This window comes from Ammospiza nelsoni, chromosome 9, assembly GCF_027579445.1.
Source record: "Ammospiza nelsoni isolate bAmmNel1 chromosome 9, bAmmNel1.pri, whole genome shotgun sequence".
NCBI lineage: Eukaryota > Metazoa > Chordata > Aves > Passeriformes > Passerellidae > Ammospiza > Ammospiza nelsoni.
Window position 1 is genome coordinate 11,848,235 of NC_080641.1, and position 246,366 is coordinate 12,094,600.

General features: G+C 43.9%; 3 protein-coding genes across 4 annotated transcripts; 2 read left to right on the plus strand and 1 right to left on the minus strand.

The window, feature by feature from the left end:
• Positions 1-68,481: 68,481 nt before the first annotated feature.
• Positions 68,482-135,469, minus strand: PLA2G4A (phospholipase A2 group IVA). Of its 2 annotated transcripts, XM_059478702.1 has the most exons (19): positions 135,426-135,469; positions 120,654-120,756; positions 120,357-120,495; positions 113,987-114,068; positions 101,894-102,042; positions 99,365-99,478; positions 96,902-96,939; positions 94,978-95,116; positions 90,045-90,181; positions 86,603-86,825; positions 85,279-85,393; positions 82,720-82,857; positions 82,282-82,374; positions 80,841-80,912; positions 78,960-79,211; positions 73,911-74,095; positions 70,836-71,031; positions 70,472-70,629; positions 68,482-69,682 (listed from the first exon to the last, which is right to left on the minus strand). In XM_059478702.1, exons 3-19 carry the CDS (start codon positions 120,387-120,389, stop codon positions 69,548-69,550), a joined length of 2,259 nt encoding a protein of 752 aa, XP_059334685.1. In that variant the 5' UTR covers positions 120,390-120,495; positions 120,654-120,756; positions 135,426-135,469; the 3' UTR covers positions 68,482-69,547. The 2 variants fall into 2 exon arrangements, with proteins under 2 accessions (XP_059334685.1, XP_059334686.1); XM_059478703.1 differs by lacking the exon at positions 135,426-135,469 and having other exon boundaries at positions 120,654-120,809.
• Positions 135,470-159,338: 23,869 nt separating this feature from the next.
• Positions 159,339-166,942, plus strand: PTGS2 (prostaglandin-endoperoxide synthase 2). The gene is made up of 10 exons (XM_059478122.1): positions 159,339-159,424; positions 159,880-159,996; positions 160,105-160,248; positions 160,675-160,818; positions 161,198-161,379; positions 162,164-162,247; positions 162,417-162,663; positions 163,563-163,849; positions 164,010-164,157; positions 164,301-166,942. Exons 1-10 carry the CDS (start codon positions 159,370-159,372, stop codon positions 164,705-164,707), a joined length of 1,815 nt encoding a protein of 604 aa, XP_059334105.1. The 5' UTR covers positions 159,339-159,369; the 3' UTR covers positions 164,708-166,942.
• Positions 166,943-238,976: 72,034 nt separating this feature from the next.
• On the plus strand, positions 238,977-243,846 carry PDC (phosducin). Its single transcript, XM_059478527.1, has 3 exons — positions 238,977-239,052; positions 240,665-240,825; positions 242,677-243,846. Exons 1-3 carry the CDS (start codon positions 238,992-238,994, stop codon positions 243,199-243,201), a joined length of 747 nt encoding a protein of 248 aa, XP_059334510.1. The 5' UTR covers positions 238,977-238,991; the 3' UTR covers positions 243,202-243,846.
• The last annotated feature ends 2,520 nt before the right edge of the window (positions 243,847-246,366 follow it).

The following is a 246,366-nucleotide window of genomic DNA, read 5'->3' on the forward strand; positions in this document are numbered from 1 at the left end:
AGAGCCCGGGGGTGGCACTCCCAGGAGAGCAGCTCCGTCAGGAGACAGCAGCTCCTGGGATTCTGCAGCGCCAAGGCGAGGCAGACATGTCTTTAAGCGAGGAGAAACCGACGGGTGTCCAGCCCAAGCAGAAGTGGCTGCGCTCTCTGAGGAGGCGCAAGGTGAGCGATGGCAGCACGCAGCTGCCTCGGGGCCGGGCCGGGCCTGCCGGCACGGAGGGAACCGCTGTGCCAGGGCAGCGCTGCGGGTCCCCCGCGCCGCCTCGGCCTGAGCCTTCTCCTCCTGTGTGCAGGTGCAGAGCTCTGAGCCACGGGCAGCAGCTCCGCAGGCCCAGCAGCACCGGGACTCCCGTGCCGGCCCTGGCCCGCAGGCGGCAGCAGCAGAGGGCCAGGCAGCGGCCCCGCACAGCCCCAGGGCCCGCGGCCGGGCTCTGCTGCGCTCGCTGCGCCGCGGCTGCCGGGCCATCCTCACCAGGGTGGCGGCTGCGATCCGGCAGCCGGGGACACAGCGGCGCCTGCACCGGGCCACGGGCTCAGCCACGGCAGCAGCAGCCCCCGCAGCGGGGGCACAGAGCCGGGCAGCTGCCCCGCACAGCCCCTGCTACGCCCCCGGGCCCTCGCCCGGCCAGCTGGAAGAGCTGGGGCAGTGGGCAGGGCCAGCAGGGATGGCACTCCTTGAAGAGCTGCGGCGTGAGGAGCAGCACTGGTCCGATGATCCCCAAGATGGGAGTGGTGGGGAAGAGAGCCTCTCGGAGTCCGGTTCTTTTGACCCAAATGAACTGGACTCTGACAGCAGCCCAGGACAACTAAAACGGTTCCTCCAAGACACAGATCCATCAGTGTCCGATGAAGAAGATAGCGAGGCCCAAGAGTGGTGGCACAAGAAGGACAAGGATGGCAGCATCCAAAGTACCGGTGTCAATCCCCTTTTCCAGACCCCACACAGCCCCTGCTGCCCCTGCAGCCCATTGCCCAGCCAGCAGGATCATCTCAGGCAGTGGGCAGGGCTGGCAGCGAAGGCATTCCTCAAAAAGCTGGGGAGCGAGGAGTGGCAGTGGTCTGATGATTCCCAAGCTTGTAGTGACGGGGGAGAGAGGCTATCACTGTCCAGTTCTTTTGACACAAATGGATTGGACTCTGACAGTGGCCCAGAAAAACTCCAAAAGCTGTTCCTCCAAGACACAGATCCATCAGTGTCTGATGATGAAGACAGCAAGGCCCAAGAGTCATGGCTGAAGAAGAACAAGGATGGCAGCATCCATAGCACCTGGGTCAACCCCCTTTTCCAGGCACCACACAGGCTCTGCTGCCCCTGCAGTCCATTGCCCAGCCAGCAGGAAGATCTTGGGCAGTGGGCAGGGCCAGCAGCAATGGAATTACTTAAAGAGCTGGGGAGTGAGGAGTGGCACTGCTCTGATGATTTCCAAGCTGGGAGCGATGGGGCAGAGAGGCTATCACTGTCCAGTTCTTTTGATGCCAATGGACTGGAGTCTTACAGTGACCCAGGACAACTCCTAAAGCTATTTCTCCAAGACACAGATCCATCAGTGTCTGATGAGGAAGACAGCGAGGCCCAAGAGTTGTGGCAGCAGAAGAGCGAGAATGCCACCATCCAAACCATCTGGATCAACCCTCTCTGCCCAGCACTCATGGTGGCCCCCGGCTCACTGGAGGCAGAGGAGGCAGACTCTGACCGGCCCAGCTCATCTCCTGCCCCAGCAGCTCCCACGGACACCCAGCCAGCAGCTGCTGCCCTGGCCAGAGCCCCAGAGGTTGAGGAGCAGCACGTGAGTGGCCCTGCCCAGGCACAAGGGGTGGCACAGACAGCAGCTCCTGCTGCCTCTGGTGCGCAGGCGGCAGCAGCAGAGAGCCGGGCACCGGCCCCGCACAGCCCCTGCTGCCCCCACAGCCCACGGCCCAGCCAGAGGCTGGAAGAGCTCAGGCTGTGGGCAGGGCCAGCAGTCTTGGCACTCCTGGCAGAGCTGTGGGGAGAGGAGGGGTCCTGCAGTGAGGAGCTCAGCCCTGGCCCATCCACAGAGTGGCCAGAAGACACAGAGCCAGGCAGGATGGCTGAGGAGGAGAGCATCTCAGGGTCCCTCCAATCTGAGCCACTGCCTGAAGACACAGAACCAGGCAGGATGGCTGTGGAGGAGAGCACCTCAGAGTCCCTCCAATCTGAGCCACTGCCTGAAGACACAGAGCCAGGCAGGATGGCTTGGGAAGAGAGCCCCTCAGGGTCCCTGCTCAGTGAGCCACTGCCTGAAGACACAGAACCAGGCAGGATGGCTGTGGAGGAGAGCATCTCAGGGTCCCTCCAATCTGAGCCACTGCCTGAAGACACAGAACCAGGCAGGATGGCTTGGGAAGAGAGCCCCTCAGGGTCCCTGCTCAGTGAGCCACTGCCAGAAGACACAGAACCAGGCAGGATGAGCAGGGAGGAGATTGGCTCAGTGACCCTGCCACACAAGGCTTGGGCAGACAACCAAGTCCGAAGATGCAGCGCTGAGGACAAGGGTGCCTTGTGGTTGCTGCCATGTGAGTCATGGGCCTGCACAGCCCCAGAGGATGGTCAAGATCAGCTGGAGGCAGCCCTGATGTGCCCATCTCATGTGCACCCACCACTCCTTCACATGGGCACAGGCGTCAGCAGCCAGCAGCCGGAAGAAGGAAGCCTGTCCCAAATGGAAGATATGGAGACCTATGGCAGACAAATGCAGGCTGTCCTGGGGGCCACTTGGCGGGAGCAGCAGTTGCTCAGGAGGCACAGACGGTCCCTTGAGCGTCTGCAGGGCCTGCGCTCAGCTGCAGCTGTCCCCGTGCGGCGCCCGTCCCGCTTCAGGAGGGCACTCAGGGCTCTGCACAGGGCATTCAGGAGCCTCAGACACCTCATTCCAGGGCTCCACTCATAGAGGCCATCCCACCATGGCTCCACCCTGACAATGATAAAACACCCACGGAGGCAAAGCAAGACCCAAAGCTGCTCAGGATTCTGCCCCCAGGAACGCTGACCATGGCCTGGATGTTCTTCAAGAAGGACCTGGACAAGACAACTGAGGACACCCTCAGTCATTCTGAGCAGGAGACACCAAGCTCAGTGGCAGTGTCGATCTGCTGGAGGGCCAGGAGGCTCATGGCTGAGGGGTCCTTGTGGCTGCTGCCCCAGGAATTTGTGGACCAGAGCTAGTAGAACTAATAGACTTAAATTCTTTAGGTTAAAGTTAGGTTGAATTCAGTAGGTGAAAGTTAGGTACAATTCTGTAGGTTAAAGTTAGGTTGCTGGGTTAGAAAAGGTTAGATAAACTGCTTTATTGAAATATAATGATGGAATTGACAAATCAGAGGTGCTTGCTGTTTTCATTGCACTGAGCTGAGTCGTGGAATCCCAGAGTCTCAGAGTGGTTTGGAGTTACAGCCCGTCCAGTGCCACCCACTGCCTTGGGCAGGGACACCTTCCACTCTCCCAGGTTGCTCCAAGCCCCATCCACTGCCAGGGATCCAGGGGCAGCCACAGCTTTTCTGGGCACCCTGTGCCAGGGCCTCACCACCCTCACTGCCAAGAATTCCTTCCCAGTAACTATTTGAAATCTCTCCTGTTTTTAGGTTAAACTTCTCCCTATCTTCCCTCTTAATGTCTACCCTTGTCAAAGGTCACTCTCCCTCTTTTTTCATAAGCTTCCCTGAGGTACTGGAAGGCCACAATGAGGTCTGCCTGGAACTTTATCTTCTCCTAGCTGAACAACTCGAATTCCATTAAGAATCTTTTATTCCAGAAGAATATAAGCCAAATGTCTGAGTTCTGCACTGGAAAAGTTTTGTTGATCCTCAATGCTTTATTTAAGGAATTAAATGACATTTTAGGAAGAACTAAAAGATAAATACAATCCATTTCCCACTAGTGCAATAAAAGCACTTTATTACCTAGAATTTTAGGCAGCCAAGCTCACTGTCTTGTGGAAATCATAGGACTAAAACCTTTGAAAAATATTTTTTCACACCTTTATGTGAATTTAGGATAAATACTGGAAAGAAGGTAATGTGAGAAGTCATAATATTAACATGGACTATGGAGAAAGAAATCCCTTTCCCATTTATGCCCTCACATTGCCCAGAGCTGTGTCTTCCTTTATCTCACTGCCCAAATGAAGATGCCATCAGTCCTGAGCTATGCCTGCAAATCTATTTTAGGGAGAAAATTTCATTAGCACTTTTTTGGGTGCAAATGGGAAAGTTCACCTGAGGCTTATATAAAGGCTAGATCCAAGCAAGCCCTTTTCTTACCAAGCTCATTGCCAATCAGAATACATTTTTTTAAATCTAGATTATAGAATAGGTTAACTGAAATTAAAATCTGAAAATGCAAATCTTATTATCCTCTAACAAACCACATTTTACTTGTTTTAACATTAATGGTTCAAATTCAAAATTGATGCAAGCTTTTGTCACCTTCTGCTATTTTTGTAGCTAGGTAAGTAAATGACCTCTGAGTCTATCCCACAGAAGTTTGCAAATGGATATTTTAACAGGTTAACACCAATTTTAACCTTGAGTTTGTAAAGAAAAAGGCAGTTCATTTTATCAGCAAAAGAATGGAACCATCCTTCACCTCTGCGCTTAGTGGTGCTTGTACCCAAGTGTGTGACAAGAACTGTTCCAGACTTTGTGCTGTAAATTGCCCACTTTGGGGATGAGTTGCAAATACCTCTGATGGTTTTAGCTGGGACATTAAGCTCATTAGTTCCTACAGCAGTTATGGGTGACATCCTCTCTGTGGATGTCACTCTGTGGAGTTAGCAAGCAGTTAGGAAAGAGGATTTTTATAATCCTTTAATTCACCCCTTTTAAGGAGATTCTGCTTTTAAATGATTGACTTGAGAGCTATTTGGTTCCAAAATTTGGTGAGCTGAATTATGGAGTAACTTCATCCTCTTTCAGTTCTGGTCCACTCTGGTTTATAGAACCTTTCCTCCCTGTTTTAACCCCACAGAATTACACCTTCAGTTTCTAAATCTGGAAATAACTCTAGGCAGTGTAAAATTCCCCTGGGCCTGGCTGTCTCTCCAGAGATGGACTGGATGTTTGGGAGCACATCACCACTATAAAATGTGATAAGCCCACATCTTCATGGACTGGTGTGAACCAGGACAGAAGTTAGGGTTCAGTGTAAGGCAGCACCTTGATCCACCCTCGTTGGGCTTGCACCTCTGAGAAGAGAATATTTGGGGAGCTTTGGGCTCTGTGTTGCATAGAGATTATGGATCACTCCCTTCTTCCACCACAGTTCACTGCTTGCAAGCTCCAGACCTTCATCCTTAATGTCCTGACTGACAGGGGCAATAATACAATGCTGGAGAGGTTTCCAAATCCTCTGCTGGCCAGAAATTTTGTTTGTTTGCTCATCTTTAATTAATATTTAATTGGGTGTGCAGACAAGGGGTTGTATCATCAATTGTGGTGAACTGGCTTAGCTCTGTCAAAGCTAATGGTGCTGTATTGATTTATGCAGCAGAAGAGGCTGACTTGGAGGTAAAGGAAAGGGCAGACACTTCTTCCTGGGAAGGAAATTAGAAAAGAAGGAGTCATGCTGAGATCTGTCGTATGGTAATCATGGTGTGCTGCCTGCAAGGGAAAGGTGACTCCTGCAAAAACGGCTGGGAGCTTTTTTCCTTTCTTTTCTCCTTTTTTTTTTTTTTTTTTTTTTTAATAATCTTACCATCATCGTGGAAAGTTTATTGCAATTAACTTTATGGGAAGGGATGATAGTGGTGGTAAGCAATTAAAGAATACAGTCTGTATTTATGCAGAGGTGAGCAGAAGTAATAGAACTTAACTTGCTTTTTAAGCTGGGCCATAGCCTTGTCCCTGGATATAAGACTGAGATAAACTGCTGGCATAAGAACCTGCATTTTGTTAAAAATCAGAACATATTTTCTTTTATTTATTACTGTTAGTCATAAAACTTCTATTGGAAATAGCACACAAATGAGCTCCTTATCCATAAAATCATTGAAACATAACATTACATTTACTACCTGTGGTATATAATTAGGCTCCCATTCACTTGTATAACCTTTTCTTCCAGACATTGGTGATTTGGAGACAAGCTCTCTTTCTATTAAAAAGTGAAGGCTTAAAATGTCTCTCATTCCCTCTGTGCCCCACTCCTCAGAGGGTGTTATTTCAGACAAAGTAGGCAAATCTGCAAAAACAACCCCTAATTCTGTTTATGAACCGCATCACAATTATTGAACTTCTCCTCAGTTATTTTCTCTTTGTGTGGTGAAGTTATTTATGTAGTCTTTCACTATCACTCCCTAGTAGTGATTTTAATTATAAATAAAATAATTATTCCATTAACCCATCTGCAGTTAATGTACAACATTAAAGATGATCAAGATCAGGCACATAAAAGTTGTTCTTCACCACTTCCATTTGCAAAGTGAAGTCCAGTTTCAAAGTGAGGTTGCAGACTTGCTTTCAAGTTCAGTTACTGAATATAAATCTTACTAATTTATTTAAATCCAATCTTTAATTTTTTATTACAAAGTTTGAATTTCTCTAAGATTAGTTTGGTGTTGAGATTTAATCTTTGTCTAAGACTTGATACATTGTCCTATGATGTGTTTTCTTTCTCAAATAATTGCTGCCATCACCTTGAAACCCAGTGAGCTCCATGAGGATACCACATGAAGATGTTGTAACTGTCCTGAAGCAGCCTAGGGAAAAATTGATCATTGCACCAATCCAATGATTTTTTTTTCCTCTGAATAAAGTGGTCATGCAGTTCTTACCTGGTGCAACTACAATTTCAGAAACCTGAAGATTTAAGGAGAATTTGGATGCAGCCCATCCTCAGAGGGAAGAAGGTGGAATTCTTGACTTTTAATAGAAGAAAGATAACTGAGATTTAATGTCTTCAGGGTGGGTGGATTCATTGCATGAGCAAAACTTTAGGCACTTGGAAATAACAGAGCCATTTGAAGGTGTTATTAGCATTTATTAACCTGCAAAACCAGCTCTAAAGACTGTTTTAGGAGCATGAGACACAAGCTGCTGGAGGCTCAATGCACAAGTCTGATGAGGAGCAGCTGAGGGAGCTGGCAAGGGGCTCAGCCTGGAGCAAAGGAGGCTCAGGGGGGACCTTGTGGCTCTGCACAGCTCCTGACAGGAGGGGACAGCCGAGGGAGTCAGGCTGTGCTCCCAGGAACAGGAACAGGAGGAGAGGGAACGGCCTCAGGCTGGGCCAGGGGAGATGTAGATTGAATATTGAGGAAAATTTCTTCATGGAAGGAGCTATCCATCCCTGGCACAGCTGCCCAGGGCAGTGGTGGAATCCCCATCCTGGGATTTAAAAACCATATGGATGTGGCACATGGGGACATGGGTTAGTGGTGGCTTTGGCAGTGCTGGTTGGACTTGGTGTTCTTAGAGGCCTTTTCCAATTTAAACAATTCTATGAAAATTTTAAAAATAAACCCAAACTAAGGTGCCCTTCAATTTATCAACAAGGTCACTTTCTTCTTGTTTATAATGAACAATTTGGTCTCTTCTAAGTCATGTTTTATTGCTGAAAGTTGTTACCTTCTGTGATGGAAGGATCAAACTCTGCCCTAATTCAGAAAAAAATACGGTTTTAGTCTTTCAGTTTCATCTGGGTCGTGTACATCTTAAAACTGTGCCTAGGATGAATTTTGGTGCTCCTGTGCAATGGGATTTAATGCCCTGCAAACAACTCCCTCCTTCTTGCACCTTTTCTGGCACTTCCTTCAGAAAACCATTTGACTTTGGAATGGGTCCAGTCATTGGTCAATTATTCCTCTTTTAGGTTTGAGAATTTCAGCTGGAATGGAGGGAAGATTGTAGGCTGAAACAATTATAACACAATCATTAATTGGACCAAATTAATCACTGTGCTCAACACAACAACCAGGAACTCTCACCTGCTGTAGTGCTGAATAGGAAAGTCTTAATAATCACCATCCCTCTTACACCTGCAGGAATTCGAGAGTATTTGTAAGATTTTCATGCCAAAAGGGATTTCAGATTAAATTACAATCCCAGTGTGCTTGTTACAGCATTTATGCATTTTATTCTCTGTAAATACCTTTTAAACTGCTTTATGAGCCTTGCTCACAGCAGGTGCCTGGTTCAGAAAGCCTGCACAAATGAGGATTTGGAATTGGATTTCCAAACATGACAGAGGAGAATATTCCACAAGTGATTTCATGAATAACAATGCAAATTTAGAAAATCTTACTAGGGTCCTGCCTTCAAATCTCTCTGTATCTTTATTAGTAAATTCCACTAAAAATATGGCCTTTAGCTTTTGGTCTTCTGAAGCAACTGTTTACTGCAAACAAAATTTATTTTTAGGGGGTCTTCCTGGACTCAAACTACTTATTAGTTTGAAATTTTTTATCTGAGATGTATTTTCCAAACAGTGTATTCGTATCTGTCATTAGCTGTGAAGGACAGCTCCTTAAAGCAATCAGGAATAAATTACAACCCTAAATAGGAAATTCATTTTTCTCCAAGCAGAAATGCAGAGGAGACTGTCTGAATAGGCTGTAACTAACATGCAAACATTCAATATATTGCTGACCTGCAAAAGGATTTTTATTTTCAATTTTCCCCAGTCACATTCCCCTTTTTTTTTTTTTTTTTTGAGTTTGAGTTTATTTTTTAGGGATTTTTTTTAGGTTGTTTTTTTGGGGTTTTTTTTTGGTGGGGGGAGGGTGTTGAGTTTATTTGGAAGAATTGTGGTACTTACTGATACTGCTGGATCATATGCACATGATTAACATGGATTTTCTCCATGCTTGAAGCCAAATGTGCAAATACTGCTCACCATCCCCTACACTGCCCATCTCCACATCCATCTGAACCCTTGTGGGAACAGATACTCAGAAAGAACCCAAATCTGTGATTTTCATTTTCATTCTTTTTTTGGTTATGCAACAAAGCCTGAGCTGGCCATCTAACCTCCCTTACTATAAAATCATGAAGAAAAAAGTTCAAAAGATTTTAGTAACAATTAACCTGAGTTTATAGTCAGAACATTTCAATCCAAGCATTGCAGAAAGCTCAAATGGTTCACTTGTGATATTGAGCTGTTCTTGTCTTGTAGGTAAATAATTCAATATACACAGGGATGCAGAGGCTCTGAGAACTGCTCACATGACTCTAAAACACACTGAAGAGTTCAGCAAGCTTGGTGATGCTTCCTTAATTACTGAAACTGGAAATATTTTGGAGCAAACCCATTTCTGTGTGATTTATGGTAGCAGTTTTGTGGGTTTGCTGCTCTTTGCCTTTCAGTGAGGTGGACTCTGTTCAGAGGAATCACTGGTGCTTCATTCAGACTAAATATGAACCAGGGAGATTTGTGGGGAATTTTGATTACAGTAAATGGACCAAATCTTCTGGTGCTACCAGGTAATATGGGAAAGGCAATAAAGGATGGACACGGACAAAATATAAAGGTGGTGCCATGATATTTTAATTCCAATGTGAGATCTCTGTGGAGTCCTTAGGAACTGCAAGGCTTTTCCAATGCACTGATCCTCTCTAAAATGAAAAAAAAAAGAAAATCAGGTTTGAATAGGCTGTGATTTTTATATGTTTGTTTTAGGTGGCAAAACAGAAATGTCCCAGAGTTGTGTGGTACTTTGTGTCTGCACTGCAGCAGTGTTTGTCACTCACTGCTGCCTTGTTTACAGCTCCTTCCTGTAGTAAATCTCCACTATTGTTTTGTCTTTATTGGCTGTGCCAGAAGGCTACAGAGCTAAAGTACATCACAGCTCTCCTCTAATACTTATGAACCCTTTCCCATTGCTCATCCATCATTTTAACTGGCAGTTATCTTGGTGTAAAATATCTGGAAGTCTCCAGTCACCTAGAATGCTCAGGATCTGGAAACAGTAGGGATTTTGGAAGCAACTGTTCATTAATAGAAATAACATAAAATTAGCATGGAAAAAAAGAAAAAAATATTAACTGTCTTGCTTAATTTATTTCAGAAAACTTTTCCAGCCCAGAATCAAGTTAGCTTTCCAAATTCTCAATTTTGGCTGCCTGATTTTATGAAGCCTGCATCCTTTCTGCCAGTCTTTAGTAACAGGGGGAGATCCTGAAAGGACATATATTTAAACATTCCTTCTTTTCAACTTATGCCCCAGTGAGGTGGTTCTATAGGGCTGCAGGTTTCTCCTTTTTTCTGTCTGTTTATTTAGGGCAAAACCACATTTCCAAGCACCATGCTTACAGGGTAAGGCACAGCCTGACCTTTCTCTCTGAGTTATCAGCTGGTTTAAGCAGGACATCTATGCAATGGTTGGAATCAGATGAGTTTTGAGTTCCCTTCCACCTCAGGCTGTTCTGTGACTCCGTGATAAATGGTTTTCTTCTGGGTGAAGAGGAACAGGACAGTCCTGGATGTGTCCATTCAAGTGTCCACATCACCCACCAGGCCATTGTGAGAGACTGCTTTGGAAAAGTAGAACAAGCACTGCCACCCCCAGAAGCCAAGCCAAGCACATGGAAAAGTGCTTTATCCTCAGAAGATTTCAGCTGTTGCACAGGATTCAGAACAAATGAAGGGCCAGTGAAGGTGTCCCTGCCCATGGTGGGGAATCAGAATGAGATGGTTTTTAAGGTTTTCCAACCCAGACCATTCTATGAGTCTATATTTGCATACCCTAAGCTTCCAGAAAAGAAAACTGAATTCCTCATTGAGTATTCACAGGGAACTCTGCACTGAAGGATTATCAAAAACACCAAAGGATTTGTCTGACTTGGTGTGCTTGGGCCCAGGTGAATGCCCAGTGAGTCACCAAAGCCCTTCCACCAGCCCTTTCTTCAGCTGGACATGGGGAAGAAAATGTAATTAAAGGCTTGTGGGTTGGGATGGGGACAGGGAGAGATCACTCAGCAATTGCTGTCCTGCGCAAGACAGATCTGACTCAGTGAATTTATATCAAATCTGAGTAGGTAAAATCTTATCACCCCTTCCTCCCACCCCTCCTTTATCCCTGGGCTCAACTTCCCAATTCTCTCCCTTGTTTCCCCCCAATGGCATTTGTTTTCCCAAGTATCCCTGTATTCTTACAGGAATTCTTCACTATTTTTATAGCCAGACTGTGCTAGCTGTCAATACTGTTTGAAGAATTGGCTGATTGTTCCTAATTAACAAGCTCTGTTCCATTTGGGAACTCATTGATGATGCCTTTGGTTGTCTTTAGTTGTTCCTGGTAGATGGGACTCATGGAAATCAAATATCCCAGGGTATTGCCCATCATTACTGGACAATAGGATGGAAAATGGGAACCCCAGGTATGCCAGTGCTTTATACTTCTCAAGCTTTAGATAATGCACTGCAGCAATTTATTTGATTTTAATGACAGAGAGGAGGAAACATGTCATTTTTCAGTCATTTCACACATGCCATTAGCAACATAATTTGAAAAGATAATGATTTACAAACCACCTGCTGTCTGGCAGATGCTTAAATATTGGCACGTGCTTGGAATGTGGTATGGAAAATATCTGAGGGGTTTAATTGCCCACTAATGCAACAGCTTCTGTTCTGTGCAGGTTAATGAGGGAGAGTTGCTTGTGAAGTACATCTGCCAGGGATCCTGTTTATTAGACAACCAGCAAGGATGATCTTCACAGCTTTAGTCACTTGTTTGCAACTGTTTCTATATTAGTAGCTTTCAAATGGCAAGAAATGGGGTAGAACATCAAGCTTTTAATAAAATGAGACCTTCAGAAAGCATTTTGAGAAGGAAGCTCATGTCATGACTTAGTATGTCAAAAACAGTGATTGATAGGTTATCTAAAATGTACTGAGGATGTCTAATCTGCTCAAAAGTGAGTAGATAAAGTCATGTCCATCAGGAGCCACTTTTTATGGAAGGCCCATGGCATCCCCAGTCCTGTGCTAAGCTCAAGGTTCCTCCTGGGTGACACTTCCAGCAGCTCAGGCTCCCATCTTGCAGTCACTGTTGTTTATTTATGGGTGCACACATTCCTTTAGTGCATTTAAGGTTTAATGATCAAACCTTGATCAAAAGAAGACACTTGGATAGGAAAGAAAGCCTTTCATGTGAGTACCCACAGAGAAATTTGCATCTTGGTCCAAATTCAGTCCTGAAACTGCATTTTCTTGCTCCTATTCCCTTTTAGTGAAAAGAAAGAAAATCCCCATCCGAAACCCCAGAAAATCTCACACATCAGTAAGATTGATTCCACATGTGGACCCAAGTCAGGTGCAGATTGGGACCCCATGAGGTTAGTTTTTTATGGATATTGGTGGTGACTGTAAAATGGTGTAACAGTCTGCAGACAACAGGGTAACAGAGCCACCACCAATGTATTTGTGAGGTTTGTGCTGGAAATATCAGAGTGGGAATTGTTTTGGCCACTCCAAGGAATGTGATCTCAGGCACTAATCCGAGCCGGATGGAAAAAGCTGGATGTTAGTTAAATGAGAGAATTATAACCCACTAGACCTGTGTGGTCAGAGAGGAGGAAGGAGCAGAGCTGGTGCTTTAACCAATCTGGGGATCTTTGCACGGACAAATCTGGCCAGGCTAGAGATGCCCAAGCTGACTGGAGTCACAGCTTTGGCACAGAATTATCTTTTCCTGTCTCTCAATGCCCCGTACCAGATTAATCAGATAACTATTTTTTTATTCCAATTTGCAGTGATACACTAGAAGGAATGACCACCCTTCTGGGTTTTTCAAGGTTGCTGAAAGTTCAGCGTCATTTGAAAAACTGGATTTTAAACATTCTTGTATTTATCCAGCTTACATAAGGATTAGAAGCACTGCTAAATCCATCTAGGTATAAATTTCAAACAACAGCTTGGAGATGCATCTATAAAAATGGAAGCACTAACAGTGTCCAAATATTCACCTTGATGCACAAGTGTTTTACTGAATTGTGGAGCTGCTTCAGCTACTGCGTGATTCCTTCTCCTGTGGCTCTCAACTCTCTTAGCCATAATTTTGAGTGATTAATGATTGAAATGTTATTTAAATCACTGAGCCATCCTCTGTCATAATTCAAAACTAACTTGCTAATGGGGAGGAAACTGAAAAATCTGTTTATTGTTTCTTTCTTCTTCTTTTGAGAAGTGCTAAAATCTTGGCTATTTCTGTTCTCTGCTACAAGGACAACATAAAGGGATGTCTCAGAAGGAGTGATAATGTAAACATTTGCCCCTGACAGATAAAGCAGTGAGGAATAAACTGGCTTTGACAGCATTAACAAATTTCCAGTGCTGGGTTTAAAGGCATTAGCTGTGGAAAGGTTTGATAATGTTGTGGCTTTCAAATGATGGTCTCAGCAAAGTGCTTAACAGATTTGTCTACTGTTTCCCATCTGTAAATGACTACATAATTTACACTTTTAATGGGTGTTAGATTACCTGTCTGCCATTAGACTCTCAGGCTGCAGTGAATGAAAAACAGAAAACACCACTTTCCCAGGACACAAATGATTAGTTACCATCACTGGCACCCATGTATCAACCTCTGTGTCACAGCACTGTGGCTTTGGAAAATCCCAATAAAATGGATGGTTATGCCCAGCCATTAATTATATTTAAAATTTCTGTCTATTATCCATAGAGAGATGGCTGGGGAAAGGTTGTTTTATAGCTGTGGCGGGTTAAAATGATGTTTAATCAAAACAGTGATGTTGAACATTGATAACCTGGGGAGATAATCTCTGCCATAATAAAGGTGACCTTTAAAAAAACGTTACTTCATTGAGGCTTCTTTTTTCCCCCTCTTGTCTGGCAATAAAGGAAGGAACAGAAGATTTTGGAGCATTTACTATGCCATTAGCAGCATTTAAAATCCTAAAATAAATGTTGGAGTAGGTTGAGCACATACAGATAAAACACTTGAAAATATTTCAAGGTGTTGTAGACAGGTAGGAATAAACAGGACTTGGTGACCTAACTTGTTATTATCTTATTCATAAAATCACCTGAAAAAATTCTAAAAAATTAATGGCTGCACAGTTAATAAACTCTATAAAAGATAAGCTATAGCCTTTGAATAGGTTTCCATGTCTGAAAGGGTATTATAGAGTTTGGATAGAGACTTTTTTATATAGCTTCAAAGTAACATGGAAATTAAAAGGAATACCATTCTTAGTGTGCAAATTTATTAGCAGGCTTTCTTTCTTTATTGGCATGCAATGAGGTCTCCTCCATCTGTGTGTCACACTGATCAATCCTCTAAATTATGTGCATTGATGCATTTCTGGTGCATCCTCCCTCAGCTCCAAACCTTCAAGGCACTTGGGGAAATTGAATCCAGCCTTGCTCTAAGCTGTTCCTAAACCTTTCCACTTTGTGGGCTAAAATTGTGCCAGATTTCCTCTCTCAGTCTGGCCAGTTTCTCTGACTTTACCCCACCCCCAAATCTGTATTTCAGTCCCAAATTCGGGTGCTTTGGTTCTCCCTGGGGACACCCGCACCAGGAGAGAGGGGTGAGCTGTTTTAAAGGACAGTTTTGGTAGCTAAAACTGGCCTTGGTTTTTGATGGAAAATATTTGCTTTTGCACTGATGGCACCAGCATTTCTGTCACAGAACTTGCTGGTTCATTTGCTTAAACAAGCCTGGTAAAGATGGGATATTTCCTTAAGTACACCCTGCCAGCTGATTTTTTTTGTCTTTTGTCCATTTTCCCAATATATAATATGATAATTTCCCAGATTCCAAGCCATTGGCTGGGCCTTTATTATCTAAAGGCTTTTTAGCACAAATGAGATTTTCAGATTCTAATCTAATTTTGAATGATGATTTAGCCCCACATCAAACAGGCCTGTACTTTGTGTCTAATTTACACGAGTATTTGAGGGTCTGATATAGTGTTTATTACATCTATTGCCAGTGTGATATGAACAGACCCTGCTGTAAATAAGAATTAAACCCTGTAACTCAGCCTACTAAAATAATCTTATTTAATGAAGTTTCATTTCTGTCAGGCATCCTATTTCCCATTGTGTATAATTAAACTCAAAAATAACTGCCCAGCAACTAAAATGTGTTAAGAACAAAGACAAGCTGCAGTCTTGAATTTATTAACAATCCACTATTTATTTGTAATGGTAATCTGCTATTTATATGTGAACAATAAAATTAATTTTAATTGTTCATCAAGGTATATTTTGTTATAGTTACTCCAGCTACAGCTTTTAGGACCTTATGACATAAATCCAAATATTCCTAAGTAGTTACATCCAAGATATGAGCTGTAAAATGAATAAGAATGTGGGAAAATAATTAATACTCAGAAACGGATAGGTAGTGTCAGTGAAAATGTTGTCTTGTTTTCATTACAAGGTTGGTACACATTGCTAGTACTCCATTTTCCCTTAAATTATATTTTTTCTGTAATAATTCTAGATAATCTTTCAATCCAAGTTTTTATGGCTGTCATTATTTCACAGAGGGAGGAAAGAAATACAACAGGGTTGTGAAGATTTAACACTGCATAAAAGTGCCTGTCTGCCACGCTGCCACCAGGAGGGATGGACCCCCAAACCTCCTTTTATTCCCCTAGAGCCATCCCAAGGCTGGGAGAGGCACCAACTGCTCCCAAAGAGTGAGGGAGAGCCTGTTTTGAGCTGAAATTCTCACTTTTAGGCTGTGAACCAAAACATCTTCAACTTAGGGCACAGCCTGAGCTTGGCATTAGAGAAAAGGGTTCATTTCAGGCAATACTTCTGGTATCAATTCCAGAATTTCCAGATGAATCAGAGGCATTTCATCTGGGTTTGTAAACTTTTTGTAAACTTTTTTCTTTGCAACAAGTATTAGATTTTAGCTAGTGCAATTCAGATTTCCTGGCAGTCTCTTACTCCTCCTCAGCCACTTTAAGGCTCACATAGCTGGGACAGTCAGTCAGTACTTACCCTGCTTTACCTCCAAATGAGTGGATCTTGGTGCACAAGGACTGACATCCATCTCCTTCAGGGTATTTATTGATCTAACTGGAGCAAACTTTTGAGCATCACTGGCTTTGCTCTCTGGTTCGCCAAAGAAGCAGCAGCCCAGAAGTGCTGAGGTGCCTTAACTCAGAAATTACATTGCTCAGGGAGAACAAATCTTCCCTTTTCTGCTGTTACAGACTATTCTTCTGAAAAACAGGCCAAGTTGCTGCTTGTTCATATAAATTTTTGTCTAAAAACTAAACCAGTCCTGCTCCAGTCATTGCACAGATGTCTGCTCTGGTGCCTTTCTGTTGCTGTTACCCTCTCACTCCTCCTCTGGCTTGCTCCAGGTATGTATGTCAAGTTTGACAGAGCCACATCCCTGTGAAATTCTGTGATATGACCAATTGATTTAGTTTGCTAAAGTAATTCCTCATGTAAACATTCCTTTCTTGCTGTCCTTTATTCCTGCTGCTGCATGAACACGGTGTTGGAATCTATTGTGGAAGGATTGTGGATTTTGCCACTCACTTTATGCTCTGCTGCACACACAGAGCTGGTGACAAGAACTGATGATTCTTTACATGTCTCTTCATGAAACACAGGGAAAATGTGGGAAATTGCTGAGTTTCAAGAGCTGTAGGCTGCCAGGAGAGATTTCACCAGACAGAGCTGCTCTTTGACCAAACAATGGTTTGACCTCCCTGTAGTTGTGTGTGCTTGTCACTCCCACTCTGCAGCTTCTCTCCTTTACAGAATTGTCTCCCTTTCCACACCAGTGTGTGGATCACTCACCTTCCCTACTACTGGTGTTCCCTATGGATGCTGCTCAGCCCTGGCACTCCCTCTGCTGCTAGGGTTTTTCCTCCTTCCTGCAGAACTGCCATTCCTCCCAGTTCCCTCTGCCTGAGAAAGCCAGCAGTCATTCCTGGGCATGCCCCAGTTGTGGATAATTTGCCATGGAAATGAAATCTCTGCAGCATTTTTACTGAGGTACCAACTCTCCCTGCACCAGGTGCTGGCAAAGCATCCCTGAACATCTGACTCTCTCTAAAATCCAACAGCTGCTTTTCCATTAAACATTACACTTGGCCTTAATCAGGGAGAAAAAGCAAACTCCAAAACAGCCTGTATTTTGGTTTCTTTGGGGTGCATTTTCTAAAGGTTAAGAGGGAATTCAAAAATCTATGGAAGGCAAAAAATAACCAAGCCCAACTGAAGAAAAAGGCCAGCAGAAATTTCAGGGACATTTAAGAGCTTTCATACATCAGGCTCCTTTGCAAATGTTCTTAAACACCTTGTCCTTTCCATGCAGGGCTGGAGAGCAGGCTCACTGCCTGCTGGAATGCTGTGAAGACTTGGGGATGAATGAGCTGGGCTGATGTCAGGCACAGCAGATGGCCCCTGCTGGAGGCCCAGGGAACACGGATTTGAGCTGCCTGGGAAGGAAATGTGAAGATGAAATCTCTTGGCTTAGAGTATTCAGGGTCTTGTGCCACGTCTGAGCATCCCAGGAGTGCAGGGAAGCAGCTAAAGCAGCATCAAATGCTCAAGGGATCCTGTTCCATACCTGCATGAACAAACCTGCTGCTCATCACCTTTGCAAATAAGGGTAAAAATCCTGAGCAGAAAGCAGCACCAATCTCCTGGACCTGGGACTTGGGACAAGGGCTGGGGTGACAGGACTCAGGGAATGGCTTCCCACTGCCAGAGGGCAGGGTCAAATGGGATATTGGGAAGGAATTGTTCCCTGTGAGGGTGGGCAGGCCCTGGCACAGGGTGCCCAGAGAAGCTGTGGCTGCCCCTGGATCCCTGGCAGTGTCCAAGGCCAGGTTGGATGGGGCTTGGAGCAGCGTGGGACAGTGGAAGGTGTCCCTGCCCATGGCAGGGTGTGGAATGGAATGGGTTTCAAGGTCCTTTCCACCTAAACAATTCTGTGGTTCTATGACTGCTTAAAAACATAAGAGTTGGTATTGTAGTTGCTGGGAATGTCCTGATGAAGGCAGGAATGATGCACCTGACTCCATGTTCTCAGAAGGCTCATTTATTACTTTATTATACAATATTATATTAAAGAATACTATACTATACTATACTAAAGAATACAGAAAGGATATTAATGCTAAAAAGATAACAATGAAAAACTCGTGACTCTTTCCAGAGTCCCAACACAGCTTGGCACTGATTGGCCAAAGAGTCATAACAACTCACAGCAGATTCCAATGAAACAATCATCTGTGGATAAACAATCTCCAAACACATTCCACATGTGAGCACAACACAGGCGCAGCAAATGAGATAAGAATTGTTTTCCTTTTCTCTGAGGCCTCTCAGCTTCCCAGGAGAAAAATCCTGGGCGAAGGCATTTTTTCAGAGAATGTGAATGCCGCAAGTTGGCACCTGAAAGTGGCAGGATTTTTTTCTTGTAACCCCCTTGTCTGCAAAAATCAGATATTTGGTATGCATTTACCAGCTCCAAAGTGCTGATGAAACTTCTGTGTGATTTAAAAAGAAATAAGAATGTAATTTTGCATTCTGAATTGTGCTGCTGGTGACAGCAGTCAAATGGCAGAATTTCAAGGGCAGGAGCAGGGATAATCATCTTGGTCAAATTACAGTTTTAATTTAAGAAAAACTTCTTTCCTTACCAAGAATATTACCATGCATATTTTCATTTTATTAGTTTATGTACACAACCACTAAGTTATTTGCATGTTATAGGATTTTATTTTGTACTTAGCGAATGAATGACATCCAAGCAATTTTAGATTTAATTTGATCAATATTTAATGAATTATAATTATCATTACAACTCTGAGTTTTGCACTGCTGTATATTGCTGCATAATGTTTAATCAAGGGGAGAGAGAGACTAAAATATAACTGGAAAACAGCTACAAAGTCTATGTTAAAGAAATGTAGTGGGATTATTAACTAAATTACAGCAGTCTAATTTAATAATTTTCCTGGTTACAGCTTTAAGATTGAATTTCAAGAGCATTTCCCTAATTTATATTTTTAGATGCCTTCAATATATATTTTAAAAATACATCCACAAAAACCAAAATTACTCTGTGGCATCAGAGTTTGAAATCTCTGCATGATTGGAAAAAATTCCCAGGTGCTGTACCTGGGAAAATGGAAATACCAGATAAAAAAAGATACCAGCTTATATGGACAGAATAGTCAAAAGAATTGGTATTTTTTATTTAATTGGATTTTTTACTTAATTTTCCACAATTTTAGCTTTGAAATATTTCTGGGAGTTGTGGCTGCAATAAAGAGTAAATACTTCCCAATTATTTTTTTAAATTACAGTCTAGGCAAGCCCATCTGAAGCAGTTGAGCCTGGTCAAGCTGTAGATTTTCACTTGGATCCAATTCCAAACTCCAGACCCAAGGCAGGTCCCAAAGTGAGGTTGAGTTTCATGCATTACAAAGTTAAAGAGAATGTGCAAAAAAACCCCACATGTCATAATGAGCCACATGAAAACCACATTATTCCATGGCCTTTGATCAAAATCTGGTGAGGCTCAGAGGTGAGATCTCTATAGAGACAACTGACAGAAAGAGAAATCTATAGAGTTCTATTTAGGATTTCCCTATGAAACTAAATCAAAGGAAATAAAGAACAATAAATATGCCTGACACATCTATGTACTGTATGTGAAAATTATCCTTCTCCTGGGGTGGTTGGTTTTGGTTCAATAATTCAGGTTTATTCTTTAGCAGCATGTTCTCAGAAGAAAATCTGTAGTTTAATTTGTGTCTATGCCTGTGCAATTTGCAGAGATATGTTGTTGTTACACAGAGAGTTTAATTTTTAGGATTTTATATCCTATATTTTCCCCTTATTATTCTCACTCTCTACTCTCAGGCCCACAAGCTAAAAAACCACAAACAACACAATTAGGGAAAGAACAGAAATACTCTTTAACATCTGTTCTTGCCCAAACAGGAGAATTTATCCAAGACAAAAGTAAAATAAATTATGTTTCTATTTTCACTTGAGAAAGGGTTTCTGCATTTGTTTGAAACTCTCCATATTTGCAAAGAAATCCCTTGCTCTGCATCTCTTTGGAAGTGATTTTTCTCTCTCTTTGAAACACCTCCCCTTACACATTCTTTTATTTATTATTAACTCTTACGTTAAAGGCTTTTGTGAAATAATGTTTTTCAACTTCATATAATTAATAATTTAATTTAAAATACTGGTTGTTACTGAGCTGCAACATAACTTGTACATTGATTTTCCTTTCAAAACCACTTCAAAATTAAATCCCTGGAATTAAAGACACAAATGTTATTATCAAAGTTCTCAAGCAGAATAACAAGGAGATGCCAATAACCATCTTGTCTACAGAGTGGAAAGAACTTTGTTTTGTAGGAATTTCATATCTACATAAAACCGCTTTGGATTAAATGTTGACTGCTTCACAAGTAAAATTTGCTCAGTGGGATTGTTGAAAACAAGACTGTTCATGCAAACTCATATGCATGCACACAGAGCAAAGCACACAAAAAATCAGCTATGGCACTGCTGTGGGAGTGCCCAGTTTAGTGAAAAATTGTCCAGACTGGAAAAAATATATAGGGGCTTACACATATTAAAACCCCAGAAGGATGCTGAAATTCTCCAAGATTTTTGCCCTCCCTGTCTAAAACAGATTATTTTCAGTAAATGGATCATATCAGAACCGGTGCCTTAGAAATTAAAGGGCTTGTGGTGCTTTATGAGCTGGCTCCCTCACTCCACAATTGTTCTTCATTATCCCTCAGCTCCAGCTGTACTGTGCTTCCCATAAAACCAACTGCATGTCCCCTCTGTGAGAACTGCCCTGGAAATGGCACTTGAGGCTCTCTGAAACGTCTCCCATAAACGATCTGGAGTCACTGCCAAAGAGCCTGAGAAGGTTGTTGTCCCCTCAGCTCCTCACATGTCACCTTAATGGCAAATACAGCACAAGAATGAAGAGAGGGGAGTTTTTGCTGCCAGCACTGATCCAAGCACAGCAAGTTTGCCACTGCTTCTCCAGGGGGGATGTGGAATGCAGCACTGAGGAAGGAATGAGCAGTGGCCAGAAAAGGGCAGTGTATATGTGGGGAAATAATGCCAGGGCTAAAAATAAGTGTGAATAAGGGTTCTCTGTGATTCTGGAATTCTGAGGTTAGAAACATTCTGCTTGTGCCCAGAGCAATGATATACAAGGTGTCAAGCACAACTGAGCACTGGGGTGCATGTGGGGCCTTGGCTGATGCTCACTCTGTGACTGTGACACACTACTGAAAATTTTGAGGGGATCAAACTCCCTCCTCACCAAAAAAAAACCAAACCCAAACCATCTTTTATCAATTTAAGAAGTACAAAAATTTGTATCTAATTCCAGCTTTCCATAGAAAACTCTTTCAAAGCCCAGAACAAAACAGGTGGATGGCTGAAGATTGGAAGTCATAGAACAGTTTGGGTTGGAAGAGACCTTAAAGCCCATCCAGTGCCACCCCCTGCCATGGGCAGGGACACCTTCCACTGTCCCAGGGTGCTCCAAGCCCCATCCACCCTGGCCTTGGACACTGCCAGGGATCCAGGGGCAGCCACAGCTTCTCTGGGCACCCTGTGCCAGGGCCTGGCTCCCATCACAGGGAACAATTCCTTCCTAATATCTAACCTAAATTTCCCCTCTTTTAATTTGAACCCATTGCTCCTTGTCCTGTCACTAGAGTTCCTGATGACATTTTGTGGTCAACTAGAAGCTCAGTTCAGATTTCCTACACCTGCAAAAAAGTCTTTTTGAGCTACCAAAAATTCCCTGTTCAGGAACCCCAAGAACCATTTTATATTCTTTACCCAACTGATGATAAAGCAGCAGGGAGTAGGTGGTTATTTGGTGGTTATTTGGGTGTTCACTGGAATCATGGAATCGTTGAGGTGGGTAAAGACCTTTAAGGTCACCAAATCCAAATCTTGATTCTAGAACCACCCCATGTTCACCATTAAACCAATTTCCCAAGTGCCAAGGACATTGAATCTGGCCCCATTCCCTGATCAATTCAATCCCCAATTCAGTTCAATTTTGGAGGCTATATAAGGAATCAAATCAAGTCATGATCATCCCATGCAGGTTTCCTCTTTGCCCCACCACCTTTCCATTTGGGGTATTCCCACACCTAAAGACCACAAAAGAAATTAATGTCTCAGTAGCTCTACTGTATAAAAGAGCAAAAATTTGACTTTGCATCATTCTTTTGTTTAAAAATAAATCCAGCCCAGGAAGCAGTGCAAAGGACACACTGTCTCACTTCCTCTAGAATTCACATGGAATATTAACCAATGAAGAATTTTGATAATTTATGTTCTTGACAAAGGTTGTAACAAGAGCAAGAAATGGGGGAAACTAATTCTTCATATGGGAAACAGTAAAATTATAATTCACTGTAATCGCTGCCTTAGATTTTAATTTTCTGGTTCCCTTTGGCTCCACAGTAGGGGAAACTGAAGGACCTCACAGAAGAATTAAAAAGGAATTTATATCAGTGAAAAAAATTGACTCATAAATAGTTATAGATTATATTGCAAGTTATCATCAGAGCGGTTAAAACCAAAGCAGAGAGCTTAATTTAGCTTGTCAGGGGTTTTTAATAATGATCCTTTCAATTAAAAATCCAGTAAATACATAATGGAAAACTTATATTGTTTTCAGTAAACAAAACTGTGGAGAGAGCTGATGGAAAAACAACATGCCAGGCAAAATCTCTTCTTCCATCCCATCTGCCTTCTCTCCAATTTTACTCAGATTTGAGCTAAAAAGCCCAAATAAAAAGCATCAGCACCCCACCATTATCCCAGAGAGTCAGGGAAATGTAGTTCTCTGCCTGCAGACAACAGAGACATGGGAATGTGTCCCTGCCAATGTCCAGCAGCCCCAGCACACAGAGCTCACATACTCTGCCTTTTGTTCCCAAAAGTGTGGGGTTTAGTGCTGGGATGTGGCGTTCACATTCTCTGAAAAAATCCCTTCGCCCAGGATTTTTCTCCTGGGAAGATAAGAAGCCTCAGAGAAAAGGAAAACAATTCTTATCTCATTTGCTTCTCCTGTATTGTGCTCACACGTGGAATGTGTTTGGAGGTTGTTTACCCACAGGTGATTATTTCATTGGATTTTGCTGTGAGATGTTTTGGCCAATTACAGCCAAGCTGTGTCAGGACTCTGGAAAGAGTCACAAGCTTTCATTATTATCTTTTTAGCAGTGAGTAAGTATCCTTTCTGTATTCTTTAGTATAGTATAGTATTCTTTAATATAATTTAGTATTATAAAGTAATAAATGAGCCTTCTGAGAACATGGAGTCAGGTGCATCGTTCCTGCCTTCATCAGGGCATTCCCAGCAAATACAACACTGGGAAGCTCTTGGAAGGAGACCCCTCCTGTCAGGGCAGCATTTCTGTGCTCAGAATGCACAGCTCTCACTTTCTCTGCAATCCACAGGTGTGCAGGAAGGGAAGGGAGTGAAAAGAAATCAGTGAGACAACACCCAGAGGGAGACAACAGCTTGGAAATGCTGTATCAGAAATCCTCACTTTGTCACTCTCTTCCCCACTGCAAAAAAAACCCCACAGCTATTTCCCAAAAGCTGTGAGGGTTGTTCAAACCCCTCTTCCCAACACAGCCTGCAGTTTCCCAGTGGAATGAAGCACCACTCCCCTCAAGGAGCACTCCTGTCACTTGTTCCCTCTTGAAGAGCACCTTGGCAGCATCCCAAGGAAATTCAAAGTAGACACATCTCACTGTGGGGCATTTTCACAAGTGCTCTGCCATGAAACGCTGCTCTGCCCACATCTTAGGGAGCTTGGTTTCATCAGAAAGCAAAAGCAAAAAATAAAAAAAATAATAAGGAAGTAATAACTGAGAAAGGACACATTTCTATTTTATTGTTATAAGGAACCTTCCTCTCCTACCTGTCCTTTTCATGACAGTCCATCAGAGTTTGTCCCTGGCTGGGCACAGACACCTCCTGCACCCATGGTGGAAACAAACCCAGTCAGGAGCACTGGAGAAAATATAGAAAACTCATTTCTTGCAAAAAGAGAATGAGGATTTTTGGTGGGAAGGCAGATTTCTGGATTAAAATGTGTTTTCCTCTCTTATGTTTGAGCTACCTGGGAAAATAGAAAAAAGAGAATCATCTAGTTCTGTCTTTACTAAATTTTCTTTTGGTTTTGCTTGAGATTCCTGATGGTGCCTCTGCTTTTCCCATGTCTTGCTAATAAACCAGCAGAGTTTGCAATTTGTATTTTTTGTGTGTGATGGATAACCCTACACTTTGTGAGGTTTCACATGGCCTCACACAGCTGAACCCATATTTCTGTCCCTTATTATACAGCACCTTAAATGCATAAAAAGCAAGATTTGCCCAGATTTTTCCCAGGCATAGCCATGCTAACTCAGAGGGGTTTGGACACAGTAGTTCCCAGCAGCTTTCTGTGTCCCTCTCCAAGAAAACACAGAGTTCATCTCCCTCTTCCTTCCAAAATCTGCAGCAAATTCCAATTTTTAGCCTGACAGCCCAGCTGAAAAATGTGTTTTCTGCAACACTCCTGTGCTTAAATGATACCAAAAATCAATTGTAATTAAAATAGAAAAAAAAAATAAAGGCACCAATACAAAGCTAAAAAAGCAAACCTACACATTTTTCCAGAATACTGAGGTGTGTTTCCCTCAGTCTAAGCACTGTCCCCAAATGGTCAGGTCTTCCCTCAAGAAGCTGTCTACCCCCAGTGCAGTCAGTGGGTGTTACCTGAGGAGCTGTAGGCAATATTATTTAGTATTTTATTTCTTATTCCGGACAGGATGGCTTGCCTTCAGCAGTGGACTGCTACACCCTTCATCCTCAAGGCTAAATATCAACACCAAAAAATGAAATTGATACACAGGACTTATAAGAATGAGCCTGATTAGGCCATTATTTCTACAACATTCAGATAGATTGGAATTATTTTCTGTAATACTTAAAAAACCAGATCTTTTTCATGTTTTAATTTGCACCGATATAATTATTTTTTTTTTTTTTTAAAGAAAGAAAACCCACCTTATAAGTATTTTCCTATTTCAAACAAATCCTTTTATCTAAGGGTGAGCCCAGGTTGTTACTTGAGATTGTTAGCATAAAATCTTATTAGCCTATTGATTCTCCTTCTAACACCTCAGGTAGTACTTCATTACCATGCAAATAGAGACAGGCTTTTTACATGGACCTTAATGCAGCCCTGATTATTCTCCTTTCACAACACCGCCAACAAAGCCCCGTAATGAAAATCATCGATAATTGTTCAACAGGTGAAAGAGATTAGAATCAAAGAGACACTTTCTTATCAGCAAGAGCTTCCTTTTCCCCTCCAAAACGTGAATTTGGCTGATTACCCTTCTCAGGGATGTGCAAGGCTCCCAGTTTTATCTTTTCCTCCCACAGCAGGCACAGTGCACTGCAGGGTGAGATGTTCTGGAATTCAGAGGGAAATCCAGACCCAAAGGAAGCAGTGGTGCCTCCAGTGCTGCCTTCTTCCCCCACTCCCAGCCTTGCCCTTCCAGTTCCTGTGATGGCTCTGGAGCACCACCTCAGCTTTTAATTTAAACGATTTTGATGGGAAAGGTCCCTGCTTTAATGGGGCACACAGCTTGTGAGAAAGAACAACAGAATCAGGAAGACGTGGAATGGTGGATCTGAAGCACCACCTCAGGTTTTGATTTAAACACTTCTGATGTGGAAGGTCCCTGCTTTAACATGACACACGGCTTGTGAGAAAGAAAACAGAATCAGAGTGTCATGGAATGCTTTTGGTTGGAAAAGACCTTGAAGAACACCCAGTGCTACCCCCTGCCATGGGCAGGGACACCTTCCACTAGCCCAGGTTGCTCCAAGCCCTGTCCAGCCTGGCCTTGGACATTTGTAGGGATGGGGAAGCCACAGCTGCTCTGGTCTGGATGATCCTTGAGCTCCCAGCCCAAAGCATTCTGTGGTTCTGGAAAGGCATACTGGCAATAGAGTGGCTACAAATCTACCTTAATCTTAACCCTAGGTGCCCTCCAGTATGTCAGCAGAGCATCTCTGGGCCTGCCCTTGGGACAGAGTTGCAAGTGCAGAAACTCCAGCAGGGAATGTTTGTTGGCAAGCAGCCTCTGCTGGGATAGAATCACAGAACCCCAGAGCATGCAGAGTGGGAAGGGACTCACAGGGATCATGCAGTCCAGCCCCTGTCCCTGCACAGACACCCCAACAATCCCACCCTGTGCATCTCTGGCAGCATTGTCCAAACCCTCCTGGAGCTCTGGCAGCCTTGGGGCTATGCCCATTCCCTGGGGAGCCTGGGCAGTGCCAGCACCCTCTGGGGAAGAGCCTTTCCTGATCTCCAGCCTCACCCTGCCCTGGCACAGCTCCAGCCATTCCCTGGGTGCTGTCCCTGTCACAGGGAGCAGAGATTGGAGCTTTCCCTGTCTTTCCCCTCCCTTCTCCAGGAGGGTTTGGATAACGCTCCCAGGGATGCACAGGGTGGGATTGTTGGGGTGTCCTGAGCCAGGAGTTGAACTCAGTGGTGCTTGAGGGTCCCTTCCAGGTCTGGAGATCCTGTGATTCCATGAGCAGAGGTGTGCACATAAGAAAACAGGGATGAAATAAAAATATTGGAGGCAGCCTCCAGCACTTTTTCCTTAACAAGCACAAATGCAGGCACAGAGCAGCAGCAGCACTAGAAATGTGGCTGTGAGAGGCAGTAAAAGACACACCTGTTGGAGCAGAGTGCTAAGTGGGAAAAAAAGAAAAGTGACATAAAAAACACCTAAGATTTTAAGTGAAGGAAACACTTCCAACTTGTTTCTCCCAAAGTTAATGCAATGGGGTCTGCCATGTAGGCAGGCAGCACTTGGCTGTTAAATTTTCCTGCAAAAAAGAACCTGTAAGAAAGAAAACATCAAGTAACCAGCCAAATAAAGGAAAGGAAATTTGACTTTTATGTGCCTATAGTTTATAATGAATTGGGCCCCATATCTGTAGCAATTGTGAACTGAAAGCCAGAGCTTTGCTATAATTCAGTTTGATTACTACTGTTGACTTCCTTTTCAATAGATTTCCTAAGAACCAATAGAAAAAAAACAAGAATCTAATATCAAAAAGTCCAGCAAGGAGGGGAGGAGGAGGAGGGAACACATGAAATAACAAAAATTTAGATGTTTTGAGCAGAACCTCCAATTAGAAGGAAAGGGTTTACTCCACGAGCAAATTTTACTCCATTGCCAAGAAATAACAAGCAAAGGAGCAAAAAAAATAAATATGTCAGAAATTCTGTTATCTTGTCAAAAGCAAAGCAAATTATTTGTGTAAATATAAATGTGATAGTTATGATATTATCCAGCTCAAGCAAAGCCAGCAAATGAACCCCAAAAACCAATGCCTAAAAGAGCCTGCTTCAGTTATCAGCATTCCAGTCACAACTGCCACAATTTCCATTTGTGTTGTCAGAACACAGAAGTGGCTTAAAAGAAAAGGCAAAAACCCTAGAAATGCATGTATAATATTTACTAATCACTACTAATTCAGAAAGATTTAGGAATTTGTATGCCTTCAGCTGCCAAATATCATCTGAAATGTTTTAATACTCTCCAAAACCCTTATTGCCCTTTCGCTTGCAAATTTTAAACAGGATTACATTTTCTTGCTTGGTTTCTTTGCACAGAAATTGTGCTCTATGCCAGGAATCAGCATTATGTGATCAACACAGACAAGAAACAATCAATACAAATAAACAGTTTTAAATGGGCTGGAGTGCCAGGACACAGGGAATGGCTTCCCACTGCCAGAGGGCAGGGATATATGGGATATTGGGAAGGAATTGTTCCCTGTGAGGGTGGGCAGGCCCCAGCACAGGGTGCCCAGAGAAGCTGTGGCTGCCCCTGGATCCCTGGCAGTGTCCAAGGCCAGGCTGGATGGGGCTTGGAACAACCTGGGACAGTGGGAGGTGTCCCTGCCCATGGCAGGGGATGGGACTGGATGGGCTGTAAAGTCCATCCTAAACCATCCTGTGGTTCTATGATTCAGTGGATGGTGTTGATAGCACCCAAACCAGAAAGAAATGCCATATTCCTGCCACTAATAGGGAACCAATCCAATACAACGATACTTACCATCATCCAAAACATATCAGTCAGAAAAATTAATGTCTTTAATGGAAATGATAACCGGGTTTTGATCATGAACAGGTCCTGGCACAGGATCGTCCAAATCTGCTATGCTGCTAATTCAGAGAGCTGCTGCTAATTGGTCCCAGACAACATTCTCCATGTTATCTTCTTTGATGTAGAAAACAGGAAAGAATCGTTCCTTTTTCCAGAAAACAGGAAAAAATAAGTAAGTTGATGGAAAACACAAACCCAGGGCTTATCCCAAAAATTTGTGGGTCTTTGGGTTTGTTTATTTTTATTGTTTTCCATTTTCTAAGCACTGCAACCCATATATCAAAGTTTGTGTTTGATTAGCCAACCCCAAAGCAATATTTTGTGAATACCACTAGCAAAGGGAAGAGAGGAAAAGAGAGCCTGCCAGTTCTGAAAGGGCTTTTACAGGACAGGGTCAGTGTTAATGAACAGAAATGTTACCTGATACACACTGGACACCAAGGAAATACATGAAAATGTGCAGCTGAGTGAGTTGTTTCTATCAGAATTCACTTTGAAAGCTATTAGATTAAATTGGACCATGGCAAATTGTGAGACAATTTGCATTCCTGCTTAAAAATCTGTAGTCTGAGTAAAATAGCCCTCAAAGCTTCATCTCTGTTAAACTGAAATATAAGACTCAGTATTAAAGAGCAAAATTTACCTGTTGACAGCAGTGATGGACTGTCTTTGCTCAAAAGACATTCTTAATTAAAAACAAATGGGGTTAATGTGAGCTAAAGCTACCAGCTCAAGTGCAATCAGCAGTCAAGTCAATCTGAGAGTGGGGTGACCTTCAAAGGAGAATGTTTTCACTCACTTGAACACATTGCTGACTTTGGGGAAAGAAATAGAAAGTTTAAAAAGAAAAAAGATAATAAGTTGTTAATAGGCTGTGAGGAAAGGATCTAAAGAAAAAAAATCTTGCATCTTGCTCTTCCATGGCAAGTGAGACAAGGACCTATATTTTAATGAATATTTTCTGTGCATTTTCATTTATCTCCTCCATATTGCTCTCCCTAAGTGCCTACAGTTAAATCAAAAGAGACATTCACTAGGGAAAAATAACCCAGTCGAGCCTAACAACAACAAAAGTGCTGTTATCCACAGGAATACCACAGCTTCTAAGGAAGAGAGAAAATCAGGGAGCCATTAATTAGAAAATTAGTTCCAACCAAGCTGGCAAGGCTTATTTTCATGTGGAAAATGGGAACGTTGCTGTTTACATCTCTCAGAGGCCTTTAAAGATGCCAACTGTGAAGAAAGTTAGAAATGCTCAAAAATAAAGGAATTTTTTCTACACTTCAAGGCACAATGGCAGAAGAATCAACTAATTACATCCCATCTTCTCCACCAGCACATCAACAACAGGATGTGTTGAGGAGTGGGGTGTGAGAGAGCAGCCAGCCAGGGCCACCCCAACCCACTCTTTATCCATAAAGATTCTTGAAAGCTTAAAAGTTTTTTATGAAATTTCAGAGAAATAAGTCTTTAGAGGATGCCATTCTGCCAAGAGAGCCCCAGTCCTGCCCACTGGGGAATTTCCACTAGGACAGAAACACAGGCCATGAGGAAGTTCCCAGGGAATGAATGAGATGATAATTTTATAGCACAGTTACCTGCACAAAACTTATTTCATCTTCACAACTCGCTTGATTGCTTTTCCCATTATTATTGTAAAGTCATTCCAGAACCTCATTTCCTCTATCTCTGAGAAAACTTCTGAAGTCCAGCTGGAATTTATGAGCAGACTATTTGAAACCACTCATTCTTATGCTAACATTTCCCTAGAAGTTTCTCCATTGATTACTTTTCTCTCTAAAGGGCCTCTCCAGACAAAGGCTATCGCCTGTCAACTTTAATTTCACGAGGTATCTTCATATAAAATAGGTCTCTATTTCTTTAGTCAATCTAATAATTTTACAAAAATATGGGACATTTTGCAAGATAAATGTTGTAGAGCCAGGATTTATCATGAGTAGTAGGAACTGGAGTAAGGGAGTGCCTGGAGGCAGGAGGCCTTGCTGTGCTCCATCCCTCCTGCTCCCTGCTCACAAGTGACACCTCCCAAAGGTGCTTTAATGAGCCTGAACCAGGCCATAAAACTGCACAAACACATCACCCACACACAAAATAAACCAGGAGCTGTCCTCTGTAATAAGCAATTTCCAAGGATTGAAGCACTCAATCCTTTCCTTTCTTTCCAAAACAAGGGTATATTCTCCAATTTTTCTCACTCAAAATACAATTTAAGACATTCTACCAAGGAATAGAAAAGGTTACGCAGACTAATTGTGTCACAATTCATTTTCTCAGGAAAGTTCCCAAAATCGCAGACTGAGGATGAAAATATCTAGCTCAGGTTGGTTCTGCACAGTTCCCAAAGCCAGGAGGAGAACCAACAGAAGGAATGTTCTGTCTGCACACTGCAGGAAGATAATAAGGAGTCCTCAATTTGTTTCAGGAAAATAATATGCAAAAAGAAGTGTCTCCCATTATACAAAGGATTCTGGGAACACCTGCAGGCTCCAGAATAGCAGCTGGTTTCGGGCAAGTCACAGATTTGTTTATGTCTTCTTTCTGTGTCTTTTGTATGTGTGGTTTCTATGGTCCACATTTAGAAAAAAAAAGAAACCATTTTTTCAGGTGTTTGCAAGATCCTGCCTGTGCTGACCCTAAAGATGGGATGAGTGAATGGGAATAGTAATAAGGACAATTCCATCCAATTTGATCTGCTCTGCAAAAACCACAAACAGCTCAGTTAAAGCTAAACCAGCAAAACCCCCCACATTTAGTGAGTGATCTGGGGCTGCTATAAAAGAGGGGAAGACAAAAGATTGTAGTGTTTTATGAAAGGTGCCATGAGAATTGTGACAAACCAGAAGAAAATCTTTTTATTCCCCATCACCAACACGAGGCCATGCTCTCCTCCAGACCAAGGTTATTTGTCTATCCATGTCCTAATGCTGATGCTGATAGGCATCACACACTTCCATTCCTTTTCATTCAGAATTAGATAAAAGTTAGGAAATGAGGCAGCACACCGTGTCCCTGCAGAGAGACACTCACGTATTCAATGTCATCCAAAGTCTCCCTGATGTGAGGAGCCCAGACTAATTTACTGCCTCTCCTAGTCACAACAAAATATAATCAACATCATTTACTGTGACCTGTGCTGTGCTGCTTTCTCTTCTGTTTTTCAGATATGTTTAATAAGTTTCAGAGAAGCACAAATGCAGAAGTCAGAGACCAAGTGACAGGAATAATTTACTGAAACCTGGAGATTCACATCCCACTTGATTTTAACACAAATGACAGCTTTCACTGCCTTAAAAAAAGAGACTGAGGAGCTGAGCACTCTGCATTAGCCAGGTTTAAAACTCTCTCCAGGCACTTTAATTTCCTCTGAAATAGCAATGTGAGAAGAAAACTCGGGTCAGGAGCTCCACAATCTGTGCCAGGACAGGAGGATTTAACACCACCCAGGATGGTTTCATGAATGAGCCCCCAAAAAACCCTGTCTGGAGCCAGAGGTGAAAGAAGGAATTAAATATAATTTAATAATTAGAAGCACTGTCCTGGCAGGGCGGCTGCTCTGGGACAACTCAGGGAGCCAAGAAAGCCCAAGAAAGGCCTTTAAAGCCAAGGTGTCCATCTCCACTCCAAACCCTTCATCCCTCAGGTGTTGGGGGGGCATCTACTTCAAGCAGCCCTCCTCTCTCAAACCTCTGAGAGGTTTGGAGAGTGTTTCTGTGCCTAGCACAGGAGCTCATTCCATTCCTCGTTAAACTCAGGTCTGGCAAGGCTGGAGGGGATGTCCCACCCTCACACAGGGAGGTGGAGGGAGATCAGCCTTTGAATCCCCGGCAGGGATGTTGCCCAGGGCATCAGCACTTCCCTGGAACACCCCGGAGCAGAGGAAACATTCTGTGATTTATTGCCATCAGTGCTTTTGCCCCGAGCACTGATAAAAAAGTTGGCTTGGACAAAGAGGCCATAAATGAAACATAAAAGAAATAAAAATTTTGCGGGGTCATTATCGTTGCTGCTCTCATTTCACAAGAAAGCCAGAAGGGGGATTTTGCAAGAAACTCTGGTTTTCTTAAAGACCTCCTAATAGCAGATTGAAACTACAGCCAGCCATCCCCACTGTGGGACTGAAAAGAAAGCAAAGGCTACAAGAAAATTAGAGACGTTTTGGGTTTATCCCGGGACAGGAGGGAAATCCTGATTTCCTGTAGCTGCTCTCTCTGTGATCCCAGGGCAGGAGAGCCTCACCCACCCTGCTCAGCATCCCTTCTCATTCACCCCTTCCACCCATTAGCAGATCCTCAGGGAGTGTCCATTTCTGGCTAACGCCAGGCTGGCTGCCACTGGCAACACTCAGATGCAAAGAAAAATCCTGAGCACTGATGTACAAGATATTATTGGAACAAAAAAAAAGCATTAGAACACATGCCTTATCTATCCCATGTCATCACTTTCTCCTTTAGCAACTATAAATCCAGTAACTTGTCCTGATCCTGGAAGAATACAGATCTGGAACCTCAAATCTGCCAATCTCTGTGTATTTTGCTGGCTTAATTTATCAATACTATCAATTAATATAATTTATTCAATAATAGCAGTAAATTTAAAAAAATCAAATCAAATGCTCCTTCTCTCCTCCTACTCAGGAACAGAGTGAATAAAATCCAGTAAGGGGGTAAAGTGGACAACTAAACACTCAAATCTTTCTCTCAAGCCTTGCCTAACACAAACCTCTTCCAAAATAGAGAAAAATACCATGGAATATGAAATAAGAGAGTGACCCAGAGTTCAAAGCAGACTCGTGCATTGGTAACAGGGTTTTGTGGGGTAGCCACAGCGAAATAATGCACATGGGGCTATAAAAAACCATGAAATCCCACACAGATCAGGATAAAATTTGGCACTCTTTCAAGAGTGGGCTGCCAAGGGGCTCTGGATTCACCCACTGAGGATTTCCCACCTGGAAAGCCCACCCAGATATGTGCCTGCTCAAATGCATATTTTATTTCCAACTTTAAATTCTCTGAGAATATTTTGATCTGATGTTTGCAACCATGCAGATATTAATTTAATGCCTGTAAATTTAAATTCAACTTGGCAGCCTGTGCACAGAGCAAGCATTACCTGTCCCACATATGAAGCAAAGAGTTGACAAGCTGCTTCCTTTCTGTGAGACAAAATGGTTTATCAGGGTGCTCCCCAAATCAATGCTGGGGAGCTGCAGCCAATTTAGAGGCCTCTGACACTTATGAATTATGAATTTACCACTCAGATTTAACTAGAGACCAGCTATAATTAATATTAGCTTGCCTGGAATGCAGGAATAAGCAAACCAAAGTGCCTGTGGGGTACATAATTTTTGGAACACACCACAGTGACACAGCCAGGCACTGTGGAAGTGTGGAATGAATGTGACTCCCAAAAGGGTAGAGATGGATGCGTGCAGCTGCTCATAGGAGGCACCCAACAAAACTATTGATTAAAATGTTATTATACTCAGGAACCTTGAGTTCTGTTTTGAAGCTGAGTTCTCCAGAGTTCTCCCTGTCCCCCCATCCAGCCCTTCCTCCTCTGCAACACAGGGAATAAAGAAACCCCAATTTCCATTTTTCTCAACCATTTGATTTAAACCATCCTTTACAACCTGCTTGGGTCACCCTTTGTATCCCAAAACATGCACATAATCCCACATGAAGAGGGTAAAAGACATTTTTCCAAGGAATGTGATGGAGCCACAGACACTGTGCTCCTGTGCATCCACAGTGCTCCCCAAACTGGATATTGAAAAGCCTCAGACTGCAAGAGCAGCCAAGGTTAATTTTGGGTAGAGTTTGATAATTAGAGTTATCAGACAGTAGGAGCCTTCCCTGGGCATGATTGAAACCCCCTCAAAGGAAAGACAATGTGATATTGTGAATATATTATTTCTTTGCAAAGATAAAAGCTGGAGTCATGCTGTGTGCATCACAAAACCTCACTCTCTTTTGGTTTCTGATGTTTTTCTGCACTTTCTGTAGATCCTGCTCTTCTGTTTCTTTCAGATGTACCTGCTTTAGACAAAATATCTGAAAATCTGTAGTAGTGTGACACCAGCTTACTACAGCAAACTAGATCTAAAAACACTCACAGCCCACAAGTCCTTCCATTAAATGGATGGCTATTTGCATAAAACAATATATAAATTTTACAACCTGCAGAAAATAGCTGAGATATTTGAAGGTTATCATGTCATGCTCCAAAACTCTGAAATTTAATCAGCTTTGAGAGTAAATTTGTTTTGGCTGAAATGTCCCAGTGTCCAATTCTCCCTGCACTGCCTGGTGGGAAACATCCTTCCTGTGCAAGCCAGGGAAAACTTAAATTAACTCCTGTGTAGAAAGTTGTGCCTATAATCACCTTTTTTCCAGGAGCTGGAAGTTTGGGGAGCAGATTGTGGTCAGCAATGAACCTGCTTGACAAGGTCAGGTGGTTTGTGAAGAGAAAATTGGTGCCTGTGCAGTAATTAGGTTGCACTGAAGAGAAGCTGCCAAAGTCCCAGCAGCCTCCATGGGGTAAAGCAGAGTAATTAAAGCAGTTTTAATGCCTATTTCCACCAGCAAAGGCTGGCTCTAACACTGGCTGTCAAAAAAAAAAAAAAAAAAAGCACACAGAGGTGATGAAATTGCATCATTTCATAAAAAGCTTCTACTAAATAGTGGGGTGCTGGTGCTGAAATACCCAATTATCCCCTGGAATATTAACCTCTGTGCCCACAGGTGTCCAAGCAGGGAGTAGGAGAGGGGAATTTGCTGCAGTCACACATTCCCTGAGCCTTCACCAACACCTAAAGCCCTGCCAGCAGAGCAGCCCATGATTTAATCTGCTCTGCAAAACCCTCCAAAAGGGTCAGCCAAAGCTTTGTGCAGCAAAAAAAAAAAAAAAAAAAAAAAAAACACTGACAGAAAGCCTTTGGAGCAAGGGAAAAGCAGGAGGAGCTTTAAGAGCTTGAGCATAAGTTGGATAATCCAAAACTTGAGTTTTCCAGGCTGCTGAGGTGAGAGTGCCCAACCTCAGCTCAGCTCTCCAATACCCAGACTACAACAGTCTTGGGTTTAAGCACCATTTCTCCTCTCATATTTCCTAGGAAAGAATTTGCCATTAAGGCCAAAATTGCATCCACAGGAACCAAAGATAACCTCAACTGGTGAAGAGATAAGACTTGATAATTTCTTAACCATTACCAATACTTCCCATAAGTTGTTGAGATTTGAGGGGAGTGTGTTGTTTTGCCTTTTTTGTTTTGTTTTTAATTAAGCAAAGCAGACAATTTGTACTAACTCTGTAATTTCCCCCTCACCCACAGAAGAGCTTTTGAACAACAACTTCTTCCAGTTCTTTCCATTTTACCTGTGAGCTCAAAGCTGACTTTCCTCTGCTGCTGACAAAGTGAACCTGAGCAGTGGGAAGCCAGTAAATCTCAAGCAGCAGTGATGCTTTATGTACCTTAAGTACTGCAAGATTAAAAATGTGGTTTTATCACAGTGTGATACCGACGTTAATAACTCGTCTGGAGCAGGAATTCAAAGCTTTCACTATTCTATAATTGAAAGTAGCCCAGTTGCACACGGATTCAGGTGGCAACAGAGGAGCTCAGATCATCTTAGTCAGTGTTTCACTCCAACAGGTGTCTGAGAAGGGCAGTGGAGCATCACTCAGGCAGGCATTACCAACACTGGGGTTTGCATTAGCAAATGAAGCTACATGCAAGTCACAATCCCACGCCAGCCGACTACAAAGCAGGTCAGGCACGCAGAAAAATTCACTTGTGGCACTCACTGAAAGGAGAGAACATTTAAATTTCAGATTTTCAGCCCATCAGCAATAGCCTTACCTGCTGCTACGTTTTCAGTTGTCCCAGCAACAAGCAATCCCTTTCCTTTCAGCCTTTTTATTATGGCTTCTCCTTTTCAGCGGGCTTTTGTGAGACAATTTATTCATAAATCTTAATTACTGATTCATTTTGTTTTTCTGGGCTCAACACAACACCTGCAGGCTGTGACAGAAAGCAGCTGTCCCTCCCAGCATGGCCATGGCCACCACAGCTCTCACTGCAGAGCTGCCACTCTCACATCAAAGGAGGCACAGCAGCAGCAGCAGGACAGACTGCAGGGATTCCAGGGCAGGACAGAGGGACATCCAGGTGGTCACAGCCTGGGAAGGGGCTGAAGCGTCTCCAAAATGCCAGGGACAAGATGGGAGTGGCTGGCTGCAGGCAGGATGGCCACAGGGCACCAGGAGAGCAGGGAAGGTGGGCACAGGGAGGGAGGCTGGACTCCACTGCAGGCAGTGCTTGGGATGGCACAGCTCTGAGAAGGGTGGGCTGAGGCAAAGGCACAAGAGAGGGCAGTCAGGGGCACTCTGGTGGAGCAAGGAAAGAAAGGAAACCTTCCTCAAATAGTTTGGAGAAGTCTTTACCCTGCCTGGGGGCTCCTGAACATCCTCTTTGCAAAGAGTTCTCCTCACAGGGTGGGCAAGACAAGGCTCCTGGAGCTCTGGCAGCCTTGACCACTGCCCTGAGCTTTTGTGTCCAATAAAATTATCAGAATGTCATTTTAATAGCTTTTGGTTACAATTTCACTCCCTTCTCATACAGGGCACACATTGCACCTGACTTAAAAAGACTATAAAGATGTCAAGGATGCAGAAATGCTCTGTGTGTATCCACAGCTTTGGACCCAAATCAGCTCTGCAGTCACAGTCCTCTCTGAAATCCAGCAAAAGTCTCTGGGCACACACTGTCACCATTTGTATTTCCTAAATCAGCTTAAACACAGCCTAAAAGAGAAGGTTCAGTACTGCCTGTAATTCTGTGTGAATGGCTCTCAGTGCACACACATTGCCCATTGCCCACCTGGATTTGCTGCCATTCCATCTCATTTGTGCAGGCCCAGCTCCTGTTCCAGGTCAGGCTGCAGAGGAGCAGGAGCTGCAGCACACAGGGAAAGAAAAACCATGTTCACAGGGGTCTTAGGATGAGATAAGAGACGATCTGACTCCATGTTTCAGAAGGCTTGATTTATTATTTTATGATATATATATTCTATTAAAACTATACTAAAAGAATAGAAGAAAGGATTTCATCAGAAGGCTAGCTGAGAATAGAAAGAGAAGGAATGATAACAAAGGCTTGTGTCTGGGACAGAGAGTCCGAGCCAGCTGACTGTGATTGGCCATTAATTAGCAACAACTAACATGGGCTAATCCCAGATGCACCTGTTGCATTCCACAGCAGCAAATAACCATTGTTTACATTTTGTTCCTGAGGCCTCTCAGCTTCTTAGGAGGAAAAATCCTAAGGAAAGGATTTTTCATAAAAGATGTCTGTGACAAATCCCTGCATTTCTGATTGAAGAAATCTAAAGGTAGCAACCAGAAACTTGCCACTCATCTACAGGAATTTAAATAATAAAAAACTCAACTTATGCAGACATTTATATGTGTTTCAAAAGTAATAATACTTAAATGAAGGGAGTGAATGTCCTTAGGTAGAATTGAGGGCGTTTTAGTCAGCCATAATTTCATTTGAAAAGCCTAATAACACCCCTGGATTTAAATTCCATATATCATTCTGCTTTTGTTTTGCATTGTTGAAAATGCCATCACAAGAAAACAATGTACACCATTTCTAGTAGTGCATATTTATGGTTTATGGCTTCTTTATCCCAAGAAATTGCCACATACATAAAGAAAATCAATCTTTTCAATTTCCAAACTGTTTTAGAATTTATGTTCATTTTCTATTATAAGCATTTGACCTGGTCTGTGAGAAGTCAGATAGGGAAGTTTTACCCTTTGCAGTCAGGAAAAAGATGTTCATGAGTATTTTTAGTCTCTGCCATGTACAAGCCTTAAAACCTGAGATATCCCTTCACATTTTATTTTCCTGATGCTCAATATCTTTTCTGTTGCCTGTTTGTGATAACAATTCCTTTGGGCCATAATGAGGAAAAGTCAAAGTTTGTTCCACACAAATTCTTCCTTCCATTAATAACACTGACAGGGGTAGAGATGCTGAGACAGTTTCTGTGCACTCAATTAAAAGAAAAATCTAATATGAAGCTGTAGAAGCAGTTTTGGTTATATTTATCATCAGATACTGCAATTAAAGACTGACAAGTCTGCAAAGCAAACAAAACAGAAATAACAATTGAGGCCACACCTCCAGAGGGAAAGTCAGGGTGTGAAATTATCACCTCCTGAACCTGGTCAGCTTGGTTTAACACAGATCTGGAGGAAAACACAGGTCTATGATGTAGATATCTATGAATTTAGCTCAAATTTAGCAATTAGCCCTCTTGCTAAATACACAGAACTACTGCTCTGAGGCCAGAAATCTCAAAAAGTTGTGAGTCACTACCACAAATCAGTCTATGTGACCACTTTTCATCCTTAAAGGCTCAGATGATTCAAAACTGTTTGTCTGCCCTTCCTCCCTGTCAAAAATGCAGCTATTAATTAAAACCCAGAGTGGAAGCAATAACCAAGCAAAACCCAGAGTGATGCTGCCAAATTTTTGGGAAATGGCTCATCATTTTTTATTCCATGGCTGCTGACCAGCTCTGGGGGTTACATTCCTGCTGAGAGGAAGGCACCAGGAAATCTTGAAAGTGTTGGGTTTTCCCTCTTTCCAAATAAAAAAAAAAAAGTAGAGCAACCATGTCTGAGAAGATGCTGACACTGCTTAGCAACCAAAGGGATGGGAAAAAAACAAGGTTGGGAAGTCACCTGCTAGAGTTTAAATTACCTTAAAAATCAAAGGTGAAACCCAACAATGCAAGGCACAACTTCTGAATGATCAGCTGGGGAATGCCCACACAGGCAGGCAGGATTCCCCACAAAATGCCCCCAAAATAAAAGGATGTGGAGGAGTTGTTTTCCATAAAATATTTCCCTGTTTTTGCTATCAGCTCTGCATCAGTTCCTGGCCATCATAAATAAGAACAAGGCAGAAAAATCTAGAAGCTCAGTGCAGGCTATGAGAGGGGAGGAGTTATAGGATTATATTCTGTTTATTTTGCCCCCGGAGTATATTTTGCTTAAATTTTAGTGTGCTCTGGTGAAATTTAAAAATCAGAAAGTGAAATGTGCAGGTGGAATGGTTGAAGAACCTTCTGTGTGACAGGAGAGAGAACACATTGTGCCAGCATTTCCTCCTCTATGATTTGACAGCAGAATTCTTGGAGGACACAGGAAAAATTCCAACCCACAGAGAATCTGAGAGGCTGCAACTCTCTGCCAACAAGTGACAGTGCTCCTCTCCAGTATTATGAGGGAATTTTGGATTTTGGAAATGTGGCGCTTAGCAGGATTTCCAAAATTCTGTTGCATCTCAGGGATGAAATCTGAGTCAACTCTAAACTAATATAAATCAAAGTAAAAATGAAAATCTGGCCAGGCAGAAAGTACAGTTTGTCTCTTATCCTGCTTACACATTTCTGGTACTTTCTGTGCAGTTTCAATCACTTTTATTTTTTTAATGAGAGGCCAGAATTTGCAATATAATTGTGAAATTTAAGGGTTACCATCCAAGTATATTTTCATTTATCCTCTTTAGTTCTGTAATATCCCACCAAGCTGCTAATATCTAATAATCCATTCAGAGAAGCTGAATGTTATCTGTAAAAACAAAATTGTTTACATTCACCATGGCTTACTGTAAATAAAAATGCTCATTCATTATTTAAAATGCAGCAGAGCTTAGTGAATTTTGTGTTTTCCCTGCTCAGTTTTGGCTCTAACCAACTCCATAAATACATTAGCACCATCTTTTGGCTAAACTAGGTCCTGACCTATATTTGTAGCTTTTCCTTACAAGTGGGGTTGTTGCATTTTCCTGGAATTTCCAACCTTTTGAATATGAGGAGGAGCCAAACAGGGAAGTGAAGCTCAGGCTATGGCTGACCAACCAAGACAACATTTTCATATCTACACTGAGGAGCCTTTATGTTGTTGCAGCCCTAAAACTGAATTTTTATAATTATTTTCCTTCCCCTAGAATTGTGTAAAGGTGATTTTTTTTTGTACAAATGCAAATCACCTCCACTAATTATTTTTTTAATCAGATGCTTGCTTGCATCATACCTTTTTCATAAAACATGCAATGTGGGCCTGCTATAGGGATATGCTGCTACTTTGCCATTCATTTGTACTTTATGTTACCAGATATAAAAGACTCTAAATTCAGACTTAAGGTGGTTGGTAAAATGTATTTTTTCCCTCTTTATTTTACCTTCTATTTTTTATTGTGCTTATTGAAATTAGTTGAAAGGTGGGATGAAAATGAAGCTTCTATTTAGGCAAAAATCCCTCCTCCTTTGTGTATTCCCTTTTTCCTCCTGACATCCCATCAGGAAAACCATCTCACATCCTTGCTCTGCTAATGGTGTCTCAACAGGGTCACATCAGAGCAAGGATGGAGGGAATAAATGGCAAATACGACAAAATTTAGGACTTCAGGACATCATACTTTTGAAATTCCAGCAGTCCCGTTTGTAACAGGTTGAGGGTTTTTGTTTGGGTTTTTTTTTTTTTTTTGGTTTGGTTTTGTGTTTGTTTTGTGGGCGATTTCCTTTGTTTTGTTTTCTGTTTTGCTTTTGGTTGGGTTTTTTTTTTTGCTTCTCTGGATCTGAAGGGATTCTGGATAGACATTTCAACTATGAGCACCTGTGGAGCACAAAGGACCTTGGAAAAGTGGAATTGTCTTGCTGAGGGTCCTGTCAGTCCAGTTTCAGCCTCAGCCCAGTCAAGTATCCCAATCTGCCCCCAGGGAGCTCTCTGGAGTTTGGCCAAGCTCCTGTGGGATTACTGGGCCTGCAAGGAGACGGTGATGAGGGTCCCCCAACTCCACACCCAGAGCTGGGGAGAACAAACACATTTCCAGGTCACTCAGGGCATTTCCATCCCATGAAATCACCCCGCACTCCATGGGCTGCAGAGGAAGGGGCATTTCAGACCAGGACAACAGCCAGAGAGAAAAGAGAGAGTTTGGTACAACCTTCTGTCGAGTTTACATCATCCACAAACCTATTAATCCCACCAGAATCCCCTTTTCCTCATTTGCCAAAAAAACCCCCACATCTTCCCAGGGCAAACCAGCATGAAGTATTGTGTATTTTTAGTGATATTCTCTATATTCCAGCTGGGGAATGGGATTATTTGGACACTGTGCACTGCAAAGCTCTCACCATTCATCACCCCCCTGACCCAGGAGTGCAGATACATCAGGATTTGCCCCTGGCACTGAGTGTTGCAGCTTTGTTAATCTAGAGCAGAAAAATAACTTGCTGCATGAAACCAGCAGATACCAGAGCAGAACCTCACGAGAAATATGTGCCATGTATATTTATGTATATATATTTTATGTATTTAATATGGCATTTAGAAACACATCTTTGCCAGTAACAGCTAGTGGAGTAGAGTCAGTGAAAGAAAGTCAAAGAAACTTCCCTAAAATAGGCTGAACCTGTCCAAACAGAAGCACTTCTCTTTTCTTCCTGTTTTTCCTTTGGAATTTTTTAGCTGCAATGAGAAAAACTGGTAATAATTGGTTACTTTATGACTTATGGCTAAAGCTATGCAGTTCAAAAGTTTCCTGTGGAGCATAATATTTATCTGTATAATTTTTACCTCTATAACACACATACCCCACACCAAAACATGTTCTTGTATCCCTACTGATGTCATTTCAGGACTGAGGAGTCTGGAAAGATTGCTTGGACTGGATGATCTGAGAGGTTTCTCACCTTCATGATTTTATTATTCTAAAAGAACATGTGTGGGAACAGGAATGTTTTAAGGCCACGTGGAACAACAGCTGGAAATAGGAGGCAGATAATAATGTAATAGAAAAATATTGACATATATCTGAAGAAAATGATGCCAAGATGGGCAGAAAAGCAAGGATGTACAAGAGCTTGTCTCATTCTAACTGGCAACAACCACATCAACCAGGAGATTTATGGGATGAAAAACCCCATGACTTGAAATTCCAGGAAGGTAGGGGAGGGATTTTTCCATTATTTACCATATGAGGGGGAAAAGATGTTCCAGGGCTACACTGCCTATATGATTATATATATTATCCTTTTCAGGCAGGGAATTTCTTCAAGGGGCTGGTGGGATTTTGTTCCCATCCTAAAGCCAGATTATCATAACTTTGCATCCTTGGCTGGGAGCACAGAGTTCAGGAAATGCCTCTCCAGGGAGCCAGCCTGGCTCCATCCCATTCCAGCTCCTTCCAGCCACATCCAGGGGAAAAGCTGCCCTGGCAACACACACCAGTGACCAAATCCATGCCAGCAAAATCGAATATAGGAAAAGAGAAGGGCAGAGAACCAAAATGAAAGAAAACTTTTATTATATTTGAAATGCAGAGGCAAAAACTGAAATCACCTGAAGGAAGGTAAAACTGCTTGAACTGGAAAATTAGAAATAGATGTTTCTCTCTTAATTCTGAAAGGCTAAAAAGTCTCACCACCTACCCATTTGCATGAGGAACTTTAAGTTCAAGGAGATGCTTTGGATAAGTAAAAAATTACTAAAACCTGGGTGTTCCTCTAAAGGTACTACCCCAACTTGTTGCAATTAGTTTAAAACAATCCAGAAAGTCTTTGAAACACACCAAAATTAGTTTCTAAATAGAAATATGCTGAATATGTGAGAGGAAAGGGTTTGAAGGATTTGCAGGAAGGATTTTTCTCCTTGTTGCACTGGATTTGCTGGTCTTTTCTTAAAACACCTCTAAGGCTTCTAAATCTGTAGAAGTCAATTTTTCTTTCTATAATCTGTTATTTTTTTCTGTTAATTAATCTGTTAATTAACCTTATTTCTATAATCTGTTTTTTTTTTAAGCATGAAAGCTTTGAAATTTCAAGCGACAAAACATACCACTGTGGTTTTTTTTCACCTTCCCAGTTACTATTTGATAATGGGCTATGAAACCACTTAACTGAAGAGAGCCCAGCCAGTCTCAATGACTTTGGGCACCTGCATTAAAAGCAGCACTGTTCTGCTCTCTAAAATGGCAATTTCCCCAGGCCAACCACACGTTATTTGGAGTCCTGTGCTTTGTTTTGTTTATTGAAATAAAAGTGTTTTATTTATTGAAAACCCACTCTCTGTGAGCCACTAAGCCAAGGAAAATTCTGTATTTAACACCTCTCTGAACATTGGGCCCTGAGAAAGGACTGCTGCAGTCACTTTACTGCAAACAGCAGAAAATCAGCTCCTGCCAGACACTTAAATATTCTCTCTTTAAATCACCTAAGAACCTCTGATGGAGACTGGCTTGTTTAGAGATTGGGTGTCACTCTTAGAGTCTTTCCCACTTCTTCAGAAAGATCATATCCCTGATGTGGGAGAGACTAACCAGATTTTTCTTGCGGATTGAGGGAGAGCTGGGAAAAACAGGACAACTAGTTTTATCTCTATATTATTGTCCTTCCTAAAAATAAAATGTAATAACTAAAGAAAAACCCAAACAGGAACCACTCTGGAGTACCCTAAAAACCCCAAACAACAATCCACACATCATCTTGGATGATCCATTCCCTTCCATAAAGGTAAACCTGAGCACTGCTTCCCTTTTGGCAGAAAACTATCCTTTTAAACAGACACATGTCACTGCTCAACAGTTGGATTTTCTTACAATATAAAATCATCCTACCAAATACCAAGCAGGCCAAGTTTTCCCTGGCTCTTAAAAATCAGCCTCAACATGAAGAAAGATATCAAACTTCTCACCAGCACTAAATCAGTACTCCCCAGGCTAAACCATAAATGTACTCAACCAAGTCAGCCTTAGAAGCTTTTCATTTAGCTCTACAAAGATAACACTAGATCAGCATTTTCATTAAAAAGAAATGTCATGGCTCATTCCTTTCTGTGATTGAAGAGGAAGCAGCAACATCTTCCAAAACTCAGGAGAGAAACATATGCTGCAATAAAAAATAAATACAACTGTGATTGTTGTTCCATTTAATATTTCAGTCTATGATTATAATTACTTCCTGATTGGGAAGAATTCTCAAGTTAAAAGAGAATTCTCACGCCATGCAATGGTAGCTCAAGCAGATCAGAAAAAGCAATGGCAAAACCCACAGGATGAGCCAGGTACAAGGTGCAGGGACAGAAACTTGACTGGTCTTCATTTGCTCTGGTTTTATTCTAATTGTGCACTAAAGAATGTTTTATCCCCACCACCTCTCTGTTACCTGTCCAACATCTGGAATTTAGCCACAAAACTGGACCAGAACTGCTGGAATACCTAAAGCTACAGCAGATTTTGGTTGTGGCAGGTCAGCAACTCCTTACCAGGTCTTTCCCTTTGGTATCTGCAGCAGTCAGAGTGGGATGGTCAAAGGCTGTATATGGACAAATCCTTGTCCTCAAAGGAAGCCACTGTCACAGTACAGGGGGCAGTGTCCCTGCACTGGGCAGGCACAGACCCCACAGACTGTTGTGGTCTGTGCTTAAAGGCTCCTAAGACTTTACTCCTAAGGAGTAAACACGGAGTAGAGCAAATGGGGAGGGGTTTGGCAAAGCATCTTCCTTCCCTGCAGATCATTTGAGGTCAGAACTTTTCACTGGAGGGGGGATGAGTTTCAAGGAATGGTTTGTCCAGAAGTCTTTTTCTTCAGGATTAAATGGCTGGTTGGAATGAAGGGCTGATGGAGAAAATGAGGGAGTAGGAAGGGGAGAGCCTGAAGAAGCAGGAGCTGAACTTCCCAATATCATGGCTGGCATATCTGGATCAACCATGACCCAGAACTGTAAGAAAGCTGTGATCTGAAAAGCAGCAAAGGTGCCTCACAGGCAGCACACAGCCATCCCCCAGGGCCCATGGCAGGGGACATCTATGGGATGGAGTCAATCCCCAGGCACACTCAGCCTCCCCCAGGAGTGCAACACCTCTGTGCCATTTCCATTCCTCACCTGCCAGCAAACCCCTCTGCTATAGCCTGATGTTGTCCAGGATGGGCAGCAGAATCCCAGAAAGGGACCTTAAATCTCTTGTTCCACCCTCTGCCATGGGCAGGGACACCTTCCACTGTCCCAGGTTGCTCCAAGCCCTGTCCAACCTGGCCTTGGACACTGCCAGGGATCCAGGGGCAGCCACAGCTGCTCTGAGCACCCTATGCCTGTGAGCTGCAGGGTATCCAGGTGGAAGCAAATCCTCCAAATTGCTCTGTTTGAGAGTCAATAAAATAGACTCTGATCACTGGAGAGGAAGTGATGAGCAGTCTCAAGCCAAAAGCAAGTTTCTAAAGTTCACACATTTTCCCTTTTACTGAAGGCTGCATGTTCAACCGGTGTGTAAACTCCACCAGAAAACAGCACTAATCTTTCTGCAAGAATCCAAGCCCAAATTTGCAAACCCAAGTGAAGACCTGAAAGAGTCTTTCTGTTGTTTACACAGCACTGTCCTCCAGCTCTTTAGTACCACAATGTAGAGCACTAGTAATTCAACATAAATACATAACTGTACACACAGAGCATATACACAGAGTCACTCACAAACAGCGTCCCCAAAACCCACAGACAAGGAGCTGGGAACCTTTGCTGTTGATCATGACTACTTTCTTTGTGTTAACTTTAAAATAGTAATGATCTTCTTTTATGTTAAATGCACGAACAATGAAGTAAAACAATGTCAAGTCAGATGAGAGAACCCGAAGTCACTTCAAACAATCCGAGATGTGACACTCACTGTTAAGTACAGTTCTGCTTTCAACAGATTAAAGTACTCTCAGATCTATTTTTTGTTCCAGTCAAAGGCAGACACGTTGCATAAAACATCAGGGGGCTTTCTTTGATCAGATGCATAACTTTACATTTCTTGTTAAACTGTTATAAAAATAAAAAAAGCCTTCTAAGAGGTAAACTCAGAGGATATTTATACTTTCCCGATGACAGCTCAATCGGGGTCTGGAGTTTAGCACCACTTTCAAGATGTAAAAATAATTATTTGCAGAGTAAGTTTTCAAGTTACATCTCTAGAGGAGATAAAGGAATGATCCACAGCCCTGTGCAAAACAAGTCCCACTTGGAGAGGGTTGTTACCTTCATTGAAATAAACCTCTGCTTAATATCACTGGATTAGAATAGAGAGACTTTCCAAGCATTAATAGGGCCTTTTTGTGCCACTCTGCAAGTTCACAGGAATGATAAAACTGTCTTAATTAAGTCTAAAGATTTTCTCAGCATAAGAGATTATCCCTGGGAGAGGCTGCCAGAGCAGTTCTTTGTCTTTGACAATTAGATCATATCTGAGGCACAAATGGCAAAGCCCAGAACAGGAGCTTCTAAGAATAAAGCATGGCAAGGACAGGCTGGTGCTCAGCCTCAACCTATAGCCTCGTTTACTGAGGGTTTTAAGGCTTTTCCAAAAATAAAAATGAATTTGAGATATCAGGTTTTTATATTGATTTTCCTCTCTCTCATAAAAAAAAAAAAAAAAAAAGAAGATTAATCAACAGCTAAGGAATTTGAAGGTGATTAACCATAGGAAAGAACTTGTAATACAGAGGAAAATGGGGCTGTTAAGACCTTCATGCTTAGGGTGAGATAAAAACCATGCTGGACTAAAGGTTGATTTCTCCAAGTTTTTTTATCTTGCAGCTCTGCAGATTTTAACACCCAGCAGAATAAATCCAACCGCACAGTGAATGACTGCTTTTCCTGGGAGCACATTTTTTTTGTTGGATCACCAAGTGAGCACCAGGGATGCATGGAACAGTTTTGGTTTGTGTGTTTCCCAGGCAACTTAGTTTTAAGCAGTCAGAGAAAGAGAGAAGGAATTCTTCTTAAAACATCAAAAAAATCAAATAACCTGCCAGCAGATTAAAGGAGTTTTATCCTCGTTTATCCAAACTCCTCGTCAACATCCTTAAACTCAAAGGGATGTAGGTCAGCTCTGCTGTCCTTTCTTGAGTCACATCTGAGACTGTGACAGGGTTCAACCACTTTGAACAGCATCAGCTCTGTGTGTGCTGCCAATCCCACCCCTACCTCAGGAATGTGAACTTTCATCTTCTGAGACACTGAGTTTTAAAAGTGCAATATTTTTTTTCTTGCCCCAGTGATATGATAGCATTTCTAAAGTCTTGGTCTCTCCATAAAAAATACTTGTTGGTTATGCAAATAAAGGCCAGCTCAATGCTTTGGGTTAATTGGCACAGTTAGGAAGTCATGCACACAACTTTTCCAGACTGTAGAAAGCAATTTCACTCTGATTTGCAAGACAGCAGCTCAGAATCAAAGTTGGAAAAGACCTCCAAGATCACATAACTGCACTCCTTTAGTGGCCCACTCTGCACAATCCCTCACCTGTTTCACAGAATGTGCTGAGAAAACAGCACTTAAATTCCAGCTCCACACTCATTAAAATTACATACAGCTACCTGCATTGTGTATCTGCCAATGCATTATTTATTCTTCTTCCCAAAACTGGGATGGGTTGTGCAGTTCTCCTTGAGGAGGACGGCAGGATCACAGCCCAGACAGCTGACCCACAACTGGCCAGGAATCCCATGGAATGCCCAGTGCATAAACTGGGGGGAGCAATCATTGCTGGGGGACTCAGATATTGGGCATCACTCACCTTTCCTGCTGCTTTCCGCTGTCTCTCTCCCTTTCACTGCAATTATTATCATATTTTATTTTGTTTCATTTATGAAACTGCTGCTTTCTTCCCAATCCTCCTCCCCACCATGGGAGGAGAGGTTAAACCTCAACAGACAGAAGGAGATTTTTTGTCTGCAGCTTTGTTATTCTCAGAAAAGTCCTTTGGCCAGTCCATGCCATCCCTGGCAGGACTTTTTCACATCAAGAGAGGAACCAAGAAATCCACTGAGGCTTTCCATTATTCTTTCAGCTGTATATCAAGCATTAAAGGATAAGTATCCACCTGGTGAACAATGCTGTATATCAAGCATTAAAGGATAAGTATCCACCTGGTGAACCAAAACCTGAGTTTTGGTAACACAGCATGGGAAAAAGAGCTCTATTCCACTTTCCAACATCAGACATTGTGTACTGTTCACCTTTGTGCAAAATAATTTGCAAAGAGCAGATACCAGGAGATGGAGCGAGTGGTGAGGAAAAAATCCTTCCTTCTTTCCTTCAGAGGTTTGAGGGTGTTCTTTTCCAGCAGTTCAGCTGGATCTGTGCCATAACCTATTTGCATAATCCCCTCTGAATAATAAATAACAAGAATAATAAAAAACAAGCAAGAATGACAGAGTGAATTCTGTGTCTACACCAAAAAGAGCTGGTGTCAACCTCACCCTCTCCTTTGCTGCTTTCAGGGCATTTTTGTTTCACTTTCCTGTGAGACCTAAAGCAATATTCTGCTTTTATTTCAAAGTTTACATTCCTATGATTGATCCTTCTTTGTACTGAGCTCCCCTGTGGGTGTTGCTCCACTCAGAGCTCAGAAATCATCTCTCCACCTGCCATGATTTGGTTTTCAGGATGGTTTAGACAGTTCCAGGCCAGGCTGGATGGGGCTTGGAGCAACCTGAGACACTGGAAGGCTCCCTAGTGAGAGGGATGGTCCTTCCAACCCAAAGCAGGAAGTGATTCTGTGATATCTGCAATAAAATCCCAGTTTCCAAGTCACAGTTACTGTCCAAAGAAAACATTCTGTCTGTATGGCAAGTGATGACTGGAAAGCAGAGAGAACAAATTCCCTGTATCTCACAGGGCTGTACCCATGCAGAGGTGAAAAATGGGGGAACAGGCAGTTTGGCAAGACAGAGAACCACCAGAATTCATGAGCATGTTCCAGGTAAAGCCTGGAGGATTATCCCTCAAAGAGGCACAGGGGTCTGAAAAGGAAGGACCTCCCAGCTGCAGCCAGGCAGCACAAGCCAGAAACAATTAAATTGAACTAATTTCAGCTAATGAAGCAGTTCATGGAATGGAAACCTCTCAGACAACTGTGACACATAAACATCCTCCTCCAGTGAAGCTTTGGGAAAAAGCTGAAGCCTGGCCATAAAGCCAAAGCACACACATCACATCTGAGCAGGCCAGCACTTTGTCCTGAATCCTGGAGTTCCGCATCAAAAGCACCAATATGAGGAATATGGCACTGGACTATTCAATTGTAGCCACCAAACCCATAGAAGGTTCCAAGATACAAGAACAGTCATCAAACAAACCAAGGTAGAAGATGAAATTCATGTCTTTTAACAGTTTTGGTGCTGGCCCTTTCAAATGAATGTCTTATACCTGAATCGTTTTAAACCCCCTTTCCCCCTTTTTTAAACAAATATGTTCTACCCTTTTTTTAAAGTTAAACTAAAAGGTAAGAATATTTCCTCATATACTTTATTTTTAAATGAAACGTGTCATACTATACATCAGGTTAGGAAGAATTGTTGGCCTAGAGTGACTTTAAATAAAACCACAATGTTCAGAAGCTTTCCATTATTAGCCCATTATGGTCAACTTTGAGTAAATATTTTCTGCCATGGGGTGAACCTTGCTTTAAGAAATTCCATTCTTCCATACCAAAAATGTGGTATAGCTAAAATCTGATGTTTGCAAATGTACAACCAGCACCATCTAAAATAAACTCCAGCGAGGCACCAAGATTGATATTTCCTTTGCTTTGGAAATTTTACCATGGTCCAACACGAGAAAAGCACAAGACTAATCATTATCCTCAAACTTCCCCTTTAATTCTCAAGGAGGAAAAATCAAGCTGACCAAGCCCATCAAAATACTCCATGTTTCTAATTACCAGAGCCAAGAGCTGCTGAAGTTTCCATTCAGGGCTTTTAAATCAGGATTATCCTAGGCAGAGGCACCAGGAAAGCTCAGCATGCTCATTTCAGGTGCAAATCGAGCTGTTCCCAAAGGATGGGCAAAAAAAAAAAGTTAACAAAGCCTTGGCTGGCACTCAGCTTGAACCCTGGTTGAATCACATGTACAGTCATTGTGTTTCAGGGAAAATAAAAGGTATTGCTGACATCAATACATCAGAGCTAAAGCTGCACAAGTCCCAGAACTGAAGGGCTGCTTGATGTAGCCCAAATGGGGAAGCAGGAATTACAAATGGCCAACACCTGCTGCATTACTGATCTGGATTCTCTTCTTCTGAGCCTGTGGGCATAATTTGAAATTTCTGTTCCATTTGTACTAGACCAAAGATTTCTGTCAAGGCACCATCTGTAGCAATGGAATCCCCATCCAACTCCAGTTCCTGACACAAACCAAACTGAACCAAATGGAAATTAAACCTGCAAAACACCTTCATGAAAGCAAACACCTCCAAACTATCAAAGCCCTCACCCATCAGAGTGTATTTACACCCTGTGTAAAATCCCTTCTGGGATCATTTGGAACAGCCACAACCAGGAAAAGCCTCAGTGAAAGCAAAAGCACAACAATCTGAAAAAGGCTGACAGCCTGCATCCCCAAGGCACTCTCCAAAATTGTTCATTTTATTCCTCTGGAGACAACTGGGTTGTCTGGGGCAGACCAGCAGCTGCAGGTGCTGGTCCCAGGGCGTGCAGGGACCACGTGCACAGTGCCATCAGCACTTTGGAGCAGAAAAGGGAATTGTTTCTGACATAAAAACCACCTCTGAACTGCTCTGTTTTCTTTCTTTCATGATCTGCTGAAGGAAGTAAATGACTGGGGATGGGATGAGATCCAGCACTTTTGCATAGATTTTTTTTCCCCAGGAGCATTCAGAAAAGCACTGGATTCTCAGCCAGGTAGAAAAATAGAAATCAGTATCTTACAAGGAGAGAAAAATGAAAGGTTTTCAACACTGCACATTTTAAGCTGGGACAGGGCACACAACCAAGTGTTGTGCAAACACAAGATGTGAGAAATTTGTGCAGATTCCCGTTTTGCTGAGCTGTGAGAGAGGAAGGGAAGGTTTCGGAACACAACTACAGAGAGGAGCTCTGTGCAGTGGGGGGTCATGCTCAGCACCTCCCTCACCCAGCAGATATTCATTATCTGGGGCTGGTGACCCAGAAGAATTGTTCAGCATGAGAATTTCTGTGCTTTTGAATGGAATTCAAGAAATTGAATGCGCCTTTGACACCACTGGGGTGGGGATCATCAGCTAATACCGATTCTGAGGTTACCCCCAAAGAAAGCTGAGCTTCCAGGCAGCAAGAAAGAACCAACCTGCTGGGGAACCTCCTGTTCTTGGAGAAGTCAGTTAAAACCCTTCAGGGAAAAGAGATAGCTGTAACATGGGTCACCACAGAATGCCAGAGTGGTTTGGGTTGGAAAGGACCTTAAAGCCCATCCAGTTCCACCATGGGCAGGGACACCTCCCACTGGACCAGAAAGGTCCAAGCTTTGATCTCCATGAGCCCTGGATGACTTTCCTGGGAAAGACATCCCACATTTTAACACCAGTTCATCATCATCCTGCTGTCCCCTGCTCTGCCATCCTCAGGTAGCTCCAGCACAACCTGGGCTGGGGCAGGACAAGCACTCCCAGGCTGCTCCCTTTACTTGTCCACAGCCAACCAAACCCCACCTGCCTGGGGCTCCTTACAGACATTAAATACTTTCTACAAGAGACACAGTCAGCTGGGCCAAGAAAATTTATTGAGCTGTTGCCGCAGACAGTTAAAATTTATGAAGGGCTTCATATTAACTAGATTGTATATAAACATTTTAAAATGCTTCATGCAGAAGGAGCTGGAATAACTCAGAGCTGAAGCCACAGGGATTTGCTTTGAAAAAGTTGCATTTTTCCTCTGAAAACATTCACATGTGACCAGAGGTTTCACACCACACCTATGTAGCTGTGGCTACTGAGTGTTATTATGATATTTTCTGAAAAATCTTTTTTGCCCAGAATTTTTCTTCTGAGAAGCTGAGAAGCCTCAGAAAAGAAATGTAAATAATAATTATCTGATTGCTTTGGAACATGGTCTGGAGGTTGTTTACCAACAGGTGCATCTTTGATTGGTTCCATGTTAATTGTGTTGACAATGACCAATCCCAGTCCAAATGTATTGGAACTGTGGTCAGTCACAGGTTTTTATTATTCATTCTTTTCTAGCCTTCTGTCTGCATCCTTTCTCTATAGTTTAGTATAAAATTTCTTTTAATATAATATAATAAAATAAATCAACCTTCTAAAAATATAAAATCAAATTAATCTCTTCCCTTGTCCTAAAACCCTCACAGCCACCACAACTTAGGGAGAATTTTGTGGCTTTTGTCCAAAGTCACTTTGAAACAGCATCCCCTCTGAGAGGATGGATGCAGGGTTTGCTGCTCGTGTCTTTTGACCTTTGAAAAGAACACCCAAAACTGCACACAAGCAGCTCTTCCACAGCATAAGTGGTCTGTTATTAATTAACACTCATGCCACACTCAGCTGAGCCCTTCTCCCTGGTCTCTGCAGGCACTGAGAAGGAAGGGAAGTTAAAATCAGACTGGGGAGGCAAGGAGAGGCTGAGTGCCCAGCAAAGCCCTGGCGCAGGAATGCAACTGGGATTTAAACATCCTAACCCTCTGAAGGCCAGGATCTCTCTGTAAAGTCCCAGAAGCCATAGCTGCTCCCTCCTGCTTCAGTTCTAGTTTGCCATTGATTTGTGATTTATGGTTAACCCGTGCAATGTCACCTTGCTGAACCTGCAGGCAGCCTGAGGTGATTTTGGGGCCATTCAGCAGGATATGTGGGTGGTTTTACCTTCCCTAGACCCCTCAGTGTGATAGCAGATTGAAAACCTCCTCCTGACTGTCTGCACTGGGATGTTTTGCTGGAGGTCTCCCAGTGAAGTGGAAGGAAAAAGAGTAGAAGTCAGGGCTGTGAATAAAACTCAGTTTTACAATTAATCTGAGCATGGGAATGGCTGGAGCTGTGTCAGAGGAGGGTTAGGCTGGATATCAGAAAAAGGTTCTTCCCCCAGGGAGTGGTCAGGCAAAAACACAACAAGAAGAGACACAAAGACACCCAAATTCTTGTTAAAAAGACATTTTCCTAAGTGCTAATGTAACAGAACAACAACAGGTGAAAACACAAGAATCCAAAATTAAAATTAATGGCAAACTTCACAACACATTCCTTTAATCCCTGCACTAATAACAGAGAGTGCAAAGCTCATCAGAAATTCCTCACAGGACCGAACTCAGACTCGGGGAAGAGTTAAAATGAGCAGCTTCACTATTTGCTGGTTTGCTCTCCAAAGTGTTGCCTTGCACTGGATGCATTTAATGTGCTGAGGAAAAGGGCAGCAGAGGTCCCTGCAACCAGAAGATTTCGAGGGAAATTGTCACTTTCTCCTCTTAAGTGACAATTTAGTAAATTCTCGCTGTGACAGGAACAATCGAGAAACCGAATGAGGGGAGGGGAGGGAGATGCTGGTGCTGGGTTTGGCACAGAGGGAGCGCCGCACCTCGGCTCAGGGCTCTGCTCGGGAATTGCAGCTCCTGCAGAGCACGAGGAGCATCTAGAGGATGTGGGGAGAACTTCCAGAGCAGGGAAAGCTCATCCTCGGGAATGGGAACAGAATAATGGAGAAAATAAAGGCGTGCCCTTACCCCTCCCCATTGCTCTTAGAGCTGCTTAAACAACCCCAGTCAAACCCCACTTTGCCAAATTTAAATGGGTTATTATGGCATTTCTGCTGATGAAAGAGGTAAGCTAATAAGACACATACACACACAAACATCCCACAAACCCCACAGCAGTGGGGAAAGGTGACAGACTGCAGGAAGGAGGAGATAGTCCAGTGGAAGGTGTCCCCACAAGGGCAGGGGGGGAACAAGGTGAGTTTTAAGGTCCCTCCTGAGAGAAATGGTGGATTTGTCTTTACAAACAAGCTGTGGGTCTGCTGGTAGATAAAACTGGCACTGGGAGATAAAAGAAACAATGGAAACAATTCCACTGACTGATGAATGGAAAAAGATATTTGCTTTTACAAATAAACTTGAGGTTTGCTGAGAAATGAAATTACACATTGAAAGATGAAAGAAACAATGATGAAGAAAAACCCCTAAATTCCGTAAGAATTAAAAATTAAAAGGGAGGGTTATACATTAGAGGGAAATCAGTATCAGGTGTATTGGGGAGTGCTTACCAGCCCCACACCCTCTGTAGCTTCCCGTGGCAGCATTCTGGGTCTCTCTGCTGCATTCTTCTATTTCTGAGTGCTAATAAGTCACCAGCACAAGTTATTTCCACAAAGATCTCCTCTCCAAGGCGCTGCTGAATGATCCACTCAAGCAGAGCAGGGATCAGGGAGCAGAATAATTCACATGGATTCATGTGCAAATAAGACAAAAGTACCAGCAGCTCTTGACTTTACTTCAGTTTCTTTTTGTAAGAAATTCTTTTCCTCACTCCCAATCACCCACTAAAACTCCCAACCAACTGGAATTAATGGTCATTTGAAATACTGTTTAAAGAGCTAAAGAACTACACCTGAATAATTCAGCTTACACTCTCTGAGGCACATTCTGCAGGGCTGTCAGATTTGGGCTCATTTCTTCTTCTTCCCAAATGTTTCTTATTGCCCACTTCGGGGCTTGCTCCAGCTCCTGCTGGGAAGTTTCCAGCTGTGACAAAGGAATATCAAGCCCAGGAGGGCTGGGATCTCCTCCACAAGTGTTTTTTTAAGATTAACAGCTTCCAGCAGCTTCTCCTGAAAACTGGATCCCACCTGTGGTGTCTCATCCTAACTCTTAAATAGATCAGGAATGGGGAGCCAATTTTGCCAGGGGTCAAATTGATGGTGGGTTTTGTTGCTTCTTGATAGTTTCTCACTTTTGGAGAGGTCAAACCACCGTGGTTTGGTTCTCCCACCAGCTCAAAACACATTGGGTGCCTTTTCCTTGCCTCTACTCTGCTCCTGCCGTCCCTGAAAATACATTGGAGTTGCTGTGAATAAGCGATTGCTTAAAAAAAAATAAAAATTCCCAGAGTACAAAAAATAAAGAAAACCTCATTAAATTTCCGACTAAAATTTTCCTGCAGGGAATGAGCTGGAAGCGGCATTCAGAAAGAGCAACCAGCAATGCCAGGGACACTGTGGGACACAGAGCTGTCACCTGGGTGTGATGTACCAACCTGGTGGGCCTGGGGAACTCCTGAGGGCCCCCAAAAGAGGCGGAAATAAACAGCACAGATGTGGTAATCACATATCCTCTGAACAGAGAGAGGCAAATCTCTCCCAGGATTTTCCTGGGAAGCTGTGAGAAGGCTCAGAGAAAGAATTAAAACCATTATTATCTCAATCTCTGCACCTGGCAGGCAATCTCTGTTTGTCAAAGATGTTTACAAGAAGGAGTTCTCTTCTTGACCAATAGGTGAGAGAAGATTCTTAAAAGCTAATCAAGTCTTACATCTACTATTGTTTCTATAAGAACTGTGAATTTCTAATAATAATGTGGTTTTTTCATGCCTTCTGATGATGGAGTCTCTGTATCACCTTTGTCTGTCCCCAATGCCCCTTTGGTGATACACAGAGCTTAAAGAGAAGAGAGAAAGAGGCCCCAGGAAGAGGCTGCACATGCTCCAGGTTCCCACGGAAAATAGAAATTTTGTGTGCTAAGCAAGCAAATCATGAGTCAATCTATTCCTGCAGAGCTCCTGCAGCAGCCCATCCCCTGGGAAAGCTTTCTGTCATCACCTGGGGCAGCTCATGCAGCTGGGGATAATGCAGCTTCCTAAGCCAAAGTCCCCAGCACTTTATTTCAGGGCCCTCTGACTTCATTTCAGGGCTCTCCACTGAAATGCTTGCAGCCCTGAGGGACAGCAGTGCCACATTTTACTCCTCCACCTTTAGAGGCTGATATGATCTCCAGGAGAGGCTGAATTCTCTTCAGCTGCAGGAGCAATTCAGCACCATAAATGTGCAGTGAGAATTTATCAGACAGCCTCTCTGTCCCAGCATTCAGGGAAGGTTTGCTGGAGCCCAAGTGACACATCAGCATCGTTTCCATCTCCATCTCCCTCACTCCCTCCCCTCAAAGAAACAAAAACGTGAACAAGGTGTTAAGAGCCAGCATTACCCACAAGAGACAGATTTATTCCTTTTGTTCCTTACGGCTCTCATGGGCTATTTGGTCTCTTTCAATGCTAATCCATCTCCTCCTCATTTACTGTTTGCATAAAACAGTAACCATGGGTCACAGCTAAGGGTGAGATTACCAAGGGGAATTCATCGCATTTTCATTGTGTTCTGGATGCACAAACACATATTGGCCTCTTGGGGTACCCCCTTCAAAATCCAGCTGGGATCAAAGCCCCGATCACTCCAATTGTCCTTCGAGCCATTTGCAGATTTCCTGATCCCTCACAGGAATAAAAGAGTAGAAGATTTCAGTCTCTTTTCAGCCCCCAACATGCATCCACACTTCCCAGAATCCCACATTACCAAAATTATTTCCTCAATCTGTGCCTTGACTCCCATTTGCTCGACAGACATCATGCAAAATCCCAGAATGGTTTGGGTTGGAAGGGACCTCAGAGCTCCTTCAGTGCCACCCCTGCCATGGGCAGGGACACCTTCCACTGTCCCAGGTGGCTCCAAGCCCAACCTGGCCTTGGGCACTTCCATATCCCATAGTTGTCAAACTGACCTGAAATTTCTATTTCAAATGAAATATTTTTCATCCATTCATTTAACTCCAGACAAAACCGTTATAATTAGAGATTTCACTCCAGCTTGTTTCCAGGCTCCCACCAAACAGGAGAGAAAATAGGAACCACTTATTTTATTTTTAGCAAACTCATTTTCTGCCTGTTTTCCTTTTCTTTCCCTTGTCTTTTGCTCAGGAAAACCTGGCCATATTCTAGCAAAAGAAAAAACCAAGGAGATCTGATGGAATAATTCCAGTTTTACTGCTTGGCACACAGGAGCAAGAGGAGGATAAACTCAAATACTCAGAAATATAGTGCAGTGCTAGAAGCCTTACAAGTATCTGGGTGGCCTGATTGATGTCCCTGAGCCTCCCAGCTTTGCCTGGGCCAGCCAGCCAAGGAGAACACCAGTCCCTGGGTGCCATATGGAAAATGGGCAATGACACAGATCCTAAGGGTGGCCTGTAGGGTAAACAGGGTGAGTAATGATCCCTGCGAGCTCCTCTCTGGTGCTGGAAATGAGTCTGCAATTCCCATCTCAGTATTCAACTCCAAACATAACCCATTCACAACATTTCAGATTCATGGAACAAAGCTGGGCCCTTGAATTATGGCTGGGACAGCAGAAAGTAATAAAAGAAAATTTTATAGAGCTGGTAGTCATCATGATGCACTTATAATCATAGAATCATTAAGGTTGGAAAGGACCTGTAAGAGCATTGAGTCAAAATCCTGTGGTTGTCTGGGGAGGAAACGGAGGTGACAGAGATCACCACATTCTCATTAAAGAAAAATTTTTAAAAAAAATTGAAATAAACCCTGGCACTTTGATCTCCCATGTTTTGCTCCTGCCCTGCTGGGATTGCAATTATTTAATCCAATAATGAGAACAAACCACTGACCACTCAGACTTGTACCCATTTCCAGTTCCTTTCCTTCCTAATGATCCCTTTGACTCCAGGTGCAAAACTGTCTTCTGAAAGTGAGGAAAAAAGAAAGCCACAAAAAGCTTCTCTGAGCAACCTCTGCCAGGGCCACACCACTCTCACAGTAAAAAAACTCTTTCTTGTGTTGGAAGGAGGGAATTTACACCAGATTTTCCCTGGTGCAGCTTGATCTTGTTACTTTCTGCTTTGTCTTCACCACCTGCACTTTCCAACCTGCTCTTTAAATACTCATGGACCCCCCTCTGTTGTCGTTATGTTGCAGAGGTTCCATATTGCTAGAGTTTCATACCTCCTTGATGTTTCTCGTAGGTACCTCCTCCAGGCACTGACTCCAGTTCTTCCCTCAGCCAACCAATCCACTCTTTTATAACACTCTTCTTATTGGCTACAGCTGTGGCCTGTTAACATCAGACCTGCTCCTAATCTTTAATCATTAACCCAGCTACAACCCTTTAGGGGGTACAATTACTTTTTATACTACCTTTATTTACTTATATTCTATCCCCCTACACCCTTCCATTCCTATAATACTTTTTATTGCTTCTTGTTAACTATTCCTTAATACCTCTCTAAGATGGGCTGAAATGAAGGAATATTCTTGTGCTTTTCCAAGCCATCCCACAGACCCAGGTTGTAGCACTGTTCTCTTTCCACCTCCTGGCAATTAATGTTGGCTCCCCCAGGTAGAGCCAAACTGCAAATAAAGAGGAACATAAAAATGTCCAGGCCCCATCTATTGCAAAAAGCAGCCCTTGTTGCTGGAATTTACAGACTGCCTTTTAGTTTTATCATTTTATCCCCCTTGAACGCTAAAATCAGTTAATCCTGGGTAGCAGCATAAAACTTGGGACCAGAGACAGACTAAATCATCCAAGGGTGTTGTGGCACAAATCCCTGCTGGAAAAAATGCAGCAGCACTTCACTCCTTCCCTTCCCTTCCTGTTCCTCCTCAGGGCTCCAGGCAGGCAGCAAGGTGGGTATTTATTCACTAGCACCTCTCAGGGTGCTGCAGTGCAATGTCTTAATCAGTTAGTGAAACTTTATGAGTTGTGGAAGAGCATGGATGGATGCATGTGGATGGATGTGGATGGAAAGGCAATGGAGAAATGTACCTGTGAGCTAATGAACAGGATGCTGAACCTCATCCTGTGATGTTTCCACTTCACATCACTGTCTCCCTATGGGATATAGTGGGTTTCTCTGGAAGATCAGGCATGGGCTACTCATGGGCACAGAAACAATAATAAGGAGTAAAACAGCAACAAAATCCAACTGAACAAACCTCATCTGACCCAAAATATTAAAATCTGTTTCAGCTCACAACTGTGTCATTCACAAGGGAATGGGTTTCTCTTGGAAATGAGATTTCCCATTTCCTCGGGTGGTGGTACTGCACTTCCAGCTGCTGCTGCTGCCCCTCACATCCTTGGCTTTCCCCGCTGAAGAGCACAAATCCGGGCACAGAATCCCTCAGTCCCTGTCCAGCACCAAAGGGAGGAGCTGTCCCAGCACCAAGAGGTGGCGCCCAGAAACCAGGAGATGCTGGGAATGGGACTGGTTTGTGCGAGGCAGCATCAGGGTGAGGAGGACAGGGGAAAACACACATCAGGACAGACACAGAAACTGTACAAAATGAGAATCAGCCCTTTCCAGCTCCCATTCCTGACTTCCAGGGCTCCTCATGCTCCAAGCACCAAGCTCAGGTTGCTGCAGCTGTGCACACACCAAATCAGCAATTTGTTCTTTCTCCTCATCTTTGCTATCAATTTATTCCAGACAGACCCTTGACTCCTTCTCCCGGCCTCAGCTTTTTATAAACCCTTTCAGGAACACTGTAACAGAGTAAATTGCAAAATTCCATAGTGAAAATCCCTGCTGTGTTTTCCAGTTTCCTTAAGCTAAAATTTTCTTGGGTTTAAAGTGAGAAGTGAATAGTCAATATACACGTTTTGAGCACAAACTACTGAATGAAGAAAAACAAACCTTTTACTGTAGAAATTAATTGAATTAGGAAAAAAAACTCAGAGTACAAGTCTATCATATCTTTCATGTTACAAACACAAGTTCATCAGCAACACATTGAAAGAGGAAAAAAAGAGAAGAGGGGTTAAAGTTGTCACTTAAATTCACTTCAAAGAGATTTCACTGAGGCAAGACATTTCAAGCATTTTAAAAAATAGGGGTTTTTACCAAAAAAAGAAGGAAAATATTTACATTTTGAGAAATTGATAAGCCAGTACTTCAGAGTACCCAGTCACTGACTGAGTGCTATAGCTTATGGGCTATAGGTTTTTATGGCTGATGCATTCAAGCCTTTCTGAACACTGATGAAGGACATAACAATTAGCAGCAAGGAAGACATCCTCTAAACCCAATGGAAAGAAGCCAAAGTTAAGCAACCTTCTAACCACTTTAGTAAAATAGTCTGAATTTGTACCTTGAGTAACCTGGTCCAGAGGAAAGTGTCCCTGCCCATGGCAGGGGGATGGAATGGGAGGAGTTTTAAGGTCCCTCCCCATCCAAAGCAGTCTGGGATTCCATAATTCCTCACAGCTCTCTCCTCAAAAAAATTAAAAATTGTGGAGGGCACTACAACATTTTAAAGTACTTTTGAGAAAACTCTGAAGTTCTGCTCTGCACTGAACCCAGTGGAGCCTCCTCTGCCCCTTGCATACTCTGTATTTGTTTTTACCATTTCTTGTCAGTGCCAAGCAGAGCAACATCGAATTTCTTCAAAGTACTCCCTGAAAAATGATATTTGAATTTAAACACTTCACCTGCTAGAACTAAAAATGTCTGTACAGTGCCTGGAATTACACATTTTCCCCCCTGTGCTTCTGCATTTGCCTAATAATTATTGTCATTCTGATTTAGAGACAACATACAGGGGACAGCCGAACACTTTTGGGAAGGTAACTTGGACAGAGCTTCAAGTAAATATTTTGTTTTAGGGAACAAAGAACAAAATAGGAGTTTTTTGCTGCAAACACAGGTTCTAACTGAACTTGCAAGGGGAAAACATGGAAAAAAATGTTGGACTTCTGTGCCACTCCATCAATTTTGTGCCCACTGAAACCACCCCATTTCAACAGTGCCACTTACCAGGGTTGGCTTAGTGCTGGAAGGAGCTGTCATTGAAAATTTACAGACATGTCCATTTCAGAGTAGCAACAAAACATTCTCCAGGATCTTTTTTCTTTCTTCTCACATCAAAGAAATATATCCTGTATTAATTCTAAACCAAGGAAGTGTTAAATTAATTTTTAACATCCTCACTGTTACAAATTCATGACTTTTGGAGATATTTCTTATAGTTTCTACATAGTTCTGAAAGTTTCCTTAATTTCCAAAGAGACATTTCTAGTAGTTTTTACACTGCTGAAAAGTTCCTTGAGTTCCTAAAACCAAATCTCATTGTGGATTTATTTGCTGAATTGCAAAACAAATTTAGCCACTAATTGGAGACAGGTTGCTCTGGATAAAACTACAGATCCTGCACAACTGTCCTTAATCAGAATGCTGATGAATCTCAGCCACACTTTGATACAGTATTTGAATATCTTCCAGCCTCAGGATTCTGTGACTCGTTGTCAGGAAGACAAAATAAAGCAGGTAATGATTACAAACTAACCTGTGAAATAACCCAGCCTCATTTGTGCAGGTAAATATTAACTGAGGAGGAATGAGGGGTTTGTTTAGTTCAGGGCTGGAGACTTAAAACAATGCTGTGCATGCCTGGGGAAAACCTGATGGCTCATTAGTGCTCCTGCTTGGCTGAAGGGTCAGGGAGCTTGGGAGTGCTGCCAGCCACAGAAAGCTGCAGAAAAAGGCTGGATGGCTTCCAGGGGTGTTTTGATGGAAGTCAGGCTGTTAGGGATGTCCATGGCAACGTGGGGAAGAGATGCTGAAATGTCTTGTCTTTTCCTGGAGCCTCCATTCCTCCTGTTCTTCATAGAACAGGTTTGGGTTGGAAGGAATCCTAGAACTCACCCCATTCCAGCTCTGCCATGGGCAGGGACACCTTCCACTGTCCCAGGTTGCTCCAAGCCCTGTCCTAGCTGGCCTTGGACACTGCCAGGGGCAGCCACAGCTGCTCTGGGCACCCTGTGCCAGTGACCTTCCCCCAGTCCTGCCTCTGAGTGAGTCCCCTCACTATGGAACTGTGACACAGAAAATGTTTAACCTGAGATTTCCCCTTGCTGCTTACAAAACGCAAAATGTGCCAGAGGCCACTCTGTGGTGGGATGGGTGACCCTCAGGACTTTCACATTCATAAAGATGGGACTTTAGGAAATAGTGGCAGGAATTTTTGCTCTTGGTAAAAAAAATCAGGGTTGAGATCAAATCTCCCATCATCATGCTATCAGCACAGGTGCATGCTCTACACTACATCTGAGTCTTCCTCCTAAAACAGTGAACCAACAGATCTTATCCACTACAAGGTGTCCCTGCCCATGGCAGAGGGTTGGAACAAGATTGAGCCTAAATGTCCCTCCCACCCAAACCATTTTGGGGTTTTTATGGATGAATGTATGGAATGTCAACCACAGCAGCTGAAGTACTACAGTAGAGCACACCCAGAAAACATTACCCAAGACACAACCCAAAGCTCACAAAAAGCCAGGGATTCTTTCAAATTTGCTGTTAAATCTGACACATCTTGAATGTTACATTGGCTGTGTCGTTTCTAAAGAACAACTGCTATAAATAAATATAGGTGATTATCTGCATCAAAAACTATTTAAAATTAAGCCCAAGTAAAGAGTCTCATTTTACTTTCTTGCCTTTTCAGAGTGATAGATAAGAATTTATGAGCTACTTAGCTCTTAGGTATTTACAGGTGAAAATACCTAAAGGCAAGAAAACCAATAAGGCACAGAGCAAAATATGAGACATATTGCCTTGTACAGGCAAAAAGAAAAGAGAAGACTTCCAATTATTTTTCCTGCATTAGCACTGAGAAGTAGAAAAAAAAGAAAAGCAAGTTTTGGGGTAAGATTGCTGAGGAAAATCTGATGATAAATGGGCAGCTAAGCCTTCCTGTAAGGGACGAATGAAACCTGTCCAGTTTTCCACTGAAATGATTTCTATTCCAAGGTTAATCACCTTTTTTTGCAGCTTGAAGAACTGACTGTGATGTCCCTCAGGCACTCATTGGGTTGCAGAGGTTGCCTGAGGGACAGCCAGGTTGCTCAGAGGCACCTGGTGTTAATGTCCTGCAAAAAGCTGTTTGTGCATCCGGGAGGAATGTCAAGAATCATTAAATCCCCATTTACTGGCCTTGTACATCACAGCATTTCTCACTTGGTGCTGGCCGGGCTGAAGGAGCCTGGAACTGTCCAGGTTTTGCAGGAAGCAGCCCCTGGATGCCAGAACTGCCCTTCCTCTCTGGGTTACATCGCTCTGCCAAGACCTTCAGCCCACAGTCAGGGGGGCTGGGGACATGGGGACACCAAGGAACCCATCTGGGAGCCACTCAAGCTCTTTGTGCTGCTCCTGCTGGGAAGCAAGGGCTGGATCTTCACATTATTTCTATTTTTCCTAAGCACCCTGTGTTTATTTAGATGGTGAAATAACGTTGCTTGGCTATTACCTGTGGATTCATAACACCAAGTTCTCTGTTTTGTAAGAGATTTCCTCGGTGTCCCACCACACAGGGAACTGGGAAAACATGAACAAGGGCTGTTTTCCACTGCAAGGATTTGCCACCAGAGAACAGTGATTCAGTGACATCCTTTAAGCCAACAAATATTTGTGAAGTGCATCTTACAACACCACAGGCAATTATAAAAAACTCTTTCAATGAAGTTGAATTTGTCAAGCTGACATTTATTGCATTACACAACAGAGCAGGAGAGTTGGCCTTGGTCACACTGCAGAGCACAAATGTTGGAATTTTACATTGGAGTGAAACGTTCAAACTTCACCAAACTGAGCTCCACAGGAGGAGTTTTGGCCTCACCCTTCCAGCCACACACACAGAAGGGGGGCTGCTGGGTTTGGACCTTGCTCCTTCCTGTTAACATCTGTTTAAGGAATCAAACGGATCTGGTGGGTTTATTTCATTTCAATCAGCTCCACCAACACTGGATTAGATATTGGGAAGGAATTGTTCTCTGTGAGGGTGGGCAGGCCCTGGCACAGGGTGCCCAGAGAAGCTGTGGCTGCCCCTGGATCCCTGGCAGTGTCCCAGGCCAGGTTGGACAGGGCTTGGAGGAGCCTGGGCTAGTGGAAGGTGTCCCTGCCTGTGGAACTGGATGAAATTTTAAGGTCCCTTGCAACCCAAACTCATCTGTGATTCTATAATATTTGCTGACCTGTTTCTACTCTGTGTATCAGCCATGTCATTAGTCTAGACCTCTCCTGCTAAATCCTTTTAAATCAGTGCACCAAACACAAGTTCTAAAACAAAACATGAAATAAAAGGGAATAATAATAAAATAAAAGGGATTAAAGACCACTCATGTCCCAGGTTACAACAGGTCAGAACTGCCTTGGTTGGGCAGAGGGAGAATTCACAGCAGAAGGATGGTTGGGTTTAGTACAAAACTCAGTGTTAGACTAAACTCTGTACCTTCCAATTTTCTCCCAATTGATAGGAATTTGGCTGATATTGTGAGCAGTTATCACTGCCTGGAAGAAAAACATCTACATTAAAGTGTGTGCTGTACAAAACACCCGATGCTGCAGTCTTCATGACAGAGAGGCTTTCTGACTCTGGGAGTGTGTAAAGCTTACAGAGGCAACTCAGTGTCTCTCAGTGCTCACCTACTTTTCACATCCTCACCGTTTTTAGCCATTTTATTAAATTTAGGCCACTCTCATCACGTTTTGCTGCTTGCACAACTCACCCTCCTTGCCACTAGTACTCAATCATTTACAAACAAAAAGACCAACCCAGATCCAGCTGCCTTTTCCTCACACAGGGACCAAACAGCAGGACAATGATCTTTGGGACTTTAAATACTTCCTTTAGCTGGAAACATTCACTGACCCCATGGGTGAGAGGAAAAGTGGGGTGAGTTTGGTCTAGAGCAATGACAGTTCATAAGTTGAACATAAATTTCAAATACATATATTTAACTGTATAAATACCTGTATTCTTAATCTAGAAGATTGTGTTTCCTGTGTTTCAAACAATTTACACTGAAACATTGCTTGCTGCTGGATCTTCCAGCTGTCCCAGCTCACAGCCATGTCATGGAGCATGGTGGAGTCCCCATCCCTGGGGGTGTTCAAAAACCATGTGGATGTGACACTTGGGGACCAGGTTTAATGCTGAACCTGGTGGTGGTGCTGGACTGGTGTTTGGACTTGGTGATCTGTTAGGTATTTCCCAATCTTAATGGTTCCATGATCCCAAGATTCCAAAATAAAAGAAAAGGAAGAGAGCAATAAAGACAGAGTGGATTTCAGATGTCAAATTATTCTCTAATTTGTTTTCTGGCAGCTCTTGAAAGAAGAGACAGAAAAGACATAGAGGCAACACCAGCAAAAGGCTTGTGGTCTGGTGGGGTATTGAAACCTGCTCTGTGTCACCTTGGAATAAATTTCTTTACCTAAAAATGGGTTTAAAACGTGGTTTCAAACAAGGTGTTAAAAGAGGCTTTGAAGCTGAGGGAGAAACAGCAAATGAGAGTTAAACAGCACTGCTAACTTCTGGGCTTCTGCAAGGTCAGAAAGGCATCAGTTCAAAACAGCTTCCTCGCAGGGTTATAAAGGGGCAGAGCAGTTCCAAAGGAGGAACAGAGACCTTCCCGACCCCAGCCCTCTGTGCTGGCAGCATCCTGGGATTCATCAGTGCCAGGAGCAGGGGTTGACCCGTCACACAAAAAATGCCCTCAGGCAAATCCCTGGGGTTTGGTGAAACCGGACCAGAAGGATTTGCTTTGAATCCACAGCTGCAAAGCATCAGAGTCTCTGCTTCCCAAACACGCTAGTGAAACATTTCCCTCAGTCTCTTTTGAAGCCGTGGCGTTAATTCCGGTTTGTGTTTTCCGGCACACGCCCTAAATGAGCTGTGAGAAAACGTCTGGGAGGTGTTAAGCACCAGCGGAATGTGGAGGGTGTCTCCTACGTTCTCCTCATCCCAGAATTTGCAGCCTGCCTGGCACAAGTCCCGTGTCCCCTGCTGTCAGTGCTGGCCCAGCATCCCCAATCCATCCAAAAAGTTGGGTGAGGAGCAGAAATGCAGCTAAAATACAGAACGGTACCAAACAAATTATGTAACTTTAGAATCATAAAATCATGGAATGGTTTGGGTTGGGAGAAGCCTTAGAGCCCAGCCAGTGCCATCCCCTGCCATGAGCAGGGATGCCTTCCACTATTCCAGGCTGCTCCAAGCCCTGTCCAACCTGGCCTTGGACACTGCCAGGGGTGGGAGGTGTAGCTTTACCAGTCTAGTGTATTCTTCAAGACAGAAGTTACAGTTTCACTCCCAAATAAGCCCAGAGCTGCCTATTTTTCCCTTGCTCAGTTTTGATTTGCCTAAAACCATATACCTGGGTAAGAATTTGAGAGAGACACAAAGGCCAAAACCACCTCAAGGTTCCCAGGTTTCTGTGGCCAGCTTGGCCACAGCCTTTGAGGAGGACACACTTGGAAGAGCATTGTACTGATTAAAGACAAAATACTTAAGTATAAAGGTGGTTTGATGTTAAATTCCCTGAGGTTTTTCTGACAGGTCTCAGGATGGCCTCATGAATGGGCTGCTGGCTCCAGGTGAGATGGAATGACAGGGAAGCCCCAGGTGGTGGAGGACAGTTCCATCTGCAGACAACAGACCCAGCCCAGCACCAGTGACGCCACCACAGCTGGGGTTCCCCTTTCAGTGCCCCATTTGTCCCCGTTTCTCAGACCTGGCTGTGTTCCTGGCACCCCTGAGATCCACCCTACCACATGGATCTCTCCAAGCTCAGGGCTGCCTGCTCAGGGAGCTCTGTTCCCAAACATCTCCTGACAAAACCAGGAGTCTTTTGCCTTGGCCTTTGTTGCCTGATTTCAGGTTTGTGGGGCCCTCATGGGTTACACAGCCATCGGAAGAACTGCTGTTCCTGTGGGGTTTGGTTTCTCTAAAGGTTAAGGAGTTGCCGTGTCCTGGCTGTGCCCCAGGGCCTGCTCCTCGCGTGCTCAGCAGCGCTGTGTTTGTGTTGCCATGGGGAACTCCTGGGAATCCTCCTGCCCCTGCCTCCCACCCCTCCTCATGAGAAGGGCCCTGTGTAACCTCCTCGCTGAGTCACATCCCCACACAAACCTGTCCACCCCAGGAGCCAGCAGCCAGCGAGGGGTGAATTTACAGCTCCAGGAAACGTCTGCTCGGCTTTGCTTCCAGTGAGCACCAGAGCAAAACCTGTTATGTCACCATAAGGGGTTGCACAATCTGCTGTTTTATGCCACATCCACCCCTGAGCACAGGCAGATCTCCTGGAAAACCAGCCCTGTGTGCTCTGTAGGAGATCACTCAGTGCTCAGGTGTCATCCCACTGACAAAACATGCCCAGGGGAATGGGAAAGGGCATTGGCTGCCGCCCCATTCCCTGCCAAAATGGGTTTTCTTCTCACCAACACAAACAGGCCAAGGCCACTGCTCCAGACCTCCCCAGGTCAGTGGGATTTATTCTGAGCATTCTCTTCTGCTGGTAAAGGAAAAGCTAGGCAGAGATTTCCAGCGGCCATCCTGGCACTACAGCCTGCCCCAAGGGCCCAAGGAAGAGAAGCTCAAGGCCACCCTCAGTGCTGGGTGTCCCAGAGCCCACCAGAGCAGGTCTCCAGAGCCCACCAGAGAAGTTTTCCAGAACTGTTTTCTGGAGCCCACCAGAGATGGTCTCCAGAAAATACCAGAGCTGGTTTCCAGACCATACCAAAACTGGTTTCCAGACCATACCAAAACTGGTTTCCAGAGCTGTTTTCCAGAGATGGACTCCAGAGCCCATAACATCCATTCTCCAGAGCCCACCAGAGCTGGTTTCCAGACCATACCAGAGCTGTTTTCCAGGAACTGAACTCACCCCCAAGGCTTCACCCCCTTCACCAGTGCAGGGTGGCACTTCCATGTCCTTCAGGCATGAAGGTTCTCCCATGTGCTCTCCCTACAGCAATGTTTGAAGCCTAAAATAATTCATTTTCTAAATCCACCTTCTTATGCCTCCTAGGGATCACAGCTGGGTTGGGAAAAAATACTGTACATACAAAGCAGAAGAACCTGGATTAAAGGGAGGGAAAATGAGAAACAAAGGATTACATTTCTAGGTATGGGGAAACTCTGTGTTGTTGGTGTCACATTATGTATCAGAAGAGGGGTTTTCCTGCTTTATTATTCTCCTTCCACATTATTTTTAATAACGTTTAAGGAACTTCCCTGCTTTATAAGGAATCCAAGATTAAAGGTAGCAAAGACTTATCCTGTGCACTGTCAGTCTTCTGAGCTGCCCCTCACCATCGAGCTGCTCCACATATCTCCACAAAAAACTGAAAATAGCCCATAAATTATCAAAATAAAACTGTCTGGAAACAGCAGGTGACAAATATAGTTTTATTTTTTTATCATCTGGTAACACTGTGATAATATAAACTGTATAAAGCATGATAAAACTCTTCCATGAAACAGAGTAGGTACATATTATAAAATAAAAAATACAAATATTACATTAGGAAAAGGAAAGATGACATTTAAAAGAAAATATTACAATAATATAATGGTACCAGTTCCTTTCTGCATTCCAGAATTTATGGAAAATGTTTAAATTATGCAGCACTAAGATAAGTTACTTTTATTTTCTCTGATGATTTTAAACATGCACTAACTCAAACAGAAATAAAACCTATTGATCAATACAGGAAATGTTATTTAACCACAGAACTTTGCATGTAGACTTGGACCAACCTAGGCTAGTGGGAGGTGTCCCTGCCCATGGCAGGGGGTGGAATGAGATCTACTTTAAGGTCCCTTCCACCCCCAACCATTCCACAATTCTTTGGTACAGTGGCCATTAAAGAAATGCATTGTAATTATTTCCCTTCCCAGGGATTTACTGACTTTAGCAATTAAAGTTTTCAGAGGTGCAGCTGCATTTTCTGTGCATTTGCAGAGTTACAGCAATACTGATTGCGATGGTACTAAAACAATCTGTCTATGCAGTCTTTCATTCATCAAAGTACTAAGAATATATTTTTAAAATAGCCCTTAAGGCTTCACATTCTTACCTGAGCACATTCTACCAATCCCCAGTAAACATTGCCACTGTCCCTTTGCAGAAATGTGTTGTTCTAATCATGCTCAAATGCAAAATCACTGTCAATTTATGAAGAAACATTCAGGTCAGAAACACACAAACTGACAGTAATTTAACATATGGCTGCCAGTAGCTCAAGAGTTCAAGCAATGTAATTTTGAGGATTAAATAAGAAAATATCAGAGGTTTAGTTTTCTGCTGAGTGGTACAGACAGTCTCATATAGCAGTAAAGTGGATTTCAAATTTTTTTTTTTCTAATTCCATCTTACCCTTCAAGCTATGCCCAGTTTACATCAATTAAAAATCAATTACCCTCCCAAAAGAAACCAGTGTTTACAATTCTATAAGAAAACACAAAGACACTGAACCCAATGATCCACAGTTTTAAAAACAAGGATCTCAGCCTACTGAAATGTTTTCAGCTCTCAAAAAAGCAGTACAAAATGCATTCACAAGAAGACGTTCTCAGGAGTGTCGCACAGCCCTGTGAGGAGCAGGGATGCTCCACTCAAGTCCTTCTGCCTGCAGTTCCAAAGGCACGAGCAGTTTCTGGGCAGGGCAGGGCCAGGCACAGCCTCTACGTGTGGTTGTTGTTGTTGAGGTTGCTCTTGTTGAAGAACCTCCTGGCCTCCACGCTGCTGAGGGACACGGAGCAGCGCGAGGGGTTCTGCTTCCTGTAGTTGATGCTCTCCACCATTGCCTCCTTGATCACCTGCAGCGCCAGCAGCAAAGCTCAATTTGAACACTTTGAAATGGACAGAAACAGCCCCTTCTCCCATTAACAGCTGCTGCACCCACTTTTAGCTCCCTTCCATCACTGAGCAGAGGGATCGATGAGTTTTAGCACAAATAGTATTTCTTGAGTGTATAAAATACTAATTTTAATGTGGTTAGTAAAAATATGAGGGAGGCCACTAACACCAAAGTCACACAAAAACACACAGTATTTAAAAAAGCCACAGTGAAACTCAGAAAGGTAAATCCAAACATTGAGAAAATCCATATTTCAAGCATGTAGAGAGTAATTATTATGTTGAGAAAGATTAAATCTTCACTTTTAAATCCTTTGTGCTGATGTAACAAGTTTTCTTCACTGTATTGATTAAAACCCCTGTATCTTTATCTGGGATGATCATTATACTTGTCAGTCCACAGATGTTGGGATCATGATGTCATGTCTCAACAACTATCAATTACAAATAATTATTACTGAGTTAGCTGATAAAGAAAATTCCTTCAGAGGAAACTTACAGTGTCCTTTTTGTCCAATTAGACAAAGAAACCCTGAGTGGAAAGTCCTGCACATCATGTTTACATCTTTAACAGTGCCCTTTGCTCAGTTATCCTGAATGGACTGGGATGGTAAAATGGCAAAACCAAGGCATGAACTGAATGAGAAAATCAGGCAAACACTGAGGCAAAGCCCTGTACCTTCAGTAGGGCAGATTTAGGGCTTTCCTCACATCACCCACTTCCCAGCCCCTTTAACCCCCATACTCACATCCATGTTATTGAGAGTGTTGAACTCCATGAGGTCGTGGAGCCTCTTGAAAGCCTCGTTGGGATACTGGAAGTTGAAGGTAGAGAAAGGTGTGTCTGGATCATCAAAAATATCAAAATCTGCAAAATCCTTCTCTTCTTGTGTTTCTCTGGGAACACCTGCACAGGACAAATACAAAAATTCTATCCAAATGTTAGGGCTGAGGATTTATTACCTTATTTTTAATGGCTCCTCTGAATTAATTCCCTAAGGACTGCAGACAAAGCTGCTTTGAGTTGTTTCAGAGGTAAAACATTCCCAGTACATAACCACCAAGTGATTCCAGAGGAACAGGTAGATTCAGCATCAGGAATTGTGAGCTCACCTGGAGCTTTGTACTTCCTGAAGTCGATGTTGGCCAGCACAAAGTGGATGATGGTTGGACAGTCTTTCTCTGAGGAGGTGTCCTTGGGTTTGAAAACATAGCACTCCTTCATGCCCTCCCTGTCAAACACGTTGGGGTCTATCTTGGGGAAAGGAAGCTTGTTCATTTTGGCCCATTTTTCAGCCAGCAGGATCTCCTGGAAAGAGGAAAATGTTTAAATTATGCAGCATTGACTCTTTCTTTTCCTGGAAAGAGGAGAAAGACTCAGGTGGCACAAAAGCTTCCACTGCAAAGTCGGGAGGTTTGCAGAGACGGGGATCATGTGGGGTGGTTAATGTAATCCATAAATTATTAGATCTCCAACACAGGAAGGACAGAGGAGGCCCCAGGATGGTCAGAGGGATGGAGCAGCTCTGCTGGGAGAAAAGGACAGCTGGGATTGTACAGCCTGGAGAGGAGAAGCTTTGGGGACACCTCACTGTGGCCTTCCAGTGCCTGAAAGAGCTGACAGGAACCATGGAGAGAGACAATTTCCAAGGGATGGAGTGACAGGACACAGGGAATGGCGTCCCACTGGCAGAGAGTAGGTTTAGCTGGGATATTGGGAAGGAATTGTTCCCTGTGAGGGTGATGAGGCCCTGGCACAGGGTGCCCAGAGCAGCTGTGGCTCCCCCTGGATTCCTGCGAGCATTCAAGGCCAGGCTGGATGGGGCTTGGAGCAAATCTGGGCTAGTGGAAGGTGTGGGGTTGGATGAGGTTAATGTCCCTTCCAGCCCAAACCACTCTGTGGTTTTCAGGATTAATCAAGTGGATCTCAGCAGGACCAAGTGAGCACCTCACTCACCCTGCCCAGGCTCTGCCACCTGCCACATGAGTCACAGGAAGGAACGTGGTCTGCCCCAGAAACCTGAGGGTGAATTTACAGAGCTGACAGTGAGGGAAAAGCCATCCATAATTTTACTTTGCAAAGCAGCACCAGTGCTGTGGCAACCACTGAGAGCTCCTAAACACTTGTTGTACACATTGCCACACATTGTTGCACTCAGAATTAACTCCCACACTCAGGGGCCTCTCAAAGCACACTGTGTGAAGAGCTCTGGAGAACAGGCTTCTTTTTCCTCATGACAACCCAGTAAACAAGATAATTTGTAAATAATGACTCAAAAGCATGTAATGAGGGTGTGTGAGAGGGAGGAGAGGGAAGGTTAAACATCTTTAATCTTGGTTTTCAATGAAATAGGACCCTTTTTTGGACGGCTGTTTTGATACGCAAGAGATTAAGAGATAGTGGGTGTAAAATGGTAAACCAAGGCTCGAGTCATTGAGTAAAATATTAGAGTGCTACCATAGATACAGGCCCACTTCTGAAGTGGCATTTGCTCTTTGCAATGCACCAATGGGACAGAACTGGTTCCTGTTCTTGTCCTCTGCCTCAGAAATACACCTGTGTCTACCTCAGCACACATCCACTTGTGCTCCAGAAACAATTCCCTTCAAGAGAGGTTCTGGAAAACCTGAGGCACCATGTAGTTTTCCCACCATTTTTTTATCATGTTAAAGGATTTTTTGCATTTTGAAAATTATGGTTTAGAGAAAAACCTTCAGGATACCACTTGAGTGCTCATTAATCTCTCCATGTTCCCCAAAACAACCCAGAAAATTGCAGCTGACAATGACAGAATGCTAAGGGTAGCAGGGGTGACCATATACTGCCTTTTGCATGGGCTCCGCCTGTGGAATGTTAAAAAAGGGAGGAAAAAGATGTTTCAGAGGCAATGGCAGTGCTGTGTCAGCAAAATTTAGCTGCTGGGGCAAACACTCTTGACAAAAAGGAGATACATTCTTACGCAAACAGAGTATTAAAGGAAAAAACAGACTCTGGGATTCAGTCATTTAAGGAAAAACAAAGGAACATAAACACTAGGAAGTCTTCTCAGTGCTCTGTTTTCCCCAGTAGCCCCAAGAGACCTAGAGATTACAGGAATTTCTCCTTTTTATTCTCCTGTAATTTTACTTTGCAGTTGGCAGCACTGATCTCAAGCTCATTTTCCTAGCTGTTGCTTTCTAATGTTGTTTTGGGAGTTTTGTCACTCCATAGCAGCTGAAGGAAAAGAATTCTCCATTTGTTGTAACTAAAATTTGTCTGTAAAGCAACAAGGAATGCCTGCTGTTTTTCAAACAGGAATGTTTGAGTTCCCTTAAAAGTGAGCTCCCTTAAAAATTATTTTAAAAATCCATTTGGGTTTGAAACAAACTATGCCCCTTTTCCGAGGATGGTAGAATCATTAGAGTTGGAAAAGACCTCCAAGATCACACAGATCAACCAAATCCCACCACACCCACTAAACCACAGCACAAACTAAGAACCTCACAGCAGTCTCTGAAGCGCTGCTTTTTCTGTAGCAGCTACTAAAAATGATCCATGTAAAGGCTTTGGGACCAGCTGGAGCTGTGTGGATGTGCAGGTGGTACAGACTGACAGCTGTGCTTTCCACACCTGCTGCAGAAAACAGCCATGGCACTTACTCCCTGTTTTCTTGTTGCCGTTTTGCTCTGGTCTGGATGAATTTAACATGGATGAATTTAAGATGGATTTTAAACCAGGATTATCCTGGTGAGATGTAAATGAACAGTTAGCCCTGATTCCAAAAGGTTATTTATTTAGCAATCATGAGATGAGACATTTCTGCAAGATGCTGACATGAAACCATCCATTTACATCACAGCACACAGAGGAGAGCAGCTGGGTGGAGGGAGAGGACGGCAGGGAAAATGACTTAATTGTTTAATTCTGACAGAAAATAAAACCCTGCAATCAGTGCCAAAGCAAAACTTCCATAAAAACAATTGAGCTTCTGCTTCAAAGCAAGTTCATGATCCCTCTTTGTGCCAGTTGCCTCATGGAAGGCATGTCAAAAGGAACTGAGGTACAGGGCAATATTCTGCCTTGACGTGGAAAGAAATATTCCAAAGCTGCAGATACAACAGCACCAAGGCCTTTCTGGGACCATGTGGAATAGAACTGAGTCACCCTAAACCCCTGAATGCAGGAAAGGAAGGGCCTGTGTCACTTACTTTGAAAGGAGGGCTGGAATCACTTGGCCTGGCCGAGAAATCGAAGGAGATGATGAGATCCACACCTCTCTGGGGCCTCAGGATGAGCGGGTAGGGCAGGTTAAAGGTCAGACCACTGTCCACAATGTGGATCTTCTTGCTCTTCACATCCAGAGGCTCATAGATCCTCTCAAACTCGTCAGGATCTGCATGGAATATGGAAAATCCAAACCAAGAAGGGACATCTGAGTTAAGAACTGAGGTTCTGATGAGGTCTCCCCAGATTCTGGGGACAGCATGGAGTTTGAACTGCACAGTGTATCCCAGGTAAACACACCATGAATTCAAGTGTAACTAAAACTCTTGAAAACTGGAGAATGAGGTGAAAAGCCAGAACTGGAAGGGCCCTCAGAAAGTTCATTAGGTAGACCCAGAGGAGGTGAACCGAAGGGGACAAACACCCAGGTTTGATCCCAGCCCTCCCACCTTCACTCCATCATCCCAAACAATCCATACACAAAGGAAAAGGTGTATGGGATGTCAAGAGACATATGGGGGTGTCAGAGGATGGTCCCAGACTCTGTTCAGTGGTGCCAGTGACAGGATGAGGAGCAATGGCCATAAACTGAAACACAACAAGCTCCACCTCAACACAAGGAAGAACTTCTTTCTTTGGAGGGTGCAGAGCCCTGGAACAGCTGCCTGGCCCAAACCTATTCTCCCAGGTTCCCTCCCAACCCCACATCTTGCGCAGCTCTCCCAAATTTACCCAAAAATCCTCAATGTGGCTCTGCCCTCCTGTGACATTTGTCTGTGCCTGCTTCTGCTCATTAAATTGGGACTATCAGGTCTTGTTTTCCAACCTGCACCAGACCTGATGACCTCACTCTCACCACTCCAGCAGGAACAAAGAGAAATAGTGACCCATATCCATAATTCAGGCACTGGACAGAATTCCCTGTCAGCTGTTTGCTGCTGGCGCTGTCCCAGTGTGGTATCCACCACTCTTTTCTCTAAGCCCAACCTGATGATGTTTCCCTCTAACCCCAACATTGCCTCAGGTACAGCTCAGGAAAACCCAATCCATTTTCCCTGACTGTCTTCACAGTTGTCCAGGTCTCTGGACACTACTAAACTATCCCTGCTGTACTTAAAAACTTTTCCCCTGACAGTCTTTTCTTGTTCCGGACCTTACAAATATTTCCAGTGCATGGTTTTGCTTTTTAACAAAAAATCTATTTCTCATATCTCTAGAGGGCAGTGTAATGTAAGGAATGCTGGATAGAAAAATGTAAAAATATAATTATTTCTGCTATAATTGAATGTCCTGGTACCTACTTATTGACAATTATAGTAATCTGGGAAATAAAAGGATATTTTTGAAGCAAAGAAAATCTATCAAAAATAATTAACTCTTGTCCCTGTCATTTCAGAAGCAGTATGTTGTGAGGACCAAACAAAATCTTAAAACAGATTATTTCCTTTTTTATTTCTGCTGTTGTTTAGAAGAGGATCCTTTCCTAAATAATAAGGCACCATTTCCCACTATTTGCCTTGATTTCTAAAGGAGAGAACACTTTTAAATCATTGCCTATTGCTAAAGGGCTAAGTGTGTTTATAAACTTATTTTAGGACTTACTTTAGATGTATTTCATAATCATGAATGAGCATAAATGAATGAAAATGTATCAGTATTTATCAAATTCATCACAACTCAAAAAACAGGAAAAAACCCACACTGACTACAGTTCCCTCTATCATACGTAGACCAATTTGTTTTTCCTCTTCTTGTTTAAACAAGTCAAACACAATTTAACCCTTGTTCTCACTAGAACTTCTAAGAAATTGCAAGAATATTTTTGTTCATGTTTCATCTTTTCTTATGTTACAAAAATTGAATTTGAAAGATCCTTTAATCAAGAACAGCATTAGCTATAATAGTGTTTGTGATGGGAGTGTTATTACTGCCACACAAACTTCCTCCCAACACTGAAGAGTGAGATGGATCCTACTGCTTACAGCCCTCATGACCCTAAAATCAAATTTATCAAAATAATCTTACTGTATTTTAAAGGAGAAAATGTTTTCATGCTGTCAGTAAATTTATAACAGCCATATAAATGGGTTTTACTAATCACAGTCTTCTTAGAATCCCAGAACCCCAGAGTCTGGGACATGAATTTTCAGCCTTTTAGGAAAGATGCATTCCTATTACCAGCACCTTCCAGTCCCTCAAACAGCAAAGTGGGAGAAAATGGGAGGATGTGGCACTTGGGGACAGGGTTTAGTGGCAGTGCTGGGTTAATGGTTGGACTTGATGATTTTAAAGGCTTTTTCCAGCTTTAACAACTCTGTGGGTCTGTGTTTAGCAGCCCAGCTCCATGTTTAGCCAGCTCAGTCCTGTCAGCTTCCCAGCAATGGGATTCACAGACAGATATTTGTTAGGAATAAAGAGGGCACATCCTAGAGACCAAATTTGCCACAGATGGCAGCTCCAGTGGGAGGAGGGCAGATCAGAAGGGCACTTGCTACTGACGTCCATCCACTACAACTGTTTCCATAAATACTGAAATAAGGAAGCAGGAATTAGGGGTTATTTTTCCCCATTGTTATGCACTTGGCATTTTCTCAAATTGTTCTAGTGTGTTGTAACATCAAGAAAAGAAACAGAACAACTCAGAGTTCACAATGAAATCACTCCTGATGAAATAAGAAAATGTTTAGCATGATTTCCACAAATAGCATCTGTGGAAAAGCAAAGCCAAGGGTTTTTCTTCCAGACCAAGCAGCTGGGATCTCTGCTGCAGGCACTGCACACCCTAAATTCAGTAATGACTGTAAGACTGCCCAAGGTCAGCCACAGTTCATTCTCTGTAGAGTGTCTGGGACAGCTGGAGATGGAAACTATTATTGATATCCTTTTTGATTCACTTATTTCTCCTTTGGAGTGTATGGCAATAAAGGAGAGTAAGTCTTAAAGCAATACAGACTTCCCTCTGCACTCAAGCTGACAGGTAAAGTGCCAGTGCTAGGAATAAATGTGCACAACTTAAATGCATCCAGTGCCACAGTAATCTAAGGATTTAAATTTTACACCACAGTCTCCTTTCTATCTGAGCCTCTGGGCTTCCCAGCTCTTCCATATATTAGGAAAATTCCCAGCCTTAAAATGTGGATACACTCATCACACTACTGAACGATTACATTTTATATTAACTACTGACATTTCAAGGGGTTTTTAACTGTTTTTGACTACAATATTGCAACCACTCACAGCTGTCAGATCTGAGTTGTAACTGCAGGTTTAAGAATGTGGGCTTTGGCTAACAGCAAAAAACTGCAGTCATGTCAAACTTTTCCCATTTTAACCCACAGAAGTTTCAGGCACTCCAAAGTAATTGTGTCAGAGGTGCAGAGTTCTGTCAAACCAGCATTTTATTTCCATCTAAATCAAATCCCAGGAAGCTGACAGTTGATTCTGAAGACTATCCACGTGTCTTAATTATGCAAAATTCTCATCAACTGTCATTTTTTCCAACCATGAATTTCCTACCCACTTTCCTGCCTCTTTTCCAAGTACTGTAAATATTAAGACTACCCAGTTGTAAACACTACTGAGATGACAGAAATATTTAGAAAGTGGAGTCCAGATGGAAATTACTCTTCAAGCCCTGCAAGGGATTTGTTACATTAACAAATACACATTAGAGCATGGCTGCTACTTAAGCTTTTAAATGACATCAGGTATTTACTGTTGCTTAACGAGCAGTTGGGACAATCTCCTTCCTCTGCATAGGAAATGAGGGCTGAGGAGAATGGTGCTGTCACCAGGGATAGTTGGTTGGGCTGTGCTGGGAGGAACAGCCTGGAGGGACACCCCCTTCAGAGAGGTGTAGTGGTTATTTGCTTGATGGATCACAGAATCATGGGTTGGAAAGGACCTTGAAGATCACTCAGGGAAACCCCCTACCATGGGCAGGGACACCTTCCACTATCCCAGGTTGCTCCAAGCCCTCTCCAGCCTGGGCTTGGACACTTCCAGTGCCAGAAGAACACTGAGAAATTTGCCTTTCACTGAGCAGATTGCAGTGAACACTAAAGCAAAGGCTCTAAAAATCCTAACCAAGCACAATAATTCTTCACAGCTACTGTTCCACACACCACATCCCTCATGGAGTGAGGGAAAACTATGAACTTCTTTTGCAAATTCCTATTTTTCTGAAATTCTTATTCTCTATCAGCATTCTTGTCTAAGCCAACATGAAACATGGATGCACCTGCACATCAGGGACCCTGGAATGGGAGAGTTTGTCAGGGGGAGTCACACTGGGAAGAACACGGTGGCAGCAAAGTAAGAATCTATCAGTGCCAGGGCAGGGTCAGGCTGGAGATCAGGAAAGGTTCTTCCCCAGAGGGTGCTGGCACTGCCCAGGCTCCCCAGGGAATGGGCACAGCTCCGAGGCTGCCAGAGCTCCAGGAGGGTTTGGACAATGCTGCCAGGGATGCACAGGGTGGGATTGTTGGGGTGTCTGGGCAGGGACAGGGGTCAAACTCCATGATCCTGGTGGGACCCTTCCAAAATTCACCGATTCTGTGATCCTACAAGTGAAGAAGTGTGTTACCTCCAGGGGTTTTTCAAAACACAAAGCAGATGAGCTACAAAGGTGATGCAACAGGGAAGCCCTGCAGAGGAACAAGGAAAGGTTTAATTTCCACCAGCAGGCTTAGCATCAATAAGAGCCAAGGAACAACCTGGATACCCTTTGGAGAAGGCCAAGACAGTGAGAAAGCAGATGTAACAAAGGGCACCATGCACAAAAGTAGTTTGCCTCCCTTCTGCCAAACCAAGAGCCACTGTCCCTCCAGTGGCTGTCCTACACGCTGTGCCGAGGGACAGGGCAGGGAGCAGACAGAAGTCACCACGTGGTGCCCTTTGAGCCTCCCACTCCCCTCACCAGCTCCACTGCTGGACAATTCCCACGGAGCTGTTGTGGCCCTCCCGGTGTGACATTACCACACTGGGAATGCACTGCCTCTGCCTTCATAAATAATAGTGTTCTGGGAACTGACCTGCCACTGCTGCCGGCTCCTCCTCCTCCAGGGACTCCTGGGTGAGCAGCTCTGCCAGAGGGGACAGGGGGTAGCAGCTGTTGAGGTTCAGCCCCAGCATGAAGTTGTGCACCTTGCCAGCGCGGCCCTCGCGCGTGTTGAACAGGGCGCTGTCCCCCACCAGGGCCATCAGCATGCGCTGCACCCAGCTCTCCTGGCTGCTCTCCTGCAGCCTCCCCTGGCTCTCCTGCTTGGCCTCGGCGCCCTCCGTGCCTGCACACAAAAATGGAAACACCCAGCAGTGTAACCCCACCATTGTAGTGGCTATAAAACAAAGGAGCTACGAAAATACAAAAGTTCTTTCAATGAGCCAGGAGTGCAGAGAATTCATCCTTTCAACTTCACAGCCCAGTGAAACCTTTCATCTACACCCCAATAGTGTGGATGTGTCCATCAGGAAAATAACTGGGAACGTTAGATGACCAGAGCATGGCTTTCTCTGTAAGCTCGGGGATAGACCTGAGCTTATAAGATCCATACTTGATGTAGACATAAATTCATCTGGATGTGCATTGACAGCCTTCTCCATCTCTCCTGCCTGTTAGAAATCCAGCTTTGCTCAGGAAAGCAGAGTTAATCAGCATAAAGGATAATGCTGTAGCATGGGAATTCTAAAATACTTGAAATTATCATTATAGTAAACTGTAGACTACAATTAATATCTGGCTTTAATTAACTAAAGAATACAATGAAAGATCGAGACTTAGATGTCTACAGTTGGAGCTCTCACAGTAAAAATGAGCTGGACTGGCACCACTCTCCATTCATTTACCTGCCAATACTTGAGTTTTTGAGGGTGTTTTGGATAAGAAAATAATTCAGGCTCAAGCTTGATACATTAAATTGAGCTTTTAAATTTGCCTCTTTAAGCCAGGGTTTAAAGGAGCTGAGTTTTACATAAGTAGAGAGAAAACAAGCATCAGAGAAGTCCAACATCTGTCCAATAACATTCTATAGAAGTGAGAAGGATTTCCAAGTGTTTACAATCCCAGATTTGTTGGTTGTTCACTATGGCTACAAACTAGGAGAGAAATGTGTTTGGTGCTGGCTGTAGTGTTTAAACAGGAAACCCACAAATAAACACAAAACCTGGTACCACCTACGGTTTTACACATAACGGGAGCTGAAGAAGCAATCACTGAGCTGAGCTAATGACACAATTCCCTGTCTCCCCATACAGGATTGTCTTTTCTTCTGTAGATCCTGAAATCACAAACAGCTGCATTCTCAACTTTGCTCTACTTGCTAGAAATAAAACTCCATTTTGCAGGTGAAAATCACCCCAAAAATATAATCAAATACAGAAAGCTGACTAAGGCACCAGAAATCTCCAGGTGCTTTAGATTCTTAGAGGTAATTGTCAACAGAATCTTTTCTTCCCACTGCCCAACATTCCTTTTGTGGCTGTGCCTCTTCTGGGCACCTGGATTTGGGCACTGTTACAAACACTGTGCCATGCATGAGGAATTTCCTGTATCAGATGTCATTTGTAAAGGTGCTAGAAGACACTTGTGAATGATGGAAACACACATTAAACCATTCCCAGGTAAATATTTGATCACTAAACCCTTGAAAACAATGAACAGTGTTGGTTTAGGGGGCTGGCAGCAATTCCAAGGTGCCTCTGAGCTCAGCAGTTTGCTGGAAACAGACTTCTGAGGAACTCTGGCCCAGCAAACCACATTTTTTGGGATGTATGTGGAATTCCAGACAGCTGAGAGAATCAGGAGACATGAAGAGAAGCCCAGTACCTCCTGGGGTCTACTGTTCTCTATTTTGCTGAGCCACACAAAAGCTGATGGAAAAAGGAAACAATGAAATGAAATCTGAGCATTTCCTTACCTTTTGGATGCTGTGACTCATCTTCACTGTCTGAGCTGTCATTGCTCACAAGGTGCTTTAGCCTAATATTTTCTGTTGAAAGAAATATAAATTCCTTTAAACTGCTGGGGTTTAACTGGCAGAAGAGTTAAGAATTTCAAAACAATCTGAGTCATAAAATTCTCAGTCTTTGTAACAGAAAATACATCTGAAGAAGACTGGGTCTGCTGTGGACATTAGAATGTGAGCAGCAGGTATTGGATTCAGCCTGCAACTTTTAGCCTGGAAAAGAAGATGCAACCCTAAAGCAGTACCTCCCACTCCCCTCTGCATACCTGACACACTTTATTCACCTTCATTAAAATGTAAATGTTTCGCTTCTGTCCTCTCAGTAGCTCCTACTGAACTAGGAAAATGTTACTGTGGTGCCAAGGTGGCACTGGGACATCTCCAGCTCTGCTCCAGACTGTAGTTCAAGTCACATAAATATTTTCACACCTGATCCCACTTCAAAGAGTATTTTTTAAATGATATGTGAAATGAGTCACAGATGACAAATAACATTCTGTGTCTCACTATCTTTCAAAACCAAACTTTTCCATGATCACAGTTATTGACAGGGATCCTCTATGAGGAGGTGTTAACACCCAGGAGCTGTATCAGAAATCAGAACCTGGATTTACCTGGTCTCATTCTCATCCACAAAGAAGAGATTAGCAAGTAGCTGAATTCCATCCATTAGGAGGCAGACAGAGGTTATTATTTAAAAACTATCTCAATCTACATTTGCTCTTCTTGCTCTTCAGAAAGGTCTGGCTGTCTAGGACAATTTATTTATTGGTCAGATCTTCCCCTGTAATGCTGTTTTTTCAACAGGAAGCAAAAGTATGAAAAGCCTTTTATTGTTAACTACATTCTCAGATAAAACTCAATGAAGTCCATCCAAACCAAGCCACAACTCTTTCTTTACAGTCATCTTGTCATTTCTCTACCAGGAGTGAAACCAAAACCACTCAATTTGCAAGCAAAGGACCAGATAACCAACAGGCTGTGGCTAGAATGGAGAAATTTAACAACCCAGAGGTGAGAAAATTCAGGTGCATTTTGCTAAACCCTTCAATAGCCCAGTGTCAAAAGACTACACAAGTAACTATTAAATACTTGTCAGCTTCTGCTCTCAAAAATCACATAACAACATGAAGAGAAGATTCTATTAACTACCAGAAAAGAGCTGGATAAATTCATGTGATTTTCAGCAGCTCTGAGTGACCAGAAACAAAAATGAAAGAAAAGAAAGAACATTCCCAGTGCTCTTTCCCCACCTCAGCAGCATCCAGCAGTGCCAGCAATTAAAGGTAATTAATTCCACATTCTTAAATGACTACAAGCAGTGCCATCCTTCCACAGAGGGAGAATCTTGCTAGTAATTGCTCTGCATAGTGGAATTATTTACTAATAGTACCTAATTCTTCTTCCATGGTGGGCCCTTTATTCTGAGAATTGGAGACACCAAGGACTCTGTTAAATAATATTGAAAATGCACTGCCCCAGACACCTGAAAGAGAAAAAAATAAACAAGGAATGGTGATGGGCAGAAGGAAAATAAACTCCACATATTTTAATAAGCACTATTGAAGCAGTTGGTTGCTCTTTGAACACACCTCTGAGTTTGGAGCAGGCCAAGTCATAAGCTCAGTTGTCCAAATTAGAAAGAAAACCCCACGGAAATTAGAAATAAATCAACAATGCCAATCCATATCTGTGAAAGCTTTCAAATGAATGTCTTCCAACAAACTGAGAGCTCCACTTCCTGTCTCCACACTTTGTGTGACTGCATTTAAAAGTCCATGAACTACTGAAATTGCTTTTCATTTTCAGTCTCTTTCTGTCACATACTCACCCATCAGGAAATGCAAGGGATTTTCAGCATATTTCTTCACCACTGTCCCCATAAAAAACTTGCTTCCAAACAGATCAGGAGACATGAAAGTGCCATACTTGGCCATTCCAATTTCATATGGACTGAACTCCACCCAGTCTGCAAAGTCAGAAACAAAACTGCTCAGTCAGAAATCTCAGGATGAAGGAAAATGATGGAGAAATGAACCAAGAAAAGAAATTTTAGTGACATAGGAAGCCAAATAACCATTAGGAATATCAAATCAAGGTCAGTGATGTCCCAGCAGGGAAAGAATCCTCATTTCTCTTATCACAATAAACTTTGGTGAAAAGAATGAAGTTGGAAACCCGAGGTATAAAAGGAGAGATTGCAAATGAGGGAACACTCAGTAACATCTGGTTTTCATCCCCTGCTTCAGCATGGTTCCCTGCCACATGTGGGTCTCAGCTCCAAGCTGCTTTTCCTTCACTGCAATTCCACCAAAAATGGAGAGCAGTGACAGAGGTGGCACAAAACCAATTACTGAATATCCCAAGGGTTGTGAAATATTCTAGCAGAGGCATTTGGATTCTACCCAAACCTAAAGTTTCGTGCAAAAGCCCATATCAAAAGTAAGGCTGAGAGGCAGCTGATAAACTTATCAATTCAAACATTGCCAAAGATCTCCTTAGAAGTCCATTTTATTGAACAGAGAGCTCAAGAAAAATATGGAATAAGATGTTCAAATGCATTTTCTCATCTTAGCAGAAAATATCAAAAGTGATGTGGATTCTATTAATGGAGGCATTTGAAAATGGTTCTTAGCTGACTTGGAAACACTTTTTTTTTTTTTTTAATACCAGTGGAGTTGCTTCCATCAGAGAATTCAGTTGAAAAAGGGAGCAAATAACAAACAAAACATATCTTCTCTTTTTATCATTTCACCCATTCATCTATTTCACCTTCCCTATTTTTAGCAGGGGTTGATTTGACTGGAAATAAACCAGAAGTAATTCTGAAACAGAAAGGTGAAAGAGACAGCTTGGAAATATCCCCACATGTCATCCACCATTAGGATATTCCTGCTGACGTGTGGAGCAGAAGGTGAACACTTGTCCCGAAAAGGAAAGATTTCATCATGACTGCTGGGAGTTTCATTTCAGGTAAGTGTAATGCTTATCTGAGCTAAGTCAAATACAACATCCTATTTTCCAAATAAGTCACCCACAAATCTTCACATTCACTGGAACAGAAGGTAATTCCATTGAAGTCCCAGTCCAGGAATCTCATATTTCCTTTTAGCTGTATAAACATGAATTGGCAGATATGTGTGCAGAACCAGGGTGACAGCAAAGCTGAACTGAGAATTAGAATTAATTTGTGTTAGACCATCTCCAGCTTGCATTTGCACTGAAGGAGATTTCTCACATCACAAAGCCTGCTCAGGGAAACAAAACTTCTGCCTTAGAATCAATGTAAATTAGGAAGTGTAAATATTTCTGTTCAAAATTTACTAGAGCTCTCACATCAGGAAAAGCTAAAAGGGGGAATGAAGCTTAAAATAAGAAGCAATCAAGATCTAGCACCCTCTGTTATGAGAGATGTCAGCCTCAAAAGGCAAACCCCAAGGTCCACTTGCACAGGGAATATCTTTCTATAGAGCAAAGTAAAGCTCCTGATCTTGCTTATAGGAAGACATTATTAACAGAAGATCATTTTGGTTTTAAAACAGTAATCCAGTTACAATATATTGAAAAACAGAAGTTCATCTAAAACCCAAAATACTCCTACTTTCAAACAAAAAGATATCAGTTTCCTAAGTAGCAAAATTAAAGACACATTTTCCCATGAAATATTCAGCCTAATTTACAATTCCTCATTTTCATTTCCAACCCAAATTTTGACAGCCACTTCTCCAAATAACTATTTTAGGAAATACAGTGACATTGTATTTTAAGCAAATGACAATGATATTTTAGGAAATGATATTTTAGGAAATACAATGAGGCAAACCACCTGGCACTTCCCTTTCCTGTATATAACTATAGATGTACACATCCTTATCTTAGTGTACATCTCCCACAACTGGACCCACTCTCAACTGAAGTTACCAGAGGGGATTAAAACCTATGGAATAAATACAAGTGAAAGGGGTTTTTTTTGTGTTACCAACAGCATTTCACACTGGGCAAGAAGTGAAAAAGAGGCATTATACCTAATTTGTTTGTCCAATTTTAATCACAGAATCATTAGAGTTGGTAAAGACCTCTAAGATCCTCAAGTCTAACTGCTGATGTCACCCTTCTCTGAAAGAAGGTGACTGAGGACATTTTCCTTTTCTTGTTTGATATCCTAATTTAAACACCTTTTCCCCTGCTGAAGTCACCAGGTTTCTCTTTGGCTTGGCACTCCTACCTGAGTATGTCATCACCTATCCCTGAGTAACTTCTTATCACCCTGTCAGATTCCCAGAAGTCAGATGCAATTAGTCTCAGATGCATTAAAAAGAAAAAGGGTTTTTTAACCAGCCACACACCTCCCTCCTTGCCACAAGTGACTCAACACAGATTGGGAACACACCTGCAAACATCAGCTCTGAGACATCTGGCTTGACGTGCAGACAGGTGAAGAGTGGCAGAGCACACTGGGCATTGTTGACCTTCTCTTTCATATTGCTCAGAGTGGTGTCCATCCTCTGCAGGGAAAGAAAGACATTGGTCCCAAACACATCCTGGAAAGGCCTGCTCATATATATACATATATATATAAAGGTAAATATCAATTTTTTTTATTTTATATAAAGATCTGGGAGTCTCCTCCTGTCAATGAAATTTGATAAGAAAAGTTTCTCACTGATGCGTCAGGTTCTGATTTAAATTAAACATCTGTGCATTTTTTTCATCCCTTGGTACACAGGGACTTCTAACCAACCTCACACAATCTTTAACACCCCTTCAGCATCAGAATTCTATACATCTGCCACTAAATGCTGTGTTGCCTCTTTTTCAGTGTTTTAAATTGTTTAAAACTCATTATCAGTGTAGGGATAGAAGTGTATAAAACACATCTGCAAATCTACTGACACATTTCAATCTCGCCACAAGACCAAATCCAGCTGCTGCTCACCTGACTCATTTGAACTGAAGTCTTTGTGCTTGATTCAGCCAATTAGGAATTTTCAATTATAGAATACAACAGTGAAGCTCTCCTGTTGTCTTATTTTCAAACAAAACCAAGGGGATCTTTCACGTTGATGTTAGTACTTTTTAAAGCAAGTGTTGTTTCTTATTGTCACAGACATGTTTTATGAAAAATCCTTTCCTTAGGATTTTTTCTCCTGAGAAGTTGACAGGCCTCAGGAACAAAATGTAAACAATTGTTATCTGCTGCTGTGGAATGCAACAGGTGCATCTGTGATTGGTCTCATGTGGTTGTTCCTAATTAATGGCCAATCACAGTCAGCTGGCTTGGACTGCCTCAGTCAGTCACAAACTTTATCATTCTTTTTCTATTCTTAGCTAGCCTTCTGATGAAAACCTTTCTTCTATTCTTTTAGTATAGTTTTAATATAATATATATCATAAAATAATAAATCAGCCTTCTGAAACATGGAGTCAGATCCTCATCTCTTCCCTCATCCTGGGACCCCTGTGAACACCGTCACACTTATAGCAAAATGCGCACCCTTTATTAGATGTCCCTAAGGTAATTTCAAAGAAATAGTAACAATGGGAATGATATAAGTGTTTGTCAGCTTTAACAGCATCAAACAGTACTTTTTAAAGCAAATGTTGCTTCTTATAGCAAAATGTCCACCCTTTATTAATTGCAACTAAGGTAATAAAAAAAAAAAATAGTAACATGGGAATTATATGAGAGTCTGACAGCTTAAATGAGCACTCACATCATGGATCAGTGTTTCCCCTATGAGCATGCCAAAGATGTCAGTGAAGGTGACAGGCTGCCCTGAGCTCTTCTTGTTCCACAGAGCCTCAATGTAGCGCTTGACCTTCTGCGGGGTGAGCAGCAGCAGGGGGTTGTGGCTCACCGAGTGCATCAGCTCCTCATTGATCTCCTTTGGGCCCTTGGCTGGGAAGTCAGGGTGGGAAAACAGAGTTGACATATACCTGCAAGGGCAAACAGGCTCTGTGAGCATCAAACTTGCTGCAGTGTCAGCTGCCTGGAAGCTACACGAAGCTCATACATGAGCTGATACAGGTACTGATTAAATCAGGTTCATTAACTCTCCATTTATACAGGAAATTTTAGTCTCCTTTTTCTCAAAGCACAGAAAGCTGAGCAATATGTTCTAAATATAAGCACAGGATCAAACACTCAACATGCATTTTCCATAATGTGTATGAAGCAAATGATTAATGCATTTTTCTCTTTAAGGGATAGCAGACAGAACATGCTAAGCTGAAAGAAGCTCTTCAGTTAGCATAGCTGTGTGGCAGACTGGAGTTGCTACAAGGACACATGCAGCTCTCTCCCTGTAAGAGTTACCTCTCTGCCCTCCAGTTCATTATCACTACTGAAAAATTCCTAAAATATCTCAGTGTATCACAGAATACCACAATGGTTTGTATTGAAAGGGACCTTAAAGCCCATCCAGTCCCACCCCATGCCTTGGGCAGGGACACCTTCCACTGTCCCAGGTTGCTCCAAGCCCTGTTCAGCTTGGCCTTGGACACTTCCAGGGATGCAGGGGCAGCCACAGCTTCTCTGAGTACCCTTTGCCAGGTCCTGCCCAGGGAACAATTCCTTCCCAATATCCCATCTAAACCTACTCTCTGGCAGTGGGAAGCCATTCCCTGTGTCCTGTCACTCCATCCTTTGGAAATTGTCTCTCTCCATGTTTCCTGTCAGTTCCTTCAGGCACTGCAAGGCCCCAGTGGGGTCACCCCAAAGCTGCTCCAGGCTGCACAATTCCAGCTCTCCCAGCCTTCCCTGCCAGCAGAGCTGCTCCATCCCTCTGCCCATCCTGGTGCCTGCCCTGGGCTCTCTGCAGCAGCTCCAGCTCCTCCCTGTGCTGGGGCAGCTCTGCAGGTGGGGTCTCACCATGCTCAGGGGCACAGGGGCACGATCCCAATCCCTCCCCTGCTGCCCAGGCTGGGGCTCAGCCCAGGGCAGGGGGTTCTGGCCTGAATATGGCCCCAGTTCCCAGGATATGTTGCTTCCATAATCAACAGAAGCACAGTAACTACAACCTGCACAGAGAGCTGGCTGGCTGTGAGGATGAGGTAAATCATGAGTTTGTCACTAAGAAACAAGCTTAGCTTTACTGCAAATAAAGCTCAGACACACGTGCAGGCAGCCCTGGCTTCCATTTGGTTGCATGAGGCCACACCAAGACAGGCCCTTCTAATCTGTGAGAGGCTCATTTACTATTATTTACCCAGTGACCTGGCCCAGGTACACATGCCTTACACTCCTGGCACAGCTCTGAGACACATACAGGGTCAGCCTGGCCCTGAGGTCATGCCCAGCCATCTGTGTGACAGCACAGCCAGCCCTGTCCCACGTGGGCTGCCAGGGCTCCATGTGAGCTCCTGGGTGCAGGGAAAGGGGGATGAAGCTGGAGGAGTCAGCACAAGGTTGAAGCAAGATGGCAGGAAAGCATCGCTCCAAGGTTAGGCATGCAGCTGAGGGGACAAGTAAAAACCTGCCTGTCCCACCAGGAAAAAAAAAGAAAAGAGAATTATTCCAAAAAGACAGACTGCATGGAAAAGAAAGAAAAGGAAGGGAGTGCCAAAGTGTCAATTTATTTATTCATCAAGCAAGGAAAGACTGAAGGATGACATCAGAGAGCAAAGACAAATTTGTGCAAACACAACTGTCTCCAATCTGTTTCTGACTGGAGCAGTTCAGATAATCTAATATAAATGATAATCTCACTATTTTAACTCAGATTTTATAGGTTTACATTAGATCACCTATGCATTCACCCCTGGGTTTTTCCCAAAAAGGACCTCACAGCCAGCAAAGTGACGTCTGTCCTGAGCAGGGACTGCAAACCCTCCCCTAGAAACACAGGTAATGTTTTAACACCACATTCCAGTGCTCTTCATCCACCTTCTGCTTCTCACAGCTGTGACACAGGTCCATCCATCTGTCTCAATGGACAGTGATAAATCTTTCCCCACCACCAGAGACAGAAAACACAGGTTCCCACCTTTTATAGTCCAATCTAAAGGAGAAATTTACTCTAGTTCACAGACACTTCTGGCATTTCAAAACCTCCTGGCATTCTGAAAGCTTACCTCTAGTCTGGGAGAGGGGGAAGCAATCTTCACACAATGAAAAATAATTGATTAAAAAAACCCATACATAGAATAGAACTGATAATCATCTCCTTCAAGAGTTAACTCTGGGGTTAGAGTGTGGAATTAAAATTCATGTGCTTCCTTAGAGCTAAACCAGGTGATAAAGTTTATCCCAGGCAGATTCCCTGCTTGTTCATACTACAACAAGTCTTTTTCTCTCAAAGAATTGAGACAATTGTATAATCCCATCCCTGAGTCTGAAAGGACCCTCAGGTCTCTGCTCCAGCCTCCTGGTGCTCAGTCAAGTTCAGCTTTCTCACGAGCACTGAGTCAGCCTGAGGATGGCTCAACACATTCCCCTGCTTGGCCACTCTCAGTGCAGCAATTCCCCCAAGAGTTCATCCAATTACTCCTTGTCCTTTCCCTAAGGATCTCCAAAAATAATTTGTGTTCTTCACATCTACTCATCAGGAACTGAAGATAACTATAAGATCTCCCTTTTCAACGCCTGTGCCTGCTCCTCAAGGTTAAATGAACTATTTTAAAACTTGATGCACTGTCTAAATTGAACAGTGCCAGTGGGACTGAGACAGGGGGTAATCCACAGAGGGATGCCCTGCAGGGTGGCCCCAGCCATCCCCAGTCAATCCACCAGGATTTTACACTGGCTGTAAAATGAAGCAGAAGATCTTTCAGTGATTTTGAAGAGCTCTAAAAGCCCTCCTGAAGCATACAACAGATTTTGTGTTGATTGAGTCATCAGCTTCAAATCACAAGGGATTTTTTTTTTTTGGTTTTTCATTTTTCATAAGGAAAATGAAACAACACACATTAGGTGTTGATATAGAAATATGGGTGCATATGTGTGGCACCTCTTTCCATCCATTCCTGCTCTCAAAGCTCCTGGGAAAGCACCTGGAGTTGTCCTTGCGCTTTGGGGCATCCAAAACACCTCCCCCAGCAGACCTGGATGTGTAAAATGTGCTGTGAATTATAACCATAGAAATAAGCCAGCTCTGGTGACAATTCCTTCAGAACCTGCAGCAGGGAAGGTGAGGATAAGCAAGAGGAAGGCCTTACCAGGTGGATCCAGAGAGCCCAGCAATGTAGGTGGCACAGTCCAGGACTCCTGACTCATAAAGTGCTTTCATGACTCCAGCAAAGCCCACCATGGCCCGGAACCCCCCTCCCGAGCCCAGCACAGCGATCACCGGCACCTGCAGGGAGGAGACAACACCAGCACCACATCAGGGACAAGGGACACACCCTGGGAGCACCCAGCCCAGCCCCTGGACACCCCAACAAGAATTAGAATTTATTGATTTTATGCTACAGATCACCACTTGTAGCATAAAATAAATCTGTCCTTCTTATCCATGATGTGAAATAGAGGAGTTATAAATTTAGTTATTAAATTAACTTTTCACTTACAAAACCACTGGGAATTTTAAAGGAATCTAAACACCAGCTTTAATCCAATTTGTATCATTGTGACAGAGCCAAAGGCAGTAACATTTACTAATGAGAAACAGAACAGAGACAAATAATATTTTGACTGGGAGTTTATAAACAAGTTTTATAACAAAAACATCCACTATTACTACAAAGCATGAAGACAGTCTCAGTTTTACCACCACTTTGCAAAACCTATCAGAGAGATAATGGGAATTCATGGGGATCTGGACAACTCCTCAGCCATCAAGAGAGGAGTGAGCAGAACCATGTTTATTACGGCACCAGGTTAAAATTGCGTCCACAGGGGTTCATTTTACACTTTCTCCTTCTTACTGCCCAGCCCTGACATCCAGGCTGTTCCCCTCAACTGCACAGCTTCCCCAGGTATCTAAAAAGTAGACAAAATAAAATAAAAATTCATTTTCTCCCACCATCATGTGTTTTGGCCTAAGTAACAGCCCAGAAATTTTGGCCCAGTTTCCAAAATCCAGGAGGATTTTCCACTGTTCAGGGGTGACAAAGGAACGACCTCTTGATTGTTACTGAGCACAAAAAGAATTACACAGCTGTGCAGAAAGCCCCTATCTGATCAAACTGCTAATCTGTCAAAAATCTCCCTGAAAGGCAATTTCAGGTGCCAATGGACAGGATCAGTGACAGGAAAAGGATCCATGTGATGACAGAGTCCTGTTCTTTCTGCAGACTCCATGCTCCAAGCCATGAAACTCCCTTGAGGACTGACTGTCCCAAGGAAATGCCCATGAACAATGACCAAGGCACTCAAGATGTTTCTTGAGGCTTCCACTCCCCAAAACTGCTTATTCTTGATGCAGTGAGATGATTCTGTTCCCTTCTTCATAAGTGCTCAGCTTTAGTAATAGAAACCACAGGTATTCATGGTGCAGCTCCAGAGATAGGGATCTATCCCAAAAATGACACAGCCCAGGGAAGGATTTGGGATATGTTTTGTTAAGCCAACACCCCAATAACGGAGCAGCTGCTTTGAAGGAAGAGCCATGTCAGCAATCCCTCCTTTAATCACCTGGAGAGGCTTTGAAAGCTCCTCAGGAGCACTGCCCACTCAACCTGAGCAGACACATCCCAACAGGATGGAGATGTCACCTGCAGGTGCAAGCCTGGAGAAGGCATGTGAGAACATTCCCAGAGCTCCACTGCTGCACCCATCAGTGCACTGGCACTGGGAAAATGGGAGAGTCCCTCAGGAGGCAGAGGAATCCACCATGGAGATGGGCTGGAAATGCCCAGGAGAGTCACCAACATCCTGACTGCAAATGCTTCCTGATCCACAGGCACTCTGGGCATCCCAGGCTCCTGTGCTAGGAAGGGTGGGTACAGCAAGGGGAAGGTGGATTATGGAATCAAAATCCTTCAGAGGTTGGAAAAGACCTCCAAGATCATCAAGTCCCACCATCAGCCCAGCACCACCACCATGTTCACCACTAAATCTTGTCCTCAAGGGCCACATCCACACACTTTAACACTTCCAGGGATGATGATTCCACCACTGCCCTGGGAAGCCCCTTCCAATGCTTTACAGCCCTTTCCATGAAGAAATTTCCCCTAATACCCAACCTGATCCTCTCCTGGCACAGCTCAAGGCCATTCCCTCTCATCCTGTCCCTGTTCCCTGGGAGCAGAGCCCGACCACCCCCAGCTGTCCCCTCCTGTCAGGTTTGTTAAACCAGCTTTTTAACTCCCATTCAGTTTCTGACATGTTTAAGGGCACAAAACAATAAAAACTGAAATGAAAGACACCCACCCTGCAAGTTGCTCTACGGGATAAATAGGGCAGAGGCAGGGAGGGGGAGAATGAGCTGCACCCAGAGCACCCAAAGCCAAGAATCAAGAAACCACATCCTGATGAAGAACAGAGAAAAAGAGGATACCAAGGGCTGCACACTCCTCTACTGAGCCCCAAACCCTTTGTATGGAGCCACCAGCACATGAGTTCACTCAAACCAAAAGGTTCTTAATCCTATCTTCCAGTAATCAGGCAAGAAAAAGCTAAACCATACTAAATCTTGTTTTGGGAATGAGTAGTGCAGATGTCTTTATCCAAATGCCCTGCAAACACAGTGCACAAAATCTGAATACCTGTGGTGGGAAAAGAATGCCATAGGGCACACAAATGATTATTAAAAAATTGTTCTGCAAATCCAGTCTTAGAGAACTATATGCTTTCTCTGGAAGATTATGGTATTTTTGGAAAATTGCTTGAAGCAACAAAAATTTAAAAAATAAATTGAGCAATAACAGAAGTACAAGAAATCTCTACCTCTGTGTTTCCAGAACGTGCCTCAGGATTAAGTTAGGAAATTTGGAACTACTCACTTCCCCATGCAGACATGTATAATGAATTCAGAGGTATTAAAGTCTCTCAGCATCCCTGCAAAGCACAAGTCACTCACAGATGAAGCAACTTGGGTGAATTTTGAGTATGCGACTTATCCAAGATAAAACAAGACCCACAGACAGCTAAAACTACTCAATGTCTCCCAACTTCATGTTAAGACTTCAGACATCACATAAATCCTCCTGCTACCTTCCATCTGTAGCAATAAAAGTAAGACTACAGTTTAATTTGAACAAAAAGGGTTTTTTCATTGCTAGAAAGAGATAAAAGCTCTGTAAGCTTAGAAATACACATTTGGCATATGAAAAATGGGAGGATACCTACAGTTACTGTCTGGGCAGATGCAATTTAAATGATATAATTTCACTACTGGAGTCAGTGAGGGATACCAAGGGAAGACGACGACAAAGAATAAGAAATCTTAGCTGTCCTTTGTAGTAATTCATGCACAGATACCACCTGCATGGAACTGAGACCTGAGGCACTGAGGATCACTCCAGTTCCAACTGGAGTTTGGCAGAGTAACCACATCCTTTCTGTGGAAGATCTTATTCTGCTCCAGGTCACACCAATGTCACACTGACAGATTTCTACTCTGATAGGATCTGCATGTGTTAAGTTTAAAATAACTGAACTGAAAATTAAGAAACTTTGAAAATGTTCCTTCTCAATACACACATATTTTTTCCCAGTCCAATTAAAATATGTACAATTCTTGTTAAATTCTTTCATGTTCCGCAGAAAGTTTCATTAAGCAAGACAGAGTTCAAAAGTACACTACAATAAAACATTTACCACCTGCTCAAAACTTCAGGGAAATGTAAAAGATATTCTTCAATGCTGGCTGCAAAAGACTGTCACATTCTCCTTATATTAAAAATGCACAAAAGGAATCAAGAGCAATGAAGGGATTAATCCAGATTAATTCATGGATTTTGTTCATTGCTTGACACCTCCAAAGGCACAAAGTGTTCCTGTCACAATTCTGGAAGCAGCACAGGAGAGGGAATGGACAAGGAAGGAAGAGGATGGGAAAGCTCCAACAAAATAAGTAGATCTGTACCAAGTGGATTCTTAATTAACTCTAAATAATGAAGTGTTTTATGAAACCATTCTGTGAGGCCCTGGCACAGGGTGCCCAGAGAAGCTGTGGCTGCCCCTGGATCCCTGGAAGTGCCCCAGGCCAGGCTGGACAGGGCTTGCAGCACCCTGGGCTAGTGGAAGGTGTCCCTGCCCATGGCAGGGGGCTTGCACTGGATGACCCTTACAGTCCCTTCTCACCCAAACCATTCCCTGATTCTGTGAGATGTCCCAAGCCACCATCAGCCCACTGTGATCTGCTGGCTTCCCTTCCTCTTGGCTTGGTCCAAAGCACCAGCAAGTCAAGGAAAGCTGCAGTTCCTCATGTTTCAAGAAATAGAACTTCATAACCCTAATCCAGTCAAACTGGCTCAAGGAAAAAAAGAAAGGAAGAAATAAACTAATTTCCAAGCTGACTCTAAATTTAAACCAGCTCATTTCCTGTCTAGTCTTTCAGAGATGAAGGTCACAGAGCATGAGATGGGTACTGGGCATGCAGGGGCATATTCTGTGCTGGGTGAGTGCCCAGAGCCACTGCAGGATTCAGCAGGTATTTCACACATCCTGGGGCACTTTTCAGATGGCAATCTCCCCTCACAGCCAACACCTTAACAAACAGGGAAAAATCAGAGCAGTTTAAGGGACAAATGAATCACAGAACCCCAGAATGATTTCATTGGAAGGGACCTTAAAGCACATCCATTGCCACCACAGGGACACCTTCCACTAGCCCAGGCTGCTCCAAGCCCTGTCCAACCTGGCCTGGGACTCTTCCAGGGATCCAAGGGCAGCCACAGCTTCTCTGGGCACCCTATGCCAGTGCCTCCCCACCCTCACAGGGAAGGATTTCTTCCTAATATCTAATCTAAATCTCTCCTTTTATAGTTTTCCCCAGTCATAAACTTTAATTTCTAAATTTAGAGCCAAGAAAAATTACTCTCCAGGCTAAATATTTTATGTTCACAGAAGAAAAGGATTTTTATCACCTATAATCTTTCTCCATCAAACCCTTCCACCTCGCACGCCTCATTCTTTCCTCTGGCAGGCAAATGAAGGATTCCAAAGGGGATGCTACAGTTCCTGCTGGGAACTCTGCACACTTACATCACGGGAAGAGGTCAGGTTGTGGCTCTTCTCCCCCAGGAACGATTTGATGCTGTGCATGATGTTGTCTCTGCGCTGCTGCCGGAACCTCTTCTCCTCGTCGCACAGCGCCATGCTGAACCGCAGGTCCGTGGAGGAGCTGGTTGGGAAAGGGACAGCCTGTCACAAGGGGCTCAATCCCAAACAGCATCACTAACACCTCCCTGGGAAACCAGCACAAAATCCTCACACACTCACAGAAGATGAAATAAAATTGTATTTTTCATGTGACACCATCCATCTGCTCTAGAGTGATGGAGGCAAAGAGCAATGTGTCTTTAAGATGTGCATTTTATGTAAAACTCATTAAAAGCAAATAATTAAATACAGCAAGCATTATCTGCACTCACATACAATTATAAACCTACAGCACAGGAAAAACTGAGCCCTTTTCTCAGTATTTTTCTCTACATTGTGGGATAAAAAATGTACACAAGGCTGCGTAAGGATCTCAGCGCTGTACTTAAGGTACAACTTCAGCTGCCACTTCCCATGGACAGCAAAGAGGAGTGGACAAATCCACCCTGGTCCCACTGAAAAGCATATGGTGGTGAATATTTAGCATATTTAGGCTCAGACAATAATTCACCAGATTGGTGGAATGGATCTGTTTAGGCTCAGAAAATAACTCCCCAGATTGGTGGAATGGATCCATTTAGGTTCAGATAATAATTATCCTATTTTTAAAACAACCTATTATGCAATAAAATAACAGGATTAAGAAAAGGGGTAAAAAGAGTCCCTAGAAGCAATGTTCCATGAAGATATCCATAATCTGCATGGCTATCAGGGAATAGCAGCAGAACTTGATAAGATCCTTTACATTTCAAAGCCTAAGAAGACAGAGCCAAGCATCTTGTGTTTATTTAATGTCAGAGATATGAAATATTTGTACAGTACAAAGCCTGGCATGTTCAGGGTGGTCTCAAGGACCACCCACAAATGCAGTTTCCTAGTACAAAATGATGAGAAGAAATTATCCCTGGGGGATGTTTGTCATCCGGAGTAATCAGGAAATAACTTGACTATTACAGGGCTCAGTGCTCCTATTTATAGCTACAGACAATAAATGACTCCTTAAATTCCTTACTCTCAGAAAATAATTTTCAGACTTGAAATGTATGGTTCTGCTTATGCCTCAATATGATTTATGGTCTTTCACCAGGATAGGGGAAGAATGAGGGGGAAAGACAGCTAGAGAAGGGGAAAAAAAAATAAGGGACAAATTAAGGTAGGCATCTGCTTAGCTTTTACATGGAGAACTCCTAGCCCTAAATCTTCACCTAAAGCTTCATTGTGCAGTATTTACATTTAAATACACTTGAGGAGCAGCTCTGTAACAGCAGCTGAAAGTTAATGTAAGGGGCCAAGTTGCCAGAGAAGGTAAAACAGTGAGGATAGAGCTGCACCTGAGTGAGGTCTGTGGATTGTTTTAGAAACAAAGCCCTTTTTTGAATGAAAGAATGAAGTGCCTTCACATAAACCAGGCTGGGAGATCCATGTGGGATGGCCTCATTCCTGCAAACATTTGGAAGGGTCACACCTCTTAGTCCCAGTGAGGGTGTTTAGTCAATAACAGAATTACAACGTGAAAATAAACCAAAGTTGTAAAATCTCCTCACTTTTACAGTACCTGGTATTGCTATGCTACAAAAGGGAATTTTTGCACTCTACTTCACATGTTTTTAAGAAAATCCAAACAGGGTGGGACTCTTGGGGTGTCCTGTGCAGGGCCAGGAGTTGGATGATCCTTATGGGTCTCTTCAAATTCAGGATATTCTGTGATTCCATGAAAATTTTAATGAACAGTTTAAAATAATAAAAAAAATCCTTTGCTGCTGGTATATTTTCACCTGTTTTTTAAAAAAATATATGAGATACTCACCATACTTCCAGAGACAATTCCAAAGTCATTTCTGTGACCTAAACAAGAAATATTTAAATATTGTTATAGCACTTAGAGAGGGGAAAATTCACAAACACACCTGGAACACCAACTACTACTGTCAGAACTTTTCTTTCTTTCTTTCCTCTTCACTTTCTTTCAAAGGAGGGTATTTTTGGCACCTACGGATGAGATTCTTTTCTATGGATTTTTATTTTAAAGCACACAGTGGGATTCCAAAATACATCACTAGAATTGCATACAGTGGAAAATGTTGGTCAGTGCTGGCTGTCATTACTCAGATCCCACTGTCTCGCCTTTCTTGCAGTACTAATCCCTTTCTGACATGCAGCTCATCTCTGTCCTGAGGGGATCTGATGCTTTTCACCCACTCATGGCTGGCAGAACCAGGGGATCACACCTAAGTGCCACCTGTGTGAGGGAATCACTGCTCTGTGTCCCAAAGGAGCCACCAAGTGTCTCTCCACAGTTAAACATGCCTTAATTAGCAGTCAGGAAGGGTGATTGCTTCCAGCTTGCTGGAAAATGCAATAAATGTCACTGCACAATGGCTTCACTTCCCAGCCACACTGAACTGCCTGGCCACGAGCTATGGGTTGGCCTCCTCTGCCTTTCACTGAGCACTGAAAGCATTGCCTGCAGGCAAGAAGTTAAAAAACGATGATTAAAGCACCAATTCCCTGTCAGGCACAATCCAGGAGCACTGGCTGTGGAACTCAGACAGAATGGAGAGGGTATTTTCACCTTCCCTCTGTGCAATGGCCTTGCTGGTGCAGCCCTGGAGGAGTGAGAGACTCAGTGTGTCCTCTGTGTAAAACCAGATTCTCCTCCTCACTTGGGGCATGTGAGCACCAGGGATGGAGCCACAACAGCCCACACTGAAGGGCTGCCTGACCCTCAGACTGCAGAGAAGGATCTGGGATGCACAGCTGCCTCTGACTCCCAGTTCCTGAAATGGGAATTGCAAATGAGGCAGGGCATGAGCAAGGTGTGGGGAGAAAGAAAGAACAGGCAGAGAAACAACAAAGGGAGGACATGAAGAAACAGAGTGAAGACTCACTGAGGAAGCACTTCAAAGGCTGGGAAGCAATTACACTATTCCCCACCTGGCATTACTAATTTAGAAAGCACTCCTGAAACCATGCAGTGATCCAATGCTTATAAAAATGTATGCAGATGAAAGAAACCCTTGGAGGGAAGCATTCCAACAGGGAGATATCACGGCATTTTCTATACCTTACACAGACTGCCACAGACATTTCAGGAATATTATTTCATTTTCAGTTTCAGGAATTCTGTGTATACATTGTCTACATCACGCTCAACCCGACTTCATCTCCCCTTAAGCATTTGCTTATAGATTTCAGAGTGTATTTGCCTTTTATGCCCTGGTTTTTTGCCCTGTGACTCCCTACCAAGCTTTGCTGAACACTGATGAGAAGTTCAAGCAAGGCAAGGCCTTGTATTAATGGAATGAGCTCTGTGAACTGTGTTTTCAAAATGCATTCATCAGTTCTTTCTCACTGCCCCACCTCATGCCTGGCAGAACCAGGACCTGCTCTCAGCCCATGCTCTGGAAGCCCAAGAGTTACTGAAATGTAGTGAAATAAATATGCAGAAACTTCAAAAATGCTGTTATTTTAAAAAGGAAAAATAATGGAATGTATCAAAATTCCAACTGCCCTAAGGCTATGCCAAATGAAATGCTAAACTTCAAAAACATATGAAGCTCTCTAGTTTCCAATAAATAGGCCTTTAACCAGTTATTTGCTGTTAACTATGCTTTAAAATTGTATCACATGGAAAACAGCAGAGTGGTGACAAATCAAGATCTCTAATCAAAAAATAAACCATAGCCCAAACCAGAAATGCAGATGGTATTTATAGATATCAATATGTGCAGAACAAGCTTAATTCCATCCAGCTTTAACAACAGTTTCCAGGAGTTACAGTGCAGGCAGACAAGCCCTGTTCAAGAGACTCCATCTGATTTGCAGACATGTTTAAAGGGAATAATCCAATTACTGCATCACTGCATGTTAAGCAGGTCTGTGTTACAACAAGCCACTTCCAGAAAGTGAAACATGTAATGGTAAAAGAATTCCTGCAGCTTTCTGGAAGCCACAGGCAGCAGCAGGAGGGGCAATGCACTGACCAGCAAACTCTGAGTAACCTCACACTGACTGAGGCCATGAAACTAAACTGCACTGAGTGTGCAAGAAACTGCTTTAGGCAGAGGAAGTCCCAAACTGGACATTTAAAGATGATTCTTCCGGCAGGGACACCAAGGCATTCAGTGGCACTGCTTTGCTTAATTCTCCTCTCAGCAGGGCTGTAAGAAGATAGATAATTAAGGCTTAAAAGTGTCTTTAGGCATCCATGGGCAACAGTGAATGCTCAGAAAACTTCTGACCAGGTTAAAGTCATGAATGTCCAACTTACATTATTGAAAGTTAGCAGGACCTCCTTCTTCTCTCCCAGTTTCAGAGAAGAGATGGGAAACGTGGATGTGCCAAGAGTCTCATCCATAACATAGTTGGCATCCATGAGAGTAACCTGGAAGAGATATCCATATATTCAATTCCACTGCAAGAAATCCTTTTTTAATTCCATCAAGCCTATCAAAAAATTATATGGAAGAAGAATGGGCCTGACCCAACCCAGCCAATGCCCAGTGCCAGCTGACATTTCTTTTAAACGAGGATAAGTGGAGGTGGCACTTCAAGGAACTGAACTGCAGGAGTACACCAGGATTACTCACAACAGGATTTTAATCTCAGCACCTTTATGGCAGCAAATCTCACCATCTTTCCAATACCTTCAAATTCTACATACAGTAGAAGCAAAGCACAGTACCTTCATATTTCCAGTCAGTAAAATTTCCCTACGGGGAAACTTGTATAGTTCTAACTATAAAAAACATCCAGCAACTTTTCAGAGAAGATGGAATCCACATACCCCAGCCTTGACTCCACAGACCAAGATTGTTACAGCAGTGATTTGGCAAAATGTGCAGCATTCCAATTTACACAAAGCTGCTCTCTGTATCCAGCCAGACTTTCAAGTCTCTTCTCATACCCTCCATGCTGGAGCAGACCTTTCAAAAATGTGATAATATCCAAAGAAGGATGTGGATATGGCAGAACACCATTCCATGCTTTTGTTCTAATCCATGTGGATCTATGTTTAGAAGTCTTTTTTCCCCAGTGGCTGCTTTCCAAGTCCTCAAAATATATAGAAAGAATTTCAAATTCTCATTTACATGGTTTTTATTAAATGAGATCTCCAAACTAATTTGATTTACAGGTTCTTTTTCCACTTTGTGGCATTATATCTTCTAAAATATCACATGTTCATGGCTTGGACTGCATCTTTTGTAGAAAACAAAAGGAATCAAGATACAATCACTTGAATAATTAGTTGCTACATCTGGGATCAGCCTCTTCTCAGCTATAAAGAATTTTCTTTATCCTGTGCCACAAGCAACCCTTTGAAATTATGAATTCTCTTTCTTTTAGGACAGAGCTCATTATTTTCATGGTATTTACATTGCTCTGTTTCCTTGCAGAACTTTATGCCCATTCCTGCAATCTCTGAGTTCTGTCTCTTAAAATGAAAAGCAAAAACTTCTTAGTGGGATTCTGAAGAGCTGCCTACACTTCAGAAGGCAAATTACCCTTGGGATAGAGTTAAAGATGCAAACTGAAACAATCCAAGGAGTCACAAGGATTGTGGAGTCTGAGCTTCAGAATTCACATAGTATTTGGGTGGGGAGGTGACTTTACATATTTCTGACACTGCACTCCATTGTAGAATCCAAAGGCTCTTTCCTACTCTGCCAGGTCCACAATTAACCATTATTGAATGTTATCATCTACTCTTTGAGGGCAATTATCAGGGAATTTTATTGCACTATCTCAGAAGCAGCAACAGCTTTAGTTATTGTAAAGATGCATTTCTACCTATATGCCCACCTTGCTGTGTTTGTGACTGTAATAATTTTATCCTTTTCAAAACCCTTGAATCAAATTTCATCCTCAACAAATTCAAACATTCCTAGAGAACCTGCCTCAGTGAAAAGGAGCTCAGAGCAGGGCCCAGGCTCTGCTCCAGGAGACCCAGCAGTGGCAGAGAGGAACAGGCAGGAACTGATGCCCAGGAAATCATTGTGAATTCCCTAATATCTTTTTGTCTCTAGGATGCACGGGATAGTTCTTCAGATCCAACAAGCAATGGGTATTATGCTCAAACAGCAGAGCCTTCCCCAGGAGCACAATTCCCTTTCAGACCCAAGGTCTGATGGTCACAGGCTCAACGAAAACCTTCACAGGCTGCAGCCTCTGTCCCAATTGGCTAATTTAGACTGAACTCTGTAAGCTCTGGTCAGAAGAGAGCAGGTGGCAGGGCCATCCTCTGTGAAAAACAGAGCTCACAAAGGATCAGAGCTAACCTTAAATCCTTGCCATGCCCACTCAGAAAACACTCACAGCCAACATTCAGCTCTTGTGTGCAGCCTGGAGAAGTTTAACACAGGAGACTGAACAGTGGCTTGGCCAACAAGGCTGGAGTGTGCAGAAGAGCCCTGGGTGGGCTCCAGGCAAGGAGGACACAGCAGAACCAGCCTTTTGCTCTCTCTGCTTGGGCAGAGACTTGACTTAAGCCCCACCTATTCCCTATCTGTAAGGGCTGAATCAGGGTAGGAAGCAGTGAGTACTCTGCAGCTGATGTGAGGAACAAGAAGTTACTATCCCTCAGGAGCTGTCCAAGGGTGACTCACAGGCATATCTGGTAATGACTCTTCAGGCTACTCCTTGAATAACTCAATTTATCCACCACTGCTTGCTTAGCACCACAGCTAAACCCAGGTTTAACATTTTAAACAAAGAGGTGATCTTGAGACATCAAATGCCACACATGTGCAAGGCACTGTTGTTTCAACCTTCACCTGCCCAGCCCAGCCATGGGATTTACCTCCAGGACATTCTCCAGATTGGGGTCCAGAATGAACTCGAAGGTCTCATCCCACACGGGGTTGATGTCGTTGTTGAAGTGCTTGGTTCTCTTCCTGCAGTCGGGGGCAGTGGGGATGAACAGCTCCACGTAGGGATCTGGAGTGTCAACTGTGGAGTACAACACAGGTCAGGCAAGGGAAAACTCCAGCTTGGGCTGGAAAAATTGGTACAATTCTGTGTACCACTCATGGGAAAGGACAGAAAGATATGCAACTCTTTAAGCTACATAAATGCAATGACAAAAATGATACAACAACTGTAGCTATGATATTTTCTGAAAAATCCTTTTGCTAGGATTTTTTCTCCTGAGAAGCTGAGATGCCACAAGAACAGAATGCAAAAACAATGGTTATCTGCTGCTGTGGAATGCAACAGGTGCATCTGTGATTGGTCTCATGTGGTTGTTCCTAATTAATGGCCAATCACAGTCAGCTGGCTTGGACTCTGTCTGAGACACAAGCCTTTGTTATCATTCTTTCTTTTTTCTATTCTTAGCTAGCCTTCTGATGAAATCCTTTTTTCTATTCTTTTAGTATAGTTTTAATATAATATATATCATAAAATAACAAATCAAGCCTTCTGAAACATGGAGTCAGATCCTCATCTCTTCCCTCTTCCTCAGACCCCTGTGAACACTGTCACAAACAATACCAACAATCTCCCCAAAATAAACATTAGGGCTTTAGGAGGAGAGGGGCAAAGCCTTGAGCAAACAGAAGGGCCCAGGGACTGAGTCAAGTTTATTGGGAAAATGCAAACATCTGCCAGAGAGAGGTGTTTTTAAAAGCTTTTACTTCTTCCTCTCTTTCTAGCCTTTAATGGCTTTGGCTCGTGCCACAGCAGCAAGTATCCCACAAAATAATGAAAACAAGCAGTTTGCTGTGGGTTTTGGATCCTCTTTCACCTTTGCTGGTTTGGGAGCAATGGAGGAAATCTGTCCCAGCGCTGCAGTGCTGCACACAGCATAAAGAGCACTCAGTTCTGAAACATTGCCACCACCACAGCCCTGGGGAGTCACCACAGGATGAGGACATCTCATTTACACAGCAGAACCCTGACTGGAAACAGAGATATGGGAACTGCAGCTGATAGGAATTACTGGGGGAGAAAAGAAAACATTGGCAAATCCCATTGGATGTGTCTAAAAATAGCCATTCCCGAGAGCACAGAATGCTGCCATAAAAATGAACTTTCTATCAGTGAAAGCAGGGGTTTTCTGTACAACAAGGGGGGGAGTTTGTGTCAAATGGGGCCAGGGCTCAGAAGCCTTCCAGGAGAGCAGGGGAAGTTATTTCTGTGGTTATGGTGGATCAGGAAAAGTTTCCTCCTCTGCTGTGGTGAAACACCCACATCTTTCCAACACTGAAACACAGAATCACAGAATATCCTGAGCTGGAAGGGACCCACAAGGATCATCAATCAGTGCAACTCCAGGCCCTGCCCAGACCCCCCAACAATCCCACCCTGTGCATCCCTGGCAGCATTGCCCAAACCCTCCTGGAGCTCTGGCAGCCTTGGGGCTGTGCCCATTCCATGGAGAGCCTGGGCAGTGCCCAGATTAAATCTTATAATGAGGAAAAGCAAGTCCAAACATTCCTCCTTGTACACATTTTCAGTCTAAAGCTACTTTTTTTCCAATAAAGACAAATTTTAGAAACTGTGGGAGTTCAGTAAGACCTTATCCATGAGATTCCTGAGGACCAGAATCACTTCTCCCTCCTACTGGGAGAAGAAGGAAAAGAAGATAACAAAGAAGTTGGGTAATTTCAAATCAAATCAAGTATCTTTTGGGGAAAAAACCCTGACCAAACAACCAAAAAAAAGGCTTTTGGAAACCACTCGGGAGGTTCTGAATGCATCCCCAGGCAAATCCTATTCAGTGTTATCCTAATCCAGCTTGTCAAGGAGTTTTCCACTGTGCTCCATACCTGTGGGGCTCAGCTAATTGCTACATTGAGGTGGTCTCAGTGCTCCTTGAGTAATGAACAAGCAGCTATTTTAAGCTGGGGATCAGTGAGGAAAGACTTTAAATAGCAACTTTTATTAGCTCCTGAGGAATTATGCCTGATCTTGTCTCTTCATTTTGGGCAGGGGAACTGGGGGATCAAGCCCCAAGTCTTTCCTCAAGGGCAGATGTTCCAACTTGCCAACTTTTCCATTCCTTCCAACTACTACACAAAGCTCTGCCACAAAGAAAAGAATCTCTGAAACTAAAAACCCATGAAGTGGCAAGGTCTTGCTAAGTCTTGTTTATTGCTAAAATCATGCTAAATCCAGCATGATTTTAACAATAAACACCCAGGCTTGCCCAGCCAAGAGACTGAAGCTGCCTACAGAAACCTGGATTTTAGGCAAAATCTTGATGGCTGAGCTCTGGGCAAAAGATCAGTGCCTCCCTCTCCATTCAGATCATGCTGTGTGATCAGTCCCAATGCTTACAAAAATCCAATTTTTCTTAAAACAAAATGGTTTTGTTTTACAAACAGCAAATGGTTTCCAATATCCATATTTAAAATCCCAAAGCATGTAGAAACCCCAGACCTCTGACATGCAGATCCATCACTACCTTTCTGTCAGGCAAACCTCAGTAAGTGTTGAAACAGAAACTAAACCCAAGGCATGGATCAACTGAACTTGGAAAAATCAGCCTTGGTAGTTCAGTACTGCCAAGTCACCTCACTCCATCTCTTTATTAGCTTTTTAACCAAAGGCAAAGATTTAATCACCTGCCCTTTCATGTTTGAAAGTTTATTTGGAGCTTTTTCAGCTAAGAAAATGAAAATCTATTCTTTTTTAACTTCCTTCTTTAGATGAAAATATATGGGAAGACTGCTTGCTCTGATTAAGATACTGCTATAAGCAATACTAAATACTTCTTTAAGATATATTATATGAATCAAAATCTAACTCCTTGGATCCTTGGATGGGGATCAAAAACTACTAGCAACCTGGCAAATAACACAGAAGTATTCACCAAATGTATTTCAAAACATTGAAGTTATCAAATGTACATTAAACAGCCAGCGTGCACTCTCAGCATTCCTGCCTGGGTTTCTGCTAATCGATTTGCCAGGTAACGTTAAAAAAAAACTAAGCTGAAAATGTAACTAAAAGCAGCTTGATCAGCCTGTTATCACAGAACCTCCAAATGGTTTGGGTTAGGAGGGACCTTAGAGCCCATCCAGTCCCATCCCCTACCATGGGCAGGGACACCTTCCACTGTCCCAGGTTGCTCCAAGCCCTGTTCAGCTTGGCCTTGGACACTGCCAGGGATCCAGGGGCAGCCACAGCTTCTCTGGGCACCCTGTGCCACCCTCACAGGAAGGATTTTTCCCTAGTACACCATCCATCCCTGCCCTCTGGCAGTGGAAGCCATTCCCTGTGTCTGTCCCTCCAGGCCCTTGTCCCAAGTCCCTCTCCAGCTCTCCTGGAGCCTCTTTAGGCACTGGAAGGCTGCCATCCATATTTTGTTTATAAGAGGAAGAATCATTATGGTGTATGGGTCAAAAGCTGCCATTCAATCACGACAAGAGAATTATTTATGTCTGAGAATGATCTCTGTCTGGACCTGATGACCTAAATGTCTTTTCCAACCTTAAGGAAAGTTCCTCTTTTGGGGAACTGGTCCTGTGTTGCAGCAGCTGCCTCAGCAGCAGCCACGTGGGGGAATTGCACTTGTTCCCAGGACATTTCTGAGGAAAGCAGAGTTTCTGTGCAGCTCAGCCCTGAGGCTGTTCCTTATGCAAGCCTGCTGCTCCATCACCATTTCTCAGAAACAAGGCAGGCTGAACCAACAGTTAAGCACGAGTATCTCAAACCCCACCTGCCCTCTAAAAAACACAATCAAGTCTTTCAGCACTGATGCCAACGAGGCTGCAATTAGCAGCTTGGAGGCAGATGAAGTCTTGGGTAATTAACAAAATGTTGGTGATAATCCAGATTTACAGCCCCCTCCCACCCAAAGCTCCAGGGGCTGAAGACACACATCCAAAACCAAGAGCAGAGCCAGCATCCCCTCTGCTGGTTTTAAACTGCTGCCTTGGGAATGGCTGAGAGGTAGAAAGTAAGGATTCACTGACTTTTCCTCATCTGATTTATCTCCTTTATTTAAGTCATGGCTATAGGATTCTCCCTTTAAATTGCATTGTGAATCACCAAGTGAAACACACAGTGGACAATAATTAGGGTCAAACATTTTCACAGTGAAAAATGAGTAATGCTTTAAGCAATCTGGCTATTAGGGAAACCTGTAAAATTTTCTGCAATGACTGCAAACCATTTGATCTTGTGTTATTAAGATTGGTGAGATGGCTGTCATCAGGCCTCTATAGTAATATGATTAATAGTTCAGATATATGATTTATATTTCAGTCATTCCAATTTCAATAACTTCAACAGCATAATTACCATAAAGAAACTATAGAAAGCCTGTTCAAATATAACACTGAGATAGACACATATCTATCTCAAAATAAAAAGTGGTAATAACCCTTAATTTACCCACCATTAAACGCAATCCCATTGATAAAAACTTACTAGGTCCCAAAGGACCATCTTTGTGTATTTCCCACCATTTTTTTGGCTTGCTGCCCCACACTACAACTTGTTCAGCACATGCAGCTGAGCAGCCTGGCTGAGGTCAAGCCAATAATGGGAATTGCTGGACGACCTCTCTCTCCTCAAAGGGGAAGGAAGATAAACAACTACAGAATTTCTACTCAAATTGTGAATTTTGTGGGGCCTCACAGTGGCACAGAAATATGAGTTGGTGTCTCTGCCACAGTCAGGAGAAAAAGTAATGAATTTTAAAATCATGGGTTTTCCCAGCTTCATGTGATTTTTCAGTTTTTAAAAAGGGAATTCTTACAAACTGTACTTATCAATAACTGTCCATCCAACCATGGAACAGATACTTGAAATGCTCCAAACAAATCCATAGTCTAGCAATAATACAGATGCCAGGAGACTTGCCAGAAAGCCACAGGAACCCAAAAACCCCAGGAGCACTCCCTACTTCTCGTGTTTAAGGTACCAGAGGGAATGCCAGGGCTGGTGGCTTTGGGGATTTTGCAAAGGGCTGATGCAGTGCCAGATTCCGTGAGCAGAAGGTGACTCCAAGGGAAGCAAGGCACCTCTGAAGCAGCACTTATGCTATGAGAAATCCTGGGATTAGGTAACACCTTCATTAAACATTATTTGTGCCTTTTATGACAGTGCTTTTCATCTCTGGCACTACTTCAGTGGAGGGAAGAACCAGCTCCCAGCACAGGCTCTGCACTATCACCCAGTTCACTGGGGCAGGACACCACTGCTTCCACTGATCCAGCCTTGAAAGGGCAAAAAATCCCAAACAAGTCAGCTTTTGGTCAAGCCACATTTGTAGAAGGGACAAGAGGAAAAGAAACACTGCCTTCTCTAGGTTATCTGCACAGGCCCCAAAATGATATAGTTCAGATTCTTCAGCTCATCCTTTTAAAATAACATTTTCAAAATGAATTAAAAGTCTCCTTCAGGCAGCAACCTGCAGAAGTCCTTACCCAAAGAGCTGTGGATGAGAAGACCTATGTGGATTGAAGGAAAACCAGTGAATTTTCTGCAAGAGAAACTCAGAGACAGCTGATGACCCCAAAGACACATCCAGCTCAGGGAGTCTCACTGAAGGCAGCCAAGGAGAGGACAGGATCAGTGGGAAGTGTCACACTCTTACTCTGTTTGTATTCGTCCTTTACATCTCACTATGACTGATGTTCTTCCCAATTCTCCCATGGATCAAGCATTAGTCCAACCCTAACATATCTTCAAAGCACTCCTGGGACAGGGGATGAGAGGGAAAAGAATCGAAAGCAAGAAAAAGTCAAATTATCACAGGGGACAAATGGGAGCTTCCTGCTAAATGGAAAGGCCCAAACTGGAAGGACAGTGACATCCACAGGTCCTGGAGGGGAGCCCCACCAGGAAGCTCTGCCTGGAGCAGGACAGCACATGGGACAGTGTCACAACTGAGATGGCCATGATATCCAGAGCACCACCTTACCCCTTTAGAAGGCTGCAAGCATCCACCCTTCCTGTTCTTTAACTCAACCCTTTATCCCCTCCTGTTGGTGCCCTGCCCCTGTGTGCCCTCTGTTCCCTTTGGTGGCTGCTCAGTGCCCCTGGGCACTCCATGGCTCGTTGCTGTCAGTGCTGCTCACCTGCTGCTCACAGCTGCACCCACTGGGGATGAGGCTGGGCCAGCCCCACTCACAATCACCACACACTGTGTGCCTACAGGACAGGAGCAGCTCCCCGCCAAGCTCTGGGGCTGGTCACAGCCTGGAGCAGGGACAGAGGGCTCTCCAGCCACACAAGATGGATCCCAGGCCTGAGCCAGCACTGCTCCATGGCACCATCACAGCATAACAGAGTCACAGGAGAGCTTCGTAAGGATGGGAATGAGTTTTCACCAACGTCTCACAGAAACACGTCCTCCCTCAGTAACTCCATGGCAAGCACTCTCAGACAGAATGTCTCATCAAAATCGTATTTTTGCAGCTGGGAAGAGCAACATTATCTGGATCAATTTCATTGTGGAACACAAGAGCCCATTTCTAACACAACTTCTACCTCCCAGCACTGGATACCCACACAAAAGGGAAAGGATACTGGGCGTGCCAAGGAAACTTAAATCTAGCATTTGGTTGCCTCAGTGTTAGGCTGAGATCTGCAGCAGACATCTTGAGCAGTTGTTAGCAGCACTGTTCATTTAAGATTTTTTTCTTTTATCCGTCTTTTATGGATCCATATTTCAGCCACATGAACACTTGCATATGCAGCTTGTAGGATGTGGAGGATTGGCCAACTCTGACCTACTTTTCCCACGCTGTTAGGCTGGAAAAGGGGAGCAGTTTAGCTTGTTTTCCCCTTGCAAAAACCAGGAGCTGCTCCAGGGCCTTGCAGGAAGAGCCTTATCTGATGGCACTGCACCAAGTGCACTGCAGCACTGTGCTGCTGTAGCACAAACCATAACACAAGCAGACAGATCTCCAGTTCCTTCCTTTCAGCTAGGCCAGGTTTAAAACCCTGCTCACACCTGTCTGGACTGCCATGACTTGGGTTAAACAAGCCAGCTCCAACCCCAGGAGCTCTGGCTCACAGGGAACAGCCCCAGGGACAGGGGTGTGAGGGACAAACAGGGCATGCTGGACATCCCTTCCTCATTCCCAGATCCCGGGGCCAGACAGGTAAAGGTGTGCTCCCATCCCAGTTTCCTTTGGAGATGTGGGAAGCCATGAGGAAGGGCATCTCCTGAACTTGGGGAGATGTCCACAGCTGGCTGCAGTGACATGGGCTGACCATGCCAAAAGCCACCCAGGAGCTGCTTCCCAGCTCTATTTGGCCAGGTTTTGCAATGAGAGCTGAGGTCTGGTGACTGCACTGCTCCCAGCTCTTGTTCATCTGAGCAGCTAAACTGCAGTGGAGATGAATCCTTGATTCCAACGGGGTGGGCAGCAACTGGGAGAGAAGCTGAGTGCCAGTGCTGCAAGCTAGCAAACTTTAAACATTTTTAAAAAGGGAATTTTTTCCTAAAAATACCCAGAATGTGGAAACCCAGGGCACTGCTCTGGGGTGCCCTGACCCCCAGGGGAGCACTGGCTTTGACCCTCATTCATGGAGAAAGTTTCCCAGACTACAAGATAAACTAGAATCCACAAAAGAGTGAAATAGATTATAGAGAGTAGTGTAGGTGTGTCACTTGGCGAGAAATTTAGGTTTTGGAGTTTTTAGTATGTTGTGGATGGAAGCAAGATAGAAGGGTGTCATCCTGGGTTTCTTCTTCATGCTTCTTCTTCCTTCTTCTCCATGGGTTTGGGTGGCATTTTGTAATTGGGCAGAAAAGTCGCATTGTAGCTCTTTGGGATCAGTTATTGGGTTAAAAGGGAAAATAATCTAGGTGTCAGTTCTTAATTGGATAGTTTAGTCTTAAAAGACCTTATGACAAGAGATTGTTGGCCATTTTGTGCCTTCTAATGAAAAGCTGCCCAACTCACAGTAGTGAGACTGTTTTACTGATTAAAATTAATAAATATTTGATTCCAAACATGAACGACTCTCTCAAGTGCCTTCAATCCAGACCCAGAGAAACCAATGACTGGTACCCCCACGCTGGAATGACACTGTTCATTACCACAGCATCAAAAGAAGATGAAGCAAGGAAAAGCTGCAAATCCCAAACAGGATTAAGCAAGATGAGTGATCGCTAAGAGCGGAGTCACACAACTGGTTCCCTCTGTAGATATCACCGTTTGTTGTGAAAGCCAGTACACTTAAATACACACTTAAAGATAGAAGACAAATTTTACAATGCTTCCTCTGACCCAGTTTTCCACCAAGATCCTTGAAAGTCCAGAAGGGGAGAGAGATGTTATGGAAAGGAGATCCAGTTTGCAAGCATTTCTCTTCCACAATGCTGCAGTTTTGGACTCTGGGATTTTTCCTACAAGTTCTTGTACTGTCATGTCAGTAAGGAAGGGCTCTACAGTTTGGGTGGCATCTGAGTAGACTCAAAACTACACATCTACTGTATAAGAACTCACTGGGCCAGAGGCAAAGTCTTTTTCAGGAGGTCCAGTCAGACAAGTGATTTTACAAGGTCTGCAATCAGCAGCAAGCTACGCAATTAAGATAATTAAATCCTCACCAAAGCCATGCAGATTTCCCGATTTTTCACCTTGTAATAGCTTTATGTAGCAGGTTTGGGGCAGCAGGGGCATAGAATCCTAGAATGGCTTGGGTTGAAAGGGGCTGTAAAGCTCTCCCTGCCATGGGCAGGGACACCTTTCCCTAGCCCAGGGTGCTCCAAGCCCCATCCAACCCAGCCTTGGGCACTTTCAGGGATCCAGGGGCAGCCACAGCTTCTCTGGGCACCCTGTGCCAGGGCCTGCCCACCCTCACAGAGAACAATTCCTTCTTAATGTATTTTTTTTGTCTTCTTTTTCATTGAACTGTGTTCCTGAATTCAGCAGGGTGCATTGACTGACCCCAATCCCAATGACAGCTGGTAGAGGGATGCAGCAGGACAGAAGGAAAGGTGTACAGGAGGTGGGTTTTCCTTTATTCCTGACTGTCCTAGGCTGCTACGATTAACTGGCAATAAATTACAGTCATTTTCCCCAGGGGAGCCTGTTTGCCTGTGTGGTGAGAGGTGAGAGCTGTCCCTGTCCTCACGTGACCCTCTTGTCATGTTCTCTCCCTGTGCTGTTGACAGAGCCAAGGTCACCCAGCACCCACCTGCTGCACTTACTCAGCTCATAAACCTCAGGAGCTGAGCACACCTCCCAGAGCAGCAGCCTCCAAACCAGGATTTAAACCTTTGTACAGCTACAGCTGCACCACCTGGATGCTGACAGGAGGTATCCAGGGTGTGGGAGTCACATTTATCACTCCCACTCCCAGGGACACTAAAACTGAGACAAGTGACACCAATAAAGGAAGGGCTTCTATAGAGACAACAGTAATGGGCAGACACCTGAAATAAGAAGGGACTTGAATGAACTGATGGGAAATAAAGGGTCTACCCTCAAACCTCTTTTGCCCCCTTCCCATCACCCTGGGTGGGGAGTTCTTACAGGAAATCTTATTTATCACTCCCACACATGGATTCAAGGAATGACAAAATGGCCTGAGGATGACACAACCATTTACACTGCCCATTCATGAAGAGCTCAAGAAACTCTGGAAAACTTTCTAGAAATACTGGTTATCTGCCCAGCCTGGGCTTGAGGAGACAGAGGTGTGGATGGCCATGCCAGAGGAGTCAGTGCCTCCATGCCACCCATTGTGGGGGACACCACACACACCAGACCTGCCAGCTAAAACTCCTTGAGCACAGGTAGAGTTCAGGGCCTCCAGATGGAAAATGTCACACAAAGCACTTCAGCATATTTCATAAACTTAGATTTGCTCAGATCTCTCAGAGCTGTTCCAGAAAGTCTTGGAAATGCTGATATGGAAAAAAGAACAGCAAAACAAACAAAAACTCTCATGTTGCCCCAGGCCTTCATCACACCACAATGTAAAATTGTTCCCAGAGCACTTCTGGTTCATAACCTGGAGCAAAAACAACAGAAAAAATTAAGGGGAACTCATCAGAAGGGTCAACATCTTGGGAGTGTCCATGAGGAAAATGAAATTCAGGCACCCACCCCAAACAGGGCTTACACATGGTCTGTCACAGCCATCTTCCTGTCCTTGAGACAAAAAACCTGATGGAAAAGTTCAGCAATTCCTTCAACAAGTTTAATTTTTGGCAAATCAGATAAAACCTATATATATATATATATATATATATATATATAGGTTGGCACAATCAACTGTAAAGCCCTTCAACACTCTCAGCTTCAAGCACCTCCTCACAGTAATTAACACAATCATTCATTTAATCAAGTAGCTGCCAGGCTCCCACAACAGGGAATAAAAATGCTTTTAATTTTCCCAAAAAAAAAAAAAAAAAAAAAAAAAGCAACAATCTGTTTTTTCTCATTTTTGGGGATCTGCCAGGACCCCAAGTACCAGCCCTGGGTCCTTGAAACTCGCCCAGAGATGCCTCAGCCTGGGGGTGCCTCAGGCTACTGAGCTCTGGCAGTTGTCTCAGACAAGAAGCCAAGCAGGTTTCAGTGGCCCTACAGCATCACTCTGGCACGTTTTATCAAAATAAAATGTTCTTCCTGAGCAGCTTCTTGATTTTGATGACTTGCTAAGATAAGAGGACTTTTTTGTTTTCTAGAAAAAAAAATACAATTATATTGAAGAATAATATTCAAAGTTTATACTATAGGACCATATTTGATCTAGTGCACAAAGTTGCCATGGCTTTTTTTCCCTGCCCATGTTGCCCACACTGCCTCATGACAGACACCTGCATCCAAGACCTGTGTAAAGCCTTTGTTTTTCCATTTAACTCATCCTCTTACACACACAAACTCATGGGCTCTTTGTTCCACTCTTCCAGCTCCTCTCCTGAAGTCTTCTTATCTAAAGACCACCACATGTATGAAATTATATATATCTGTATCCACACACCACTGCATCTTCCCTGTGTGCTCCTTCCCTTCACCCCACAGGGGATGACAGGCTCACAATTCCCTCTTTTCCCCTTTTCCAGGGCTCCCCTCTCTTCCCTTGTACTTGTGGCTGTTGAACATCCCCCTCTCAAGTAACCCTCCTGCAATTTTAGCATCAACAGCAGATTTCAGTGATGAAAACCCCCTGAAGCAAAGTGCAGGATGGGTGGGTCGGAGCAGCTGATGTATTTTGACCCAAAAGTAGTTTCCAGGAGTTGGGAAACACTTGTATGTCCAATCAGCTGGATGGGAGAGCAGGAGACAAAGGTCATACTCATCCTCCCTGCCCCAGCCTGCAAGCACTGGGAAAAGGGAGAGGTGGCCTGGCAGCAAAGGAGATCTAAGGAAGGAGAAATATTATTTTTGAAAATTCAGCCAATATTCTCTCCCTCTTCCCTCCTTAAGAGCAGAGTTGTTCTTCCTAGTGGTTTCCTGTTCAGCTGTGAAGTCCAGAGGCTCAGCAGCCTCCCAGAAAGAGGAAGAGGTACTGTTGCCATCCATCTCCCCACCACAGGATCTGCTTGACCGTTTGGGTGGGTTTTCTTTTAATGGACTTACATTTTTTTCTGCTTTCTGCACTGACTCAGCAGAGCTGAGGCTCTTTTTATCCCCCACCAAACCACAGCCCTGTGAGGTGGCAGCAATTTCCAGTTTCACTGCACTCACACAGCACTTCTGACCCAGCCAAAAAGCTAATTGTAGGTGTTGCTGGCTTGTAGGCAAATCGTTTACAACTCACTCAGCCCTCCTGGATCAATGAAAGGAGGAGCGGCACATCTGCTCTCTCAGTGAGAGTGAGCACTGACACGGGGACACTGCTTTAGACAGACAGACAGACAGACAGAACTCCACCACCAGCCCACTGACAACCACTTAATGCACTATGAGTCACCAGCTCCCCCTCCCTGCCCAGGCTCACAGGAGAAAAGCAAAATAGAAAGAGAGATACTCACGCATGTCACCAATGGCTCCTTTGGTGACATTTGTGGCTTTCCTTACTGTCACAGTGAATATGTGTGAGTACTGGTGCTCCACCTGAAAGTCAGAGAGTGAGAGGTGATTAAGATCCAGAACCAAGAAACACCCCATCTCTCAAAAGAAGCTTTCATTTTGTCCAAAAACAGAGAGAGAGAAATCACCCAGTCAAAACAAAAGGGAAACTCATACTGGATAGAGCATCCTAAAGCTGAACTGCACCCTGGAGCTTTACCAAGAGGTACCTGCACTGGGGCTGCTGGATTTTCCTGCAGCCACACCTACTAATCTCAACCAACAACACTCCCTCTCACCACAGAACCTGCTCTGAGGCATTTAGTCAGGCAGCAACCACTGAGAACGGCAAGGGAAAAATAAAAATGGGCTTTTTTACAGCTTGTCTTGGTAATTGCCTTCCCCTGCTAAAAAGAATGAGAGGAATTACTTCAAAGTCTGTGTTCTGGAGCAGATAAACGCACAGTGCACACACAAGGGGTAAGAGTGCTATACTTTCTAGTACACATCAATATTCAGTGTGAAAGCAGCCTTGAGACAATGTAAGGAAGATGCAAAGCAAGCTGTTAAAACAGCCACCAGCACCTTTCCTCCACTTTCTGGAGGTTCTTGTTTCCTGCAAAGCTCAAACACACAGCAGGAGCTGTCTGCCTAGGAGCAGGTGTGTCCTCAGCAAACCAGGGAAGTAGAAAAAGACATGAAATTAAGAAACAAAAAACAAAAGCCTTAATAAAAGAGGTCATTAACTTGGCTGTAGTGTTGCTTTATCTACATGGCCCTGAGTTTGACCAGCCTGCTGGATACCACTGAGAATCACCAGTGCAGACTGCAGGGCAGCCAATACTGCCTTTACAGGGACACAGAGATTGGAAGGAAAAGTGAGGTATTAAAGCTAGGATCAGGTCTCACACCACTGTATATTTTCTATCTTTTCCTAACCACCCACTGGCCTTGTGAAGTACATTAAAATAAACTCACTCACCGGGACCAAAACAACCAGGGAAAAGGCCACCATCAGGAAATTCACTGAAATTAATTTAAAATCATAGACAATACCCTTGCTATGGGGCATGCTTAGTCACACTCTGCCTGGTGTTTTCCTGGTATTTTTTCATCTAGATAACTCCTTTTTTTTTTTTTTTTCCCAGAACTGGTTGTTTCAGCCAAACCTCCTTATTTTGTGTCTACAGCTCACACCCAGAGACCTGAGCCAAACTGGATCCCTCTCATAAGAATAAAGAAAAAAGTTAACATCTCATAGGTTACATAGAATTTTCTGGAAAAAAAAAATTTAAAAAAGGAAAAAAGGAAGGCCAAAATGAATCTTCTAAAGACAGCAAAGTGACTTGTGAGTGCTTAAGTGGCATTTGAGTCAGGAGTCAATAAAAAGCACCTCCAGTGACAGCAACACAACTCCTGCAGCAGCCTGAGGTGTGCCAAGGCACGGCCACATCCCTGTGGCAAAGGCTCCAGGAGAAAACACCCACAGCCATGCAGGGTGGGTGGAAAACACCCACACTCTCATAGAGGTGGCCACAGATGACTCCACTGCAGCCCTGCCTGACCCAGACACTGAGTTTATCAGCTTTATCTGGCTGGAATCACCCCCACGCCGTGTCAGCTGCTCCAGGATCTGGCCAGGACAGTCCACCTGGCTCTGGAATTTTCCCCTGGCAGCCACAGGGGTTATCTGGATCCAAGACCAAATGAGCAGGCAAGGAAGAAACTGTGGCAATGCCAGCTGTGGTGCACTGAAACTGTCATGGCACTGCTAGTGGTTCAGCACCACAGGAAAAAGGGAATTCAGACTCTTCCCAGCACTCCCAGTGGGATGCTGGACCTCAAAAGCATCAGACCCAGCAGAGAGGGCTCAGCTCTGGGAACCCAGAGTTCCTAAGGAGCAACATGTATTTCACAGCCTTGCATGGGCTGACATGAAGACATCCCAATGACTGAGTGACATCCATCCCCTTCTGCACTGCAGCTTCCAAGATGAATGAGGGAGAAGGAGGATGAGACTTCTCCCTGAACAAATTTATGCCTCTGCCAGAGGGGAAAAAGAAGTCCAGAGTTTTCCTCCACAGAAGGGTAAATGGGGATTTTGGTGGGTATCTGGGAAGGGCTAGGAACACAGCTGTGTGAAGTCACCCCAGCTCTGACATTTACCCTGCCCCAAAAACTTTTACAAGCTGTGACTCCCCAGAATCCATGGGCTCTCACTGGCCCCTATTTCCAGCTTGCTGTCTGAAATTGTCCAAAGCTGGTTTATTATCTCCCATTATATTATCTCCCAAGTATGCCAGATTGATAGAGTTGGTTTCACAACTGGCCTCAGTTTCTTCATACAGACTGGAGCATTTCCTTTATCATATCCAACCTTGTAATTAAAAGAAACAGCCCAAAGTACAAACACACCACCCTCCTCCTTTTTCTCAGCTGTCAAGAGAGAGCTTGTCCTCGGTGGAGACCACAAATCAGAGATCATTGAGCATTTAACAGTGAAGAGGAGTTATAATTAAGTGACAAGGATGGGACATGGGTGTGCTGGGCTTAGTTCTCAGCTGATAGATGAAGTTCATGCGCCATTCTGATGTCCCACAGCTCTGGCTGGAAAAGGGGGATACTACACAATATTCCTTGACAACAAGCACTCTGTAAAGTAATTTGCTTGCATCTCCCATATGGCTAAACTCATATGCCTAAGTTCTTGTGCTTACCATCAAAGCAAGGCCAAGACACCACTTCCCAGTTTGCTCTCTTCCCAGCAGCACAGATATCACCCCTATTTCTATTACAAGTTTATAACTGTTTTACTAATGCCTTCACAAAAATTGCTTTTTATTAACTTAAGCAGCAATGTCCATCATTCCAGCTGTTGCACTGCCAAGGAAATTAAGTCTGGTTTAAGACTGGGATCTTCTGAAAGGCATGTGAAAACACAGAGGCCTGGCAAAACAGAAAAGCAGTATCTTCTTTCCCTGTGCCTCACCCAAAACAACACACTGAGGATTACAGTTTTACACAGTTATTAATATTTGGCCATGGTCATACACTTGGAAGAAATTTGCCACTACTGAAATAAAAAATCTCCCTCTTAGTAAAAAAAATAAATACACAGATACACACAGGAAGCTTGAAAGTCTACATCTCTTCTTACACTAAAATAAATGTTTTTCATGCAAATTAAATGCAAGTGGAAATTAGAGCAATTTTCCACTTAGGATGCAGTTTCTAAGGACATCAAAAGGCATAAATGTCCATATTTCAGAAGCATTTTTTATTCGTTTTTCAGAAGGAGCTCTGATGAAGGCCCCTGAAAACACCATGAGAAATGTATTGACTCTGAATGCCCTTACAAATCCAGTCCTTGCTAGTTCAGATGACTAAGCTGCGTTTTCTCAAGTGACTTACGTTCACCTTAAGTCTTGATAAAAATCTGTACAAATACATCAAGTACTTCTGAAAAACAGATTATGGTAAATAAATCACTTAAATATTGCAACACTGAGAAGAGCAACATCCACATTCCTTTAAAAATCTAAGACAGGTTACAAATTTCAAAACCTCACCATTAACTCCAGTGCAAGCTGTCCCTGCCCATGGCAGTGAGGTAGGGTGGGCTTTAAGGTCCTATCCAACTCAATCCATTCTGGGATTCTACAGATTTAAAAAACTCAAATACACTGTCCAAAGTGACACACTTCACACATGTTTCACTTCACTTCCTCTTTTTCCATAAATGTAGAGAGGAAAAGAGAAAAATCAAAAAGTTTTCACCATGCTCTGTCTGAATATGGGTTTTCTGAGTTATGGAAACTCAGGTGGACAGTGTTCACTATTCAATCTACATTTTCCATGACTGCACAGCCACAGTTCAGCATCTCCTGTTTTCACACCTCAGCTCTCCTTTGTTCCTCTCTCACCTTTGAGTGCTTTCCTTGCCCTCAGTAAAATTTCCCCGATTATCTGCTCTGCTGCTCTCATTTAGCTGTCCTTGCACACCAACACACCCCTTCCCACCAGGGGCAGGGACAGAGCCCCAGGATCTCCAGGCACACAGGCGGGTTTTGCCTGCCGCCCTTCCGGCCGTGCCCAGCCAGCCAGGGATTTGCATGGGCTCAAAATCACATTTGTCATATTCCAGAATGCTGAGTCACAGAGCACAGCTCCACCAGGACACGGGCATTCTGTGAGCCAGGCAGGCAGGCAGACTGCACAGGTATTAAATGGGTTTACGTCCTTCATGTTAAGGACACTTGAGCTAACAATGGAGCTGGACAAATGAAAATATTTGCTTGTTTACTTAAGTAATTGATTTTCATGGAGCCCATGCTCTTCTTTCACAGGGTATTATAGTTAAGACAAACTTCAGTGCCCACACACAAATTTTATCTTGAAGTGCTTCTTTCCATTGTTATAATATTTATCCCCCATATCAAAGTAAATGAAGAGGTATTACACAGTTTAATTCTTTGCATTTTTGGAATAGTCAGTTCTGTCTGCACCTGCAGCAGCTTTCTGAACATCCTAATTTATACGTCAGAGTCTTTCATAAAATGAGAAAAAAAAAAGCTTGGAAAACACACAACAGCCAGCGCAAGGACTTCTGGAAAATGCAGAATCCTTCTGAGTAATTTAATGCCAAATATTATTTAAATCCAGTATTTTTGCATTAATGTAAGCCTGCTGCCCATGACTGATCAAAATTGCAATAAAAACTTTCCACAGGATTTCAGTTTTCAAATTAAAAAACTTCAAAGATTCCCATTCACTTTCCAAGCAATTAAAGGATCAGCTCTTGCACAAACAGTGTTGATTCTGGAATTAGCAACAGTTCAGCATTCCCAGGGAGCTATAACTACATTTACTACACACACTTTTTATTTATTATATTACATATGTAGGACAGCTCCATTTTGTTGATTATTGGCATCAAAAAGTCCTTTTATGTAAGTAAGATTTATTAAAATACATAACCGAGTGCCTCAGAAACCTCTCCCATAGAGATACAGATCATTCCAAGCAATCCATCCAGGAGAGGGCATTGATGCTGGGAGGAATTAAGCCAGCATTGTTTTAACACAGACATCACCCTGAGGTTTGTCCTCCCTCCCAGCAGCTCCCAGGACTGGGCAGGGAGTACAAGCCAGTTTGACATCTGCTGGCTGCACACTGGCGTGGAGGATGTGAGCGCATGGGGCACAAACCACAGGGCTGATAAGAGATCGCTTGTAGGAAGCACAGGGAGTATTTTTAGCTGTGTAAAAGTAAAACACTGTGACAAGTGTGTGGCAGCTATCTCTGAGGACACCTCACTGTTGCTGTCAGCCCAGTGCTGTCACGAGAAGCCCCTGATAGGAGCACCCCCAGTGTGCCTCTGTATTTTGGCTTGGGCAGGAATTGCCATCCCAGTGTTGGCTCTGGAAACTCACTTCCAGCTGTGCTGGAAGGTTGAGAGGCTGCTGAGCCACTGAAGGGAGTTCTGCTCCCATTTCCTTCCTCCTACTTCCACTCATCCATGGGCTGAGCTCACCTTGGGCCAGCTGCAACAGCACAGAATGGGATTTCTAACCCTTCCATGGAATTCCAGAGTGCTTTGGGCTGGGAGAGACCCCAAAGCCTGTCCAGTGCCACTCCAGGCAATGGGCAGGGACACCTTCCACTAGCCCAGGCTACTCCCAGCCCTTTCCAACCTGGCATTGGCAACTTCCAGGGATCCAGGGGCAGCCACAGCTTCTCTGGGCACCCTGTGCCAGGGCCTGCCCACCCTCACAGGGAAAGATTTCTCCCTAAGAAATTTTTGTCCATTTTTGTATTGAACAGGTTTTTTGCTCATTCAGCAGGATCCATTGGCTCACTGCCATCCCAAGGGTGTGACAGCTGGGACAAGGATGCAGCAGGAAAACTGGAATAAAGCAGGAAGAAGGGAGCAGGGGCACAGTGTGCTGCTGAGTGGCACAGATCATCTCACTCTGAGTTTGCACAATATATTGTGAGGATTCTCTTTGAACCAACATTAGTGACATACACCAGTTTAAGATCTAAATATCCCAAAATGCCAACTTATCTCTCCATTCACATTCATACTAATGAAAAGGAAAAGAGTACAACCTCCTCCTCCTGCCCCCCTCCCCCCCAAAAAAAACTGCACTGTGAAGAAGAAAAGTAGACATACCATTTCTTCAAGGAAATAGTAACAACTCTAATGTTATGTCCTTATATAGAGTAACTTCCAGCAGAGAAGTCATTATACAAGACAGTGTATATATATCAGAGAAGATAGTGTGTATATAGATATATATATATATAGATATAAAATTCAGTGCTACTTACCACAATGTGTTGATAAGGATCTATGATAGACATTTTTGCCTTAGTTTATTCAAGGCAACTGCCAACTATCTATTTCAAATCCACACAGGAGAGGCTTCCCCTCTTCTCAAAGCAGAGTTCAGTATGAAAGGTCCTTTAACTAATAAATAAAAAAGAAGATATAATTAAAATTAATCTGTTCCTTCTGAACTATATTTTACAGAGCAAATCAGTTACTATTCTTTAGGAAGGTTTTCACAATTAATTTGTTTACCAAGAACTTAATTTCCCATAAACTGTGGAGATATAGGTATTTACCTGCCTGAGCTGGAGAAATTTCTCGTGTTTATTTCCTCTACTTCAGGGTAAGAGCAGGAATCCAGTATCTTAAATTCCAGTCATGCCAGTGTTTCTAGCAGCTCTGCAGATAAACAAAAGAAGAGAGGAATTATATTTATTCTGTAACTACATTGTAGTATTTACGCTACCATGCATTACAGTGCTAGTTGTGACTGCGAGCTCTGCAGGAGCAGCAATACTGCCCTCTGTAAATCCTGGAAGGGAACTCCAGCTGGAGCTCTATGTAACCTCCTGGACTGGAGGTTACATAGACTGGACATGTTCCAGAGGCTTGGAGGGGCAAACTGCAAATCAGGACTTCATGGCTCTCCCACAGGCTCACCACAGGCCACTGCTTTCTGAGCACTCAGTGAAGATCAGGGGCCACCAGAGGCCTTCAAAGTCAGAACTGTTTTTAACCAACCAAGTACCAGAGGTTACCCTTGTGTGCATCTTTAAAAAACCTGGGGAACTGCTCAACAGGATCAGTTCTCAGATCCAGCTGGACCATCGTCAGACCTGAACCATCAGCAGAAATTTCAAAGTGAAAGGAAGTGAAGCACCATTAGGGGCTTGGTCACAAGGCAATGATTCCTAATGCTCAATTCTGAAACAGCAGGATAAGCCCCAAGCAATTCTATATATCACTCCCAAACTATTGCTCTTGAGCAACTACATGAAGGCATGAAAATAAAAATTTAGTTTCATTATGATCACTAGAACATTACAATGTCTTTTCTTTAATCACTGAATCATTAAGGCTGGATAAACCCTCCAAGATTATCAAGTCCAGCCATTAATCCAGCACTGCCAGGTCCATCACTAAACCATGTCCCAAAACACCATAACTCACACGTTTTCTGAATGCTTTCAGAGACAGCAATTCCATCACTTCCCTGGTTATGCCTAACCACCCTTTCCTGTCAGCCCTAATAATAGTTTGAGGGTTGGAATAACCCTGGGTTTATTTATTCATTGTTATCTGAGAAAGTGTGAATAAGAAAGACTTCAGCATTGGAGAATCATGGTAAACATGCCCAGCTATATCATTTCTGGAGGAACTGCTGACATCTTGGAAGGCAATCCAGGAAAGGGAACAGCAGGAGCTACCCAATCACCATAACGGAGAGGAAATTTGCAAAACCAGAAAATACTCATTTCCCTACCACACTTGCTTTGAGAGGATACACAAAACCAAGGCAAGGATACTGCTCTGTCTCAGGAAATAAGAGAACAGGTTAGACCCAGGATGAAAAGCCTGGTTCGAGTTAACGTGCTGCATCCTAAAGGCAGAGTTCCAGTTCTCCAGATGATCCCTCAACTGGTTCAGACATGAGATCATGCTCTCTCTCTCTCCCTACAACCCCCCGCCTCATTTGTTTCGACATCTGCAGGAAGCGCGTTGGTGATGCTGCAGACAACAAAACAGCTTCTTTGGCTGCGGGGCCAGCAGAGTCCCCAAGCGCCATCTGCCCTCCATGGATGAGGCAAGGATCCTGCAGATGGACAAAAACACGACCACGTCATCAGCAACTGCATCCCAACACCCGCGCAGAGCCACGGGCAGGGCTCTCAGAAGGGCCAGGCAGCAAGGAGACCTCGCTCACAAAGCCTGGGATCTCGGGGTCCCACAGGGCTCCAACCACCAGCACTGCAGATCCAGCCCTGCCCATGCCATGGTACTCCAAATGGCAGATCCTGGCTGCCTGTGTTAATCAGAGTCTCTCAGGATGTGACAAACACAGGCAGGTACCCGAGCACAGGCACCAGTGCCACTTCATGGGCCCAGGGCTGGCAGAGAGACAGCTATCCATGCTCTTCCCAGAGCCCATCTCAAGAGAAAGCAGATGTTTAAGTGACTTGAATACTTAATCCCTTACAGTGGATTTAATTCAGATCAGGTAATTACACCACGCCCTCTGGAAGCTCACACTGCATTACCCACAGAGTTTGGGTAAAGCAAATTTAGAGAATTCTAGATCTAAAAATTGTAGTGTGGCAGAGGAGCCAAATACAGAGCAACCAAGAAATCCTGATCCTCATCAAGAGCCGTGAAAAAAGTCTTGAAGAATGTTTACTGCAAACATCTGCAGCAAACAGAGCTGTAATCCCAAAATTATCTTGCTTAACACTTTCCCCTACATGCTGTCCATCCCACACTGCCTAATGGTAAAAACTTCATGGAATCATAGAATGTCCTGAGTGGGAAGGAACCCCCAAGGATCATCCAGTCTGATTCCTGACCCTGCACAGACACCCCAACAATCCCACCCTGTGCATCCCTGGGAGCATTGTCCAAACCCTCCTGGAGCTCTGGCAGCCTTGGGGCTGTGCCCATTCCCTGGGGAGCCTGGGCAGTGCCAGCACCCTCTGGGGAAGAACCTTTCCTGATATCCAGGAAAACCTTCCTCTGGCCCAGCTCCAGCCCTTCCCTGGGTCCTGTCCCTGGTCACAGGGAGCAGAGATTGGAGGAGCTGCAGACCCCAGTGAGCTCTGCCCTCAGCCTCCTCCTCCCCAGGCTGACCATAATAATTCAGGGCTGTATCACAAGCACACACAAAGTCCTGCTACACACACATACACATACACAGAGATTATTACTGGAACATTTTCATTCTCAGTACATTCCCACAGATAATTCATTTGTACAGGATATGTCAAAAGATAAGAATAATGAGATTTTTCCCATGCTGAGCACAAGCTTACTCTGGAGTTAGTCTCACCAAGTGGAAAAGCCCTGAAAATGAGTAAACGCAGCATAATATAAATATCATTGCCAGAATACGTCTTCACAAGTGTAAGAAAAATCATTAGAGGGAGGTTGTTTATATTAAGCTGTCCAATTCTTCTTAAAAAATCAAAGACAGGAACAACTTTAAATATAATAAGTGTGACTCACCAGCACAGTCATTAACTTTCAATCTATCAGAAGAGTAAGGGGTAGAGAATAAGCTAAGTAATGACTCAGACTTTTTGTATGAATGTCACCCTCCATTTCTATCAAATCAGATTACAGCATTTTATTTGGTTAGATTGATCCTGTGATTGTATAACAGAAATAACAAATACTCTGTTTCTACATGACTTTGTCTAGCATCCTGGAAAATCACTGTAATGTTATTTCTTAATTTAGGGCTTCCCACACAAGGAGGAAGGATTACCTCTGCTCCATGTAGAGCCCCCATCACTCCACTTCCACCACAAATGGAGAAGTAGATGCTCTGCTGGCATGCCAAGCAGACCAATGGGCCAAGGCCAAAGGGATGAGGGTCAACAAGGACAAGTGCTGGGTGCTGGCCTTTGGTCACCCCAACCCCCTGCAGCTCCAGGCTGAGGGGAAGAGTGGCTGGAAAGCTGCAAGAGGCCCTGGGGGTGTTGGGGACAGAACTTACAAGAGAGCCCAGGTGTGCCCAGGTGGAGCAGAGGCCAATGGCCCCTGGGCTGTGCCAGCCCTGGTGTGGGCACAGGCCCAGGGCAGTGGCTGTGCCCTGTGCTGGCCCTGCTGAGGGCCCTCGAGTGCTGGGTCCAGTTCTGGCCCTCGTGGCCAGAGAGGCCTTGAGGGGCTGGAGCGTGTCCAGGGAAGGGAACAGAGCTGGGGAAGGGTCTGGAGCACCAGGAGTGGCTGAGGGAGCTGGAAAGGGGCTCAGCGTGGAGAAAAGGAGGCTGAGGGGGGACCTTGTGGCTCTGCACAGCTCCTGACAGGAGGGAACAGCCGGGGGGGGTCAGGCTGTGCTCCCAGGAACAGGGACAGGAGGAGAGGGAACGGCCTCAGGATGTGAGGTTGGACATCGGGAGGAACTTCTTCATGGAAAAGGCTGTGAGACATTGGAATGGAGTCCCCATCCCTGGAGTTGTCCAAGGAACTGCTCTGGGCTGGTGACAAGGTGGGGATCAGTCACAGGCCTTTTCCAACCCCAGTGATTCCGTAGTTCTGTGACTGCTCTCCCCATGCTAAGGAAGTGTGGGTGGGAGGAAGGATTCTGAGCAGAGGGGCAAAAAGTTCAACCTTTGTGCCACATTTTTGAAGGACACTGTGAGGTGAAGCTTGTCAAGGAAGTTGACACAGCATAGCTAGACAGGAGATTTTAAGATCTGACTTCCTGCTATAGGGGAGGTAATAGATGAAGAGATAGTGAATCTTTTTTTAAAGATGACTTGTCAGCCTGCTAGCAATTACTGAAAGTATAGGTGACACAGCAACAGTGGAGGGAGGGCTGTAAACACTCTAGCAGGGCTGAAACTCTGGAAAAGTCCCAACAATCACCACCAGTGTAAAGTTTCTCCTTTTCTAGTGCTGAAGGCTACTTCAGAGGTCAAAAGTGAGGAAAACAGAAGTTGCAAAATTATCAGGCCACAGATATGCTCCATGATACACAATGCAAGGCTTGGTGAGTCAAGGGCATCAGACATGGTCCTTTAATAAACTTGAATTAGGCTGGATTAAAACCATCCTCCTTATCTTATATTCTGCAAGGAATGGCCTCCTCAACAGGAATATTCTAGAGGCTGGAAGCATCTCTGCCTGAATCCCCACAACTGTGTCTCATTGGCCATGGAAGTGCCCTGGATTGAAAACCAAGCCAAGTGCTGTAGTTTCCCCATAGGCAGCATCTGCAAGAATGGGGAAGAGGCAACTGATTCAGGGCAGAATGGTTTATGTTACAATTATCCTGCTTACACAAAGGGGACTTAACAAGAACCACTCGCTGCAACAGCCTTTGAGGTTAGGAGAAAAACCCATGTCCCCATATGTGAACTCGCTGTATGGCAAACTCACAGAAGGATGTTCAAGTGGAACTGAGTAAATTCAAAGTAAGGAGTTCATTTATTCAAGGAATGAAAGAGCTCCTTGAGTTTATACCTTTAAATAACTGTTCTTCAACATCCTATTTCACTTCAACTGAAATTGCAGTGGAAATAAAAAAACAGCCTTGAGAAAGAACAACAAACTCAGCTGAGAGATGCCAAGAATACTCTTTAAAAATGGCAACAATCACTATCCTTGCTACAGAAATCAAAGCCACAAGGCAGAGTCTCAAAAGTGGTCAAAAAACCTCAGGCAGCTGACCAGTAATCCCCACTGCGTGGGTCAGGCTTATGTGGGAAGCAGCTCACTTGTTTTCCAGCAAGAAAGCCAAGAAACAAAGAGGAACATGAAAAATCTGACAAATTCCATTAAAAACAATTATTAGGATATAGACCTAAACCAATCAGAATGCACGACTCAAACCCACCTCTGCAGGTAATTTACTATGAGCACAGTGCAATTAGGAAAAGCAGATGGGAAAATGCCCAACAATTCTATACAGTAGGAATTTGGGACCTAGTTATTCTACAAATAAACTTTCCATCATATAATCCTGGAATTCCAATCCTGGTGGGTTGGAAGGGACCTTAAAGCCCATCCAGTGCCACCCCTTGCCACAGGCAGGGACATCTCCCACTATCCCAGGTTGCTCCAAGCCTTGTCCAACCTGATCTTGGACACTTCCAGGAATGTTTGACAGTTATTTTTGAGGAGTATTTTCACTTTTGGAAGCCCAGCTTAAGACTCACTTTTGAATTTCAAGATATTGGCTGCCCCAAGTACCCAGAGCCAGGCTCTCTGAAATGGAAAAACTCACTGCCAGTGGCAGCTTCCAAAGTCTTGCCAAGAATGCAAACACTTATGCAAGAACTCCTAAAACTAAAGATAGACATCTCAACTGCAACACCTGACTGGGCAGAGCTTTTTGTTGACTATATTCCTTTAAAGCTCATGTGAAGGGGGAAAAGAGAGGGAAAAAACCTCCCCTGCCTGCCTTTCTTACCTGGAGTATTGGCAAAACTTTCCACTTGCTCTGCTGCACTGTGGTCAAGAGCTGCTGCCTGCCAAAACCTCAGGATCCCCCTTCCAGAAGCCTCACTGGTACCGTGGCAAGAACTGCTGCTGCATGATTGAGAGCTCTAGAATCAGCCTCCAAAAATCTCATTCCAAACCCATCCCTGTTCCTTGGGGACAGCACCGAGCTCAGCCAACTTCTAAGTATTTCTGAGCCAATGCCTTTTAAAGATTCTATTAAAATCATGAGGGTTTGCTTCTTGCACATCTTTAACTTATCCACGCCTTCATTCCCCTTCTTTTCCTTCCCTGCTCTAAAGTAGGAATGGTTTAAAAACAGAATTTCTAGGGAAAACATTAGAATAAGCTTTTATTTAAGTATTTATTGGGTTTTGTGGGAGAATCCAATATGCAAAGGTGCCTGATGCACTCAGGCTTCACCTGAGGCAGCTGATAGTCCTTCTGTACTACAGTTATGCAGCGGTTTCACACAAAATCCCCAAAAAACAGCTAAAAACGGAACAAGCTGGTAAAATTTAACAGCTAGCTTCTGGTCAGCAATGCACGTAAAACAAATTTAGCTGACCTTAAGGTCAATATTTCCTTTCAATATCTTTTTCAGTTCAGCTGGGGATTTCCTGGCATTTTGGCACAGGCTGCAGCCCCAGCCAGGCTGCTGGCACTGCCAGGCAGGAGGAAGGGCTGCACTCACAAGGTATGTTTTGTCATCTCCCACTCGTCATGTCTGCACAACGTGACTCAACTTTCTGGTTTTGGGCTCCTCACTCCAAACACGAACTCTGGTCACCATCTGCAGCCAAGGGGACAATTGTGCAGCACTTCCTTTGGTCTCTATGGTCAGCACTTAAAGCATGACAAAACTGGAGTGACTCAAGGAAATCTGTCTGGACTTTCTAGTAAAAGTAGTGATGAACAAACTTCTGACACTGACATTTTTCAACCTCTTTGAATGCTGAGAGTAAAATTTATATGTTAATATTTCATGGCTATTGACAAGCTGGAGTCTGAGTAAGTAGCATAAATATATGTTTTGCACACAGACACAAAGACAAACATAGACATGCCCAACACATATATTACATTTTTGAGAGGAGAAATTAAGTACTTCCATAACAGTGATCTTTGTCATGTATCCAACTCTTGGCTGCTGAGCAAAGCCAGACCTGGAGCAAGCCCCACCTGGCTCCACAGAGCCAAGCAGACCTTCAGCCAGCTGTTAGACAGAATCCCAGACTGGCCTGGGTTGGAATGGGCCTTAATGACCATCTCATTCCACCCACAGGGATGCCACTCACTATCCCTGCTTGCTCCAAGCCCCATCCCCGCTGGTCTTGGGTATCTCCAGGGATGGGGCAGCCCCAACTCTCAGGAGCAAGCAGCTCCTGAGCTGCCAGCTTGTGTTTGAAGGCGACCTCATCTTGGCACAACATTTGCACAGGGGTTTGATTTTCTGCACCAGGCTTGGCAGGTCTCTCCTCCACCCTGTCCTGCTGGAGAGGGCGAGCAGGGGCACCTTCCTGCTCAGAGACCACACTGCGACCGGCGCCTCATGCCCCTGCCCCAGCTCCTTCCTCTTCCTGTGCCATGGGCTCACAACTTCCCCAAGCTCTCTGGTCCCTGGGCAGCTCTGCCAGCCCTGCCCTGCCCTGCCCTGCCAACCAGACCCTGCTCCTGCTTTGTTCCAAGGGCTTCTGTTTCCTGCCCCACCATTCCAGATGGATTCAGAGTGCCAACAGGGAGAGAACACTGAGCTGTGGCACGAGCTACAGTGCCACCCCTGCTGATTTAGGATGAAAGCTTTGAGACAGGTGCTGCTTCATTTTTAGAGAACTATCTAACTCTTATCCACACCGACACACAGTCAAGCCCTGAGAGGATAAAGGACTGAAGCCACTACAAACAAATTCCCAACTAAGGCTTTGGAGATGGATCAAGACTGAAAAGAATATCTTTACACAATTCTTGGAAAATTTTCTCTATAATACACACACACACAAAAAAAAATTCTCTTTACTGTAATGTGATTCCACCAGTACCAGGAGGTAAATTCCATCAGTGGTTACACAAAACAGAAAAAACCCACAGAAGTAACAAAACCCATAAAAACACAGTAACTTAAACATGGATTTCAGGAGAGTGATACAATAACTCTCAATCACTAAGGAGCCACAATGACTTCAAAAGTAAAAGGACAGTAATCAAAGGGAGGAAGAAACCCCAAATTTACATATCCCCTTGTTAAAAGACCTTTGCAAAATCTGGGACACAAGGGGGACTTTCATGCTCCTCTCTGAGGCATAGGGGATTGGTTCAGGAAACTTAAATGAACTATGACTACTCTCTTACCAAACTACCTAAGCTTCTAATTTAACTATTTCTTAAGACACCGAGGGCTTACTCCCTTCCTTGCCAACTCAAACTCTCTCTCAGCATATGAAACACCCATGGATGTGTTGGCTCTGTGGTGAAAGGGAAATGACCGACACATTACAGGGCAGAGAGTTCACAGTGCAGGTGTTTGACCACTTTTCAAGAAACTTTCTATAAATAAAATGTCCATTTGTCAAAGCACAAAGTTGTCAGAAGTGAGCTACATCAGTTTAAATAAAACTCTTTGGGGGAGAGTTTAACCCTAAAATCAGCTCTTAAATGAAAACAGCCACTAAGTGGCCAGGAAAGGTCACTCAGCTCGGGGAGAAGACCTTGCCCTGCCCACACCATTCCTTTCAGATGGTGATTTTCATTCAGATTTGACTTAATGCCTTGGAAGAAGTTATTTAATCTCACAGAACCATAGAAGGTTTGAAGGGACCTTAAAGCCCATTCAGTGCCACCCTGTGCCATGGGCAGAAACACCTCCCACTATCCCAGGTTGCTCCATGCCCTGTCCAACCTGGCCTTGGACACTGCCAGGGATCCAGGGGCAGCCACAGCTTCTCTGAGCACCCTGTGCCAGGGCCTGCCCATCCTCACAGGGAAGGATTTATAATATCCAATATAATTTTCTCTGTTTCAAAAACACCCTCATAAAAATTTAACCTGCATTCTCCAGGCCACACGGGAGTTGAAGAGCTCATTGAATAGCACACTGAGTCAATGAATTTGGGATTCTTGGAAAAAGGAATTTAAGTTTAAAAAGCAAAACAACACTTGGAAGCATGTCCCAGCTGAATGCAATCATCACCAAAAAAACTTGTGTGGACATGTGCTGTTCCAAGTGGAAAATGCCAGAGAAATGCAACATGTTGGCAGGCTTTGCCATTAGCAAAGAGCTGGTTCTCATTACCATCAGCACAGGCTTCACAGCAGCTCCCTAAGGGAACCTCACAGTGCCTGGGAAAAGCAGGGACTCTGAGAATATCATCACTGAAACAAACACACACCCATAAAAACACTCTGGATTTAGGGAAAGCCAGGACCTGCTTCCCAGCACACTCTCTCAGATGCTGTAGAAGCTCTGCTCCCATTTTTTAAAGTTTTTCACCAGCACTGTCCTTAAATCGCAGCTGTAGGTCTTTGGCACAGTGAAAACTACTTTTTCTTCACAATACAACAGTCCAAAACCACCAGGCTTGTGAAAATTAGAGTCCTGCCTTTATCAGGAGATAAAGGGGTGTTATTAGACATTCATTATCCATCTGCTTGGATTAAGGAGGAAAAGGATTCAGAACAGCAGCACATGAATAGTTAGTTCTGTATTTTATAGAAATTGTCTAGGACAAGAGAGGGCCACTATTGCAATGTTCACTTCAACACACACCCATATTGATTAAATTAAAGAACAGATGTGCCTCAAAAGTCTTTCAAAATTCTCAATTATAGGCTTCTTTCTGTTTTGAAAAACAAAACACAAGAGGATCAACCATAAAATTTCCATTTACTCACATTCCACAACCACCTTCTCCCCAAAATGTAGTTATATGTTGTTCCTTCCAGTAATGCCAGACCAGGCAGCAGCTGCTGGCTTTGCATAGAGCTCCAGTTTTGCATGTGAGGTCCAAAGGCACAGTTTTTGGGATGGAGCATGCAAAGTGCTGGTGCATGCCACAGCCAGAAATGCTCCCTGATCAGTGCAATCACCCACAGGTGCTGTTTGCTTTCCCCTGAGATGGGACAGAATGAAACCTCTGCTTGGGGGTATTTGTTTGTTAACATCCACTTGACAGTACAGTGAGTTAAATGCATGAGAAACACAGTTTTAGTAATTAAATCCTATTTATAATCTCTACCCTTGAGAAATAGACATGGTAGAGGGGCAGGGAAGCACCACAAATTAGAAGTAATTTCACAACAAATGTTAAGGCTAAATCTTTCTATTTCATGGTCTGGCCAAGGCCATGGAGCAGATGGGATGAGACAGCCTGGACATGTGCATCCAATTCTTACTCCACCTATCCCAACATTCCACTTATCAGTCCTGTCCTTCATGCATGTTTAGTAAAATGCAATCCCTTGGGGGTTGGGACTGCCCCTAACTGGAAGAAATACACATTTGTACAGATCTTATTATAAGATCTGTGTGTGTGCATAAATAAGGACCTTTATAATCCCAGTAAATAGAAAAGGATAATTTATTACAGAAGTGCACATTCCTACCCATCTTGGCAAAGGATATGAGCACTGATAATATTAATAGGAAAAGAAATTAGTCTTACTGATTTATGCTGAAATCATTCTAAGGAAAATACCAGATGAATATCAAAAATGAGTCAGTTCAACAGCTTTACTATCAGGTAACCACAAAAAAAACACAGATGCGACTAATACATCTCAAATAGTTCAGAACTTGTCTATGTGAAAGCTTTTGACCATTTGTTTTGTGTCTCCTTCCTAAAGCTGCATATTTAGGGAAGCTGGAAAGAAAATTATTTTTGTTTGCAGGCTTAGCTGTATTTTTAAATACTTTCAGCATCCTACGCTGAAGCAATGCTGTTAGCAGGAGAAAAAGCAGCTCTGTATGTTTCTCTCCAAGCCACCAGTGCTACCACTCATCTGGAAGGAGATTAAACATCACAACTAAAGAGGGTTTGCCAGCAGAGCTGTGCAGCCTGGACAGCAGCCCCGTGCTCAGAGACAGCACAGGCCCCTCAGCCAGCTCCAGCACCAACCCCAGAGACTGTGCCCCTTGCACAGAGCAAAAGGCGCTCCCAGAGCATCACCTCTGTGCTCTGAGAGATATCTCTTTGGAATCACTTCATCATGGAAGCACCTGCTTTTCCTCCAGGGATCGCTTAAAGAGTCTGGGACACTCCCACGCTGACTCCCACTCTGGCTGTTTGTCAGTCCAGAGCCCAAAAACATCCTTCCCTACATGTGCTGAGAGTCTTGGAATGACCAGCACGCAGCAGAAGCGTAGGCAGAGAGGAAAGTGCCATCCCCACAGCCCACTCTCTGGCAAAGGAAAACACCTGGGAGAAAAGCTGCAGTGTCTGTGTCCCCTAGCACTGCTGCCAGCTGAGACAGGACCAGCACAGGCTGAGGAAGCACCACTGCTGGCAGCCCACAATGAACCCATGAGAAGATTAGTCAAATCTGTACATCTATCAATATATGGCTGGTATTTTCCCCTCATCAAAAATATTGGCTTATTTTTTACAGAAACTGTGTCATTCTATATAATATCACAGAAGCCCAGAGTGATTTGGGTTGGAATGGACATCAAAGCCCACCTAGTGCCACCCCTGCCATGGGCAGGGACACCTTCTACCAGCCCAGGCTGCTCCAAGTCCCATCCAACCTGGCCTTGGACACCTCCATAATATGTTCAAATGGGAGAACTAATAGATATTTCTAAAAAAATGTCCATGGAGTCTCACTTGCAATATCACCACAATATTTTTCATTTAAAAAAAAATTAGAGTAAAGTTTAAATGTTCACTAGATCCTTTTGTTTTCCCCATAATCTATTAAAAAATATTGGAAGCTTTTGGTGTTTAGTTTGGTCCTGTTTTGGGGACCACTTTGCCCTGTCCTAGAGCCCACCTCCCATCCCTGCCTCATGGGCTGAGTAACTCTGCTCCAGACGTTGACACACAGGCTACTGGAAATTGGTACAGTCAGGAAATTTGGGTCATGTCTCTGAGGTAAACAGTAAATGAAAATCCTCAGGAAAGTCTGAATACCAAGGTGATGAGGGGCTGATTTTTTCTTATTTTTAAAAAAGGAAGAATTCTTTTGAAAGTATTCTGTTACTACATCATGTTATTATAACCCAGGGCAGCAATGAGGTCATTTCCATTACCAAAGCAGGTTCTGGGATTTCTTTTTCAGACTACTGAGAAAGACACAGTTATATCAGTGCCACAGCAAACCCAGACAAGAGTTCATCACCTCACAGCAAGATCCTGCTGCCCCTGCTCACCAAATCAAAGACAAGTCCTTCCACAAGTTATGTGCAGCTTCTCCTTGGAAAGAGACAAATGAAATAACACCAGACCAAGGCAGACTCAGTTTAAAAGTGTGTTCCATGAGTGGCCCCCAGGCTTTAACTGGAAGCTGAATCCTTAGCTGAACCAGAGCTGTAGGGAAGGACCCGCTTTTATAGTTTAAATCATGTCCAGACTGTGAGGCACCAATATTTTTGACACCAACTTGCCCATCAATGTCAACTAAACAATTAGTTAAGAATTCAGTTTTGCTCCCTCAAGACCACTCCCCTTCCTCAGATATGGAGGATACGTGCCCTGAAGGATAGGGAGACTCTGCTCCATAGCAGTATTATGTATCAGGTAAAAAATAAATTGGAATGTAATCTCTCAACTCCATATTCACACAGGCCATACCATACTGTAAAGCTTTTACCTCCTGGGCTAGAAATTTTCCAGGGACAACAAAGTATTTTCTCATACATTGTAGTCACTTTTAATACACTTGAACTTCTGGATACAAGGGAGACACCTCCTTCTCTGGATACTATTTGTTGCTCTCCCTGGTATTTTCCAAGCCATTCAATTAACTTCATGTGATCTGAATTCTCAGTTCCCAAATCTCCAGTTCCACTGCCAAGGCTGTCCCATTCCAACCTCCATGGAAGTCACCGAGGTTGCCACATCCCTGGATATTGCACATCAATTCAAACACCCCAACAGAGCCATTCCCATTACTCCTGCAGCTGTGTGCACCCAGAAGGCCATTTCTGCATTGCACTTGTGTCAGCCCTTGGCATTGTCAGAAGAACTGAGGTTATCCAAAGTGTCACTGAAGTTTGCTCAATGGCTTTGCAGGAATACTTCTGAGGGAAACACTCAGTGCTCACCCCATGCTCGTGATTTTTCCCCTTTGTAGGATGAAAATTCACAAACTGAAGGGAAAAACTAGGGAAAAACCTGAAATACTTCCCATTCTAGCTGGTTTAGGCCAACTGGCAGAAGTAACCTATTCAAAGTGCTGTGAAAATTATAATCATGATAACAATGTTCAATAGAACATATTCAAGTTAAATATGCAACCCTAGTGATGCACTAGCATTGGAGAACTTTTTTTTTTTTTTGGCTTTTTTTCTAATTTTTTTAAGAAAAACAAGTCATAAACAACACTTGGTGCCAAGAGTCAAACTGGTGTTTTTCCAGTGCAGACTGGCCATGCAGGAGAGATTAATTTATGTGATTCAAGCACAAATCAATATTTGCATTTCTCTTTTGTTATGGATCCCTGCCATAGGAGAACACGAGAGTGCAGAAAGGTGGACAGGGCCAACGTGAAGGTTTGAAGAGATGACAGTGCTAGAAGAGCATTATCTCTACACCATATATTGAAAACCTCTCACTAACGAAAATAACCACATCAGTTTTAGATTCATGCTTTCTGTCTGGAATCCTCAGCAGGCTGAACAGCTCTGGGTAACCACAAAGCAGCTGATCCCCTGCATCAACAGCTTCACGTGAATCTCACCCTACTGAGCTGCAGAACAGCATCTTCTGCCAGGTACATCCACTGCAGTTACAGGTCCTACCCACAGCACTGCTCCTCCCTTGGGGCTGGAGCTGGAACCAGAGTCTGCATCCCGTCATCCACATGGGAAATTCCGCACTCAGCAGTTCGGGCTGCCGAAGGGATTTTCCCCAAAGTGAAGGCACAAGGTCGAGCTCTGGGCAGGGGTCAGGCAGCCCCAGCAGCTCCCGCTCACCAGAGAAGGGGACAAAGCCCATGCAAAGCTGGGGGAGCACAGAACTGATCACAGAACTGATCCCACCGCTGGGGCAGCAGCGCTGCACAGGTGCAGCAGGGCTGGGCACAGCAAATACCCTGCACCTGTGAGTGTGGGAATCCCAAAGAGGCACAGGGAACCCCATGGAACCGGGCTTGGAGCAGCCTGGGTTAGTGCAAGGTGTCCCTACGCAGGGCAGTGGGTGGGACTGGATGGGCTTTAGGGTCTTTTCCAACCCAAACCATTCCGTGACTTTGGTCCGTGACCACACCAATGTAAGTGAACAGAAACCTGCTAAAGGCCGTGAGCAGGAACTCTTACAGACATTCCTCTCGCATCGGACCCAAGAGAAAAGCTGCTCTCGCAGACACTTTGCGAAATGTTCCCTCGGCAGCCGCCCTGCCGCACTTCCCCACGGCTCGCACGGCCGAACGCTTCACCGCCTGCCAGTACCCGTGTCCGTGCCAGCCGGGGACAGGGGCCGGGCACGCACCCCCGCCCCGGCCGGGATGGAGCTGCGGACCCGTGCAGGGACCCCGCGGTCCCGCTCCCGCACCGCTCCCCCGCGCTGCCGCCCCCGTACCTCTCGGAGCCCCCTCCGCGGAGCAGAGCGGGCCGGGGCTGTCCGCGCAGGGACTGCTCCCCGCGGGGGCTCCGCCAGCCCCGTCCCGTCCCGCCGCGGGGGCGGCTCCGCTCCGCTCCGCTCCCGCCCGCCCTGCGACCGCTGGAGCCGCGGTGAGCCCCGCTCCCACCCCGCGCTTACGGCTGCCGGGCTCCGCCGGGCGCGTCCCGCTCCGCTCCGCTCCGCTCCCGCCGCGGGCCACTCCGCGCTCCGGGCGGGGAGGGGCCCGGGCCGCCACCGCCTCTTAAGGAGGATCCAGGCGGTGGCCGGGGCCGTGGGGACAGAGCTGAGAGGGGGACAGGGGCTGTGCGGGGACAAGGGGTGAGCGGGGACAGCGGCTGCGAGAGGGGACAGCGGCTGCGAGAGGGGACAGCGGCGGGGCTGCGGCGGCTCCGTCACTCCGGGCGCTGCGGTGCCCGGGCCGAGGGGACGGAGGAGCCCCGAGCGCTGCCGTGGGGAGCGCTTGGCCGGAGCCGGAGCGAGCGACTGATGTGGTAGAAAACAGTAATCAGATAAATGGAATATGCATTAAAATATCCCTTGCGTTAAAAAGCCCTTGCTGTCGCGGCAGCGGTGGATGTTACTGTGGGAATGTGCCTCTCTCAAGGTGTTTGATTCAGCAGATGTGACCACACAACACTTTCATGCTCTTCAAGTACCTCGTGAACGTTTGCACGCATAACACTTTCACTTACAGACTCTTGGTTTTGAAAGGACGGGTGTTGAAACAGCGGTGACTGTGCCCTGTGAACCTCGGCCAGGTCCACCAAGGTGTGGCTTGACCACTCAGTCCCCTTTGGTCCACTTTACACTTCCATCCAAAAAGTGGAATTTGAAGTCATTATTAATTCTATCACTTTTGCTCTTTGTGATGATTACCTTAGAATTCTCTTCCACTCATTCACGTTTTTCTGTTTTGCTTTAACAGATTTGAAATTGAAGTGTTTTGAAATATACCGAAATTGGTAAATTTCTTTCTAAATTGTATTGTATTATTTGCTGCATTGTTTCCTGCTAAACAGGGAGTGGCCTTAAACTGAAGGAGAGCAGGTTTAGATTAAGAAAGTATTGTTCTCTGTGAGGGTGGGGAGGCCCTGGCACGGGGTGCCCAGAGAAGCTGTGGGTGCCCCTGGATCCCTGGAAGTGTCCAGAGCTAGGCTGGATGGGGCTGGGAGCAGCCTGGAATAGTGGAAGGTGCCCCTGCTCATGGTAGTCCATGGATGTTCTTTTGGGTCTCTTCCAACCCAAACTATTCCAGAGTCTATGATCCTTTGATTAACATCCAAACAAGTATTTCCTACCTGGGCTTTTGGAGCTCACAGTGAGTCAGTGGGAGAGTCTGACAGGCTCAAACCTCAGCTGCTGCTCACCCATAACCTGCACTCTTAACATGACAGCTCCCAAAGATGCCAATTCTTCTCCAGACATGAAAAGATGAGACTGAGTTCTACTTCAGTGTTGACGTCAAGCTCTTTCCAAAGACCCATTTTTACACTAGGGCTTTGCACAAACTCAGTGCCTAAATTGGAACTCACTTTGAAAAACAGTGGTCTTAAAAAAGCAGAGATAAAGGGGAGAAGAAAAGGCTGAAATGACTCAGCTGAGACCTCCTCAAAGCGCAGCAAACCGAAGGATGCCAGTGAGGGGCACGTAGGTGGCATTCACATTGCATTAACAAAGCCGAGTGTCTGGCAAAGCTGTAGCCACAATTAGAGGGCAGCAAGCCACTCCTCGGCACAGAGCAAGCCAGAATTCTCATTTTCTCCATTATCTTATGGGTCCCCTGCTGTGATGCACTGAGGGGCTGAGCTGCCCTGGCCACCACTGATGATCTGGTGGTCTGTCTCATTGGTGAGGGTAGGAAAGCAGGGTAGGGAAGAGCTGCCCTCTGTAAATACTGTCACAAAGAAGGGCAAGTGTATGTTTAGAAAGCCAGCCTAGGACTGCCAGCTCAGAAAGCGCCTGTTTGATGTGGCAGCCTCCCCCTCCACATCCTCAATGTGCCATTTGAGGGAACATTGACCAGAAAAATGCAGAGAATCCACGGTGGTGCCATTATTTGGGTCCTTTTTTCTTCCACGTCAACCGCTGTCTGCAGACCACCTCACCTCATCTCTTGGTAGGAAAGGACTCTGAAATGTGTCAGACAAGCTCAGTGCTGGTCTGGAGACATGTAGAGATGACAAAAGCATGAATAAAATTGTTCTCATTGAGTTAGTTACCTTTTCCCCTTTGACAGCAAGTCTGGGAGACTGACCCCATCATCTGTGCTATAAATCCTCCAAATGCACTTAATTCAAGTGCCCAAGAGATGCCCTGCTGAGCACAAGAGGACTTCCCAGAGCTCCAAGGTGACCATGAGTGCCCAGAGAAGGTGTGAGCCCCATTCCTGAGGTCCCCCTGCTCCCCCTTCTCCCTGGCACAGCTGCTCCAGCCACAGACCTGTGTGGAGCCACGTGCTGCTCGCAGGCCTGATCAGCTGCCCCTGAACTCTGCCAAGGAGGGGGCATCTGCAAACCCAGGCTTTATCTCTGACTCTCCTTCTCGGCATTTAAAATCTCTCCAAAGCACGATTCCCAGGAAACGGCTCTGGTTATAGATTTTGTGGTTTTACAGATAGCAAATGCTGGAATAAACACCACCCCCAGCAAGCAGGGGAACTCCAGGATTTCCATTAGAACTCCCAGAGTCAGTTCTGATTATCAAAACTCTGATTTCTCCCTGGTCAAGGAAACAGCTCAGACTCCTGATAAAGAGCTGAGTAACTAAAAGTCAAAAATTCCTCTTCCCTTCTTGTTGACGCAAGGAGAAATAAAAACCTTTTTTTTTCTACATTGTGACTGTTCACGTTACTTCATATAATTATTTTTAATCTTAATCCTGTTTCTTCAAGAAAATTATGGGTAGGGTTTCATGATTTATTTTTTTCCCCTGTGACAAAGGACATTTAGCAACTGCCTTCCCCCATCCCTCATTCTCCCCCACGCAGTGTGCTGCGGGGTGCCTCACCAACTAACCTTGGAATGGGTTAAGAAACCTCTTTGCCTTGCCTTTTATGTGAAGTGTGCTGTTCTAATTTCAGGCTGTTTCAGCCCACTGCCTGCTGCAGTGTCCCTGTGTGTGTCCAGAGCTGCCGGAGCCCCCAGACCCTGCGCTGCCTCCTTGGCTTCCCTCCCTTCCTGGGATTCTCCGCAGTGGGAACGAGCTCTGGACTGTGGTGAGGCAATGACAGGGTGTGGAAAAGTGCCTTGAGAGGCACCAAAGAGATCTCCCCTGAAGCAGAACTTTAAAGGAAGCCATGCCAAATTACAAGGCCCCTCGTAGTGTGTCCTCAAGGGCACAGCTTCAGGCAAACCATGGAAAAGGGAGAGTGGGGATAGCAGGACAAACACGCAATTAAGTAAACAAAAAGAGGTATTTTGTCAGATGCTTCACACAGACCCACTACTTTTTTCCAGACATTGCACCATGTATCAGAGAAAAATCATTCTTTGATCAGGCTCACAAATATGAGGTGTTCATGGAAGGCTGACATTTGCTCTTGTCAAGATAAAATACCTCTCCTCCTGTGGTGCAAATCATTATCTACAGCACCATAAGGTGAGGGGGGGACTGTAAACTTGCTATTAAGATTTCTCCAAGTGAAAATTAGCCATTTGCTTATCCATTGCATATCCTGACATAGTTTAGCTGGGATTCTGCCTAAAGCAGGATTTTCAAGCTGCTGCTTCCTATCATTGACATCTAGCAGAGTAAATGCATTTCCTTTTTACCACTTTAGTCCTTAAGACCATTTATCAGATATATCAGGACTGCAGAAAAATGACTTTTCCTCCAAGCCAATTTGCCTTTGCCCTTACTTCCTCACTCCCACATGGAAATATTTCCCCTATGACATAAAAAATAAGCCATAATTCTGGAGGACTTTCCACTGTGAATGAGAAAACTTTGCATCAGAAGGGACTTCTGGAGGGAGCTCTCAGTCAGGTGTCTGATTCCTTGATGTTCCTCTCCTTCTTTCTCTCCCTGCTTCCACCTACAAGGTGGTTTTCTGGGGCTGTGGCCAAGCCACCCATGGCACTTATGGAAACAAACATAAAGAGCTGAAATAACAGCAGGTTTCAGTCACAATCCTGTGATCCTGAAATATCCCGAGTGCTTGAAGTGCAGCATGTCAGGGGAAACCTTAATATTAAGGGAGAAGTCAGTCCCTGTAATTGCCTGCTACTGAATCTATGGTGTCTGTCCCCATAAAATGATGGGATCACAGGAGAAGTGGCTGGAAGGGACCTCAAGGGGCTCCCATCCAACCTCCAGCTCAAAGCAGAGGCAGCTCTGGGGTCACAGGTTGCCCAGGGCTTGATATTCCCAGCTTTCCATGACAGGAAACTGGCTTTTCATGAGACTTTGACTTGTGGCTTTTCAACAAATTAGAATAATTTTATACTGAGACTGATCCTATTTATATTGGGACATTTAAAATGAGATGAGTACAGGACCAAATATTTTATTAAATTATATCCAGGATTACCACATACATTATGGATGTAAATAAAGTTGCCTCAATCTAAACAAAAATCAGTCACTAAAAGAGGCAATAGACAATAAACCCCAAACATTTTAAGAACATGAATGCCAAGAAGTTCATTATTCTGAAGATCTGTTGTCGTCACTGTCATTTCCTACCTGCCTTCTTGCCCAGTGCCTTGTTGATAACCGTGCCCAGCAGTTTCCCCTTGATTTCTCCTTGAAAAAAATCATGTGGTTATCACATATTTCTAGATATAATTTAATGTTCCCTGGAAGAAGTGAGGACACACAGGTCCAGAAGTCTCAGCTCTGTCCTGTAATGATTGATAGAGAAAAAGTCAGTGCAAACAAAAAGCTACAAGGAATAGAATTCAGTTTGAAATTCAAACTAAAAATCAGTAACTAATGAAATCCTTGTGTTCAATACATAAATCAAAAGAAACTAAGTCAACCCCACTCCTAAGAAGTGCAAAGAACTCCCCCAAATATCACAAGAAAACTGAGAGAAACCAAGAGACTATATTGGAGATATACTTTTGAAGAGATATATTTTCATTAAATAGCTGAAGGTGTTTAGACAACCTTGTTTGCCCTTTTGAGAGTAATGGCACCATCAACATTCACTTCACACTCTGTTATTAACACCACGGGTTGCTGGTTTTATGGTCCATTCATGCTCTTCAAAGGCAACACTCCATTTAAAGGGTAACTTGGATATTTCCTCTCCCAAATGAGGCCATTTCTGTTCTAATGCCTTCCTTTTCTTTCCATGCAGCCATTGCTCTGTGGCTTCTCCATTGACTAAAATCCATCTGAGCTCTGCTGTGACCACAAGAGACCTGGCTCCACATCAGAAATTATCCTGGAAATCCAGGAGCAGTGCCAAACTCCAGGTGTGACAGACCAAGGAGAAGCTCCAGAGAAATGTGTTTGCTGAGTTTTGCATCTTCTGTTGACAAACTCTGCCTTCATCTCTTTGGGATATTTTGTCCTCACTCTCCAAACTCTTACTCTGTCTCACACTCATAAACTAAGTTAGACATGAAAACCCCACATCAAAGGCTGATATGAGACACTACACCAAGCAGAGGGCTGGTTTATTTTAAATATGTCCTAACATTCAGGGAAGTTCCTAGATACCATCAAAGTTTTTTACTATCAGGAAACTTTATTCCCTAATGCCCTAAATCTTTTCTATTGTTATGATAAAGGCAAAGCACATAAAAACATTTCCTAACCAGAAAGAAACACTCTGTAAAACAAGTTAAACTCAAACAGGACAAGTTTTTAACCAGTGGGAGTTATGGACCCTCAGTCCTTTTCTATCGGTGAAAAAAAGATATGTTTGTGTGCTGAGGCTGAATTTAAGTTCTCAAAATACTCCTAGAGCAGCAGAACCTCAATGTACTGATTCAGTCTGGTACCAAGCACAGTAATAAAAAATAGTAAAAAACAATCAAAAATAATCAAAAATTAAGTCTGATATTGAACAATCTCCCAATCTGCTGTTTCAGGAGGAATTGAGTCCAAATTTTCAGAATTCACAGAAAAGTGAACAATTTTTTACATCTGCAGAATGAGAAAATTGTATTTTTTTCTAGCCTGGTTTTTTGTTTGACACTGAGGAATAGATCAGGTGAAAGTTAAACATGTTTGCCTTAATATACAAATAAAACCAAGGAAATCAGGAGCCAGCTATTTCTCAGGTACTGTACAGACTTGCACATCTCTCCCTGAGAAACTATGAAATCTTTTCTGTGTCATATAAATGGTCAGAGACACTCTGGAGTAAGAGTAAACCTAAAGATTTCTCACTGACAGCCGAATTTGTGAGTTGCTGTTCCTTATCTGGCTGATCCTTGGCAGTCACTTTACTCAGTGATGAATATTTCCATTATTTATTTCTGGAGAGGAGGATCCTTGTGATTAAAGACATCTGCTCCCAGAAATAGCTGGAAAGCATCAGGATGAAGCTAACATCACCCACACCACCCTGCCTGGCAGCAAGCCATCACTCTCCCCACAATAACAAGCTGACAGATCATTTTGCAAGTAGAAGTTCAAAAACAGAAGTACAACCTGGAAATATTCAAAGTCACTATCACACAGAGACAACACAGAGCAGAGTGGATAAATACATGGTGCATGCAGAAGGATTTTTTTACAACTCTACAAATATACCTGGGCATTCCAATACAGCAAGAAAAAAAATTAATTTCGTGTCTCAAGACCTGACTATCCCAATTAGACTTTTTGCACAATGTTGAGTTTAAGAATACTCTGGGTAATTTTCCTATCTCTTACCTCATTCTCTTAAACTTCAGGATCTGCTAGCCCCAGCCTGGCATCCCTGGTGCTGCAGCTCAAGGCAGTATGAGGCAAGGAAAGGCTTCCAGCCCTGTGATTCCTGTTCTGTAGCTCCATGGAGCCATGCTCTGCTCTGGGACAGAGAGTCTGGGGGGTGTCTAAGGCAGCTAAATTCCTAAGGAATTAAAATCTCTGTGGTGGATGATTCCTTAAACATGAGCTGTGCCTTGGGATTTTTACTTGTTCTCACAGTAATGAACTGGACCCTCCCAGGATAAGGTATTTTTTGTTATGTAAGAAAATTGAGGAGGTCCCTATGATTCTGTGAAAAAAGGGAGCACCTTCCCCACAAGCAATGGTTCCTCTGGGAGGGCTTCTCTCCACAATCCTGCATTTAACTCCATCTCTGTCTCATCTACCCCACTGCCTTGGGAGACCACCAAAGATCAGAGTGCAGAACACCAGAACAGGAGGGTGAGGCTGGAGATCAGGAAAAGTTCTTCCCCAGAGGGTGCTGGGCACTGCCCAGGCTCCCCATGGAATGGGCACAGCCCCAAGGCTGCCAGAGCTCCAGGAGGGTTTGGACAATGCTGCCAGGGATGCACAGGGTGGGATTGTTGGGGTGTCTGGGCAGGGACAGGGGTCAGACTCCATGATCCCATGGCCCACTCAGGATATTTTCTGATCCGGTAATTTCATGCCTTATCTACTCACCCCTTACAAGTATCACTATCTACTGGAAAAGAACACATAGCAATTTTCCAAAGAAAACAAACTTTATACAGGAATTATTAGAGGATGTTATTATTTGATTGAGCATAATCCTTTTTTATTAATGACTAAATGGGTGCATTGAGCTTAGTCTTCAATGATTACACTTCTTTCAATTCCTGGATATTCCCAAAATAAATTATGTGAAGGGACATAACTCTGCACTTACAGTGAGTCCAACAGGGCTTACTCCTGTGGAGGTGCCAAGTAAAACATCTGAAGAAAAAATACCCAACGATTGAAGCATAAACTTTATTTTTGTCAGTATGTGATATGGGAATGTTTAAGTATGACAAACCAGCCTGCTAGTGGCAGAAGGACACAGTCCTGTTCCACTTGCAGGAGCAGGCAAGTGAATGAAACACATGAGGAAAACAGGTCACAGATAATATTGATAATTGTCTGGTGAAGAGTCATCGTGGCAACAAGGTACTCAGGTATGCAAATTGTTAGAAGTAGCCAAGATGCAGAAAATAAGGAGAACAAAGTAGTTCTTGTGCTTGAGACAAATTTGCAGAATTTTTCTGTTCTCTGTTCCATCTTTTGTTTGGGGGAATTCATCCCAGTTGCCCTGGTGAAACAGTGCTGACTGCAGAGCAGGGCCCTCACCTGCAGCTGCACCCTCCACTCCTGGGCCTGCAGACCCCAACCTTTCTCCTTTTGCTCTGCTTGCCTTTTGTTTTTAAACACAGAAGTAGCACAAACTACAACCAACATTCACCAATCGTTGTCAATACCCAGAGCTCAGCACACAGCCCTGAGAGCAGCTCCAGCACAGCTGACATCGGCATCCCCTCTCATGTGATGCCAAGCACACAGAGCTAATTCCAGCTCTTTGCTTATCAGAACAAACCCTTGTTTCCTTGCTGGCTACCTCTTCCCTTTAACATGGGAGGGTGGCATCTTATTCAAGGAATGTAAAAATATTCCCTCCTGCCTTTTCCCTAATGAGACCTCTCCCTGTACACCCCCAAACAAAGCTTCCTGTGGAGACAAATGGTGACAAAGCTGTATAAAACCTTGCCATCAATCCTGCAGCCAGCTCTGGTTCTGAATACAACTTGGCACTACATTTTTATTCTATTGTGAACACATTTGCCAGTGGGATTGAACATCACATAAAATGCATGGAAGCTTTAAGGACATCTGTTTCAGTCCAGGTTTAAATCAACAGAACAATGAGGTGATGGAAGCTTCTCTAGTCAGGACATCGCTTAAGCCCTGTTGAAGTCCCACTGACGTCAAAGAAATACAAACATATGCTTAATTTTAATTGTATGCTTATAGGCTGGTCTGAAATGGGTCACGAATGGCCATTTTCTCTATTTGTTCTGAATTCTATGGGATCATTTCCATCAGGGGAAATAATTCTCATTAACGCATTCATTTGTCCAAGCCCAAATCCTTTCGGCATTCTCTACGTAAAAACCATCCTAAGCCTAACCAGGAGAAAATCCTAAAGCACGAGTACCTGACAATGAAAACCTACATTTCTTACAATAAAGTGTTGGAAACAAACCATTACTGTGCTTAATGATTAATTTGCTACGTCTTTGGTTTTCAGCTTTGCCTAAGGCTGCAGGCTGTTCTTCCAGGCCATTACTTGCTACAAACATCCAATTTCCTATGTGTTTCCTAAGGATTTATTATAACACTACTGAGAGGTAAAGGTCACCAAAAAAGTCCTGATGCCAGAAGCCTTTTCCACCCATACTCCACCTCTCCAGTGTGGTTCTCAGCACAGCTCCAACCGTGCTCCTCCAAAACAGACAGAGAGAGCAGCTGGCCCAGCCCTATCTTTTACCAGCCCAAATCTCTAGCTATCTCTACCCTTCGGAAAGAAACTCCCACATAAGAGAAGTGCAACCAGATGCCCTCCTCCCCTCAGCTTGGCCACCACTTTTGTTTCTCTTAAGTACCCACTTGTTAGCGTTTCTGAGCAACTTATGGTAAAAAATTCCCAAAGTAAAAAGAAACAAAACCCCCAACACCCATCAGTAAAGAATAGACATGGAATGTTAACAGTTATGGAATATACAGAATCAGGGAATGGTTTGGGTTGGAAGGTATCTAAAAATTCATCCTGTTCCACACCCTGCTATGGGTACAGACACCTTCCACTCTCCCAGGTTGCTCAAAACCCCATCCAACCTGGCCTTGGACACTGCCAGGGATCCAGGAGCAGCCACAGCTTTGTGGGCACCCTGTGCCAGGGCCTGCCCACCCTCACAGGGAAGGCTTTCTCCCCAATATCCCATCTGTCCCTGCCTTCTAGCACTGGGAAGCCTCTTGTCCTGTCTCTCCATCCCTTGTCCCAAGTCCAGCTCTCCTGAAGCCCCTTTGGGAGCTGGAAGAGCTCTGAGGTCTCCCCAGAGCCTTCTCCAGGTGAACAGCCCCAGCTCTCCCAGGCTGGCTCCTGTCAGGGCATGACTCCCCAGTTTGTGGGAGCCACTGCAGACAATGGGAATTCCTTGCTGTGGCTCCTCTGGATGGACACATCCCCCTCTGCTCCTAGACCAGCCCTGAACTCAAGCTCTCATATCAAAACTCTCTGCTACCAACCATGCAAGAAAAGGGAATTAAAGTGTGTCCTGCTACCTACAATCCCATTGTCATTGGGATGGAATGTGCGTTCCAGACAGGGATTCTCAGGCGCTGAGCTAAAGCCCTGAGAGCAGCTGTGCTTGGAGAGGCTCTGGCACAAGGAACAGCCCCAGCTCCTCAGGGGGATGCTGTCCTCCAGCTGCCACTCCCAGCACAGCACTGGGGGGACTGGCCCAGTGTGCCTGGGAGAAGGAGAGAACAGGACAGGGGTTTTTACAATCTCTCCTGCCTCTCACAAAGCAGTTTGTGCCTGCTTTGCTTCTTACTACCCCCTCCCCATTCCTCATGTGCTGCTCAGCACTCTCCAAAGTTTCTATCACTTCTCAGAGAGAGAATGGGATGATCTGCAAGATCTAAGGATTTCTAAGGATTCTGTCCCCTGTATCCAGATGAATATTTCCTCCATTACTTCATCTGCTATTTTTAAAGACACCTGAAACTCTTCTATGGACTCACCCCAACACTGTGTCCATAGAAGGTGAACTGTCATGGAGCCAAGTTGTGCTGTATATTTACCTACTTTATTACTCTCGTAACTCCAGACTTCCAGGCACTTACCTGGTTTATTTCTGGGTCTGAACTTCTTCCAGCTCTTCTATACTCAGAAGGGAATGACAGGATCTAGGTGGAATTGCACTAAAAAACATTACATCCCACTCTGGTACAGGACCAGCCTCAATATCATACTGGGTTAACATCCTAATAACTGGGAAGTTACTTCTGTAAGGAAACCATAATTATTGAGCATCTTTGATTTACTGCTAATCAACCCATTATCAGCCTGCTGGAAATTTCAAGGAGTTTTGCACTTGAGATGGCAGAATTTCATTTTTTCCCCTTTTGACAATGCTTTCACTCAAAGTCTGTTACTAAGCTGCCATCCCTTCAGCCATTAGTTTTGTAAAACTCTCCTAGGAACGGATGTTGGAATTTTGAAAGGGCACATTGCTATTCCTGGGTATAAAGAGTTGTTTTTATCCCAAATTGAACGAAACTCCTGAAGTTTTGAAAGTTTGATTCACTTTGGAAGTCCTAAAAATGTTATCTTGGATCCAGACCTTTTCTTTTTGAAATTTTTATCCTTCAGTGTAAAACATCCAGATGCTTTATTGTTTCTAAAAAGTGAGCAGCAATTCTAACATTCTTGAAGGTCCCAGTGCTTGCAGTTCAAACTGAGCTCAAGTTCAAAAATCCAGGTTAATAATGCTCAGAAAATCCCAAGTAGTCCAGCAGACACAGAGGGCCATTAGCAAGGAAAGATTGGGTAGAAAAAACTAACTACTCCTTCCCTGAGAGAAATGATTTCCAGTTTCAACTCAGCACAGTTAAAAAAATCTCCACAAAACTGAAAGGATCCCAAGTAGGAGATCCCTGTACTGAGGCGGACTTGGGAACTGTTTGTTCTAGCAAAGGACTCTGCTCGTCCTCCATGACAACTCTGACAGTGCCAGAACAGCTCCGTGTTTTTCCTGCAGTTATGCAATCCCAAGGATTGTGCCTGGCACACAAATAGTCCACAACTCCCTTCCCATATTAGAGAAATATCCCTGTCTTTTCCCCATCCACAGCCTCAAGTGATTGGATGGGAATGCAGGAGCAAAGGGTGAGAAGGAAGACCAGGAATTCCATCTGCCATTATTATTTTTACCTTCTTTGAGTGCAACAGGCCCCTGGTGCAAACAGGGTGCACAGAGCATGGTGAAATTCTGAACTTACCAGCACCACACAAAGCCTCTGCAGCCATGCCATTCACTTGACATAATCTACATCTAAATCAAGACTGCGAGTCTGCAAGTTCTTATATTGGTTAAGTAAGATTTTATCTACATTTTATCTAAAATTTTATCTACATTTTATCTCTAAATGAACATGCTATACATTTCTAACTTGATTGGAATTAAGTCTAGACCTTCAAATAAATTGTTCACAGTGGGCTCTCAGAAAACCCTTTGAATAAAGGTTTATATGGTTGGATGTGTCATATATGCAAGCATACCTCCACACACTCTGTGTCTATATAAATGTATCAGTCCAGGATGGTATGAGCCACAAACAGGCACAAAAAGCAAGGCAAACACAACCTGCATCACACTGGGGTAATATCCATTACTGCCAACCGAGAAAGGCAAAAGAAACCAAAGCAGAAATACCAACCTACTGAGGTTTCCTCTATACAATTGGACATGCTCATGTTTAACAAATTCACAGAATCCTAGAATGGTTTGGGTTGGAAGGGTCCCCAAAGCCCATCCAGTCCCACCCTCTGCTATGGGCAGGGACACCTCCCACTATCCCATGTCACTCCGAGCCCCATCCAGCCTGGCCTTGGACACTGCCAGGGATCCAGGGGCAGCCACAGCTTCTCTGGGCACCCTGTGGCAGGACTCCAGAGCCAGATGCTCCTCTATGCAGCAAAAATGTCCCTGCATCGTTGTTGATTCCAGATTTAATTTCACCTTGCTAACCAAAAGCTGTAATTCTTGGGTATTTTCACAGGACCTGCCCAAGTCTTCCCTCTGTGAAAAAAAAAAAAAAAAACCCAACTTGACTAAATCATCAGCTCTAATTCTCTGCTCTTCTCAGATGATTTATCTGCTGATTTATCTTGACAACTCACAACTGTGATTCTGCTCAGCCAATCCTGTGTCTCTGCTTGCTGGAAAGACTGGGAAATTTGATCTTCTGAGTAGTGACAGAAAGAAACATAAGACACAAATGACACTGTGTGGTGGTTTTTACTAAAGGAGGTACAAGATACAGCTAAAACATGCTAGGTGGATGGTTAGGGATCAATGAATGGGATCAGGATCCTGAAACTTCAGCTGGAAATAGGCTGGCATTGAGAGAATTGAGGTCATAGTCAGCCAACGACATGCCAAGCAACTAAGAGCACATGGGCAAGACTCATCCTGGAGAAGGGGGTCATGGATTCATGTCTGGAAACCCAATAAGCTGGGGCTGAGCATGGATAGACCTGAACAAACACGAGTACAATATTTCCACAGGTGAAAAATAATTCACTTGCAGACCCCTCCTCAGCATGGCTCTTTAGAGGTGACTACATCAGAGTCCACTTTTCCTCATCATAATTCTATGCCTTAAAGGATGGGCACAAGGTTGTGCCACTTGCAATATAGATATTCACCAGACAGGATTAAATCAAAATCCTTTGTAAGCCCAACATTGTTTTTGCTTCACCTTTCCCATTTTTGAAGTTGTAAGGAGACAGCCCAAAAAGAGTCCCTATTTCACCAGATATGTGGATAAATTTTGTGTCTTCAAAATGTTGATCTGTTTAGTATTATTTTCTGTTTAAATGAATTTTATTATGCCTTAAACATATTTATCTAGTAAAGTTCATAAAACAAAAATACTGGAAACCTGGCCAGGAGAATGCTGAGGTGAGAGTCAGGGAGAGGAGACAGAACAGGGCACATAATGCACATCACTATCCATGGCTTGCACACTGTCTCATCATCATCAGGAAAAGGTTTTGGACTCCCCATCTGTGGAGGTGTCCAGGGCCAGGCTGAATGGGGCTTGGAGCAGCCTGGGATAGTGGAAGGGGCAGGGGCTTTAACTGGATGGGCTTTAAGGTCCTTCCCAGGCTAAAACATTCTGGGATTCTGGGGTTCTGAAAATGGACTGAATCACACGAGTGTCCACACCCAGCTGAGAGCAACTTGCCAGGCATTTTCAGTTGGCAATTATTTTGAAAACCAACATTTTTCCTTTTTGATAACAAAGTGGGAGGACAACGGGAGTAAGAAACTAAAGATAGATGATTATTTTTGGTCTTGCTACATTTTCACCTTTATTCTCTGGTCAAACAAAAGAACAACATGAAGCCAAAAATGATCACCTATCCATGGCCATTATTCCTTAAAACCAGTCTCTGAACTGAACACACAGTCTCAGTGACACAGGGATAGCCTGGCGCTCCAGAGCTTGCAGCTCCTCAAAATCCCCCAAAAACTTTTCAGGAGGCTTCAGGGGTTTATGACGAACTCGGGGAGCAGAACAGCTCCTGTAACAGGAAGGCAAACAAGGCTCACACAGCTCCCAGCCCACGTTACGTCATGTGGATAAAAGGAGGAGGTGTGACCTCAGAGAACGACAGCAGTGGCTATCACTCCTGCAAAATTTGTATGGATTATTTTAGGATGCACGTCAATTCAAATTTGTCATCTCATTTGCCTAATGACACTTTATTCAGTAACTAAACAAACTATTTTTTTCTGTTAGCATTGGTTACCTTCATGTTAATTATTACCTTTCAGTTTTGAGGGTAGCAAAATTAAGTATTTTTCCGTGTGGGTTTTTTTTCCCCCAGAGGTTTTTATCTGCATCTCTCCCTAGCCACAGTACCCAGCAAGTTTACTAACTCAAAACTGTGTGTGGGCAGGCATTGGAAGGAGCTGCCCAGTCCCCATTCCTGGAAGTGTTCAAGGAATGACTGGATGTGGCACTCAGGGCTGTGGTCTGATAAAGGCTCATTGGGCTGAGTGCTCTGGTGATCAGTCACAGGTTGGACTGGATGATCCTGGAGGTATTTTCCAACCTGAAAGATTCTGTGATTCTAAAACCTCTCTAGGAAGCCACACTTCTAACCCACCCCAGGTGCATGGAAAGGGCAGAGGGGTGAGTCCCCTAATAATTTCAGCTCTTGTCAAAACAAAGCACTTTGCATATCCTCAGGAAAAAACAATGTATTTTAAACAAAAATTCTGCAAATATGGAATACGTTGTTTGCCACAAGCTTCAAATACACTACTCCACACCTGGAACTGGATATGGATATGCCTGGAGTGACTGTATTTAAAGACATGTTCTCTAGCAGTGCTCCTGTTTATGAATGCCTGATCCCAGGCACAACAGGCATATCCATATCCATTTCCAGGTGTGGAGTAGTGTATTTGAAGTCCCAAAATCAGGACTGATTCCACATACTGGTAATTTAAAAAGAAGGTTAGAAATGGCTATATCAAATGTGAAATTCAAAGTGAGAGAAAAAGATTCACCTCAAGGATAGAGCTGTATCAGGTGGAAAAGCCAATTTTTAATGCAGAGGAGGTGAAGATTTTATGAATATTTTGGTTAAGTATCAGAGCAAAATGGAACAGCTGAGAAAGAGTAAAATTAAAATCACCCTCCTAATTAAGTTTGAACCAGAACACCTGGGAAGGAGATGTTTTGAAATGTTCAGCTGTATGAAATCCAAAAGCCTTAGGGTATGGAATAAAACACGTTATCTCAATCAACACCATTTTTGATGGCTGCAAGCCTGAAGTTGTATATGGTTTTTTGCATAGGAAGTGGTTCCAAGTTAGCTAGGTAAGTGTTATCCAGCAGTGTATGAAACCACTGGATCTGAGGAGTTCTGCAGACAGGCTTGTCTCACTCCTGCCCACCATGAACATTTTAACTGTCCAGTTCCTGATGCTCTGCCTAAGTTCTTTATTTCACACTGATCTTGCAGTGCCTTGTGCTAAGGAGGACTTCTAGGTAATTGGCAATCACTAAAATATTCCAGCCCAAGGATAAATAGAGCATCCAAATCGTTGCAATGTAAATCTCCACGGGGCTGCAGAGACTTGTTTTGGGGCAGCTAACAAATCACCTGATATGAAAATATTGCACGCCCAGTGGGTGCAGCACACAGAAAAGGATGTAAGGTGGTTATCTCGTGATTCCCACTGTGCTTTGCATTTGTTGGGAGCTTTTTCTCCACTCAGCATTGCTCACAGGCCTGCCTTTATTCATTTACATTCATTAGTGCTGCAGAGCAGGGAGCAAGGAGCCTTGGGCAAGGGGCCCAGCATTTTTTATTGCTCAAGTATAACAGAAATTATCTACACATAAATATTTCCCCTCTTTCCTACCCTCTGGAAAGTCTATAAACATTTAAAATCCCCAGGAACTAAGTTGCAACACTTCAGAATTATTCTGAAGTGTGTGGAGCAACCCATATTTCATTGATATGGGCAAGAACTCCAGCCTTTCACAGGAGTTCAGCCAGTGGAAGTTCACAAGGTCTCTCTTGCCACATCCACACTTCTATTGCCAGCCACCCCACACAGGCCCGACCCCAGATGATCCCAGTTCATGGAGTCCAGGACAGAGGGTGGAGGAGGGTGTTTGTGGTGAGAGGAGCCACGGGGAGTGGTTTGCGTGGCAGCTCAGGCCCTTCCCACAGAAATCTAATCAAGACGAAACACAGGCATTGCACAGAGTCAGGTGTTCTTTCCCCAGGAAGAGCAGGACCCCTCACAGAGCTGCAGGCACAGAAAAGCTCCCTGGAACAGCAGGCAATTGTGATTCCCACCAGCCCTGCCACTGGCTGCTGGCCTGGGCACCCCTGCTGGCCTGGCCAAGGCTGTGGCAGCCTTTGTGATGGCTGGAACCAGACACGCAGGAACTGCCGATGCCTCAAAGAAGCACCAGCCCAAAATTAGCTGCCCAGACAGAGCTCTGTGCTGGTGATATAAACCCTGCTATTTCCACCTAAACCTGGCCTCCAGCCCACTGGCCCTAGGTTGCTGGCAACTCTCTCCACAACAATCCCTGGAAGAATGCCACCTGAAACGAAACCCCAAAATAACACATGGCCAGAACGTTGCAAAGCCCTCATTTACCTAATGAACAGAGAGGCAACCAGCACAGAGTTTCCAGAGAAACCACAGAACCAGACAAGCTGATCTTTTCTGTTGGGCTTTTATGACTTATCTCTTCTGCACCGGAGGTCAGGATGAGAAATAAATCCCAAAGTATACTCAGGACTGCCTCTGGATAAACAGAAAAATAGTAGAAGAGAGACTCATCAATATTAAACCAAATTTACAACCACTCCACAAAGAAACACCATCAAAATTCATGATATAGGATGAGTTGTGTGAAGGACAATAATAACAACCATAAATTCACACACTTTACTTGTAAAAACAGTAATTCATCTAGCCATGAGTTAGTCCCTAACCTGGACACTTCATCTCCAGGAACAAACACTCTTGTGTGAGAACACATCCCCATGGTTGGAGTTGATGGTCTCCAAGGTCTTTTCCAGCTTTAAGGATCCTGTGATGGCCAGTTCTGCTCTTTGCATAAGGGCTGTTTCTGCAGGCACACGTAGCACCTGGCTGGCTTCAGATTCCCCAAGACATCCAGACAGCAACAATAAATGGATTACATTCCTGAAGAAGGATGACTGACACAGCTCCAGCAGCAAAAAGAGACATGAGATGTTTTTCCTTACAGATATAAGGAAAAACACAGGCTGTGAGTCTGACCTCTAACAACCACTGCAGGGCTTGTAGATCCCTAATTATTTTCTATTTCTGTAATTTTGATCATTATACATTTTCCCTAACTGCATATTCTAGGGAGAGGAGTCAAAGCCAGCAAGGCTTTATCTCCTGATGAGCATCCCCAGGGCACAGTTTTCCTTGGAGGCTGGATTTTAAGCCCAGTGAGCTGGCCAGGTTTTTATGCCATTGAGTAACTGGCCATCTCAAAAAGTAGAAAAGTATTTGAAGAACTTCCAGATGATTTGCTTTTGCTTAGAGTCATATGTCTTGGCAAGACAAAATATGATGTGATGTCTCCTTCCCAGTAATCTAATTTAATTTTGAATAAAGCAGGAATTTCTCCAGTTTGTATCTCCTGAGATGTACATTGTCTTGATCTTGTTCTGACCTGAGTAGTTTAATTCACAGTATATCTTCAGGTGCTTTCAATTCCCACTGGTAAGTACAAATAATTTGAGCTTCTGGAGGGCTGTTATGGAAAAGGATCACGGGGCATAGTTTTAATCTGAGGGCTGAGTCCTTTTCCCTCACAAGTAACCAAGTCATTCAGAATAATTTCATCCCTTTTACTTCTTAATTTCTTCCTATTCTTTTTTTTAAATTGTAAGGGTATGCCGGAAGTGTGGCAAACTGACAAGCCATTGGAAAACAGTCCTGATTTAATTCTGTTAGTGAAGATGAGTAGAGAGGAGCCCTGGGAGTTTGGGTATGCTGCAGTGGGCAGAGCCTGCGCAGGAGCCTCCCCACCCTGGTGCAAGCCAAAGCCATAATTTGTGCGGGCACTGTCCATCCAAAGGCCGCCACGGGAGCTGTGTCATGGAACATTCTTCTCTGGCTGACACCAGATGACTCCTCCAGCCTCCAGCTGGGAAGAGACAGAGTCAGTTTTAAGGAACTCAGTGTCTCAGTATCAATATCTGAATCCCCTTTGGGCCATGGGGTACTTTGGTGGCACCTTCCCTGTGGGCACTGAGGGAAGGGTCACAACAAGGAGCTGCAGAGTCCCCCTTCTCAAAGCACTGGATGGCCTTGTTCTGGGGAGACCCTGGAGCCCCTTCCAGTGCCTAAAGGGGCTCCAGGAGAGCTGGAGGGGGACCTGGGACAAGGGATGGAGGGACAGGACACAGGGAATGGCTTCCCACTGCCAGACAGCAAGATGGGTTAGATGGGATATTGGGAAGGAACTGTTCTCTGTGAAGGTGGGCAGGCCCTGGCACAGGGTGCCCAGAGAAGCTGTGGCTGCCCCTGGATCCCTGGAAGTGTTCAAGGCCAGGCTGGACAGGAGCAACCTGGGACAGTGGAAGGTGTCCCTGTCCATGGCACTAGATGGGCTTTAAGGTCCCTTTCAACCCAAACCATTCTGCGATTTTGTAATTCCACGAAACCTTGAATTCACAGACAAACTTACAAAAGCCTGCAGAGCAGAGCTTACTTAGTAGAACAGCAGGTTTTGCACTGTTGTAAACTGGTCTGGTAAATGCTCTTCTAGAAAAAAATCTTAATGAATAAAGCTAAATACATTTCAATACCCAAAGGCATGTTTTATATAAGAAAGCATTACAGTGAAATAATTTTCCACTCAACAAAACCTATCTCCATTTCCCTTATCCACTTTAATGTCCATGTGCTTGAAGCAAAGGAAAATTCCACATGATTGTATTTGCACAACAAAAGAGCATGAGGCTGGATGACAGATTTCACTAACATTAAGCAGGAAGTTGCTAAAAGAAAATTCAAGCATCTGCATTGAGGAGGGAAGTATTTGGAAATCTCTCTAAGACGGGTTATTCTGTGCAGGTTTCCCACAGAAAGATAGCCTTTCAATATACAATGCTTACTAAAAATGGAACAGCAGAAGCAATTACCTTAATGTGAGTTGCAGCTGGTGACCAAAAGCAGATAAAATGTCAGCTGACGTTTCTTTATGTAAGGCAGTTACAAAATCTCATGACGTATTTCAGATCTGCCTGTGATCAAATGTCCACATCAGAAACACATGGAGGCTGCGTGGGGAAAAATGGGCTCTGCAAAAAAAAAAAAACAAACAACAGGATCATGGGAGGTTCATGGCTTAACTTTGGTAACAATTACCAATAACAATTGCCAATAAAGAAAACATCCTTTTCTTCAGTCAAGAAATGACCAAAAATATTTTCCATTTTAATAGGTACAGCTTATATAGGAAAAAAAAGAAACCCATAGATTAGTGTAACCAAACAAGGTCTCTGAAAAATTATTTGAAATTTTAAAAAAAGTTTTAAAAAACATACAACTCTAATCCAGAGTGTGGCTGCCAAAAATGTTATGTTTATCCAATAGTTCATGTTTATGGCCTTCCCCTTTAAATTCACCATAAAAAGGAATTTAAAGTCTTGTGACCTAAAAAAAAAAATTAAAAATGGGACAGATTGTAGCCGGGATGAAATTTTCAGTCAGTCTCTGCCTCAAACTACCATATAGGATAAAAAGGTTATGCTTCATCCTCCATTCATCTACACTCCTTGGAAAAAGGTCATCCTAGAGAGCTTCAAGCTGAGTTTAAGTCATTTAGGGCTTATTTGTCAGGAACTAGTCAGGCAGGACTGAAGTTGTGACTACCAAGAGTGCCAATGAGGAAAGGAATCATCTAATACATTTCATCTGAACAAACAAAACACAGTTCTGAAAGCCATTTCTGCAGGGGCTTCATTCATTCCCTTTCATTTAAAATCATGGGGATTCAGTGTCTGGGCACCTCCCAAGGAAAGAGCTCAGCCTTGCTTTGGATCAGGTGGAGATCTGCATTTAGGCTGAGCAAAAGGGAGCAATTTTTGTGTTCTTTTCCTCTCAAACTGATGTGTCTCAGGCAGTGTGCAGATGCCCTGTAGTCATGATATCATACAGGTACCTGGCAAAGAATTTGCAAAGCAAACAGACCTGGGAGAAACCTGGGCACCACACATGACTGCACAGGTATCTCATTTCACATCTCATCTCTGCAGGTAAATCTGATGTAAAGTCACTCTTCTCACCTGTTTCATTACAGCCTTTGACTCGTAACTGAGTCTGTCAAGAATGCCAGGGAATTAAAACAAGAACTCAGAGATGTTATTAAAAACAGAGGCTTGGAAAGGGTTTGTTGAGCAGGGTTTACTCTATGCAGATGTTAATGGTAAAATAAAATCTATCATATTGGAAAGCATTCCTCAAAACTCTTACTGGCTTGCAAATAAAACACAAGCTGTGGATTTATGTGGTTTTCTAGCAGCTGAAGTCCAAAGGCAAGCTGCTCTTAAAAAGGAAAAAAAAAAAGGGGAGACTCAAACTTGCTTATGTCTTGTCTAAGTCAGATGTAGATTTTTATGCCACCCACTTTTTTTTTACACATTTTTTTAAAAATATAATTCTAGGAATAAAAACAACCCCAACTGAAGCTGATTTGAATAACAAGGTATGCTCCATTTCCCTAAACAATGACTGATGTCCCCCTGAGGTGAGTTCCCAGCTCACCCTCCTGGTCTCCCTGCAACAGGTGTGTGCCAGCAGCCCCAGCCCATGCACAAGCATTTCTTGCCAATCTCTGTCCATGGGATTTCTCCTGAGGGCAAGGCAGTCCAGCTCCCAGCTCTCACACCCTCTATTTTCATACGTAGTTTTGCCTGGAATTGTGTTCCAAACAATTCCAAAATTGTGGTAGCCTGGAAACCCCATAAACAAGGCACCTTTTTACTGAAATTTTCCTGGGGAAAAGAAGCAAACCTCCCTTGTCTCCAAACCAGGTAAGGAGTACTTTTGTTTTCCAGCACAACCCAGGGTGCCAATGAAACAGGGAGCCAAATGATCAGAGTGCTCGATGAGGACACAGCAGGAAGACACAGGAAAGTAGAGCCTAGCTGTCTAGCCAGGGTGATCCCATGAAAGCACAAAGGAATTTCATAATCAAACCCTTCTGTTAATAGAGTTCTAATACTGCAAAAGACACAGAACAGGAGCTTAAAGACACCAACTTCCCCTGGAGGTCCTTCAGTTCTCAAGAACATTGTTGGAACATCAGGATTGTTGTCCTATCCGTGTCCGATCAGCCTCGGAGTGTGCTTGCATTGGGAACAGCGTATCCAAGCTGACAGCAAACTTCAGATTGAGCTCCTTCTGCCATGAAAGAGCAGCAAAAAGGCACAGGGCAAATGAAACTGATTCACATCCCAGGAAACTACTGCGCTGTAAAACATGAGATTGCCACAGTCACAAAGGGAGGGAAAATATTTCAAACAGATTAAAAAGGCTCAAGGATTAATTCAGAGCTAATTCAGTTGGGTTCAGCTGACCCACTGCAAAATAGAGCAGCACCAGTGCCAAGAGACAATGTTTTCCCTGCTGCCACTCCATCTCCCTTTCTTTTGTTGGCATTACTGAAGCATGTCAATCCTTACAGGCCACTGCATCCTCTGTCCTGAACCCTTGCCTTGGAAAAGTGTGAATTTATGCAGTTAAACCTAAAATAGAAACAGGAATAGCTTCAGGGAATTGCCTCCTGCAGAAATGTCAGCAAATGCAAAAAGGCTGAGGTTGACGAAGGTTCTCTATTCCACAGGCTGCTCTGACCTGGGCCAAAAGGTACTTCAAGTAACAGAAAGAAAAATAACATTAATTTTTAGCAAAGATGGTTTATGTGCTAAAAACGAAAAGAGCACTTTGTTGATGCATAAAATCTCCACCTGGTGGTGAATCCTGCCACAGCAAACTTTCATTTCTGAGAAAAATTCCCTTTCCAACATATAACCAGTTCTTTTCCTGAGATAATCCCAAAGAAAAAAGTACATAAGGGCAGCCTTCTGGGAAGCAGCACCATTGTATTTCCCTGACTTTTCATTATTTTGAAAAGCTGAACGACCTCTTCAATTCTACTGCAGCTGACAGTGACATGAGTGACCTTTCCCAGCCAAAATCAGACTTGAGAGAGCTCACGTCACACTGACTGCAGCATTGAGTGGAAAGTGAGGGGTGCTGACTGGTTTTTCAGCTCCAGAAGTACTGCTTCTCAAGGGGAAACATCCTCTCCAAAGCCTGGAGTTCTGCCCTGTTTCTTGGTTTACGTATTGATTAATTATAATAATTGAAAACTTTAGGCATCATCAGTTATCTCTATCTCCATGGTCCTCTACATCATAGCACAGTTACCTTTGTATTATTATTTTAGGGGCAATTGTCTCGATTCAGTTTTCCCCTTAATGTTGCTGGAAACAAGTCTGGAAACATTTTCCTATTCATGTTATTTAAACACAAGGTCTCACTTGCCTGCTGTTTGCAGTTATCGTGTGACAGCATCCAAGAAAGCTTTGTGAGATGGAACAAAATCAGCATGAGATGGACAAATGAAATGTATGAACATGTGTGTAGACCCTTGGTGCTATGCATGCCATAGCCTGATCCACTGGATAACCAACATTCCATATTTAATTGATTTGGCTTATGGAAGAAAAAATATCACTTTTTTTACACTTGATAAAACTGAGCAAGACGTGGCTGTGGCCACAGGCCCCTGGTTCAGCTGGGCTGACAGAGACACCCTCTGCTGAAGTGTATGACCCAGCCTGTGGTTTCTGCATGCAAATGTATAAAGAAATATTATCTGCCTTCTCTTGATTATGCAACTTTTTGTGTACCAGTCTTAAAACATCCAGACAGACCCACCACTGATGCACACTAGTTACTCACTAACTACAATATACTTTGGGGCCACAAATAAGATTATTTTTAAATCGGTCTGAATCCACTTTCTGTCAAGTCACAGATTTGTAGTTCAAACAAATGCCACTATGTAGTTCAGCAAATGCCACTATGGGGTTTTGGTGTTTAATGCTGGCATCCATCGAGGGCGAAAGTGCAGCTCCACACTGGGTTGCACAACCGTATGACAACCTCCTGTTTTCATTGTCGCTCCTCACGCACTAAGGCACTAAAAATAGTACCAAAGCGTAAATAATCTATGACCAAAAGATAAAGTATTCTCAAAGAAATGAGGGGAAATCTGTTTACAGTGCAGCCAATGGGGGGTGGGTGGGTGGTTAGGGGTGGATGGTGATGGAGAATTTAACAGAAAAGTGCTGGGGGGAAAGCCACTATTTGTCCCAAAGATGCCAAATAACAGAATTTGGTCTTATCACACACACTGAACTCCCTAAAACTAAACTAGAATTTAATTCCCTCCAGCATTCCTTCCTTCCTTCCCGCTGCGCGGGGCGCTCCGCAGCGCGGTGCTCTGCAGCCCGTGCGCGCCGCAGCCCTGCGAGCTGCCGCGGAATGAATTAAATTAATTAAACCAACAGTGAGGCGTCACTCAGCGGAGCCCGGCGCTGCCAGCAGCCCCGTGCCGTGCCCTCAGCCGTCCCTCGCACCTGCCCGCGAGGGGCCAGCCCGGGGTGGGCGGGACGGGCGGAGAAATTCCCTCTCCGTTCATGCTTCCGGCTGTGACTCAGCCGGCTCCGCTCCGCACTGCCATAAATACGGGATGTGCGGCAGGGGCCGGCACACTTGGAGCTGCCGAGCCAGCACCGCCAGCCCAGCACAGCACAGCCCAGCCAAACCCAGCCATGCCGCTGCTGCCCCTGGCCCTGCTGGCCGCGCTGCTGGCCGCCGGCCGCGCCGGTGAGTCCGCGCCGCGCTCCGGATTAACGCGCGCTTTGCCTTTCTGCTTCTCCTGCTCCTCGCTCTCTTGGCATTTCTCTGCTGTCTGTGGGTGCCAGGTCCCCGCTGGCCTGTGGGGGATGATCTCCCCTTCTGAGGGGTGTTATTGCTGGCAACACGCAAGAGGTGAATTCCTGCGCTTTTCAAGCTGCTCCCTGGTAGCCCAGGGGGTTCTGTGGATGGATGGATGGATGGATGGATGGATGGATGGATGGATGGATGGATGGATGGATGGATGGATGGATGGATGGATGGATGGATGGATGGATGGATGGATGGATGGATGGATGGATGGATGGTCGCTGTGATGACTGATCAGCCTTAAACTCCCAGGGTGTTCTCGTTCTTTGTCTAAAGCCATGGGAAGGTGGGACTGTATTGCAGAGATGCTAACCCCAGCTCTGGTTCCCCCGCAGCCAACCCTTGCTGCTCGAACCCCTGCCAGAACAGAGGCGTCTGCATGACCACAGGGCCAGATAGCTACGAGTGCGACTGCACCAGGACAGGCTTCTACGGGCAGAACTGCGCCACACGTGAGTGTCCCACACCCCTCTCCCAGATGAAACACATAGTCCAGTTCCAGCATTGCAGGTTATCTTCCATAAGCAAATTGATAACAACCTTCCCATTGTCGTTTGCAGCGGAATTCTTCACGTGGCTGAAGCTAACATTGAAACCATCACCAAACACTGTCCACTACATCCTCACCCACTTCGAAGGAGTCTGGAATATCATCAACAACATTCCCTTCTTAAGGGACACTATTATGAGATATGTACTAACATGTAAGTGTCAGTTGTCTCTTCCAGTCCTCTTAAAGCTTACTCCAGAATATTGCAATGAATTGATCTGTCGACAAACCAAGAAGCCTAAATTGCACTGAAGTGAAAACATAAAAATTTAAGACTTCTGCATGATGCAGGCTTGTATGAAACATGCTGAAGTACAGCTTGATTCTGCTTTCTGCAAGAGTCCAGGATTTTGCTGGCGTGAACTTGGCGCCCCATTGCTTGTGTTAATAGTGAGATCCAGCTGATCAGCCAGGATCCAGTCCTGTTATTTAGTTACTGTAATCAGATTTACCATCAGTAACTGGTATGTTTGGAATTTACAACTGCTGCCAAATATATGCAAAAGATCTGGCTTTGTGATTTACTCTTTGAGCCTAATATGTACAGTTAAAAATAACCAAATATTTATTTGTCTTTCAGCAAGATCACATTTGATTGACAGCCCACCAACTTACAATAGTGACTACAATTACAAAACCTGGGAAGCTTATTCCAATCTTTCCTACTACACAAGAAGCCTTCCACCAGTAGGACTTGACTGCCCAACACCAATGGGTGTTAAAGGTGAGGAATAAACCAGACACGTAATGATTGCTTGGTCTTTTCTAAGAGGAAAAAATAAGTAGAAGTTCCTATGAAACCTGCTTGTCTGTAGCCTTTTTTCAGTGTAGTTGACTTTAGGAATAACTGTGTTTTGGATATATTGTTTAAAGATCTAAAAGAGATTATTCTGGTTCTTGCTATTGAGTTAGATGCTAAAAGCAGGGAATTTAGAAATTTCTGATAAAATCAAGAAAGTGAGCATAGAAGAGTAGGTAATTCTCTTTGTTTGTATGCTGCTGTATTATATTCCACTGAAAGTCTTATGCCATTTTGTTAGGAATAAACTTCAGTATTGCATAAAGAGTTGTCTTGAGTATCTCACTGTCTGTTTCTCCCACAGGGAAGAAAGAGCTCCCAGATTCAAAGCTGATTGTGGAGAAGTTTTTGCTGAGGAGAAAGTTTATTCCCGACCCACAAGGCACAAACGTGATGTTCACCTTCTTTGCCCAGCACTTCACCCACCAGTTCTTCAAGACGGACCAGAAGCGGGGCCCTGCCTTCACCAGAGCACTCGGCCACGGGGTACGGTCACAGCTGGGGACACGGCTCGTGCTCTTCGGGAGCTGCTGAGCACCTGGAGTGGCCAGAATGGCATCCGGGGGACACCTGTGCACATACTGTGTCACAGTCCATGGGATTACCCCTCCTGTAACTGCTCCTCAGGCCAAATTCCAGTGTTCAGCAGCATCTCTTCCCGAGTCGGAACCACATGCTCTGCACAAGTGGTTCTGTTTAAAATACCTGCCCAGTGATCTCTTATCCTTCCCAAAAATCTGCTTTCATCTAAAGCATGTTAGGTGTAGTGAGTATCCAAAACTTCTCTGGACTCTGTCAGTTCCAAAGAGCTGTATCCAGCACTTAAGTATTGCTTATGCACTGCCAATAGCCTTAGTTTACAAAGAACTTCACAAGCAGACTTGGATTTAAGATCTTTACCTACAAGATTGGCATCCTTTGGACAAAGAGTACTGTAAGTGTCACTCTTATGTCCAAACCAAAGCTATAAATTGTGTGTTTATATATAGAAAGCTGTCTGCATAATAAAAAATTGCTGACACTTTAAACAGAGTCCTTTTATACTGCTGATGTAACAACCTCCTCTTATGCAGAGATGGCTCCAGTTGCCAGGAAATAATTTGGCTTCATCTTAAATATCGGTGCATGATACTTATAAGGTAGCAGTAATATAATTGAAAGGTAAACATCTAGGAGGTGGACTCCTATTGGTATCCATAGAACAGGAACTTATCCTAAAATAGCAAAAAATGCAGATTGGCTTCATGTCCCAAATGCTTTTATTTTATAGGTTGACTTGAACCACATTTATGGAGAGACTCTGGAGAGACAACTTAAACTGAGGCTTCGAAAGGATGGAAAGCTAAAATACCAGGTATGTCTTAGCTCAGAATTCCTACCTTCTTACTGGATGGCATAGATTTCCTAAATTAGTGCTGTGTGAATGGTGTGGTGATCTAAAGTGTGAATCAGAGCTGAGAGAGTGGACAGAGCTTTACCAAAGTATGGTAGCTCACAGCTCCTGCTGTTTCCCCCTGGCACAGATGATCGATGGAGAAATGTACCCTCCGACGGTGCGGGACACGCAGGCAGAGATGCTGTACCCACCCCACGTGCCCGAGCACCTGCGCTTCTCCGTGGGCCAGGAGGTGTTCGGGCTGGTGCCAGGGCTCATGATGTACGCCACGATCTGGCTGCGTGAGCACAACCGCGTCTGCGACGTGCTCAAGCACCAGCACCCCGAGTGGGATGACGAGCAGCTCTTCCAGACCGCCCGGCTCATTCTCATCGGTGAGAGCCCTGCTGCCAGGTGCAGCTCCAGCTCCAGCCTGCATGGCTGGAGTGAGGGGGAAGCTATCCCCTAAACTGGGGTGTGAGTGGCTCCTTCGTGGCCTGTCGCTGGGGTTGTGCTGAGGCGCAGTTTGCCCCAGCTCTGCTAAAGATGGAACTGAAGAAAACTCAGGGATAGTCAGTTCCCTCATGAGGGAAGCAGAACTGAAAGCAGTGAAAAGATAGGAAGCTCAGGTTCCTTTCTCAGAGAAAGCCTGGGAGGCTGGATGACCTCAGGCTCCCTGATCTGGGGTTTTGTTTTTTTTTCCCCTAGGGTTGGGTCAGCTCAGGTATGCTTTAAAAGAAAGGCTGTGATTAAGGCTGAAGTTCAGAAGGTTATGTAAAATGTAACTCTGCATAGTTCTCCAGTCTTAATTGCATGCCCAGTGATATTTCATCTTACGTAAGTGGTGATGTCCTCTAAGCTGTAAAAAACCTTGCCCCAGCTGAAACCAGAAACCAAGACAATTGTATTACGTAGTTCAGAAGCTGAGATCTGTTTTAAGACATCAACTTTCTTCATTATCCCTTCCCTCTGTCCTAGAGATATTGTATAGCTAAACACAGTGTAAATACTGGTGTGTGCTGTTCTGTGGAGGGTGCAAGGAATTGTGTCTTGGGAGGGGAAAGCAGGCTGTAGAAAATACCTCACTACACACAGCCAGGAACTCTTGGGATCTGAAGTACTATTCCACCCCTTAGTCACATAAAATACACGAATTGCTTTCTAGGAGAGATTACAGAAAAGTGTTTGTTGTCCTTATCACTGTAGTAGATTTTAGAACAGTTCAGAAATGGTGTTTTCCCTGCCACTGAGGAGAAACAGTGCCAACATTCTCTCCTGTTCCTTTGCCCAACAGGAGAGACAATCAAGATCGTTATAGAGGACTATGTGCAGCACCTGAGTGGGTACCACTTCAAGCTGAAGTTTGACCCTGAGCTGCTGTTCAACCAGAAGTTCCAGTACCAGAACCGCATTGCAGCCGAGTTCAACACTCTGTACCACTGGCACCCGCTGCTGCCTGACACCTTCCAGATCCATGACCAGGAGTACACCTTCCAGCAGTTCCTCTACAACAACTCCATCATGCTGGAGCATGGACTCTCCAATATGGTCAAATCTTTCTCCAAGCAAAGTGCTGGCAGGGTAGGTCCTTCCTCAAGTTGATGGTGAACTGACAGGCATGAGCCTCTGTGGGTGGGACAAGGGAATGGGATAAAGCAATTCAAAACTAATCACTGGAAAGGCACAACTTCCTCGTGACTCATATCAGGAGATCTTACAGATTTTCCTCTTTAATGTACAGGTTGCTGGTGGGAAGAATGTTCCTGCTGCAGTGCAGAAAGTGGCTAAGGCCTCCATTGACCAAAGCAGGCAGATGAGGTACCAGTCCTTGAACGAGTATCGGAAACGCTTCATGCTGAAACCATTCCGATCCTTCGAAGAGCTTACAGGTAACAGTCCTCATCCCTCCCAGCAAATGAGAGACATTGCCTTAACATGCCCACAGAGTCCTGCAGTGTCATTGCTAGGCTTGAGCAGGACAGTCTTGCACAGAAAATGGGGATTTTTCACTTACAGATTTTAATCATTGCAGGAGAAAAAGAGATGGCAGCAGAGCTGGAGGAGCTGTACGGGGACATCGATGCCATGGAGCTGTACCCAGGCCTGCTGGTGGAGAAGCCCCGGCCCGGGGCCATCTTTGGCGAGACCATGGTGGAGATGGGGGCCCCGTTCTCCCTGAAGGGCCTGATGGGCAACGCCATCTGCTCCCCCGAGTACTGGAAGCCCAGCACCTTCGGGGGCAAGGTGGGCTTCGACATCGTCAACACGGCCTCCCTGCAGAAGCTCATCTGCAACAACGTGAAGGGCTGTCCCTTCACCGCCTTCCACATCCTGCCTCCCGAGCCCACCGAGGCCACCATTAACGTTAGTACCTCAAAAACTGCCATGGAAGATATCAACCCCACACTCCTGCTGAAAGAGCGCTCTGCCGAGCTGTAGGAATCCAGCTATCTCTCTATTTATTTATTTATTTAACTGTGTTATTTATTCTATTTATGGCTTAGTATTTAAAAAAACAACTTGAGCATCTTCATTGTGGGGGTTGCCTTAAATTCCTTACTGAAGTAAGGCTTCCATTTACGAAAGGGATTTTCTGTGTTTCAGCTTGACAGTGGTGAATCCCTTGTTTAAAATCTTCTGTAACAGAATGATGTATTCCAAAGTGGATAAAGGTTCCAACTTCTTTTTGTTTTAATACTTGATGAAGGGAGCTGGTGGTGATTCTGTCTGGCAGTTTTCATAGGTCACATAACACTACAAAAACAACTTTTTTTCTCAGCAAGTTGAAAGCAGCTATTGACCTAAAAGTACAAGAAAAAATCTGACTTAATGAAAACTGCCAGAAAAGATTATGGATTTCATATGAGCACTCAAAAATTAACAAAGAAATACTTGAGATTCACTTCTTTATATAAGGTCAGAAAATGCATTGCATTTGTTGTTGATACTACCTCTCCCTCACTGCAGAGAGGGCACTTTGTATCATAACTTATTGTCTCTTATGTACAAATCCACTTATGGATTTAGATGAAAGTAAATTTTTTACAGCTTTTAAAAAATATGTTTTTAATGTTTTAAGTATTTAAAGTAAAATTTTTTACAAGTTTTTTTAAAAAATATTTATAATGTTTTAAATATTTAAGAAAATAGTACTTTTCCTGGATTCTACTTCTTTTTGAAGGAAGTGTGACAGATGTATTTGTTGTGTAAGGGGGTGAAAATGAGATACTGAGCTTAGCAGTAACTGACTCTCAGGCTGCAATACAAGGCTGTTTGCATTTGGATAGGGATGTTTTTATTATGTAACTCTGGGGAGGTCTTAAACTTGGCCAAAGGCACTGAGATTCTTTTCATAGCTACAGTTCTCTGGTCTACTTGAAAATGTAATTTTAATGTCTGTTACTCCAAGGACAGGAGGACAGTATAGCTGGGGTTAGAGTGTGTTGTGGCTTTGTGCTCCCAAAAACAGGGGGGCTGTAAACTGAGCAGCTCTGTAAATACACAGAGAACTGAACACAAGAGCTTCAGCAGCACTTCCAGGCACAGGAGGTAGCTCTGCCTGTGTGCACAAGCTGTACATATAATTTATACTTCTATTTATTGGGGGGGGAGGAGGGATAATATTTTATTTATAATTTATAAACAGAGTTATTTTAAGTTACGTGTCTTAAGCTTCTTTAAAACTGGCCAGCGCAAAATCTTCTAGACATATTTGTCCTAATCCAGCAGTAAAATATCTAGTCTCATCTGGGCACATAGGTTACACAGGATCTTGTATAGGACTTCAGACTTTGCATGTAAGGGTATCTTTTTTTAATTTCTAGAGAGGAAATATAGAAGATGATCCTCCCAAAAAAGCAGCTGGGGAACTATAGGGAAAAAGAAAATGTCACTTCAGACTGGAATAGAGCAGCAACCGGGTATTCTGTGCCCCTGCCCAAAATTACTTGACTACTTGTGGAAAAGGACTTGAGTTTTCTATTTCATCTGAACTCTTAAGCACTTGTAGAGGCTTGTGCATTGTACCAGCTCTGGCAGCAGAGTAGTTTGTCTGTGGCTTCTGTTTCCATGGATTTGTGTAGAGGAAGCCATGCCTCGTGCTGGGTAGGGCTGTAGTTGTGGCCATGAACAGCAGAACCGAGTTCTCCTGCAGCCATTGATACCAGTGACTCATCTGGAGTGGTCCTTGGTATGGATGCTGTGGGAGCAGGACGGGCATTTGTTTTCCTTTCTGTGTTGGAAGCACGAAGAAGGGAAAACCTTCTCTCCCCTTGTATCCAAAGGTGGTCAGTACTGTACGTGCTAACGAGTGAACACTGCTTGGACATTTGTTCCTCATGCAAATTGTCCATCAGACCCAGCTCTGGGCACCCTTCTGCCATCAACCCAGGAGCAGGGTTTGGCAGAGTCAAAGGGAGACAAGTCTGGACAGATTGAGTTATTTTGGGGTAGGCACAGAGGAATTCCTCAGACCATCTCACTTGAATTAAGTTACAGGCTGCTTCAGCAAGGATTCCTGTGCACTCTGTGTTCCGTACTCTGCAGCCGCTAAATGTGGATGTTTGAGATTATTTATTTAAAATTCTGTGAATTTTTTTTCACTTTATTTTTGTAGGACAACAATGTTGTTAAAATGCAATTGTTTATATAAATAAATTGAAAACTTTACCTTTATGTGCTCCTTTGTTTGTGTTTTCCTTCAGCAGTATTTAGGGTGGAACAGTTCTTTAATTGATTACATGGAGAATTACAGAGCATTACCAGCAGCACTAAATGCTCTGATGTGTCAAACCCAAGATGCCTGTAGCTTAAATTACCCAGATGCAGTAATTTTTTTCTCTTTGGCCTCAATGGAAAGGGATGTCACTATTCCATCCCTGGAGTAGCCAGCTCCTCTTATCTACATTCGAGATGCCAGCACAGCCCTGGCAGCTTCAAAGGGAAAGTACAATACTGGAGTTGCACAACACCACTTTGGTGTAACTGACTTCCCTTCCTCTCTTCCCTTTTCCCAGGCTAGAACAGCCTAGAGCTGTTTCCTTTCATGCTTGGCATTCTTCAGAAGGGGAAACTGCTTTGGGATGCAAGTGACCACTAGACCAGAGCAGGGCTGTGCTTCCTGAAATCTGGAGCAGGAGCGTGGACAATGTGTCCCTCTCTTGCAGTGAAAGCACCTTTGAGGCCACCCAGCCTCTTCCCTACGTTTTCACCTCTGGTGAGAATCGAGGGGAAGCTGAGAAGGAGACATCCCAGAGGATCACTGTACTGCCTGTCAGTCACCACCTGCACCAGCCTCTGAGCAAATGTCACCTCAGTCCCCCTCAATCATCCCACTGCTGACTGTCCCCAGTACTCCCCCATCACAGTACTGGTGCCCTGTCCTCTCACAGCTTCTGCCTAGAGACCAACCCCCGAGACACAGTACTTTACCTAGAGTCACCTTCCTTCTAGCTACCCAAAGTCCTCTCTGGTCCAGGCTCATCCCAGTGTCCCACAGGTCAATATTCCCAACAGCTCTCCAGCCCTGAGAGTGTGACAGTTCTGCCTCTGCTTTGGAGCTCGCTTCCATCTCCACAGATGTGCAGTTCCTTTGCATTTCTCCTGTACCCAGGCACCTAAACTCTTCCAGCAATTCTCCTCACCGCTCACTCCTCATCACTTCAGTGACCATCTTCAGTCCCAGAAACTAAACATCCTGAGGACCCTTGCAAAAGCATCACTTCAGTTGCCTCTCCAAGCTGTGGGTGAATGGGGGCAGGTTCAGACCACATGTGGGGCTCTTTTCCTTTGACACCAGTCAGCTAATTTTCCCCACAGGTGAATTGCCACTTCCCTGTTTGGGGAGAAGCTGAGCAAGGGAGGATGGAAGACAAGGCCAGTGGTTTCAGTGGGAGATGACGAGCAGGGATCAGGACGCTGCAGGATCATCCATGGAGAAGATGGTTTGGGTGACTGCTGCCCTAATTAGGGAAGGGCCAGCCCGAATGGATTCAAACACAATGGCTGAGATAGTTTGATCAAGGAGGAGCTCCTCCTTCCCTCTGAGCAGGGGCATGTCCTGATGACACAAAAGACAAGAATGTTCCCCAGAGGAACATTCCCTCCCTGCCCTGCCAATTTCTTGCTCCCCAGCCTGGGTTGAGGGAACTGTTGCACCCTAGGAAGTGTGATAAAGGAACGGGGCTCAGCAGGAAGCCCATCCAGGCTCAGGAGAGCTCCGTGCTTTGGGAGCAGGTCACCACCTCTCATCCCTGCCAAGGGCTTTCCCCAGCATCACTCCCTCTCGCCCACTGCGTAGGAATTCCTTGCATGCGCTGAGTTGGAGCCCTGCAGGCACCTGACCAGGTTGGGTTCTGCACCTGAGCTGAGCTCCCAAGGCAGATTCCTTTGCAGATTCCAATTTCCAGATTCCAGGGGATCTTCCTGTAACAAGAAGCTGCAAGAAAATAATCCTTTGATTTTCAGCATCAATCCAGAGAAGTCAACAGATGTCTTGGCTGGAGAGAGGGAATGGATCTGTCATGTGTTCCCTGCCTGTCCACAGCCAATGAAATAAGTGAACAATTCTGGAAATTGCAAATCTGTGCTCTTCTCTTTGGAAGACTGGGAAGAAAAACACAAAAATGTTGTAGGAATGCACATATAGGACAGAAAAGAGCTGGCTGTAGCTCTATGCTCTAAATGTGGAAAATTAGGTGATCTGAGACATCTTACCCCCTTTGCTAAAATGCATGAAAAGGGCCACACAAGGCAGAAATGAAGCAGTATCCCAAAGGAATATCATAGGGAAAAAGCCCTCCTTGGGAAGAGCTGAGTGCTCCTCTTCCTTTAATCTGGGATTTCAGTTTGTAAATAACATACTGAGGAGCAGCAGAATTGGATTCAATTTGTAATTCTTTCTGCTGATCCTCTGGGGTTTTTTTTTCCTATTAGCATAAAACCTGGGAGTTCCATGCTTACTTACAGAATAAGTCTAGATATTTTTATTAATATTGGCAAGATACAGATCAAAACCAAAATCAAACCCAACCCAATTTTCCATTCTGTGATTTTCTTGTCTGAATATCCTGAGTCCTCACTGAAAATCTCAGCAATCACGTGCAGCTAAAGCTCAGGAAAGCAGAACCAGAGGTGGCCTGGGCAAGTTGGGAGCTGAGCAGCTTTGGGAGAGGGAACCTGTTAAAGCTAGTGAGATCTCACCAGTTTGCCATTGGAGAGGGCAGGGTACAGAGCACTCTGAATTTGACTCATGCTGGTTACTTTTCATCCAGCAGGCATTCCTCATTGGAGAGAAAGCAAGGCAGGGAAACCCTAAACCTGGGGGGAGAAGGCAAATAATGTTCAAAACATCTGCTTTCAAACTAACCCACTGCATACTGACTGAGGATCTCTGCATCAATGCCTCATCCCTGGAAGTTTCCAAGGCCAGGCTGAATGAGATTTGGAACAACCTGGACACCTGGAAGCAGCAGGGGGTAGAGATGATCTTTGATGTCCCTTCCAACCCCAGCCAGTCTGAGTTTCTATGATTCTGCCCAGCCCATAGCAGGGCACATCTACAAAAACCTGAAAATACTTTGCATCTTCTAACCAACTGCAACCCTAATATATATATATATATATATATATATATATATAAAATTTTTTTTATGTTAAATTACCTAACAGTTACCAGAAGGCCACTGACAAAACACAAAGTGTCACACAACCAGGAGCATCCTGCTTTGCTTGCAAGTGCCTCAGATCTTTACATAATAGAATCACAGAATCAGTAAGGTTGGAAAAGACATCCAAGATCAAAGTAGTAGCTCATGCTTGTGTCTCAGGACAAAGCCCACAATCCTTCCAAGGCACTGTGGGAGCTGCATTCCTGCTCTGTATTTTATTTTCTCATAGTAACCAGGTGTAGCCCAGGCTTACTCCGTGGTGGATGTAGGTGTGTGCGAGCATCCCTGTCCAAACCTGCCCTGCTGACAGGGAACTTTAACACCCATTCTTTTGCCCCAAAAGCACCGCTTTTGAGGTTGATTTTCCTCTGAGAGCACCTGAAACCTTTGAAACACACACACACACACACACACACACACACACACACACACCCCCCAAATTGCTAAAAGACTGAAAGCAATGCCGAGGACATTGAGCAGCTGTGGAGATGGGAAAGCCTTTTCCCCAAATGGTCTCATCTTCCTTTCCCCTTTAGAAAATCTACCCAAGGAAATTATTCCATAGGCATTCATCAAGGGAACACTGTGCAAACCACACAGGCTTCAGCTAACAGGGATATCCCCAGATTTATGCTGGAATATCCTTAGAGGTGGGAGGAGAAGCCAATACCACAAGAAGCACCAGGACTTTGTGGTAAAAACCCAGTAAAAGGATTTTTTAATATGATTTTAAGCACTGAAACTTTCCAGTGAGCCATGACAGAGAAACAAAACACAGCTGTTCTCCAGCAGCTCCAAAACCCTGCCCTGAGAGCTGAGACAGCTCAGTGTCCTTGCAGTTGTGGCTTTCCAGCTTGTTGCCTAGACGAGATTAATTAATCCTGCCTAACAAATAATGGCAGAGTTTCTAAGTAGCAGTGGTGGGTACTCATTAAAGTAAATCGTGGCTGAGCTGGCGCAGAGGTGAAATAGCAGCTCTTACACAAGGCAGGGATATTCCATGTGGTGATGCCATCACATCCAGAGCTATTACGTCCAGAGAGGCAGGGAGGGAGACACCATTACAACTAAATCAGGGCTGGGATTTTTATAGCATGGAGAATTTCAGTGAAGGCATGAAAAAAGAAGACATTTTAAAATTAGAAATGGACTGAGTTTTCTGAGTGTCCAATGAATTGGTAGAATTTCAGGCAAATTCAGGATGTGTTTCTGGCAGTGGGTCAGTGAACCATCTTTTCACTGCTTGCTAGGTCAAGTGTTTGAGTATTAGTCATCATAACTGACCCAGGCTGGATGGGGAAAAATGATTTCCCAACCTAATCATGAAGAGGAAGACCTATTTATAAATGAATAAAAGGATTTAGCATCATTCCAAAGGGAAGATGACATAATTGTATAGTAAGAAACCTTGTATGTTCTACGTAGTCTTCACTCTGTATCAGGAATGACTTTCATTCTATTATAAATTGAATCTCCAGCTCAGTAGGTGGACATGGATAAAACACTGATCCAAAGTTTCCGTGTGTTTTTCCTCAGTCTGAAGAAAGAAAAAGGATCCTTATCTCATTTTGAGGAAAATTTGAGGGACATATGAACACCATCCATGAAGTTAATGTCTCCCATAACTGCAGAACAAATATCAGAACACTCAAGGAGACATGAGACTTTGAAAAATGACTCTGCTTCAGCAGAGCCCAGGGGTTTGGTTTCTGCAACTCCAGGCAACTCCTGAAAGCATCTCTGGAAATTTTCTGTCTGACAGTGAAGTCCACAGCGCCCCCAGAGCACAGGCAGGTTTTCTGGATCCCTTAGGAAGGAGGTGCCAAATGTGTAAGGCTTTTCAGTTAAAATATCCCTTTAAATAGAAGAAAAATTAGGGCAGGCAATGGTTCATAGCAAGCCATGTTTTTAAAAGCAGCAGCAAAAATAAAACCGTTTCTCATGTGAATCGAGAATAAAAATCCCCAGGGTTCCTTTTTTGTTTTTAGGAAGTTGATTTCCTCTTTGAAGTCACTTCCTCATTCACCCTTTGTTGCAAATATTTCTCGTAAATCCCTTTAAAACTTCTCTGCAAATTAGTAAACATTTACCACCATTTTCCTTAATATTTGTTTATTCCACAGCCAGCTCTCCAGTGCCTTCAGCTGTTCGAGGTGGCATTGGTGAACCTGCACATGATTTGCATGACATTGGCCCGTTGTAAACATAATTTGCACTTCCCACCCTCCTTCTTCAGCGAATGCAATGGCAAGAGAGATGCAAAGCCTTTTCCCTATGGAATTTGTTATAGACTGAAAATGTGCCATTTTGTTTTGACACAAACCAGCACCTTGGGACACTCGGTGCTCTGAACCAACCTGAAAAACTCTTCTGCAGCTGTGTATCAGATTTAGAACTGACTTCTGAAAAACTCAAGAGCTTGTCTGCATCTCCTGACGTTGCAAAAATGAACAGGGAAGCTCCCTAGAAAAGGTTCCCATGAGATTTCTGTCACTTCTGATTTCAGACAGATACTTCAAGAATAAACTCCAAAATAGAATTTTAATTATTTTTAAACTTTTTTGTCCTCTTCACTTAGAAACCAGGAACAAGAAGACAGAAGGAGGAATGATTTCATAATAGTTTGTCTGAGAAAAAAATACATTGAGAGAAGGATGTGCCGTTCCCCATCACATTAAATCTGTTTGCTCATCCTCAGTAACTACAAAATTTACTGGGGGAACTGGAAGTCAGGTAAATCATCTTGAGTGACTAATAAAATTTTTATTTATTTGCCTCTAGCCCCATTTTCACAGGAAGATCCATCCTTTAAAAAAGAAGCTACATTACTCATGAACAGCACCTGAATGGGTAGGCAACATGGGAGGTTATGATTAAGGTTCTTTATTACTAAAGGGCCATAAATGCACACACTTTGACAGAGCAATCCATCATTGCCTGACTTGCACAAAGCCAGCCCCACCTTCCAGTTCACAGCCAGGTTCAATTCTCCTCAAATCAAGCTCTTCTTACTCCACTGGTGATGTTTAATCAAAAATTATGACTGCACACTTTGATTCCCCTAACAAGCCCCCTGCTCATTTCTCCTCCCTGCTTCTCATTACCCTGACAGGGCACAGACTCCAAGGGGATAAGAAAAAAGTGCATTTACTTGTAAAATAAGTTCACACAAGTCAAATTTTCTGCAAATTTTGCTTTCTTTCTAATTTTATTGAGTTAATTTTCACCAATCTAAAATCTATCTAAAAGCTTGAAAATGTGAAAATTTGGACTTGGAGCCCCTCTTTTTTTTTTTTTTTTTCCAGACAATACTTTTCCAGTTCTATCCTCAGATCTATTCTTAAAGGAGGAATATGGGGACCATTCCCAGGGGAAAGGGAGAGCTGCTTTGTGTTTATTGCTTTTTTAGGTAAGAGCTGGAGCGTGTCTCCAAATCCAGTATTAAAAGTTATAATAAACATCTTCCAAGTTTTGATCGTCATAATGTAAAATACTCTTCTGCAGATTATGATATTACCTCTTTTAGGCTTCTTGCTTAGTATTTAAACAAGAACATATATTTAGAACTTAAGTAGGACTATATTATAAGAAAAAGAACATTTTTTATTTAGAATAGAATATAACATGGAGATCTTGCAATGAATGAAAGTTAAGTTTGAAGGAAATGCAGACCTACTGAGACAAGGAACTGCATGTCAGGCAATAAACAGCTTAAGCCCTACTTCACAATGATATCAGAAATCAGAAGAGGTGCAATGAAACCAATTTTAAAATAAATAAATACATAAATTATAATGGGGGAACACAATAGGAAAAATCCATGGGAGGGCAGTGCTGAGGTTCCCCTGCCTGAGTGCAGCTTTGAGAAAAGCAATGTGGAATTTTACTCTCAAATTAATTTTTTCCTTTGTGTAAAAAAAATATTTACTATCTCCTTAAAAATGTCCCTGCATGTCCAGCCAAAATCTTAACCTTCCCATCCCTAAACACAAAGTCATAGGATCATGGAATGATTTGGATCTTCTTGTTCCATCCCCTGCACTGTCTGCAGACACAAGGACAGAATTGCTCTGTTCTCTGTTCAGATGTCGTAGGCCACAGCCAGTGCTGAGGAAACTCCTTAGGGCTCAAGCTGCGCCCTGGACTTTTCCTGATCTCCAACAAAAGCATCTTTAAGGTGAAGTTTATTTTGCTCTGGCATTATGCATCTCAAGTGGCCTCAGGATGAGTAAGGAGCGGACGTGTGGAGCCGCATTCACCCAGAGCTGGAATCCCCTTTTGCCCCCGCCCCGCCAGAGCAAACAGGAGCTCATTTCCATCTCCTTTGTGTCCTGGGAAGCAAGGAAACCTCTCAGCTTGAGCCCATGAATTTTTCAGACAAATCTGTCTTTTGTTGGAATGTAATACTTTGGAGAAAAGCCAAGTTCAACTAAAGTGTCCTTGGGAAGTGTTTCTCAGGTCTAGCAAGGAATGTGCTGGTCAAAACACAGTTGAGGCCTTCCCCTTCCCCTCCATCTTCCAGAGAGAGCAGAGAGGTTTAACCTCTCCTGGGCCAGTGCTTGGGATAAGCTTTTATGACACCTCAATCCTCCAGGTAAGTACGTTAACTCCCAATAAAATCACTGTTGCAGAGTCACTCTTTCACCATCAATTCCTTTCTTTCATTTAAAAGCCCCACAACTTTAGGTTTCCATTTCTCTTCCATCATAAAATAGGAACATTTTTGTAGGGTGACAGATCTTCTGCTTACCACTAGTCCTGGAGCAGAGTTCTTTGGCCCAGTTGGCAGAGAGAGCATCACCTGGGCAATGTATTCCCAGCACCATGATGCTGTAAAAGGAAACAAAAGGCCAAACTATGATTGCACCACTTGGATTATATTTCATCCATTATCATAGAAAAAAAAGATGTTTAACATGGTATGTATAAGCTGTTTGGGGTTTGAAAGCCTAAGGAAAATTAAGATATTTAATTCTGCCCTCAAATGAACTGGGACAAGGAGAAAAGTTTTAAAATTCCCCCTATATGCAAAGTGGAACCATTGTCAAGCACAAAAAGTCATGCTAGAGCACAGCAAAACTGCCTCTGGGAAGTAACCCAAATTAATTTAAATTGGGTAGGGAAAACCCTACCTATTTGTTTGTTCTGACTCTGATGTCAGCCTGTGAAGGCGTGTGAAGATAGAGACACCAACCTGTTCATACTTTCGAGCCCTACGTGGCGCATCTGACGCACTCCAGGAGGGCAGGACGTGAGGGGTGCAGGCTCTACTATGGCACCACGGCTCCCTCCTCTCCTCCTTCCCAGAGCCCTGGAATGCTGGGGGGATGCAGCCAATCATGGGCCCAACCCTGGAGTCACCAAGCAGAGCCTGGTCACAGAGTGGTCCCTGCACAGGGATCAGGGCAGTCTGTGGTGTGACAGGAAAGGGAGACTCGAGCTGCCTGTGGGGTCAGAAAAGATCTCAGAGTTATGAGACCCTAGGGAATATTAACCAAACCCAGCCCTTTGTATGATGCCATGGTCCCTGGGATTCCCACCACAGGGCAGTGGGTGCTGGGAACAGCACAGTGGGAGGGTCACCCCAGCACATTCCAAGTGTGAGGAAACCCCTGGCACCTTCTATGCACCTCTCAAAGGTCACCCCTACAGGGCACCTAGTTAAGCACATCACCCAGGGGTTCATGAACAACAGCAAAGTGGGGGAGAAGCACAGAAAAAAGCCCTGCAGATGCCTAAAGTCAGCAGGGCTGTCCTCAGGTGTCCTGGCAGCAAGACTGGCAGTCCAACTGCTGTGGAGCTTGAAATTGAATTATTTGAATTATTGACTACTGCTCCAAGACCCTGGACAAAGGAGGCACCTCCTGGATGAGGGCAGAAGAGCTCCTTGCTCCCTCCTGCCTTTTCCAGCGGTTCCTCACTCCCCTCTCCTCTATCAGGGCTATCTGCAGGCACAAAGACCTGGAGAAGTTTCCTGGAAAGGCTGTGCTGATCAGACACACATTTTAGTGGCCAGCATTCACTGCTTGGCTCAGTGCCTTTGGATGAGCTCCACGAGCTCACTTAGTTGAGCTCAAGACCCATCACTACAGTGTGGGGATGACCCCCAGATCTCTGAGGTGGGGATATTCTAGAAGCAGGATATAGGAAAGGGCATCGCATTGAGAACTGCTCCACAACTGTTGGAGAAACATCTCTCAGCAGCCTTTCCTTAAGGGGCTCAAGCATCAGCCCTGTGTCATCAGTTCTTCCATCTCTTCCATGCATGCTCCATTATTTATCATTGTTCATATTCTCATGGTGCCCAGAGGCCTCCATGGACAGCGGCTCTTGTGGTCCAGAAACAATAAGTAGCGACACAGACCTTCATGTGAAGGGCTTCCTTTTCAGAAAGACACAACTCAGCAGAGAAACAAAGCATCCAAAGTGTGGTGGCTTTCCTTGAGTAGGAAAAAAAAAACATTACAAGGAGACAGAGTCGAATATGGAGCAAAGAAAGAAGAGGAACAGGAGCAATGAAGAGAAAGCATAGGAAGAAGAGAAAAAAGGAGATGCTGACAGCAAAGGAGGAAGGGCAATGGAGGAAGGGGAAGGCTCTGGGAAGGAATAAACAGCAGAGGCATTTGGCATTTGAGAGTGGGCAAACAGTCACCAAGCAGGAACAGTCAGCAGTGGACATCACACCATGTGCACACTGCCAGCTGGGCAAGGCCATTAGGAAAGGGGGCAGAAAGGGCTGGCAGATATGACGTGGACATTCAGCTGTCCCCCCAGGAGCTCCAGCTGCCCCAAGGACAGCCCCCTTGGGCCGGCTCACCTGGCACATCTGCAGAGCCACTGTGGAGCTTCCCGCCCTCGCTTCACCGCCTCTGCTTTCCAGCTCTTCCTTGCTCTTTATTTTCTTTTACTTTCCCTTTTACGGAACAGCCCTGGGTTCTGGTGGCTCTCTCAAAGAGATTTGTCTGTCAGGGCCAGCATGGCTCCTTTTGACAAATCCCAGGAATTTCTTCCCCCTGAGGAAGGAGGCAAACCCACGGCCCACCTCCTGTCTGATCCTTCTCCGGTTGCTTTGCAAAGACAACTGAGCTGTGACTCAGAAGACAAAAAAAGAGTCTTTTGTCCCCAGTGTAGTCAGTGGACAGAGCTGTGCACCTACGGAGGATGATTCAGACCAACTTGGATGTGTAAAACCTTGCAATTTTTGGAAAATTTTCTGAAATCGTCTGAAATTGTAAAGCTCCCTATGGCTGCCTAAATCATTTGTGACTTACACTAAAGCAGAGGGAGAAATATCGACTGAAGCACTTGGTAGTGACAGAATACAATGAAAATTTCATGGTTCCTCCTTACATTACATTGAATTACATCAAATCTGGACTTCTATGAGCTTTTTGGGTCTCTTCCAACTCAGGATATTCTGTGATTCTATGATTCTACGTAATGGGGAATTGTAACTTTCCTGGCTTTTAGAGAGATTTGAATTTATAAAATAACCAAAAAAAGACAGAAATTATGAAGGCAGAAACTGTTTTTGTGCTCTCATGCTGTCACTCATGCCAGGAGAAAGTACCCAGAGTGAAATATTTTATGGGGTAAATAAAGAAGAAGAGCATAATCACCTCATTGCAAGCCAGAAGTACTGAGAGAATCCCAATAAAGTGAAATCGCTGCAGTTTGCAGCCAAAATGCTACGAGAGCGAGTTTAGGAGGACCTTGTGAAAGGTTTAAAGAGCCAGGATTTGTTTCACAGTGCTTGGAAAACTTCTCGCAGCCCCATCCCTCTTTGTCCAGCTCCGGAGGAGTGGTGTAACTCCGCTCTTGTTCCAGCACTTTGGAACAGCACCAATGATTTCTTTTGTTGCCTTTTTTTCCCCAATTCCTGGACTCTGACATCGCCTGGCCCTGGTTGGTGAAGAAGTGTGAGTTCCTGGGAAAGACAGGCATGCAGCCGGTTGGGTTTTCCATGCGCTGCTCTGCTCGGTGACGTGGTGCTAGTGCAGCACGCCCAGACTCAGCTCACGCTCCACACAAGGATTTTCCTTCCGCCCAAGAAAATGAAAGCCTGTAGTGACCCCAGCTGATCGTGGCTGCCTGGCAAAATGTGATTTTTCTGCTTTACTTTTACCAATTACCACCCCACCTGAAGTACTGTAAATGAGGAGCGCAGTAACGCTATGTATCATGGAGAATATGGGCATGTTATAAACTCAATTTAAATCCAAACAAAAGACTGCTAACAATGCCACCTGAAAGGTTTCTGAGAGCAGTGGATTATGTGTATAATGTAATTACACATGTAAATGTCATCCATTGCTCCTGACCTGTTTTGAGTCAATGGATTACATGCATCAATAGCCGGAATTAAGAGAAGCTTCACCTTCACGACTGATTTCTCTGCCTGCTGTGAATCATCAACCCCAAATCTTGCTTTGACCAGAAGCAGACAGCAGGGCTGTCCAGCAGACAGCTTAGGTGTGCGTAAGCAAGTTTAGCACAATGAGGCAAGCCTGGATCCAAAGCCTGAAGCCTGTTCAAACATTCCTTCTCTCATTCCTGATGGAAAACCTTATTTCACTGGTATTAGCACAGCATCTGTGTGTTCATCTCACAGGCTGAAATGAAATACTCTATAACTGCTTCTCCATGAGCTTAAATCCCTAAAGGAAATACCAAGGACTGGCTAACTTTTGAAACTGATGATAGAGGAGAAAAATGCCTTTCAGGATCATCAGGACAAGTCATTAGAGACCTGAGGTAATTTACTCCCAGGCACCAGGACACGTCTGCAGTTCTCCAGGTTTCTTGCCTTCATGAGCACTGTCTACACGAAGAAATGCTCTGAGGATAGAACAATCCTTCAGGGCAAAGTTTTGGCAACAGAATTAATTTTCCTAATCAGTTTTACCTTGCATGTCTGGCAGAAATATGATAAAAAACTCCAGTTGTCACCTGAGGAGACCCAATCTCAATGTTGGCTGCTGGCCAACCTGCAGAGGTAGACAAAGATCTGTGTGGAAGACAAGTACCATGGACAAAATCATGCCAGGACCTGAAACACTTGGATATGTTGATTAGATTAGATTAGATTAGATTAGATTAGATTAGATTAGATTAGATTAGACTAGATTAACTCAGTTGGTCAGAGCATGGTGCTGATAACACCAAGGTTTTGAAGTAGATCTGTGCAGCCATTCACTGAAGAGTTGGACTTGATGATCCTTGTGGGTCCCTTCCAACTCAGAATATCTGTGATAAGAGTTGGTGGGAAATGTGCCGCTCTGGCTCTGTGATTATCTATTATCTATTATCTATTATCTATTTATTATATGTTATATTTTTGGAAGAGAGCTGGTGGAAGAAACTGGCTTCTAGGAAAACCCAATCTGGAAGGGACCTCAGGAAGTCCCTGGTCCAACCGGTAGCTCAAAGCAGGTCACCTCTGGGGCCAGCCCAGAGCTTCACCCATGACGCAGACATGAGCAGGTGGCATTTGGAAGGTGACTGGCACTGGAGTAGTCACTGCTTCTCCTGACCCAGCTTGAGGCCTATTCAGCTGACCTGATGCAATTCTAAAACAAAAGGCTGACATTTTCCACACAACTTGTAAAGCTGCACAGCATTTTGGTGTAATGGCAAAGCCCAAAGCATGTAATAACTAGTTGGATTAATGGAAGAAGGGCCATTCATTGATTAGTAACAATAAATAAATGTAAGTCAGTATGGTCACCCTTGTGCTATGGGCCTGGGCTGGAGCACAAGGAAAACCCTGAAAATAAGAATTGCTGCCATAGATAGAGCACCAACAAATGTAAGTGTCTGCAGCCTCAGCTACTCTGGCCTGCTAAAAGCTTTTTCCAAGGCAGCAACCTGAGCACTGACACCAGCACCACACCAGTGCCATGCAGGGCTTTCCTTCTGCAAGGACTCTTCTCTGCTTCTGTCCAAACAGCCCCTCCTTGGGTGAGAGCAGCCCCAAGACTACATTCCAAGGAAATTCCATTTATGCCACCACGTTATTGCAGAACCCACATTAGCTCATACAAAACTTTCATAAATCCATATTTTTAAGGGCTTAGCATCTTCACAAAAGTATTGTTCATGCTGGTAGGCTATAAAACGGTGCAATAACCTGCCAAGGGAAATTTCAGAAAATTTCTCATGTGAGTAATCTCCATCAAGGGCATGAAATAGAGAAAACCTTTGAAACAAATTACTGGTTCCTGAGTTGGACACCTCAACACACACACACACACACACACACACACACACACACACACACACACACATGCCAGTGAAGTAAGATCTTTCACATCACTTGCTGTTGTTTCTCTGTTGTTGTCCACATTACTGACTCATTCCTGTTGCATGGCCGAGAAAAAAAGCCTGTCACGCTGTCGTGGTTTAACATAGCTTGGTTTTTAGTTAAAGAGAAAATCCATCAGTTAGGAAGTGATTCTCCATGAGGACTGCTAACAGCTCCCTCAGATCCAACAGAACCAATCAGCTGACTGGTTCTGAATATTGACACATGGTTAAACCACTTAAGAAAGCTGGATATACCTCTGTGAAAAAACACGTAAGAATGAACAAACCCTGGGAAGCTCTCTCTTGCTCCCAGCCTTTGACCAGGTAACTGGGCACTGGCCAGGCCAGCCCCGCATGGCCTGTGCAGCCTGGTGGGGCTGGGCCGAGCTCTGCTGCAGCGCTGGTCCCTTCCCAGAGACCCCGCTGGGCCCTGTCCTGGTGGACCAGCTGGGGTCCCTTCCCAGAAGCCCTGCTGGGCTCTGTCCTGGTGGAGCAGTTGGGGCCCCTTCCCAGAGACCCCGCTGGGCCCTGTCCTGGTGGAGCAGCTGGGGTCCCGTCCCAGAAACCCTGCTGGGCCCTGTCCTGGTGGAGCAGCTGGGGTCCCTTCCCGGTGGAGCCTGCCAGGCCCTGTCCTGGTGGAGCGGCTGGGACCTCTTCCCGGCAGAGCCTGCTGGTCCTTTTTTTTCTGACAATGCCACCAGACCATGCTACCTGCAGCCATCCCAATGCTGGGAGCAACCATGCAGCTGGGACTAGCCCTGGGAGCGGCCCCACAGCCAGCGCTGGAGGTGGCCCTGAGGCTGGGAGCAGCCACATGGCCTGGACTTGTTGGCCAAAATTGGTGCAGCCGGGGCAGCACCGTGTGGTTGTGGCTATCTCAGCATGGCTCACAATGAACTTTGATCAGCTGCTTTTAGCCAGCCATGCTGTGGACAGAAGGGTAAAGGCAACAGCTTTTGTTTTTTCAGCACCCCACATGAAGAGAAGGTTGGGTGGTGCTGGCAGCACAACTCGCACAGTGTTGGTGCAGACCATGGTGAGTGATTTCCCCAATGCAGAGCCTGGATGAGATCAACCTTTCAGCAAAACTCTGTAAAAACTGTTTCAATTGATAAAGCTTGAGAACAAATGAACCTACGAACACCAATTCTCTCCTGAATTAGGCGAAAGGAAAGGGTGAAGACATGTAAAGAAAATGACATGGGACACTGTCCTGTGGTGACTGTTGTCAGTAAATAATTCTAGTGGGAAAATAATTCTAGACCCACTACACATACATGGCATGTCAACAACAGCTCTTCCAATGTGCAGGAAATTCCAACATTTTCAGCATGGGTTTGTTGCAATTCAAAGAAAAATAGGCTTTCAAGAGTTCTCATAAGTTAGAAATTCTCTAAAAAGAGCTTTCATAAATGCCAACATCAGGAATAATGAAATGAGTGCAGCTGGGATGGATTTCAGCAGCTGCTGATGGATTTCATCATCTTCTTGCTTTGGTCATATACCAATGATGCAGCTCTACACTCTCTCATAACAAGATTTGTTACAAAAAAATGACTCAATTTAAATACCTATTCACACTCATGTGCTCACTCACAAATCACAGAATCCCTGCCTGGTTTGAGTTGGAATTTCCTTAAAGCTCTTCTGGTTCCACCCTCTGCTCTGAGCAGGGATACTAGGTTGCTCCAAGCCTTTTTCAACCTGGCCTTGAACGCTTCCAGAGATGGGGCAGCCACAGCTTCTTAATTAATTAATTAATTAATTAATTCAATTCTCTGTATCTGAGGAGCTAATAAATATATGCCTAGAAGTATATGAAAACATATGAATCATCTGTCCAAGGGCCACATACTCAAAAACTGTAGGAACTAGAACCAAAGATTTATTTCCTCTAGAGAGGGAAGGCAACAAAGCACAGAAAATTCTTTAATCTTTAATCTGTTTGGTGCTTGAGCACCTCCTTCTTAGCCAGGGTTCATTTCCTTACAATGGAAATCAAACTGTTGGGCACCAAACAGCAGCACAGGCCTGTTACTTCCTGAGAGGGAACTCAGCAAAGCCATGGCCCAATATCTTGTGTTCTCCTCAGGTTTCGGTGTTTACCAGGTGGCTCACACAGCAGGTATGTAAACATGGATTAATCCATTAGACTAGAATGTATACAAATAAATGAGTCTATGTCATTAATTTCCCCTTAAACTTGGCATGTAAATGTCACCATGGTCACAGCAAAAATGTCCAGGGAACTGCCCAGGCCTGCAGAATATCAACAACATCATATAGTGAGATCAGAGTTAAACTTGGCCTTCTAGAATAAACACTTTTAAAATTTATTTTCATGTGTAAGCAAAGTTTCTTAGGCTTCTTCACTTCTATAAACATTCCTGGCAGCTCTAAATACTCTCACCTGGTAATTTCTGATTCAGTAGCACCACTTACAAGAGAACATTCATCCAAATATCATCTTGATTATTTCACAGGGTTAATAGCCGGGTGAGAAGCTGAAGACACAGTAGCTGAAGCTGAAGCAGTAGCTGGAGCTGAAGATCCCCCAGTACAATGAGAAAGCAGAAATTCAAGTGTCACAATGTGCTTTGAGGTTTAAAGATAGAAGGAAATTTCTGCCTTGAGACATTTTCTCTGTTCAAAACTGAAAGCAAGTTCTTACAAAAAAAAGGGAGCCTGGTCGGGGGATGTGGAAGTTCATGGCAGCCTGGTCTACACTGAGGTCCAGACTGAGGAAGGAGGACACAGAGCTGGGAGCAGGGACAGTCTGCAAAGGAAGGGACTGGGACACATGGCCCAGGCATGCTGGGGTGCCATCAGGAAAGCCACAGCTCAATGGACTGGGTCAAGGGCAGCAAGAAGAGTTTCTAAACCCACATGGGCAGTATAGCTGAACAAGGAAAATGTGTCTGAGTGGGGAAGAGGATTTAGCAACTGTTGATGCAGGTGGGAATGAGGGACTCTGTCTACTTTGCATCACTGCTCACCAGGAAGGTCTCCAGGCTCCAGAGCTTAGAGATGGGGCTCAAGGAGGAGGGGATCCACCAGTGCTGGAAGAGATTGACTCAGTGTCTCTCAAGGAACCTTCTCCCTTAAATTCCATGGGATCTGATGGTGGCATCCAGTGGTGACCAGAGTGTTGGCTGGTGTCCTTGCAAGACCTGTCCATCACCTCTGAAAGGTCATGGAGATCTGGGAAGGACCCAGGGGATGGACAAGGCAAATGTCATTCCCAGGGTCTATTCCCTGCAAAAAGATAAAGGAGGGTGAGGAAAGTAAATAGTATCATGGAGTCCCAGAGTTGCTTGGGTTGGAAGGGACCTTAAGAAACTCATGCAGTTCCACCCCTGCCATGGGCAGGGACACCTTTCACTATCCCAGGTTGCTTCAAGCCCCATCCAGCCTGGCCTTGGACAATTCCAGGGATCCAGGGGCAGCCACAGCTTCTCTGGGCACCCTGTGCCAGGGCCTCACCACCCTCACAGGGAAAAATTCCTTCCATGTATTGAACCTAAATTTCTTCTCAGTCAATTTGAACACATTCAAATATTCAAACAGACCTGAAACTTCTCCCACTATTTCACAATTTTCTTAAGCAATGACAGCACTGTAAAAGGTTGCAATGAGAAGAATGAATTTTACTTTAATTTCGTTGCCTTCAGCAATTGCGTGTTATGTTGCAATTGATTTCACTTTGTAATGCTTCCTGTTACAGTAGCTGGTGTAAATCAACCCTATTTTGTTTATAACGTGCCTAAAAACATTCTTAATACATAAAAATTCCCCAAGCAGCATTGAAAACAGGTGGATTTCATTTAATCCCTTGACCAGTCACTGACGACAATTAAACTGGCCATAAAAAAAGTAAATAAAAATACTTTGGCCATCTGTGGTTTAAGGAATCTGTTTTCATTTACATCATGCCTGGGGCAAGGGGAAAAATATTTAATTCAAGTGATTTTCCTTTAAGGCTTTAGCAAGGACAATAGGAATTATGCAATGCAGCCTATGAATGTGCAGCCTCCTTAAAACGAACTGTGCAGAGTTTTGAAAAGAAACATAGAGGGAAAATGGAGTGTTGTCTCAAGAAGGAAAAGTTCCTATAATTCCTACTGCCTGGCACAGAGAGGGAAGTCACATCCATAAAGCAGATCCTCTTCTCACCTCAACTCCCAACCATCTGTGAGTTCACCAGGGCCTGGCTGGAATTGTCTTCAGGAGGTTTCTTGCTATTGCTGGTCAAACACAGAACATTTTAGTGTAGTTTTAGTTTTATTGGAATCTATTCACTCTGCCTAAGAGACAAGCAGAGTAATAGCAGTGCCTTTGAGGCCCAGATCTCAGATGGGTTTGAGGCTCTCCAGGCTGAGCAGGATTATCAGCTCAGGAATTGATTAGGATCGGGCATTACAGTGGCCATAGGGCTGACCATCACTGCTCATTCCAGGCAGGAGGAAGGTACAATGTGCTCCCAGGGCCAGTTCCATCCATGGAGGCTGTCAAGACCCAGCTGCTGCCAGCCCTAAGTGACCTGGTCTGACCCAGAGCTGACCTGCTTTGAGGGAGGTTGGACAGAGACCTCCTGAGGTCACCTCCAGGCCACAAGATCCTGTGACCCCATGGCACGGACAGTGCCCTGTATGCATCCATCACTCAGCCCTCACAGTGTGTCACCAATCTTTGACACAACTGACTTCCTGCACTTATGCAAAGCCATTTCCCTGCAGGATATATGATCCAGGAGCAGGATCCTCAGGCTGATCACACCAGCAGCTTCCTCACACTTACACAACCGGTGAGTTACGAGGAGTTACGCACCGTCCATCCTTTCAGCTTCCACAAATGAAACCCCAGTTTTCGTGGATTTACAGCCTATCCCATGACCAAACGTGGTCACTGGTTGGATGTGTTAACCTATGCTGCAATACCCAGGGCTGGTCACACAGTTGTTAGTGGTCTGTTAATTGTGCATCCATTTTCTGTACAATTCAGGGAAAAATAGCTGTAAAAAGGTCAGATCTTGCTTTTCATCTCCAATCCAAACAGTAACTCACATTTCCATTGCTATAACTAGCTTTGTACATTAACAGGATCTGGGAAACCCTTAAAGCCCACGGAGAAAAAAAAAAAAGCTGAAACTGCAATCCAAAAAATTCCTCTGGTCTCTTAAGAGTAGAAGGAGCAACCCCATGTTGACCATTTCCAAAGGTCCCATGGCAGGGACATTACCTGGTCTCAACAGGTCCAATGATAACTTCCAGGTTGCTCTGCTCCTTTAGCCTTCATGATTTGCTGATAGACATTGGCTTTGCAATAGCTAAATCCATGGAGAGAAAAGTAAATATTTTGTTTCAATGCTTGAGGAATCCTCATTTTCTCCACACCATGCTAAACTCTGGCACCTGTATGTAGATCCCTGACAGCAGCAAGAGAGGGAAGGAATTGCAGTCACTGGATTCCTGCAGCAATGTCTGTGTGGAAAGTTCATATGATCCACCTCAGCAGCAAATAGCAGAGGTATTTTTGACCAAAACAAGCAAAGACTGGAGAAATCTGCCCTGAAGACTGACATGGTTGTCTGAGACATCAGACAATCAGGTTGCCTCCAGCAAGTGTTGGAAAATGTTTGCACTTGCTGAGTTCCTTCACCCACTGCAGACACATTTTGTGACTGCCCACACTACACCCACAAGTATCGTGAGGGCCCAGAAACTCTTACATCCTTTTTCTTTGCTAGGAAAAGCTCCCTTGAGTGAGGTTGCAGGCTCAGAACAGACAGACCAGCAGAACTTGATGAAACCTGATTCCAGCTCCACCACAGCTCACGAGCTCTCATATCAAGCCCACATGGGGTTGTTATCAAGCTCAAGTTACTCAGGAGAACAAGCTATTCACTGAACTGGTTTGTATCACACCCCTCACTTTGCCTTTCCACTCAGATAGTTTCTATAAAGTGCTGGAAGTGTTTCCTTGTTGATGAACTCACTGTTCTGAACCCGGCAATTGCACTTATTTGGCTTTTCTGAGACTTTGATAAGATGGAAGGATTTCATAAACTCCATCCAAATCTCTCCCTTCATATGACTTAATAAGGTCAGTGGATAAGGTTGCTCCTAGAGGCATTAAAGGTTCTCCTTCCCTAATATCTGCATTTCAATCAAGTTATTCATATAAAGTGTTGAACTTGCACAGCGAGTTCTACACACCAGTAAAAGTACAATAAACTATTTCCTCTGGCTCTGTCCTGAGCCACAGCAGTCAGTGCAGGGAAATGTGAGTGATTTTGATCTTTTGAGCAGTTTTTGTACCTGTTTGCTGGTGCTCGACAAATACAGTAATGTTTGACCAAGGCTGTGTCACTTAAATTTTTCTAATACTTGATATACAAAGAATCAGAATAGGCTGGTTTTATTATGAAAATCTTCTCTGTTTCTTAATGCAAGTTAGGGACAACTTTTAAATATCCCCCACTGTGAATCTGGATATAAAGGAGCCAACCAGCCCTCTGAAGGGAAATCGCTAGATGACCAAGAGGGTTTGATATAAAGGAGCCAACCAGCCCTCCCCTTATGTTATATCCCCTTTGCCATTGCACAGAGTTCACATATTCTCTTAATCCAACAGGTTATGGGAAGCAACAGCAAATATCTGGCCATTTCCCGTGTCTGGGGCTGTGGGACAGGCAAGGGAAAGCTTCCCCAAACCACCCAGCTGATGCAAATTTTAGTGGGATTTTAGAAGAAGAGCGGAAGCTCATCATCCCTGCTCTCTTCAAACAGGAGTTAAAGGTAGTATTTTTATTATTTGGGGAAATATAAACAGTTCCTGGACAGACTGGCTGCATGAGAGCAGTGACCAGGAAAAGGGGGAAGCCCTGAGTTTCCTGGAGAGGGTTTTTATAGCCAGCCAAGGGGCTGATGCAAGACATCTGAACCTTGCACACACTGCCAGTGCACAATCACTGATCTGCCAAGCACTGCTCTGTGCCTGCACGCCCACAGGGGCACTTCCTGGGCTGCCTGGGTCTTCCAAGCCTTGCTGACTCCCAGTGAGGGGAGAAAGCAGCTGTTTACATTCACTTTAACATGCTGTGTGGGAAGAGGGGTCAGGAGTGTGGGGGCTGTCAGGCTGGGCTGGGCAGGGAGCACCATGGTGAGGCAGAAGGAGCAGCACTGTCACCAACACCAATCAGGCTGGAGAGAGGAGACAGGGCTGAGCTCACTGGGGGCTGCAGCTCCTCCCTGGGACAGGGACAGGACCCAGGGAATGGCTGCAGCTGTGCCAGGGAGGTTTAGGTTGGAGCTCAGGGAAAGGTTCTTCCCCAGAGGGTGCTGGGCACTGCCCAGGCTCCCCAGGGAATGGGCACAGCTCCAAGGCTGCCAGAGCTCCAGGAAGGTTTGGACAAAGCTCCCAGGGATGCACAGGGTGGGATTCTTGGGGTGTCTGGGCAGGGACAGGAGCTGGATTCATGATCCTGGTGGGTCCCTTTCCTCTCAGGATATTCTGTTATTCCATGACTGTGAATCTGATTTACATATGGTCCATGTAACAGCATCCATGTCTAACAAACAGAGAGGCCTCCAGAAGGGTGTCCTAGATGGATCCTGGCAGAAAAAGCCACAGACTAACATGGGATATAGGGAGACTTACCTGGAGATCTGGTTTTCACACAAATCCTCAGATCAACCTCCCACAGAACACTTAAAGTTGAAATTATGACATATTTCCTGGAAAAGTGAACACCAAGACATGTTTCAAAGGTTATTTGGTGGGTGAGACTTCCCAGAAAAATCTCCTTTACCTTGTGGTTGAGAGATCACCAAGGTAAAGCATGTCCCAAGGACAAACCTGCTGGACACCTCTGGCATGGCTGAGCTGGACAGGCAGTGACCCTACGGCCCCGCTGGCCACAGCAGGAGCTGCTGTGCTGAGACCCTGGATGCATCCTGGAAATCTTCCATGCTTCGGAGAATCATACCCCGAAGGCTGATGCAGCTGAAGTGGTGCTTTCTGTGCATCAATCAACAGGAAGCCTTTGGCACTGGCTCAGTGGAAGTTACCAAGAGGAGATGAGTTGATCCCCTTCCTCTCCCACTGGGAACGGGAATCTCCAAACTACTCATCCCCTTGCATGGGCAGCACAGGAACAACCCTTGCTGGGAACATGAAGTTCCACCCTTTTTTCCCTAATTTGCAAACACTTGTCACAAGGAGAAAAATTCTTGCACATGACCGTCACCAGAAAACCTCATGTAAGATACTGATGTCACAATCACCAAGTGTAACCCCAAGTTCCTGGAAGTCTGCTGTAAATACCATGGTGGGGGCACGGATACACCTTGGGATGATGTGTTGTCAAGGAGAAGGGGAAAACCACTGTCTAATTGTTGGGAGCTGCCACAGTTCATGCAAATTTTTCCAATAAGAAGATCCCTTTATAAGAAAGGTCTTTAAAAATCTTCTCTGAGGCTGAACTCTGAAACAGAAATTATGCTGTGGTGTGTTGTTTGGGCTGCTGCCCTCCTGGTAACTTCAGATTAAAAACTAGATTGAGAACTTTTCAAAATTAAGATGTGATCTGAGGGCTGGAGAGAGGCCCCTCTGCTCTGAAGCTAGGCTGGAGAACTGAGGGTGTCCAGGCAGGAGAAGAGTCCAGGGAGACCTTAGTGACAGGACAAGGAGAAATGGCTTCCCACTGCCAGAAGGCAGGGTTAGATGGGAAATTGGGAGGGGATTGTTCCCTGTGAGGGTGGGGAGGCCCACAGCGTGCCCAGAGAAGCTGTGATTGCCCCTGGATCCCTGGAAGTGTCCAAGGACAGGTTGGACAGAGCTTGGAGAAACCTGGGATAGTGGAAGGTGTCATTGTATGAGTCTTTAGATCCTTTCCAACTCAAACTAGTCTGGATTCTATGATATGTTGAATCATTGTGGGTTTTTAGAGTTTTTTGGCTGTGATCTCTGACAAGTAGGATTTTAACCTACAATCTGAGTAGTGAGTGCACTCAAATACACACATCAACAAGTGACCACTCATTAAACACATTTAATTAAGAGTTTAGCTCAAAAATTAACAGCCAAATATGGATTTCAACCATCAACAGCTCCCCATTTCTGACACTACAGTGGCTGGGGAAGAAAGCCAGTAAACAAATGAACGATCTTTGGGTTCCCTCTTCAGTTTGAAACAGTTTCAAATAGGGAGTTTGAAGGCAAAGTTAGAGACTATGAACTAGCCGAAGCAAAAGAGCATTTACATCTTTATGAAGCACAATATGGAAAGAAATTTAACTCTGGAATGGGACCATTGCAGTGCCAGTCCTCCATGACAAGTGCAGCACAGGTTTTTGCACCTCCTGGACCAGACATTCATCTTCCTTTCAGGACTGGAAGCATGGGAGGAGGAAAGTTACATTTTCATAACTTTTACTTTCTAAACCCACCAGAAATCTGGGCTGTCTGCTTTTATCACTGTACATCTGAAACAGCCTCAGCTCCTCAAGCAGGTGCTCTTACAGGTCAGACCTATTTCTACTCATTTTTACCCTCTCAGAGAAGAGAAAAAGCTTCTTTTTTTTCGTGCTTCTATAACCAGCAGCTACCAATTAATTTATCTTTCATTGCACTTATTTGTAGAGCAAGGATTTTTATTCACTTAGGTCTAGTTGACTATTAGTAATTATTTAAAAATAATCTTTTCAATTCAGTCCTTCATTGTAAAGGTCTAACATGAAAGTATGGGCACATCTGGAAAAACCCCAATATTTATTGTAAAAGTATTTGCAGACCCAGACTGCTCTGAGTGGAATTCATGGTCAATAATTTTTCTCAATGAGACTGAGCAGTTGAAATCCTGACCTCCCTTTCACAGTGTTGGTTTGGGGTTAGAATGATCAAGTGCAGGGACCACACTCACCCTTGAGATTTACCCTGCAACTCCCATCCTCCAGCTGCAGACACCAGCATCTCCCATTGTGCTTGAAAGAGATACCATAAATATCAGGAGGATGACTCAATTTCTCAGTGGCCAGAGCAATGGAACCCTGCAGACCTGTCCAATTATGTGATTTGATTCACATACTCTATGAGCTGTGTGTGCTGAGGGGAAGACGCCAGTGCTTCTCAGACATCCAGCTGTTAATCCAGACAGGATTGTCCAGCTGTCCCAAGGGCACCTCCTCAGCCCTGCATTGTTCAACCTGTCCTGGATTTACACAGTGACTCAAAATGGCTTCTGGGATGCTGAAAATGCAAAAGGGGAAAGGTCAAAAGATCCCATCTCTGAGTGGTCCTTCCTGGCTCAGCCTGGAAAAGCCTCAAATCCACAAGGTCATCTGGGGAAAGCATGGAAAAGGCTCATGGGACATGAAACAGTTGTCACACCTGCATGGATACTGACTGGTCACACACCTTCCAAATCCATACAAAGCTTCCTGCACCAAAATTCCAGGGGCTGTCTGATCCCTGGTCTTGGAAAGCCATAGATGGGAACAAGACCACACAATTATTTTCAGGCACCATCACGAGCTCTCTTCTGGCAGCTGGACACCCTGACTGGCCCAGTTCTGGCTCTCTTCTAAGAACTGCATACCCAGCTAGTCAGACTGAAAGGCAGGATGATTCCCAGCCTCCCAGTCATCACCAGGACAGCTTTCCTAAAACCTGCTCTGATCACTGGGATTCCCAGTGGTTCCCCCTCCCAAGGGCAGGTAACCAGGTTTTAAACCAAAACCCTGTCTGCTTTAGCCACGAGTCCTTCAGAACTGACATATTTTCCTGAATTCTTTTGGGTATGAGGAGCTCAACATCATGTCTCCATTACGGATTTCTTTGGTTGGGATCATACTGAATGCCTTCCTTCTTTCTTCAACTGCAATCTTCAAAAATTTTCTAGGTTTTCTTCCAAATCTGAAAGTGAACATGCCACTTCTGAAGATCTAGATAAAAGGGTTTGTTTCCACAGCTGCCTTGTGCTGAATGAAAACCAAAATCAGAGAGGAGGGAGCTGCATGCCCTGCGATAGGAAATCTATCTTGAAGTGCTCTGCAGAATGCAAAAAGCAGCTGGGAACAGCCCAACTTGTATTTCTGATGGATAAGAAAGAAGAGAAAACAGGATGTGGTTTCTTCTCAAATCCTCTCAGAAGATACAAACTTTTTAAAACATAACCCAGAACTCTGACACTAAGGAAAACATGCTAAAGCCCCAGGAAATTTAAAGAAAACCCTAAAGAAACAAACAGACAAAGGATTAACTTTTTTCTTAATGAAACAATTGATTAGAAAGCTGTGTGTAACATTCCTGCTGTATCTAACTATGTCTGACTCACAGGCACTGAAATTTATGGAGCATTAAGATCTGCCTACCCTCAGAAAAGTGAAAGAGAAAAATTTGCTTCACTGTTCATCATGTATTTGAATAAAAAATACATATATGGAATAACCCTAGGTGCCAGCAGGAGCTAAAATGCTCCTTAATATGACCTCAAATCTGTCATGGGAAAGCAGCAAACCAGTGTGAACTATAACCTCCTTTATTTACCTGTCACCTTTCCTTCTGTAACTCAGGGCAGGGTTAAGCTTCTCACCTGTATTTATTTAACAAGCTGGATGGATGCAAATCTGACCAAGAAGTGATGTAACCCAGGTCAAAAAATATTTATACTGATAGATGATCTTACATTTTACACCCACAAGCATAACTTCAATCCAGTACAGCTAAACCATGCCAAAAGCCAACATCAAAACCCAGTTTTGCAGCCTGGTCAGTGCTGTATCTCTACTTTCCTCTTCCCGGGATTTTAGAGAGCTCTGGAAACAAGTAATTATAAAACTATGTACAAATTATTTAAGGTCTCGTTCAACTTCAATGTGACAATAAGAAAACAGCAGGGAGGAAAATTACAGGTCATTTCCTTCTAAAAATTTTCCATCACATGTAACAGTTTTAGGATTGTCTTGTTGCAAAATAGAAGTTTGGGTTTTTTTCTTAATGAAACCACTTTTTTCTACTATAGTGCTGACATCTTTTGTTTTCTGAGAGTGATTTTACCAATTAAACCAAGGGGTAAAATAATGGGGGATAGAGGAGCAAGAAAGATGCTGAAACAGGCACAAGGAACATGAGAAATTTACAATTATTTAAGATAACTGGAAGAGGATTTTTTTTTTAAATCCACAATTTCTCCTTAAATATTTCCAGCTAGCCTAATAATAATTTCAGACAAATAAATCAGCTTCCTCTCCTAGAAAAATCTGAGGTCAAGCACCATTTGCCATTTTATATTTCCCTGACATCCCTAACTTTACACAGAAGAGTTCAGACAAAAGAAAACTGAAAGTTCATGAAATATGCAGCACACAGAAGGAGGAAACTATTTTGCAATGCTCATCAAATTAAGTACCTTAATAACATATGCAGAAGAGAAAATTTGGGAGCTGGAAATGCACTTTAGTGTTTCAAACTGTTATACTTTAAGTTTCTGTTTTACTTGGGGGATTCTACACCCCTTCCCCCCAGCTGAAGTTAGAAGTTATGGAGTCTGCTTTATTTGTGGTTTTGGGTTAAAGTGAGTACTTAGATATAATTGTGGACCAAAACAAGCTTGTGCAACGGGAGCTGACCTGGGTAGATCCAGAAATAGATTTTACTTTTGTTTTCTGTAGCTACCAGGACAGAGGAATCCAACCCACTCAACCTGACTTTAAAAAGCACACAAAGGAAAAGTAAAAAACCAAAAAGCTTCAAACTGTTGAGGCTGCCTCAATGTGATCTAGAGATGGACTATAGAAACAAGCTGTTTTTCTTGTATAGGTTCAGAAGCTTTGGGGTCTGAGAACACAGGAAAACCTGTCCAAACCCTATCAAAAAGACAATCACTATAGAAACCCAAGCTGTACCAACCTTACAAAGTTCAGATTTACTGATTTGGTGGTTATTCAATGGCTTTGCTTCCCAGCTACCAGGGATTTGCAGAGTCACATGAGACAGTCCCTGCATCCCTGTCAGATTGAAAAAGGACCTTCCCTCACTCCCACAGCCCCACCAAAAGCACCTGAAACTCCGTATTTTTCCCCATAAAAACTCCTTCCATTTTTATTTCTAGCCTGTGATTGCAAACTATAGCTACAACACACATCCAAGGAGCTTCCAGAGGTGTGATCCACATGCTGGGAATGCAGAGCTATAGAATGGAACAGAGCTGGTGGTGTGAGCTGCATGTGGGGCTTCCCTTCAGCATCCCACAGGAGCATCATCCCAGAGTGGTGCAGGGACACTCTCCACTGGCCACAGCTGGCATGAGGAAGGGTCAGAGCAGCAGGAAATCATTAATTAGCTATTAATTCATTATTAATAATTAATAATGAATTTATGTGCCTGCACTTGAAACCATTAAACACAAAGCACCTTGGGCTAGCTGTGTGCTCCTAGCAGTGCTTCCTGCTGAGAAAGTTAATTAAAAAGCAGTTTAAGTGGTAGGGAGAAGAGAGAGTTCATTTAAACCACCGCAGAGTCACCCTGAGCCCACAGAGGAGGAAGGGCTCAGAGTCAGATGTTGAGCCTGACTCTGGAGTTCCAGCCCACATGTGAAATGAGAGAAGTCTGTGTCCCTGTTTCCCACACACATGGGCAATGCATTCCCAGCATCTCCCTGGATATTCAACATGTGCTTTTCCTACTGTCCCTTTCCCCTTTCTTCCTGCAGTTTCAAACAGCCATCCCAAGCCAGCTGCTCCCCTGCATGTCTCCTGGCCAGAGAGGCAAAAAGCACAGGGCTTCCACCAGTCTGGAATTAAAAGCACTGAGCTCCTTTCCTGGAGGAGCCCCACAGACAGGGAGAGGGATTTCTGCAGGGAGAAAGAGGAGAAGTTCAAGCCCTGGTCAAAACAGATGTTTTTGTTCCAGTGAGCCAAGTTTAGTTATTCCAGGCTGCCTTAAATCATTAAAAGTGCAGCTCTGTAACCACTGCCTGAGAGAGGCTTTGCAGAGACCTCAGATCAACTCCCTGGCAGCAGAAGTGGCACCTGGAGGTACCAAACATGTGGAAGAAACGTACTCAGCAAATAATGTGGGTGTGAGTCAGCTCCCCAGACCTTATCAGTGCCAAATTTCAGCAGTTTGGTCAGCCAGGCTCCATCCCTGGGCTGTAGACAAGGGATGGATGTGCTCCCAGGTGAGTCACCCCATACACTGACAGATGTTCGTGATGTGTGGTACCAGCCCCGTTTAGACAAGACTCTCAGATGGCTAAATATAGACTAAATTCATTCTCTCCAATAATGATCTCACCCCAAACCTGTGAAGTCTTGCCCCTCTTAAGGCTGCAGTAGATGTGCTGATGTACAGATATTGGCATTCCAGCATCACTGAATAGCCTGTTCAAAATCCAGGGCTAATTCCATTTGTGCCACGTGCTGGTTACCAGAGGTGGATTAATCATCCTCAAGATTTCTGAGGCAAATACCAAATGCACAAGCATGCACAAGATGTGTGGTTGATTTCCAGCAATATTGGCCATCTCAATGATTCCAGATTGAGATCTCTAGGATGCATAAAATTTACTCAATTCTTCAATTATCACATCTGTTAAAATCACCTAAATATACAAGCTGGGCTACACAGGATCCACCATCACTTTCCTCTGATCAAAAAGCTCCTGGAGAAGCAGGAGCTTTTCAAGACCAAAGCTGGTTGAATAATTTCCTCTCAATTCCTGGTCCAGTCAACGGTGATAAGGGTTCAGTGTTGTCCTCATTGTGTCAGTTATCAAAGCATCCTGTTTTGAATCCAACTGTAAGTGGTTAATCTCAGTGAACTGCTCTAAGCCCAGCACAGGGCTCCAAGGGTCCACAACTGAGCATCCTCTTCAAAATTAAAAAGAAGAGGAAGAGCTTGGGGAGGAAGTTTTATTATTTCTTAGTCTGTATTTGAAAATAATGTATTTTCCAAAGGGCTCAAGGTTTGCCTGGGAGAGAAGGGCTGAGTTTCTAATCTTATGGACACTTAGATGTGCAAGTGGATGAGGAGCTCCAGCTCAGCCAGGGACTCCTCTGGCACCACTGCTTGAGGAGATGTGAGGGATCACTTCACTTCATTATGAAACTGAGTTTCTTCTGTGCAATGGATTTAACAGAGCACCAAGAAGACACTAGAGCTTGTTTTTTGTTTTAGTCACTGCCTGCTTTAGACGAGGCCTCCCAGGAGATGAAAGCAAGTCTCCAGTGAGAAGTGACAGAGTTCCTTCTTTCAGTTCCTTTGGGACCCACTGCCAAGTTTCATGTCTGTGGTAGGAAATGCTGCTGGGGCCTGTTGAGCACACTGAGCCTGTCCTGCATGCTGACACAAAAGGAGGGTGGTTTTCCCATGTTAAAGGCTGATTCCCAGCAGTGAGGGGATGAACTGCAGTGCCATGTGTAGAAAGCCAGGATTAAAGCTCTTCTTGCATGGCTTACACCTATCCCTTCCCTCCCGAGCTATCCATCAGGATTTTTGGGTGTGAGGACACCTCACATTTTTGGATATGTGTCACCAGGAAGCAGCAGCTGAGAGCTGAGCCCAGGCCACGACACCGAGAAAGGCAGAACCGTGTATGGGATCCAGGATGGATCACTCTGGGAATCACAGGGAGAGCACTGGCAGCTTCTGCCCCACCCTGGATGCAGCTGGGGCAAACACACAGCTCCACATGGAGAGCAAGCCCACTGCACTCAGTTTTGTCTGTATTTAGCACATCAGCCCCCAAAGTGCTGCTGACTCAGGTACTCAGCTCACGCCAGCTCCAATCTGCCAGGTGGCCAAGACTGAGATTTCACATCACGTACAAAGCTCTGGATAGAAACTGGGAAATTGTGTCACTGAACAGACAGCAAAGTCATGTTCTAATTTTGCTCTGAATAATTAATAATTAACTGAATGGGTTAATTGTATAAAATTAATTGCTAGTGCTTGAATCATTACAATCCATGTTGGGATCATCAGTTCAGCTGAGAGCTGTATTGTATTTCACAGTCTTTCACTGCTTTCCTCTCCAGGGAAAGAAAGGAAATTAAAGTATCATACAAAGAGCCAAAAAAGAGAAATTATCCATGGCCAGAAAAACTCTGTTCCAGCACTGTTTGGGGGAGAAGTCAGCTGCGGAAAGTCAGCTTGTCTTGGGTCCATTTTGACAATAAGAATAAGCAGTCACAGGAAGGTGCTGCTCTTCCAAACTTCAGGGTTAGTCCAACTTTCCCAGCTCTGTTCTTTGCTCAAATTACAGCCCTGTTGAAACCAAAGCACACTTGTGTCAATACTTCCATCTGTGCCTCTTCAGAGTAATTTATTTCTTTCTCCTTTTCCCTTTCTTTTTCCATAGACTCAAGCTCCAAGAGACACACTTTTGTTTCTGGCTTTCCTCAGCTCCCTTTAATTTTTAGTTATTTTCCCCTTAAAAGAATACATGCAGACTTAAAAATGGGTTTTCTAGGATGAGTTTTAGAGCTCAGCCTCTCTGCTGAGGGCTGGATGCTGCCAGCTTTAGAGGAAGTTTCTCCTACTCATTTTGCCCACAGATGCTCACATGTGACTACATGACCAAAGCACCCTCAGCCAGGGGAATCCAGAGAGACCCCCTATTTTATCACCTCCCTTGCCAACACAACCAACCCAACACATCATGGGTGAGCTGTAGGGTGGAACTGGCCAGCCCCAGATGCTTCCTCCATCAGCCCAGAGCTGCTGCAGTCACAGGGTTCCTGCACAGGCAGCACTGCACGTACAACATTCCTGTTCTGCCTTCCCCAAACCACTCCTGCTCTGCCTTCCCCAAACCAAAGGGATGACAACTTTCTCCTAGGTACATTTCCCCTTAAGAGAACAGTTTTGTGCTAAGCTGAGGGTGTTCAGATCTACAAAGCTCACCTGAGTCTGCAGGTATTTGCTAACTCCCTCAACGCAGATGGGGCCCCCAGGCTGGGGGCTCTGAAGTTCACTGCCTCTTCTGTTCTCACAAAGATCCTTAGGGCTTGCCTAGGGTGAGGAAGTCACAGGGCCATAAAATCAGTAAGGCTGGAAAAGCTCTCCAGGTCACTGAATCCAAGCTGTGCCCAATCCCCATGGTGTCCCCACCCCAGAGCACTGAGTGCCACATCCAGGCCTTCCTTGGACACCTCTAGGGATGGGGACTCCAACATCTCCCTGGGCAGCTCCTGCCAAGGCCTGACCATGCTTTCCATGAAAAATTTCCTCCTGATGTCCAACCTGACTGTCATGTGGCACAGTTTGAGGCCCTTTCCCCTCATCCTCTCCCTTTTGCCCTGGGAGATCCCAACTCTCATTTGGCTGCACCCTCCTGTCAGGGAGTTGTGGAGCGTGAGTTCTCCATGAACTCCATACCCATAAATTCCCATGATTTGGTTCAAGTGTTCAAAAAACACATTGTGCACTTTAAAATTTTTTTTTAAATTGCTTTTAGGAGCCAGGGAGTTTATGCTATTGAAGCCATAATCATAGAGAAATGCTCTATTGTAGGGTCTGTGGTTGCTAATAAAAGGGTTTCTGATGAGGGGCAAGAACAGATGAAATAAAATACCCAAGATGGGTGGACTCTGCCAAATTTTTATGCATTGAAGAGAGCAAGGAGCTGGCAAGAGCTGTCCTGGTTGGAAGTGAGGAAAGACGCCCAAGGAAAGGGAATGGTGCTTATTCCTTCAGTGACACCCAGCTCCAAGGAGTCCTGACGTGCTCTCTCCCACAACCCCAAGCCATGATCAGTTTGACCCAAATAATTTGACAGATGCGGGTCCAACCTATTCATAAAAACCTCAGAGATACCACACCCTCAGACCCATGCTTTGCTTCCATCAGAGACGGGCACTGGAGTTTCCTACTGGAAATTAAACCCACAGCTTCTCGCTCTGTTGCCTGTAGCCAGGAAGGAACAGCTCATTCCCTTAATCCCTCCCAGAGACCTTTCTTTCCTCCAGGATCTAGAAGTCTGTCCCCCATAAAACACAACTTAAAACTAAGGCTACAGAGTAAAGTCTGTAAAATATAGTGTAGAGAAACAGGACTGTAGTTACAGGACTCAGGATCTCATATATCCATTGAAAACATTCTTGGTTCAAAGAACTCTAAAAGTCGTCCATAAACTCATCTGTTTTTCCATTTTTCTTTGGTGATCAAAGTTCTCCAGACGTTGCTCATTCTTGCCAACTTCCTCTCCACTTTAAGAGAGCCAGAGCTCATTAGGATTCCCCAGCCACCACATCCTGAGCACCCCAAATACAAAGGGCCTTATCCACCCCAGGAATCTGCCCAGGAGCTGCTTTGGGAGCAATGTGGGAAATCAGCCAGCAGTGCCAGGGAAGGGGTTGGACAGTGCCACAACTGGCCTTCATAATCCTTCTTTCCCTCCAGCCATTTCCCAGAAACCCAGGAATGTTTGGGTCTCAATCAATTTGCAAACCTGGGATAAAACTCAAACTGGGCCTGGAGCTTCATGGCTGAGCTTAAATGGCAGCCTGGGGCCATGGGCAGGGGTGAGGGAGCCCCAGCTGAGGCCACCCCACATTCCCTGTGAGCACATTTATTAGTTCTTAAATTCACTTTTTAAAGTTATTTCCATCAATCTCAGTATCTGGGGTTTATAATTTAAATACCCATCTGCATTATTCATCACAGCACCTATAAAACCTTTCTTTTCCTGAAAGTACCAGCTGCACCGACAAACATACTTTTAGTTTTATTTGGTCTGCCTATTAGAAATCATCAATGCTGATATGCCTAAATCATAAAATAGTAAAGAACTGCACTTCAGCTGAGACAAAATTCTCAGGAGACAAAATGTTTCCATTTAAGAAATGTTAAAAAAAGAGCACCAGGAGCAGAAAAAATTCATTATAGATTAATAATATGCTTTGCTGCAGGATTATTTACTGTGCCTTAGTCTCACAGGCATTTTTACCAGATGACTTGCCTTCAAAGCCTGAACTCACCCTGTGCTTCTAATGGACTCATAAAAGTTCAAGGCAGCCGGTTCACAATCACTAAAAACCAAGCTGCCTTTGAAGCAAGGCAGCTTTGCAGAAGAGTGTGAGGCCAATCACACTTGCAACTAAGTTTCCTACATTTACCTTTGTGTTTCTTGAGGCTTCTTGGTTTTGTTCCACCTCCTGGACCAGACAGGGCAGGGGGATGCAGCCTTTTGGATGTGCAGCACAAGGACAGACTTCAGAGGATATAAATAGATGTCTAAGCTGAACTTTGGTGTTTCTGAAGCTCGTCTGAAATAATAGGACAGGGGAAAAGGCATCTGTCACCACATTTCAGTCATAAAAGGCTCTTTTCTGGAAAGGGATGGCAGAGGGATGGAACAGGTTTGTGTATCAGTATCAGTTTCTTAACTTCCACATATAAAAGATGTTTTATGAATTGCCCTATTTTGATCCATTTCTAGTGCTTTTCTGAGCCTACACAGTTCTTCCTGGTCAACCTGAACCAACCAGGAAATCCTGTTCAGAAATACCCATCCCCTGCCAGGGTTCAGCATTTCCCATGTTCAGTGGACAAACATCATCCCACCCAGGTGCTCCAGCAACAAAAGACCTGGGAAAATGCAAATAAGGCCATCAGGAAAGATATTTTGGTTTCAGATCATGTTCTGGGTGAAGTCTGCCATTTAAATCTATCCCATTTCTTCCTCTTTTATGTGCAGAAATTTATCAATGATTAACATGCATTTGTACAGCAGATAGGAATCACACACAGAGGAGATGCTTTTAGCAATGAAAATGAGACAGAGGCAGAAGAGAATGGAAAAAAGAAACATCTCAGTGGTTATTTTTGGGGTTGAGATGGTTTACTGCCATCCCAAGTGGGCACAGGGTGTGGGCAATTCATGAGAAACAGCAAAAGAAACATTCAGCAGGAGAAACAAAGCCTCCACTGTGCCCCACTGACAGCACTGGTGGCCTCCCTGTGCCCAGCACACCATCACCCCCCAGGAAGGCACCTTCCCTGGGATCCCTGTGGCCACACCTCGCTTTGGGAAGGGGGGAATGGGCAGGACAGGTGGACGTGCCGTGGTGCCCTGGGCTGGGTGCCCGTGGGTTTCTCCACATGGAGCAGTGGCTGCTCCCTCAAACCACAGGCTGGACTCTGAGGGAACAGCTGGGAAAACGTTCTGTCATCTGCACCTCTGCCCCAGGCAGGAATAGCCCACATTACAGAATACCAAGTGGGGAAGGAAAAACCACATTTTTCTCATTCTTAGCAGGGAAAGTGTATTTTCCAAACAGCCCGTTCCCCCTGGCACTCGAGGCTCAGACTGAATAATTCCTGGGATGGTTTACCTCATCCCACCCAGATGGTTTTGACCTCACGTTGCCTGCAGGACACAGCAGGACCAAGGCAAGCAGACAAACCAGCAGCTGCCATGCATTAACCAGTCTAGAGACCTGGAAAGACTGGCAATGAGATGGGAAGTTTTCTACTTTATTTTTTGTTAACTTCTCTGTAGGGCATTCACACTCTGCCAAGTAGCACAGACTGATCAGAGGAGACAGAAACTTCAAGCCAGTTTCCTAGAAATCAGGTGAAGGTGGATCCTTTTTATATAGTGGATACAGAAGAGAAGTGTAGTAGACAACTTTTAGGGAAAAAAATGCCTCTGACTGCACCAGCCCCATAAGGCTTTGGAGAGAAACTGGAAAGGTGTATTTTTCCATAGACACTACCCAATTCTGAGTGTCATGTTCCACCTGCCCCTTCTTCTTCCTTCTTGTTCACACTTCAGAAACCACCATCTCCACCTCATCTCCTGCCTTTCCCTCACTGAGGACACACCAGCTCTTGGACTGTCTAGTATCTTTCACCTGGGCAGCTTGAACACACATCCATGAAACCAGGAAAACCAGCCTTGGAACAGACCAGGAAGCTTCAGAAATACCTGTTTCTAGATGATTCTAGAATCTATAGCAAAAGAAGGGCTTGCTTTTATGGTCTGCATTTGCTCCCCCTTGTGCCTATGGAACAGATTTCCAGGACCAGCTCCAGGTAGGTGCTGGAAGTCCACCTGGGCAGGAAATGTGGATGAAGGAAGATCCACGTGTCTCACAGGCCTGTGTAGAAGCTAACTATGCCTCAGACTCCAGCTGACTCCTCCCTGCATCAATGTTCATGCTCTCAAATAAACAGGAAAGCACACACAAATACTTTCTGTTTGGAGCTTTCTCTGCTTTCCCTCCTTGCTCCAAAGTGTCTCTGCAGAACCTGGGATCCATTCCCTTGGAAGGCAGGGAGCCTTTGGCTTAGAGCTCCCAACACTCTGACTGTCAAACACCAGAATGCCAATCATGAATCACTCTGGATGAGGCAAAACTATCTCTTGCATAAATGAAGAAAGTCCAGAGCGAGAGCTAGCGTGACTAGAGAGTAAACTTCCTCACTGAGCAGCTTGCCACACTCTAGAAAGAAAACCTTTGAAAAAGCAGCAGAATGATCCTATTTCCTGTTGATTTACTCTCTCCAGCCACAGAAGAAACAATTGTGACACAGACCACTCTGGCTTGCAAAGCAGCTCTAGGGAATGGCCGTGGCTGGATCATGCCACCCAACAGAGGCATTTCATACATGCACTCAGTCACATACAGCTGTGGCTACACCAATTTCTTGTGTCACCATTTCACACCTTTCTCTTTCCTCCTCACAGATGACTGAATTACTGCACTTCTTTTGAATCCCAGGCAGGGTGCATTGCTTGCACACCTCTCAGCAAGCCCTGCAGAAGATCCCCTCTCCAGGGCAGCATTGTGTGAGGAGGGAAAGTCTCTTTCCAAAGCTCACTGAGTGCCAGGGCACAGCCAGCACCCCAACAGCAGGTGCCAAAACCAGACCATGAGCTCAGAGTGAGGGGTGTTCCTCTCAGGGCAGGACTTGTGAGGAGCAGGGCTGGGGAGAGCCTGTCCTGCTCCCCAGGTGCTGCCTGTGCAGAGCCTGGGAGCCTCTCCCTGCCTCTGCTGAGTTCCCAGCCACACATCCAGCCTCTAATTTGGGAAAGGAAAAACCCAGTCTGGCCCAGCACCACCCTGGAAATCCAGCCCACCTATCTGTAAAGACACCAAATCTGGTGTTTACAGCTTCCCTCACAGCAGGTCAGCGGGTTCTCCCCAGCCCTGCATGGGATGTGCACACACAGGGATGGATGCCAAAACACTCACTGAGCTCTGTGCACTGCATTTCTGCACCTCACAAAACTTTCCCTGAGGCTGTGCATTTCCTCCTTCTCCCATAGGAGAAACCATCCAAACCTCCTGGGACGTCTTCTACAACCCAGCCATGCTACAGAACCCCTCACAACAAAGCCAAATGAAGCCCTGGGATGGAGTGACTGAACAAAGCTACACAAAGAGAGAATTTTCTAGCACCACTTCAAAAGGAAAACACTTTCCCTTGGTATTTCAGTACTGTACAACCACAGCTGGAAACACACAGATTACAGGCCACAGGCATGGCCTTTCCAGCTAGCTGAAGAAAAATGTTTAATATTAAAAACTTAAAATTGAAAATGGAAAAATTGATAAAAAATAATTTTAAGGGGTGAAAATGGCACCAGTATTTTGCTAAAACCATTCAAAATTACAATTTGGAAAATGCAACTGGCCCTTTGGAGATAAGTTTCTTTAAGGCTTTAACCACTGTGCAAAATATTCATCACTGTCATCTTCACTTTTCATCTTTCACATTTTCACTTTTTTCTTTTTCACTTCACTTTTCTTTCTGCAGCAAGTTAAGGTAAAAAGGCAAGACACACTATTCCCCTCCAGCCAGAGAGCCTAGAAAGGGCTTCCCCATTCAAATCCTTGGTCCAACCCACTGAGTGAAGTTCTGCCTCAGACCATTTTTTATCATCCATACACCAAATGAGAACTGGCCTTGGAGCAGAGAACAGGAATGGGGATAAGAGCCCACCTCACTTCCTGCAACATCTGATCTTTGCTAGGATCATGGTGGAGCTCAGCCTCTCATTCCTGAGCTCCTATGGGGGCAGAAATTACAAGGTATGTCTGTGCTGAAATTTTTCAGACATTCCCCAACTCCTGCAGAGCTTTTCCCCCTCTGTCCCCACACTGGTCCTTGTGACCAGCCCTACAAGGGTCATTTCCCACCTCACCTTGCTCAGAATCCCTTTTCACTGAATGTTGAGGGGCTTTTTTCAGTCCCTGGCATCAATCAGACCCTTTTACTTTGAAAGAGGAGCCCAGGGAGGAGAAGGGCTCCCAGGCACAGCTCACCATTTCTGACCATGGTTCTGACTGTTTGCTGAGCTCCTCAGTGCCTCTGGCAGAAAATCACTGTAATTAAGTGTTAAAATTTTGATGAGGAAACCTTTCCTCACTGGAGGCTTCACCAGCCTCTTTTTGACAATGCACAAAAGTCACGAAATAAAAAGCTTTGGAATTTTCCAGCATTTCTTTTTCCTTTAAAGCTTAAAAAAGAGCTTTTCAGGGAATTAAAAAAAAAAATAAAACACCACCAAATTCAGTCCCCAGACATGGAAAACGCAGCTGAAGGAAACATTTTTACAACTTTCCCCTCCCCTGAGCAGCTGGTGTCAATGGCATTCTTCAAGGAACACAGAAGATCAAAGAGATATTAATTTGGATTCAATAAATATGGGGTGCTGGAACACAGGAAGCAGAGAACACTTCCTACAGCCTCTGACACCTCTGCTCTCCTTCAGTCAAAATCTTCCTACAAATTTGACGATCCAACAAAAATTCGTAAATCTGCACATGTAAATAACTGAGATGTGTTTAAAATTTCCCAGAAGAAAAGCAACTTATCAAAAGCAGTCTTTTCACCAAAATCTGTGAGTCTTGGAGAAAAAAAAAAAAAAAACAACAGAGTTCTAAGTTAGTATTTATGGCCAAAATAGCTTCCCCACAGGGTTATTGCTCCCAGTACCAGCTGGCTTCCAGATATTCTCCTGGCAGACTGTTCCACATTGGTTGTAGGAGCTGTTCCAAAATGTTTCAATAATTGATCATTCTGTGAAGTAAGGATTTATACTTTCTGTAGAAATTGTAAATGTAAGGACTGTAATTGTCCATGTAACCAAAGGCCCACTCACCCAGTTTTTCTTTGATCCTTCTCCCCCAGCACAGGCAGAGCCACAATAAAAGCAGGAATGACTCAAAATCTAGAGCACATGCTTAGGACACAGACTTGACATTCAAACCTACAGAACACAGGAAAATTTCAAAAATGTTTACTGCATCCTTACATGGAAGATGCAAATTTTCACATGCAAAAATTTGCATGGGATTGGGCACAAGGAAGCCTCCCTGCTGCGTTTTTATGACCTTTTATTTATAAAGGCTCAGTCACGTCCTGCATCTGAAATACAACACACACAACTGAAAAGCCTGAGAGAACAAAACCTGGGTGTTCCTACCCTCAGGTCAGAGCTCAAATTGCTCATGAGCACCATGGCCTTGCCCAGGGATTCTCCCCATACTGCAGCCTTTCTGGAGGATAAATTACTCCATAGGAGTGGCAGCTTCTTTAAGGTCCTTATTTTACTGTGAAATATCTCGTGCCTTTATTTGTGTACTGATTGCAAATTGGGCTGTAATTAATAGCCAGGCAAATATTTGGGTTTGGTGAAATGCAATGAGCTCCCAGCCCCATTGGTGGGTGTGGGAGAGGTGACTTAAGGTGACATATAAGAGTTGGCATAAAAGACTGAGTAAAGGAATGAATATGAGAAATGAATTCTGAAAATGGAATAACTCATTAGAAAGGAACATATGATCAGCTCTGCAATGGTCTCCATAATTCCCCAAACTGAGCAAAATGCTTCCATCAAATAAAATAATGAGAATTGTGGTGTGGTTTGGGGGAGGACAGAGAGGAAAGGAGACCTTTTGGTTGGGTGTTTATGGCCAAAGATTCTCCCAAGCCAACATCTGTCCCAAATTTTAAATCTCCAGGTTTTAGATGTAAAGGGAACATCCCCAGATGAGGGGGAGTGGACCCAGAGACATTCACAGGAAGGAGAAAGGCACCAGGCTGAGCAGGAGTGGCTCCTGCAGGAAATTAGGGAAAAATACACAGAAAAATTCAATCTGGCTCTTCAGCTGATGAAATCAGGAAGCAGCTTCAGTGGAGGTTTTTACAGAAAGCCAAATGTAACACTGAGTTACCTTCAAGTGTTGTTTGCTTGTTCAAAGTTTCTCTTTTTTTGAAGTGAAACAGAAACTTTAATGAATATATGGAAAAGAAAGTTTGGAAAGAAAAGGTGCGCCCAAACACCTTTTACAACTGAAAATTCAAAGTTTCTCATGAGCAAATATTTTATTCCTGTTTTATAAAGGTGGAAAACTGGGAACAGAAGCATCAGAGGCATTTTAAGATTTTCCTGAATCCAAAAGTGACAAAACAGAGGAATTAAGACAACTAAGTACAAACTGTAAAAGTCCATTAAAATCAATTTGTCCTGTGGAAGGTCTTACATTATATTTAGCCTCTAAACATCCACCTGAAAGCAGCAATTCTGCCCTCAACTCACTGACTTAATTCCATCCATTTCAGTGCTGCATTTCCAAAGCAGCAGTTCACCCCAATGGAACTCAAAAGTTCTTCAGGGGAAACTCCTGGAAGCAACTTCTCCTTTGCAAAAGGACGTGCCCAAGATTTAATCTTCCTCTGAACAATTGCTTCTGTTTGATGAGGAAAAAAACCCTCATAAAATTGTTATAATTGGTATCAGCTTAAACCACACACGAACTAAGAAATTAAAGAATATCTCTATTAATTCTGCTTTTGTAATGCAGTGTCTGTCTCCCAAAATGAACTGCAAGCACCTAAAAATAGACACAAAAAACCTTTGGGGCAATATTACCTCCGAAGAATAAGCAGCTCCCGAATTCTATTCAGCACACAAAATTCCTCTGCTCCAACCTCCTCCTGTTCACAGGCAAGGAGCCAATAAAAAATAGATTTGTAATTAAAATCCCTGGAATTTGTGCAGTCACGTTCTTTATTAACATTATAATTTTTAGATGTTGAGTTAGCACAAGAATGCCACTGTTCAAGGTTTATCACTGCAGCTTTTGATTCTTCTTTCCACATTTAGCTCTTCCAACCATCTCCAAACTTCTAAGCTAACCAGAGTTGTTTTATTAGTGGGGAATTAAGGTGCTCACACAGATACTTTTTCTTAAAGAGTCTAAATTTTTTGCTGCTCCTGAAGACTTTCTTCTTTTCCTTTTCTTTTATGTGTGGCAATTATACATTTTCATGTTCAGTTTATTGTTTCTCTTGGAATTCTTCTAAAAACGATAGCCTTTCTCGGTAAAAGCTTTAGTTTACTTTTCCTTTTCAAGGTATTTCCAGCCAATTTGGATTAAATATAGCAATATATTGTTAAAAAAAGAACCTGTTTCCAGCTGCCAACAGCAGCTGGGAATGCATACCAAGAACGTAACTCTGCACAAATGAAAAGAGAAAGTGATCAAATATAAAACTTCTCACATGGGGTAAAAATTCCTTTGAAAGAGAGTTAAAGCTGATATTCCAAAATCATAACTTTGTATGAGAGATCCTACCCCAAAAATAAGGAACATAAAATAAATATAAGCTAAAGAACCTAAGTAAATAATGTGATTATTTTCATTTTAAATAAATAAAGACATTTAAAGTTCATTTTAACACAAAATGAACACTCAATAGGGTATTAAAAAAGAATATATGTAGTCAGCAATTATACTGCTGTCTGTGTTTGAGGCACAAAAGCTCAGAGTCAAATCTCATAGACACAGACAAAGTATTTTTCCATATTTCCTCCTTCCAAGGCAGCTTTGGATTCTTTTCTGTTCAGACTTCCCTTCCTGGGAACAAGACATGAAGAAGATAAGTTCTCTGAGAGTTTCACAGAGCACAGGGAACAGCTGTTGGTTTATGAAGAATCATGGCTAGAAAAGCATAATTTTAAATCCGTTTTTAAGCTGAAGGTAGGGAAAGGGTTTCCATAAATTGAACAGGCAATTTGTATCTTTATTACTCCACAAAAAAACTTGGCCTGAGATCAGGAACTGAATTTCACAATGAACTTGCTTTTTAATTAGCTGAACATAGAAAAATGGGCTTTGGTCTGAACACGTGGCAAACTGAATAATCTGTGAAAGAAGAAATCTGTAATTTTGATCACAATGCTCCCTCTCCCTTTGTGAAAAATGAGTTTTTCTCATCCCCGAGCAGAACCAGCATGACCACAGCACTTGGTCAGGATTAACCTCCTATGATGAGCAAGGTCAGCATGAGTCCATCCAAAATGCTTAAGCAACCAAATGCAGCACACAAGATGAACATGAAGGGATAATATCAGTTTCTGCTGAGAGATGAGCACAATCCACCCCGAGTGCGTGGTGCATTCTCAGAGTGTGAATTCACACGTACTCAGCCCAGTGGGATCCCGCCAGGGAAAACTTGCCAGATGCTTGATTCAAGAGGAAAGATTTTCAATTAGCACAGTTAAATACCATTCTCTTCTCTTTCTGGGTAAAACAACAAAGTGAAAAGCTTCTTGCAGCAGATTGTGCTAAGAAAGGTCATAATGAATCACGTCAAGAGTCCTCAGACAATTTTAGAACAATTATTGCTAAAGGAAGTTGATTCCTAATTTCCTCCATTGATGACCTTCCAGCCTCAGTCTAATAGTGAAACACTAATAATCATCCAGCCTTCAAGCGTACATTTCCAACAAAATTCCATCTGTCTCAATGAAGAAGACAAAAACTGTGCTACCAAAGAAGCTAATTTGAAAGTTCCACTTGGCAAATGCCTGAGATGTTATTGCTACCCTACACAGACACCCTACAAGGATGGAAGAACCTCATTTAAAAAAAGGACAAAAACGTAACATTAAAAATGTTCCACAACTGGATCAGCAGCAGGTGAATCAAAATTGGATTCTCTCTGCTTTCCAAAGGAAGGATAAGTGGCATGAACCCAAGCAGCTGCAGTGGAACTGTTGCTCTCTGCACCCAGGGACAGCCCTGGGGCAGGGGCTTGAGAGGAAAATCATCTCCTTGCTCTCCAGACTTCCTTCAAAACCAATTTCCGCATGTCCCAGGGAGCACATGAATAATCTTCCTCTGGAATTTTATCAGGAGATTATCCAAACAAATGGGAAATTATCAAAACAAGTGGGATGTTGTTGTGTCCATGGTGTCCCCAGGCAAAGTAAGGATGCTCTGGGCTGGGAGGTCTTTACAGGGTCTGTAAGGATGGAAGAAAGTCCTGGAGCAAGGACTGAGGGAATACAGAGCAGCCAGGTCCATTTTAACTTACACTGCCAGGAAATTGAGACCGGATTAATTATATCTGGATTATGATGGGAGGAGGTTCTTGCTCAGAATTGGTATCTACAGGAACCTACAGGTCATCAGACCTTTTGGACATTTCAGATTTGCTTCTTTCCAAGAGGGATCTGCCACAAATACCTAGAAAATAAATAAATATCCACTCCAAAAAGCAGCAAACACAGGACAGGGGCTCTCTTAACACCTGAAAAGAAATTGTGGCCACCATATTAAATATCTATAGCAAGATAGACTTAAAATATTTGGGGCAGCAAGTCTGCAGCCAGAGCAGCATAAATGCTCTTTGCAACTTTTCCTCTCTGAAGGAAAAAAAGAAAATGAGCTTTTGGGTCTCATGGAAAAATGGCATTTGCTACCTATCAAGGGAGAGCTCACAGTATAAACCCTTCCAACTCACAGAGAGGAACATTGAATTCCTCACATGCTGTATTCATGTCTTCTCCTGCATTCCCTGTTTCAAGCCCTTCTAATTTGAGTTTCAGATTCAAATAGCTGCAATTATGGAACAATTCAATCATGGGGTAAGGGAAAGGAAAAATAAAACTCTCACCACAGCACAGTTTGGCAGGGTGTGTTCTGCTTTAAACAAGGATTAAAATTAGAAGGATTGCTCAAAATCAAGTAAATTCATGTAAATTCCTAGAATATTGGATTATTCCTAGAATATTGGATTATTTCTCATCAGCAGCAATAGGTTAGTCAGAATAGGAATTTTCTTTTCTGTGGCTGTTGCTCAAATGTGCAGACACCTAGAAAATTCACCAGTTACCAAAGCTGTGTTGGGATTTTAAGAACAATTAAAGCTAAATTTGTTATACTGTCTGAAGAGCTGAGAACAAATCTGACAACCAGAAAGAAGCCCCTTTTACAAGCTCCCTTTTGCAAAATTGAGCAGACATCAGAAGAATTTCAACAGACAAAATCTGATGCAGACTGAAATTATTGAAAGAAGCAAATTTATCATCATCTTATTGTCATAATAGCAACCAGCCTTTTGGCTGACATTCCAGACTATTCAACCCATATTCTGTTGTAAGGAATTTGAGACACACTGTGGAAAACTGTGATGAAATGCATGTTTCTCATGCGAGTAGGACCCACTCCACCAGCACAGGCATTTCCAGGCATGGCCCACTCAGTGCAGAAATGCTTCCCACTGGATTGCACACCTTGGGTAAAATGTCAGGGGGACAGTATGATCTGGACATTCCACACAGAGCTTGCTACCTGCAGGAGATCCCTGGAGATGCCCCTGCAGGCAGGAAGGGGCAGCAGGACATTTACACATCACCCACGTACCGACACCAAGGCAAAGTGACAGGTTGTGTCATTTGGGGATTTTCCAGCCTCAGAACAGAAATCTGGAAACTGAAAGAGTGTCATTGCTATAGCTGTGTTTTCTGAGTAGGCACAGACACCCCAGCAGCAATGAAGAATTCTCATTTTGTTGGGTTTCAGAGGTATTGTCTTTGATGAAAGGTAGTCAAAGGTAAATTTGGGCAGTTAATTATTTGTTTGGGAGAAGTCTGTCAACTTAGCGTCAATTTTTTCAAAGAAGTTACTCTCAAAATGCCTAAAATGCATCAATACAGAACAGGAAGTGTTTTGTACAAAAGGGAACCCAAGCCCCTGAGTTTATATTTTCTTTTGCTGATGTTGTTCCTGAAGGAGTGACTGAGGTCAGGTTTCGGGTGAGGACAAAAGAACCTACATTACGTCCGTGACCCTCCTGGTCACAGCTGTGCTGTCCAAAATCAAAATAAATAAATAAATAAGTTTTATGGATAAATTCAGTTTTAGTAAGGTGTAGCTCACTGAGCTGTGCTAAACGCCAAGACAAAAGTTGGATGTGGGTGCCCTAAGGGACCTCAATCTGTCACTGAGCTTTACATTGAAAAGCCAGAAAGGTACTGGGCCATGAGACAACCAGAAAGCAAAGACAAACCTGTGTGATTAAGGAGTGTGAAACACCTCTTGATACAGTTAGCTGATCATGAAAGTATTAAAAGGGGTTGCATTAACCTTTCATGAGAGATTTCCCCCTGCCTCTACCTTAGTTACCCTTCTGCCACCACATATTTAGAAATATTTCTTTGTAATCACATCTCTTGCCAGGTGATTTATAAAGCAGAATGAGCAACAGCCAAACATTTTACCAGAACTGTTGCTGTGCAGTGAACAAATTACCTGCTGTGCCACAGTAGGACAAACAAGCTGGGCTGCGTGGTCCATGCATAAACACTAATGATCTCATTAACTTAATCCATTTCATTAATCACTACCAAAGTAAAGGCCACACTTCTCTACCCTCTCCTGTCCCTGGATACACTGCCCCTCTCAAATGAATGAGTTCAAAGTCATCCTCTTAAAACTCATTCGTGGTCACCACCTGGCTTGCTCACACTGAACCCTTGTGAAAATGTAGAGAGGTACTTTGCATATTCCCCTGCTAATTCCAAGAATTCAAATAAGTTCCCATTCTCTGAAAGTGAGTCATTAGTTTTGAGTCCACCATCATCATTGTTTCCAGTCAAAACATCTCAAAAAGGAAATTACAGCAGCCAAGATAATCAAGCATTCTGGGAGATATTTTGACACCTTAGATCCTACCATGGAAATTTGCTCAGAAAGCTGAATGAATCAGTAACATGGAAAAATAACAAAATGAGTAAAACACAAACTACAATAGGTCATGATTCATTTTTTTTTCACTGTTGAGGGGCTACGTGCACTCACCCCATGCTGAAGGACACGCTGGAGGAGGAGCAGGGCAGGGAGCAAGGAGGAGAAACCCAAGGCAGCATCTGCACCAGCAAATGTCTGTGACACATCCCAGGTTCCAGGGCCCTGTGACTGAAGGGCTGCTTTGACACCAGAATGATGAATCCAGTCAGAAAATAAATGGACAAAGGAAGAGAGCTCAGCTGATGGAGTCATCTCCTCACCGCAGGGATCTCTTCCGAGGCATTGGGCAACGTGTTTTGCTCTTCAGGGTGATGTTGAACGTTAAACCCAGTGAATAACAGGCTCTGTAGTCATTGCCAGCTCCAGCAGGCATCAAAAATGTTGAATTCTTTCCTTCCAAGCCTGGAAAAGAGGTCAGGTGGGGAATATCACTGAAGGGAAACCTTTTGGTTTTTTTGCTGATTATTTCTGCTTGGTGGGGGGAAGGAGTTAGAAGCCATCTGGACTATTTTAAGTGAGAATTTTCAGGCAGGCAGGGCTGGTGTGGCTGCCTTGAGATGGCGTTTGCCATGGTGCATTGCCACGGGCCACACCAGGCAATGGCTGCACATGCTGTTTTGATTTTCTTCCTAAATATGTCATCACAGACGCATTACCAACCTCTCTAATTGGGCCATATCCATCTCCAGAGCCATCAGAGATTGGCTCTGTGGGCCACAGGAGAAGCTTCTAGAAGCTTCTCATAGAAGCTACCCCTGTGCCCGCCCCCACTAGCAAAAACCAGGCTGTGCCAAATCAACACAATGGAGCAGAGCACAGGGTTCCAGCAGGAAAAAAGGTGTTTTTTTCTGATTCAGAAGTTCACAACTGGCCTAATAGAAAGGGGAGAGGGAAGAGAATTAAATATGCTTATTTAAAAAAAATTTATGTACATAACAGGTCTTCAAGAATCCATCTAGTGTGCCAGACAGCTCCATACCTGGTACTGCTGCAGTGAATTTTCTGAAGATAATTTTATCTACACTCAGGTAACCTCAGAGAATAAAGTACTTTTTCTTAAAAAAGAAAACAAAAACAAAAGATGTTTTCAGAGCACAAGCGTTTATTTCAGAGACTAAAGTCATAGCAGGTCAATGAGAAGAAAAACAAAACCAGAAATATCCATTTTTCCTTGCACTGGTTCCCTAAACCCCTGTGCTGAGGCCTCTTGAGCTAGGAAAGCAGAAAGTTTCTTTGGCTGTAAGTATTAAATCATAGAATCCTTACGGCTGGAAAAGATTTAAAATAAATCAAGTTACATGACTGCCCTTTATTGATCATTGGCAATATCTGCTCCAGTGTACAGGGATTAGAGGACTGTTTCTAATTTTTCTTTGGGAAGCAGCTTTGGAAGGCAGCCCTTCTCCACAGGGTTTGCAATAGTTCAGACACTTTTAATCCTGGGGAGATGCTGCTGCTGAGTCCCTGGTGCTCCTGCCCTGCATGGGCTCTGTTCCCACCTGTGCTGTGCCCAAGGGACTCCCCACACGTGTGCACAGCTGAGGGGGCTCAGGACAGTGGGAAAACCACTCTGGCATTTCGAGGAGTGGGGAGGAAGGAGGGAGGCTGGGTGGCTTTGCTCCCAGCCCCCCACAGTCTGACACCAAGCCTGATTTCCTGCTGTCTCGAGAGCAGGGTGGGAGTGCCAGGGTGAGCTGTGATTTTGCCTAGCAATTATCTCCCATCTTTGGGTAACATGCTCTACCCTCCTCCTTCCCAGTCAAGAGCTGTCCTGACAGAGATGTTCTCTTAAGTGGCCCTGGAGCTGCTCTCCACTTCAGTTGGGGATTTCTGTTGTTTTTCTTTAAATATTTATATTGGAGCAACCCACTGAAATATCCAAATGTATACACAAAGAACCCCAAAGCTGGAGGAGACAGCCAGTCCTGCCTCCTTCATCTCCTTGTTTTCTTGCTGCAGCAGAGAGAAGCCAAAATACATGTCTGGAAGGGTCAACACTTAAACCACTGGAACATGGGAATGAGGTTTTCCATTACTAGATAGAGCCTTATCTACCACTTTGGAAAAGATTCTCAAGCCTTACCAGTGAGAGATTAGGGGAAAGTCAGCAAAAATGAGAAAATTTTTGTTGTCTCCTTCCAACAACTCCTGCTTCACCTATTTCAGTTTATGAAACTGCACAACAAACCCTAAAGGCAGAAAAAATATAGGAGAAGATAACAACCACAACCTTCAGTAACAGCTGTGGGATATATTTAACTTGGAGAGGGGTTATGATGTTAAGGAAGCTTTAAGCCATCTTTGTGGTCCCCTAAGCCCAGGCCAGATGTGCCTGCTCAGCCATGGAACATAAATTACAGCATCCTGCTGGAATTTAAGCCAGCTATCCATAACCCCAGGGGCTGCTGAAAGCGTGTGAGCAGCAAGTGCTTCTTGCAGGATCACTCTCCACCTGTTGCCAAGGAGTGAAAGGAGGAGGAAGATAGTGTCTTTTTAAAATGTTTAGTCTATTTTCAATTGCTTGTAAAACTGTGATTATTACACCTGAAAAGAGCAAGATACATTCATTTCACCTTAACCCTCATCGTCCTTTCAGGTACTTGCATCATCCACAGTTTCCTCATCACCTGCTTCTCATTGCTACTTTAAAATCCCACTACTTGTAAAGGGGTACATCTCTGTGGCAATAGACGAAAGGTGTGACATTAACCCCACACACACCTCCATGGATTTCTCCACTGGGAGCACCCCAGCACAGCTGTACAATGTTTTACATGGAATCCCAGAATGGTTTGGGTTGGAAGGCACCACAGAGCTGATATTGTTTCACTTTCTTCCATGGGTAGGAACACCTTCCACTAGCCCAGGTTGCTCCAAGCTCCATCCAGCCCAGCCTTGGACATTTCCAGAGATCCAGGGACAGCCACAGCTTCTCTGGGTGCCCCATGCCAGGGCCTGCCACCCTCATACTCAGCTTCTTCTTCCCACACAAAGATTCACATGCATGTCCTGGTGAAACTTCCCTGGATGGATTTATTTTATTCAGGACACCCTGGAGTTGAGCTGCACTCCATGAATCACTGCTGACAATGAGAGATGGTGATGTGATGCATTGAGCACATTCCTCTCTCGACCCACAGCTGATGACGGTGAAGTTTTAATTTCCCCCCTGCATTCCATGGCCTGGGAGTTCTCAGAGGAGGCTGAGGGGGCTAGGTGGTGAGACCAGGGGGTTTCAGTGGGCACTCAGCCACAATATTACACACACACACATCCTATAGCCTCTGGTATGTCCTGACCAGATGCTGGTTTACAAGCAAATTCCTATTGCTCATGTCATAGGCTTCAGTCTCCTGACTTATAAACAACACGGGACAGCTGCAGAGATCACACACAGTCCAGGAGTTTCAAAAGGCCACTCCTGTTAATATCTACATCTCAAGGTGGGCAAGGCTCCAAGTATTCCTGAGTGAGCTGGTGTCAGATGAAAGATTGCCAGAAGAGACAATGGCACCACACTGGAGGGTTCTACTCCAAGCTAAATGAGAGTCTTGACCATGGATGTCCTTCTGCCTTTCCACTTTTATATTAAACTCTTTGGGCAAAAGATCTGATGAGCTAATTCAACCTGGCAATATCAAATCCACAGAAAGATAAGAAAAAAAATGTAACTACATATGAAAACTAAAGCCCTGCAGACCTTTACCTTCTGCTTGATAGCACATCTTCTCATGTGGAAAAGAACTTGAGGTTTAAATACTCACAGTGATTAGCCAGGCAATCATTACTGACAAAATTATAAGGACCAAGCAATAATTGTCAGCATTTCCCTGGATGCTTTATGATGCAGTTGGTAAAGGAAGAAATAGTATCAAGACTGATTCATATGTGCATTTCTACAACCTCTTCATGAGCTGAGTTAAAAGGGCCTCTGTTAGATATTGACAGGTCCATTTATAATAATCTGCAAAAGATTCTTTGTTCAGAAATTCCTTTCAAATCATCCTCTTTCCTCGGAGCCAGCCTTTAAACATTCATCTAAATAACCATATTTTGATATATTCTGCAGCTGCACATTTCTGAGCAGAGGAACATGCCACTCCCAGCATTCCCACTGCTCAGGAAATAAAACTTGTGAGAGTTGTTCACAAACATTAATTCTCACTAAATCTAAACTGTAACTGCCACAGATTTCCACAGTGAAAATAAAGTAACTGCTTATGAGTTCTTTTACAGAAGTTTTTAGAACTGCAAGATTTTAAGGCACGATTTTGATTAGGCTGCAAAGAAAAGATCCAAACTCTTGGAGGCTTATGGAAAAAGGAAAGAGCCTTCAGCACAGACATGTTAACACATAAATCAGGCAAGAATGGGAGCCAACACAAGTATGATTTAAGAAATGCATTAGTTTCAATAACAGAGAAAATAAAAGCCCCAGGAAACAGAGAAAACAATCTCTTTCCCTTAAAATCTGGGATCTGCCAGGTTATAGAGCTGTTGTGCATGGTGCCATTAACACTGTGCCAAGACAAGGCAGAAATCCTCCCCCTCAGGTAGTGACTGGCAGCTCCACAAAGCAGCTCTCTAAAAAGGGAGATGAAGCAACAGAAATGCCCAAGGACAGCAGAAAAGGCCAAGGGTCTATTTATAGTCTGTTCCTACCTTTTTGAGTTTGGGAATCTGACATGCCAGCGAGCCAAAGGAAGCAATTAGCCCATTATTGTAGTGGTACCTGAGGAAAGGCAAGTACATGAAAGAGAGCTAAAGACTATGAAAATAGGAATATCCATGAAAAGGACTGGTAAAGAAAGATTCAAGAGCCTTGTGAAGGGGCAAAGCTACAAGAAGGGACAACAGAACATAAATGTAGGAAACATTTCAAGCAAAAGTTTGTAACATGGAACCTCAGGATCTGTCCTTGTCCCTTAAAAAGCAGAATTAACACATCATCCCACTCCTGATTTTTAGTAAATCACATGCATGAAACATAAATTTGAATCTCAAATACCCAAGGCAAAGAGTTCACAAAAGACCTAAAATCTCAAAAATTCCTTACAAACTTTATTTAGGGTCACACATGGATAAGACACAGTCTGTTTGGATAACTCGCTGCACTAAAGAGGCAACTCTTGATTGGAAAAGTAATTTTCAATTAATTAAACTTCTGTAATTTTTAATTTCCTCCAAGGAAGCAGAAGCAATTCAAGAAGGTCTAAATGTGTGTGGAACACAAAACATATACAGATGACACACACACACACACACACACACACATATATATAAATATATATATATACACACATTTTGTTTATGTTGTTCTATGCATAGGACAACATAAACTAGCACATGCATCTGAGCCCCTGATTCTTTAGCAAAAACTCAGACAGAGAAAGCCCTGAACTTTAGCTCGCAGGGAACATGTGCCATGACTCCAGCTCAGAAGACAAAATTACAAGTTTACTTCTCCAGTGAAAACACTGGGCTGGACGTTCCTGGGAAGCAGTAACCATGGAGCCCAAGTTATCCCATTCTTTACTGTCACTTTCCAGAGTTCAACAGTGCTACACTGCAGTCCTTTTTTTTTTTTTTTTTTAATAAGAGCTGGACAGTGCAGGAGCTGCCAAGAAAACTCTTTGCTGTCCATAATGACCCTGGGCCTCCCTGGCACTGTTAAACTCTTCCATGACGCAAGGGACTGGACCTGATGACCAACAGAGGGCTCCTTCCAAAGCCCTCTCTGTGATTATGTGCTGATTAAATACCTGCGTGTACTGCTGCCTTATTTCCCCATTTTGCTCCAAATTCATCAGGCTTGGCCCTGCATCACTTTGTGACGTGAAGTGTCATATCAGGACCTATGAATAACTGTCCCTCTCCCCTCTGTGTCTGCCCCAGGAAGTTCTGCCTTTTTGTTTTAATCAATTCCCTGGTTTTATAATAATTTTCTCCTTGTATTGTAACCACAGCCCTCCCACCAGACCCTGCCCACAGAGAACCAGCACAAGCAGCCTGACATTCCCATGGTGGATTCTCCAAAGAGCTGCTGAAAATGTGCCCTTGATAAACTGCACAAACCCCATATTAGCATAAGCAGTTAGAGCTTCACTGCTGCCCATGGCTTTCAACTTTAAATAAACTTTGGAGGAGCAGCTGGACATTGGAGAGAAATCTGAGAAGGAGCTTAAGGAGGCCAGCAAGGCCTGCACTCCTCTGCTGCTAGAAATGGTTTGTTTGGGTTTGCTTCAAAACAGACAAATAGGAGAGAGATCCAGAAGGCCCTGCTGGGCTCTCAGAGACAGAGCCTGCCAGAGCTCCAGGAGCATTTGGACAATGCTCCCAGGGATGCGCAGGGTGGGACTGCTGGGGTGTCTGTTCGTGGCCAGGGGTTGAAGTCCATGATCCCTGTGGGTCCCTTTCCACTCAGGATATTCTGTGATTCCACAACTGCGCAGAGGTGACTTAGCACACACAGAGTGGCTCTCCACCACACCCCCCATGTGTACTCTGATCCTTGGAATCATCATGCAAAGCAGGGGGAGCTGAGTGGCCTGGCTCTAGGAAACAGCAGGCTCAGCTCTAAACCCTTTGTACCAGGAACAGTGACATCCTGGATGCAGGCATCCACCTGCTGCAGGATTCAGCTATCTGTCATCCTGACAGAGCTCTGTGTGACAAAATAATGTCTACAGGAGATTACCTGGATCCCCCTGTTAGGGGAAAACTTCCCATTTGCTTTTAAAACCTTCACTGAACCATGTAGGGAGGTCTGGTTAATCCCGAGAAGGAAAAGAAACACAGGAAAGCTGTACTCACTTGACTATCAAAGCTTTTGAATAATGGGGTGACTGATGGGCCAGTTTACTCTTTGAACCTGATGCTTTCCCTGTGAAAATACTTTCATTTGGTAACACATGTTTACAACAGATTTCTGCAATGCATCCTGCACACCTCACCCATGGCAGTGAGGTGCCACATTGCTGACACATCCTAGGTGGCACTGTCTGCATGATTCCAAATTGAGACTGTGGAGTTCAGCAATGCCCAGCATTTGGGGACACTGGTAGGGTGGCAAATGGGACATCCCTGGCCATGAGTGCTGGCACACAGAAAGACAATGGTATCCCAGACTGCATTCCCAGAGTGTGGGCAGCAGGAAATGGGGGATTCTGCCCCTCTGCCCCACTCAGGTGAGACTCCACCTGCAGAGCTGGCCCAGCACAGGAGGACATGGATCTGTTACAGCTGATCCAGAGGGACCACAAAAATTGTCAGAGGACTGGAGCATCTCCACCATAAAGAACAACTGAGAGAGTTGGGGTGTTCAGCCTGGAGAAGAAAATGCTCTGGAGAGACCTTACTACAAGCTTTCAGTGCCAAAAGGGGGCTTAAGAAGAAAGGTGGAGAGAGATTTTATTATGGTCTGTAGTGGATTTAGGATGAAAGGAGAAATTTAGGTTAGATTTTAGGAGGAAATTCTTCAATATGAAGGTGGGGAGGCCCTGGGACAGAGAAGCTGTGGCTGTCTCTGGATCCCTGGCACTGTCCAAGGCCAGGTTGGATGGGGCTTGGAGCAACCTGGGCTAGTGGAAGGTGCCCCTGCCCATGGCAGGGATGGCACTGGATGAGTTTTAAGGTCTCTTCCAACATGAAGAACGCTATGATCATATTGAGGAGTGGCAAAACGAAGGTCATACATCACTGCTGTGGAAACACATACATGGCAAACCCCTAGGAGAAGACAAAGGGAGAATTGCTTCACCTCACTCCAAGCTGCCATTAATGTTAGTAAGCAGAGGCTATCAGCAGTAGTGAAAGAGGCACAAAAGTCCCATTACGTGGCAACAAATCAGTTTAGAAACTGCATCATCTAACAGCTCCCAGCCTCACCCTTTACCCATTGTTCTGGTGAATGAATTTGCTGCCTAAACACACCAAGCCAGCAAAAACTGAGGTGTAAGGAGAACATTTCAGTGCCTTAGGTAACAGTGCTCCCTTCCAGCTTCAGATTCCAAAGAAAATCTGAAAGAAAGTGATCTTCATTTGCCTAGATGTAAATTGAGAAAGCCATACATCATGCTGCCCTGTGCACTTATTTTAATTTTTTTTTAAAATTTTTAAAAAGTAGGATTGGGAAGTTAACTTAATAAAAAGTTGGGGGGACCACACCTGGGTGCAAACAGGATTTCAACAATTAAAATCCCTCAGCCACTGCCAAGATGCTTTAGGAGGAGACGACATCTTTAAGAAGGGAAAATCAATATTACAAATTATGTATAACTGCTTTTAGCTGAAGATTTCCACAAATACATTTCCAAAAGCAGTGGATACACCACATTTCCCACAATCATTTAATTGATAACCCACCCTCCACAGAAACTTCCCAATGAATGGAGCCCCAAGAACTATCCAATTAAATCTATTTATTTGATTTTTGTAGAATAATGGTCAGTCTTCAAAGAGGGATTAGGCCAATTTAATTACAGGAACACACACTAATTAAAATACTATTAATTCTCACCTCACTTTCCATGTGAAAGCACACAGAAATAAATTTAAAATAACATATTTAAATGTGTTTAGGCACATTACCTGTGGTTAGTGTAAAGAACATGCAAAACCTGGTTGTTGAGTAATGGCTCTTATACTTTCCTCACTCAAAACCACTCCATAGACTTTATTTCCCCAAATATCTTCCATAATCTCTGTCAGAATGTTGGTGTAATTGCTGTCATGCTGTTCCTACCCCTGACAAATCACGGGGGGTGGGTGTCAGGATAAAGAGGGTGCACTTTGTTCCACAAGCACATCACTGAAAACATTTCATGTGCTCAGCCAGCAAAAGACTGCATAAAATATATGTAAGATGATAAGTACAGACACAGCTATCACTCTGAATTATCCTCTACTCCTCTTTGAGATATGCAAATATTTTACGAAATGTCAAGTTCTTGGGAGTTTTTTTAAATACCATGTTTGATCTTCTAAAATCTGTTAAAGGTAGCAAAGCCTGATGCTGTACCAATATACACACCAGCACCTTCCTGCTCAGGGACGTGTTTAGAAGCTCAGAAGAGATGAATGTAACGTTTTTATCGCAGGGAAGGGGGGGAAGCGCCTCTGAAGCAAAGAGGACAGAGACGGTGGAGCTCCAGCACCCAGCTCTGCTTTCCCTGGCAAACACCGACCTCTACGGGCAACACGGAACGGTGCAAAATAAAACACCGAAGAAAGGACAAATGTTCGAGAAAAAAAGGAAAAAAATCTTGGTGAACCTGTCTGGAAGACAAAGTCATTGTATTGAAGCAGGATATGGATAGGGATCTCCCCTCTGGATGCAAGGATGCGCTCCAGAAGCAGTCACACCCCTCCCAAAATGCTTCCAGCTGTTTTGCCTCGACTAGAACAGATTTTGGTCGCAAAGAGATTCAGCTCAACATACAGAGCACTCCTAAAACCAAGAGCATGACTCCCTAAAGGAACCTTCCAGTGCCCGAGTCCCTCTGGTTCCCAGTCTGGCTCACCTCAGGTGCTCCTGAGCCCACAAGGGAACGCAGACATCTCCGCTGCACACCAACATTTGAGCCCAGCCTTGCCAAGGCATCACTCGGGGCACACAGGCTGGGCAGCCAGCATGAAGGAGCAGAATTCCCATGCCAGAGGATGGCCAGTTGGGAGTATGGCTTCTCCTCATCCCTCTTCAAAGGCAGGAAGGTCATTGCCAGCAGGAAAGGAACAGAGCCATCGTCCCGGGTGATGGAGACTGGGCTGTGGTGTTGTGAGGTCCACAGGACGAGGTGAGAGATGAGAATTTGACTCCATGTGCTCAGAAGGCTGATATATTATTTTATTATATTATATTAAAAGAATGCTATACTAAAACTATACTAAAGAAAGAGGAAGGCTACATCAGAAGGCTAAACAAGAATGAGAATGAAAACTCGTGACTCCTCAGAGTCTGACACAGCTGATAGTGACTGATCATTAATTAAAACAATTCACATGGAATCAATCAAAGATGCACCTGTTGGTAAACGATCTCCAGACCACATTCCAAAGCAATCAGATAATTATTGTTTTCATTCTTTTCTGTGGCCTCTCAGCTTCCCAGGAGAAGAAATCCTGGCGAAGGGATTTTTCAGAAAATATCACAGTGACACTGGGCCACAGCAGGAGCAAAACCAACACACAAACTGCAAAAATACAGCAGGGCAGTGGGAAGGTGTCAGTCTCTCCCTGACAGCAGGAGCTGCTCTAACCTCTTCAGTGTAAAAGCAACTAAATTTGCCACAATTTTAAGCCTTGTTTTGCCTCAGACCTGCAATGGGGCAGGATGCTGCAGCTCTGTGACAAATTTGGTATGGGAAACACATTGCACCTCTTCCTGCTCTGCATTTTAATCTTCCTTAACTTAATGACAAGGATGCAAACAAATGGAGTTTTCCTAATTGGTTTAGGATCAGTTTCTGTGTCAAGATTTAATCCATCTTTTTGCAACAAAGGGGCTTTTTGAGCCAGTGATGAACAACTGTAATTTTGTAGATATTCCTGCAAGTGCAAATTCTTCATCATTAGATATAAAACTATCACAAAATAACACCAGCAATCAATTTTCTGGACAGATATTTTGTCTGAAATTGTGGCATGTACAGTGCAGTCACTAGCAGTGAAAATGTAATCTAAATTAAAAACATTAAGGGCATTAAGGGTTTTAACCTAAAGCTGTAGAAGAGATATTTCATCAGAAGCAAGGAAGAAAGAAAAATATATAATAATAATAATTTTTTTAAAAAAAGACAAAAACAGGAAAGCCCCAAAAAATTGATAAAGTTTACCAGTTGGAGAAGACTAAATTGTTTCAAATTGTCCTTTTTAGGCCTGACAAAGCTTTTTTGCAGATGCTAGTTTAAAAAGTTTCCTCCAAAGGCACACTGAAAATTTTTAATATTTTTTTAATGTTTCCGTGACTTGCAGCAGGGAGAACTTAGAGGGTGGTGGAGTTAAATCATATTCAGGCCTTGCACCAAAATAAGAGAACATCTCACTGCCTGAAGTCGCAAAAATTGACAAAACAAACAAAAGCAAAAGGTTCGACATTTAGAAACCATGATATTCAATATCCTGCTCAAATAAAAAGCAGTCTCCAATGGAATCCCAGCTTAAATCTTCAAAGAACTGGAAGTTGACAAGTTTATACTTTGGAATTCTCTGTCTGGCCCATCTGCCCTGTTTGTGTCTTCCTGTGGGGCCCTGGAAAAGCTCCATCATCTCCTTCAGTGCTGAATTGAATTCTGCCTACACAACTCTATGATTTTATGTTTTATATGTTTTCACAGGGAATGAAATTTCTTGGTTTGCCCTTTGGAAGCAAGCTAAGTGAGGTTCTCAGTTTAATGGGATCTTCCATTAAAAATTAACAGCTATCTCATAAAAGACATTTAGATAGTCCATAAGGAAGTGAGAGGACTGAAGAACCTGGAATCTCTGGCAGCTCATGCATGTCAGGTAGGAAATAACTCTCAGCAAAGAGAGACACTGAGGCCCCAGAGTGGATTGGGTTGGAAGGGACCTTAGAGCTCATCTCATTCCAGCTCCCTGCCTTGGACAGGGACACCTTCCACCAGGCCAAACAGGGAACAAAACCAGGCAAACAAGCCAAGAACAACTGTACATAAAATTCTACATAAATGCTGGAAGTTGGGGAGAAAACATCACTGAACTGGAATGATTCATTTAAAAAGAATCTGTTGTCATTTTAGCTTTCTTGGAACTGTGGGGTTTTTTTCAAGCTGAGGCCCCAGTCCAAGCCTCTGCTCAAGCAGACCCAGCTAGATCACTCTGCCCAGGGATCACCAGCTGGGTTTGAGAAACTCCAAGGACAGAGGCTGGTAACAATCCTGATAATACCCAATTGTGAAAATGTCCCCTAACCTGATCCTCCCCCACTGGGAGAAGGAGGGGCTTTCCTTGTCCCAGCCTTTCTGACATCAGGAAGATGAGGCTTAGTGAAGGCTGGTCTTAACAAGTACTCAGAGCTCTGGAGAGCTTTCAGTGTTATCAGAACAAAAGCTGGGATAACCTAAGCTGCCAGCCAGCCACTCCAGCAACCCCTCCAGAGACACAATTCCAAAAGCTCTGGGTACCCTGCAACTCTTGCTCAATATTCAAATGGAGCAATAACCCTCAAGATGCACCTATGAATGGTGTTCTCTGTCAAAGTTTTATAACTGGTTCAAATTTTGGTTAGACAGGGAGTGATAGGACATGGGGAATGTTTTTAAGCTAATAGATGAGAGATTTAGATAAAATGTTAGGAAGAAATTATTCCCTGTCAGGTTGGGCAGGCCCTGGCACAGGGTGCCCAGAGAAGCTGTGGCTGCCCCCTGATCTCTGGCAGTGTCCAAGAACAGGCTGGATGGAGCTTGGAGCAGCCTGGGATAGTGGAAGGTGTCCCTGCCCATGGCAGAGGTGGCACTGGATGGGCTGTAAGGTCCCTTCCAACCCAAACCATTCCCCGATTCTGTGATATTCTTGATTGCAGAGCATCCACCTATATGTCACAGCCACAGATATGGGTATTTCATTGCAAGCCTTCTATTTAAAACTGCTTAGAATTTAATGTTCCTTAATGCCACATAAGACATTTATAGTCTTCCATAGAGCACAATTCTCCCTCCCCCTTTTTTCATTTGTGCCCTGTCAGTGCTTAATGCGTAACTGGGTATAACTGGGTGATTTATTTAAATATTAGCACACTTTTTGTAAATACTTTTACCCTTTTTATAAACTGGAGTCTCAGAAAAAATGAAAAGGCCATTATGATTTTAAGGGCAGCTTTCCTGCACCCAGTAATGTGTTCTTACACCATTCCTATAATCCCTCAGTACATTTCCAGCATTTTTAATACACCTGACTCTGCAATAGCAAGGTACCATCTGTGGTGGCTCTTGGAGCACAGTTGTTTTTCTCCCTGCCCAATTATATTTATGCACCAAATCCTTTAAACCTCTCTCCAGTCTGCAGCTTCATTGGCTCAAACTAATGAAGAGAATTTTCTAATTCCCTCCTGATAATCCTATTACCTGTCCAAAGCTATTTCTGCAAGGGTCATCATTGCAGAGGGATGTAAATCTGGGGCTAGGTCTCACTTTGGTCAGTTGTAATCCAGCTCCTCTCCTGGAAACCCCAAGGACATTGGTCAGCACTTGGGAACAGCAGAGCTGAGTGACTGAGCCTCTCAGGTACCATGATTTTTGTGATTAAACCTTGCCTTTCAAGCTTGATTTCAGTAGGGGAAAAAAATATAGTGTTTTGAAGATGTATTAGTGGTGTATGAAACGTTCTAATAAAGAAATGTAGGTGATGGGGTCTCTCAGAAGAGCCTCACATTTGGCAGCTTGGGTGAAATGGGGCTGGTGACATAAAAAGTGCTGCCAGGTTCCCAGGTGTGAGTTTGGCAGGCTGCTTTCATTAGGCTGAGGACAACGAGCTGCCAGAGCTGTCATTATTTGTGCTTTAAATGAATGCATGGGCAGTGAGTGCTGCTTCACTCCAGCTGGGGTCAACTGGGGGAAATGGAAATATATTAGAAATCAGATCCTGGACCTGCTGACAGTATGTGCCCAGACTACTGGAAGTGACACCTGTATCTAATTTAACAAGGCTTTTATATTCCTTGCGTGGAATCCTGTCTCTTTTTATTTGATTTTGGCATTGATTTGATTCAAAAATGGGATTTCTACTCTTTTGTAACCCACCTTTGAATACTAACTTGTATATAAGGATCTGCAAGAGAATATAAAGACACCATTCCTTCATCCTCTGCTGGGATGGAGTCGTGTGCTCTGGGGAAGGGTGAATGAAGGACTCAAATCTCCGGGAGAATCTCCTGAAAATGTTCATGTCTGGGCCCATTTTGGACCTTCCAAGGAATTCTAAATGCTAACTTTAGAATGAATCCTTCTTATCCAGATATCTAATCTCAGCTTGGTCCTGCAAGAATCATTTTCTTGCAAAAGAATGTTTTGGTGAGCACAAATATTGGTGTGAAACAATAATAACCCAAATGCACCCTAGACAAGACAATTCCCTCTGCAGTTGCTGTGACAGAACTAGTTTTAGGCAGGTGACAGGTATGTAACTGAAGGTATAAAGGATGCATTACATAAAAAGATAGAGCAAAACCCCTTTTTTTGGCCCTGAGAGATTGCTTTGGACAGCTGAGATCCCCAGAAGATGAGCATGTTTTTAATAGGACGGGTCTGAGAGGTCAAGAAACCTTGGGACAAAATTACACCTTGGATTTTTACTTCTACCCCTTTACACAAACAGTATCATCTGCACAATCAATGGCTTTACATGTTTCCTGCGAGTATTTGGCATCTTTTTGATAGGAGGGAATAATTTCAACCTAACCAATTCTTCTGCAGCTGATCTGTACCAGATTGCTAGAATTATATGGAAGTGCTTCATCCTGTTTCAGAGTGGGATTTTAAGCTGATCTTTGTTATAAATATAAAAGTCTAATCCCAGCAATTATAATCACAGCACAGTTAAAAGATGGGGAAATGCATTAGGGCATGACAGATAATCACCAAAATAATACAGCTTGAGAGCAAATAACAGAGTTAAGGATGATTGCTATACACCAGGATGTTCAACTGCTGGTTTCCAGTGATAAGGGGAATTTTCCTCTGGCAGCAGTGGGTCTCAAAGCCATCACAGGGTTCCCATATTCCTCATTTACAAAGTTCAAAAACCCTGCAGATATTTCATACCTTCAAAATACTCATGGTCATACCCTCAGCTCAACTCCAAAGGTTTTTCCTGGGTGAATCACAGCACCAAAGGGCATTTCCTGCCCCCTTCCAGCCCTCCAAAGCAAAAAACAGAGCCTGACCAATGCAATCAGTGGAGAAATAATTCTCCATAAATATTGCACTGGATTCCAGGATTAGGCAGCTCTGGGAGGTTTTGACTCTCACTCAACACCACCTCTGCAACTTCAGAATTATCTTAAATGTAGAAATGCAAGAACTTAGGAAAAATCCACATCACTGAGCTTCCCATCCCATGTTTTAGACCCATTGTGTTCTTTCACATTGCGGTGAGATCGTATCACCAGATTAACTCCACGAGGCACCTGTGGACAGAAACCCCTCCAGAGACTGTATTGCCCACTTTGTCAGGCATTGGTGTGCAAGGAGAGGAAAGAAAATCAGATTTGTTGTGTGTGAGGTGGCCAAAGGACATGGGGAACTCAGCTGAAGACTCTGGTAACCAGCTTTCAGCACTATCCCATCTTAAACTCCATAAGAGGCTCACTCTAGGGCACATGGCCAGCCGCAGTGAGACTGAATTACAGCCTTCATTCTGAACTGAGCACAGTCCTCAGCCTCAGCCCAAATACAGAGAATTGTCTCCTGGATTTAAATGCTATAATCCAACATATTATTGTGTTGAGCAGAATGCATCCCACAGCTCCTTCCTTTAATGCTCAGTGCCTACAGAATTCCAGACAAAGCTGTAGAGCATCTCCATAGTCAGCATCCCAGCCCAGAGAAATTCCTATTCTGCTGCTTACTGGAATGAGGATATCAAAGGGCTACAAGTAGAAGAAAACAAAGTGAAAGTGAGAAATGGGGTCTACTCCAACACCAGGTATGAGCAGAGTTGGCCAAAATTATGGGATTTGCACTTCCTGCCAAAAAAAATAACAACCCACTCCTTCCAACTTCAAGTGAAAGGCTTGGTGAATTCATGTCACCTCATATAATAATAATTTTTTTAAGCTAAAATGAAACATTTCAATTTTGTATTGGCATTTTTGTTATGGACAGATATGGAAAATGAAGGCAACAACATGCAGAGAAAAAATGACGAGCCCGACAAATAGCTCCATATATTTGCCTGCCAAAACAAGGAACTCTTTTTTGATAACCCAGAACCCTTTCACATCTATCAGCCAGAGATCAGAAAAATAAGAAAAATTCAGGAAATTGCAGTGAGCATAGTTTTTCTTTCTGCATTCTATCAGAGGAAGGGATGGCAGGAGCAGTGATTCCTGCAGACTGAGCTGATCTTCCACAAAAGCAATCTCTTTGTTTTGAAAACATTAAAGGAATACATTCAAATGGCATCTGGAAATGACATTTGTTCCTATTTGCATATCCTTGCCATTTTAGCAGTATAAATCATGCAGGATGTGACATAATTAAAACATTCTTGAATTATTCCATTTGTGCAATACTTTACAGAGTTGCTTTAAACGGAATTAAAGTCTTTACTGTAATTCGAGATGAAAACAGGTTCTAATAAAGGAGTGGCATTCTGGCACAAAGTAACAAATAAAACAACCAGGGTGCTGATTCCTGTCCTTCTGAATTGCTGGGATCTCACGAAAACAGCTACCTCCAGCAGAAGCCAAGGATAGCCATTCATTCCCATTCCTCCTGGGAGCAGGGGTGCTGTCCAGGGTTAAAGCAGTGGCAGCACAGGAAGGCCTTAAAGCAAATGGAAGCTGTTTTAAAGGAATTCATGAGATAAATCCTTGGACCTCACCTCTCTGCAAGCACACAATGATGAACCACCTTCCCTGGCAACTCTAAGTTAACTCCAGGCCCATGGTCACTGTTGGGCACCGGTTCAGAGGTGTGTCCTGTGGGCACTCAATGTCACACACAACCAGCCTTGGGGATGCCCCAATTCTGCCCTCAGATCCCAGGCAGCAGCACCTGCCAGCTGCTCACCTTTGCCCCCTTCCACACTGGATGTGCCCAGGTTTATTTATTGTGACACTCCACATTTGGTCACAGACAAGAGGCACATTTGGAAATACGGCCTAGCTAAAAGTGGCTAGGCTAAGCCTTAAGCCAAATAGGATGAAGTAAGTGCTCAGGAAGGGTTAGGAGAAATCAGGCTCTGCCAGAGGAGGAAGCAAGGCAGACATGGATGGTGTGAGGTCTAAACATAGTACCTTCAGACCCTAGGGTCTTCCTCAGCTCCCACACCACAGCCACCTCCAGCCCTTCACTTCCAGGGACCATCTCTGCCAAGGAGAGAAAATTTTGGTCCCCATCATCCATGCCTGCACCTTCTCAAGACGACTCAAATTCTGTAGCTCATCCAAAAAGGGTTTCAGGCCACTGAACCACATTGTCTCAGCAATGTCAGTTACCCATAGCCCATGGCAAACCTCAGAGCAGAATGCGTTCATCCACATCTGCCTTAGGGGACCAGTAGAAGGTGTCCCTGCCCATGCCAGGGGGCCAAGGTAACCTTCAACATTCCTTCCAACACAAGCCATTCTATGATTTCATTACTTAATTAATTTTAGAAAGTGTCTCTTTATTTAAAGCAGAGTAACAATCACTTTAGGACTTTAAAATTTGATTATACCCTTCCATTCAGTATGAATACTGATGCATCACCCAAGACTCTCCTACAATGTTTAAAGTAAAGGGATTAATATAGATTTGCTGCCATATTAGGCTATATGGTGCTGTTAAATAGTTAAATGAATTGTGATTTGATTGTTTTTTTAAGAGACCTTTTTGGAACACATCAATAAATGAGGCTCTCACAAACTGATTCATAATTGAGCTGTTCCATTGGGACAGCTAATGCTGCAACAGTCATTTAGCAAGTAAATCCAAATCTCTGACATCATGGCAATCTGAAAAAACATGGTTTTTCTCTGATGTATGGTACTTTCTGGGTTTGTATCTGAGCCTGATTCTCCCAAAGGGAGGGGGAATTCTCTCATTTGCATTCATTTCTTATTCTTTAGCATTGGAGAATCCACAAATAGAGCCCCATTTAGTGCTGAAGCCACAGTAAAAAAAAAAAAAAAAAATTAGGTGCCAAAATCATTAGAAAACAAATCTAGGGGGAAAAAAAAAAAATCAGATTTCATTACTTCTAATGTTCATGGAATTCCTCTCCTTTCCCAAGCACAGCACACTTCTAGGGCTGCACCTCCATCCACTTCCCACATCTGCCACAGCCTTCACAGCTGGAGTCAGGCTTGGGCTTAACTAAGCATCACACCCTGCTCCAGGAACAAACGTGCAGAGAGGAGAAAACCCACCCTGAGAACACCTCCAATGTCTCTTGTCCTGACTCCTGCTGATCCCATGGCCACCTGCTGCCCACAGAAGGGGTCAGGACCTGGCTTATCTTATCACGTCAGCCCCAGGGGCAGCAGAGCTGGGGCTGCTGCAGAGGGTAATTAAATCAGGAACACCATGCTCAGGCACCTGTGCTGAGCATATTACTCGTTCACCCTCAAGGTTGTCACAGGAACCCAAGGAACTGGGGCACTTTTCCCTCTCCTCATGCCACAGTATCAATATCAATGATGCTGTCATTCCTTGGGTTGGCAGGAGCCAAGCGGCAGCTGGGCAATCACAGTGCTGCCCCTGGGCTCAGCTCCAAATCCCCTCCCTGGGAGGGCTAAATTGGCATTGGGGTGCTGCTGTGCACACGTGAAGTGGATGAAATGAATCAGAGGGGTTTACAGCAAGGTCTTTTCCAACCAGATCATTCTGTTTCATTTATTTTCCTTCTTTTCCTCTGCAACAAGCTCCTAGTCTCTCCTCCTGCTTGTTAACAGGCTTTGCTGCTGATGCTCTTGCATTCAGTGAATGTCAGAACAGGCTTTGGCTTTGCTGCTGATGCTCTTGCACTCAGTGAATGTCAGAAGCCTCGAAGAATACTGTCAGATGGCTTTTCAGGAGGTGATACAACTATAGCCTGAGCAGGCTAAAATATTTGGAATTAATTTTTGCATAGAGCCATGGCAGTCCCAGTGAAAAAGTCTTAGAACCAACCAAGTGTGCACAGAGAAACTGGCCTGGCATTTGTGGTCCAGTTTCTACATAAATAAAAGCAAGTCCCTGGGAAAGGATTTGCTCTGCTGTTTATCAGAGCTGTGTTTTGGAGCAGGAGAGGGAGCACATGTGTTTTAAGCCATCAGCCTGTACTTCAAATCATGACATTTATTTACATGCTCAGAAAAATGCATGTACATGCCTCAGCTGCTGCATAACTGCAACCCCAGCTTGCCTCTCTTGGCTTTGAAAAGGAAGCATAGTAATTCTAATTTTGTGCAGTTTTACGAGCCACATGCAAAGATATTTACAAATTAGCTGATGAAAGCTCACCATTTAAAATCACAAGTCAATTACAGGATGCAAAGGAAAACATGAAGCCTCTGGAATGACATGAATGGTATGAAAGTTCTCTGCAGGAATGGGATAAACTTTTCTGTGAGGGTGACTGAGCCCTGAAACAGGCTGCCCAGAGAGGCTGTGCAGTCTCCTTGAAGATATTCAAACCCACCTGGATAAGATCCTGCTGCTCTAACAGAGGGCTGGACTGGATGAGCTCCAGGTCCCTTCTAACCCCAGCCAGGATGTGATACTGGGATATAGGGAAGTCACAGACCTGATGTAAACATTCCAGGGCTTTCAGTGGGCACACAATCCTGTCTGCTTTGGCTTTCATCTTCTGATTAATAAAGGTAATAAGAGAAATACATTCCTATTATCACTGACTTCTTGCAATCATAGCTGCCACAGGAATATGAGGTTCATTCCGTGGAGACAATGTTAGTTCTGGTATTGGAAGCAGACAGGCAGCTGGTTGGAGCAGGAGCTGGGCAACCATCATTTAATCAATTTCATGGTAACTCCATTTTTTGGCAAATGGTCAAGTAAATTTAAAAAAAAAAACCAAACCAAAACCACATCCAGCTGACCACAGCTTTACAGTTCAATAGGGGAAATTTTTTCTTCTCTTTTGGATATACTGAATCCAACTCCAGACAGCACCCTCCTGACAGCACTTCCACTGCCTTTGACAAATACAGACCACTTTTACCTCTGGATCTCCCCATGTAAGAGAAATGAGGAAATTATTCTGTCAGATCTTTCAAGATGTGGAAATGCACTCAGCATGCTTTAGCAGCAGAATAAAAAAGGGAATGGAGGAAGAGGAAGCACCTGGCAGTCACAAGCCAGCACTACTGCTCAGCTCTGCCAGTCCTACAGGAAGAGTTCCAATGAGGCAGGCTGGAAAACACAAGAAATTCTTGAGAGCACAAGCTGAATCACAGAATTTAGGTTGGGAAAGATCTCCAAGATCATTAAATCCAACCTTTTACCCAGCATTGCCAAGGTCAAAACATGTCCCCAGGTGCCACATCCAGGGCAGCCACTACTGAATCCCTGCAGAGATGGAGACTCCACCACTGCCTGACCACCCAAGGCCACTTGTCCTTTCCCTGCCACAGCAAGGTGACTCCTCTGCTGTGACTCACCTTGCACCCAAACCAGCACCACAAGATGTGTAAATCTCATTCAACAACCACAAAGTCAATAAATATCCCTGGTCAAGGGTGTTTGCCCAGTGCCCAAAGCAGAAGATGGTTCACTCTTCTCCCTTCACAAAGGGATGTTCTCTGGAAAGAGGAGGCTCAGCTGCAGAGAAAGGCACTAATTCAGTGAGAGAGGGTCAGAATTACAAGATAATCTAATTTTTTAATGATGGGAAAGCAGCAAATGAGATCCTCACACATCTCAGAGGATGGATGTTAATGCTCAGAGAAAGTCAGGAAAAAAAACACATTAATATGAAAGCTGTTGGGAAGAATTTAATTTTTTTTTTATTGCTAAGCTCTCAAGTTTGAGACCCTGCTTTAGAGGAAACGTTGGCTAAGTCAAGCCTGCTTTTTCCAAATGATGGTAACAAAGTGTAGATATGGAAAAAGTAAAAGGAAATATTCCTACTGATTTATATATGCAAATACACATTTGAAAATGACATCAACCAGCTAAGGAGGAAAAAAAAGGCAAAAATAAAACCCCACCAGAAATGAATATTATAATTCCAAAAATATATTCTTAATATTCTTAACTGTTTGTTGTGGGCAGGTTTTTTTGCATATCTAGAGCCTTAGGAGGCATTCTTGGTCAAACCCATCCCAAAAGAGACAGTGGATGCTCTTCCAGCTTCACCAGTGTTGACTTCTCACAGGCTTCTTTCAGTTTTTGGTGGAAAGGAGCAGTAAGAGTTGGTTAAAGTCCTCAGAGTGTAGCTACTTCTAGACCTTTAAATAATCTCCCAACAAACTCAAGTTCCTTCCCTTCTCCATAAAACACCAGCCATCAACCTCTCCAAGTGCCTGTCTCCAGTCACTGCCTGACACAAGAGATTTTTGACAAATTTCAGGGATTATACACATTGCAAACATCTGTTCAGCTTATGCACAATCTCTCCCCTGGGCTTCTGCCATCCATCATGACTTTGTTAAATACAGCAATAGACTCCAACCAAGGGCTCTGAAGGATGTGCCAACTTTAGCAAACATGAACATGGAGTTCAGAATGAAACACACACTTAAATATCAACTGAAAACTCTGCCCAGAGTCCCAGAGCACTGTGGTGAACTGTCCAATCCATCTGACAAATCGGGACAGGCATTGAGGTTAAACATGGATTGAAGTTCGTGCCCTTAAATAATCTGCATTTGAAAGCATTGGCTGTTCCCTCTGGTTTCAAATAGACATTTTCTCAGTATCCAGCCACCCTCCTCTTCCACCCTGCTTGATACAGCCAAGTTTGTTTAGAAAGAAGATAAATCAATAATAGGTCTCCTGACAAATTAATTTTTAAAAAAGGATTAATTCATCACAATAGTAACAATGATGGAGCTGCTCCAACAACTGTAACATACCCCAATATTTGAACCCCAATTTTCAAAAGATATTCACTGCTTCATATACAAAATTAAGCTTTTCCAAATAAAAAAATATTGCTAAATGCTAGATGAAATTTGCTAAATGAAATTAATCATGCTAAATGAAATTTGACATAGCAACTACTGGCTATACTAATACTATTGCCATAACAATGACAACTGTAATTTTTCCTCAAAAAATAAAATAAGTCCTGTTTTAAAATACCTGCATTCTACCTTTCCAGACAAAAACTGTGGTGTTCTGGTAGAAGTGAATCATAGAACCACAGAATCATGGAATGCCTTGGGATGGAAGGCATCCAGTGCCACCCTCTGCCATGGGCAGGGACACCTTCCACTAGCCCAGGTTGCTCCAAGCCCCATCCAGCCTGGCCTTGGGCACTGCCAGGGATCCAGGGGCAGCCACAGCTTCTCTGGGCACCCTGTGCCAGGGCCTCACCACCCTCCCAAGGAAGAATTTCTCCCCAATATCCAATCTAAAGCTACTCTCCAGTAGTTTGAAGCCTGTCCTGTCACTGACTGCTGTGAAGGCATTGAGCTAATTTCCTGTTTTGGAGTGATATCCAGAAATAACTGCAATCCTGAAAAGATGAATAATTCCTGGTGTATAATTATAGGCCAAATTTCGAAATACTAAAATAAAGAGGAAGAGAAAGGGATATTTATTAATCCCATGATCTTGCAGCCCAACACAACATTGAAAACAGGGGTAGTCACACAAAGCATTTCCTAATTGGCAGAGCCTTAAGGATAAATGAAACATTGAACTCATCTATTTAAAATGTTTCAACCTCACAAATGAAGAGCAGAATAACTCTGCTAAAGCGGATAGAGGCAATAATCCAATCCCATAACCCTCTCATCAGCCCCAGTGACGTGCTCCCTGCATCAGCCCAGCCTGCTTTATGTTTTATTCCCATCATGTGACCTCTTCTCTAGCAAATCAAGTCCTGGTGTTTTGAAATTATGTTTTTTCCCAGCCACGGTGACCTTATCACTCCATGATGCACCACATTTTCTCCTTGAGGTGAGCCCAGGATGTTTCCATTTTGCCACACCATCATCCTGTCCTTGCACCTTGGGATGACACAATTAGTCAAAGCAGGTTGGCTCTTAAGCCTGTCTTTAGCCACTTTCCTGTAAGGGATCTGACTGCCCGTGGTGCCAGGGGAGCTGCAGGTGCTCCACACTTGCTGATCATGGAAGGGCCTTGAGCAAAGGGCTGGAACCCCAGCTTTGGCATTGATCTTGATTACATAATGCTGCTAATGCCTCCTGCGAACTTCAGTGTGTCCATGACCAAGGGTTCTTGTTGGAAACCTGTCCCTGCTGCAGGCACAGGGGGATGCTGGCCCTCTCAAGGGTACATGAAGAGTGGGGACTCGCTCCATTTCACTGCCCAGGCAGGGGGAATGATGCCTTCTCCAGTTCCATGTTATTTCACTCAATTGCCCCAAATTTCAGCAACCTGAACATTTAAATCCGTGGCTGCTCCTTCTCTTGTCTTGCTTGCTTCAGAAGCTGCCCCTGTGCCAGTTACATCTGTGACTATTACCTACCATGTGGGAGAGAGGACAGGAGCAGTCAGGGAGGGAAATTTGCAGCTGGGAACCAGGGAAAAGGGGCAGAGAAGCAAGATTCAAATTACGCTTGGGAGAGGGAAGTGCTGCTCGAGCTCAAACACTCTTCCCAAGGGCCAAGGGAACACTTGGAGCCCATCCCAGCTGAGCACTCACCCACAGGGAGCTTGACACAGAGCTGTGCAACCACATCTCACTGCCAAACACCTCTCAGTTCTCACTGTCCCCCTCAAGGGTCCCCAAAATGTCATTGCTTCCTAGCAATATCCCACTGACCACAGGGGACCTGCAGCCTGCTGCTGATCTGCTTACCTAAACCCTGACACAAACAGCATTTTCAGAGGATTTGCACAGATGGAACACAGCAAAGTTGTGCCTAGAACATGTTTATATTTTAAGAAAAATATTACTCATGTTTATGTACTGGACTAGCAGCAAAGACTCATATTGGAGAGCAAGTTTTATTTGTTGGCTTTGTCATTTGCAGAATGCATCTTGCCTTTTACAGCTTGTTAAGGGATATTTTTCTTTTATTTTCCTTCTCTTCTGTAACTATAACTCACAATTGCAAGACACTATTTTTGTATTTACAGCTGCAATCCTTTTACAAGGATTAAATAAGTCTTCATTACAAGTACACAGCTACAGTGCTTTCTTCCTGAGCTACCTCAGAAGATAAGACCAGGAGAAAATAGTAAAATTGTAATTTTGGGTAAACAGAGACCTCTCTGTGAAGGCCAAGGGCATAAAATTATGCCCCTTTCCTGGAAGTGTTCAAGACCAGGTTGGATGGGGTTTGGAGGAACCTGGGATAGGGGAAGGTGTCCCTGCCAATGGCAGGGGTGGCCAGATGGGCTTTAAGGTCCTTTCCATCCCAAACCATTCCATGATTCTGTGCTTTGTTACCAAGCAATAAACCTTCTTCCATATTAAATAAAAAGGAACCCCTTCATTAAATGGTTATTTCTACCCTGTAGTGAGGCTGGCCCATCCAGTTTAATGACACCAGAGGAATGAGCAGCAGTAACAGGGATTCTGCTTCTGATCTACAACACATCCAGAGCTATAGAGATTAAATGGCAGCATCAGGCCTATACTTTGCATTTGGGCTTTTTCCTCCTGAAAAAGATTTTTGGCCACAAGAACCTTCTCCATTTCTTCACTCAGAAAATCTGTCAGAAAGACAGGAAAGTAAAGAACTTATAGAATGATCAGTCTCTTAAAATACATGTGTAAAGCCACCATACACATGACAAAATAGGGCCTAGTGCATTGATGACCCACAGACCTGATAAGAACTTGTTACACCCATTTGAACTTTGAGCCACTTTCAGTCATCAAAACCAATGAGAAAAGCGAATGAAAATACAAAATACTTTCTAAATTAGCAATTTCCCCCTTGCCAGAGACTGCTGTTCATCTGGAATGTCAGAATGGTACAAGGGGAATGCTTGGGATCAGTACCAATGGCAGCTGATGGGCTGGAAGGTCTGTGGATGCTGCCTTAGAACCAGGAGACATAACTAACTCCAGTGATGACATTAATCATCATGTAACCATCACTGCACATCCTCCTGCTGTGTGAAGCAACACCCTCTCGGGGGACTCTGTGCTCCTACCCTGAGCCAGTCATGTATTGGGATTGAGAGACCGCACAGTAATACGATTTTTAAAAAAGAAAATAATCAGCTGTAAAGCAGTAAGGAATCTGTAAAAGGAGGTTGGAATGGCCAGGGATGGTCATTCTCCAGGACACAAGGCCATTCCTGCTGAATCAAATCATCCCCATGCAGTGAATCCCTGCCTCTGAGTGCTGGGCCTAACAATGCTCTCAGGCCAACTCAGGCTGGTGACCGTATTCAGGTGACCTTAAAGGAATTACTAAAAGACAACACTATCAGTCAACAAAGGATGACCCAATTGTAGCCACACGAGCCTCTGCATGGGGCTGCTGCTCTTGCAAGCGCTACCATGTGATGCAGAGGAGGGTTCCAGCCATCCCCATGCCAGGCACACCAGCTCCCAGCACACCTGTAGAGGCAAGCAGGTGCCACCTTTTCCTCTGAGACACTCGTGATGGGCCATCCTGACCTCCTCTGTGACACTCTCTGCTGTGCTGAGTCAGCCTGACACACGGACATTTCCTCACAGAGGCCCTTGCATAACCACAGCCTCCACAGCTGGCAGCACCCACACTCCCCCATTTATTGGGAAGCTCATTTTTCGCTTTGGAAAACGCCGCTTGCCTGGCACATAAAAGAACACCTCCTCAAAAAAAAAAAAAAACAAACCCAGCCAGCCACAACAGCTCCACCTCAAGCCTTGATGAGGATGTGGGAGAGTTCCCTGCCCACTTTTTGCCTGACTGATTGCCTGACTTTGCCCACACACGACACGCAAGGGTTTCCGCTGCGCTTTCCTTGAGGAGAGGTGCTGGAGCACCCTCCCATGGACCAGCCTGCCCGTGTGCCTTGTCCTCAGCTGCCTGCTTGGGAAACACCTGCCTCAGCCATTCTCCTGGGGCTGAGATCAGAATGACAAGGATTTACAGCCCCACCGAGCTGAAGGGAAAGGGTTTGCATGCCTGGCTCCCAGCCTTGCTCAGTCACAGGGACAGGATTGAGCTTTAGGAATTCCCACTCCCATCCCATGCACAGTCAGGGTTGTTGCCTCGTGCCATACTGCAAAAGAATGGTGAAACACAGCCTTTATGCTGTTATGATTCATGTAATCTTCACAGATTTATGGGGCACAATAGATCAGTAACATAAATTTTACAGAGATCTTTCATTTGTTAAGCAATCCCTTCCCACCTCTGGGAAGAGAGATGTTTCATGAAAAGTACAGACAAGTTTTCTGGTTTGAGCATGCAACCGGGTTCCTTGAATTTCATATCCTGTGTTTTTCAGCTCAAAGATCTGAAACAGCAAAGCATACAGAGAATCAAATCCTCTTGTTCCCCCCAGAACAAAGAAAATCCACAGCAGCAGCCAGAAGAGCTTATTGTAGATGTCCGTGTAAGCCAAGGGAATGACTTAAGGGTTTGACCTGGCATTTATACCTGTTTATCCCTGACATGGCAAAGATTCTTAGTTTTGCCTAGTGAGAAGGGATTAGTTCAGATTTCTATTTCAGAACTGAGGGAACAGCAAGTGATCTGGTAATCTGGATCTACAGTGACAACAGCCTTTCTATAGAGCAACCTGGAGAATCTATACTAATGAACCTTAATTAGTTACCTGCTTTTCTTCCAAACTTACTTGCAATGTTTCCCACAAGTTTTGATTAATTGTCATGAGTACATGCATGGAACACTTATTTGCACATTTGCCTATCAGCTTTAGTCCCAGTACATACAGATACCTTGTGTCCTGCTCAGCTGTTATTCCACATCATCCTTTGATGGTGCTATGGAAAATGAAGGCAGAAACATCACTATTTATCATTCCAGTCTAACAATTCAGCAGCTTTTAAATAAGGCAGTCATGGCATGAGAACATCTTTGTACTGTGAAGTCAAACAAAGCTTAACTTAGCACCTGAACAGCTGAAACTAATCTAGACTTAATGGGAACTCTCAAATCACCTGCCTTAAAACTCTTGCTGCTCTGTAGTGCTCTGGCACCACTGGTCTGGGATCATGTCCTTGGTGGGAACACTCAAAATAAATGTGGTTCTCCATCAAAAACTCCACTGTAAGAGACAAAAAGGGTGCTGGGGAATCACAGTGCCCTGAGAGTGTTATCTGGCTCTTTGGGTTGCCTGGTTTATGGAAAGGGTGGAACAAGAAAGTGATTTTGATTTATAACCAGCATCAGTTTGCTGTTTTGCAATAAATATGGCCCAACCAGCTCCAGGATGTTCAGAGGTCTCTTACCCAACAGGTTCAAATATTTGGCTCCATTTTCTGTATGTGAAATGAGCAATTTGGGCAACCCTTAAAAATAAATGTTTACAGCACTCAGAAAATTAATAGGGTACAATTCCAAGAGGGATTAAAAAAATTAGTAAGGAAATACTCAGTACACATTTCCACTGCAGGAAGTTTTACACCCACTATTTCCCATGACCATGCTCCTGATATTCACCAGTGACTGGGAAGGAAGAGCATAATGAAGGAACCCTCACCTGAGAATCTGGCCAGGCACAGTTTTAAGGAGACTGACATATATCCCAATTGCTTTCTGTGTGTCAATGACAAGATCCATAATTACCATGTGTATTTTGATCTTCACTGATACTCACCAGCTACAGGAAATTACACACTGTGCTGTACCTGCTGCAAGTTTATCCCTTTGCTATCCTGTCATTAACTGTTCTCCCTTTGGGACTTGCAGCATCTCCTACTCCAGCCACTGAAATGGAAGAAAATGCCAACACCAGCTTGGAAGAAGACTTTGAAGGACAGGCAACACATACAGGCAAGGAAACTAACTGGGATTTTTTCCCAAAAATAAGTTAAACTGTCAGTGTTCACTAGGGAAGCCCAGAATTCCAGTGGCCAAACCTCTTGCACAAAAACCCGGGTTCCAAAGGCAATGAGAAGGTGTTTTGGGGCACGTGACAGCCCCCATGGAGGGCAGGTAACACCAAATTACAACAGTTGTAATTTACAAAATTGTGCTGCTCCTCCTCAAACCTGAAGCAAAGAGCAAACACAGGGGACACTTGACAAAGCCACCAAGAGCCATGGCCCAGCATGGCTCCTGTTGGTTTATTGCCTCACTCCTGTGGTTTATTGCTTCACTCTGCTCTCAAGGGGAGGAGACAAGACAACAAAAGAGCAACAAAACCCACATTAGAACTAGGTGATAACGTTTCACTAGAAAGGCAAAATGATTTTTTCCTTCTTACAGAAGGAACACTCGTGCTAAAAATGCCCCTTGTGGCAAACACAGCACAGCATTTAGAAGGTTTAAAAAGAGACCTCACTCAAAGCCATCATTCTTTTTAATCCAGTGCTCAATCACCAGGATTTTTATAAGTACTGACATTGTGTTCAGCTCTACAGCTCCTCCACCCTGCTGCCAGGTAACAGGATGCCAATCATTGCCTCCCTCTGCTCCAAGGGCTTTTTTCCTTGGAGCTATAATGAATGCAGCTCTTGTAATAACTCCAGGATTATTTCCCAACCAGCCTTGCTGCTGGTGGCCAAGATTATGATATATGCACAGAGCTAGTGGAAGGTCTCTTCTAACTCAAACAATTCTGTAGATATGTGTGTATATATATATATATATATATACACACACACATACACACACACCACATCTCATTTTCATCACATCTTCCTTCTGAAAATGAGACCTGCTTACCCAGTCTTTTCTAAATTTTCCATAGGAAACTTCACCTCTGAAAACACTGAAATATTCTTTGGTTTTGCTTTATAATCTAAGATGCAGATTAAATGTTTTCCTTTTGAAAAACAGCCTGGAATTATGAAAATTTTTCCCCCAATTTCAAAACTTAAGCAGTTTAATCAAGCAGCTCCAAAGACCAAGATCTGCATTACAAACAGAGTTATCATTTGCCTTATGGGTTACTCTTCCATTGCAACAGGTATTGTTTGGGGTTTTAAAAAATAATCTCAAATGTCCTGCATTCTTAGTTTTACTCCCAATCCTTATGCACATTTAATATTAAAATTTTATTAAATATTTAAATTAATATTTAAATAACCTGTTTATCAAGAAATCAAATCTTTGTCTACAAAACACTACTTTTGGCCAGCATGGCAGTTTTATGATGTTTCAACATCCTCATTCATGTTAACTGCTCATGTAGTTCACCAAAATCCTTCCAAAGTATCCTGATGGAAACCAGATCTCTGAAATGATTCAGGTGAGAAAAACCCTTATTCTTTCTTTTTTCTTTCTTCTTTCATTGAACCAAAAGCTCTGGTTCTCACACTCCTGGAGAGTGCTTTGGAAGGAATAGACACAGATAAACTGAGGCACAGGACAAACCATCAAAGAAACTTCTCAGGAAACCTCTTGTTGCAGCCACTTTCTCACCCAACTTCATCTCTCTTAGGGCCCAAAGGTGTGATCAATGACTGGAGGAAGTTCAAATTAGAGAGTGAAGATGGAGACTCCTTACCCTTGAGCAAGAAAGAAATGCTTAGACAAATGTCTTCACCACACAGATCTTTCAGCAGAGATGACAAAGACACCCGAGAGAGATTCTGCCGTAAGGTAAGATAAGCACAAGGAATTAACTTTGGCTCTGTATAAAACATGCCTGCTACAAGGTAGAAAATCTTGAATTTTCCACTCAAATTCCATGTGACTTAGCAAAGTTCTCACAATGCAGACAGAACACATGTGCAAAACAATGGAGCTGGGGAAGGGTCTGGAGCACCAGAAAGGGCTGAGGGAGCTGGGAAACAGGCTCAGCCTGGAGAAAAGGAGGCTCAGGGGGGACCTTGTGGCTCTGCACAGCTCCTGACAGGAGGGGACAGCCAGGGGGTCAGGCTGTGCTGCCAGGAACAGGGACAGGAGGAGAGGAAATGGTCACAAGTTGTTCCAGAGGAGTCTTAGATTGGATATCAGGAAAACTTCTTCCCCATAAGGGTGGTCAAACATTGAAAGGGGCTGCATAGGCATTGATGGCATCACCATTCCCAAAAGAATCCAAAAAAATAGGAACATGGTGCTCAGAGACGGGTTAGAGGTGGATTTGGCAGTGCTGGGTTAATGGATGGACTTAATCTTAGAGGGCTTTTCCAGTCTTGATTAGTGGCTCTGTGATTCTCTTTACCCAGTCCTCTCTCAAGCAAAGGGTAATTTCAGTAAAACAAGCAGTGTATTTCACATCTACCACAGCACAGCTTGACCTTTGTTCCTCCCTTCTCTGCCACAATGCTCTATCCTTGGTTAGTGCAATGGAAAATTTTTAGCAGGTTTAAAAACCTGTAAGTCAGGATAGAGCTCTGAGCCTGAACATCACTACTCATGATCATTTACTGATTCTGAAACAGAGGGGAACCAAACACCCAATTGTAGCCATGATATTTTCTGAAAAATCCTTTCCTTAGGATTTTTTCTTCTGAGAAGCTGAGAAGCCTCAGGAACAAAATGTAAACAATGGTTATCTGCTGCTGTGGAATGCAACAGGTGGATCTGTGATTGGTCTCATGTGGTTGTTTCTAATTAATGGCCAATCACAGTCACTTGGCTTGGACTCTGTCTGAGACACAAGCCTTTGTTATCATTCTTTCTTTTTCTATTCTTAGCTAGCCTTCTGATGAAATCCTTTCTTCTATTATTTTAGTATAGTTTTAATATAATATATACCATAAAATAATAAATCAAGACTTCTGAAACATGGAGTCAGATCCTCATCTCTTCCCTAATCCTTGGACCCCTGTGAACACTGTCACACCCAATAACACAGGAATTAAGCCTGCTTCACTACTGGCAAAATTTCCACCAACTCTTGGTGGAAATTTTAATCAATTTTGATTTTAATAAAAAATTTATTCCATAAATTTTCGCCAGATGTAGCCACTGCCTTCAGTCCCATCATGCTAACAGGCAAGCGTTGAGACAGGATCTTCACCTGTCTCTCAACAAGACCTCCCGGAGCTGTAGGGGGACACAGTATGGGTAAATTAAGGTGGTATAGAATATAATCTTATCCCCTAAAGAGTTGCAGCTGAACCAATTACTAAAGATTAGGAGCAGGCCTGATGTTAACAGGCTGCAGCTGTAGCCAATAAGAAGAGTGTTTTAAAAGAGTGGATTGGTTGCTTGAGAGAACTGGAGTCAGTTGGCTGCTGTGAGGACAAGGAAGAGTCAGTGCTTAGAGGAATTGCCTATAAGAAACATCAAGGAGGTATGAAACTCTAACAGTATGGAATCTTTGCAATGTAATGACAATAGAACTCTTGTAATATAATGGCAACATGGAGCAGCTGCAGGGAGTGATGGCTCTTCTAGCTTGGCTTTTGGTGCTCTCCAGACAGAGTAGGGGGGTCTGTCCCTTTCCCCATCCCAGCCCCAAGGGGCCCCCAGTCCCTCACGTCCCTCTCTGGCTCTCCCCAGATGAGCATGCAGGAGTACGAGCTGATCCATGCGGCGCAGGAGGACGAGAGCTGCCTGCAGCAGTACCGCAAGCGCTGCATGCAGGACATGCACCAGCGCCTCAGCTTCGGGCCCAAGTTCGGCTTCGTGTGCGAGCTGCAGAACGGGGAACAGTTCCTGGAGGCTGTGGAGAAGGAGCACAAAACCACCACGGTCATCGTGCACATTTACGAGGACGGCGTCAAGGGCTGCGAGGCCCTCAACAGCAGCCTGGCCTGCCTGGCGGCCGAGTACCCCACTGTCAAGTTCTGCAAGATCAAGGCCTCCAGCACGGGCGCCGGGGATCGCTTCTCCAGCGAGGTGCTCCCCTCCCTGCTGGTCTACAAGGCCGGGGAGCTCCTGAGCAATTTCATTAGTGTTTCTGAACAGTTCGGTGAGGAGTTTTTTGCTGTGGATGTGGAGGCTTTCCTAAATGAGTATGGGCTGCTACCCGAGAGGGAGCTTCCGGCGCTTGGAAACGGCACGGATGAGCCAGATGTTGAATAATATTAGAGCCAGAGTCCTCACTGCCTCCCCTTTCTCTTCAGTCAGCTGTAAATCAATGTCAGTAATGCCCATCCCACTTAGAAAAGGCTGTCTTTGCTGATTTACTTGTAACAAATAAAGATATAAAAACTGTTTAACTGTTAGCATGTGAATTCTACTTACAACACATACAGCTGGCAGTCCTGCACATACTTCTATGCCAGCCACAAGTAATAGGAAGAACAGCAGTGATATTTAAGAAATATAGGAAAAACAAACTAAAAATTGAGGGCCCATGCCTTTCTCCGCAAAGCACAAGTCGTTCATCTCAGTGGGGACAGGAGTGGTCCATCCCTCTGTGCACACAAAAAGCCATCTCCATGCTCTGGAGTTACAGCAGTCCTGGCTCCTGATTCACTTCTACCAACTTTGGCAGGAACAAGCAATTTTAAGGTCAGACAAATAGGCCACAGTCCTTGCACTCCCAAATGGCTCAAGTATCTAGGTCATTATTTCATTCCACATTTAATACTCAATACTGATGCAAAGGGAGAAGTTAGCTTGGTGCTCCTGTAAGTTTTTCACCCAAACGGCTGACACAGACACAGCATCAGCTGATCTCAATTCATCAGTGCTCCCTATGCTGAGCAGCAGCATCTAAAATGCCTGTGATTTTCTGGAAAAGTATGTTATGTTTATGTAATAACTCTGAATAAAGCTTATCAGCTCTCAAAACCTGCCATTGGAAGTGTGGAATATATTGGTAGTACATAACCTTACTCTTAGAAACATGTGAAATATTAGTAAGTACTCACAAGATATTTACTATAATCAAAGTTTTAAGTTTTGTTAAAGGGAAGCTGCTGAGAACTACAATTTAATAATCTGATTGAGTGGAAGATATGGGATAAATTTACTATAGACATTCTCTGGTACAAAACAACAAAAACATTAGAAACACTTCAGAGACTTCTGCAGACTGACAAAGCTAAAGGCTGGATTTGACTGGGGATGGAAGTACTTTTATCTTACTAAAGATCTTAACAGCACAGATTAGTTTATAATATTTGAGATTGTCAAAATCTTAAAGACTATTTCTCTTTTGTTTGTTTATTTTTTCCTTTTGTTCTATTAAAATGCTACTGAATTGTTTTTCCATGGATGACTATTTTAAAAGAGCTCCAGAAACTTCACATCATGCACACTAAGCAGTGCAAATGAAGTTCATTATCATCTCACTTACAACTTCTCTAACCTGTAAAACAATTCATTACTTGATTACACCAAGAATCCCAACAGCATGTTCCTAAAATGTCATGATTTCCATGCTGTAAATTGCTGAATGAGAGATTGTCCCAAGTGTTTCTGATTGAATTCCAGGGGAAATAAAGCTTTTCCCTTGGAGCAGTCCTCTCTCCTCTTACTGAAGCATGAAGTTGACCCCTCAGGTAAAGCCACTTTCATCTTAACATTTCATTTGTCTCTTCAGAATATTTGCAGATCTACTACTTTCAGATGCACCCAACAGCATGAAAATCCAATGACCTTACAGGAGTTTAGGTAGAGAATACTGAATTATCTTTGTCCATCACAAAAGTAACCAGTTACCTGAACAGCAGAACAATATTTCTCTTGCATTTAATGACATATTTTGAAGAAGAGACATGAAAAATTTCTATCCTCTGCACACCAAAAAAATCTCCATGTAAGCTGTGGGAACTTAACTTCCATGAGAACTTTCCCTCTTTATCCAGCTTGTTTTAAAAGCTATGAGGGTGTACATCAGCAGCCTCATCACATAAGCTTCATTTTTCTGAGAACAAGGCTGAAAGCACAAAACCCCAACAAAAACACCACAGAAGCTCCACCTACAGCTACTGTATAAGTTGACACTCCAATTTAAGAGACAGATTTAACGTGCTTAAGTAGGATTTGCTTCTACCTGTAATTTAAAACACAAAAACCAAAGAGCAAACACAAATGTGGCATCGAGCCTCAACAGAAGCCCATGACTAATGAAGTTGCAAATAATACTCTAATCACAGCAGTTGTCAGTTTCTGCAGGAAAAAAACCCAACCTTAAAAGCAAAAAGCAAGATTTGACTTAAACATTTATTACTGTATAAAGGTTTTTGAGTAGCAAACAGTAAATGCTTCAACAAGCACATGGGAACAGCCTGCCTGCTACCCTGGGCTGTGGTTACTCTTCATTTTGACTCAAAGTTACAGTGACCCCAAGTCCCCAATTATTCTGATGGAGCAGAGGGGAGAAGAAATTATCAGTGGTGTCACTGCTGCTCAGGCTGAGAGCAAAGCCTCTGGTCAATGCCAGTGTCCTGCCGTCAGCTGGGACAGTTACTTTCCTCCCAGCAGCCTGGACAGGGCTGTGTTGTGGATTCAGTACAGGATCATTTTGATAACACACTGATGCTTCAGTTGCTGCTGAGCAGAGCCAAGGACTCTGCAGTGTCCCAGCTGCAGCAGGAGCTGGGATGGAGCATGGCCAGCAGAGCTGATCCCCCTGGGATATCCCACACCAGGGCATGCCAGGCCCAGGGTAGGAACTGGGCAGTGGCCAGGAGGCGCTGAAGGCTGCTGAGGGAGGGGCTGGGCATCACTGGGTGGGTGGGGAGGGATCACTCACTGCACTGGGATCACTCATCTGTCTGGATTGTACTCCCCTCTCTCCTTTTGTTATCTCCATTTTCATTATTATTATTACTACTATTATTATATTGTACTTTATTTCAATTATTAAACTGTTCTTATTGCAACCCAAGAGTTTTATCTTTGTTCCAACCTTCCTGCCCCTTGCCCCAGGGAAGTGAACAAGCCCTGTGTGGTCCTCAGTTGCCAGCTGGGGTCAAACCATCACAACCTGTCACAACTTACCACACCAAATGCTGCCTTCAGATGTGAGGAATTATAAACCTCCAAGACCAAGTGACCAAGACCGCTGAGGCTTTTAAAACCACATTTTAAAACCCCATGGCACAGAAAATAATGATTCTGTAAAATTATTTTGTACTATAAATTTTAGAACTATACTTAGAAGAGCCTGATTTTCAGATATGGAAGTCCAAATTATTCCTCTGAACTCTTACATACTAAAATAAATTATGCATCTGCAATCATGGACATGAGTTAACAAAGCTCAGTATCAGTCACAGAGGATTTTTCTCAGAC

Bases quoted from the DNA above. Each gene is read 5' to 3' on its own strand.
- PLA2G4A (XM_059478702.1), bottom strand. From the start codon at position 120,389: ATGTCTATCATAGATCCTTATCAACACATTGTG. The intron at 82,375-82,719 runs GTGAGTATGTGA...TTTCTCTTTCAG, and splicing joins TCCCTTGCATTTCCTGATGG to GTGTCTGGGGCAGTGCATTT. The intron at 70,630-70,835 runs GTGAGCTCACAA...TGTCCTGTGCAG, and splicing joins CAGGAAGTACAAAGCTCCAG to GTGTTCCCAGAGAAACACAA.
- PDC (XM_059478527.1), top strand. From the start codon at position 238,992: ATGGAAGAAAATGCCAACACCAGCTTGGAAGAAGACTTTGAAGGACAG. The intron at 239,053-240,664 runs GCAAGGAAACTA...CATCTCTCTTAG, and splicing joins AGGACAGGCAACACATACAG to GGCCCAAAGGTGTGATCAAT. The intron at 240,826-242,676 runs GTAAGATAAGCA...GGCTCTCCCCAG, and splicing joins GAGAGAGATTCTGCCGTAAG to ATGAGCATGCAGGAGTACGA.
- PTGS2 (XM_059478122.1), top strand. From the start codon at position 159,370: ATGCCGCTGCTGCCCCTGGCCCTGCTGGCCGCGCTGCTGGCCGCCGGC. The intron at 159,997-160,104 runs GTGAGTGTCCCA...TGTCGTTTGCAG, and splicing joins CGGGCAGAACTGCGCCACAC to CGGAATTCTTCACGTGGCTG. The intron at 162,248-162,416 runs GTATGTCTTAGC...CCCCTGGCACAG, and splicing joins ATGGAAAGCTAAAATACCAG to ATGATCGATGGAGAAATGTA.